Below are 288,358 nucleotides of genomic sequence, written 5' to 3'. Positions count from 1 at the left end.
TCTTCTACAGGCCCCCAAAAACCTGCACAGGAGGGTGGGCCCAGAGCCTCTTCATAATCCAATTTTGGGTACAAGGGTAAAAACTTTGATCCCAAAAAGGCCTGGTGTCGTAGCTGTAATCAGCCTGGACACCAAACTGGAGACAAGGCCTGTCCCAAGAAAAATTCCACTTCTAACTCTACTCCAGCTAACACTGGAATGGCTAGTCTCCAAGTGGGATCAACAGTGTGCCCAGAGCAAATCAGGTGTCACACTGAAGCTACATTAGTCTCTGAGGGTGGGGTGGATTTAGCCACACTGGCTGCCTGGCCCCCTAACATGCAAAAATACATGCAGCAGCTCTTAATTAATGGGACAAGTGTAGAAGGCTTGAGGGATACAGGTGCCAGTGTCACCATGGTGACAGAGAAACTGGTTTCCCCTGGTCAATACCTGGCTGGACAAACTTATCCAGTCACCAACGATGACAATCAGACTAAAGTACATCCCATGGCTATGGTAACTTTAGAGTGGGGAGGGGTCAATGGCCTAAAACAGGTGGTGGTCTCCTCAAATATCCCTGTAGACTGTTTGCTTGGAAATGACCTGGAGTCCTCAGCATGGGCTGAGGTAGAACTGAAAACCCATGCAGCCATGCTGGGTATCCCTGAACTGGTGTGTGTCAAGACAAGGGCACAGTGCAAGGCTCAGGGTGAAAAAGTGGTGTTGGAGCCTGGGAAAAGGGCCCAACCAGTTTCAACACAACAAGAAAAAGAGAACCTCTCTTCTCAGGAAGATGTTCTGCCCTCTGAGGGAACTGAGCCTCTGGAATTAGGACCTTATCAGGTTGAGCTCCTGGGCCCAGGGGGACCCTCAAGGGAGCAGTTGTGTAAGGGGCAAGAAACCTGTCCCTCTCTTGAAGGCCTTAGGCAGCAAGCTGCTGAAGAGTCCAATGGAAAGAAAACAGGAACAAATAGGGTCTATTGGGAAGATGAACTCCTTTACACTGAGGCAAGAGATCCCAAACCTGGTGCCACTAGGAGAGTGGTAGTGCCTCAGGAGGTTAGGGAGTTCATTCTGACCTTAGCCCATGATATTCCTCTTGCTGGGCATTTGGGACAGACTAAGACGTGGGAGAGACTAGTCAACCACTTCTATTGGCCCTACATGTCCCAGAAGGTCAAGGAGTTTTGTGTCTCCTGTGCCACCTGTAAAGCCAGTGGTAAGACAGGTGGGCACCCAAAGGCCCCCCTCATTCCACTTCCAGTGGTGGGGGTCCCCTTTGAAAGAGTGAGTGTGGACATAGTGGGTCCACTTGAACCTCCCACAGCCTCAGGGAACCTGTACATACTAGTAGTAGTGGATCATGCTACTAGATACCCTGAAGCAATTCCCCTTAGGTTGACTACTGCCCCTGCAGTAGCCAAGGCCCTCATTGGTATTTTTACCAGAGTGGGTTTTCCTAAGGAGGTGGTGTCTGACAGAGGTACCAACTTTATGTCACCATACCTGAAACACATGTGGAATGAGTGTGGGGTGACTTACAAATTCACCACACCATACCATCCACAACCCAATGGCCTAGTTGACAAGACATTGAAAGGCATGTTCATGGGGCTCCCTGAAAAACTCAAAAGGAGATGGGATGTCCTCGTGCCATGTCCGCTTTTCGCTAACAGAGAGGTCCCTCAGAAGGGAGTAGGGTTTTCCCCCTTTGAACTTCTGTTTGGCCACCCTATAAGGGGACCACTAGCTCTTGTGAAAGAAGGCTGGGAGAGACCTCTTCATGAGCCTAAGCAAGATATAGTGGACTATGTACTAGGCCTACGTTCAAGGATGGCAGAGTACATGGAAAAGGCAAGCAAAAACCTTGAGGCCAGCCAACAGCTCCAGAAGTTTTGGTATGACCAAAAGGCTGCTATGGTTGAATTTCAGCCAGGGCAGACAGTCTGGGTTTTAGAACCTGTGGCTCCCAGGGCACTTCAGGACAGATGGAGTGGCCCTTATCCAGTGCTAGAAAAGAAGAGTCAGGTCACCTACCTGGTGGACCTAGGCACTAGCAGGACCTACAAGAGGGTGATCCATGTAAACCGCCTCAAGCTCTTCCATGACAGGGCAGATGTGAATCTGTTGAATGTAACAGATGAGGACCAGGAAGCTGAGAGTGAACCTCTCCCTTATCTCCTCTCCACAGACCCTAAAGATGGCTCAGTAGATGGAGTGATCTATTCAGACACCCTCTCTGGCCAACAGCAATCTGACTGTAGGAAGGTCCTACAACAGTTTGCTGAGCTCTTTTCCCTAACCCCTGGTCAGACACACCTGTGTACCCATGATGTGGACACAGGAGACAGCATGCCTGTCAAAAACAAAATATGCAGACAGTCTGACCAAGTTAAGGAAAGCATCAAGGTGGAAGTCCACAAGATGCTGGAATTGGGAGTCATTGAGCACTCTGACAGCCCCTGGGCTAGCCCAGTAGTCTTAGTCCCCAAACCTCACACCAAAGATGGAAAGAGAGAGATGAGGTTTTGTGTGGACTACAGAGGACTTAATTCTGTCACCAATACAGATGCCCATCCTATTCCAAGAGCAGATGAACTGATTGACAAATTAGGTGCTGCCAAATTCTTAAGTACCTTTGACTTAACAGCAGGGTACTGGCAAATCAAAATGGCACCAGGAGCAAAAGAAAAGACAGCATTCTCCACACCTGATGGGCATTATCAGTTTACTGTTATGCCCTTTGGTTTAAAGAATGCCCCTGCCACCTTCCAAAGGTTGGTGAATCAAGTCCTTGCTGGCTTGGAGTCCTTTAGTGCAGCTTATCTTGACGATATTGCTGTCTTTAGCTCCAGCTGGCAGGATCATCTGGTCCACCTGAAGAAGGTTTTGAAGGCTCTGCAATCAGCAGGCCTCTCTATCAAGGCATCCAAATGCCAGATAGGGCAGGGAACTGTGGTTTACTTGGGACACCTTGTAGGTGGAGGCCAAGTTCAGCCACTCCAGCCTAAGATCCAGACTATTCTGGACTGGGCAGCTCCAAAAACCCAGACTCAAGTCAGGGCATTCATTGGCTTGACTGGGTACTACAGGAGGTTTGTGAAGGGATATGGATCCATAGTGACAGCCCTCACAGAACTTACCTCAAGAAAATGCCCAAGAAAGTAAACTGGACTGTAGAATGCCAACAGGCCTTTGACACCCTGAAGCAAGCAATGTGCACAGCACCAGTTCTAACAGCTCCAGATTACTCCAAGCAGTTCATTGTGCAGACTGATGCCTCTGAACATGGGATAGGGGCAGTTTTGTCCCAAACAAATGATGATGGCCTTGACCAGCCTGTTGCGTTCATTAGCAGGAGGTTACTCCCCAGGGAGCAGCGTTGGAGTGCCATTGAGAGGGAGGCCTTTGCTGTGGTTTGGTCCCTGAAGAAGCTGAGACCATACCTCTTTGGTACTCACTTTGTAGTTCATACTGACCACAGACCTCTCAGATGGCTGATGCAAATGAAAGGTGAAAATCCAAAACTGTTGAGAAGGTCCATCTCCCTACAGGGAATGGACTTTATAGTGGAACACAGACCTGGGACTGCCCATGCCAATGCAGATGGCCTTTCCAGGTTCTTCCACTTAGAACATGAAGACTCTCTTGGGAAAGGTTAGTCTCATCCCCTTTAGTTTGGGTGGGGGGGGGGTTGTGTAAGGAAATGCCCCCTTGGCATGGTTACCCCCTGACTTTTTGCCTTTGCTGATGCTAAGTTTTGATTTGAAAGTGTGCTGAGGCCTGCTAACCAGGCCCCAGCACCAGTGTTCTTTCCCTAACCTGTACTTTTGTTTCCACAATTGGCACACCCTGGCATCCAGGTAAGTCCCTTGTAACTGGTACCCCTAGTACCAAGGGCCCTGATGCCAGGGAAGGTCTCTAAGCAGGTCTCTAAGCAGCATGTCTTATGCCACCCTGGGGACCCCTCACTCAGCACAGACACACTGCTTGCCAGCTTGTGTGTGCTAGTGGGGATAAAACGACTAAGTCGACATGGCACTCCCCTCAGGGTGCCATGCCACCTCACACTGCCTACAGGTATAGATAAGTCACCTCTCTAGCAGGCCTTACAGCCCTAAGGCAGGGTGCACTATACCATAGGTGCGGGCATAAGTGCTTGAGCACTATGCCCCTACAGTGTCTAAGCAAAACCTTAGACATTGTAAGGGCAGGGTAGCCATAAGAGTATATGGTCTGGGAGTATGTCATGCACGAACTCCACAGCACCATAATGGCTACACTGAAAACTGTGAAGTTTGGTATCAAATTTCTCAGCACAATAAATGCACACTTTTATTGTAACATACACCCCAGAGGGCACCTTAGAGGTGCCCCCTGAAACCTTAACCGACTACCCGTGTAGGCTGACTGGTTTTAGCAGCCTGCCACACACCAGACATGTTGCTGGCCACATGGGGAGAGTGCCTTTGTCACTCTGTGGCTAGTAACAAAGCCTGTACTTGGTGGAGGTGCTTCACACCTCCCCCTGCAGGAACTGTAACACCTGGCGGTGACACCCCCTTTGTTACAGCACCACAAGGCACTCCAGCTAGTGGAGTTGCCTGCCCCCTCCGGCCACGGCCCCACTTTTGGCGGCAAGGTCGGAGGAGATAATGAGAAAAACAAGGAGGAGTCACTGGCCGGTCAGGACAGCCCCTAAGGTGTCCTGAGCTGAGGTGACTCTAACTTTTAGAAATCCTCCATCTTACAGATGGAGGATTCCCCCAATAGGATTAGGGATGTGCCCCCCTCCCCTCAGGGAGGAGGTACAAAGAGGCTGTAGCCACCCTCAGGGCTAGTAGCTATTGGCTACTAACCCCCCAGACCTAAACACACCCCTAAATTCAGTATTAAGGGGCTCCCCAGAACCTAGGAACTCAGATTCCTGCAACCTAAGAAGAAGAGGACTGCTAAGCTGAAAAACCCTGCAGAGAAGACGGAGACACCAACTGCTTTGGCCCCAGCTCTACCGGCCTGTCTCCCCACTTCTAAAGACACTGCTCCAGCTACGCTTTCCACAGGGACCAGCGACCTCTGAAGCCTCAGAGGAGTGCCCTGCATCTAGAAGGAGCAAGAACTCCCGAGGACAGCGGCTCTGTTCACCAAAGACTGCAACTTTGAAACAAAGAAGCAACTTTGAAACAACTTGCGTTTCCCGCCGGAAGCGTGAGACTTGACACTCTGCACCCGACGCCCCCGGCTCGACTTGTGGAGAACAATCACTTCAGGGAGGACTCCCCGGCGACTGCGAGACCGTGTGTAGCCAGAGTTGACCCCCCTGGGCCCCCACAGCGACGCCTGCAGAGGGAATCCCGAGGCTCCCCCCGACCGCGACTGCCTGCTTCTAAGAACCCAACGCCTGGTAAGGACACTGCACCCGCAGGCCCCAGGACCTGAAGGATCTGACCTCCAGTGCAGGAGCGACCCCCAGGTGGCCCTCTCCCTTGCCCAGGTGGTGGCTACCCCGAGGATCCCCCCCTTGCCTGCCTGCATCGCTGAAGAGACCCCTTGGTCTCCCATTGAAACCTATTGAAAACCTGACGCTTGTTTGCACGCTGTACCCGGCCGCCCCCGTGCCGCTGAGGGTGTACTTTCTGTGTGGACTTGTGTCCCCCCCGGTGCCCTCCAAAACCCCCCTGGTCTTCCCTCCGAAGACGCGGGTACTTACCTGCTAGCAGACTGGAACCGGAGAACCCCCTTCTCCATTGAAGCCTACGTGTTTTGGGCACCACTTTGACCTCTGCACCTGACCGGCCCTGAGCTGCTGGTGTGGTAACTTTGGGGTTGCTCTGAACCCCCAACGGTGGGCTACCTTGGACCCAAACTTGAACCCCGTAGGTGGTTTACTTACCTGCAAAAACTAACAAACTCTTACTCCCCCCAGGAACTGTTGAAAATTGCAGTGTCTAGTTTTAAAATAGCTATATGTGATTTATGTGAAAACTGTATATGCTATTTTGCTAATTCAAAATTCCTAAAGTACCTACCTGCAATACCTTTCATTTGAAGTATTACTTGTAAAACTTGAACCTGTGGTTCTTAAAATAAACTAAGAAAATATATTTTTCTATACAAAAACCTATTGGCCTGGAATTGTCTCTGAGTGTGTTCCTCATTTATTGCTTGTGTATGTACAACAAATGCTTAACACTACTCCTCTGGTAAGCCTACTGCTCGACCACACTACCACAAAATAGAGCATTAGAATTATCTCTTTTTGCCACTATCTTACCTCTAAGGGGAACCCTTAGACTCTGTGCATGCTATTTCTTACTTTGAAATAGTACATACAGAGCCAACTTCCTACAGTAGGTGTGGGTTTTGTGGTGGTAAGGGCATTGTTAGATTGTAGGGTGGGAATTGGCTTCGGGGTGGTAAGGGCATTTTTTATATTTTAGGGTGGGTATGGGATTTAGGATGGTAAGGGTATTTTTCAGTTTTAGGGTGGGTATGGTTTTTGGGGTGGTAAGAGCATTTTTAGGTTTTAGGATGGGTATGGGTTTCGGAATGGTAACAGCATTTTTAGGTTTTAGGGTGGGTATGGGTTTTGGGGTGGTTGTGTATTTTTAAGTTTTAGGGTGGATATGGAATTTAAGGTGGTAAGGGTATTTTTTAGGGTTTATGCTGGCAATAGATTCTAGGGAGATGGGGCATTTTTAGGTTTTAGGGTGGGTATTGGTTTTGGGGTGGTAAGGACATATTTAGGTTTTAAGATGGGTATGGATTTTGGGATGATAAAGGCATTTTTTAGGTTTTTGGGATGGGTATGGGTTTTGGGGTGGTGAGGGCATTTTTTAGGTTTTAGCGTGGAAACAGGTTTTGAGGTGGTATGGATATTTTTTGTGTGGTAAGGACATTTTATGGGTTTAGGGTGGGTATGGGCTTTGGGTGGTAAGGGCATTTTTAGGTTTTAGGCTGGTATGGGATTTAGGGTGGTAAGGGAATTATTAGGGATTAGGGTTGGTATAGATTGTGAATGGCAATGTGTGCATGTATATACATAAATATATATGTGTGTGTGTGTATGTGTATATATATATATATATATACATATATATATATATATATATACACACACACAAATATATACAATATATATGTAATAGATATTTAAACATATCCACAAATATATACATAAAATATATGTTTAAATATATTAACAAACATATATATCTCTCTCTCTCTCTCTATATATATATATATATATATATATATATATATATACATATATATCTATATATGTATATATATATATAGATATATAGATATATATATTCCTCCTTCTGTTTTCCTCTTCTCAGAAAAAAATGCCTCTCTCAATGATGTCCTCAAATCCAATTTATTATGGCAAAACAAACACCCAACACGTTTCAGGAGTGTTAGACCTGACATGCCTTAGGGTGGTCACCCCTAACTTTTTGCCTGCCTCCCTCCACTTTTTGGACCCTGTTTTGCTGGCTTTTAGACTCTGCGCACTTTACCACTGCTAACCAGTGCTAAAGTGCATATGCTCTCTCCCTTTTTAAACATGGTAACTTGGGATCATACTTGATTGGACTATTTAATTTACTTATAAGTCCCTAGTAATGTGCACTACATGTGCCTAGGGCCTGTAGATTAAATGCTACTAGTGGACCTGCAGCACTGGTTGTGCCACCCACTTAAGTAGCCCCCTTAACCTTGTCTCAGGCTTGCCATTGCAAGGCCTGTGTGTGCAGTTTCACTGCCACTTCGACTTGGCATTTAAAAGTGCTTGCCAAGCCTAGAACTCCCCTTTTTCTACATATAAGTCACCCCTAATGTGTGCCCTAGGTAACCCCTAGAGCAGGGTGCTGTGTAGGTAAAAGGCAGGACATGTACCTGTGTAGTTATATGTCCTGGTAGTGTAAAACTCCTAAATTCGTTTTTACACTACTGTGAGGCCTGCTCCCTTCATAGGCTAACATTGGGGCTGCCCCCATACACTGTTGAAGTGGCAGCTGCTGATCTGAAAGGAGCAGGAAGGTCATATTTAGTATGGCCAGAATGGTAATACATAATCCTGCTCACTGGTGAAGTCGGATTTAATATTACTATTCTAGAAATGCCACTTTTAGAAAGTGAGCATTTCTTTGCACTTAAATCTTTCTGTGCCTTACAATCCACGTCTGGCTGGGCTTGGTTGACAGCTCCTTGCGCATTCACTCAGACACACCCCAAACACAGGGTACTCAGCCTCACTTGCATACATCTGCATTTTGAATGGGTCTTCCTGGGCTGGGAGGGTGGAGGGCCTGCTCTCACACAAAGGACTGCCACACCCCCTACTGGGACCCTGGCAGACAGGATTGAACTGAAAGGGGACCTGGTGCACTTCTTAGCCCCTCTTTGAAGTCTCCCCCACTTCAAAGGCACATTTGGGTATAAAACAGGGCCTCTGCCCTACCTCATCGGACACTTGCTGGAGAAGAAACCTGAACCAGAAACTACATCCTGCCAAGAAGAACAGCCTGGCTGCTCAAAGGACTCACCTGTCTGCTTTCTACAAAGGACTGCTGCCTTGCAGTTGTCCTGCTGCCTTGCTGAACTCTTGTCTGGCTGTGAAAGTGCTCTCCAAGGGCTTGGATAGAGCTTGCCTCCTGCTCCCTGAAGTCTCAGGACCAAAAAGACTTCTCTTTTTCACTTGGACGCTCCGTGTGCTGAAATTTTCGACACACAGCTTGTTCCGCGGCGAGAAAAACGCTGCACACCGACGCTGATCGACGCGACGCCTTTGGGACGACCAGAACTTCGACGTACAGCCTCGCAAGGACAACGCCACCTGACTTCCAGAGGAGAAATCGACGCAATGCCTGCCGTGAGATTGAAACTTCGACGCGCAGCCCCATGAACGACGCACAGCCGGAAAACAAGCAGGAAAATCCACGCACAGACACAGACATCTGGTAATCCCCGCGATCCACAGAAAGAGACTGTCCGCGCACCGGAAAATGACGCACGACGTCCCCGCGTGAAAAATAACGACACAAGTCCGTGTGTGCTGGGGAGAAATCGACGCACACACCATTTTTCCACGTATCTCTTCTTCTGTGGCCCTCTGAGGAGATTTTCCACTCCAAACCAGGTACTTTGTGCTTGAAAGAGACTTTGTTTGCTCTTTAAAGACTTAAGACCCTTTATATCACTTTTCAGTGATATCTCTACAAATTCACATTGCAGCTTTATTCGTTTTGACCTACAATTATCCTGATAAATATTATAAAAAAATGTAAACACTGTGTGGTGTATTTTTGTGGTGCTATATGGTGGTATTGTATGAATTATTGCACAAATACTTTACACATTGCCTTCTAAGTTAAGCCTGACTGCTCGTGCCAAGCTACCAGAGGGTGGGCACAGGCTAATTTTGGATTGTGTGTGACTTTCCCTGACTAGAGTGAGGGTTCTTGCTTGGACAGAAGGTAACCTGACTGCCAACCAAAAACCCCATTTCTAACAAGGAGTCAAAGCTCCCTTGATCACAAGCAATTTAGTCCATACTTTCATTTTTCTAAATACCCTCCACCAACCCAATAAACATAAAAAACGGTCTACAGTTTAGATTGAAAATAAGGCGGCCAGTTTTAAACATGTTTTTCTTGCAGTTGAGTATACATTTTTATACTTTGCATATCTTATCTCTTATTATTGTTTTTTTCAAAACAACCTTTATCTTATATAGGCGGTCATTCTGACCATGGCGGTCGGCGGTCGGCGGTCGCCGCCCACCAAGCGGTTCCCGCCGAAAGACCACTCCGCGGTCAAAAGACCGCGGCGGCCCTTCCAGCTTTCCCGCTGGGCTGGCGGGCGACCGCCAGAAGACCGCCGGCCGGCCCAGCGGGACAGCCCCTTCAACAATGAAGCCGGCTCGGAATGGAGCCGGCGGAGTTGAAGGGGTGCAACGGGTGCAGTGGCACCCGTCGCGATTTTCACTGTCTGCACAGCAGACAGTGAGAATCTTTGTGGGGCCCTGTTAGGGGGCCCCTGCACTGCCCATGCCAGTGGCATGGGCAGTGCAGGGTGTAGGAAAGTACCATCTTGCCTGGCATGTTACCCCCATTTTTCACTGTATATATGTTGTTTTAGTTGTATGTGTCACTGGGACCCTGGTAACCCAGGGCCCCAGTGCTCATAAGTGTGCCTGTATGTGTTACCTGTGTAGTGACTAACTGTCTCACTGAGGCTCTGCTAATCAGAACCTCAGTGGTTATGCTCTCTCATTTCTTTCCAAATTGTCACTGACAGGCTAGTGACCATTTTTACCAATTTACATTGGCTTACTGGAACACCCTTATAATTCCCTAGTATATGGTACTGAGGTACCCAGGGTATTGGGGTTCCAGGAGATCCCTATGGGCTGCAGCATTTCTTTTGCCACCCATAGGGAGCTCTGACAATTCTTACACAGGCCTGCCACTGCAGCCTGAGTGAAATAACGTCCACGTTATTTCACAGCCATTTTACACTGCACTTAAGTAACTTATAAGTCACCTATATGTCTAACCTTTACCTGGTAAAGGTTAGGTGCAAAGTTACTTAGTGTGAGGGCACCCTGGCACTAGCCAAGGTGCCCCCACATTGTTCAGAGCCAATTCACTGAACTTTGTGAGTGCGGGGACACCATTACACGCGTGCACTACATATAGGTCACTACCTATATGTAGCTTCACCATGGTAACTCCGAATATGGCCATGTAACATGTCTATGATCATGGAATTGCCCCCTCTATGCCATCCTGGCATTTTTGGTACAATTCCATGATCCCAGTGGTCTGTAGCACAGACCCTGGTACTGCCAGACTGCCCTTCCTGGGGTTTCACTGCAGCTGCTGCTGCTGCCAACCCCTCAGACAGGCAGCTGCCCTCCTGGGGTCCAGCCAGGCCTGGCCCAGGATGGCAGAACAAAGAACTTCCTCTGAGAGAGGGTGTGACACCCTCTCCCTTTGGAAAATGGTGTGAAGGCAGGGGAGGAGTAGCCTCCCCCAGCCTCTGGAAATGCTTTGTTGGGCACAGAGGTGCCCAATTCTGCATAAGCCAGTCTACACCGGTTCAGGGACCCCTTAGCCCCTGCTCTGGCGCGAAACTGGACAAAGGAAAGGGGAGTGACCACTCCCCTGACCTGCACCTCCCCTGGGAGGTGTCCAGAGCTCCTCCAGTGTGCTCCAGACCTCTGCCATCTTGGAAACAGAGGTGCTGCTGGCACACTGGACTGCTCTGAGTGGCCAGTGCCACCAGGTGACGTCAGAGACTCCTTGTGATAGGCTCCTTCAGGTGTTAGTAGCCTTTCCTCTCTCCTAGGTAGCCAAACCCTCTTTTCTGGCTATTTAGGGTCTCTGTCTCTGGGGAAACTTTAGATAACGAATGCATGAGCTCAGCCGAGTTCCTCTGCATCTCCCTCTTCACCTTCTGATAAGGAATCGACCGCTGACCGCGCTGGAAGCCTGCAAACCTGCAACATAGTAGCAAAGACGACTACTGCAACTCTGTAACGCTGATCCTGCCGCCTTCTCGACTGTTTTCCTGCTTGTGCATGCTGTGGGGGTAGTCTGCCTCCTCTCTGTACCAGAAGCTCCGAAGAAATCTCCCGTGGGTCGACGGAATCTTCCCCCTGCAACCGCAGGCACCAAAAAGCTGCATCTCCGGTCCCTTGGGTCTCCTCTCAGCACGACGAGCGAGGTCCCTCGAATCCAGCGACACCGTCCAAGTGACCCCCACAGTCCAGTGACTCTTCAGCCCAAGTTTGGTGGAGGTAAGTCCTTGCCTCACCTCGCTGGGCTGCATTGCTGGGAACCGCGACTTTGCAAGCTTCTCCGGCCCCTGTGCACTTCCGGCGGAAATCCTTCGTGCACAGCCAAGCCTGGGTCCACGGCACTCTAACCTGCATTGCACGACTTTCTAAGTTGGTCTCCGGCGACGTGGGACTCCTTTGTGCAACTTCGGCGAGCACCGTTTCACGCATCCTCGTAGTGCCTGTTTCTGGCACTTCTCCGGGTGCTACCTGCTTCAGTGAGGGCTCTTTGTCTTGCTCGACGTCCCCTCTCTCTGCAGGTCCAATTTGCGACCTCCTGGTCCCTCCTGGGCCCCAGCAGCGTCCAAAAACGCCAAACGCACGATTTGCGTGTAGCAAGGCTTGTTGGCGTCCATCCGGCGGGAAAACACTTCTGCACGACTCTCCAAGGCGTGGGGGATCCATCCTCCAAAGGGGAAGTCTCTAGCCCTTGTCGTTCCTGCAGTATTCACAGTTCTTCAGCCTAGTAAGAGCTTCTTTGCACCAACCGCTGGCATTTCTTGGGCATCTGCCCATCTCCGAGCTGCTTGTGACTTTTGGACTTGGTCCCCTTGTTCCACAGGTACCTTCAGACAGGAATCCATCGTTGTTACATTGCTGATTTGTGTTTTCCTTGCATTCTCCCTCTAACACGACTATTTTGTCCTTAGGGGAACTTCGGTGCACTTTGCACTCACTTTTCAGGGTCTTGGGGAGGGTTATTTTTCTAACTCTCACTATTTTCTAATAGTCCCAGCGACCCTCTACAAGGTCACATAGGTTTGGGGTCCATTCGTGGTTCACATTCCACTTTTGGAGTATATGGTTTGTGTTGCCCCTATCCCTATGTTTCCCCATTGCATCCTATTGTAACTATACATTGTTTGCACTGTTTTCTAAGACTATACTGCATATTTTTGCTATTGTGTATATATATCTTGTGTATATTTCCTATCCTCTTACTGAGGGTACACTCTAAGATACTTTGGCATATTGTCATAAAAATAAAGTACCTTTATTTTTAGTATAACTGTGTATTGTGTTTTCTTATGATATTGTGCATATGACACTAAGTGGTACTGTAGTAGCTTCACACGTCTCCTAGTTCAGCCTAAGCTGCTCTGCTAAGCTACCATTATCTATCAGCCTAAGCTGCTAGACACCCTATACACTAATAAGGGATAACTGGGCCTGGTGCAAGGTGCAAGTACCCCTTGGTACTCACTACAAGCCAGTCCAGCCTCCTACATTGGTTGTGCAGTGGTGGGATAAGTGCTTGAGACTACTTACCACTCTTGTCATTGTACTTTTCATAAGAGAAAAATATACAAAACAAGGTCAGTGTATATACACATAGCCAAAAAGTTTTGCATTTCCTCTTTTCACTCTTTTCTAAGTGCTGAAAAGTACTTCTAAACTTTCAAAAAATTCTTAAAAGTTTAAAAAGTTTTTTTTTCTGTCTTTCCAAAAAGTTCTGAAAACTTTTTTCTCTTTGTCTATCACTTTAACTCTCTCTAAAAAATGTCTGGCACAGGCCAAAAAGTTGAACTGTCCAAACTTGCATATGATCACCTTAGCTGGAAAGGAGCAAGGAGTCTCTGCATAGAGAGAGGTTTGAGTGTAGGGAAGAATCCTTCTTTAGAACTGTTAATTAATATGCTTAGAGTACAAGATAAGGCCATAAGTGCCCAATCTGTAGAAAAAGTAGCTAATGGTTCTCAATCTGATCCAGGGACTCCCCCAGGAAAAGGTTCAGGAAAGAAACTTCTCAGCCTGCCCATTACTAGACAGTCTAGCATAGTTGGTACAGAGGTTGAATCACATCATACTGATGATGTGCTCTCACATTATACTGGTAGCCAAGCTGTTAGGGTGCCCTCTGTAAGGGACAGGTCTCCTTCTGTTCATTCCCATCATACCTCTGTATCTAGAAATGTCCCTCCCACCCACCCTGATGACAGATTGTTAGAAAGGGAGCTCAATAGATTGAGAGTGGAGCAAACCAGACTGAAGCTCAAGAAGCAACAGCTGGATTTGGATAGACAGTCTTTAGAAATAGAGAGGGAAAGACAGAAGATGGGTTTAGATACCCATGGTGGCAGCAGCAGTATTCCCCATAGTCATCCTGCAAAAGAGCATGATTCCAGGAATCTGCATAAGATAGTTCCCCCTTACAAGGAGGGGGATGACATTAACAAGTGGTTTGCTGCACTTGAGAGGGCCTGTGCTGTACAGGATGTCCCTCAAAGGCAGTGGGCTGCTATCCTATGGCTATCATTTACTGGAAAAGGTAGGGATAGGCTCCTTACTGTAAAAGAAAATGATGCTAACAATTTCCAAGTTCTTAAGAATGCACTCCTGGATGGTTATGGCTTAACCACTGAACAGTACAGGATCAAGTTCAGAGATACCAAAAAGGAGTCTTCACAAGACTGGGTTGATTTCATTGACCAGGCAGTGAAGGCCTTGGAGGGGTGGTTACATGGCAGTAAAGTTACTGATTATGACAGCCTGTATAACTTAATCCTGAGAGAGCATATTCTTAATAATTGTGTGTCTGATTTGTTGCACCAGTACTTGGTGGACTCTGATCTGACCTCTCCCCAAGAATTGGGAAAGAAGGCAGACAAATGGGTCAGAACAAGAGTGAACAGAAAAGTTCATACAGGGGGTGACAAAGATGGCAACAAAAAGAAGGATGGTAAGTCTTCTGACAAGGGTGGGGACAAATCTAAAAATGAGTCTTCATCAGGCCCACAAAAACACTCTGGTGGGGGTGGTGGGCCCAAACCTTCCTCTAATCAGAACAAGGAAAGAAAACCATGGTGCTATTTATGTAAGATAAAAGGCCATTGGACAACAGATCCCAGTTGTCCAAAGAAAGGCACCACAGCTCCTACCACTACAACCCCTACTGCTACACCTAGTGTCCCTACTAATAGCAGTGGTGGTGGGAGCAAACCTACTAATAGCCAATCCAAGGGAGTAGCTGGGCTCACTTTTGGTAATTTAGTTGGGGTTGGTCTGATTAGGGAGACCACAGAGGCTACTTTAGTCTCTGAAGGGGCTATTGACTTAGCCACTTTGGTTGCTTGCCCCCATAACTTGGAGAAGTACAAGCAACTAACCCTAATAAATGGTGTTGAGGTCCAGGCCTACAGGGACACAGGTGCCAGTGTCACAATGGTGATTGAGAAACTGGTGCACCCTGAACAACACATACTTGGACACCAGTACCAAGTAACCGATGCTCACAACATAACACAAAGCCACCCCATGGCTGTTGTAAATCTCAACTGGGGGGGGGTATCTGGTCCAAAGAAAGTTGTGGTAGCTTCAGATTTACCTGTAGACTGTCTATTAGGGAACGATTTGGAGACATCAGCTTGGTCAGATGTGGAGTTGGAGGCCCATGCAGCAATGCTGGGCATCCCAGGGCATATTTTTGCTTTGACAAGGGCTCAGGCCAAAAAGCAAAAAGGACAGGGAAGCTTGGATCCTGGAACAATGGACCAAGCGCTCCCTAAAGCTAGGGCTAGTAGAAGCAAACCACTTCCTACTATCCCTCCCTCTACAGTGGATTCTACTTCTGAGGAAGAAGAATTCCCTCCCTGTGCAGAACCTACACCAGAGGAGCTGGAAGCAGACACTGCTGAGCTTTTGGGTGAAGGGGGGCCTGCCAGAGAGGAGCTGAGTGTGGCACAGCAAACCTGTCCCACATTAGAGGGTCTCAGACAGCAAGCTGTCAAACAGGCTAATGGGGATGTCAGTGACTCACACAGAGTTTACTGGGAGGACAACCTCTTGTACACTGAGCATAGGGATCCTAAACCTGGAGCTGCCAGGAGATTAGTGATTCCTCAGGAGTACAGAAAGTTCCTCCTAACACTGGCACATGACATTCCCTTAGCTGGGCACCTGGGTCAAATGAAAACTTGGGACAGATTGGTACCACTGTTTCATTGGCCTAGGATGTCAGAGGACACAAAAGAATTTTGTAAGTCCTGTGAAACCTGTCAAGCCAGTGGCAAGACAGGTGGCACTCCAAAGGCACCCCTTATCCCACTGCCTGTGGTTGGGGTTCCCTTTGAAAGGGTAGGGGTTGACATAGTTGGCCCCCTTGACCCTCCTACTGCTTCAGGCAATAGGTTTATCTTAGTGGTAGTGGACCATGCCACAAGGTATCCTGAAGCAATTCCTTTAAGGACCACTACAGCTCCTGCAGTGGCAAAGGCCCTCCTGGGAATATTTTCCAGGGTGGGCTTCCCAAAGGAAGTAGTATCAGACAGAGGAAGCAATTTCATGTCTGCATACTTAAAGGCCATGTGGAAGGAGTGTGGTGTAACTTACAAGTTCACAACACCCTATCATCCACAAACAAATGGACTGGTGGAGAGATTTAATAAAACTCTCAAAGGCATGATTATGGGACTCCCTGAAAAACTCCGCAGGAGATGGGATATCCTTCTACCATGCCTCCTTTTTGCCTACAGGGAGGTACCCCAGAAAGGAGTGGGCTTCAGCCCCTTTGAACTTCTTTTTGGACACCCTGTTAGGGGTCCACTCACACTTGTAAAGGAGGGTTGGGAACAACCTTTAAAAGCTCCTAAGCAGGATATTGTGGACTATGTACTTGGCCTCAGATCAAGGATGGCTGAGTACATGAAAAAGGCCAGTAAAAACCTTCAGGCCAGCCAAGAGCTCCAGAAGCAATGGCATGATCAGAAGGCTGTTTTGGTTCAGTACCAACCAGGGCAGAAAGTGTGGGTCTTGGAGCCTGTGGCCCCAAGAGCACTCCAAGATAAATGGAGTGGTCCACACACAATTGTTGAAAAGAAGGGTGAAGTCACCTACTTGGTTGACTTAGGCACTGCCAGGAGTCCCCTTAGGGTGCTCCATGTCAACCGCCTGAAACCCTACTATGACAGGGCTGATCTCACCCTGCTCATGGCAACAGATGAGGGACAGGAAGAAGACAGTGATCCTCTACCTGATCTCTTCTCTTCCACAGAACAAGATGCTCTTGTGGAAGGGGTAGTTTTGGCTGATTGTCTTACTGCTGAGCAGAAAGATAATTGCATAAATCTCCTAGGACAATTTTCAGAACTCTTCTCCATTGTGCCAGGCACCACTTCTTGGTGTGAGCACACTATAGATACTGGAGACAGTTTACCTGTCAAAAGTAAGATCTATAGGCAGCCTGACCATGTCAGGGACTGCATAAAGCAAGAAGTTCAGAAGATGTTGGAACTAGGAGTGGTTGAGCACTCTGACAGTCCATGGGCTTCTCCTGTGGTACTGGTACCAAAACCCAATTCTAAAGATGGAAAGAAGGAAATGAGGTTTTGTGTAGACTATAGAGGTCTCAACTTGGTAACCAAAACAGATGCTCACCCTATACCCAGGGCAGATGAGCTAATAGATACACTGGCATCTGCCAAGTATCTAAGCACTTTTGATTTGACTGCAGGGTATTGGCAGATCAAAATGTCAGAAGATGCTAAACCTAAGACTGCATTTTCTACCATTGGAGGACATTACCAGTTTACTGTAATGCCTTTTGGTTTGAAAAATGCACCTGCCACGTTTCAGAGGTTGGTGAACACAGTCCTGCAAGGGCTGGAAGCTTTCAGTGCAGCATATTTGGATGATATAGCTGTCTTTAGCTCCAGCTGGGATGATCACCTGGTCCACCTTTGGAAAGTTTTGGAGGCCCTGCAAAAGGCAGGCCTCACTATCAAGGCTTCAAAGTGCCAGATAGGGCAGGGTAAAGTGGTTTATCTGGGACACCTTGTTGGTGGGGAACAGATTGCACCACTTCAGGGGAAAATCCAAACTATTATTGATTGGATTCCCCCTACCACTCAGACTCAGGTGAGAGCCTTCCTAGGCCTCACTGGGTATTACAGGAGGTTCATTAAGAACTATGGCTCCATTGCAGCCCCTCTTAATGACCTCACATCCAAGAAAATGCCTAAAAAGGTATTATGGACAGCAAACTGTCAGAAAGCTTTTGAGGAGCTGAAGCAGGCCATGTGCTCTGCACCTGTCCTGAAAAGCCCTTGTTACTCTAAAAAATTCTATGTCCAAACTGATGCATCTGAATTAGGAGTAGGGGCAGTCCTATCACAACTTAATTCTGAGGGCCAGGATCAACCTGTTGCTTTTATTAGTAGAAGGTTGACCCCTAGAGAAAAGCGTTGGTCTGCCATTGAGAGGGAGGCCTTTGCTGTGGTCTGGGCTCTGAAGAAGTTGAGGCCATACCTGTTTGGCACTCACTTCATTGTTCAGACAGACCACAAACCTCTACTTTGGCTAAAACAAATGAAAGGTGAAAATCCTAAATTGTTGAGGTGGTCCATATCCCTACAGGGAATGGACTATACAGTGGAACATAGACCTGGGAGTAGCCACTCCAATGCAGATGGACTCTCCAGATATTTCCACTTAGACAATGAAGACTCATCAGGTAATGGCTAGTCTTATTGTCCTTCGTTTGGGGGGGGGTTGTGTAGGAAAGTACCATCTTGCCTGGCATGTTACCCCCATTTTTCACTGTATATATGTTGTTTTAGTTGTATGTGTCACTGGGACCCTGGTAACCCAGGGCCCCAGTGCTCATAAGTGTGCCTGTATGTGTTACCTGTGTAGTGACTAACTGTCTCACTGAGGCTCTGCTAATCAGAACCTCAGTGGTTATGCTCTCTCATTTCTTTCCAAATTGTCACTGACAGGCTAGTGACCATTTTTACCAATTTACATTGGCTTACTGGAACACCCTTATAATTCCCTAGTATATGGTACTGAGGTACCCAGGGTATTGGGGTTCCAGGAGATCCCTATGGGCTGCAGCATTTCTTTTGCCACCCATAGGGAGCTCTGACAATTCTTACACAGGCCTGCCACTGCAGCCTGAGTGAAATAACGTCCACGTTATTTCACAGCCATTTTACACTGCACTTAAGTAACTTATAAGTCACCTATATGTCTAACCTTTACCTGGTAAAGGTTAGGTGCAAAGTTACTTAGTGTGAGGGCACCCTGGCACTAGCCAAGGTGCCCCCACATTGTTCAGAGCCAATTCACTGAACTTTGTGAGTGCGGGGACACCATTACACGCGTGCACTACATATAGGTCACTACCTATATGTAGCTTCACCATGGTAACTCCGAATATGGCCATGTAACATGTCTATGATCATGGAATTGCCCCCTCTATGCCATCCTGGCATTTTTGGTACAATTCCATGATCCCAGTGGTCTGTAGCACAGACCCTGGTACTGCCAGACTGCCCTTCCTGGGGTTTCACTGCAGCTGCTGCTGCTGCCAACCCCTCAGACAGGCAGCTGCCCTCCTGGGGTCCAGCCAGGCCTGGCCCAGGATGGCAGAACAAAGAACTTCCTCTGAGAGAGGGTGTGACACCCTCTCCCTTTGGAAAATGGTGTGAAGGCAGGGGAGGAGTAGCCTCCCCCAGCCTCTGGAAATGCTTTGTTGGGCACAGAGGTGCCCAATTCTGCATAAGCCAGTCTACACCGGTTCAGGGACCCCTTAGCCCCTGCTCTGGCGCGAAACTGGACAAAGGAAAGGGGAGTGACCACTCCCCTGACCTGCACCTCCCCTGGGAGGTGTCCAGAGCTCCTCCAGTGTGCTCCAGACCTCTGCCATCTTGGAAACAGAGGTGCTGCTGGCACACTGGACTGCTCTGAGTGGCCAGTGCCACCAGGTGACGTCAGAGACTCCTTGTGATAGGCTCCTTCAGGTGTTAGTAGCCTTTCCTCTCTCCTAGGTAGCCAAACCCTCTTTTCTGGCTATTTAGGGTCTCTGTCTCTGGGGAAACTTTAGATAACGAATGCATGAGCTCAGCCGAGTTCCTCTGCATCTCCCTCTTCACCTTCTGATAAGGAATCGACCGCTGACCGCGCTGGAAGCCTGCAAACCTGCAACATAGTAGCAAAGACGACTACTGCAACTCTGTAACGCTGATCCTGCCGCCTTCTCGACTGTTTTCCTGCTTGTGCATGCTGTGGGGGTAGTCTGCCTCCTCTCTGTACCAGAAGCTCCGAAGAAATCTCCCGTGGGTCGACGGAATCTTCCCCCTGCAACCGCAGGCACCAAAAAGCTGCATCTCCGGTCCCTTGGGTCTCCTCTCAGCACGACGAGCGAGGTCCCTCGAATCCAGCGACACCGTCCAAGTGACCCCCACAGTCCAGTGACTCTTCAGCCCAAGTTTGGTGGAGGTAAGTCCTTGCCTCACCTCGCTGGGCTGCATTGCTGGGAACCGCGACTTTGCAAGCTTCTCCGGCCCCTGTGCACTTCCGGCGGAAATCCTTCGTGCACAGCCAAGCCTGGGTCCACGGCACTCTAACCTGCATTGCACGACTTTCTAAGTTGGTCTCCGGCGACGTGGGACTCCTTTGTGCAACTTCGGCGAGCACCGTTTCACGCATCCTCGTAGTGCCTGTTTCTGGCACTTCTCCGGGTGCTACCTGCTTCAGTGAGGGCTCTTTGTCTTGCTCGACGTCCCCTCTCTCTGCAGGTCCAATTTGCGACCTCCTGGTCCCTCCTGGGCCCCAGCAGCGTCCAAAAACGCCAAACGCACGATTTGCGTGTAGCAAGGCTTGTTGGCGTCCATCCGGCGGGAAAACACTTCTGCACGACTCTCCAAGGCGTGGGGGATCCATCCTCCAAAGGGGAAGTCTCTAGCCCTTGTCGTTCCTGCAGTATTCACAGTTCTTCAGCCTAGTAAGAGCTTCTTTGCACCAACCGCTGGCATTTCTTGGGCATCTGCCCATCTCCGAGCTGCTTGTGACTTTTGGACTTGGTCCCCTTGTTCCACAGGTACCTTCAGACAGGAATCCATCGTTGTTACATTGCTGATTTGTGTTTTCCTTGCATTCTCCCTCTAACACGACTATTTTGTCCTTAGGGGAACTTCGGTGCACTTTGCACTCACTTTTCAGGGTCTTGGGGAGGGTTATTTTTCTAACTCTCACTATTTTCTAATAGTCCCAGCGACCCTCTACAAGGTCACATAGGTTTGGGGTCCATTCGTGGTTCACATTCCACTTTTGGAGTATATGGTTTGTGTTGCCCCTATCCCTATGTTTCCCCATTGCATCCTATTGTAACTATACATTGTTTGCACTGTTTTCTAAGACTATACTGCATATTTTTGCTATTGTGTATATATATCTTGTGTATATTTCCTATCCTCTTACTGAGGGTACACTCTAAGATACTTTGGCATATTGTCATAAAAATAAAGTACCTTTATTTTTAGTATAACTGTGTATTGTGTTTTCTTATGATATTGTGCATATGACACTAAGTGGTACTGTAGTAGCTTCACACGTCTCCTAGTTCAGCCTAAGCTGCTCTGCTAAGCTACCATTATCTATCAGCCTAAGCTGCTAGACACCCTATACACTAATAAGGGATAACTGGGCCTGGTGCAAGGTGCAAGTACCCCTTGGTACTCACTACAAGCCAGTCCAGCCTCCTACACAGGGGCCCCCAGGGGCCCCACAGCACCCGTTCCTGCCATCCTGGTTCTGGCGGTGGACACCGCCAGAAACAGGCTGGCGGGAAGGGGGTCGGAATCCCCATGGTGGTGCTGCAAGCAGCGCCGCCATGGCGGGTTCCCTGTGCCAGCGGGAAACCGCCGGGAAACCGCCGGCTCCCCTTTTCCGACCGCGGCTTTACCGTCGCGGTCAGAATCGCCCAGGAACCACCGCCAGCCTGTTGGCGGTGCTTCCGCCGCACTCCGCCATGGCGTCATGGACCGCCAAGGTCAGAATGACCCCCATAGTCTGCTATTTACATTATATATAATATGTGGATTATCAAACATTATCATTTTAATTTTATAAAAAACTGTCAACATGTCCTCAACAACTACTGCTGATTACAATGATATGCTGTCACATTGTTAATTTACTAGAATTATTACATCTCACGGCTACTATAAAAATCAAGCACTTAATTCAACACTAATTCTTTTAACATTACCATCTGTTTTTTACCAACTCATAAATACTGGTAAACTAGCCCCAGTGGGAAATTGCAATTCAAACATCACCATGACAGCTGTAATTACTCAATTCCAACAGGAAATCCTGTGATTACTATTTCATTCATACAGTTACAATTTCTGAAGTAATCCCACTCATATAGTACAGAAAACTATGAGAATACAATATCACCAGATATTATTTATGCGATATAGTAGCTCCTCTGCATTTCCAATGACCGCTCATATTTTTCTTCTTTTTTTTTCTAAAAAAAACAAAACAAAAACACCTCTCATTAAAATCAAATTATGAAAGAAAGTTCTCCTTTAAAATTCAATCTACATATCAAATTATACTACATTGTGCATAATCTTTTGGCAATATTAATTTCTTTACTTTTCAATACATCAGATGTACGGCTAATTCTTCATCCTTATTTAATCCATCCGTTTCCATAGTTTAACAGTCAATAATTAACCTTGATTCCATCTTCCTTAGCTCTAATGTTCTATTCCCTCCTCGTGTATTCAACATGATTCTATCCAGTACCACAAATTTTAATTCATTTACATTCTTACCATGATATTCCTTAAAATGTCTGGCCACCGGATATGTCTTATCCTCATTCTTGAACGCTCTCATATGTTCTAATACTCTTTTTGCCATATGTATAGTGATCCCTATATAAAATTTGTTACAGGGGCATTTCAAGGCATATACACAATAGTCTGAGTGGCACGTTACATGTTCCTTAATTTTAAATAGTTTTACATTCCTTATGAATTTTACCTCTTTACAATTTTCACCATATTTACATGCTTTGCATTTGCCACAAATAAAAAAAACCCTGAATAGGATTTTTCTTTTCAATTGCTGGTACCAGCCATTGGCTTAAAGTGTCCTTTATAGACCTACTTCTACTGGAAGTAAATGTAGGATAATCCTTGATCATCTTTGCTAGATTCTCATCTGTTTTCAGTACTGGCCAATATTTATTGAACATCTTTTTTACTTCACCTGTTTTATTATGATATGTTGTAATAAATCTCATGTGTCTTTCCTCATCCTTATGAATCTTAAGATTTGGTACCAGTAGATCCTCTCTTTTAATTTGTTTAACTTTCTGCAGTGCCTTTTTTATACTACTCTCAGAGTATCCTCTTTCTCGGACTCTTTTAATCAAAACACATGCTTCTTTGTCAAAAGTGGTATCCAGACTGCAGTTCCTCCTAGCCCTGAGTAATTCCCCATAAGGAATACTCTGGATCAGATTCTAAGGATGACTATTGGTAGCATGAAGTAGACTGTTCCCAGCCGTGTCTTTTCTAAATAACTCACACTCCAACTTATTGTTGATCACACTTACTTTCACATCCAAAAATATCAGCTCCAAATGATGTATTTCACTGCTGAATTTCAAGTTTAGCGAATTATTATTCAATGTTGTTACAAATTTCATGGCAGATTCCTTGCTCCCGTTCCAGACACAAAACATATCGTCTATATATCCCATTTCTACCTTGCATCTGACTTTACCAACCATGCCTTCACCATTACATTTTTTTGTGGAAAAGGCACGCGTGGTAAAGGCATTTTCGTGTAAAAAAACTTTCATAGTAAGTGCATTTGTTGGAATGATGGATGTGTTGTAATTACCACGTTGTAAAGGCAATTGTGGTAATTTCACTCGTGGTTCAGTCATACAATCCATTGAAAGACAGCAGTAGCCATCCTGTCAGGGGAGGGCGCCCATCTCTTTAGTAAAGGCTCACTCTGCAAGGTGGTGTGGAGTAGAAAGTCTAGTTTCACTCACAATAAACATACAAACCAGAACTCAGGTATTCTTTTAAGAAAAAGAAATAAGATTTGATTTATATTGAGATAGAATGGTTGGTAGTTTTAGAAAGGTTGATGGCATTAATAGTATTTCAAACTGCAAATCTAGTTACTGTGTGTGCTGTGCAGGGCGAGTACTTACATTTTCAAGTGCTGTATTTGCTGTTAATATGAGACAAGTGCAGCATCTACTTTTGAGTGTTCTCGAAGTGCACAGCTCCATACCAGATTTCTGCCCATACTTATGGATTTTGACGCCAACTGCGCTAATGCAGTTTTGCGTCAAAATCCTTAGTTGCTCCTAACGTCATTCCATAGTGCCAGCTGGGCACCATATTTATGGAATGACGCACGTTGGCACTAAGGACAGGCTAGGGTCTAAGAAAAGGATGCTAGCCGGCGGGGAATGGCGGTAGGGGAGAAGGCGCCTAGTGGCTCAGAAATGACTCTAGGCTGGTTTGCGGCAAGAAATATGCAGCTAACCAGCCTAGCATCATTTACTGACTCACTAGCACCCATAAATGACTACTGTCTTAGTAAATACACAAGTCCTGCCCACCACCCCAATGGCCAGCCCAGGGGACCAGTGTCCCCTGGGCATGGCCATAATACCCAGTGCCAGGCAGGGGGCCCCATGTAAGGGGCTCCCAATGGCACAGAAAAAACAATTATACTTACCTGTACTTACCCAGGATGGGGTACCCCATCTTATGGTGTCCCTCTGGTGTGGGTGGGGGTGTTGCTGCAGCTTTGGGTGGGCATCTGTTTGCCCATTCCATGGTGTTCAGCAATGGAAATGGGTCCACAGGTCCCCTAATGCCTGGTCAGACCCAGGTGTTAAATAATGGGTCTAAGCAGGCTTAGTGCCATTATTTGGGTCTGCCTACTCTGTGTGTGTCGTGTTTGCGCGGGAGTATAAATAAGGCATTAGGGGGTTGGCACCATATTGTGGACGGGAACGCCTACCTTGCATCAAATTAGCCCCAAGTAGTTTGCGGCATTCACAATATGATACAAACGCCTATATTTTGACGCTAGATGGGTCTAGCATCAAAATATAATTATGGAGTAAAATTTGCCCTGTTTTAGCATACAAATAAATGACACTTAATGCTTAAAAACTGTCTGCCCCCCTGTATTTTTGCCTTTAAAAAGCCCGATTTCAGAGTGCGCGCCCAGCAGTATTCCAGTGTTTGTTTCTTAAACAATCTCTCCCTTACCTGGAAAGTAGACTCTGCTAGCTTGATAGTGTGGATTCATCCTGTTTGTATCCAAGGAGATTCTGAATAGAGCAGCAGTTGCCTTTCCCCCGACCACAGGACTGGACTTAGCTGATTGGCTCCCTGAGTCCCTGCTGCACCTGAGACCCGCCCCCCACACCTGCTCTGGCCCCTTAAGTTTGTGGAGGGAAGCCCAAGACAGCCACCTCCATTTTGTGAGCCTCTTTGCATCTCCCCTGTGTCCCGATACAGCCCAGTGTTCAAGGATTGCAAAAAGATCTAGGTAAGGAGCCCTGAGATGTTTCTGGGTAGATAGTATTATTTGTTCAAAAGTGTTTATTTCAGATACCTGTGTCTGTTTTACTGTGGACTCTCTGTGTTTCAGGCAGCCTGGCCTCTTTTAAAGTGGTGCTTTTTTTTATTTGTTTTTGCCGTGAATATGTGAATTGCCTTGCTAGTTTGTGGCAACCCCTCCCCCCACTTTTCTCTTCTAAGTAAAAAGGCTACATACATCTTGCAGGGTGTGTTTTTAGGAGACTGTTTTAATCTGTTTCTGTGATTTAAATTGTGCTTTAAAACTGTCTGCCCCCCTGTATTTTTGCCTTTAAAAAGCCCGATTTCAGAGTGCGCGCCCAGCAGTATTCCAGTGTTTGTTTCTTAAACAATCTCTCCCTTACCTGGAAAGTAGACTCTGCTAGCTTGAAAGTGTGGATTCAGCCTGTCTGTATCCAAGGAGATTCTGAATAGAGCAGCAGTTGCCTTTCCCCCTGACCACAGGGACTGGACTTCAGTTAACTTGCTTCTTATACAAGTTCCCATTGGTTGTTGCATATGTTGTTGTGATAGGTTGTAGGGAGATGGTCTTTCATTGGTTTCTGGCTCCAGGGCTGGGGTTATGATTGGTGGATAGGGCTGGGAATCTGATTGGCTGTTGGTTCTAGGGCTGAGATTCTGATTTTCTGTTGGTTCTAGGGCTGTGATTGGTGAATAGGGCTGAGATTCTGATTGGCTGTTGGTTCTAGGGCTGTGATTGGTGGATAGGTCTGAGAATCTGAGTGTCTGTTGGTTCTAGGGCTGTGATTGGTGGATAGGGCTGAGTTTCTGATTGGCTGTTGGTTCTAGGGCTGTGATTGGTGGATAGGGCTGAGAATCTGATTGGCTGTTGGTTCTAGGGCTGGGGCTGTGATTGGTGGTCAGGAATAGGGCTATGATTAGTGATTAGGGCTGGGTCTCCCATTAGTTGTTTGAATCAGGGCTTGAAATTGGATTGGCTAGGGTTAGGACCAGCTTCTTATTGGCCAGTAGGGCTATAAAAGGCTAGGACTCAGGGCGTCTCAGCCAGTGCGTCGTGGCCAAGGGCGGAGAGGACAAGGGCAGTTGCCTGTTTGGGCCTGTTCAGGACAGGTAGGGACTGGGGCCAGAAATGCTGCCCAATACTCAATTGACCAGGAATGGTTTCAGCCGCTACACATCCCTCAACATGCAAACACATATTCTACAAAGACATCCAACTCATGCATCACAAACTGACCACAGACAGATTGCATTGTCCCATCACCCAACACAATACCCTTTATACAACACATATACACATAGCCCCCACAACTACAACAGTCAAACACATGCATTCTCACTGCAAACACTACTCTGTCCACTCCTACTAACACAACCTGCCATCACCCACACAACACAAAACTACAATATACATTTCTCTCAGTCTCAGCCTTCCAGATACACACTCTCTGCTCTTTCTAACCAACAACACTATCCGCTGTTTGCTCCACACAGACCACCTGTCATCATAACAATGCCCAAACCCTGCCTTCAAACACACCATCTACAAACACTCTTCCCCTCTCTTCACCAATTACACACAACCGTACAATCCCCACATTTCACTCCACCACACGTTACCTCTTCCAATCATCGCAACTAACACTAACTCCCCTGGCACACATCCATCACCTCTTACACACCTCGTACATTCATTTCCAAAACACATCAACACCCCATCTAATACTCAAATTCCACTCACCAGCACTAACTCACATACAAATCCCTGACCAAAAGCAACTACACCAATGTCCCCTCTCACTATTCCACAAAAACAATACCGACCACAAGCATCAGCACATCAAAGCAACACAAACTTACATTACACTTATACCGACCACCCTCAGGACTACACAAAGAATACAAATTCCATCCTATCTCCACCCCTACTTTCTTACTCTTCACATTCACCTACCACAAGCACCCCAACCCAGCAACTTCCATTCACTCGCCTCTCCTCCACTGCACAATTTAGAGCCTTACATCATGATCCACATGCTCCTCCACCACCCCTAACCCATACTCCATCCACACTAAACAAACGCAAACAAAATAAAAAACATGCCACTCATAGCAACCTCGTCTCCCCTTGTCTATTACATAATAAAACTACCCTACAAAAAAACAGTACACTCCTCATGGCTCCCTCAGCCACCAAGTCCACCACCCACACACACAGACCCAACAAAATGCCTCCTTAACCTGCTGGAAGGGGAACACTATATTGAAAAGCAAGACTATTGTGAGCCTCAAACAGTTATCACAGCTAGCAACACTCCTGCTTCAAGCTCACATTATACTACTTAGCCTTCTCCTAAACAAAACAACACTACCACTAACACACCTTTTCTAAACTGCCAGCTCATAAATGCTCGATCACTCTCAAAAAACAAGCACCACATCTACGACCTGCTCATAGACACACAACCTGACTTACTATTCATAACTGAATCCTGGTTGGGAGATGACATGGCCCCAGGTTTGCACGAAGCCGTTCCTCCAGGCTATCAAACCATCACACAAAACCGTATAGGCAAGAGAGGAGGTGGACTAGCTATTATATTCAAACAGGCATTAAACCTCAGTAAACAGACAACATCTCCATAAAAGGTTGTGAAGCCCTCCTTACCAGATGCCAACCTACTCCAAATTCCTCCTGTAACTTTCTCCTCCTTTACAGACCACCACCTAACAACTCCATATTCCCAGATACTTTTCTAGACACAGTCTCAAACCTTATTACACTATACTCCAACCTATGCATTCTTGGGAATCTAAACATTTGGTTTGACAAACCCAATATGCCCCATCTAAAAGCTATCACCACTGGCCTAGTCGCATTGAACCTACATCAGATTGTACACAATCCCACGCACATCGCTGGTCACATCCTAGATGTCATTTTTGCTAAGCCTGAACTCGTTACTATTCATAGTATCACGCCAATCACTTGGTCAGACCACCATTTGATAACTTTCCGACATACAACTCCACAAATCAACACACCCCACAACTACTTACATACATACACCTATCGACCATGGAGCAAACTCAATTTGGATGACTTAGAAACACAACTAACAGCCAACACTGATCTAAATACAATTAATTCTGTGCCAAAACTTTATGAGTGGCTACAGGAAGCTTTTGATATCCTAATACCACGCAGAAAAACTAAACACAACAAACGAAAACCAACACCTTGGAGAAACACAGAACTTAAAAAGATAAAGCAACAAATCAGAAAGTTGCAGTGGACCTGGCTCAAAACAAACAACAGTCAAGAGAAACTGCAGCTACACAAACTTAACAGGATATGCAAATCATCAATCAAAAAAGCTAAAAAAAAGGTACTACTCAGACAGAATTCAAAATGCTCAATCTACAACCAAGGAATTTGATAAAATTCTCAATGAATTTCGAAAACCTACATACATGGAAGGAAGTCATTCCACTACTCAAGATTTCGCAAACAAATTGGCAACTCACTACACAACCAAGGCAGACACATTGGACTCCTATTTAATGCAGAAGAAAAACATCAGCACCAACCCCTTTCCTAAAATACCCTCTAAGAATAAACCAACCCAACCTCTACAGTCCTTCAAACAAATATCCCAGGATGAATTTATGGATTTGGTGAAAGCAAGCAGACCTTCTGGTTGCCCTTCTGACCCTTGCCCACCACAAATCTTCAAGAACATTCTTCTATCTACTTCTGCTGCCACACCTGTAAGAAGAATCATCAACAACTCTTTAACTTCAGGAACTTTTCCTGTAGACCTGAAAAAGGCATACATATGACCTTTATTAAAGAAAACAAACCTAGACCCGCAAGACCCCAACACTACAGACCAGTCACAAATGGACCTTTCCTGGGCAAATTGATAGAAAGAGCAGCTTTCGCCCAGATGTCACAATTCATTGAGGACAATTCTATACTTTCAGACTTCCAAACTGAATTCCGCCCAGGAAGAAGCACTGAATCGGCACTCATAGCAATCTGGGATGATCTTAAAAACACAGTCGACCTAAATGGAGTTGCAGCACTACTTCTCTTGGACCTCTCAGCTGCCTTTGATACGGTTGACCATGACACTCTAATTCAAAGACTCCACGAAGCCGGCATACAAGGGATTGCTCTCGACTGGATTACTTCCTATCTTCAAAAAAGATTGAATATCATCCACTCACCCCCTTCTCGTCCGAACCCTGCCTTAGAAAAGCAGGGGTCCCCCAAGGGTCAATCATCTCACCTTTGCTTTTCAACATCTACATGATATCTTTAACAGAACTGATCAATGATTTCCATCTCACATGCTACAACTATGCAGATGACACACAAATACTACTTAAATTAGAATTCCCCAAAAACATTGAAAACTCACAAATCTTCAATTGCCTCAGAGCCGTTGATCAGTGGATGACCTGGAGCCATCTCAAACTAAATACCTCCAAAACAGAAATACTCATATGTGGTGACTGGAAAAGTTATGACCCTCTGTGCGTCTGGCCTGATGATCTCGGACCACCTCCTCAATTATCCAAGGAAGTTAAAAACCTAGGAATCACCATGGATTCCAAGTTAACTATGAATGCCCAAGTGGACAAATTAGCACGAACAAGCTTTATCACCTTGAAGACTTTACAACGCATCTTCCCCCACCTCGGATTTCCACACAAGGTGCAAGCTACTATCTCGCTTGTACTATCCAAACTGGATTATGCCAATGGCCTCTACCATGGATCATCTCTATCTGTTATGAAAAAACTACAACGTATCCAGAATTCCGCAGCCAGGCTGCTATTACATGTAAAGCCCCAAGCCCACATCTCCCTTGCCTTGAGAGCACTACACTGGTTACCCGTTGCCAGAAGATGCACTTTCAAGCTGCTTTGTATCACCCACAAAGCTATACATGAAACAGGACCGCTTTTTATCAGAAACAAAATAACTAAATACATCCAACAAAGAAACCTCCGCTCAAGATTGGCACCTCGCCTTAGAACACCACCATATAAGAAAAAGACTATAGGTGGTACATCCTTCTCCGTTCAAGCAGCCAAACTATGGAATTCATTACCCCCAACTATAAGAGCCACAGATAACTTTTTTGTCTTTAGAAAACTACTCAAGAGTTGGCTCTTTCCTTCATAACCACCATATTCAAACAACTATGAATTGCATATGCCTATGTTGATAAATAATGTTTCAGATTATGTGTATATTTCTAGTTATGTATAGTTTCTATAGAAAATATGTATCGCTACTATGTCATAACAATAAAATACACACACACTCTTTAAACCTGTTTGACTAAGTATACTTTACCCATGGTTCTAATTATGTATTGTATGTGCATATGTGTGTGTATTCATGTGTGTGTGTATGTATATATATATATATATATATGTATGTGTATATGTTGTTTCTGTGCTTGGCATGTTCGTGGGTCATTGCATGGCTCCTGGGTGGGTTGTTATACTAGATATCTATGAATTCCTGCTCTCATCTTATCACACTTATCTACCCATCATCCTATGTCATGTCTCTGTCAAACTATCCTCCATTCTCACTCTGACTCATCCCAAATCCTTTCTACTACTTTCATCTCCTAAATAACTCTGCCTAAGCTCTTCCCTCCGCTTCCACATCTAACTCACCAAACCTCACTCTACTACTGTGACCTCCCACACAACCCTACTAAAGTCTCCCGCATTTATCTCACCCTGCTACTATGCTCTCCCTAACCCTTCCACATACTCTTCCCTCTTCCATCCCCCTTTACTCATCCCAAGCCTTTGGGTTGAGTAAATTAAGGAAATACTCCCAATTAACACTTCTGGATTTCTTTCCTCCTCCACCCCTCCATTACTCCAGTCAATCTAACTAACAAACTCTCATATCCGCAGCTCAAATTAACTCATAATAATACTAAAACTGTACTCATTATTTCCCGATACTAATCCATCAGTAATTCTTGTTGGGTTCCAGAGTACCGTGCTACTCACCGAAAAGTGCTTTGACGCCTCGTCAGGGGTAGTAAGCGCTATATAAATACGATTACAATACAACACAATACACTAAAACTGCACAAACCAAGTATAAATATGCCCCTTAGTTTTCTAGACTGCAAGGGCTGCTCTACGCTGCATAGTGCATGGTGCAGTCAGTGGGCACATGGTATTTGGACCAATCGTTACAGGCTAAGCATGACATTTCAGTGGCCAGAAGGAAAGCAGTGGCAGTAGAAGTACACAGGTGCTCTTGTTTTGGAAGTCACTATCTCAGAGGTTCAAAGCAATAATGTTGTGTGTGAATCTTGCGAGCCTCAATATGACATCAAAGTTGCTTAACCAATTAGCTGCTAAGGTTTTTTCCATCCTTGAGGCTGGGCCCTTTTTTGATGTTCGGGCACTTTGTCACTCAGAAAAGACATCTAGGCCAGAAGTCAGTGGTGTAACAAAGGCCCTTGCTGCCCCTGTGGTGCGGGAGGGCCCCAACCTCTGGGGTCCCCAAAGCACAGTACAGTGTGCACGGGCGGCAGTCCCCTGACTGAGTCCAGAGGAGAGGGCGGGGGGCCCTCGAGGGACTTTGCAGGGGGTCCCCCTCAAGTTTTATTACGCTACTGCCAGATGTGAGTAATTTTCCCCCACATGTTGGGAATTCGAAGGTTCCTAGGATTTGTGGATTTCTTGAAGGCCAAAATAAAGCATATTTACTTTTGGAGAAAATGTGCTGTGCGAGAAAGCATGTGTTTCCTAAAAATTGCATCAACACGTTTGTTAAGGTACGATCACTCTCTTCCCAGGTCTCCCAACTTTTCCCAGCATTCAGGATATGGCAGAGATTCAAATAAACATTTGTTACCAACATTTTCATATTCGATCTTTCTGTGTTGTGTGGTTTGTGCCAGCAGTAGGAACAGATGATATCTGTGACTGTGTGAAGTCAAAATACTTTCATTATAGACCTTGTGTGGTCCAAGCGTTCGTCTGTTCTGATCTTAGGTACACAAGTGGGGTACTGTTTTTTTCAAGAGAAGCGAAGGAACTCTGGGTGATAGGAATTTTGTGAAACCATGAATATTTCACAACTTTCCATCACATAAATGGGAGGAAAATATGTGATTTAACCAAAGTTTGAAGTTTGCATGGCATTCATAAAAGAATATAGTGGTATGCATATAAAACACACCGTCCTGGATTCCCCAGCATCTCTAAGTTTCAGAAATGGGCAGTTTTTGTATGGCTCTCTGGTTGCTGGCTGGGCCTAAATAGTGCTGCCATTTATCATGGCAGGTCATAAGCAACTGGGATTTATCCCTTCCTTGCAGACACACATGTCAAAACTACTCCCAAAAATAATTCAAATGTCCTCTTCTTTGTCATGGGTATACCAGAGGGGGATATAGACAATTGGAGCTTTATGGGTGGAGCTCCAACACTCTCTCTATATATATTTTTTTCATTTAAAATGTATCAAATGTGTCAAATGGAATTACTGCCCTTCCTCAGCAGGGAGTGGCAGATTGGCATTAAGACCCCCAATCTCATAAGAGCAGAAAGACTCTGGGGGCTTCATTGGTTGGAGTCATCTCCAATGCCTGGATGCACCCCATATTTAAAATAATAATAATCATCATCATAATCATACTCATCATCATTCCCCCTGGTACATAGGAGACTCCCTCCCCCCTTGAAGGGTCAGGTTGGGGAGAAAGCCCCTCCAGTCAACTCCGTAAGGGGTTGGGGGAAATTGAAGTAAGCACACAGCCTGATGCCTTAGTGGGGTGCTCCTACCCTTTGTTTAATCAAAAAATCCTTGGTTTCTACCACCCTCCAGGAGGAATATTGGGGTAAACCCCCCTAATCAGCCCTGTGGCCTGGCAAAAATACTCTTGGGCCATCATGGAGCTAGGGCATTGCCCGATGCCTGGACAGGCTGCTCCACCCGTTCCGTTTCTGATCCCGTTCCCCCATTCCCCCCCCAGGGCCAGATTGTGCTAAGCACCTCATTCTGATCAATTGGGAAGTGAGCAGGAGAATGGCTGGGCCATTATGGAAGGGGTAAGCTAGGCTCATCCCTTCTATTTTTTAAATAAAAAAATGACTGGTGCCTCGTGGACTTTCTATACCCTCTGGACCCCCCTACCGACCTTCCCTCAGGAATGGAATTGGGGTAAACTTCCCAAACCTGCCAACAGGTGGGGCCGAAACAGTGCTAGGGCTGTTATGGTTGTGATCATGACATGATGCTTGGGCAGGCCACACCCAGCACACCATTATATGTAAAACAAAAATCCCTTGCATCTAGTTGGCTCTCTTCTCCTCTGAGGGGCCAATTGGAAGAAAGTCAAGGAGGCAATTATGGATTTTAAATGTGTGTTCTACTGAGTGGTGTTGCTATCTTTGGTGCAGCAGATGCAGTGACACTTGGGCCCAGACGACCCCAATTGTTACTGTCTTTTACTAGCTATTTTCCTAGCTTACATTAGGCTCATGGTACCCTTCCAACACAAGTAGCCCTTTCAGCTTTGTTAAAAACGCATATTGTTTAGATTTGGCCATTTACATTTTCTTACTTTGTCTCCCCAAGATGTCTACGACTGAGCATCTTCTGTTCATCCGAGGGCATCCCTTATTGATACCTGAAGGATGAGATAGAAGGGTACAGTTATGCTGACTGGGAGACTGGAGACTGTGTAGCAAATGTGCATTGACAGAAGAGTCTGCACAACATCCTACAATGTTGACAGATTTAGTTGTTGCACCTCTGGTGAAGGTTGTACTGTTGCTGTGTATATGGTACCTTCTATGTGTTTTTCAGAAGAGGTTGTTTTGAGTTTTTGATCTGTGCCACAATCTTCCATCACTCCAGCTCAAAGTGCAAATAAACAGTCCGTACTACATGTCCAACCAAACACAGACCTCTTTGCTGAGTATACAAAGTAGCAGCATTGCCGAATTAAAAATGTAGTGGTCCTTCTGAGAAGTTGTGGTAATCCGTCCATCCAAAATATATCGTTTCTGTTGAGATGTTCTGGCTTTACCACTTTATAGTCGTTTTAAAAGAAATACAATTAAAATCCAATTAAAAGCATTGCGACTCTGCCTAGAGGTTCCTCTGCTGTTTCTTGAAAAAATAGATTATTTTGTTGACAAATTCTAGTATGTTCAGTTAAAAGTGTAGCAACGATGCTCAGAAGTCCGGGCATAGCCTTGTTAAAGACACAACAGCTTTTCAGAAAGTGCCAGTACTGCCCTTTCAAATTATAGCTGCCTTTCTTACAACTGAGAAATGCCCTGCTAATACAGAAGCATATGTGTCCTACTGGAAAGTTGTGGAAATTCCTCAAGCTACAGTAACCCTGCCATTTTACCCTCTGGAACAGGCACAGTGCAGACTGTTAGAAAGTGTGAGAATCTACCTTCTCTTTTCAGGAAGGCTACAATGCTTCTAATTGGGCATTTACAACACTAGCAGGCTGTCATAGTTTAAATGGAACAAAACCCCTTATAAACACAGCTTCTCTCCCTTAAATTGGATAGTACCAACAGGTTTTTAGCAGGTACTAAACTTGCAGTGCAACAAAATTGGCACTTCTGAGCACAGCCTCCATTCTCTAAACAGAGCAAAACCAGCCCATCCCAGCAGGGATGCAATAGCAACGCCTGCACCTTGCAATATATGCTTGTATGACAGTCGTAATTGTGAGTATTCAATGAAAATGATAAATTGTTATTTGAGCGCCAACCATAATTACAAAAAATGAAATGTGCTACTTTAGGAGAAAAAAACGTTTTGTGTTCTTCATGAAAATGATAAGCTTTTTGGGGGAGGTGAGTCAAGTGAGAAGCTGAAGTTTGTAAAATTTCTGCAACCTGTCTGCTGTCCAAACTTGCAAGGTCTCCATAACCTGAGAAACAGCATTTCTGAATGAAGACCAAAAAATTGTCTACCTGTCTAATGCCTAAGATTGCGTATTTTTTCATTGCGAGATTATGGCCCTCATTACAACATTGGTGGTAAATCCTGCTTACCGCCGTGCAGAAGACCGCCAACACACCGCTGCGGCAGTGGAATTCTGCTACAGCTATTACAATTCACATCCCGGAATCTGCCAAAATCCAGACACCCACACAAGTCCGTCACACCAAAGGTCAGTAATAAACTGGCGATAACAAAACCTCCACCGTCACGCCAACAGGAATACACCCACACTATCACGACACATGAATAAACGCGGCGGTCATTCAACCGTGGTATTCCATTGGCGGTACACACCGCCGCGCTCAAAATACACACACACTTACAAAACACAACCACATTGGACAATTCAAAATACACACACCTGATATACATACACACACCGCTCCCACACACTCAATGCAATTTAAAATACACACCCACATCACCCACAAACCCCTACGACAAAAAATGAGAAAGAAGCCCAGAGAGAGACACCACCATCAACAACACTAGCATCCACAGTCACACAACACCATCACTCACACAACATCCACGCACCTCACGCACCTCAGACAACACACACAAACACATCCCCTCACACATCACAACACACACCACCTCACACATCACCCACACCACACCATGGCACCGCATAGACACCCCAGGTTCTCTGAGGAGGAGCTCAGGGTCATGGTGGAGGAAATCATCCGGGTAGAGCCACAGCTATTCGGATCACAGGTGCAGCACACCTCCATAGCTAGGAAGATGGAGCTATGGCACATAATCGTAGACAGGGTCAACGCAGTGGGACAGCATCTAAGAACAAGGGATGACATCAGGAAGAGGTGGAACGACCTACGGGGGAAGGTGCGTTCAGTGGTCTCAAGACACCAGATTGCAGTTCAGAGGACTGGCGGCGGACCCCCACCTCCTCCCCCACAACTAACAACATGAGAGGAGCAGGTCTTGGCTATTCTGCATCCTGAGGGCCTCGCAGGAGTAGCAGGAGGAATGGACTCTGGTAAGTCAAATCTTAACTATTACATCCCCCACCCTACCTGCATGCTATCACATACCCCACCCTCACCCCCATCACTCCAACACCTCACAAATGTCCCACTATCTCAACCCACACATCCCAATACCAAGCCCTGCATGCAACACCAAAGCATAGACACCCATCACCAAAGCATGTCCACTACAGATACCCACACAGACCCCAAATCAATTATCACACAAGGTCCTACTCAAGAATGCAAGCACTGGAGTACAGGGTCACCCACCCATTGCATACAATGGCACACACAATGCAATAATCATGCCTTTACACCCTTGCAGGACCCCTACCCAACGTCTCCAGACAGGAGGTTCCAGACATGTCCACTCCCCCCACAGAAGAGGCCCACAGTGATGACAGCAGCTCTATCCATCTGGATCAAGATGACCAGCCCGGCCCACCTGGGACCTCGGGACAGTCGGTTCCCCTGACACTGGCACAAGCCCCCACAGAGCCTCCCCCCTCAGGAAATACCAGCACAGCGCCCACCCAGTGGGCCCATCCCTCTGTCCTCAGGACATGTCAAGCAGCAGTGTGTCCACCACTACAGGGAACCCAGGCAAACCCACCAACCCAAGAAAATCAGGGACCTGGGGGCAGTGGGCACACGGTTCAGGGGACAGAGGCACAGGAAAACAGGGGAACTGGGAGGACTGCTGTGCAACAGGGGGAGGACAGGCCCAGGGAACCCACTCTCCACGAGGCCCTCTCCAACATCTTGGTAGTGTACCTCATTCCCAGGAGACAATGGCAACAGTACTGGCCAAGTTTCAGGAGACCCAGCGGCTGCAGGAGGAACTGTACAGTATCTGGGGATCAGGGAGGAACTTAAGTCCATCAACAACACTCTGGTCACCATTGTAGGGGTGCTGAAGGACCTTGTGAACACCAGGAGGGACACTGTGGCACAACAAGGGGCCCCTGACACTAGCCTGGATGATGAACAGCCCACAACCTCCACCGGCGCTAGCGGACAGGAGGCACCACCACAGGACCACTACACCAGCACCCCACCCCCTGCAGAAGGAGAACCACCCCTCAAACAGTCCCTGAGATCCAGGACAAAGACAGAGAACAATGCCAAGACACCCGCCAGGAAATGAGACCCCCACTGAATGGCATCCTTCTGTCCCACTTCGTCACCCTGTCCATCCATCAACTGCCCTAGTTCCACTTCCTATGCCCCTTTAGACAATGCACCTGTGAAACAAATAGACTGGACTCTGCCATGGACAATCCTCCACCACTCCTGCCCATTTTACAACCCCTCCACTATTTTGCACTGAAATAAACACCCTTGAATCACAAAACAAGCTGGAGTCAGTCTGTGCTTTCACGAATGTGTATTTGCAATAACTATGGAATATAGCAATGTCGAATGTATTGTCAACATACCGATGTAACACAGCTCGAGTCCATAAGGTAATATAGCAGAGGTCACACAGTGGGACCCAGATATGTGAAATGGAAAGGCAAAGTGACTAGACAAGGTCCATACACTGGGTGAAAGTGACAGACATATGATAGGTCTAACAATTGTATGAGAGGTGTGAGGCAGTGACATCTTCTTACCTGTGTCTCACTGGAAGTATTGCTGGACAACGTTGTTTCTGTTGTCGATATCCTCTTCTTCTGCCTCCTCTTCTTCACTGTCCACAGGCTCCACAGCTGCCACAAGACCTCCTTCTGGACCATCCTCCTGCAGAAAAGGCACCTGTCGTCGCAAAGCCATGTTGTGCAGCATACAGCAGGCCACGATGATCTGGCACACCTTCTTTGGTGAGTAGTAGAGAGTACCACCTGTCATATTGAGGCACCGGAACCTGGCCTTCAGGAGGCCGAAGGTCCTTTCGATCACTCTTCTAGTTCACCCATGTGCCTCATTGTAGCGCTCCACTGCCCTTGTCCTGGGATTTCTCACTGGGGTCAGAAGCCATGACAGGTTGGGGTAACCAGAGTCACCTGCAAATGTCGAGGGACAACTGTTAGACACACACTAACGCTTAGGAATAACCCCAGACCAAGACAACTATTCAAAGGGTATAGGGTCCTTGGCCTCACCTATTAGCCAAACACTGTGCCTCTGGAGTTGCCCCATCACATAAGGGATGCTGCTATTCCTCAGAATGTAAGCGTCATGCACAGAGCCAGGAAACTTGGCATTCACATGGGAGATGTACTGGTCAGCCAAACACACCATCTGCACATTCATTGAATGGTAGCTCTTCTGGTTTCTGTACACCTGTTCACTCCTGCGGGGGAGTACCAAGGCCACATGTGTCCCATCAATGGCACCTATGATGTTGGGGATATGTCCCAGGGCATAGAAGTCACCTTTCACTGTAGGCAAATTCTCCACCTGAGGGAAAACGATGTAGCTGCGCATGTGTTTAAGCAGGGCAGACAACACTCTGGACAACACGTTGGAGAACATTGGCTGGGACATCCCTGATGCAATGGCCACTGTTGTTTGAAAAGACCCACTTGCCAGCAAATGGAGTACTGACAGGATCTGCACTAGAGGGGGGATTCCTGTGGGATGGCGAATTGCTGACATCAGGTCTGGCTCCAACTGGGCACACAGTTCATGGATTGTTGCACGATCAGGTCTGTAGGTGACTATTACGTGCCTCTCTTCCATTGTCGACAGGTCCACCAGTGGTCTGTACACCAGAGGATGCCGCCATCTCACCACCTGCCCCAGCGGACTTGCCCTATGAAGGAGAACAGCGAGCAGAGAGTCAGCCAACACTGAGGTATTACTAAATGTAATTTGCAAACATTTGGAAATCCGCAATGTGCCTGTTACTGTGTGTATGCAAGGCCTACATAGGTGTGACGCAGTTAATATTAATGCCATCTGAAATGGCGGCTGCCTGACCTGTAAGGTGGGATAAGGGAATATGAGGTAACTGCGCTGGCGTTCAACACCGTCGCGGTAGGCGGTCAAAGACCGCAATGCAATCCTGCATTGGTTAACATTTGTCCCTATGGGTCCGAGGAGCCAATGACGATGTACGCCGGCGGTGACGGTACACACGGCCGCGGACGTGACCGCTATTTTCTGTCTGTTTACTCACTTGATACCTGACCTTCGACAGGAGAGGACCTACACTGCAAGTGCTGCTGTGACCTCAGTCTGGAAGCGATTATGGCTCATGTGTCTGGGGAAAGGGCCCCTGCCTTCACTTCGGAGGAGTTGGAGAAGTTAGCGGATGGGGTCCCCCTGATGTTCCGGTTCCTGGTGGTGGTGTATCCGGAGTTGGATGGGCGCTTGAGGGCATCACAGCAGCCACAAGGGGGTGAGTACCGTCACATCCATCTGACTCTGTGCGCATTACGAGGTGTCTGGGTGGGGGAAGTGGGCAGTGGGTTACCCTAGGCCAGGGCGAGCTTTGTAGGCAAGGACCCTTTGTGAGGCAGGCTATGTGGCACCCCAACCCCACCAGTGGTAAGAGCCATCTTCACCTAGTCAGGCTCCTGTGACTTACATGTGTGCAGCAATCGGGCATAGGCCTTGTACCCCATGGGCATGTGATTAATCTAGGAACTCTAAGTGCATGGCGTAGTGCAGAGGGCTGCTGTGTCTGTAGTGTTCCCCAACTGTAGTGGTATTGCATGCACTGAACATGTCTTTCTTCTGTCTTTCCCCCACCCTTTTTGTGGTCTCCCTGTTCTTGTGTGCAATAGCATCATCAGGCAGAGGAGCAGTGGCACTGGATCAGGAGGGAGCTGCATCCCACTTGGCCCTGGAGGGCAAGACAACGGAGTCTGAAGCCACCAGTGGGACGGAGGGCGAGGGGGAGCTCCACGGCGGGGACAGGAGGTGACAGCAGCGACAGCGACTCCTCCTCTGATGGGAGCTCCCTTGCGGTGGCGGGCCCCGCTGTGCCCCCCGCATCAACAGGTACAACCGCCACCCCCCCTGTCAGCACTGCCTTCCCAGCAGCCCCTCAGCGTGTGTCCTGTGGCTGCTCACCCAGGAGGGTGAGCATCTCCTTCGCCCCAGGCACCTCAGGCCCTGCCCCAGTCAGCCCTGCTGCCCTCAGTGAGGAGGCTATTGACCTCCTGAGGTCCCTCACTGTTGGGCAGTCTACCATTGTGAATGCCATCCAGGGTGTCGAGAGGCATTTGCAACAAACAAATGCATACCTGGAGGGCATTCATTCTGGCCAGGCAGCCCAACAGAGAGCATTCCTGCTCTGGCCTCAGCACTGATAGCAGCCATTGTCCCTGTGTCCAGCCTCCCCCCTCCAGCTTCCTCCACCCAGACCCAGTCCCCTGTACCTCAGCCTATCCCAAGCACACCATCAGACCAGCATGCACACACCAGATTGGGCTGGGGAAGATTGAAAAGGATTGAAATGGGACAGGCTGTTTTGTATTGAAGTGGGGCAGATTAGAGTGGGACATATTGTTTTGGATTGGAGTGGGGCAGATTTGAGTGGGGCAGATTGATCTGGATTGGAGTGGGGCAGATTGGAGTGAGCAAGACTGTTTGGGTTGAAGTTGTCCAGATTGGAGTGGGACAGATTGTTTTGGATTTGAATGTGGCGGACTGGAGTGGGGCATATTGTGTTAGATTGGAGTGAGGCAGGTTGAAATAGGGTAGTTCGGAGTGAAGTGGATTAGATTGGAGTGGGTTGATTGGATGGGGGTGAGGTGGATTGGATTGAAGTGGGGCGTATTGTTTTGGATTTGAGTGGGGCAGATTGGAGTGGGGTAGATTGGAGTGGAATATATTATTTTGCTTTGGAGTGGGGCAGACTATGGTGTGGAGGAGTGGAGTGGGATAGATTATTTGTGATTGGGGTGGGACAGACTAAAGTGGGGCAGATTGGAGTGGTGCAGTCACTGTGTTGGATTGGATTGGGGCAAATTGGAATGGGGCAGATTTGAGTGAGGCAGGCTGTTTTGGATTGGAGTGGGCCCCCACTCCAATCCGCCCCACTTCAATCTGCCCCCACTTTAATCCAAAGCAATCTGCCCCACTCCAATCCACCCCACTCCACATTGATTTGGATTGAAGTGGTGAAGACTGGAGTGAGGCAGATTGAAGTGGGGGAAATTGTTTTGGATTGGAGTGGGGCAGATTGTTTTGGATTGGCGTATAGAAGGTGGGAGTGGAGCAGATTGTTTTGGATTAAAGTGGGGCAGATTGCATTGCAGGGGTGCAGATTGTTTTGGATTTGAGTCTGGCTGTTGGAGTGGGGCAGATTAGATTGGGGTGGGTTAGAGTGGAGTGGAGTGGATTGGATTGGAGTGAGTGGCTTGGATTGGAGTGGGGTGGATTGGTGTGGGGTGAGGCAGGATGGATTGGGTTAGATTGTAGTGGGGTGGATTGGAATGGGGTGGACTGGGTGTACTGCATGATTTTGTGATAAAGCATCATTTCAGAAATTACAAATAATAAAGAAACAATGTCGCTTTGCAATATTTAGTACAAGATAATTGTCATTTTTTAGAACAGCGCCCACAAGCAAAAACAAAAGAAAACATGAGTGCTAAGTGAGAAAAGATGACTTCGAAAAAATAAAAGAAAGTTAGCTATAAAAAAATAACCCTTCGCAATTTTGTTTGCCCTGCTGGGCGCGCTTTTGCCAGACACAAGCCTTTTGTTAGCAGGACACTAGAAGCTTCAAAAAATACACAAAATAGTACCTCAATCAGCAGCAGGGGATAGGCACTGATTAAGCTAAATCAATCAGTGCTTAGTCCCTGCTCCACACAGAGGAATGGAAATGATGCCAGGCCTGCATTGACAAATTACTAGGCTGTAAAGTAGAGTGCCACGCAAGCCAACAAATTGTAAGTGACAGGTGGTCTCCAAGCCCTTTAATGAACAATAAAAAGTCTTGCAAGCAAGCCGAATGCGCTAGTGCATTCATCCTCAGGCTCTACCCTAAAATGGAAAGGAAATGAAGTCTAGATTAATGCTATGGTAATTGATAGGCCATGTGAAATTGCATTTTCTGAAGATCCTATATCACCTCTGGTTTGCTAGACGTTTGTTAAGGATATTGTGCTCATAAAAGCAGCACTTTATCACCATTTTGTCAAAATTGTCTAAAGGCAGGTAAACCTGCTACACCATAAAAATAGCGAAATATTTCATAAATCCTTCAGAACCTCTATGTTTTTTCTTACTAAGCTTATGTGAAAAATGTGCAGTAAATTGTGGTATTTGATCCAGCTGTTTTCAAAGCTTTCTTGGGAAGATCTCCTCCCCCGAAGCCTTCCACAGAAAGTAAGACTCGCTTTCTCTGCTGATTAATTCATTCACTGGCAGTGTTATGAAATTCCACTGTCAAAGATCACCAGCCGCCACTGCCCATCACTTCCCAGAAGTGGACGACGCTCACTTTTCATTCTGAGTTTGTTGTCAGACACCCTCCAGCAATAATCCAAGACTGACAACGCTTCAAAACAGCTGGCATCACACTGAGCCAATCGCAGAGAAAGCATCAGAACAGCAGAATCAACCTTCAAGAGCGTGCTCCAGCGGCCAGTACAGAAATAGTGATTAAATATTTAAGAAATGAAATAAGGCCTATGGGTGGAAACGTCACTCAAGCTACGTGCACCGCCTGCGGGTTTACGGGTGCATTCACCACTGTGTCAGGTATGTTGCCGCTCGGTGCGATCGGACGCTTGCAGAAACAGCACAGAATAAATGGGCTTGTATCAGTGCTTAATTTGTGCTTGTTGTTTCCGGTGCTGAGCACCGGCAATTATTTTTTTAGGGCCGGGGCTTATTCTTCTGCCTCACGCATTTGCTTCGAGCAAAAGACACATACTGGAAAGACGGAGGAAGGGAAAAACGAAAAAGCGTCACAAAGGAAGAAAGTAGTGAGCTGCTGGGGCGAGCTGAAGGGGCCGGCAGTGGTTTATATGGATTGAAGAGGCCCGAGATGGCTTCAGGATTACGCTGCCTCAGTATTCTTTGTTCACACATTTAATTGCAGCATCCGCGTGTTTTAAGAGGAGGGCTTTGGGAACCGGTACCTTTTTATTTACAAATTAAGCACTGGTTTATATATAAAAGCTGACAGTATGAGAGAACAGCTGCCATGGCTTCTTAGAGGAGGGTACCGAGGGGTCACTCTCCAGCAATCAGTGCCGCACTGATATAGGCTCCCCTGCATACACTGAAGTGACAGATGGTTGGCCGTAATTAAACTGTATCCACCGTCCAGGGCCAGCCTCGTGTGCTCGCACGTCGACACTGCTGGGCTCCCTGGCAGGGCCGTGGCGTGGTGCCACTCATTAAAGGTTTACGAGTTCCGACGGCCGTTGTAAGCAACTCGGCGTTGCTGATCCGTTGCCCGACCCCTCCCCGCACTGAGACGTGTTGCCGTGGACTTTCCAGGACCAACACGCACCTCCCGCAGCCAGACGGCCTTCTAGTGCACAGTGCTTAACTTGTGCCGGCGGTTGCAGGTGGTAGGCACCGGCACTATGCCTTATTTGTCATCATCACACCGAGCAGCAAAAAAAGGTGAGGGGGGGGGGGGCAGAAAAGCGGGGAAGGAAGAGGAATAGAAAGAGAAGAAAATAGTGAAAAAAGGATGAAAACAGGGATGAAAGGAACCTGAAACAGCGAGGAAAAAATGGAAGCATAGGTTGGTGGAAGAAAGCTTAGGGCGTTGAAAAAAAGCAGCTTAAGGTGGAATCATATCTAGAAAGCTTAGGTGTTAAGCAATCCTGGCATTTGGCACCACACAGTGCGGGCACTATAAAAAAAAAAACGTCGGGTCCCTGCAGTTATCTGTTTATATATTTTTATTCGTGTATGTTTTTTTTTCTTTTTTACACAGTAAGCACTCACTACATAACACTTCGCAATGAGTTAAGTGACCCTAACTCACAAAGGTTTTATTAGGCTCACGTAAGACCTACACCTGGATAAAGCCGTTATGCACGCATGATACCGTGGACAATAATGCTTGTATGTACAAGTGTTGTGCCTGTACAAAGTAGTATGCAACACATGCGTGTAGTAGGTACAAGCAAAATGAAAATGGGTTTGCAAAATAGTCATTCATGCTATAGAAATGATTCAAACACATACACACAATAGTAAATATTATGTACTAACATGCGTTTTAATGGAATTTGGGGTGTCATTAAAGTAGGGAAAATATGATGAACTATTCCAGTATGCAGAAAGAGCGTTTAGGAAGGGCTGGCACGTGTGATATAATTATCTATATTAGGGAAAGATCAGCAGTAGAAAAATGGTGAGTATTTATACATTTACGTCCATAGAGACACACAGGGGCATATTTATACTCCGTTTGCGCCAAATTTGCGTCGTTTTTTTCGACGCAAATTCGACGCAAAACTAACTCCATATTTATACTTTGGCGTTAGACGCGTATAGCACCAAAGTTCATGGAGTTAGCGTCATTTTTTTGCGTGAACACCTTCCTTGCGTTAATGATATGCAAGGTAGGCGTTCCCGTCTTAAAAAATGACTCCGATGCATATGCGTCGTATTTATACTCCCGGGCAAAAATGACGCCCGGGAGTGGGCGGGTCTAAAAAACCCGCATTAGCGCCGGATTTTAGCGCCTGGGTCAGGGCAGGCGTTAAGGGACCTGTGGGCTCAGAATGAGCCCAGAGGTGCCCTCCCCTGCCCCCAGGGACACCCCCTGCCACCCTTGCCCACCACAGGAGGACACCCAAGGATGGAGGGACCCACCCCAGGGACATTAAGGTAAGTCCAGGTAAGCATTTTATTTTTTTTATTTTTTTGTGGCATAGGGGGGCCTGATTTGTGCCCCCCTACATGCCACTATGCCCAATGACCATGCCCAGGGGACAGAAGTCCCCTGGGCATGGCCATTGGGCAAGGGGGCATGACTCCTGTCTTTGCTAAGACAGGAGTCATTTCAATGGGGGATGGGCGTCGTAAAAAAATGGCGCAATTCGGGTTGTGGCGATTTTTTTGCCTCAGCCTGACTTGCACCATTTGTGGACGCCCATACGCCATTTTCTCCCTACGCCGGCGCTGCCTGGTGTACGTCGTTTTTTTCAACGCACACCAGACAGCGCCGGCGGCTAACGCCGGCTAACGTCATTGAATAAATACGGCGCCCGCATGGCGCTTCAGAATGGCGTTAGCCGGCGCTAATTTTTTTGGCGCAAAACTGCGTTAGCGCAGTTTTGCGTCAAAAAGTATAAATATGGCCCACAGTTTGAAGAGGCCATCTGCAAGAAATAAAATGTCGGGACCCGTTTTCCTCTCACCTCGAAGAGGGGGGCATAATCATCGAATGCAGATTGCGCCAGGATTTTGACTTTTATGCGTTTGAAGATAATTGCTATATTGAACCACGGAGACGTCACGTCGCTAAATCACAGATACTGTGTATTGTATTGCGTTGTAATATTTATATAGCGCTTACTAACCCGTCTACATAGGTTGCACACTGCACCGTGTGTAGGTGTATGAGGTCACATGCCCTTTGATCCTCTGCATCACCACAGTAATCAAATCACATGACCTGAAATCTCATTAAAGGGAAATTCTCCTTTTAAAAAAAAAGGCAAAATCGTGAGGCCTCAGTACGTCAATTTACAGTGTTTGGTGACATGCACAATCAATCAGTGCTCAGATTGGCTAATTTAGAAGCTGCAAAGTATCCCCATGGCGCATGCTACCATTTGTGGTTGCAATTGCTATAGAAAGCTCGAGACATCAACATGAAAGCAACTTATCTCACTAGCCACTTGTACCTATTATTGCACGCGCAGCACTGTGACGAGCTGACCTTAGCGCTCGCGCTTCTCTCCAAAGACCTTGAAAAGCCAGGCATGACTACTGTTCAAGGCTTGACTTGCAAATTGGTAATTTTGTTCATGGAAGTCCCAGGGGGAATCAGCACGACCCCCTCCCTGCAAGCCGAACCCCAAATTCTGCAAAGAAATCAGGACAGGCAGCAGGTGGCGTTGGCCGTCACAGATTGAGCAGCAGACAAGCCTGATGCGGTCTGACAACCAATCACACACTTGACAGGAAAGATGCTCCTTCAGAATTAATACAGACTCCATCATCACCAATAATGACAGCTCCTCCCTTCTCGCCCCCTCTTTGACGATCCGCTAGCCCATGGGAGCAAGGAATCATTGATTAATGATCTCTTGCTGCAATATAAACCGCCCTCACAGAGCATGAAGGGGGGGAAACACAAATGGCCTTGCGGCACAAAATGGCACCCTGCGCTGTAAATCGCTGGAGCTGCGAAACACCAGGTGTAAGAAAGCGAAAATCAAGAAATGACTGATCTGCAAAGTGAAATTGCAGTTTCACGGACTTGGCCAACAGACATCCGCCTCAAAGGAACAGCATTTGCAGAACTCAGTGTTAGCTTTGTAAAATTAGCACATATTAAATTAACACATGCTTATGAGTGTCATGGCGTGAGTTGTGTCATGAAGTCTGTTTTTAGGGGCCGGCCACATAGGAGGTCACCTATGACACCTCTTTCTAGGGGCGTCATTCATAAACTCGCCGAACACCTCCGTGAATGCCATTAAAACAAGGACACGGCCGTATAAATATCATATACCTCACCAGGGCACCTACATACATGAGAGACCATGATGTACAACAGTAGGTTACTAGAGTATCACAGCAGCGGGGCCAAACGGAATCCAAACGTCTAGAGAAAAAAAACTACAACAGATGAACACATTGGGGCATATTTATACTCCGTTTGCGCCGAATTTGCGTCATTTTTTTCGACGCTAATTCGACGCAAAACTAACTCCATATTTATACTTTGGCGTTAGACGCGTCTAGCGCCAAAGTTCATGGAGTTAGCGTCATTTTTTGGCGTGAACACCTTCCTTGCGTTAATGATATGCAAGGTAGGCGTTCCCATCTTAAAAAATGACTGCGATGCATATGCGTCGTATTTATACTCCCGGGCAAAAATGACGCCCGGGAGTGGGTGGGTCTAAAAAACCTGCATTTGCGCCGGATTTTAGCGCCTGGGTCAGGGCAGGCGTTAAGGGACCTGTGGGCTCAGAATGAGCCCAGAGGTGCCCTCCCAAGCCCCCAGGGACACCCCCTGCCACCCTTGCCCACCCCAGGAGGACACCCAAGGATGGAGGGATCCATCCCAGGGAAGAAAAGGTAAGTTGTGGTAAGTATTTTTTTTTTTTTTGTGGCATAGGGGGGCCTGATTTGTGCCCCCCTACATGCCACTATGCCCAATGACCATGCCCAGGGGACAGAAGTCCCCTGGGCATGGCCATTGGGCAAGGGGGCATGACTCCTGTCTTTGTCATGTTAATGGCGTCTGGGCGGCAAAAAAAAATGGCGCAAATCGGGTTAAGACGATTTTTTTGCCTCAGCCTGACTTGCCCCATTTTTGCACGCCCAAACGCCATTTTGCCCTATGCCGGCGCTGCCTGGTGTACGTGTTTTTTTTTCACGCACACCAGGCAGCGCCGGTCGGCTAACGCCGGCTAACGCCATTCAATAAATACGGCGCCCGCATGGCGCTTCAGAATGGCGTTAGCCAGCGCTAATTTGTTTGGCGCAAAACTGCGTTAGCGCACTTTTGCGTCAAAAAGTATAAATATGGCCCATTATCTTTAAGAGAAAAATGTTGAGCTATATCGAGGTAAGAGAAAAAATGTTATCTATGTCGAGGTAAGCAACAAAAGGAAATGAAGATCTGGCAGACGAAAAGAGGAAAAGCTGTTTGGCAGAAAACACTATTGGCATTAGAAGGAAAGTAGAAAAGTGAACACAGCTGCATTCTGGGAAAGATCATGGCACTCATAATGATACACGATGACAACAAAGAGCCTTGGAAGAGGTAATATTACACCTCAAGTAGAACCAATGAGGAACTGACATCCAACTTGCAGGCAACCAGTACACCAGGCAAAGGCAACAAACCTTGATCAAATACAGCACAGGGACGAAATAAGTAGTGTCCAAGCCTCTTGCTCAAGTCACCATGTGCACAAAGTTCTGCACATCTCCCAGTCTGTGGATGAGGGAGAACGACACTGGCACATTAGGGCCCATATCTATACTTTTTTTGCGCCACATTTGCGTCATTTTTTTGATGCAAAAACAGCGCAAACGTGCAAAATATTTTGGCCTATATTTATACTTTTTGACGCAAAACTGCGCCAACGCAGTTTTGCGTCAAAAAAATTAGCGCCGGCTAACGCCATTCTGAAGCGCCATGCAGGCGCCGTATTTATTGAATGACGTTAGCCGGCGTTAGCCGCAGGCGCCGTCTGGTGTGCGTTAAAAAAAACGACGTACACCAGGCAGCGCCGGCGTAGGGGGATATGGGGCTTGGGCGTCAAGAAATGGGGCAAGTCAGGTTGAGGCAATTTTTTCACCTCAACCCGATTTGCGCCATTTTTTTTCACTCCCAACCCCCATAGAAATGACTCCTGTCTTAGCAAAGACAGGAGTCATGCCCCCTTGCCCAATGGCCATGCCCAGGGGACTTCTGTCCCCTGGGCATGGTCATTGGGCATAGTGGCATGTAGGGGGGCACAAATCAGGCCCCCCTATGCCACAAAAAAAACACAAAAAAAACACTTACCTGAACTTACCTTAATGTCCCTGGGATGGGTCCCTCCAGCCTTGGGTGTCCTCCTGGGGTGGGCAAGGGTGACAGAGGGTGTCCCTGGGGGCATGGGGGGGCACCTGTGGGCTCCTTCAGAGCCCACAGGTCCCTTAACGCCTGCCTTTTGCAGGCGCTAAAAAACGGCGCAAAAGCGGCCGTACGTAATTTTTTTTGACCCGCCCACTCCCGGGCGTGATTTTTGCCCGGGAGTATAAATCCCACGCACATGCCTCGGAGTCGATTTTTTAGACGGGAACGCCTACCTTGCATATAATTAACGCAAAGTAGGTGTCCACGTTAAAAAATGACGCTAACTCCATGGACTTTGGCGCACGACGCGTCTAACGCCAAAGTATAAATATGGAGTTAGTTTTGCGTCGAATTTGCGTAAAAAAAAACGACGCAATTTCGGCGCAAACGGAGTATAAATATGCCCCTTTGTACGTTTGCGTCAGTTTCGCGTAAAAAAATTACGCAAATGTGGCGCAAAAAACTGTATAAATATGGGCCTTACTAACGTTTCACCCAATGCAGGACTGCTAGCAAAGTTACGGTGCTGCGTTGTGTGAAACGGAGAAAGAAGACATGTCCCACATCTACTAAGATATGGCGCATTTCTACTCCCTCCTTGCGCTGGCACACTTGAGGCTGCCTAGCGCCAATGCAGGCACCCTTGGGCCTTGCTGCAAGCATGCCTGCGTTACGAGCAGGATTGTTTGTGGACAGGAAGGCACACGTTCCTGCAAAAACACAATCTTTAAAAGCATTTTCCTTTTTCTATGTGTGATGGGGAATGCATGATACACACAAAAAACGAAATACCGAATACAAATAAAGATATTACTCCTCTTCACACCTGGGAGGCTGATTTTTAAAGTCAAATGAGCAGAGTCATATTGTGGGTGATTTATGTGTCCGTTATTCTGCAATTTGCTCTTATTTTTGCATTAGCTAAAGACATTTTTTGTAACTGTCAGAAGGCTTTTCTGTTTTTGTATTCTATACCTTTTCTGGGTATCTATAATCATATACTGTTAAAAAACTAATTTCAGAACATTTTATATATGTTGATAATATACAATAAAAACTGAACTCACACAAAAATCATTTCACGTTTGAAAACATATCATTTAAGAATTCTGGAATAGCTTTAATTAAAAGAATATCATTGATATCCATAAACAAATCCATACCTTGCATGTCATCTCATCAGCTGTATCATATAAAAAATGTACCTTATGAAAAATAAAGTTACTGTGCTTTTGCTGTCTTCCTCTTGCAGTGGCCCTAGGTATGTCCTTGCAATGACCTTTGGTTTATATGGCAGGAACAAAAGATACAATACCAAAGCATCGAAATTCACAAATCCAACTTGTTTTTTTTATAAGAAGGTGTGCTTCTGTGAAGAACAAAGTTTGTAGGTGTGCAAATGTAATTTTCATTCAGTCGTGAAACAAAGCAAGAGATTCATAACTTCAGTGGCTCAATACAATCAATAACAGCACGTGAGTGCTTAATGTGTTCAAAGTTCAATACCCTCCACACACCCCTAGAAGTTGGCCAGTGTTTGTTTAGGAGTCACACATGCACTGGTATTAATCAGTGTTATCTATCCCACCGGCAGTAATAGCCAAGTAATAGTAGCCGCATTTCCTTCTCCATGAATGCACAACCAAGTAAATGCAATTCATCAACCATGAGTCAATGGTGGTCACACACTGATTAACTTGACCGAACACAGCCAGATCTGAGCAGCACCAGACTTTCAAAAGTGGGATGTAACCGGTGAGTTTATTTCAGACTCTATGCCACGAATAAAAGTCAGAGCTGGAATATTTTAAGCAATCAAACACCAATAAATTCTATTGAATGATCAATCACTTTCTTCCGGCATGCGCTTGTGACCCATACAACAGATTAATGAACCTCACAAGGTTTCCTGTTGGATCACAAGGCACAGAAACAAACTGCGGTTTTAGCTGGTGGTTAGTTATCAATTTGGAGTGGTGAGTTGGGACCGTTAACGTTGAGAGTGCTCATGAACTCTAGTGTTGTCCACAAACCTGACAGTTAGGCCCAGATTTAGCAAGAACTTGCATTGTCCTTGTCTGACACAGGTCATAGCAAGGCAACGGACAGGATTTAGTAAGCCATGCAAATCCACTTTGCTTGGTTTAGTAAATACAAAGCTGCCTTGTTAATTTGTGTCAGGGAGGGGTTCCATGGATGGAGCATGGGCGTTCCCAAGCATCCACCCAAGGATATTGACACATTACATGATGTACTAAGGTCAGCAAACTTGGGATTGCACCAAAATGGTGCACCTCCCAGACCCAGGTGTAACGAGGAGAAATATCTTTATTTCTCCACGTGATTTCCTTTTTCTATGTATTATTTCTTCTGCATCACATATAGAGAAAGGAACATGCTTTTAAGGATTGTTTTTGTGCAGGAAAGTGTGACTTCCTGCACACAAACAACCCTGCTTGCAACACAAGCACCCATGCAGTAAGGTGCAAGGGTCCCTGTGTTGGAGCTAGGCAGCCTCAAGTGCACCAGCACAAGGAGGGAGCAAAAATGCACCACATCTTAGTAGAAATGTCACATTTCTTTTCTCTCTGTTTCACAGTATAGGGTTTTGACCTGGTTTAGTGGAGTTCCACCACCATAACAAATGATTTATTTAAATTAACCATTAAGTACAGTTCTTCCATGAATGCAGCAAATGTGTCCAGTATGGTTTCTTAACCCCCTGCAGTCCTGGTCATTAAAATAGCATCATCTGGATAAAGCAGAACTGGGAGGGAGCATGTACCTATTAGGGGGCAATCTGCATGAGTTGCCACCAAAACAGTTCCAGCTTTTCTATATATAAAGAAACAAAAAAGGTGCTAGGATACACCTGTTCCAAACCCCGGTACCAGTTTTAAAACGTCGGGTACACGCAAGGTATCGAACTGTCGCAACAGTATTGCTATGGAGATCCCTAAAAAAATCAACAATATCCGGATCGACACCCATCAACAAAAGGATTTGCCATAACGTTTCACGATTCACTCTCTCAAAGACCTTGGTGAGGTCCATAGAGGCCACATTGATAGACTCAGAGTGGGACACTGTGCATTTGTTAATAACCATATACACATTCAGACACTGGTTGATAATGAACCTGCCAGTCCTGAATCCATATTATAAGTCAGATAGTATATTATTGTCATCTGCCCAAGTGCTTAATCTCGCTAAAAGAACCTGCCCCAGGACCTTTACAAATGAATCAATGAGAGATATTGGCCTATAACTATGGGGACTAAAGACTGGGACAATGATGGCGGTGGCCCAAGAGGGTGGGGATCCCTCCCAGGATTTAGCATCTAAGTTAGTACTGGAGCCCATATCTCAATGTCACTTACATACAAACAGGTGGGATCCAGTCGGGACCCAGGGCCTTTTTCTTAATCAGATCTAGTATGCCCTTCTTAAATTCATCTGGTGTAAATAATAGGTTCCATATTCCCTTTACAGGGTGCTGAGCCTAATGATCAGGAGAGGTCATCCTGGTGTAAATATATATATCTTCCAACTGAGCAACCCATCTTTCAGCAGTGATATGATGGCATAACGCAATCGCATCATCTGGTGCAAACCCAGGCTGATTGATAATGCATCAAAGAATAGCGCTTGCCTTCCAACAATTGGCTAGTAATAGACTATCCCAGGCTATATCCAGGGCCATTGGAATTATCAAGCAGGAGAGGACCAAATTATGCGGCAGGGCTGAGTAAATTATGCAGCAAGAAAAAGCAAGTTATGCACCATAATGCAGCACATCCTGAACAGGGGCGAGCAGCTGGTATGACGGCTGCCTCCTCCCCACAGCTTTGGAGGTTGGAGTTTTCGGACTGCCAAAGTCCTAATGTTCCCCTTCGTGTGATCATACCTAGAATTTACATAAATGTTCTTTCTTTCAGAAACCCGGGCGGCTGGGAGAATAGTGAAATGTTTCGATGTAGTTGAAACTCCTACAAATGTATTGTGCGTTTTGAGCACTCTTTGTTCGAACTTACCATCTTGAGGGAGCCTTGACTGCTCTTTATTAGAAAGTTCCTTAAGAGTTGTTCTATCTAATTTGTCATGTTAGAGATTAAGAATAGGGATCAGATTTATTGGACACATCTTATGCTATGTTCTGTAGTTTATGCTTGATTGATATTAATAAAGAAAACAACTTGACAACTAATGATTAATAAAACTTGCAAAATGTAAATAAAACTATCATTATTCACTACTGAGAATAAAAATGTGATTGATGCTGAACTATACTGAAGTTTGAGATGCACTTTCTTAGTTCCCCCTCATTACCAAGGTCCCCAAATTTAGTGTCCTAACAGCTGCAGAGGGTTTTATAAAATTGAAACTCTCTAAAAAAGTTGGTAGCCGAGGTAAGGTTTTAATGACAAGGGAAAGAAATAGCAAAAAATTAACAAGCATTTCCTATGCAACGGGTCTCGCGCTTTCTCAAATTAGAGCTATTAGAGTTGTAAATTCCTAACTGGACTTTTATTGCCACATAAATTGAAAATGAAGTAAAACAGTTGACATAAGCGAGCCATTTCAAAGCGCCACAGCTGCCATGAGCACAAGGAGAGACACAAAAGTAAAAATAAGTTTGCTCACAGTCAAACATTTTGGCAAATGTGCAATTATCCATGTAACAGGGTCGATGGTCAAGGTGGTAACAAAACTGCCCCAAGAAGGGACAAACGTAAAGCATTTACCAATGATAACAAAGGATTTTTGAAAGGCAAACTCATGAATGAATCATAGTGATGGGCGTTCGGTGGGCGTGGTTAAAAGCCCACATATAGATTACAACAGGCCAGAGTGGTTGCACGCTCGACCTAAAAATGAATAGGCTTGTCATCAGGTTGATCATCATGCCCGAAAAGAACATGAATCTGACATCAATAGCACAGGGGAAAAGACACTGTGCATGAGTTTGCAGAACGGCCATCAACTAAACGTATAAGAGAATTTGAGAAGTCAGCAAGTCCTTTATCCATTGTCCTTTTTATACAACTAGGACTGAAATTCCTATTGAATTTCCTTTCTTCCTGGGAGTGTTCTGCTCCTATAGGTTTATTTGGAAAATTTCGATTTGATTTCCATATTTTAAGCAGTTTTCCATCTAGTAGCACCCCGCGTCACACACAGGCACACTTATGTCTCCTGGGCTCGGAACCTGCACACATGCTAATACGCACACACACACTGGAACCTTCACTGATTGATCCCACAAACAGAAGTGCTGACACAAGCATGTACACAGACACCTGCCCATTTACTAGTTACTACATGCATATACACAGGCGAACAAACCACGCACACTGGTCACACTCATTCCATACGTACATGCAGATGCAGACATACCCAAGCTTTGGAATTCCTTGCCACTCAAGGTACGAAATATAGAAGACTATTTAGAATCCGGAAGTAATTAAAAATGTGGCAATTTCACAAATAACGAGCCATAACAATTGGATCCCCTGACACCAAACCTGAACAGCAAGCTAGGTCAGAACAGAACACGCTTCTCAAGAGTGCCCAAAATACCCGGCTGCAATCCGTGCAAGGTGAATGACAAGTGTCATCCAAACATTCTAGAAGTCGCTACCATTGGCCGTTTCTACAGTCCGCTGTATTTCATCTCAGACTGAATTGACTATTACTTGTCAGAAAGTACCATCCTTAGAAAACGCCTGTACTGTCAAAACGTACTATTACTCTACCTACACTACACCACTCAATACCAAAGAGCACCTCTCACGTACCTCTCTCTCCTCCATTACACTGCTAGTGCTGCGACTCAAGGCAGGTTGGAGCAGCACTCAGGGCATGACAGCTACACGCTTCCCACTCAGGCTCACAGCAAGTACAGCCCCCTTCTGATCAAGCACTCTCTCGCGGTCAGGAGTGCTAACTGTCCGGTAATGTGCTTCAGTGCCCTGCACAGGGGTATAAAGCGCTATTCAAATGAAATTACAATGCAATACACTTATCTCATATCTTTCACACACACACAGGAGCACACACTCTTTATCGTTTTACACACACACATCCTCCCTATGTAAATATATGCAGGCACAGAAATGCTCACACCTACCTTACTCTTACTAAATGTAAATGGCCTTTTCGACTTTGCTGTGGGACTGAAGGCAGAAGATGTCAAGATAGAGGGTCTTTTGCCAAATCCTAGTTGGGGGCTGGTAATTCTACTTCATTTAATAATTTACAAACGTTCAGACACCATGTAGTCTCAGAGGGGCCTCAGCTCTACTGCTTGGTGTAAAGGAGGTGCGCTGGCTGACTGGGAGAGTTATTGCAGAGGATGCAGAGCAGCTCATACCATCAAAGTGAAACGCCTTAAATCTGAACAGACATGTATTTACCATTCTGTACGAATCTTCGCTGCACACGGTGAAGTGAGGCTGGGTGTCTGCAGTGCTCTCAAGCTGACTGCCAGAACCTTTCTGCAGCCAAGATTTTTGTGCCCCCTATGAGGAACAGAAAAAACTGCCCAACGAGATCACACTGCGAAATAAAGAGAAAAAGTAGTCCAGAAACCATACGCAAAACATCGAGCCTCGTATGTTTTCAGTAGTTGGTAGGTGCGCTCGGAAAAGGCATGACGTATGCATGCCTTTCACTAATCAAAGCAAGTACATTTTAAAAGGCAAGCCCATGAGCAAACCAAACTGATGGGAGTGACATGGGTGGGGTTACAAGCCCATAGAGAGATTACACCAGGGACAGAGCGCTTTGCGATCAACCCTAAAGAGTGTCCAAATTAGATAAAGCCCAATTGCCCAGAACCTGATTGCAGAGATGGATGGCGTGCAGTTTGTGAAGAGGCTGGAGCAGGTGGTAGAAGAATTGAAGAATCAACGGATGTGGGTATCAATAGGGTGATGCGCCTAAATTGTGATGATTTATGAGATGAATTACATTGAAAATTGTGTAATGATGTTTTGAAGTACATTACTAATGATGATATGCTATATGTGCTTTTTTTGAAGAAGATGAAAAGTTATCAGACTAAGAAATAGTCTAAGATCCCGGGACAGACAAATAAGATATAGCGTTTTGGTATTCTTGCCTGCTTAGAGGAGTGGAGTCATGAGATTGATGTTATTTTATGCTGTTTAGTTATTAATTTTGTCTTTTGCATTGTACAGAGAAGGTGTAAAGGAGGGTGAGCTGCTGCAAAGAGGGAGTTGTTGCGTAATATTGTGCTGCGTTGGTATTGGTTGGTTGGTGTAACACAGCACTGTGATTGGGTGGATTACAGCGAGAGCTGCGCTGAGATTGGTTTATTAAGTTACGGAACTGTATTATGATTTGGTAGAAGGGGTTCCGAGGTTTGACATTTACGGAACAATTTCAAAACAACTGAGATGCTGTAATTTGATTATTGGGACTATTGAAATATAAAGGAAATCATTAATTTCATTTTTTAAAGCTATGAGGAGTTTAATGAGAGGTGATGTAGTGATTCCAATAAGGGAAGGCGAAGAAGCTCCTCCTGAACGTATGCCACCATATCATATAATGATTGATGAAGGGCTATATACATGTGTTTGACTTAGTCAGTGGTGCAAGATCACTGAAAAAGAGGGTGCATAAAATATTTCTAGTTAGGGAACTTTTAATTTGAGAATTCTTGACAAAGAAAAACTTCATGGAATTAAGCCATTTCCTAGACCTACACAATTTGAAGCACTTAGGCCGATATTTATGAAAAATGGCACACAACTGCGCTACCGCAGTTGTGTGTCATTTTTTTTAACACTGGCTAACGCCATCCCCTAAAGCCATCCGTGCGCCATATTTATAAAATGACGCACAATGGCACTAAGGAATATCTAGCGTCTCAAAAAAGACGCTAGCCAGTGAGGGATGGTGTTAGGGGAAATGGCGTTAGTGGGTCAGAAATGACGTTAGGCTGGTAAGCGGCAAAATATCTGCCCCTAGTCAGCCAAACATCATTTTTTGATGCATAAGCAGCCAAAAAATGACTCCTGTCTGAGTATAGACAGGAGTCATTACCCCTAGCCCAATGCCCACCACAGGGGACCAGTGTCCCCTGGGCAAGCCCTACATAATCAGTGCCAGGCAGGGGGCCCCATGTAAGAGGCCCCCAATGCACACCACACACATACACACTTACCTGCAACTTACCTGGATGGTCTCCCTCCTCCTGTAGTGTCCCAGTGGTGTTGGTGGTGGTGTTGCTGGTGCTTGGGTGGGCATCTTTTTGCCCATTCCATGGGGTTTCCCCATAGAAATGGGCCTAGCTGCACTTTAACACCAGGCCTGACCAGGTGTTGAATAATGGTGCTAAACTGGCTTAGCTCCATCATTTAGGCCCGCATCCCAGTTGCGTGTTGTTTTCGCGTCAGGAGGTAAATATGGTGCTAGGGGCTAACGTCAATTTTAGGAAGGGAACGCCTACCTTGCATCTCATTAGTATAAGGTGGGTTGGCATTTCCTAAAAATGGCGCTAACTCCAAAACTTTGACATTAGATGGGTCTAGCCTCAAGATATAAATAAATGGTGCGAAGGTGACGCAAACCTTCCATAAATATGGGTCTAAGTGCTTGGGAAAATATGGCTCGAAATAAAGAGAGAGAGAGAGAGAGAGAGAGAGAGAGAGAGACAGAGAGAGAGGCATAAAAAATAAACAAAAAGGACAATGAGAAATTATGCAGATGCCAGTTGGGATGATCAAGCCAGAGAGGGAGAAAGGGTGTTGTAGAGGGTGTTAGATTATAACCTGTACTTACAAATGAGAAAAATACAAAAGTTGGAGAAAGTAAAGCCAGTAATAGGTCAACCGATTTTTGCTCAGCCTGTTACTACACAGAATATAACTTAGCAAGAAGTTGTGAGTGCTCCACCTCAGATGGGAACTGCTCAAACAGTAGTACATACAGAAGCTACAGCTTCTGTGATTATGACTCCAGCCTGCACAGGTTGTTTGTACCCCTGCTACAGTAGTTCAGGAAGAAACTGGGGGTATACCAGTTAATGGGTTTACCCCAACATCGCACAATTCACAGATTGTGGTGTGGACACCTACTCAAACCATTCAAGCATTAGGAGAAGAATAACAAAATACGAGCAGCAGATTCTTGCAGGAAGTAACAATGTGCTGAAAAGATGTCAAATTCTGATTCCCAGCACATTGTTACCTATTCCTGAAGGAGAAGAATCTGAGAGCTTTGAACATGATTGTCTTGATTTTACAGACTTATGCACCAAACCCAGACCAGACATAAAGGATGAGGCATTAATAAGTCCAGATTATGTCCTATTTGTGGATAGCTCATGTTTGAGAACAAATGAAGGACCTTTGACTTCAGCTGATGCAGTCTCCACAATTCAAGGAATAATAAAAGCTTCATGAATTCATTGAATTTACTCAGCAGAAGTTGCAGAATTGATGGCTCTTACCAGAGCTTGCAGCTTAACAGCCCAAGTAAGAGTGACTATATTTACAGACAGTATGGATTTGGTGTTGTCTATGACTTGTGCAATTGTGGTCACAGTGAGATTTCAAGACCTCATCAGGTTCACCCATTCAAAATGATTAACATATAAAGAATTTACTGGAAGCTCCTGACCTCTAACTGAAATTGCTGCAGTGAAGTGTGCAGCACACAGGAGCGACAATAGTTGTGTGACAGTTGGCAACAGGGATGCTGATCAAGTGCACATTTCTGTGCAATTGTGGCATGTATATTTAATGCAACATTCACAAATGAATTTCAGGAAGAAAATGCATTTTGCATGATGATGAGAGTTGCCAACACCTGGGATGAAGTGAGACAAATCCAAGAGAATGCTCCAGATACAGAAAAAACATGGCTGGATCAGAGCAGAATGTGAGAAAGATGAGTATGATGTTTGGGTTTTAACAGATGGAAGACCAGTGCTGCCAGATAGTTTACTATCTCCAATGACAAGACATTTTCACATACCATCTCATTTAGGAAGGGATGCCATGATACAAACCTTTAAGTAGCATTGGTTCAACACCAGATTCAGAGCCCGAACAGAATTATGTCATTGATGTGTAATATGTCAACAGATAAATGTAGGCAAACTAACACAAGTCACATGGAGTCACATAGGGAGACCAGGTGGTCCTTTAAACAGGATGTAGATGGACTTCATTGAAATGCCTATTTGTAACAACAAGAAGAAATTATAGTCTCACTATTGCAAAGTTACTTTTGGGGGAGTTAGTGCCCAGATACGGTACACCAGTTTCTCTAGAGTGAGATCAAGGTATCCACTTCAATAGTGAGATTAAAAAAAGGTGTGCATCATTACAAGTTAAACAGAAGTTACATTGCATTTATCGACCAGAAGCTTCATGCATAGTGGAGCAGCTTAATGGGACAATTAAATCAAGATTGGCAAAACTTTGGGGCATATTTATACTCTGTTTGCGCCGGAATTGCGTCGTTTTTTTTGACGCAATTCCGACGCAAAACTAACTCCATATTTATACTTTGGCGTTAGGCGCGTCTAGCGCCAAAGTCCATGGAGTTTGCGTAATTTTTTAGCGTGGACACCTACTTTGCGTTAATGATATGCAAGGCAGGCGTTCCTGTCTAAAAAATGGACTCCGAGGCATGTGCACCGTGTTTACACTCCCGGGCAAAATTCACGCCCGGGAGTGGGCGGGTCAAAAAAAATGACATACGGCCGCTTTTGCGCCGTTTTTTTAGCGCCTGGACAAGGCAGGCGTTAAGGGACCTGTGGGCTCGGAAGGAGCCCAGAGGTGCCCTCCCATGCCCCCAGGGACACCCCCTGTCACCCTTGCCCACCCCAGGAGGACACCCAAGGCTGGAGGGACCCATCCCAGGGACATTAAGGTAAGTTCCGGTAAGTATTTTTTTTTATTTTTTTTTGTGGCATAGGGGGGCCTGATTTGTGCCCCTCTACATGCCACTATGCCCAATGACCATGCCCAGGGGACAGAAGTCCCCTGGGCATGGCCATTGGGCAAGGGGGCATGACTCCTGTCTTTGCTAAGACAGGAGTCATTTCTATGGGGGTTGGGAGTCGGAAAAAATTGCGCAAATCGGGTTGAGGCGAAAAATTTGCCTCAGCCTGACTTGCCCCATTTTTTGGCGCCCAAGCTCCATATCACCCTACGCCGGCACTGCCTGGTGTACGTCGTTTTTTTCCACGCACACCAGGCAGCGCCGGCGGCTAACGCCAGCGGCTAACGCCAGCGGCTAACGCCGGCTAACGTCATTGATTAAATACGGCGCCCGCATGGCGCTTCAGAATGGCGTTAGCCGGCGCTAATTTTTGCAGTTTTGCGTCAAAAAGTATAAATATGGCCCATTGTGCGTCCACTTCACTGAAATGGCCTTATGCTTTGCCTCAAGTGTTGATAAGTCTATGAAGTACACCTGATAGAAATACAGGTTTATCTCCACAACAAATCCTGATAGGCACAGAAATGAGACTGCCTGCAGTGTAAGCAAATGCAATTTCATATTACAGATGACATGGTACTAGATTACTGTAAGAAAGTGGCTGATGTGGTACATTTTGTCTTTCAACAGGTTGAATCCACACCAGGAGCAGTGCCACGGCCCTAGTCCTGGGGACTGGGTCTTAGTAAAGAAACATGTGAGAAAGCCCTGTCTAGAGCCAGATTGGAAGGGCCCATTTCAAGTAATTCTGATCACGAACACACCAGCGAAGTGTATTGGAATTATGAACTAGGTACCTGCTTCACACACCCAGAGAACAAGAGAGCTATATGAATAAATGGTGTTCTATGGGCCAGAACCAAGAACTTTGTCAAATTTAAAACATTACAATTTCAAATTTGCTTGATGGGAGCGTACTATTGCCTGAATCCTTTGAAAAGTCAAAAGGAAAAAAATGATAACAAGGAACAATTGGAATGAAATTGTGAAAGACTATAAACAAAGACTGATCAAACTTATAGATAAAAAGGCTAATAAAAATACTGAAAGAAGATAAGAAGAGTTCCCAGGTCTGAGGGAGCAGCAGAAGAGTACAGATAACATTTTTAGAAGGACACAGAGTAGAGTTAAGGATATCTATCTGAAGATATTATTAACAAACCTCAAAAGAAAAGACTAACTTGAAGAAAATTAACCTGAAGATAGAAGATACTGATATTGTTCAACTCTAACAAAGAAAATATAACTTACTGTTACAAACAATTATTGGTAGTAGATCTGATTGTAGAGAAACATGTGTGCTGTTAATAGAAAAGTATTTTAGGAATTGTATTTACTCTTATATTTTTAGTACGGGTAGCAATAGCTTTAGTTATACACTTCGCACCTGGCACAGAAAAATCTACTACAGAGTTTATGAATGCAACATCTAAGCTCAGTTTAAATGAAGATGAATTAAAAGCATAATTTGTAGATTAAATGAATGAAGATTACTCAACGAATGTTAATTCTAGACTAATACAAGAGTACACTAAATCTATTAATGTTAAGGAATATTATGGTTGTGCACACATGCCATCTTCAGCTGGTGAACAGATTTATAGCACCATATTCCACTTCCCTATGCTTTATCATGTAGTATATACCTTAGTTTAGTATACAGGCAAGGACATTTTGAATACTACTACTCACATTTTGACATGGTGTTTTCAAAAGTTTGACTAACGGAGAGCATTCATTTTCACCCACACCCTAGACAGATGAAAACTGCATTGCATTGCTTTAGACCATTTCTTCTTATTAACACTGTAAAGGCATGTGATAGAAATGTAACATGCTTAATGAACTCAGAAGAAAAAGTTTTTGATTTGATGCTAGAAGAGAGAAATGAACAATTTGCAAAAAGTGCATACAAAAAGGAAGATGTTCAAAAGAATGTATGGAGAAAAGATGAGTTTAGAATAAAAATATCTGCCCCAAACCTCAAATTAGATAAAAGGCACAAGGAAGAGTGTATGTATTCAAGAGAAGAAGTAGTGGAAGAAAGGGCACAGTGGGAAATAGTAATTGTGATCATGTTTTTGAATTGTCTGGGGGATCTTGGCAAATATTACAAGACGAAAATCCAACAATACCTGAAGTATATTTAATATATGGAGACAATTCATATTTTATATTACCAGCTGATAGGGAGGGTAGTTGCTATCTAGCTTTGCTTTTTCAGAAAATGTACCATATACAGATCTTAGATGCATTAACAATGACACCTGCACATAGATATGCATGCATTGTGAATGAGGGAACAAAATTAGTGGTAAACATATTTGGAGCAATTATACCTGCTGTAGTAGAGGTGTTAAATGGTGAGAAAATTTGAAAGCTTTTAACAGTAGTAGCTAGATTAGCAACTAGTACCTCTAGAGCTTTCTTAGCAGAAAACACTGAGCTTGTAACAATTAGATCTATGGTTTTGCAGAATCAATATGTCCTAAATATTCTACTCACAGAGAAAGGAGGAGTCTGCAAAATGTGGAAAACTGAAAATTGTGGTACATATATTCTTGGCGAGAGTAGGAAGATAGTAGATTATGCTAAAAATATTTCAGTTCTAAACTTGATCTTAAACCTTTAGAAACTACATGTATAGTTCAAAGCTTTACCAAAGGATTTACTTTAAAAGCTAGTTGGTTTAAGGCAATAGGAGGAATCATTAAAACTATATAAGAGCTTTCTTTCTTTCTAAATTAGCAGTATACAAAGCGATAAAAATTATATTAATAAAGAAGAGAGCAAGTGACTTACACAGGAAAAGGAAGAAAGATTTAGAATTGAATGACACAGTGAATGAAGAATATAAGAGATTAAAAGAAGTAGAGCATTTAAAAAGGAAAAGACAAAACTAGAGGAAGAGGAAAGTGAACTCTGATTTACATTTGTGAATGAATGTTTGTGATTGTTCCAAATCATCAGAGGGGGGAAGTTGCTAGAACGTTTAATAAAAATCAATTTAAATAATAACCCATCTGATTGAATTGTAGGCCTCACTAACCCCTGCATTTTAAATGTGCATTTTCCTTTCTAAACTCTACATGACCCGTATTTGCTTGATATGCTTAACTTGCTCACATTAACAAATTCCAATCTATTTTCGCTTAGCAGAAATATTTCTTTTGTGACTTTTGCAGGACTTCTCATGATGCAAACGTCCTATGCTAACAAAGAAGTTATATTGTCCTATTCAATATAAACCGCTTAACCTGCATCGCAATCTCAAAACTTGCTAAAATGTTAAAACATGCTTCTCTATGAACAGGCCTCTAGTGTGAAGATGTGTAAGAAAGGAGATGACTTAATGTGATCATACCTAGAATTTTCATAAATGTTGTTTTTTTCAGATTCCCAGGTGGCTGGGAGAATAGTGAAATGTTTTGCTGTAATTGAAACTTCTACAAACGTATTGTGTGTTTAGAGCACTCTTTATTAAAACGTACCATCCCAACGGAAACTGTTCCATGTCTCATGATGTTCTCGCTTTCTGATTGGATGTTCTTGCATATTATCCAAAGAATTGTTACATTTTTGTATCATTATGCTATGTTTAAAACTTGATCCAGGAAATGAACAGGAACACACACTCTCTTTATTCAAATGAATCACCATAGATTTAGATTCCTTAGGAGAGGATCAGACACGCTTTACACAGCTCTGTGAAGTCTCAGACCATTCTCTTTCTCTTTTGCGCCAGAGACTGCTACTTTTCTTCTTTATGAGTTCTGAATTGAAGTTTGAGATGCAGGCCCGTATTTATACTTTTTTTGCGCCGCATTTGCGTCGTTTTTTGACGCAAAAACGGCGCAAACTTGCAAAATGCCATTGTATTTTGTAGGTTTGCGCCGTTTTGCGCCAAAAAGCGGCGCAAATGCGGCGCTAAAAAAAGTATAAATACGGGCCGCAGTTTCTTATTTCCCCGCTCATTACCAATGTCGCCAAATTTAGGGGCATATTTATACTCTGTTTGCGCTGGATTTGCGTCATTCTTTTTTTACGCAAATCCAGTGCAAACTTAACTCCACACTTATATTTTGACGCTAGACCTATCTATCGTCAAAATAATGGAGTTAACGTCATTTTTTTAGCGTGAAAACCTACCTTGCATCAATAAGATGCAAGGTAGAGGTTCCCGGGCAAAAAAGGACTCTGAAGCCTTAGCGCCTTATTTATCCTCCAGTGCAAAAATCACACATGGGAGGAGGAGGAGAGCCTTGAATAATGGTGCTAAGCCTGTTTAGCACCATTATTTAACGCCTGGTTCAGGGCAAGCGTTAGGGGACCTCTGGGCTTATTTCCTTGGTTGGAGACTATGGAAGCAGTCCACAGGTGCCCTTCCCTGCCCCCAGGGACACCCCCAGCCACCGCTACCCACACCTGGAGGACACCTAAGGATGGGGGGACCCATCCCAGGTAAGCCTAGGTACGTTTTTCATTTTTTTTTTTAAGTGCCATATGGGGGCCTAACATGAGCCCCCCTACATGGCACTGTGCCCAATGGCCATGCCCAGGGGACTTAAGTCCCCTGGGCATGGCCATTGGGCATGGGGGCATGACTCCTGTCTTTACTAAGACAGGAGTCATGTCCATGGCGGTTGTGCGTCAAAAAATGACGCTAGTCAGGTTAGAGTCAATTTTTTTTACTTTAACCTGACTAGCACCATTCTCTGACGCACAACCTCCTGTTTCCCCTACGCCTCCCTAATGCAGGTTTGTGTCAAAAAGTATAAATCAGGGCCTTAGTGTCCTAAAAGCTGTGAAGGTTTTATAAAATGTAAAATACTCTTCACGCCCCCATTGCCAAGGGAAAAGACAAGCTTAAACATGTTTATGATGATATTGAACAACTTCCTCTCGCTAAAATATCCCATATGTAATTTCCCCCGAAAGCTTACACCTTGGGGACTTGCTTGATTGGACTCACGGTCTCTCACACAAATGGACAGTAAATCCCCTGCCACTATTAAGTTAGGTGGAACATTCTTAGTCCCCTCGAGTTTACTAATAAAAGAACCCAATATTTGGAGATTAACCATATTATGCTAGAGAGTTTTATCATTATATAGATTCGACAATGTTAACTTTGTGGTACCTGTAAAGGAGATGGTTAATACCTGTAAGGGAGAAACCCCCGTAGGTAATTTCTCTGTCTTATCATTACCTGCTAGACAGACACAAATTGCTAGACCCACCCCTTAGCCCTGCCTGAACAACATTCGACTGCAAGGATATGGTAGGCTTTATTCCCTTCCATAAAAAGCAGATTAGTAGTAACCCAGGTCTGTTGTAAACAGATCACACTATGTTTCATAATACACTTGAACCAATTTGTTTCCTTGATCTTAGATGCAAGACCTGCAATATTCCAGCTTAGAAGTTTGAGTTCGTGAGATTTGAATGCAGGCGAATGTTCGACATTGGGAATATGTTGTTTTTGGAAAACAGCATGATGAGGTTCTTGTAGGTTGAGTCATTCACAAGAATCCAGAGTGCTCAGAGGTATCTTCAATAAAGAAGGGGCAAGGCACCTGTCCTAGAAGTGTTACCATGATGATTTACAAACTTCCAGGATGTGGGCCATACCACCTCAGGTGTACAAACATAACCCAAAGGAGGGGCCAATATAGGTTTGCTGACTTTAGACAGTCCCAGAGATTCCAGGACATGCAACGCCACCGTGGGCATATTCAAGTTTATGACCAAACAGTCACCTGCAAATTTTTCAGGTCTTTCCCCAGCCAACTTACCCTTCTCACCATGTTTTTCCATTCGTACATATCATACCCCAGAGTAGAGCGCAACCCGATGCAGAGAGGAACCTTGTTTTTAAGTTGCATATAGCTTTCAAAACATTATCTTTCAGTGGTAGCACTTTTCCTAAAATAACCATGTAAAGAGTAGCTTTGGGGGGCAAGTCAATGATAACTCCTGGCTTTGTACTAGATAAACAATCTGGGTTATACTGGTGAGATTTGGCATTGTTGGTGTATGGGCCATAGGCAATATCCTCCCTAGCCGGCAGCTCGTGAGACTTCCAAGAAAGGGACTTAGGTCTTTTTATGTTCACTTGAAGGTCCTGTGAAGAACAACCTCTCCCTCCATCATGAGGACTAAAATTCAGATCGATCCGTTCAGTAGCAACAGCTAGATGACCAACTTTACGTCGCACCCAGGTAACCCCCTTATCAGGTTTCTCATTGAATGGATCCGCATGGGCTGCTTCCGTGATGTGTGGTGACTTGACAGGCTGCGCCTGGACACAGGTTTTTACATCCTCCCCGAGAGTCGATACTGTTTTTTGGTGTCACCCAGATAATAATCATAGGACTCAAAGAGGCACTTTATGAGCGAGTCAAGCGTAATGTAATATTTGTCCAACAAGGCATAGACCTTGTTACTGATCAAGGTCTCCTATAGATCATCCAGACACTTGGCATTACTGGGCAAACTTTTAGATGAGTTCACTTTGGGGACGGACCACTCTCTTTTTTTCATCCTCCTGGCCATGGGTGAAGGATCTAACACAATCTCTTCAGGTGAAAACACAACCTTGGAACATGTCTGATGAACTACTACTTCAACCTGCACTGTATTAACTTTGCAGCATGGAACCTCATCACCTGTACTTGCTGAGACAATAACTGGAACAGGTGCATTTGCGAGTGATGGACCAGGGCTGTGAGAGTTGTGACAAACAGAGGAAACCAATCCACAGTTAGAAATGTCCTGTCCTGCATTAACTTGTAGGGCCACTGCCTTCTCTATATTGGCAATCTACTCATTTCATGCCCCTACCGCAGAGTAAAAATTCTGGACTTACCCTGGGGTGGGTGGCGGGGAGGCTTGGGCATGTTGTAACATCAATAAAGGTATCACTCTTCTTGTTGTCGATGCGCATTCAAGTTTATTAAGACACTCGTAAAGAATACCTCATCCACATTTTCCATTACAGCAATGGTCATCTCTAACCCTGTACACATTCCACCCTGGAACCACCCCGACATTCCAGACTATCTCATCATCACTTAGTTGCTAAACACCACACCACCTCCCTCACCTTACAACATAATATGCAATTTACATTTACTACCCAGGAAAATACATGACTTTCATCACAAAGAAAATGTAACAAAACTCAACAAAAATTCTACTATTCCTTCTACACTTACTCTACTTAGTTTTATTGTAAACTTAGGCATTCATAAACTCATGTAACTACTTTACATAGTCTTGCAAATAAGCAGGGGTTTTCTCACACGTTGAAACCTACAAACCCCAATGAGTTCACTATTCTGTTTACCCTCACTCATCCACCCCTCATCAGACAATGGTGTGTATTTTGATACTCTATTCAAATTCCAAATCCTATGGTCACTCACCTTTATAGCATTTCTAAAAACCTTGATGTAGGAAGTTGGCTCTGTATGTGCTATTTCAAAGTAAGGAATAGCATGCACAGAGTCCAAGGGTTCCCCTTAGAGGTAAAATAGTGGTAAAAATAGATAATACTAATGCTCTATTTTGTGGTAGTGTGGTCGAGCAGTAGGCTTATCCAAGGAGTAGTGTTAAGCATTTGTTGTACATACACATAGACAATAAATGAGGTACACACACTCAGAGACAAATCCAGCCAATAGGTTTTTGTATAGAAAAATATATTTTCTTAGTTTATTTTAAGAACCACAGGTTCAAATTCTACATGTAATATCTCATTCGAAAGGTATTGCAGGTAAGTACTTTAGGAACTTCAGATCATAAAAATTGCATGTATACTTTTCAAGTTATTGACAAATAGCTGTTTTAAAAGTGGACACAGTGCAATTTTCACAGTTCCTAGGGGAGGTAAGTATTTGTTAGTTTTACCAGGTAAGTAAGACACTTACAGGGTTCAGTTCTTGGTCCAAGGTAGCCCACCGTTGGGGGTTCAGAGCAACCCCAAAGTCACCACACCAGCAGCTCAGGGCCAGTCAGGTGCAGAGTTCAAAGTGGTGCCCAAAACGCATAGGCTAGAATGGAGAGAAGGGGGTGCCCCGGTTCCGGTCTGCTTGCAGGTAAGTACCCGCGTCTTTGGAGGGCAGACCAGGGGGGTTTTGTAGGGCACCGGGGGGGACACAAGCCCACACAGAAATTTCACCCTCAGCAGCGCGGGGGCGGCCGGGTGCAGTGTAGAAACAAGCGTCGGGTTTGCAATGTTAGTCTATGAGAGATCAACGGATCTCTTCAGCGCTGCAGGCAGGCAAGGGGGGGCTTCCTCGGGGAAACCTCCACTTGGGCAAGGGAGAGGGACTCCTGGGGGTCACTTCTCCAGTGAAAGTCCGGTCCTTCAGGTCCTGGGGGCTGCGGGTGCAGGGTCTCTTCCAGGCGTCGGGACTTTGGATTCAAAGAGTCGCGGTCAGGGGAAGCCTCGGGATTCCCTCTGCAGGCGGCGCTGTGGGGACTCAGGGGGGACAGGTTTTGGTACTCACAGTATCAGAGTAGTCCTGGGGTCCCTCCTGAGGTGTTGGATCTCCACCAGCCGAGTCGGGGTCGCCGGGTGCAGTGTTGCAAGTCTCACGCTTCTTGCGGGGAGCTTGCAGGGTTCTTTCAAAGCTGCTGGAAACAAAGTTGCAGCCTTTCTTGGAGCAGGTCCGCTGTCCTCGGGAGTTTCTTGTCTTTTCGAAGCAGGGGCAGTCCTCAGAGGATGTCGAGGTCGCTGGTCCCTTTGGAAGGCGTCGCTGGAGCAGGATCTTTGGAAGGCAGGAGACAGGCCGGTGAGTTTCTGGAGCCAAGGCAGTTGTCGTCTTCTGGTCTTCCTCTGCAGGGGTTTTCAGCTAGGCAGTCCTTCTTCTTGTAGTTGCAGGAATCTAATTTTCTAGGGTTCAGGGTAGCCCTTAAATACTAAATTTAAGGGCGTGTTTAGGTCTGGGGGGTTAGTAGCCAATGGCTACTAGCCCTGAGGGTGGGTACACCCTCTTTGTGCCTCCTCCCAAGGGGAGGGGGTCACAATCCTAACCCTATTGGGGGAATCCTCCATCTGCAAGATGGAGGATTTCTAAAAGTTAGAGTCACTTCAGCTCAGGACACCTTAGGGGCTGTCCTGACTGGCCAGTGACTCCTCCTTGTTTTTCTCATTATTTTCTCCGGCCTTGCCGCCAAAAGTGGGGCCTGGCCGGAGGGGGCGGGCAACTCCACTAGCTGGAGTGTCCTGCTGGGTTGGCACAAAGGAGGTGAGCCTTTGAGGCTCACCGCCAGGTGTGACAATTCCTGCCTGGGGGAGGTGTTAGCATCTCCACCCAGTGCAGGCTTTGTTACTGGCCTCAGAGTGACAAAGGCACTCTCCCCATGGGGCCAGCAACATGTCTCGGTTTGTGGCAGGCTGCTAAAACTAGTCAGCCTACACAGATAGTCGGTTAAGTTTCAGGGGGCACCTCTAAGGTGCCCTCTGGGGTGTATTTTACAATAAAATGTACACTGGCATCAGTGTGCATTTATTGTGCTGAAAAGTTTGATACCAAACTTCCCAGTTTTCAGTGTAGCCATTATGGTGCTGTGGAGTTCGTGTTTGACAGACTCCCAGACCATATACTCTTATGGCTACCCTGCACTTACAATGTCTAAGGTTTTGTTTAGACACTGTAGGGGTACCATGCTCATGCACTGGTACCCTCACCTATGGTATAGTGCACCCTGCCTTAGGGCTGTAAGGCCTGCTAGAGGGGTGTCTTACCTATACTGCATAGGCAGTGAGAGGCTGGCATGGCACCCTGAGGGGAGTGCCATGTCGACTTACTCGTTTTGTCCTCACTAGCACACACAAGCTGGCAAGCAGAGTGTCTGTGCTGAGTGAGAGGTCTCCAGGGTGGCATAAGACATGCTGCAGCCCTTAGAGACCTTCCTTGGCATCAGGGCCCTTGGTACTAGAAGTACCAGTTACAAGGGACTTATCTGGATGCCAGGGTCTGCCAATCGTGGATACAAAAGTACAGGTTAGGGAAAGAACACTGGTGCTGGGGCCTGGTTAGCAGGCCTCAGCACACTTTCAATTGTAAACATAGCATCAGCAAAGGCAAAAAGTCAGGGGGCAACCATGCCAAGGAGGCATTTCCTTACACAACCCCCCCCCCAAACGAAAGAGGATGAGACTAACCTTTCCCAAGAGAGTCTTCATTTTCTAAGTGGAAGAACCTGGAAAGGCCATCTGCATTGGCATGGGCAGTCCCAGGTCTGTGTTCCACTATAAAGTCCATTCCCTGTAGGGAGATGGACCACCTCAACAGTTTAGGATTTTCACCTTTCATTTGCATCAGCCATTTGAGAGGTCTGTGGTCAGTTTGAACTAGGAAGTGAGTCCCAAAGAGGTATGGTCTCAGCTTCTTCAGGGACCAAACCACAGCAAAGGCCTCCCTCTCAATGGCACTCCAACGCTGCTCCCTGGGGAGTAACCTCCTGCTAATGAAAGCAACAGGCTGGTCAAGGCCATCATCATTTGTTTGGGACAAAACTGCCCCTATCCCATGTTCAGAGGCATCAGTCTGCACAATGAACTGCTTAGAATAATCTGGAGCTTTGAGAACTGGTGCTGAGCACATTGCTTGTTTCAGGGTGTCAAAGGCCTGTTGGCATTCCACAGTCCATTTCACTTTCTTGGGCATTTTCTTGGAGGTGAGTTCAGTGAGGGCTGTCACAATGGATCCATATCCCTCCACAAACCTCCTGTAATACCCAGTCAAGCCAAGGAATGCCCTGACTTGAGTCTGGGTTTTTGGAGCTACCCAGTCCAGAATAGTCTGGATCTTGGGTTGGAGTGGCTGAACTTGGCCTCCACCTACAAGGTGGCCCAAGTAAACCACAGTTCCCTGCCCTATCTGGCATTTGGATGCCTTGATAGAGAGGCCTGCAGATTGCAGAGCCTTCAAAACCTTCTTCAGGTGGACCAGGTGATCCTGCCAGGTGGAGCTAAAGACAGCAATATCATCAAGATAAGCTGTGCTAAAGGACTCCAAGCCAGCAAGGACTTGATTCACCAACCTTTGGAAGGTGGCAGGGGCATTCTTTAAACCAAAGGGCATAACAGTAAACTGATAATGCCCATCAGGTGTGGAGAATGCTGTTTTCTCTTTTGCTCCAGGTGCCATTTTTATTTGCCAGTACCCTGCTGTCAAGTCAAAGGTACTTAAGAATTTGGCAGCACCTAATTTATCTATGAGCTCATCAGCTATTGGAATTGGATGAGCATCTGTCTTGGTGACAGAATTGAGCCCTCTGTAGTCCACACAAAACCTCATCTCTTTCTTTCCATCTTTGGTGTGAGGTTTGGGGACTAAGACCACTGGGCTAGCCCAGGGGCTGTCAGAGCGCTCAATTACTCCCAATTCCAGCATCTTGTGGACTTCCACCTTGATGCTTTCCTTAACATGGTCAGATTGTCTAAAGATTTTGTTCTTGACAGGCATGCTGTCTCCTGTGTCCACATCATGGGTACACAGGTGTGTCTGACCAGGGGTTAAGGAGAAGAGTTCAGGAAACTTTTGTAGGACTCTCCTACAATCAGCTTGCTGTTGGCCAGAGAGGGTGTCTGAGTAGATCACTCCATCTACTGTGCCATCTTTTGGGTCTGATGACAGAAGATCAGGGAGAGGTTCACTCTCTGCCTCCTGATCCTCATCTGTTACCATCAACAGATTGACATCAGCCCTGTCATGGAAGAGCTTAAGGCGGTTCACATGGATCACCCTCTTGGGGCTCCTGCTTGTGCCCAGGTCCACCAGGTAGGTGACCTGACTCTTCCTTTCTAGTACTGGGTAAGGGCCACTCCATTTGTCCTGGAGTGCCCTGGGAGCCACAGGCTCCAGAACCCAGACTTTCTGCCCTGGTTGGAACTCAACCAGTGCAGCCTTTTGGTCATACCAAAACTTCTGGAGCTGTTGGCTGGCCTCAAGGTTTTTGGTTGCCTTTTCCATGTACTCTGCCATTCTAGAGCGAAGGCCAAGTACATAGTCCACTATGTCTTGTTTAGGCTCATGGAGAGGTCTCTCCCAGCCTTCTTTAACAAGAGCAAGTGGTCCTCTTACAGGATGACCAAACAGAAGTTCAAAGGGTGAGAATCCTACTCCCTTCTGTGGCACCTCTCTGTAAGCGAAAAGCAGACATGGCAAGAGGACATCCCATCTCCTTTTGAGTTTTTCTGGGAGCCCCATGATCATGCCCTTTAATGTCTTGTTGAATCTCTCAACTAAGCCATTAGTTTGTGGATGGTATGGTGTAGTGAATTTATAAGTCACCCCACACTCATTCCACATGTGCTTTAGGTATGCTGACATGAAGTTGGTACCTCTGTCAGATACCACCTCCTTAGGGAAACCCACTCTGGTAAAGATACCAATGAGGGCCTTGGCTACTGCAGGGGCAGTAGTCGACCTAAGGGGAATAGCTTCAGGATACCTGGTAGCATGATCCACTACTACCAGGATATACATATTTCCTGAGGCTGTGGGAGGTTCTAGTGGACCAACTATGTCCACACCCACTCTTTCAAAGGGAACCCCCACCACTGGAAGTGGAATGAGGGGGGCCTTTGGATGCCCACCTGTCTTACCACTGGCTTGACAGGTGGGGCAGGAGAGGCAAAACTCCTTAACCATGTTGGACATATTGGGCCAGTAGAAGTGGTTGACTAACCTCTCCCACGTCTTGGTTTGTCCCAAATGTCCAGCAAGGGGAATGTCATGGGCCAATGTTAGGATGAACTTCCTGAACAGCTGAGGCACTACCACTCTCCTAGTGGCACCAGGTTTGGGGTCTCTGGCCTCAGTGTACAGGAGTCCATCTTCCCAATAGACCCTATGTGTTCCATTTTTCTTGCCTTTGGACTCTTCAGCAGCTTGCTGCCTAATGCCTTCAAGAGAGGGACAGGTTTCTTGTCCCTTACACAGCTCCTCCCTTGAGGGTCCCCCTGGGCCCAAGAGCTCAACCTGGTAAGGTTCAAGCTCCAAAGGCTCAGTTCCCTCAGAGGGCAGAACTTCTTCCTGAGAAGAGAGGTTCCCTTTCTTTTGCTGTGTTGCAGTTGGTTTCCCAACTGACTTTCCTGTTCTCTTGGTAGGCTGGGCCATTCTTCCAGACTCCAGCTCTACTTGTTCACCCTGTGCCTTGCATTGTGCTCTTGTTTTCACACACACCAGTTCAGGGATACCCAGCATTGCTGCATGGGTTTTTAGTTCTACCTCAGCCCATGCTGAGGACTCCAGGTCATTTCCAAGCAGACAGTCCACTGGGATATTTGAGGAGACCACCACCTGTTTCAGGCCATTGACCCCTCCCCATTCTAAAGTAACCATTGCCATGGGATGTACTTTTCTCTGATTGTCAGCGTTGGTGACTGTGTAAGTTTTTCCAGTCAGGTATTGGCCAGGGGAAACCAGTTTCTCTGTCACCATGGTGACACTGGCACCTGTATCCCTCAGGCCCTCTATTCTAGTCCCATTAATTAAGAGTTGCTGTCTGTATTTTTGCATGTTAGGCGGCCAGACAGCTAGTGTGGCTAAATCCACCCCACCCTCAGAAACTAGAGTAGCTTCAGTGTGGACCCTGATTTGCTCTGGGCACACTGTTGATCCCACTTGGAGACTAGCCATACCAGTGTTACCTGGATGGGAGTTTGGAGTGGACCCTTTCTTGGGACAGGCCTTGTCTCCAGTTTGGTGTCCATGCTGTTTACAGCTATGACACCAGGCCTTTTTGGGATCAAAGTTTTTACCCTTGTACCCATTGTTTTGTGAAGAGGCTCTGGGCCCACCCTCCTGTGCAGGTTTTTGGGGGCCTGTAGAAGACTCTTTACTATTTTTAGTTTTGGTTGTCTCATCACCCTTCCCCTGGGGATTCTTTGTGACCCCTTTCTTTTGGTCACCCCCTGTTGAAGTCTTGGACACCCTTGTCTTGACCCAATGGTCCGCCTTCTTTCCCAATTCTTGGGGAGAAATTGGTCCTAGGTCTACCAGATGCTGATGCAGTTTATCATTGAAACAATTACTCAATAGGTGTTCCTTCACAAATAAATTGTACAGCCCATCATAATTACTTACACCACTGCCTTGAATCCAACCATCTAGTGTTTTCACTGAGTAGTCTACAAAGTCAACCCAGGTCTGGCTCGAGGATTTTTGAGCCCCCCTGAATCTAATCCTATACTCCTCAGTGGAGAATCCAAAGCCCTCAATCAGGGTACCCTTCATGAGGTCATAAGATTCTGCATCTTGTCCAGAGAGTGTGAGGAGTCTATCCCTACACTTTCCTGTGAACATTTCCCAAAGGAGAGCACCCCAGTGAGATCTGTTCACTTTTCTGGTTACACAAGCCCTCTCAAAAGCTGTGAACCATTTGGTGATGTCATCACCATCTTCATATTTAGTTACAATCCCTTTGGGGATTTTCAACATGTCAGGAGAATCTCTGACCCTATTTATGTTGCTGCCACCATTGATGGGTCCTATGCCCATCTCTTGTCTTTCCCTCTCTATGGCTAGGATCTGTCTTTCCAAAGCCAATCTTTTGGCCATCCTGGCTAACTGGATGTCCTCTTCACTGGGGCTATCCTCAGTGATTTCAGAGGTGTTGGTCTCTCCTGTGAGGGAACCAGCATCTCTGACTATTATTTTTGGAGTCAGGGTTTGAGGGACCCTGTTCTCCCTAGATAGGACTGGTAGGGGGGAATTTTCCTCCAAGTCACTATCCTCTTCCTCTGAGTTGCCACCCTCAGAGGGGTTGGCCTTTTCAAACTCTGCCAAAAGCTCCTGGAGCTGTATTTTGGTAGGTTTGGGGCCCATTGTTATTTTCTTTATTTTACAGAGTGACCTTAGCTCCCTCATCTTAAGATGGAGGTAAGGTGTGGTGTCGAGTTCCACCACAGTCACATCTGTGCTAGACATTTTGCTTCTAAAAGTTGGAATACTTTTTAAGAATCTACAACTAGTTCTAGGTTCTAATTCAAACTTTTACAAACTTTTAAACTCTAAAAGAAATGCTAAACAGGATCTAACACAAGGCCCTAGCAGGTCTTTTAAGAATTTAGAAAACTTTTCAAATTGCAAAAATCAATTTCTAATGACAATTTTGGAATTTGTCGTGTGATCAGGTATTGGCTGAGTAGTCCAGCAAATGCAAAGTCTTGTATACCACCGCTGATCCACCAATGTAGGAAGTTGGCTCTGTATGTGCTATTTCAAAGTAAGGAATAGCATGCACAGAGTCCAAGGGTTCCCCTTAGAGGTAAAATAGTGGTAAAAATAGATAATACTAATGCTCTATTTTGTGGTAGTGTGGTCGAGCAGTAGGCTTATCCAAGGAGTAGTGTTAAGCATTTGTTGTACATACACATAGACAATAAATGAGGTAGACACACTCAGAGACAAATCCAGCCAATAGGTTTTTGTATAGAAAAATATATTTTCTTAGTTTATTTTAAGAACCACAGGTTCAAATTCTACATGTAATATCTCATTCGAAAGGTATTGCAGGTAAGTACTTTAGGAACTTCAGATCATAAAAATTGCATGTATACTTTTCAAGTTATTGACAAATAGCTGTTTTAAAAGTGGACACAGTGCAATTTTCACAGTTCCTAGGGGAGGTAAGTATTTGTTAGTTTTACCAGGTAAGTAAGACACTTACAGGGTTCAGTTCTTGGTCCAAGGTAGCCCACCGTTGGGGGTTCAGAGCAACCCCAAAGTCACCACACCAGCAGCTCAGGGCCGGTCAGGTGCAGAGTTCAAAGTGGTGCCCAAAACGCATAGGCTAGAATGGAGAGAAGGGGGTGCCCCGGTTCCGGTCTGCTTGCAGGTAAGTACCCGCGTCTTTGGAGGGCAGACCAGGGGGGTTTTGTAGGACACCGGGGGGGACACAAGCCCACACAGAAATTTCACCCTCAGCAGCGCGGGGGCGGCCGGGTGCAGTGTAGAAACAAGCGTCGGGTTTGCAATGTTAGTCTATGAGAGATCAACGGATCTCTTCAGCGCTGCAGGCAGGCAAGGGGGGGCTTCCTCGGGGAAACCTCCACTTGGGCAAGGGAGAGGGACTCCTGGGGGTCACTTCTCCAGTGAAAGTCCGGTCCTTCAGGTCCTGGGGGCTGCGGGTGCAGGGTCTCTTCCAGGCGTCGGGACTTTGGATTCAAAGAGTCGCGGTCAGGGGAAGCCTCGGGATTCCCTCTGCAGGCGGCGCTGTGGGGACTCAGGGGGGACAGGTTTTGGTACTCACAGTATCAGAGTAGTCCTGGGGTCCCTCCTGAGGTGTTGGATCTCCACCAGCCGAGTCGGGGTCGCCGGGTGCAGTGTTGCAAGTCTCACGCTTCTTGCGGGGAGCTTGCAGGGTTCTTTCAAAGCTGCTGGAAACAAAGTTGCAGCCTTTCTTGGAGCAGGTCCGCTGTCCTCGGGAGTTTCTTGTCTTTTCGAAGCAGGGGCAGTCCTCAGAGGATGTCGAGGTCGCTGGTCCCTTTGGAAGGCGTCGCTGGAGCAGGATCTTTGGAAGGCAGGAGACAGGCCGGTGAGTTTCTGGAGCCAAGGCAGTTGTCGTCTTCTGGTCTTCCTCTGCAGGGGTTTTCAGCTAGGCAGTCCTTCTTCTTGTAGTTGCAGGAATCTAATTTTCTAGGGTTCAGGGTAGCCCTTAAATACTAAATTTAAGGGCGTGTTTAGGTCTGGGGGGTTAGTAGCCAATGGCTACTAGCCCTGAGGGTGGGTACACCCTCTTTGTGCCTCCTCCCAAGGGGAGGGGGTCACAATCCTAACCCTATTGGGGGAATCCTCCATCTGCAAGATGGAGGATTTCTAAAAGTTAGAGTCACTTCAGCTCAGGACACCTTAGGGGCTGTCCTGACTGGCCAGTGACTCCTCCTTGTTTTTCTCATTATTTTCTCCGGCCTTGCCGCCAAAAGTGGGGCCTGGCCGGAGGGGGCGGGCAACTCCACTAGCTGGAGTGTCCTGCTGGGTTGGCACAAAGGAGGTGAGCCTTTGAGGCTCACCGCCAGGTGTGACAATTCCTGCCTGGGGGAGGTGTTAGCATCTCCACCCAGTGCAGGCTTTGTTACTGGCCTCAGAGTGACAAAGGCACTCTCCCCATGGGGCCAGCAACATGTCTCGGTTTGTGGCAGGCTGCTAAAACTAGTCAGCCTACACAGATAGTCGGTTAAGTTTCAGGGGGCACCTCTAAGGTGCCCTCTGGGGTGTATTTTACAATAAAATGTACACTGGCATCAGTGTGCATTTATTGTGCTGAAAAGTTTGATACCAAACTTCCCAGTTTTCAGTGTAGCCATTATGGTGCTGTGGAGTTCGTGTTTGACAGACTCCCAGACCATATACTCTTATGGCTACCCTGCACTTACAATGTCTAAGGTTTTGTTTAGACACTGTAGGGGTACCATGCTCATGCACTGGTACCCTCACCTATGGTATAGTGCACCCTGCCTTAGGGCTGTAAGGCCTGCTAGAGGGGTGTCTTACCTATACTGCATAGGCAGTGAGAGGCTGGCATGGCACCCTGAGGGGAGTGCCATGTCGACTTACTCGTTTTGTCCTCACTAGCACACACAAGCTGGCAAGCAGAGTGTCTGTGCTGAGTGAGAGGTCTCCAGGGTGGCATAAGACATGCTGCAGCCCTTAGAGACCTTCCTTGGCATCAGGGCCCTTGGTACTAGAAGTACCAGTTACAAGGGACTTATCTGGATGCCAGGGTCTGCCAATCGTGGATACAAAAGTACAGGTTAGGGAAAGAACACTGGTGCTGGGGCCTGGTTAGCAGGCCTCAGCACACTTTCAATTGTAAACATAGCATCAGCAAAGGCAAAAAGTCAGGGGGCAACCATGCCAAGGAGGCATTTCCTTACACTTGATTACTTTGAAAGGTTGACTGTATTTAGAGAGTCCCCGCCTTCCTAGGAGATTTTATTTTCACCCTGTGTCCTACATGCACCACTGTATCCTTAACAGATTTCCTCATGTCATACAACTTCTTTCTTTGCACGATCTTCTCCCTTTCTTTCTCTCTCCAATCTTTTGTCTCTCCAACTTGATTGTCCACCATCATTTGCTTTTCCAACACCCACAAAGGCATTATTTCTGTGTTTGGCCTCCTTCCTTTGAATAGCTGAAAGGGACATACTCCAGTTGATGAATGTGATGTGAATTGATATTCGAGTACTTTTTTCTTTATGGCTGTTTCCCAATTACTTCCTGATGTTAGAGCTTGTTGCAAAGTGTCCTTCAAAACTTTAATACACCTTTCCACAACACCATTATTCTCAGGATGATAGAGTGCTGCTTTCTTATGTTTCACACCTCTTTCTTGCAGAAACTCCTCTACTACTTTTGATGTGAATTGCACTCCATTCTCTAAAAGCAAAGACGCATGAAAACCTCCCTTCCCCAAAAAATCTTCCTAGAATTCAATAATCACCTTTGAGTCCACAGATCCAACCATCTTGACCTCAGGCCAGCGTGAAAACATATCCACATGCACTAAAACATATCGATCATAGGAATTAACTCTCACAGGTCCCGTAATATCTATAGCAATGTCAGACCAGGGATTCATTGTTTGTTCTCTCAATACCATTGGCTGTGTTCTGCATTTCAATCTTTTATCACAGGATAAGCATTCCACACAGTTTCTCGCCATTCTTTCAATAGTCATGTCCACTGTAGGCCACCAGTATCCTTCCCTCACCCTTTCTTTAATTTTGACTATCCCCATGTGACTTGCATGAGCGTGATCTAATAATTTCCCACACACATTAGTTGGCCGGACTAATTTACTACCTCTCATGAGCAGACCATCAACAACTGATAATTCATCTTTGATCTGCCAAAAACCCTTCAGATCACCATCACATTTGTTTTTCTCACACCATCCGGTAGTAATCATAGTTATCACTTTTTGCAAGATATTATCATTGATTAAATTATCTCCAAACTTTCTCGGAAATGATTCCTTCCGATATAAAACACACATTAACTTCTTCTTCCAAGTCTTCGCCACCAAACCTATCTCCTTCATCTGATTCTTCATTTTCTACATCACCCATTCTTGATAAACAATCTGCCAAAATGTTATCAACACCTGGTAAATATGAAACCTCAAAGTTAAACTCCTGAAGTACCACCACCCAATTATATATTCTGTGAGAGACCAAATATGTTCCCTTCTTGCTGAAAATCTCTCTAAGAGGTTTGTGATCTGTTTTAATGATAAACTTCTTTCCCCACAGGAAATCCATAGCTTCCGTACAGCCCAGAATACAACAAGTACCTATTTCTCTACTACCAAGTAATCAAATTCTGCTCCCCTCAACGCGTGATAAATGAATAGAACAGTCCATTCTATACAATATTTCTTCTGCATAAGAACTGCTCCTAACCCTTTCAAGCTTGCATCTGTCAATATCCAAGACTCATCTATGGGATCAAAACTTCCAAGATTAGTGGCTGTTTTTAAACACTGTTTTACCAGAATAAACTCTTAATTACATTTTGCAGTCCACTCAAATTCTTTCCCTTTCTGAAATCATTTTCTCATACATGACGTTTTATCAGATAAATTGGAATATATTTATTGTAAAATTCTGTCATACCTAAAAAATTCATCAGTTCTTCCTTGTTCTGTAGGGTTTTAAGATTACAAATTGTATTGTCTAGAGCAGATTTTGGTCTGATTCCCAAAGCACTCACAACATGACCTAAATATTCAATTTCATGGACGTCAGTTTCACTTTTCAGCCTCCAAAAGTCAAGCAAGCATCACGCAGCCTTGACAAAACTTTCCATGACCGATCATCATGCTCCTTATCATGTGATCTAACTATCAAGACATCATCCTAATAAATCTTAACTCCAGTAATTCCCCGAAGAACATGCTCCATCACTCTCTGAAATACTGATGCTGCCCGCATTAAGCCAAAGGGCAGTCTCAAAAATGTGAATGTACCAAATGGTGTTACAAATGCAGTTAGTTCCTGGGACTATGGATGCAAATTTATTTGATGGTATGCTTAAGCAAGATCTATGGAAGAGAAATGCTTTGCCCCATGCATATATTTGGGAGTGGGTAATGATCTACAGTGACCACCATTTTAAGTTCCCTCAAGTCTACACATAGACTGACCTCACCATTGCCCTTACAAGCCATTACAATGGGAGATAACCAATCTGTAGCCTTCACCTCTTGTATAACCCCCCCATTAATCAGTCTGTCCAATTCAGTCCTCCAGGTTTTTCGTACTAGTAATGGTACATTCCTGACCTTAGTTACTTTATGTAGAACGCCTGATTTCAATTTTATAGAATGATAGTAATTTCTCAGGCAACCCGGCTTGTTACAGAAAACCTGTGGAAATTCCTTCAGCCACTTCACCGAGTTGTTAACAGGCTTGATACCGAGTTGTTAACAGGCTTGTTTCTAACTCACACTGGGGGGTTCTCATTGGGATCCAAAAATACATTCAAATCACATTGATGAATCCAGCTGATAAGAGAATCTCCTTTCATTGAAATATATATTTTCCTGGTATAATTCTATCTTTAAACTCAATCGAGCCCCAGAAATACCCTAATAAGTCTAAATGTTCAGCCCCGAACCCTCTTGGTTTGATATCTGGTTTGAACAGCCTCACTTTGCCAAGTAGAGTCTGTTAATAAAAAACCTTTGTAATAAGTGTTATTTTGGCACCAGAGTCAAACAACATTTTGACTTAACTTGTTTTTCATTCACTTTAACCACATCTAAAGGGCCGTCACTAGAAAACCCTTTCAGTTTAAAATCTTACTTTCCTCTACATCATCTGTATAATTTTCATCAATTTCTACTTCTCACACTTTCTTAGAATCTTTTGCTGAACTGCAGCACTTAGTAACATGTCCTTTCTGTCCACAGGCTGTACACATAGCCTTCAACCCGGGACATTCCGTATTATTAGCAAAGTGCCCATTGTTGCCACACCTGAAACACTTTCCTTGCACAGGCTTTAAACTGGGTTTAATTATCACAAGTGCCTAATTAGACATTTTACTACTTTGTACTACTTTTACCATGTTTCCCTCTCTGCTCTCACTACTATGGCATTACACGTTTCATCTTTCAGCAATACATCAGCACAAGCCTTTGAATGTGCAATATTTTTGGCCGTAACAAGAATATCCTGTAGTGAGGGATTGTCTTTTTGCCATATACTTTCCAGGCTTTCCAGACTTTGTCTGATGCACACCCCAGCATCAAGAGATGTACCAAAATTGTATGCAGACGTGAGTTGTTGCAGTTGAGTGATGTACTGTTCTGCCATCTTTCCAGGACGCTGCACTCTCCACCCAAAATGATATCTTTCAAGCACTGTACTCAGCTTAGGAAGATAATGCAGATCCAACTTCTTGAGACATATCTCACATTCATTCAAATTTGCAGCATCCTGATCCGGAAGTTCAGGAAGATTTGCATACACTTTGGCCCATATTTATACTTTTTTAGCATCGCATTTGCGCCGCTTTTTGACGCAAAAGCAGCGCAAACTTTCAAAATACAATTGTATTTTGTAAGTTTGCGCCACTTTTGCGTAAAAAAATGATGCAAATGCGGCGCTAAAAAAGTATAAATATGGGCCTTCCTGTCCTCTGAACCAAGACAGTGCATTAAAAGAGAGGTTTTTCTCTCTGCACTAAGCAAAGTACCACAAACTCTAGCATAATGATTAAACATGTTCTTCCACTTTAACCATGGAATTGGTGGGTCCCCCGGAGATGTCAAGAAAAAAGGAGGTGCTGGAATGTTCTGCATATTTTTTCCATTGCACTGTTTGTACTAATTACATATAATAGTAACTACTGTGCATTAAATCTAAGTGTATTTCAAATTTTCATACTGTTCAAAATGTTCAACGTGTCCATAAATGCTTAGAAATACAATAAAGCAATAAATAAAGGTGTGTTGACATACAGGTGAGTGTAAAGGTGTGTTTATCACCGTTAAGTTGACACACTGGTGAGTGTGTCATCATCACCGTTAAGTTGACACACAGGTGAGTGTAAAGGTGTGTGTATCACCGTTGATTTGAGACACAGGTGAATGTGTCACAAAATACACATAAAGTTAAACGAGTTTTGAAACATAGGTGAGTGTATCACCATTGTTTTGACACAATGCCACTGGAGAGCTTTTGAAGACGTGGCGTTAAATGTTGCACTTGTTCTGATGATTGGCAGCACCATGCTTGTAAATCACTCCTCTCTTAAAGCTGAGAGTGTTGAAAAATGCCAAATTAAATATTGCTCTGTTGTGCTGATCACCGGCACCTTGCGTGTAGTGTCTCCATGGTTATGGCAACACGAAGATCATGCAATGATGTAACAGTATGTCACTGGGGCTTTGGGGGGAGTCGGGCTTGCCCGGTCTCCCCCCGGGCTGATCGGGCTTGTGGAACAGACCACAGAGGGATCGGAATGTGATTGGACGAATGCCAGGAAGGGGTGGGTTTTGTTTGGGTGGGTATATAATGGGATGGTTGGGTGTGGGCGGCCTCTTTGGCCGTTGTCACACCCAGGAGGCGGTACTCGTAAAATTTTGGGTGTTTTAGGCCAGAGAATATTAATTAGCAGAGCGCTGGTTTTGTTGTTAGTGTTGGTTGCTATGGAGTCGAGTAAAGTAATTCAGGCGTTGAAGGTGCTGCAAGAGGCTGGGAGGGAGGACCTAATTAGGGAGGGAGTGTTGGAGCAGGCGTGGGTGGAGCTGAAGAGACCGAAGAGGTCTTCAGCCAAAAGGGTTTCTGCAGCTGTTTTGGCTTGCACGTCTCCCATTGCAAGCCCAAAAAGATTTAGGAAATTTAAATCCAAAAGCGTTTCGGGAAGCAAAGTTTTGGTTTCCCCCAAACGCGTTGATTCAGTGGTTCAAGGTGAGGTAGACTTACCTGTTGTTTCAGTGGTGTGGGGAAGTGGCGCTCGCTTCCCTCGCAGGTCTGGGGCATCACTGAGGCAGCGGGTAGCAGCGGCCGGCAGGGGGCTGTCGTGGACACGGCCTTTTAAACAAGGGGAAGGCAGGCGGGGTGTGGAGCTCGAGCGCGCGCGTCTGGTTTTGTAAAGGCGCCTCAGGCTGCGGTGAGCGGTAATAGCCGGAGGGGGGCGCTTGATGTGTGCGCTCGCAGCAAAACGCACGCGTGCGCACCAGAGAGGCGCGCAGCAAGCCCCACTCGCTTTAGAAAGCGGTGGGGAGTGCTGCGAGCCTCTGTTAGACGAAAGTCCATTGGGAGGTGCAGCCAATATGGCTGTGCCCTCGGGAGGAATGATTTCAGGCATTGTGGGTTGCATTAGGCCCCCGTTTGAACAAGAGCAAGGGGATATTGAATGGCAAGGTGATCAGGCCATCATAGTATTAGATCCTGAGGAGGAAGGGGAGCTGGTTGAGGGTTCTGGTGGGGTGGGTGAGGGTAGTAGTAAGAGTATAGTGGCAGGGTCAGAGGTGAGAGGTGGTGGCTTTTCGCAGTGGATACCAAGGGTGGTTAGCCCTATGGTGCATAGAGTGCAGGAGTAGGACGTTGCCAACCAGTCAGTTTTTAGAGCTGGCGAGCAAGTGGAGATTATGGATGAGCAGGGCTCTGTGTTGCGGGGCACCATTTGTGGTGTGTCCCGTGAGGATGGTAGTGCGAGCTCAGCGCAGGTGAGATTAGATTTTTGGCATCAAGATCCGAGGGCGTACCGACCTGGGTGTGAGGCCGCTCATGTTTCAGGCGGACATGGGTCGACATCGGCACATCAGCGGTTCGGGCGGCCGGCTGGTGGTCAAGTACCGGTGGAGGTCGGAGCACCCCCAGGACATCGCATGGAAGAGAGGGCGCAATCCGGAGCGGTTCGCCTGACTACGAGGGAGTCAGCAATTCGAGATGGGGGATCATCGGATCCTATTCTCAGTGTCCATAAGACGGTTCCAGATAGCCGGAGCGCTATTTCCGGTTTAGTTGCTAAGGAGGAGTTGGATTATGAAGAAGACATTACGGTGTCTGGTGAACAGGCGGTGGCAGTCCAGCAGGCTACAACGAGTGGGCGGGTGGTCCAGGGCGATTGTCTGTCAAATCGTCGATGTGTTGCTGCTAACTTACGTAGCGGTGAGGTATCTAGAGAGTATGATGTGGGGTTGGTAAGTGGTGGTGATAACAGGAAGGTTGTGCGGCAGAAAAAGAATGTGGATGTGGCCATTCAGGCAGGTGATGGGGTGAAGGAGAGTAAGTCGTAAAGTTCTATGGGTACGGCTCAAGAGGTTGCAGGTAAGTCAGTAGATCAGGTGAGCCAAGGGGGTTCTAAGGGTAAGATATTGCCATACATGGGAGTGTCGATGCCTTTGGGGGCGCATCTCACTCAAAGTTTAAAGGAGAAAATATGGAAGGGTGAGTTTGTGGATGTGTTTAAGCTACTCCATAGAGAAGTGCAGGCAAAGGAGGGATCTAATGAAGAAGAGTGGGAGTTAGCTCGCAGACCGAAGGTACCTATGACGATTGAGAATTGGACTACTGCATTTTTGATTTTTGCAAGTGTTTTGTGCGAGCGTTTTTCCGGATAGTTGTGTGGCACTTTTTAAGTATATGGATGTGGTGAGAAGGTCTCAGATGGATTACGGAGGGTTCGGCTGGTTTCGTTATGATGGGGAATTTCGAGCCCGGAAAGCTACTTATCCGGAGAAAGTTTGGGGGGAGATTGATAATGAATTGTGGATGCAGTGGTTGAGAACTGCTAGAAACGCCCCAACAACGCACACGGCGAGTGGTTTACCAGTACAATATAAGCCCTTTCAGGGGTGGGATTCGGACAAAGGGGTCAGTTCCCGCATAACGGGGCCTGTTGGTCATTTAACAGCGGGATGTGTACTAGGCAACAATGCAAGTTTAGGCATGATTGCTCCAACTGCGGGGGCAGACATCCTGCATATCAATGTTTCGGGGGATTTAATTGTGCTGGGCAAGGGGTGCAGGGCAGAGGTGCGGATAGGGGGAGGGCTCACGGGCAGCAATTGGCAGGTAAAGGTCACGACTCCTATTAAACTTGAAGTGATAACTTACTGGCTGCAATTTTACCCGCGGTTGGATGAGGCAAGGACTTTGATTCGGGGTTTTCAAGAAGGCTCTAAGCTTTGTTACCAAGGTCCAAGATTGAGCAGATGGGCTAATAACTTGAAGTCAGCAAGGCAGTTCCCGGATGTGGTTAGGTCTAAGCTTCAGAAGGAAGTGGATTTGGGTAGGATTGTGAGCCCTTTTTACAGTGGCTGTTACCTAATTTGACGATTTAACCTCTTGGAGTGGTACCAAAGAAGCAACAGGGGGAGTTTCGACTTATTCATCATCTGTCTTGGCCGGCTGGTGCGTCAGTAAATGATTTCATTGCCCCTGAGGATTCGGTGGTGCATTATGCATCAGTGGATTATGCGATTTCTTTAGTGAGAAAATGTGGTCAAGGCGCTGAAATGGCCAAGTCAGATATTCAGTCGGCTTTCCGGCTTTTGCCCGTGCACCCTGAGGATTTTTCCTTGTTAGGTATGCAATTTGAGGATGCCATTTATGTGGACAGGATGTTACCTATGGGTTGCTCTGTTTCTTGTTCTCTTTTTGAGATGTTTAGCACGTTTTTACAATGGTTTATACAGCATGTGTGGAGCGAAGTTTGTTACTCATTACCTCAATGATTTTTTATTTCTTGGCAGGCCCCAATCTGGCGAGTGTGGTAGGGTGTTGGAGATTTTTGAGAGGTCGATGGCTGAGTTTGGGGTTCCATTGGCTCGGGAGAAAACTGAAGGGCCAGCTACTTGCTTGAGTTTTTTGGGAATTGAGTTTGACTCATGTAAGATGGAAGTTCGGTTGCCACGACACAAGGTACAGCAATTGGTATCCTTGTTAGAAGAAGCGGTCAGGAAGACAAAGTTGGAGTTGAGGCAGGCTCAGAGCATCTTGGGTCATTTGAATTTTGCTTGTAAGGTAATTTGTGTAGGCAGAGCTTTTTGTAGGCGCTTAGGTTTTGCAATGAGAGGTGCAGTGTTACTGCACCAGCATATTCGGCTTTGGGCATGTGTCAAGGAGGATTTGAGGATGTGGATGGGTTTTTTGCAGCAGTTTAATGGGGTCAGCATGTTGGTGGACGATTCTGACTGGCTTTGACAGATTCTAATTTTTTCGGATGCATCTGGAGCACATGGTTTTGGACTATTCTGGGATGGCCACTGGGCTGCGGAAAGTTGGCCTTTGTCTTGGAGGAAGGTAAAGCATAGCATTGCATTTTTTGAGTATTTTCCGTTGGTTGTCGCCTTGGCAGTTTGGGGTTCAAGTATTGCAAATAGGAATGTGATATTTAATGTTGATAATCAGTCAGTGGTCAATTTAGTAAATTCACAAAGGGCAAAGGATGAGAAGGTGCTCAAGCTTCTGAGGGTCTTTTTGTTAAAATGTTTACAATGGAATGTGATGTTCAAGGCAAAATATGTTCCTGGTGTTAATAATGAAGTTGCTGACGCGTTGTCTCGTTTCCAGTGGCAGAGATTCCGTGGGTTGCACCGGGAGCGGATGTACAGAAGACAGCGGTTCCCATGGAGTTATGGGAATTAGGTGAGTGAGAATGTTGCAGCTGGTTCAGCAGTCCGTAGCTCCGCCCACTCAGAAGAGTTATAAGCAGGCCTAGTTGGACTTTTTAAGGTCAGGTGCTGTAAAACGGGAGGGGGATGTGGAGGCTTGTGAGAAGCGGAGGGAAGATGCAGTTCAGTTTATTATGCAGCAAATAGAAATGGGCTTGTCTGCGGTTACTATATCAGGTAAGTTGTCAGGGATTTCTTTCTATGGTAAGTATTTCTGGGGATATGACCCGGTCAAGGGTGAGCTTTGTAGACGGTTGATTGCGGGTTGGGCTAGGGAGGGGGGGCGAGAAAGGATCGCCGGCGGCCTATTACATCGAATCTATTACAGGCTTTGTTGGGAGTCTTGGGTGAAGTTTGTTTTTCTAATTGGGAGTTCAAATTGTTGGCGCTCTGCAAGTCTTGGCTTTTTCATGGAACATTTAGGGTTCCAGAGCTTTTAGGTGTTAAGGGACAGGATGGCATTTTGCGATCGGATGTGCAGGTAAGGAGAGGGGTTGTGGTGGTCTGGTTGAGAGCACCAAAGACGGATCAATTGGGGCGGGCCAGGAGGTAGTTCTGAGGGGTAGTGGGTCGTCCACCTGCCCAGTGGGGTTGTGGGGGTCCTTCGTGGGAGTTTTGCCAGAGGCATCAAGGTTTGTATTCATTCATGAGGATGGTTCTATGTTAACAGCCCATCAATTGCTTATTGTTTTGAGACGGTCTTTGGGTCTTTTGGGTTTGGACTACAGTTGTTATGGGACACATTCGTTTCGAATTGGAGCAGCCACAGAGGCCAAACTATTAGGTAATTCTGATGGTTCAATCTTGGGGTTAGGGAGGTGGAAATCTCAATGTTTTAAGCGTTATGTGCGTCAATTTCAATGATGGGTCTTTTCTAGTATGTTGGGTGGGTATAGGTTTTTTTTTTTTTTTGTTTTATGCACAGGTTGATCGTGATTTTACTCTTCTTGTTTCATTCTCTCTGTTTTTCCTGATTTCGTCCTTTCCTGTCAATTTAAGTAGTTATGTAATTGGTAAGTAAGTATTTTATGCCTTTTTTGCTGTTTTCTTGTAGGTTGTGTCGGGGGTCCTGATGGAGGATATACCATTTGGATAGTCGGGCACTCCTTTGTGCGGTGGGCAGAGAAACAAGCGGCATCCAGGCACTTTGGGAAGCAGTTGGGTTTAGATGGAGCGAGAATTAGAATTAGTCGGGTCGGTAAGAGTGGTATGAGGTGTGGTGAGCTTTTATCAGTTTTGTCTAGGAGGATGGAGAGGGTAATTTGTCCGGATCTTCTTGTTATTCATCTAGGGGAGAATGATTTGGTCTCTTTATCAGGTATAGGTCTTTTAAAAGCGATGAAGTTGGATTTGTTGAGGATTAAGGAGCGTTGGGCTGGCACGCACATTGTGTGGACAGGGTTGGTTCCTCGTAAGGTTTGGAGAGGAGCGTATTCTATCTCAGGTATAGAGAAGCAGAGGAGGAAGGTAAACAGGGAAATGACATTTTTTTGTCAGGAAAAAGGGTTTTCTTTTTTGCTCCATGAGAATTTAGTGATTTCAGAGGCTGGTTTGTTTCGACAAGATGGAGTGCATTTGACCTTTATGGGTAATGAGCTGTATTTATTGGAACTTAGAATTCTGATTGCTGATTTGTTGGGGGAAAGGTTGTGGGATCGTTAGAATTTTTGAGGGGGATGGGGGCAGGAAATCACCTGGTGGGTTTTCCTGCGTGGCGGGGAATTTGTAAAGCCTTTGGGGGGGAAGGGGATGATGCGGAAATATTTGAGGCCAGGGAGGTTGTAGCAAGGGTCACAAGGGAAGAAAGGCAAGGGGAAATACAGAAGGTGGGCAGCAAGACAGAGGGGGAAGGGATTGATCAAGGGTATTGGGGAGGGGCAATTTTAGAGGGTGGGGGATGGGTTAGGAGGAAGTTTTGTTTAGTGAGGTGTTATAGTTTTGTGAGGCTGAAAGCCAAGGTTATTTTTTATACCGGACTTGTTCTATTAAAGCAGCCTTTTACCCCTTAAGACGATTTTGTGTGGTTTGTTCCTCTTTCTGGCCCAATTGTGTTGCGCGTCCCATACTTGAGACGAATCTTCAGTAGCAGGGTTCTAAGAGAGGAACGCACGAGAGCGGTAAGCGCAAGTGTCAGACAGTTAAATTTTGATATGTTTATTCATTCCGCTGATAACGTTAAAATCGCCCCTTTGTCGACAACACCCTGAAATAGTCAATACACATTCACCCTGTGGAGCTCTACTCACACGGTGATGTTCAGGTTCATTTTCATCTGCGTAATTGTAGTTTTTCAGTCCAGGCACTTCACTGGTGGAACAGATGTCAGCTGTTGCATATTTAATTCCTTGGTGTTGAGGTCTCTGTAGTTCTGCAAGTTCATAGCTTGTCGCCAAGTGTAACATCAATAAAGGTATTACTCTTCTTGTTGTCGATGCATATTCAAGTTTATTAAGACTCTTGTACAGAAGGCCTCATCAACCTTTTCCATTACAGCAACTGTCATCTCTAACCCTGTACACATTCCACCCTGGAACCAACCTGGTATTCCAGAATATCATATCATCACTTAGTTACTAAACACCACACCAGTCTGCGTTATTTTGACAATTGTGTCCAAGTGTGGGCAACTGTCTTCCATTTTCTCATTAGATCTAAGCAAGTCTCCAATAGTAGATGTTGTGAGGGGCCTCTTATGGGCTCTTCAGGGCTTGGACAGGTGCAGACGGACCAGCTTTTGGCCTGGTTTATGCTCAGGCATGTGCCCTGGTGTGTCCTGTGCCACGGGGAGCAATACTTAAATAAATAGCTCTTTGTAGGGAGCAACAGTCAAATAAGTAGCGGTCTCCGGTGCTAACAAGCACCTCACACCTCAGAAGACTCTGGTGAGTCTGGTCTTTGTCATTAGGCCCCACTCTCGCTCTCTCCAGGAGTAGCCCATCCCATGCAGCAGGAAGCAACAATCAAATAAATAGCACTCATCAGAGCTGACTAGCACCTCCCACCTCAGAAGACTCTGGTGACTCTTGGCCTTGTAGTCCTAGACCTAGTCTTAGGCCTCACTCTCGCTCTCTGCAGGAACAGAGCTCAATTATGGCATCTTAGAATAAACCCCATTTGGCCTATGCGCTGGGCTACGTACCCCAGAGATCTGCTGTCCTCATCAATTATTTCTCGAGGTAGGCAACTTAAGGCAGTCGAACACACGCATACACATGGTCATCACAAAGGAGAATCCACTATAGCCCAATGCGGAAGAATTTCCTTCGGGAGACTCCACTCCCTGCTTAAAGTTTAAAATCTTGAACTATAAGCCACCTACCCTTTAAATGTACAGTATGTTACACCAGATCATTTAGCCAAATTAGGACTATATTGGGTCCCCTAAAAATCAAAACCGAAGTAAACTGATGACACCAGTGCCCATCCCTGTCTGGCACCCATCCATGCCCATCACCAAGAATTCTTCACGATCCCATTTATTCTTTTCTTTTGAAACACAAATTAACTTTCTCCCCATCTTCTGGTAAGTGATTGTCAAACATGTCTCCCCAGCTTGCTACAAGCTCACTATACCTGTCCTAAGTGTAACTATTCTCACTTTTCTGACCTCTTAGCCCACTATCTCTGGATACCAATGTACCTATGCCTTCTAAAACCCCTGAGACTCCTGTGCCTGTCCTTATAATGAATTGTAATGCTTTCAACACCCACTCTCTCCGTCAACACAAATTTGATATTTTTGTTGTGATTGAAGACTTCATGCTTGATGCTCAGTTCTTCTCTGAAACTTGGTTGAGAGACTCTGGAGGGCCCCACACTGCCATTCCACCCTATAACAATATTTTGAGATGCAGATGTCTCAGTAGCTCTGGGGTGGGATTGCAGCTATCCACCTTGCCATGTTCACTTTGGAAATCCTCTGAGTTGGCCCTTTTGAACTCCACAGGTTCCTTCATGACAAAAGTGGTACCAATTATAGGCCTTTTTTCTGATTTGTTTCCTGATTCATTCTGCTCAATCTAACTCTTCTGTTACTGTGCCTTTCTTTACTCCTCTTTCTTTTTGCTATCTATTAAATCAGTCTCCCCTCTGGATCCCAGCCCTCCACTAATATTCTCCTTGTACCTGACGTTGTTTCCCCTACTATCCTTCAACTATGTAACACTTTTCTTGCCACCAATCTAGTTCCACATGAGTCGAAACAAGCTCAAGTAGTTCCTCTTTTTAAAAGACCCACTGCCACTCTTGCCATTCCCAGTAACTACTAGCTTACATTGCTTCTCCAATTTTTTACTTAAAACCTGAAACAGGAAGTTTATTGCCACATATCTATATTAATTGAAAGTCACACCTTGCTTGACATGGCCCAATCTGGTTTCAAATCCTTTCACGGTACAGAAATCACCCTCTTATCTGTCACTGAGAACCTACACAGCATCCTTGTTCGGGGAGGCACTGCCACCTTTAAGCTTTCAGCACCTTCTTTGTGGAGTCCTAGTCATTCCTTTTCAGCGTCTTCTTAAGAATTTAGGGGGCAAGACACACTTTCTATTGTATATCATTTTTTCTGCTAATTCAAGCCTCATGATGCCACATACTATAAAATGATACTTTAAAGGTTGAGATAGAGAAATAGACTGAAGTGTGGTGGAAAGAGAGAGAAACTTCACTTTATCAGAGTCTGCTTGGAAAGAGGAGGCCCTTGGCAACTGCCCACTTGACCATGCCTTAATAGGTCTCTGTTCCTTTCCATCTCAAGTTGACCAAATGTATTGGTAGTATTCGAATGAAAACATAGCCTAAATATGGGACACAGAACGAGCTGCTGTAAAATGAATACAACGAAAGGCCTCACAAGAACAGGTCTGTACTATCTGCGTAGTGGGGGCTCCAAATAGTGTCCCACCCCAGAGTTCAGTAACATCCTCTGATGGGTCACGTGATTTAGAAGCTTTGCCAGTTACTAGGCTGTTGAGATGCTGTCACTGTCATGAAATATAGGTGGAGGCAGTGTGAGAGATTTAGTTGAATCATGGCTCAGGGAGGATCCCCAAGCTGTTGATTTGGGAGATGGATGGAATAGGCCCTCCTGGGGTCATCTGAAGGAGGCTAGATGTGGTGGCTGTAATCTAGGCACTTCGGAAAACACAGGCGGGCGTGACTGAAGTGCAGAAATAATTCAGTGATGACACCCCTGGATAGACTCAAGTTCTTTGGTGATCATCTTTGAACGATTCAAAGGTTGTATCCGATTGGTACAGAAGTGTCCTCTAAAGCCTGTTATCCTGACCAGTTGCAGTGCTGTCCTGGAATACCGCCATCTTTACAGAGGAAGTCTTTACCTGGATAAAGACAGAAGACGGCAAAGCAGCAATGGAGCTCAGCCAATAGGTTAGGGATTGTAAATCTGACAGATATTCCATAAAGACAACTAGTAGAATGAGCAATAGGTTTGAGAGAGTGGGAGACAGGCAAGCTAGAGCCTGAAGAAAGGATAAGGGAATGCAAGAGAGAAGGTAGAAGAGGGAAGATGAGCTAACGGGTAAATATTGAAGGAAGGTCGAAGGAATGGCAGCTAAGAGACTGTTCAGGACTGTGATGAAGCTCAGGAATGTGGGTGCAAGATTTTAATTGAACATTTACAAAAATGAGCCAAATAGTAGAAAGAGTATTAGACAAGAGATTTTCCATGCAATCATGAGGTAATCACTGTAGTAATAAGTATTTACGCCAAAGGAGTTAAGTAAAGGGGATAATATCAAAACTAATGGATAGCAAGAACCCACACAAATTGAATAAACAAATATGCTAACCTTATAAATAGCCCAAAGTCTAGGGAACAGCCAATCTTGGGAAGCTTTTGTGACTGTTAGGAAAGAGAAGGTGATCCTTAACATAGCAAATCAATTCCCTAAAGTTCCTGCGTCACACCATCCACAGAACAAGGACAACAAGTGGGTAAATGGACTGTGAAATCAACCTGAATAAGACAATTACAATTTAGATGCCACATAGAAGAGGAAGAGTAGGAGTAGGTCTGACAATAGAGATAGTATGAACTCAAGATGTTTGAAATTAGAGAACTAATGGTCAGATGTAAAAACACATACATTTCTGAATAGTTATTTGAGAATTTTGACAAGTCCAACCAACCATTAGTCCTGTGTCACAAGCCATTCTAACAGGCGGCACAGGGTCCATGTACATCTGCAGGCATAAGTCACTCAAACCACATAAAACTTTAGAAGACCTCAACTACAGACTGCTACAAGGGAACACCTAACCATGCCTACTGCCAATATGTGGGACAGGGCTACACTTAGGAGGCCATGTGTGCCTCATAAAACAGAGATGGGGATTCCAGCTGTAGTGTAATTCCTGTATTTTGAGAAATCCATCATGGTACTGCAGTGGAAGTAACAGTTTGCCATGGAGGTACTTGAAAGTAAGATTGATACACTGTGCACTGACATCTAAAATGACTTCAGTAACATTTCCACCAACATCGGCTCTCTCATAGGTGCTGTAATAGCATGTTTTGTCTCTCTCATCAAAAAGAACATTGCACAAAAATGTCAGCAGCAGCATTTTAAGCAAATATACAAAATCATGTAGACACTGGCCACTGTCACCATTGCCCTCTCACGCTACACAATTGCTTGGGCAAAGTTACAGCTGAACTGATATTAATGCAGACAGTACAACAGCCTTCTATAAAATCTGTTACCCCTGCACAGGAGAGTGAGGAGCCATCTGCTATAAGCAGTGCATAAGTGCCTGAGATGTATAGGAGTGGCGCACAATATAGTTATTATCTAGAAAAGGCAGTTATGTTTGTTCACACATCATACATACCCCAAGAGTAGATTAGATGGAATCATGCTCCACCATTCCTAGTTTCAATTGCCAAAAAAACCTTTGCAACAATCAAAACAAGAAGGACATAGGAGCTTATCTCCTTAATACACCATGCTCATTCCTTCAGGCAGAAAACAATTTAATCAATGTCCTCATGTTTTTGTGATGATTTTTTGGGAGGCACGTATACTATAAATCAAAGAACCCATCTCCTAAGGGATCCACCGAAAAGGATCAGAGAATACTCCCCATGGAGATAGAAAATAGAGACTTGCACATATCCTACGTATATATACAGAACCAGATCAGTAGGAAACAGCATTCTCTTAATCACTCCTAAAGCATGGATTGACCTTCCACTCCACATCACAGCCTTCTACTCTCTTCTTGTATTGTGCAAGAAGCTGAAGACCTAGCTTTTCAGTTAAGCAACCTACCAAAAGTAGTGCAAGGCACACACATCTGCTCAGTGACAGGATACCCTTTCAGGTGATAGAGCGCTTTACAAATACACATAACATAACAACATAACATAACAGTACTCTCACAGTAGGAATCATTGGTTATATGGCATCTATGGCTGATGTTAAGCTCTTGAAAATGATAACACATATCAACCTGCAAATAAAAAGCATATTTTTGTTAAATATGCAAACATTGCCAATGTCTATTTATTAGTTATTCTGATATGTTGTTTGGCTTTACCTTAGAAGTGTTTTTCTATCATTTCTGCTCCTTGTAGCCTCCCTAGTGCACCCTTTGCTGCATCTCATGATTGTTGGTGTGGGCAGGTGTAACTCATCTTTATCAAAGCTGTTGTCATCTGGTACACTGAAAGGGACTTTTTGGTGGCCATGGATTGTAAGATTGCACAAAAGGCAACAATTTTGCATGTGGTCAGGACACTACTTCTGTGCACCTCTGCTTCTGTTCATTGGGTAGAACCTGCACTTAGGGAGCTCAACTCTATGTTCCACTACTGAACGTGTGCACCCGTGTGCAATATTGTAGCACTTTTCACTGGGAGTCACTAACTTCAGGTATGGGGTGAAGAACCATGGGTGTACAACATATGCACTGTCACCTAAAAAAAGAAATGCAAGAATTTTTACTGAAATGATTTATTACATGGCTGGTGTACATCAATGTCAATCTTCTGTGACTTATGTAGTAAATAACTATCACCAAGGGACACATGTATCAAGCTTTTTTGCATTTGCAAACGTTGCAAATTGCAAAATTCGGCCGAATGTGAATTCAAAAATGCCTTTCACAATGTATGAAAGGCATTTGCTGTGCAATTCTAAGGAATCGCTAAAATAGCAATTCGTTAAAATTGCGACCCCATTTAGAGATTCGCAAATTGCGATTCTCTAAATTGGAAATCGCAAATAGAGAATACCTATTTGCGATTTCCAAAGCACATGTATCAAGCATTTCCTAAATTAATGTTTGGTGGTAACCATGTGCGAATTTTAAAAATGCATTTTTAAAATTGACATGTAGCGCACACATGCCCCTAAGGCATGTGTGTGCTTTATATGTCCGTAAAAATATTATTGGGGTGCATCAGAGGGGGCCTTAGGCCCCCAGCAACCTGGGATTTGCATTTCCTAATTTGCGAATTCCTAAATGGAATTCGCAATTTGGGAAATTCAAAAACATTCGCAACAGGCCCATAGGTGTGAATGGGGTCAGATTCTCTATTTGCGATTCGGTAATAGCATTTGCAAATTTTAAGAAATTGCTATTACTGAATCGCAAAAATCATATGTACCATTTTGCATTTCTTAAATAGCGATTTCTTAAAATTCTCTATTTAAGAAACGCAAATCATTTTTTTGATACATCTGGCCCAAATCTCCTATGGTCAGATGATTGTAGAGTCCACATTGCTGTAACATTCAAGTACAGAATGGAGGAGTAGTAGAATAGTAGGTACTCCCAGGGTATCTTGCTTCAGGGCCAGTCAGTGCTTTTGACACTACACACCAATCTGTATGTTTTGGGAGTGATGATTCCTGTGATTCAAGGACAGATATTGGGTTGTACAGGTAGGGCAAATCGAGACATGTGTCCCACCCACACAGTTTATCTCTTTGGGAAATGTGCAGTGCTAATAAAAATCGAGCTTGGTTTCCTGAGTTTTCTATGGTGTATTTGGAAAGGAAATAAGGGTGCCAATCCTGCCAACACTGTATCTAGAAATATACCAAATACGCTAGAAATGGCACTCGGCAACACACCTCCTTCTATTCTTACAATGCACTGAAACTGCTTGATGCAAAGAGGTGCAATATACGTAGGAGCTAAACGCATGTGAGTATGGCTTCACTTGCTAGGTTGTTTCTAGGTAACACATTGTCAAGCTCAGCAACAAGGGCATATATCACTTGGCTGCTGGGCCTGTACTTGCCATATGTCTCCTCCTCTCATCAAGAATTTGTATCTTAATACTAAGCCAAGATTTACAAATATTTTTGCTGTGTTTGCACCACAAAAGTGACACAAACCAGCACAAAATGCTTTTTTGTTCTTTACTTTCGAGCACAAAACGTATTTTGCACTGGTAATTTGCATCAATGTACACAAAGCAGAACAAAGCAGTGCTTTCCTTTACTTAGCGTCAAAGCAGGATTACATGGGTGTTATATGGGCACTCTTGTGCAATATCCACACTTTTGATGCAAAACCCTCCCTACTAACAATAGTAGGCAAGGTTTTGTGCCAAAAAAATCACACCACTTTGAAGGAGGGTTACAAAGGAGAAATGCTTTTATTTCTCTGTGAGGAGGCGGGTGTATCAGAGACCAATGAGAGCCCCTACTTCCCAATCACTCTGTCAATGTCCTACGCAGAATCTATGTTAATCCTCCCTAAAGGAAAAAAAGGAACAATGAAAAAACTATTATAAAAAACATAATAATCAGACTCCCGTTTTTCCAACATGAAGATAAGGAGAAAGTAAGCAAGGAGAAGGAAAGGAGGAGGGGCAACGCACAAGTGGGACCGCAAGAAGCAGAACTAACAGATTGTAGCAACAGAGGAACAACCAAATCTGGGAGGAAAGAAAGATGCCACGGATGATGAAACCACAGACGCGCATGCAGATGCTGTATTCTCCTGACTACAACTTCTACCAGGAGAAGAACAGCAAAGAAGCTGTTGGGAGGCTACTACATTTGCCACAGGGTCTCCCACAAGTCAGAGGGACTGGAAAGGCACACGGCCCTAGCCACACTCATCAAGGAGCATTGCTTGCCAAGGTTAGTGAACATATATGAGGCTGGTGAGGTCATTCAGGGGCTTGGGGTTGAAGAAAGGGGAATTTTAGGGGTGAGACTGACTGTTCACCGGTACTCTCAATTCAATGTTTGAATTGAAGGGTTAGCTGTAGATGGGTTCTCACTTTTTCTCTCTGCGTTTATTCAGGAGCTAAAAAACTGCCTTTGTATTAACAAATTTATAACAGAAGGAATTACAGAATTTTTATTTGGGCTAACGAGAGAGGCTTGAGGAGACAGAAGAAAAAATAGGTGGAATTCCAATAGGTGGAAACCCAAGAGCTAGCCGAGGAAGAGAAAACCGAGACCGAAGAAACTAATGACAAAGGAGGTGGGGAGAAAACAAAAATACTGGAAAGAGATGTCAGGAAAGATAAGATAAACAAAAGAAGATCAAAGCCTGCAGAGAAACAGGAAGGGTCAAATAATGAAAGTAGGAAGACTATGTATTTACCAGTGGTCTCTGTGTTCTGATATGAGGCATTCGATTCCTGAAGCAGGCGGACCTGCTGAAGAGGAAAAGAACAGAGTTACTTTGAGAAGACAAGAGAACTCTACCTGGGAAGAAAAAGTGGGTAAAACCTAATCCTGACAGAAAACAAACTATCAATAAAGAATTTCAGAGCTGAGTCTGTGCGATCCCTCCACATCTTCTAACATTCTCCTAATGCTTCCCACTTTTCATGTGTGCTGTACTGTACAGCTCACATCCAATATAGGAAGCATTAAAGTTAGTCTATGCATAGTATTTTGTAGTGGAAGTTTACCCTTCCTGCACAAAGATGTGTGGGTGGCTCTCAGCAGCTTGAGTGTGCACTGGTGCAAGAGAGAGGGGAGGAGAGTGCCATATCTCTGTGGAAATTATGCTGTAAAAAATCCAATCAGTAAAACTGGAGTTATTATATTTCAAAGTTTTAGGTAGGTATAGTGCCTAAAAGCACAAAGCGCCACTCACAGTCATCTGTTCATGCTAGACCAGGGTGAAGTCACAAGTTCAGGCTAACCGTGATGGATTGTGGGCCAGATATCGGGAGCAGGTTAATCTGAAAAAGTTACCTTCTCAAAGTCCAGGGCAAGGAGTTCCGTTCACAGTGGAAGAGGCCGCAAGGATCAGAGATAGTGTCATGGATAGCCATCTCTGTAGTGCGAAGATCTGGTCAGTATCATAGATAGTTGTTGCCGGAGATTCACTTTCATGGTCACTTTGGGCTGCTGTTGCTAAGCGTGATGTGCAGATCTAGTCCTGCTGGTGGTCACTGTAGCGGAAAAAGTTGGTTCACCGGAGGGTCATGTTGGTGGCCATTGAGAACAGTAGAGTCTCAGCACAAACTGGCCTGTTCGCAGTCACAAAGAGCTCAAACCTTCAGCATTTCTTTATTTCTTGAAGAGGTATGCACTCTGATGCCAGTCAAGGGTCCAGGAGCTGGGAAGGCACTTTTTCAGGATAAGGAAATCACTGTAATAGGTGCCAGTAGGGCTCAGGCAGGTCCAGTTGCAGCAAGTCAGCTCGGAAGTTGCAGGGAGGCTTCTACTCTAGAGCTTATTGTGTCTCTATAGCTCAAGCAGGAGGTCCACCAACTGACTCCTAGAGCGTGGGTTGAAGGGAGCAGGTCCAGTCTTCCTTCTCAGAGAGCATGGAAGGCCTCAAACAGCACAACATTACTCTGGGGAACAATGCATGCCTCAAGCATTAGGACAGTCTTCTTGGAAACAAAGCAGTAATTCTTCTGTAATGTCCACAGGTCCAGGAATGTACTTAAGAGTCTTCCTGAGGGCCCACTTTTTATTCCCGCTGCCAGTTTTTGAAGTGGGGAAATTCCCTATATTACCCCCACATCTGATTCTGAAATGTTCTTTTCTTCCCCTGTCAAGCCTCCACATTGTCTAATGTGACAATAGAATGGTGTCAATGTCCTTTGTATGTGCTGGAGGCAAGCCATTTAAAGTGGGGCAGGTCAAATCTCTGCCCTTGGCCATCCTGGCAAGATGCCATCCTGGCAAGATCACCCATCCTGCCTATACCTAAGCACCTTTTGTGTGGCAGGAATACACAAACCCAAACAACAGAGTCATTCACAGTTATGTGACCAAGGACACTGCCAGAATGCACAAATGGTTAGGGCAAGAAAAAGCCAACTTTCTAAAAACTTTATTTTCAGAACTGTGACTTAAAATTTGACTTTATCATGAAGCAGGATAGTACAGTTTATTTGTGTCCAGATAGTATATTCCTATTTGCCCCTAACCAAAGTTATCACTCATTCAATGTAATAAGTTAACCCAGTGTTGGTCAATGGGAGAGATAGGCCTTACAACAGTGAAAAACAACTTTAGAAGTTTTTCGTTGCCAGGACATGTAAAACTGAAAAACACATCTCCTACTTTTTAAATACAATGTGCCCTGCCTATGAATCTTTAGAGCCTATCTTAAGGTGAGTTATATGTATTAAAAAGGAAGCTTTAGGCTTGGCAAAAGGTTTATTTTAGAAGGTCGGAATGGCAGTTTAAACAGCAAAGAAGCTCCAGGAGTGCTGCAGCTGACTAGTAGCATTTAGTTTACAGGCCCTGGGTACATGTCATACCATTTAATAGGAACTTACAAGTAGATTAACTGTACCAATCAGATGTAAGCTAATTGTACCACGTTTTGGCGAGAGAACACAAGCACTGTAGGACTGGTTAGCAGGGAAAAAATGCACAAAGTTATAATGCCAACAAAAACGAGTTAAGCAACAGAAGGCAAAAAATCTGGGGAGACCCTACAAAAAGTGCCAGGTCCGACAAGGAAGCATCACTAAGGTGATGAAAGAACAAGATAAAAGTGCAAACAGGAGATAAACACCAAAGGTTAAGGTTTAACTCCCATCATCAGTGAATTGAAGGCCAAGACATCCTGACCAGTCAATGTAGCCAACACAAGTAGAGAACCAGAATTGCAAGGCACTTGACCTGACAGACGGCTAAAGGGAAACCTGGAATTCGGGCCAGGTTAAACCAGCTGTTAAGCCATTTATATTTGCAGGGCAAAACTGAGAACTGCAAAGAGACGTTCAAATATGTAGGCCTGAGAGACAATCCTTAAGTCATCAGCAACAATTACTTGACGAGGGATAGGATGAGAACAATGAAAATGGATTTCATGTTTCACTCATGCAAAACATCAGCTTGGAAGGCCACTTTCGAGGACTGTTACACTGAGACACAAGATGCAGATTCCCATTTCCTACTATCGCCCATGGTCCCTTCAATATTTACACTTAAATCGTATACATACATGTGAGGAGAACTGTGCCACCTTGGCGGAAATCTGCACATAGAAAAAAGAGAGGCAGAGTCGAAGGTCACCACCCATAGCTTAGTAAACAACATTTTGTAGTATCTATTACTACTGTAATACCACTTCATGTCCTATGAAAAAGTTTGTGAAATGGACCAAAAATCTAACATTCCATAATCTAAAATGTATAAGAAAGATAACCCCCGTTATATTTTTGAAACCTGAGTAGTTCCATATTCCTCATAGCTTCCTTACACTGTGGTAATGGAGGTCTCACTCTTTCGGCATCCTGATTGTGTCAAGCTTAGTCAGTCAACCACCTTCTGTGTGGTCATTGTCTATGTAGCTGCTTCCCCTGAATGAGTTTTTAAAAAAACAAACCTGTAACTATATTCAAATCTTATGTACTTCAGTGTCAAGGCACAGGGCTTAATCAGTTTTATACTGGTATTTAATCCTAAATTATCTTCAAAGGTGGAAACTTTAATATAGCCTTATAGCCTGCTGCTGAGCCTATATATACATTGTAAAGCCATTTAGCTTGAGTTATAGGCTCAAGGTGCAGACGAGGGTGTATGACAAGGGAGTGGTCCTATTACAACTGGCAGAGCCCGAGTATGCTTTAAGACTTTTTCAACATTCCATCCACTGAGGGCAGAATGTTCTCAAGGGAAAAGGGATTAACACAAAGTCAAACACCGAAATGTTTGAGTAGAATGCCAACACCAGCCATTATTGGCCTACTACTTATAGCTTTGATATTACATAACATGCATTCTCCTTTATACTCACTAACTATAACAGTCAACACACAAATAAAAGGTTTTCTTGCCCCTCCGACTTTTAAGCAATAACTTAACATTTCAAGTAGTTGGAGTCTTTCTCAGCTATAAAACAGGTTAAATATTGCTGATCATTTACTCCCCCTGGATTTAAAGTATCCATTAATTCCATCCAAACACTTGCTCTGTAGAACCTTTCTCTTTAAGTCACCACCTCTCGGATCTGGATTTACTTCTTCCCATATCTGAATTTTATTTTAATATTTAATGACCTTTTTCCATGAAATGTTTCCCCAATGCAGATTTTAGATTTTTCAACCCTAAATTCAACATATGAGGATTCCATCTTCGCTCAACAACTCTGTGTCTTCCCAACATAGTATACCTCACAAGGACATTTAATGCCATATACACATAACGGCGCATTTATAAAAAAAAACACACAGCTCAGCAAAATCCGTCTTGTGCGCTGTGTGATAGGAAAAGGGCAGGAAAGTGTCATATTTTGTGTTTTACAGCGCATTCCTGTCTTTTCCATGCACTGGCGCACAATGTGCTGTCTAGCGCCAAGGCAGCACAGTGCAAGGGTGCCTGCATTGCAGCCGGGATTGTTTTGTGCAGGAAGGAACACCTTCCTACACCAAAACATACCTCTGAGGCTTTTTCCTCTAACTTAGAAAGAGATAAAAATGAGAAGAAATAAACATATTTCTACTTGTTACGCCTTCGATGGGAAGGCGTGGCATTTTGACATATCCCCAGGCCTACCACTAATGATAAATTTGGAAGTGAGCCAAAATCTATGGGTAATGCGTGGGTACACCTACACTCCCCCCATGGAATGCCCTCCTGAGGCAGAGTAACGCAATGCAGCAATTGTGCTCTCTTGCGTTACTCTGGATTCATCAAGCCACGCAGGGCCACTCAAAGTGCCTTTGTGTGACTTGATGAAGCTGACTTGATAAATCTGACTTAGGTTTTGTATGCCCTAGCAACCCCTTTCATGGCGCAAGGGCAATGCAAAACCTTCATAAACATGAGCCATTATTTACTATCACATGTGGCAAAATATCTCCTATTCATAAATTTACAATGAACTCAACACCTTTCAAAAAAGTTGTGTCAGCGTCGAAATCAAAGCAAATTCAGCACCAGTATTGATAGGATCATTTGCAGACTTTTCGTGAGGATATGTCATAGAGAAATAGGGGAAAGGTTGAAGAAATTGTATTCTTCTGTCCAGTTCAATGATGTCCCAAGCCGCTCCTGGGTGCTATTTGAGGTCTTCCAAAAGATTTCTGAGCCAGTATTCCCTAAGAGTAAACCCTGCACCTTGTGAACTTTTCCTGCCTTTCTTTGAGACTAAACTTTCAAGCAATAGAGTAACCATCACTTACCACCTTAACCCATCTCAAACCACCCTGCATGCACAATTTCCATTTCATTTATTATCACATCCTTCCAACCACTGAGCATTTCTCGTGCACTTTAATTAACTAGTGAGCCTTATGGACGAGAGTAGTACCCTGAAAAACTTTGTAATGTGGAGGAACACATCACCACTCAGGTTTCAGCTGACACTGATCTATTCAACAACTCGAATCCACAGGGCTCTGTTCCCCTGATTCAGAAGAGCATTCTAAAGCCACCCACCTTCTGCAGTAACAAAATCCAGATTCCAAGGACCCATGAAGCTACGGTCCCATGTCACATCTGTCTTTCTCTAACAACATTTCAGAAAAAAGGCAATTAACATGCTGCAGCCTTGATTGGAGCCAACCTTTGCTAGCATTATAAAGATTACCACATCTCCCTGGATGAGGTCTCTGTGATACTGACCTTGCTCCTTTACCTCTCTGCAGCGTATGACACAATTGACTATAACATAAAAGTTAACTGATCACAAAATTGAGTAGCGGTGACTGGCATCATGCTTGATAAGATCCAATCAGCCATGAGTTAGAAATGGTCTCATTCCATTCCAGTTGATAAATGTTTGAGTTTGTGGTCCCCCATATTTCTCCATGTTATTGCTCTTTTGTCTTTAGGTACCTTCAAGTCTAAGTTATCACATGTGGTTTGACACAAATCAGTTTCCAAGTGGGTGGGACAATAGCCCAAACAGTGCAACATTTCACCATGCTCAAAGCACGTTTATTTTCGAACAATTGAGTTATTTCAGATAACCTTTGTCAAACTCTTGGTGATAGCTTTGAGATCTCCATCACATTGTTCATTCACTCGGCCACAACCCTTATCTGCAGCACTATTCCTGGTTCTAAGAACCTCTTATTTTGAGATGCTGAGCTGAATACTCTGATCAAGAGCATTAATCTCCACCTTCATAAGCCATGGAAAGTCACGCCCACTCCTAAAGTTCCAGTACCTACTGAGGCTCATCACATTTCTAGTCACTGTAACACCTTAATTGTTGCAACAGGTTGTTAATTGGTTGAGCCAAACAACGACTGCCAGTTGGCCACATGCGGAATACAGAGGTACTTTGAAAGACAATGCTTCTTGCATGAGGAGTACTGAAAGAACTGCCTCAGTTACTTGAACAAGTTAGCACCATCAGAAACCTCACAGAATCTAACAAATTCTTAGTCACTCAAGCCAAATTCAAACACAGCAGCAGCGCGACAAATTTCCTCAGTCTGTAATTGAAGGCTTCACCAAAGAATCTGTAGTTTTGAAGAAAAGCATTGAAATAATCGATTTTCAGGTCAGCTTTTGGACCTGTTACTGCAGATTTCCTCTTTGCTCTGAACAAGGGATGTTGTCCCAGCTTGACTATGTCTATTTGTAACACTTTTAAAAACTGGACGATGTTGAAAATAGCATTCTGTGTTGGAGCAATGCTTTGAAGTGACTGCAAAGCCATGTTGGTGCTCGCCAGAACACTGTAATGTGTAATTACATAAGTAGACACATTTTAAAAGGCAACTTAAGGTGGTGATTATTAAGTAAATTTAAAAGATCTGCTTCCAATATTTGCATATCTCAGGTAGAGGTTTGAGAAGGCTTGAAGCAGCTCTCTGAAAACAATCGCCTTGGTTTTACCAAATACTCAGTAGCCGTCTTCCTAAACAATCATTGGAAGAGTAGGTCACTTCCCTCTGTAGCTTACTGTCATGAGTCACTTCAGATTAGCTTTTGTTGAGATCTTCCACAGTTTGTATACTTGAGAATGGTTCTCGCTATTTGCACTCCAACCAAAGACAGATTTCAAACAAACAACACAACTTGAGTCTCCATAATATAAAAAAGGTTTTAGAATTCATAAAATTCATCATTGTCACCCAAGCTCCCTGCTTTGACAACAGTCTGTCTTAGAGTTATGCCAGAAATCATTAGTAAAGAAGGATAAATCTCACCTGCATCGTTAAACCTTAGGGCCTAATAGGCCTACACACAAGTACCATGACATTGACATGGCCTCTAGAGTGAGTTGATTCGCACAGAATTTTTCTGATTTGTCAAACCTGCCAAAAATTCAACACCGCCAAAATGGAAAGGGTACTCTTGGGTTAGGACACTTCACTATGGAGCTTCACTTTGTGACTTGAAGATCTCGGACCAACACCCTGCCCGCCCATCCAAGCCAAGAGCCTAGAACTAGTTTTGGACAATCAACTCTTGATAACCAGCTAGGTCGACAGTCACCTCTTTCTGTACCTACACTCTCAAGATTCACTAAAAAATCTTCAAGGGGTTCCAAATCAACACAGTCAAACCTGTCACGCAGGCCCGCATTACCAGCAAACTAGACTGTGGCAGTACTCTCCAAGTCAGCATCACTGTGCAAATGACCAGTACAATTCAGACCATATAAAACGCAGCCGCCAGACTAGGATTCCCACACAACACACATATCAACTCGCACCTCAGAGACATCCACTGGCTCTCCACCCACAAACATGTACTCTTCAAGCTCCTCACACACACACATAAAAAGCCCTGTACAAACTAGGCACCTCCTACCTCAACAGCCACACACATTTCCACACCGCAGCCAGAAACCTCCCTCGGCTAGCCTCCTGCTCGCACACAACCCCTGCATCAGGAGAGCTGGTGAAAGCCCTTTCCCATACCTTGCTCTTAAATCCTGGGACAACCTCCCCATTCACATAAGAACCACTGCCCTAGTCCTTCAGTTGTGCAAGAAACTTAAGAAATGGCTCTTTACCTAGACCCGCAGGCTCAGGCAAGCTTAATCCTCTTGTTTTGCTTTAGCAACTGGATAGCCTCCTGGATGAGATGTGCACTCTACAAATAATCATAACATAACAAAAGAAATTATGTTATAATACTTTTGTCAAATAAAAAGGGGTGCAAAATAGCGATGCAATTTGCTGCTTTTGAGCGCCTTTTGTGAAATAGGACTAAAAGAAATGGGAGGATAAAAAGAAGAGTATAAAAACCACTGGTCAATATGTTTCATGCCAGCATGCAAGAAGTCACTATGGGCCATATGTACGAACACATTTTCCCGTTGACACTGAATGGGAAAATCCCTTTGCTACATCTGGCCCTATATTTCACCATACATACACTGCATGATAAAAGTATTGCATCTGCTACACCACATCATCACGGTAAGTAGATGTTGAATTGAGAATAATAAATATATACTCACCTTGACTATGCAACTGTAGTCAATGTAGTATAGACATCTCCAAGGGTAGCTCGTGAGCTCCTGGAAGCTCTGCAGCTGCCTGTGAGTAGCTCTCCGATGTGCATTCCAGCCTACTACTATAGAAACGTTTGCTTGGCTGAATTATTATATGTATTCCAAAATTAAAAAGCATATATTCGAGACAAACGTGTATGTTCAGAACTCATAGGCTGATATTTGAAGGAAAATGGTTGAATTTCAAAAGTGTATTCAAAGCTATTATTCAAGCTGGAGAGACGTATTCTTATGTTCACCTTAGAGCCAGAGAGATTGGTGGCAACCCTGCATACTGCACTGACGTTATGGAGTTGTCACTACTTCATCGCTAACAGTAGAAACTCGGGATGAGTCCCATTGAACCTAAGTAGCTCTTATTATAGCAGAGGTTAGAAACCCCTGATGTATTGGATGCAACTATTTTGTGAGACGGTGTTATTGACTTCGATATAGTGACATACCATGATATGTCAAAGATGTTGGTCATTTGTAGAACATCTTAGGTGTACTTATTGTCATCAGAAGACATATGGAAACAGCATATAAATACAGAAAATCACCACTCATGGAGCTTCTGGCGATTATACATTTCTCTGGAATTGACTCCTTTCACATTAACATTAATGCTGACAGGAAATCCTATACTGCCTTTTACATATGTTAAATCCTAGTTTTAATGATTTGATGGTTTTCTGTTTGCAGATAATATATTTACACAGGTACAGTTATTTGTAGGAAAGAACAGATGGTGGAAAAACGCACAGCTGCGGCTCCTTACCTGAATAAATACTTTAATTCATCCATGTAGAACTTCATTTCTTTCAATGCTTGTACATAATTTGTGGCGCCGAGCGTAGCAGAGTTCTTCATGAGCCTATAGAAAATCTCAAATATACCAAATAAGTCATCATGGTGCTGAATTTAATCATCATGCCCTCTGGCATCCTGAAATGATGAACCATCAGCTTTGGCGATATCATACATAATCAAGCTCGTTTTCACCGTCCCTGCATACCAATCTGGTGTTAAGCGCACATTGTTAAATCAATGGCTGGTCAGGCCTTTGGTCACGCCTAGTCAGGCACTTCTGGCTTGACAGCCTACGTTGGATTCATGATCAGTGTCAAAACGTTGGGTGGCCATTTTGTTATGCATGACTCATATCATCGGTGCATCTGTGTTTAGTCGTGCTGCAACTATTTGGAAATTCCTTATGCTACAGATTTAATTGACCATATTGTTGCAAGGCTTTAATTATTAGCAACGCATTGTACGCCAACTATTTTACAGTGAGTGCAGCGAATAATCAGATGATGGATGTTTTCGTGATCTTTTAGATCATAAGGATCATAAAATATTTAATAAAGTCTAAGTAACCAAGGATGGAATAATGTTTTAGTTGGCAAAATCAAGGCAGACTGGGTGTAATTCCTAAAGGGACCGATCACACGTTACCTGAGATTCAGGAGATGTTGTTGCAGATTGGTAATACCAAAATTCTTAGCACCATAGATCTCAAAGCTACCTATTGAGTGGCATTGACTGAAGAATCTCAGATACAAATCCCTTTTGTGGTATTCAAATATTTACGAATTCCTTTAGGGCTCACTTTAGCTGCCAGTGTCTTTCAAAAACTCATGGATGTTTTTTTTAAGGGTGTTAAAGATGTGCAATTGTTTCTGGAAGATATTTTAATTTTTGCAGAAGATGTTTTACAACATGATGCATTTTTACATCCATATTAAAAGTTTTGTCTGAACTATTTACCTTTGTTCGCAAGGATAGAAATACATTTTATGTGACTGTATTTGACTACTTGGGTCATTACATCACTTGTTAGCCAATTGCTCCTAAAGATGATTTGATTTAGGCAACCGCTGTACACCCAAACCATTTGATAAGGATTCTTTATGTTCATTCTTAGGGCCCCTTTTGTATGCAGGTTTGTAATGATTACAGAACGACTGCAGTAGCTTTTGCAAAAGAATAAAAAGTTTGTATGGGGTGTTGAGTAAAACATTTGCTTGAGGTGGTCAGCAATTAAAAGCTTTTTCTGAGGTGAAAGATATGATTATGAATGTCAATACTTTGAAACCCTATGTGTAGATTCAAACATTTGAAGATGTAGTGAATGCAAGTGCAGTTGGTATTGGTGTTACTCTGTCCCAAAGAGCAGGGGGAGGGAACAGGTGCTCTTCTTTCTCATACATTAAGAGGTTCTGATTGCAAATACCATTGAACGAGAAGTACTTACCTTTGTGTGTGTGGGCGGTGCATAAACATACTTGTGGGGCCGTAAATTACTTTCATGCACTGAATATAACCCACTAGTCTATCTTTTTTGATGGAGGGGTTGGTGAGGCCTCTTCACGCCTAAGAGACTATTTTCAAGGCTGCAGGAGTTTGATTTTGGAATTCAGTATATATCAGGCAATTCTACTATTTGTCATATGAAAAATGATGAAAACGAAATAGATATAATTTAAAAAAATGACTGTGTTGTGGCATCTGAGAATGTAATGCTGCTAGTGCTCCCAGTGATGGCGATTATTAGCAGTTTATTACATTTATTAACTTTGCTCACCTTGGGACACTTTCTCCTTTGAAAATGAGGTTAGGTGACTCAGAGGGAGGAAGCAGTATTCCACTGGAAATGCACTCAATCCAGTTTCTAAAATGTTTTTTTTATAGCACTCCATTTCCTTTAAGGAACTCAGAATGTTTTAAAAAGAACAAAGGTTTCCGCTTTGGAATGCAATCACAGTAACAATGTTCTGATGTGCCTTGCAGGCCACCGTCCATGTGACTGTAGTCAACCACAGAGGATTGCAAATTGCAACCTGCCTAATGAATAGTTATCAGGCAGGTCATTTTACCACCCCCTATGATATGTTATTTTGTGAACTGACCCATTTGCTTATAGGTGGGTTCACAAAATAAAATCCCAGTTGAAAAAAGTCAGTGATTCTTTGATCAATCCACACCAGATTTGGCAAATGGAAATATCAGAGTGGCCAATATGTTTGGGAAGCTTTGTGCAGATTTCCAGAGGGTGTCCAAAATCATAGTCCTTCAAAACTTTGGGGGTTATTACAACTTTGGAGGAGGTGTTAATCTGTCCCAAAAGTGACGGTAAAGTGACAGATATACCACCAGCCGTATTACGGGTACCATAGGATATGATGGACTCGTAATACGGCTGGTGGTATATCCGTCACTTTAAAGTCACTTTTGGGATGGATTAACACCTCCTCCAAAGTTATAATAACCTCCTTTATCTTTGAGAGAGCATCTAATATTTAACATCAATTTGGGACTCACTATCGCTGTCAACATAATACATTGTTTTTTTTTAATATTCTCGGTGAGATTGCAGAAGGGAGGTCCACAGTGAGAGGTCCTCTTTGGGTTAGAGGTAACCACTACAAACAAGCCCGTCCGATACCACCTTGGCTTGAAGTGAATATTCAGTAGGCTCAAAGTACGAGTCTCTGATTGAAAAGAAAAATGCTTTCATTTTGTTTTCTGCTTTCCTATAGTGCTGTACCTACAGTATGTTCTGAAAGGATGGGGTTGTTCTTTCAGATTTTACTCCTAGAAATACTTGTGTGTGCAACACATTATGAGAGTAAACGTTATAACACTGTGAAAATCATTAGAGGCCATTCTGATCAGCGTTTAAAGCAGCTGTAATAAGGGTTATAATTAAAAGGCAATAGCCTGGGGCCCCCCAAAAAGATTTTGAACATATATGTGATTTGTTAATGCGTCCCTTATGTGAACTTTACAAAAAGTCAGTAAAAGTAATACAGCAGCCAATAATTTTGGAAGAATCTGCCAAACACATGAAGTTAATAAGTAAAAAACATTTACCATGCTCAGTGAGGGAGAATCCGCAAGTGAAAATTAAGTGAATTTTAATTACTTGTACTACAGGGGTGTTACTTATGAGATCCTGGTTTTTGGGACTATTTCCAAAGCGTTCATTGTGCAATAGCTGTTTTGCAAGGCGCTGATTGTACCGACTAGTTTGAGACCTAGTAGATGATCCACATGTATGAGGTGTTCGTGGAATGCTTGTTGTCGAAGGTACGAATTACGAATGTGAAGTTATCTTTGCTTCCGGCACGCCTTTACCCTCACAGAGTCATGGTGTTCTATGCCAAGTAGTCAGGAGTGTTGGGGCGAGTGGCTTTACAGATAATGCAGTTTGTAATTGAGAGGCTCTGGGTCAGGCACAGGGAGTTGCAATGTTTTCCTCTCGAAACAAAATGTTAATAAAATCTCAATCAGTTGAAACAAGCGGCTGATGGTACTTCACAAATGGCATTGATGCCTGAGACGAAAGAGGAGAATGAGGACGTCGAAACAGAAAGAAACGCAAAGCCCTGGGTGAGAGAATGGCTGAGCACGAAGAAGCTACAGTGAACACCAATTTTGCACAAAAAAGAACTAGGTTGAGGATGCCCACCTATGCAAGATAAGGAAGTGAGATTAAATATACATCACTATCCATGCCTAGTATGGCTCTGTAAAGATCAGGTTAGATACTTTGAGAAGCAGTTTCCGGCCCTGCTGGCACAGGGAAGGATAACCATAGTTTCATATTAGAAGAGGGACAAGACCTAGAAGTGTTAGGGCCTGAATTCGATGTTGGCAGTAACTGTCCCACTGTTGACTTTTCAACTGGAAATCCGTCAGCTGCCATGGCTGCCCGCCCATTGTATTTAGATGTTGGTGGCCCCATAGACGAAAGCCCGCATTCGAACCGCCGTCTCCACCAAGAAATACCTCCCGGGTGGACGGCAGGAGAGGGAACAAGGGATGCCGACGGGACCCCAGCCAACTATCCCGCCGTGTAGATTTGGATGTGCCTTACCGCAAGAAAAAAGTGGCAGTCCAACCCCCATGTCTGAGTTGGCGGATTGGGTGGAGAAGGGTTGAAAACACCTTTTTCCCCTTCTATCCCATCTTCGACAGGACATGACTGGACAACAACTGCAGTCACTTCTGCCACTGACACACGTAGAAAACACAATCCCACCCCCCTTGCCAGACTCCAAGGTAAGGAAGCCGCATTGCCTGGGTAGGTTGGGTGGACACTGCACTGGATGGCGGGACCACTGCAGACATATACATGTCACAGTAATTTTTTTGAGTTACTGTGTCATGCATATGTCGGGAACACTAGTGTGTCAGACACGGATGGGGACACCCTTTTATACAACACATATTGCACACATACACAGCTGTCATTATGGTGCCAGTTTTCATTGGCAAATGAATGCTTGAACCACAATGACAGTACATTCACACCTTTCAACTGTGTTCACGTATACAAATTGCCAGGGGACCTGTACCTGTCATGTTGTGCTGCAAGTTTTGTGTGTGAGTCAGTACGTGTATGTGTGATGTAATTGCCTGTTGGGCGTGGTGGAATGGCAATAGATATGGGTGTGTATGTGTTATGTTGTGTTGTGTGTAGTGCAGTGGCAAAGGTACAGTGTGTGTGTGTAACTTACCTCTGTTCCACAGGCACTGCCATTGTCTGCTGTCCATTGGGTCCCGCAATGCCCCCTACCGTCAGCAAACCGCAGCCAGTCCACCGCTTGCAGAACTGTAACGGCAGACGGAACACTGTTGACTTGACAGTCTTCCCGTGTTTGCTGCCGATGAGGTTTGGTGGAGTGACCACCAAGATTTAAATCAAGCCCCAAGAGCTCACACACACAACTCGTTCTGGAAGAAATCCAGATACTTAGAAATCCAAGAGATGATTGCTTTTCTAACTAGTTCTAAATCTAATGGACTGTCACCTCTCTCATTATCTGGATAATTTTAGATAGGAGGGAGATGAGACAAAATGGGACAACATATTTTGGTTCAACAAATTTTTCCAACAGCAGGATTGCTAGAGCTTGTTTCCACATTCGTAGTATTGCGCTCTCTTGAGGGATGTAGTGATTATGAGAGTGATGTTGGTAGCTAGTAATTGGGTTATTCTGTTAAACTAACTTTGGGCAGTTATCAGTGAAGCACTAGAGAAACCTTTGACATTGATGACTTTTTGACTATCATTTTAAAAGAGTGTTTTGAGAAGTCGATGGTAATAAAATAAAGTGGTTGAGAAAAGGGGAGAAGCGCATTTTGTTCGTGATAAGTTTGGCTGTGATAAAAAAAACTGCCTGCAGTTTGTTACTAAGGGCCATAGTTGTAGCAAAGTCATGGAGTGAGCCACCTTGCTGTGGTGCGTTGCAGGGAAAGGGCAAGAATGTGCCGTACGTAAAAGAATGCAGCACATTCCTGTCTTTGTCCATGCGCTGACACCCTTTTGCTGCCTAGCACCCACAAAGGCACCTTTGCACCATGGTGCAAGGATGCCTGCGTTGTAAGGAGGGGTGTTTTGTGCAGAAAGGGGTACCTTCCTGCAAATAACAATCCCCTGAGGCATTATGGATACTATAACTCGAGCCCTCACCATGCACTGCTAATTACCCCCGATATTACATCACTCATGACAACTTTGACATCATTGATAATATCACTGTAACACTGGCAGTAAAATTATTGATGAGAAAACTGCATGGCGAGGGTGAAAGTTATAGTTACTTTAGGGCATGAGTTATAGTTACTTGAAATAACTCCTACCTTAACAGCTGAATTTCTATGGTGTTGTGTGTGTAAATCTGAGCCTAATTATAACATCCCTGTAACCTTTGGTTGTTAGTATATTTTTAAGGTTTTTTTATTCTATTTCCTAACTATAACATCCCTGAAACCTTTGTTTTTTTCAGTGACTATATATATATCTATATATATATATTTAGAGAGAGAGCGAGAGATAGAGGGAGAAAAGTGGCACATGCATAAGACAGAGCGTACATAAGGGATAAATGTATAATATGGTTTAATATTGCCATTGAGGTGTTATGGTGACATCATAAACAGGATGCGAAATGTGGAGTAGTTTGTAAATGCCACCAGAACTCCAAGCTGGCATTATAGGACCATATCACATGCCACCCATTAATTACTTTTTTCTAATTCATGTTTATTTTAGGGTAATATTTTGAAAAAGCGTTCTCCTTCACACTGCAAATAACAATGGGCACTGATTCCAATTAGGCTATTTAGGTTTACCTTTCATGAATATATTGTTGATAAAACAAGGGATAGTGGTGAGGGCTCGAGGATTATGTGATTCTGTGCCTGCCTTGTTTACCACATAATCATCCATTCCACTGTATTTGCCATGTAATTTGTTACATATTTAAAGATACCATACAGCATATTTTGGTCATCCAAGCCACTAAATCCTAGTAGCCAAAACATTGGTAAAGCTCTGCAAAGATTTTTGAGGTCTGTTATTATTATGATTAAATTCGGATTTCGCAGGGAACCGGTAAATATTTGTAATGAGTTGTGAAATATGTGCTTTTATACCACTGAATCTTGCGCAATTAAGGCACACAAAAGTATCATAAATAAATGTAGTGATTTAAAAAAGTATAATTGTTTCTTACATTTCTAAATGTAACAATAATCTAATTTAAAAAATCAAACTAAGCATTAGATTTTTTATTTAATCTTTTACAACATATTTAAATTCATTTAATACCTAGGCCCATATTTATACATGTTGACTCAAACCTGCGCCCACGCAGGTTTGCATTAAAAATATTAACGCTGGCTACTGCCATTCCAACGCACCAGCCGGGCGTCATATTTAAGGAATTAAGGTATCCGGCGCTGCGGCCTAGTCAGCATCAAAAGAAATAACGCTGACCGGGCAGCGGAGGCGTAGGGAAGACTGGGGGTTGTGCGTCAAAAAATGGTGCAAGTCAGGTTTGAGTAAAAAATATTGGCTCTAACCTGACTTGCAACATTTTTTGACGCACAACCCCCATTGAAATGACTCCTGTCTTAGCAAAGACAGGAGTCATGCACCCCTGCCCAAAGGCCATGCCCAGGGGACTTCTGTCCTCTGGGCATGGCCATTGGGCACAGTGGCATGTAGGGGCCCAAGTTAGGCCCCCCTATGCCACTAAAAAAAAAATATATAAATACTTACCTGCACTTACCATGGAAGGGTCCCCCCATCCATGGGCGTCCTCCAGGGATGGGCTAAGGTGGCAGGGGGTGTCCCTTGGTGCAGGGAAAGGCACCTGTGGACTGCTTCCATGGTCGGAGACCATGGAAATGAGCCCACATGTCCCTTCACGCCTGCCCTGACCCAGGCGTTAAAAAATGACGCAAAACCAGCTAGGTGCCATTTTTTAAGGCCCGCCTCCTCCTGTGCGTCAAAATGACGCGGGAGGATAAATAAGACGCACAGGCCTTAGAGTCACTTTTTATACGGGAACGCCTACCTTGCATATCATTAGCACAAGGTAGGTGTCCACGCTAAAAAATTACTCAAACTCCATGGATTTTGGGGCTAGACGAGTCTAGCGCCAAAGTATAAATATGGAGTTGAGTTTGCGCCGGATTTGCGTAAAAAAAATGACGTAAAGCCGGCGCAAACAGAGTATAAATATGCCCCCTAGTTTTTAACCATGCTTACTACAAATTACATAAAAATAAACATTTTAGGGTGAATTTTTTAAGCTATTGTTTAAAAACATGTCATTTAAATCATTGTATTTAATACATGTAATTTTATGAGTCAATGTGCTGAAACTTTGTATTGTATTAGTTCCATGTTAATATTAAATATTTTAAAATATTTCACATACATTATATATTAAAATAGTGTTAAATGTTCTAAATAAATAATAAACTTTATTACATTTCTCATATGGAGATCTCCAGCTCGGTGGCAAGATCGCCACCAACAGAAAAAAAAGTTTTAAATATTAATTTTACACTAGTAAATTTTGTTGTTGGAGGGCCCATCCCCTCACACGAGGAAATGGAGACATATAGGGGCAGATTAAGGAGCCCCCTGCACCTCCTTGCACCACATTAGCATAATTTTCTTTTTACGCTAATGTGGCCCAACAAGGCCAAAATCGTTGCGACAAATTTACAAAGTGGCGCAATGCATGCATTGCACCACTTTGTAACCCTTAGCGCTACATTATGCCTGCGTGAGGCATAATGTATGCAAAGGGGGCATTCCCCCTTGAGGGGGGGTGAAAAAATAGTGAAGAGTTACTCAGGGGTAAATACACAAATACATATCTTCCTTTGGTAATAGGCTCCTATAGGTGGCACCATCAGCCAGTCCAGATTGAAAGTGTCAATAGCATTTTGCATGCATGAGCTTGTAGGCCCTTAGTTAAAGGTAATTGGTTGCTTAGGTAGCTCTTTGGTTCCTGTCTTCTGCTGCTCTGATAGCAGGTGTTACTAAAACACAAAACCAGTGTACGCGTTCTACTAACTTCAGAAGGTAGAAAGGCAGAGGAGATCCACAGGACTCAACTCTGTGACACTCAGTCTGCTTGCAGATTTATACAATGAATACATTCGTCCACTGAGTTTTCCTACCGGACATACACATAATGGAAAAAGTGAAATTACAAGCTCTTACTTGCTGCTACCTAGTATGATAGGTTGTAGAAGTGTGATAGGCTTTCTTGGGAGCTATGTAAAAAACCTATTTGTAGAAGAACTAATATGGAGCCTTTCTAGTACATTTTTAACTGAGTTCCACAAAACCTAACTACCCAAGTAGGAGTGCAACTATTGCAAAACAAGGCCTACTACCTTCTAATAGATACTTTGTGGGATTCATGTTAACAGGAGATACATTTCATAAGCTACTTTTTCCTTGTGAGAGATTGGCTGAACCTTTTCCACATAATGCCTGTTGACAAAAGGCCTTGAAGAGTCTTTGCTTGGCAGCTTGTAATGACTCCAGTGGAATGAATTGAGGTATCATGCAACACCTTTGGATGCATTTTAGAGTGGTCCTGAATTCTTAATATTTAACCCTCAGTAAATTAGCAATCAAATGAAATGATAATCCTGCATAGAGTGAGTTGAGGTAGTCTACATCAGACAGGATTGTGGACCTGATTTGGGCCGTTTCATATGTATCGAAAAAGGGGTTGACATTGTTAAAGAGCTGCAAGTGAAAACTGCATATTTGGTTTACCTCATTCCCCTGTTCATAAAAGAGTTTGCATCCGCGTGCCCTTATTGATCAGAGTATCCTGCAGTTGGTAGGGTCCAGGTCATAGCGCTCCCTGCACTCTAAACGTGTATTATTATGACCACGTTTTTTCAGATGTTGCGCCTCTAAGTCTAGAATCGTACTGATTCACATAATTTTTATTCCTGCTGCTTTTGGGTACATTTATGAGTTTGTGGTGTTTCTGGAGTTTTCCTCTATCGAACTGTGTGATATTGGTCCATTTATTGAGTCCTCATTTAAACCGCCAATGCCCATTTAACTGTTGCCAATTGAGAGTTATATTACTCAATGGGGAGTGCGGTCCCTAAAAGGTCCTTGCTCCTAAATAGTCATTTCATGCCTCAATTAAAAACCAAGCCTTGAACTACACCAGATGTCTCACACATAGATGTATGGATTCAGCACAATTTTAATTAATTCTTGGTACCGAGAACCATATATTGCTCTTGGTCAGAATATCTGAAAAGCTATTTTTTCTCCAGCAGCCCAAAATTGTGCCTCTTTCTGCAAGTTTGCCATTGCTAAGAACTGTCCTCAGAGGGAATAATTAGACAAAGCTAACCTCCCAATCTTTCTACCACACCAATTCCTTGGGTGGACTCTTAATCCATCTGAGCTGTAGCACAAGATAAGTGACTTTTTACCATATCTATCCTGTTTGAGTATTCAGTCCCAAACTTTGGGGCCTGCTAAAATCCTCCTTGTGAGACCCAATAGGTACTCACGCCCCTTCCTCTTTGTCCTATACTGAGGCAGTTATTGCTTTACACCAAGGAAGTGAAGGATTTGTGCCTCTGTTCTATCCCACCCGAGATTTTGGACACTGGAAAAAAAAGTTTGAAGAGAAGAAGCAAAATAAACATAAGAAGGCTGAAACCACATTTAAGTTTAAATTGACCAGAAGAGGTGCAAGTGTATCCAAAACAGCACAGAAAATTAATCTTAACTTTCTGAGGATCAGAATAAGAATGATGTAGAAGACAATGATTGGTATCCACCACAGGGGCAGAATATTGAGATGAGGTAGGGGCCTGTTGCAAGCTTCTACAATACCAGCAATAATCAAACATGGACAAATGGGAGTTTTTTGTGCTTGCAGGGACACCAAAAGATAACAAAGCATGGCTTATTTTGTCCAGCTTTGTAATGCACTATTTAAAAGGCAGTTTGTATATATAAAAATGGGAAATGCTGCTGTGTGTTACTAATACAGTGCCCATGGATGCCCGGGAAATAAGTATAACGTGCTTCTTTGGAAACCTCTGTGAAGGAGATGCTGTTACAAGGAATATCTTGGACTATCTGATGGCTGTTACATCAAAATGTCATACAAGCTTTCAGAAGTTCAGGAATGTTAGGGTACTGTGTTATCTGAGATTGCTGTACAGATATTTGGGCAGCCTTTATGAATACAGGCCAGATTTTCATTCTTTGACAAAACAATAACAATTTGCTGGGTTTCCTCGTGTGGCTTTCAGTAACTCACATAGAGTTTTGATGGACTACCTTTATGTCGAAGGATACAAAACGATTGCTCGTCCAAAAACATCCAGGAAACAGAAGGCGGTTTCACACAATGGGCCAGATTTACAAGGCCCTGACACCTCTTTGCGCCACACTAGCGTAATTTTTTTTTACACTAATGTGGCTCAAGGGGTCAATTTTCGCTGCGCCATATTTACAAACTGGTGCAATGCATGCATTGCACCACATTGCGACCCCTTGCGCCACATTATGCCAGCATCAGGCATAATGTGCAAGGGGGCTGTTCTGGCGTTAGGAGGCTCTCAGAAAATGGTGCAGTGAAATCTACAAGATTTCACTGTGCTATTTTTGGCATCATCTTTAACGCCTGCCCAAAACAGAGGTTAAAATGACTCACCTATTTTGATCAATGGGCCTCCTTCGTGGCAGATTTAAGAAAAGTGGTGCTGGAAACCGTGCAGCAACACTTTTCCTTCGCCCCTTAGTGGCCCCCTAACGCCACCATGTGTGCACCGTATTTTACAATCGGCACACCATGATGGTAGGGCACTAGCGTGAAAATCTTTGATGCTAGTTTGCCACTTTGCAGAATCAGCATCAAAAATGTTGATGCTAATCCTGCAAAGCACCTAGGAGGCCCATTGAAAACAATAGGAGCCTCATTTTAACGCCTGATCTGAGCAGGCGTTAAAAATTGCATATAAAAATGACGCAAATAAACCTTCTAGATTTCTTTGCGCCATTCTTTCGGCCCCCATAAAGGGGGAACGCCCCCTTGCATACAATATACCTGGGGCAGGCATATTGTGGCGCAAGGGGTTACAAAGTGGCACAATGCATGCATTGCGCCACTTTGTAAATCTGGCGGGGTGATTTTGGCCTCGTTGGGCCACATTAGTGTAAAAAAAAAATGATGCTAATGTGGTGCAAGAAGGCGTTAGGGGCTCCTAACTATGCCCCCAAGCGTCACAAATTTGACATTATTGGCCTAACGTGCACCGATGGTGTTGTAAGGTGGGGCGAGGCGACGCAAGAAAACTGGCGCATCAGCACTGCTGCACCAGTTTCTTGTAAGTATGCCCCTCTGTTTGTTAATTACTGGTCTGTGCTCTGCCTACGTCACGCAGTTACAGCCGTTGTGATCCCCCTGTCATCCCAGCATGTGTTTTATCCATCGCTACTACGGTCAGCACGAGTCATGTTTACTTAAAAGAATACGTGTTAGTGCACGCGGCGTTCTTTCGGTCCTGGTCCTATCTGTTTGTAGCTTTCGACCAAAGGGTTTACCTGGGCATCAGCTCTCTTGCATCAGATATGACTTGGTCCCTTAATAACGTTTAAGCCAAGTACTGAGACTTATCAGTCTTGCATAGCTGAATCAGGCTACCATGCGGCCAGCTTGACTTTATCCCTCAAACCCCCTGCGCCATTTTAATGAGGACGCTGTACCGTACTCAAACGCCACGTCGAGATGGCCGCTCGCCCAGTGACGCGGTTACTCTGCAGATCAAAACAGGACCTTATTGAACAATAATGCTTTAATCTACCCTACTTATTTTATGTATAAAGAATTAAACCCTATACCTCCCTTACATTGTTCCGTATTGTTTCTTATTCAGTTTAAGAGGATTTAGGTGACCTTTTGGCCGAGCGTCTCCCCGAAATTGCAAATGTAAATATTAAATCTAATCCTGACATAAGGATTAGGCGAGCGAAAATATGCTGTCCGTGTAAAATCTATACATTGACGCAAAGTGCCAACAATGAGGCAACAAAGAAATTAGAATGGAAATGTTACTGTCCGCATTTTTTTTGGTTTCAAGCCCACTCTCGACTAGTGAAACTCATACTTTTGAAATGTAACCACTGCTTTTTTTCGTATTTTTTTTTTCAGCAAACCATGTGGTTCTCTTTCTTTCATGTGTCTTCCAACTTAACTTGATTTGGTTAACGACAAATATTTTAAAAGAAAAAAATAGCTGCAAACTGAGTGCCTGCTGAGACCGCCAACGTCCTTCCTGCTGTTTTTTTTTAACATCTTGAGAAGCACTATCAAATTTACAGACTCGTACCCCATTCTGAATAAACTGGGCTGCCAAGTCCTGAGGGATTTCATTTATTCTGCCCACCTTTACGCTAAAGATTTTCTTTTTTTCAAGGAGTTATTACAGCGATGATTCTGAAGAAAGTTGGACTTGAGCCCAAGCCCTTTGACAACCAAGCTCTGTGTTTTTTTATTTATAAACTGCCTTTGGCTGGCTCTGCCTTAAATCCTCTTTGCAGATATGGAGATGGCTTTACACAGGAGAGCCAAGCACGTGGAAATATCGCGGGTTTGAGTGTTTACAACACGGAGATTGGGCAGTGCTTCTCCGGGCCCAAGTAATTTACTTTACTACACTTTTGTAAAGCGCGCGTTCAGCTCTTGGGGCATCTTGGCACTGAAAACTCAACTGTACTCATTCACCTGTTAAGGACGATAGGCTGCGTGGTTTGGAACCTGCAAACATGAGGCCATGTAGAGATTCATGGAGAAGATACATTAAGCAACTGGACTACCCGAGGTAGCGTCCAGCAGATGGCCCTTTGTGTAGTGTTGGGTCTGTGGTGTCATTGTTTGGATTAGAAGCAGGAGAGGCGCTCCCTTTCAGACGAGGCGCGTAGCTATCACTGGTGCAGCAGGCTCAGTACCACCGGGGCAAGGGAATGCAGAGGTCCACTGCACGCCAATTACGGCTACTTTTAACTAGGGGGCCCTGGAGGTCCGTTTTGCTTCTTTGATTAGGACCTATGACAAACATGGATTCCACTGTTTCTGGGCCTTCTGTGCACACACTGGGCAAATGTTTACATTTGTGTGGTAGATAAAAGCTATAGAACCTGGCACGCAGAACTTTGTGTGGGGATTATATAAATGAATACACTCCCTCAATGGCATGATCTCACAGGCATGTAGATGTACTCATTTGTGAGATGCATTAACGTTTGCGAAATTGTGACATTTGCAAGTTTCCAAGCATTCTCCTCGAACTCCATTTTCACATTTGCAAATATATAAATATGTGATCATATACGTAAGATGTATTCCTTCCCTTTGTCAGGCCTTGATGGTGCCAGAAAGGAGTTTCTGAATACCCACAAATGTGTGAGCTTGTTATTGTGCGCAGACTCACAGGATATTCCAGCCCTGGAAATCCCACTCCCTACACATGTGAGTAGTTGCTCTCACACATACATCTTGGTAATGAGTAAATCCATTCACGAGTACCAAACTAAGGGACATATTTAAGAGCCCCTAGCGCCATTCCAATGCTACATTCGCATATTTTTTTTTTACGGTAATGTGGATTTAGAAAGCCCAAAACGCAGCACCATAGTTACAAAGTGGTGCAATGCATGCATTGCGCCACTTTGTAACCCTTTGCGCTACATTATGCTTGTGCTATGCGTAATGTATGCAAAGGGGATGTTTTCCCATTAAGGGGGACCAAAAAATGGTGCAAAGAAATCAAAGAGATTTCCTTGCGCCATTTTTTTCAGTACTTTAACGCCTGCTCAGAGCAGGGTTAAAAGGAGGATTCCATTGCTTACAATGGGCCGCTGGGTGCTTTGCAGGATTAGCGCAGAATTTTCTCTGTTAATCCTGAAACGCGCCAGACTAGCGTAAAAAATTCAGACGCTAGCCCCTTAACTACTGCCATGGTGCGATGTATTTTAAATACGACGCACGCATGGTGGCTTTAAGGGGCGCTAAGGGGTGCAAGAAAAGTGGCGCTGCAATGTATGCCCCTAACTTTTCTGTGAATTCCAAAAGTTGTTTTACTCATGAATGAAAGGTCATCTGTATGTGGTAGTCAAACTTGAGCGTTCAATAGATGTGTGAATTGGGCAATGCTTGTGATGTACACGTGGATTACAAGAAAGAAAATGGAGAATACTTGTCCTCATTTAAAAAAGCGAAATAGATGCCCCTTGCATGCATTATACCAGCCTCCCCAGATGACTGATAGATGCCCAGTCAAAATCACGCTGGTAGGATGGTAAATTGAACAAATGTTTTTTCCCCTCATGTTTACCCAGATATCAGATATATTCAGTCTTGCCAAAAATTGCCTTTCAAACTTTGAATCCAGAGGCACAAAGTAATGTTGGAAGCGCTTAAAGCTTTTAACTGACTCCACGGAGATCCACAGATTAATAAAAAAACATTCTGACATACACCTTATACTTTCAGAGGAGGACTCGAGAGACATGTGGAGTGAGAGTGTCAGGGAAGTAATGCCTTTTAAAGTTAAGGAGCTCCCACAAACTTCTGAATGCGAAGGTGATCAGAAGCTTGCAAAGCACACTCCCTCCATGGTTATGGTCAACGATTTACTCCTGTCAAGGGTAGAAGTAAATCCCTAGCTAGGACAGAAATAAGCAGAGCACACCCTAAAAATTGGAGGAGGTTTAGGTAAAGGATTTTCTCCATGGTGATAAAATATTTTCCTTGTGCAGAAACGAAGTGTGAATGCATTTTTACTGAGCATTTACACATGTATACATGCACAATATGTACATTTTAGCATGTGTAAAAGTTTATGAACGAGAGTATTCATGGAAAGCTGTGACTGTTGCAGCTTACCAGTAGTTCCGAAATGTTTGGAAAATTACACCCCCCATGAAACTATAGGAACAAATTTGTGATTTTTTTGTTTTTTTACATAATTGTTTCCCGTGTTCTGATATCATCGGGATGTTGGCAAGTTAAATGAGTCCAAAGAACCAACCCCAAAAAATTCCAGAGATACATACTTGAGTATGTTCTTTAAACTTTCCATGGCCATGGTGAGTTGCGAGTCAACTTTATAATTAATAGACATGATTCAAGAGTAAAGCAATGAACATTTATATTTAATTTACATTTTTTGACATTTTGCACATAAATAACAATGTAAACCAGTATGTAAACATAAGATAGTTTGTTGTTCTAGCAAAGTAAAAGCCTGTTAACTTTGGTCAGGGGATTCTTTTTCTCCTTAAAACAAAAAACAGACAAAAAACTAAAACCACTGGTGATGTTTTGCTGCTACATTCACATGAAAAAGAATCCTAAAGAAAAAAACATCAAAGAGAAGTAACAAGTCATAAAGCTGATGCTTATAAATCTTTGTAAAAAAAAACCAAAGAAAAAACAAATGTATTAGACACAGAAAAGCTTTACAGGCGAAACGAAGAGAAGAAGTGTGTGTGTGTGTGTCCAGTGCCAAGAGTAGTGGAACTTTGGTTTATTCTACACTTAAGTACTAACGTGTAAAACACTGCTACATTAAAAAGCCAGCCACACCATCAATTTTATGAAAATAAAATTAATGTGCATTGAACAGTTGTCCTTTAAGAGCTGTATTTTTGGAAACGTTCCTGTATATCCCAGTTTATTTTGGTAAAAAGGCATTGGAGTGTGCAACATTTTCTCGAGACACCCGAACGTCCTGAGAATTTGCAAGTTGGTGTGCTGCGCCAGCCTGCCGTCCGCCAGTCAACAGCGCACTGACGCACGCATCTGCGGATGTCTTCTTTTGTGCACACTGCATGCCTGCACGACTTCTTTGGGCTTTGCGACATAAAATGTAAGTGTGCTTTTATGTCTCTCCTGCGCACATTTGGTTTTCATCTCTGCAATAGCAAAGTCTTGCTTGAAACAGATTTTCGTTTTCCTGCACTACTTGGACACACGCAATGAGGTAAATTGTTGTCGAACAACTTTTGCAATGCCCCTTTTCTTGTTTTCAATTAAATTAACCACAAACATGAACAAACACAAATACTGAAAAATAATGAGTCTCACAGGAAAAAAAAATACGCTTAACAAAATTATAAACAAATAGGGGAAGGATGCGCCAGCGACGCAAAATCTGCTACCTGTGCCCGCTAGTGGACTAGGTGAGCACACTACCCGTTTCTCAGCGGAAACCCAACACTGTGGCAAAGATCCAGGTAGGAAATACAAACCCTAAAACTTTTTCTTTGGATCACAAAAGGGAGGGAAGATGGGACCCGTTGAGATTAAGTGGTTTATCAAAGGCGCAAGTTCACACATTCGATCCATTGATGGGTCAGAGAGGCCTCCAGTAGGCAGCCTGAAAACTTTTCCTAATAGGAGACTTTTTCTCCTCCCGTCAACCCAACTCAGTACCAACTACCTGGTACATCGATAAACACATGAGTATTAATTTTCCTGTTTCTACCAATTCATCAGTAGATCATCCACCCTTGCCTACCCTCTAAAAAGTACAGATTGTTTGTAACTAGATGATCCTATGATACTAAAATGTCCACCTTTGGCAATACAAAACTTCGCTCATTGGTATGTAGACTGTTTCCTTGGTAACGTATTTTCTTTCTGGATCTTAGGTTCTTGTATGTTTAACTTAAACAGATGTGCACATATTTCTACAAAGAATGGCCGCAAGAAAAATATATATATATATATACACATACATCTATATGCAAATTACAATGAACTTTCCCATCATTGTAAACATTATTTTCTGATTATTGCTTTTATAGTGGTGAATTGCATAATAAATTATGAAGTACTATCATTGAAAAAAATAATTACGGCTATATGATTGTCTTGTAATAATATTAATAAGTGGGTAGGCAATAAATAGTCCATGCCTCTTGTGTTTTGCCCTGAGAACGCAATCAGCTCCTTCTTTGATTTGGAGAGAGTTGGGCGGGTAGGGGATTCCTACTACAAGCCGGAACTGCTTTGCAGCATTGTAACTATGTACAAGCATAAATGCTACAGGCACCCATCCTTCCCGAGTCTTATAAATAGATCATGATGCTTTGAACGTCTTTGGGTCTTACAAGTCCATTGCTTCGACAGTTTCCTGCTTGACCTTTAATGGTAACAGAGGTAGTGAGTGACCATGAGACATCTTAATGACCGATGTCTCTGAAGGTTCAAAATAATTGCAGCCTGAGAGAAGCCCACTCCCCATGTTCCTCTGTAGAGACACTTTTAAGCTGGCCCCTTCCATCTCTCTCCTGAGAACAGTCAATATCTCCTTCTCCACAACAGCAGACATGTCAATATTGTCGTCCACTTCGTCCAGCCTGTCTGCGCTGTCACTGATGTCAAACTTCTCGATCTCCTCGTTGATGCGGTTCAGGTCCTCCAAGGACAGGTTGGACGTGGGGGCGACGGGGCAGTTGCCTTTCAGGTGGACCTTCAGGCTGCAGAGGTGGATGTAGCTCTTGTGGCAGTGGACGCACTTGTGGGGACGCTCCCGGGTGTGGAGGCGCTTGTGCAGCTTGAGGTGTACGAACTGGGTAAATTTTGCGGGGCAAAGCTTACACTTGTAAGGCTTCTCTCCGGAGTGCAGGCGGAGATGGGTCTTCAGGTTGCTAGTGCTGCTAAAACGTTTGTGGCAAACCTATGGAAGACAGTAAAGAAACAGATTAGGGAAAGGAAGCAAAACACAGGACTGTTCATTTTACCCTGATGGAGTCTACCAGATTGATGAACGAAGACGTCCCAAGGAGGTCAGCTACGTGGCCTCCGTTTTATAGTGTTGTCAGGTAAACATACTCATGGGCGCAGTAAATGAATCGTGAAAATGTTGTAGGCTCATCATCGTGAAACTACCATTTACAAAAAACAGGGTGATATGCCAGGAATGGTCTTGTTTGAAAACTCATTTCAAGGAAGTATTGAAAATGCAGAAAACGTGGTTAAAATTGATATTCAATAAATTCAGCAAAGACAATTGCATGCAATGCAGTAATGTAAAAGCATTTTCAGAAAAAAGCAACATTTACAAAAAAAAATCTGTAGCAACAAAAATAGGTGCAAAACGTGAAACTGGTATTTTTCAGGTAGCTGGATACATTTCATATTTACGACTGCAGCACCGTTTGAAATAGGATAAAAATAGAAAAAGGTCTTACAATTTCCCAACACTGAACTGATTGGCTGTAAAATGAGCACATGTATGACATGGGCAGGCCAGGGACCTAAGAGGCTGAGGAGACATTTATCTATCATTAAGTAGGTTAGGACCAACCTAATAAAGTGCAGTACAAGTTGTACTTCCCAGTATTTACGGATTCTACAACGATATATATTTTTTAAAGGACAGCTGCAAATTAAAAAAGTAAAAAGCATGATCCACATTTACTTAAGATTTATGTGGATGCTTGCTCATTGCAACAAGACATAAAAGATAGTGCCATTTTATCAACCACTGTAAAGGCTGGGTGTTCGGGGTTAATTTGGGTTGCCTTGTACCAGTACACACACAGACTTTAGTAAATGTGGATGCAAGTTTATATATATATGTATGTGTGTGTGTGTGTGTGTGTGTGCAGTGAAAATTAAGAGAATCGATAATTGGCTCAACAAATTGTGTCCAGGAATGTACTTATATAACTAGTAGAAGACCAGGAGGGGTGGAAAAGGGGGCTGGGAGTGTGGCCATAAGTCACAAACGTGTCAGCTGGTTAAAAAAATAGTAGGCTGGTCACTCAGATGAGCGAGGCCGTGAATGTCTTGTGCCTCATTCTTCTAAGGCAAGATGGTGCAATATTTTGCAACCAGTAGATTACGAGATACACAAAAACATGGGTGTGCCAGGAAGGGTCACAGGAGAAAAATGTGATTATTGTATTGATTAAGTGCCTACATACTGAATCAAGACAGTGCTGGGTGTAGCCTCCTTGGCTTCTTCATGTAGGTACCAAAAATCAAGACATACCTTGTGAAGGTGCCCTGAGAAACTGGGTTAGAAGTGGCTCGTACAATAGGGGATGGATGAATTTTTGAAGAAAACGTGGTATTTATGACGGTCACTATAAGGTAAATTAAATGCCCAGGATCCTTTAGTGCTAATTTCTGTGGTGTACAGTAAGGGGCTGCCCATTGCTAAACTATTGCAGCTGCACGGCTGATGTACTGATCTTGTTCATAGAAAACTACTGGTTGTTCTGCATGAAGGCCCACACTTGTCCTGGTGGCCACCCAGGAGAAGGGGGAAACCTATATCTTAGTGGACTTTATGAATCAAAACAGAACTAACAGGCACAAAGGGGGAATCCAGGGGATTTTCAGAGTGGTGAATATTAGAGATACCTATCAGCATGAAAGGTATCTACACCACTCCTACACAAATCATTGGCCTCATGGGTCCATTTCGTTAGACTGGTTAATGCATGGGCAGTCTTCCCGGATGTGAATGGTGGGCACGAAAGGCCCCAGAAGGAGTGAGTGCACTGTAGAGGCCGGAGGATCCCCGGGTGGCGAGAAGCAGATTAGACATGGATGCTGGGGCAAAGATGAATGCTCAGGATGTGAGTGAAACAATCCAGATGCCAGGGAGGTAAACACAAGCGATGCAATTCTTTCACGGGGTAATAGGACATAGGGGAGTATGATCTTTAGTAATCTAAATCCATTTACGTACGTGGGACCCCTACTAGCAAGAACACTGCAGCCTAAATTTGGTAATGGAATGAGAAAAATAATAGGAGCAGATCAAGTCGAGCAATCACCGCAGCAAACCACAAAGGACACGTAAGACTTAACACAGTCTATTTGTCACAAAAGGTAGGTAGAAATGTGTTGCTGAGAAGATGGGCCTGATGTACTTCTTTGCCATCAAGATTTATATTTCTAACACTGAAAAACAACTTAAATATGTGACAAAATACCTAAAATTAAAACAGGATTTCAACAGAGCCCCACGTGAAAAGATAGGCGCACACACACACACACACACACACACATAGTACACTAGGCTACACACCTGGCACTCATGGGGCTTTTCGCCTGTATGTACAAGGTAGTGCTTCTGGAGGTGTGCCAGCTGTGTGAACCCCTTGTTGCAGGTCTGACACTTGAATGGTCTCTCTCCGCTGTGTACTCGCAGGTGCACCTGGAAAAAAAACACAACGCGTCTTACACCTTCAACAAAGATGGACACTTATTTAAATACTGAGTGCTTACTGACTGCTTTAGCATTAGTCTTACAAAACGTGCAACTCTTGGATGAATCTCCAAAACATTTTATAACACTCAGAGCAGTGCAAACAGCCAGGTGAATTGCCAACTATTTTGCTACAAGTGTTAAACTGCAAAGGGGAGGGGTGGGGGTCAGCGGGTGATTTTGTCTTTAAAAGCCCAACTCTGCTGTTATGGTGTTCTTGGGCTGATGCAGGAGTGAAGGAAATGAAGGAAAGCTCTAGCTGTGGTGGCGTGGCCTTGCCCACCCACGCACCCCCGATTCTGTGTGCAGTAGTAGTGAAAGCATTAGAAGATTAACTCATTTCATCATGGCTGCCAGAAAAGCACTGTTGCTCAGCCTGCAGGTTAATCTAAGGCAGGGGTCTTCAAACTGGGGGGCGGGCCTCCCTCGGGGGCCTCAAGTGATCCCAAGGGGGGCGCCAGACTATGGCCAAAATAAGCATTACACAGATAATGGTGTTTTGTTTTAAGCAGAAACATGTTATTGCATTTTTTATGAAGGCAACAGTACTTAACTGCAATGTTTAAATATGTCTAGACATATTTCAACTTTATAAAATAATTGTGAAAAATTCTGATGGGGGCCCAATGATTTTTATTTTTCAAATGGGGAGGCGCAGCATGAAAAAGGTTGGAGACCACTGATCTAAGGTGAAGTGTAGCTTACCTTCAAGTTCGACAGCTGCCCAAAGGTCTTCGAGCAAATGTTGCACTCATATTTTATCTTCCCGTTCTGCTTCTTGAGGGGATACGGAAGAGTTTTGTAGCCAGTCATGTTCCTTTTGTTTTTAATCAGATTCATGGCTTCTTCGCTGCTGGCAGCCAGTGCTGCTGAGGTAGCTTTGGGATGCATTAAGTGTTCTGAAGTGGCTGCAGTGCCAGCAGTCGGGGACCCACTGGTGGGGCTGCTGGGTTTGTCTTTCATGCTAGCAGCAGCCCCAGTGATAGAGAAGGCACTGTTGGGTGCTGGAATGAGAAAGTCCCGGGGTTGCTCAGGCTGCAGCAGGCGGCGGCCTCCTTCGTGGGGCAGTGAGGGTGGTAGGGCCGCCTGACTGAGCATGTGATGTGAAAGACTGCCGCCACTGAGCAAGTTGTTGTAGAGAGGGTACATTTTAGGGAAAAGGCTGAAATTGTTGATGCTGTTGATATTGTTCAGTGCGCTCAAGCTGGTGCAGCCCATGTTAAATGGAGGTAGCAAGAACTTTTGGTAATGGTGGTTGTAGGAAGAAAGGAAGGCGGAAGAGAGGTGGCTGTTGTGGGGGGCATACCCAGGATAAGATCCCAAGCCTTCTGTGCTGCATGGTCCACTCAGGTAAGGGTAGGATTCCCTTTGTTCCTGTAAAGTAGTCATAATAGGGGAAACGGTGGCTCCGGGGCTGCTGTGCGGGCTCGAACTTTTGTAACTTTGGTCCGGGCTGCTCCTGGCAGAAGGGCTGGGTGTTGCAGATGATGGTATCGGCGAATGCATGAGATAGCCCGGCCTCTCCATCCCATAGGCGACAGATGCCTTTAAATAGTCTTCTGGGATGTGGGGCCGGATGGGATAGACAACCCGAGGGAAGAAGGACCTCTCTGGGCTACAGTGTTTACGCAAGCCACTCAAGTCTTTCTCTGGAGTGATTGGTGAAATGTTGTTCAGGAACAAGTCTTTGCCTTTGGATTGGTTAACTGAGGTTTTGAGAATCTCCTTCATGCTGTGCTCTTTCTTGGGGGCACTTTTTTGGTGAAGCAGGTCCTTCTCAGGGTTCTGTTGCTTTGGATTAATGCTGGTCTGTTCTGAAAAGAAACAAATGGCAAGCAATGATTATACTGTATACACTGTGCAAACTCAGACACAAGTCACTCGGTGTGATGACTCCTATGTAGCAAACAGCAGTGACTCTTGCAGACTTCAGCATGCACGTGGTGACAATTGGAGCATCTATCACTCAAGTACATGATGACAATACATAATCTGCTTATACTAGGAATTGCAAAATACAGTGGGATATGACGGACAAACTGAACGGCAGCCTCATGATAAACTGATCACTGCATGAACTAATCAGCGACACTTGCGGCTAACTGAGTAGTGCGGCACCAGGTCCGCAAATAGCTTCTGCGCCTGTTCGAAGGTAGTAAGCGCTACAGAAAGACCCATACAATAACACACTTGAAGCTGGCGCATGTTTACTGAAATGGCAAGCTGAAACCATTTCACACGATTTATATGGCTTCAAATAATGTGAGAATATCAGAAGGCTGTCAATGTCGCGTTGCTTCGGTAAAGGGAGAAACCTATACAAAGAAACCAACCAAAAATAAAAAATTTAGTTGATCAATGCCATTTGTATTAGTCATTCCAAGACTCACTGGGAAACAATGTGGCCCACAATTACTAAAGATTTGCTCAGGCACTGGCGTGATGCAAAAGACAGAATCAATATAAACATTTTAAAGGCCCAGATACCTAGGTCACATGAGCGCCCACCTAAATTATAGTAAACGTCAGCCCAAATGTTTTACAGCCTGGCAAAGTGCCAGCCATGTAGTCCAATTGGTTCCATGAGCAATACTAGGGGGAATTCTGATTTTAGCTGATACCCTGGCAATCCTCAGCCACGCCTATAACTATATGTTTGAAACACGGCATAGCCCCCCCTGAATTACAGCAGTGCACTCCCCCCCTCAGCAGCACGGAGCAGGAAATCAAAAGAGCGGTTGTGTGGCGCCGCTGTGTGCAAGGAGAGTGAATTAAACACCCGCACCAGCCCCTGGCTTCATGGGTGACTTGCGTGGGGGAGTCACCCCTACCTGGGCCGGATCCCCAGCAGCTCCCTGGACAGCAGCCGTGAATAAACACTGAGGGGCGCACTGTCGGGGAGGTGCTGATGAGAGACACTGATTGAGAGGACTAGAAGGGGAGGGGCAGGGAAACGGGGAGTCTGACGCGGCTAGATAAAATAAATATCACTTATCAGGGAGATCCGGTTTTCAGTGGGGGCTTCCAGCAGGAAGCTGGAAGACATTCGTGAACTCTTCAGCAGGACACGGAGGCGTTCTGAGGTTTAAGGGTCGAAAGAAAGGGGAACAAAGAAAACTGATGCGCAAGGGCAGCTGGCACCAGGCGAGGTTAGCCGGTCAATAATCCAGGATCAGGCTGCTTCACCTTTCCACCGCAGTAGTAGGGGCCCGAAAACATGTCCTGGTTGTGGCCAAACTCTCTACTGTTAAGTGGGACAACATCCCTGCGTGAGCCTTCGGGAACTGGCGTTGGCTGAACGTCTTTGGCGCATGCAAGATCAGAAGATGCACATGTTCTCACATGATGAAACCAAGCCTAGGTGTATTTTTTGTAACCAGGATCCTATGATTGGTTTTCAGGGTGTGTCCTCGCGCACGGTGACCGGTTCACCATAGCATAAACAGAGTCGCTTTATGTGGAAAAGAAAATCGGTATACCGGCAAGCTAGGGAAAATAAATGTGCTTGGCACTGGGACCTATCCTAGATTGCATTTTCTGATCCAACCTGCAAGTTTAATAAATAGTGCAAAAGAAGTAACTGCCAGGAAGAGAGAAAAAAAGAGTGAGTTATACTGAGGGAAAAAAAGAGGAATTCCCAGAGGTCCAAGAAAAAAAGTGTGTTTTGCATTTGGAGCGCTCTTCTTCATGTGAGAAGGGATTTGTTTCAGTTTGGCGCCACCTTTCGAGGCACTTTTAGACTTCCGCTTTACCTCATCTTGTGGAAGTGATCGCCCTGGCTTTTATGTGACCTTCTCCACGTTTCTCAACACAAAGCGCACACGGGCCTTTTCTCCCACCCTTCATTCCCCCGGAAGGCTGGAGCTCTTTGGGGTAGGGTTTAAAAAGCTCAGGGCCGTTCTGTCACTTTAGCTCCCCAAGGTTAACTGCAGGAGGCCTGGGGAGACTTCAAGAGAGAGGGAAAGAGAGGGAGAAAGTGATCAGAGAGGCCGAAGAGAGGAGAGAGGGAGTGGATGGATGGAAACAGAGACATTGTGTGAGGAGATGGACAGGACGGGGCTGGTTTGAGGATTTTTGCCAGGGGTTACGTTTGGTTATTCAGCCCAGCCCTGGTCAACACTGTTGCACTTGGCCAGTTCTAGACAAGCAATGCCTGATACTGCCGAGTAAATGCAACCAAGATACCTCGGTTGGACGGCTTACTGTTCCAACCTCAAATCCTTTATGCAGGATTTGCTAAATCCGTGCGGGTTCATGGTTCACCGTCAACCCTTGCTACAGACACCACGTGCGTGCTGAGCCAGGTCTGTAGAAACCTGGTAAAAAAAAGGTGTGGCCAGGTGTGAGTCCTCAGAGCGGTTCACCAACCACAGACAGCTCTAGTGTGAATGTGGTAGGAACTGGAATCCTCCTGCACTGCAGCTGGAGTTTCTCTAGTCACGCGACCCTATAAGAAGTGAGACCTGCTAGAAACCTGGAGTCCAAACCAGGCAGGGCACCTGGTCTACCATCTGTGTGATTCTGAGTACCTGTCATGGAGTGCACAATACATGTGTCTGTAATATATCACATGTATTTCTGTGCCACTGGGTTGTCCACTTCTGACCTAAGCATTCTGCTAAAGTGATGGACTGCCTTGTACGGCGTTTATGGTGGGAATGCTCCCGGAGGCAGAGCTATCAATAGTGCAGCAGGTGCAGTGGCACCGGAGCCATCTGCATAGCAGCCCCTGCATGCAGGAAGGAGTAGGACTTTCATTGAATGGATTAGCGCCTACTGCATCCTTGCAGTGCCACTGAACGTTCCTTCCACAAATAAACACACGTTTTCCATCCTGTGTGCTGCAGTTCTGAGGTTTACAGTAGGGACCATTTCGCAAGTGCTTTTCACTTTGGGTGTTAACCTCACTTTATCCTGCCCAGCAAAGACAACTGTATTGTATTATAACTGCATTTATTGTGCCTCTGCTTATAGTTGCACCAATGATGCACCCTGGGCTGAGGGCAGATAGCTCCACGTCTGGCAGATTTGCCTATGCTACATAAAGTAGATGTTTCTGCTCATCATGAATGCGGCTGTGGGCGGGTACGCTCATTTCACGACTGGGTGAGGATCGAAAAGCGAGATTTCTGCTGATTCACTTTTTCAGTCTTCAGCTGCGGGATAAGGCTGGGCTCTCTCGAGGCCTGAAGTGGGCAAAACTGGGCCATTGTAACTCAAAGCGAAAGAAGCGAGACCTTTCTTTCTGTCCCAAATGACAACCGTTTTTGCCTACTTTGTTTTCGGAACATGTCAAGGCCTGTTAGAAAGACAGCTCACCACCTCGACACAACTAGCCCGGGGGTAGCAGCTCTAATCCTTTTCAGAACGGGGTACACTTATTAGTATGAGGGACAATTCGCAAGATTGTGGAAGCGTGAAGGCCGATGATACACTGGGAATGTCTGGGGCCTCCTCTAGCAAGCTTGTTTTTTAAGGATATCCCGAATAGAACATTAATATATATGACCTCTAAATTATTTCAGAATACCTAGATTCCATAAACAGAGAATTGGAGGTAGCACATCAGATGGTATGGGCCTTAAACGTTGCAACTCTCTCCCATGCTATCTAAGAAAAACTACTGAATATCTACTGTTTAGAAAAAGACTCAAAAACGTTCTCCTTTGTTAGGGATAGTTACTTCTTTTTGGGATCTTCACATTCATAGCTTGAGGACTGATTGTCTAAAACTGAGATTTTTTTTTTTTGCTCAGTATCATTAGGTCTTAACCGTCTTCCATCTTTGTGTACTATTGTACAGTTAGCACCTAGATATCCAGCTTTCAGATTGAAAGCAGGCGCCCCACTGATCCAGCCGCCATAGTGGCCAAAAATGAAAAGGAGTCAGTGATACACTTATGATACAAAAAACTACTACCCTGCCCAGAACCCTGAATGACGAGCTAACATTCTACGAAGCCTACAAAGATGTCTTTGCAGTACATGAGGACAAGGTAAGATAGGACATGATCCATTTGTGACATTTGAGTGTCTAACTTTGGGGGTGGTGAATAGAACCATAAGAGTTTCAGCTTAGAAACCAAGAAGTCTGCTCTCATGTGCAATATATTAAATGGATTTAACAGACACGTATGGCTGCGACCAGCATCATGCGTCTTTGTTACCGCAGAAGTGAAAGTAAGCTGCAAAACCGTAGACCAGGAAGTTAACAGTTAATGTGAGACGAAGCGACAGTCAACGTGAGTGAAGCAGATGGGAAATCAGCCTTTACCATAAGAAAGGAAGTGGAAGGACATTCTTAAGAAAAATAACCCACCGATGCAGTATATTTAACCAAAAACAGACAAGATGTGCCCTTTGTGGTCAGTGTGAAGTCTTCTCATTCTATGACATTGACAATCAAAAACCTCCAAATTCCGTTTAAAGTATCTAACTGCACCAGTTAAGAATGAATACAAATTTCTGACAATGTTGGTTTTAGCAACAACTCAACAATTGAAAGTTCACATTTTTTGTAAAAAAGCCTAAAGCCCTTGTTCCCTTGGATCTGGCCTAATTTTGAGAAAGGCGGTAAAACAAAGTGTTGACTGAGAGAACAAAATACATTAGCGGTACAGACAAATGACAAAAAAACAACAGGGTAGTTTGCAAATCATTCCGCAGTGAAATTTTGACCTCTGAGTAAAGTGCACCAGGATGCAAACAGTATTGCAACAAAAATCGGACAGAAGCTAAAAAGATACACTCATAAATGGCATGATGCAATTACCGCAATTGGTGCAAAAAGTCTTGGCAGCCACATTTACCACTGCATTAACTACATACTACAGTGAAAACAATAACTGCTCCATGATACAGCCTAACAAGCTACACGCTCAAAACAGGATGCAGAGGAAGTGCCAAAAGGCGGAACCTTCCTTTACTGACCGCTTAATGCCCAAGTAGTTTTCACCCATCATAGGACCTCTATCAGACCACAAACAATTTGTGGGGCTGCCAGTCTGCAACATGGAAGTAAGCGCTGGGTGTCTGCCAGTGGTGACGCTACATGCCAGTCTTTACAAATAAAGCCCCTTCCTTCACAGCACACAGGTTGTCCAGCTTCTTTTGGCACTGATCCTTGATCAGAGAACACTTCCCTTTTGATACTCTCTTGTAACCCCAAAAAAGGTGTTATTTGTGCTGCTTTTTTTAGTTCTGATATTATTTGCCCAAGTGCAACACCCACCGTCTTCTACCCTCTTTACCTATGTAATGCTATTTCTTTAGTTGTATGAACATTATAACACTTTTGCCTTTTGTGCCAACCTCTAAGCTGGCCCCTGGTGTTCATTTAGTTAGGATTCGTGTCCAATACTGCCCAAGTATGCCAGAAGAGCACTTCACTGGGCCGACACCCAATGACCCTTGACACTGACAGCAAATTGTACAGCTCCTCACTTCATTTTTCAAATCAGGTTACTGGCGCCTGTGACGCAAAGAGGGGAGGCCCTCTGGGTAATTATAAGGCATGCAACTCAAACCTCACGCAAGCGCTGGAAGCATTCTTTGCTACTTACTGGTGTTCACTGTCATGAGGTCTCCCGAGGGAGGGTAATTGAGCCTGTCCGCAAAGTCCCTGCAGTACCACACCAGCAGCTCCTGGTTGGCCGGGATGGGCTTGATGGTGTAGAAGTAGATGTCCATTCCGTTCTGGCATGCGGCCAGGTTCTGCTCCTGCACGGAGTGCGCGGGATTGACATAGCGCATCCAGTTGCTCTTGTCTTCGTTGAAGCCGTCGACGAAATGGTGGAAGTTGCCACTGGCATAGATCTATGGACCAAGAGTGGAGAAGGCATTCAGAACACCAGCGAGGCTAAGCATTGGGTGGTTCAACAATGGGCACATGGTTGGGCAGGACCCACCTGATGAGAGATGCTCTCTAATGGTTCAGACAACACTGTGTGTAGGAGCTGCATGTGCACTGTTGCCAATAATTGTCTCACAACAACATTCTCAACTTTTGGTGCGACCCATAACAAACCTAAATAAAATGACCACCATCCCCCGTTTCTTCTATCTAGGGAATGTGTTTCTTCCACTGTGAATAAGAGGTAGGCGTAATGATCTAGCGCCTTGCACTGTGACTGTGTGCTCACACCGATACCCTGACTCACCTATGAATTAGGCTCCGGTTAGTGTGGCAACGTCAGAGTGAATCTCTCATTTTACTGCTTCTCTAAGGCCTCCACACTTTCCTACCGTCCTACCGCCCCCGCAAAGCGCCCAGAGGCTGCCACTCCGCAGACGGCCCACCCACCTTTCTCTCGTAGGGAGGCGTGGAGCGTCATACTCTTCTGGTAACGCTGGGGAGGGCAAAGGTGAACTTCGCCTGCCACAACAGAGCCAAGACGTGGACAGCGGCCAATGTTCCCGACAGGCCGCCATCCAGTGTGTGAAAGAGAATTCACTTTTCCTCTCAGTCCCGTGTCCATTTTGACACAGCACCGAAAGGAAATGTGTCTAGGCAACACATGGGAGAGAAGCGAACACACAATGGAGAGAGCGAACTCGGTGTGTAATTAGCCCCCTGGAAAGGTTTCAGGCAAAGCGCCTTTTAACCCTTTGGTAATTGTAGCGCTGGAGAGGGGAACTGACGTTTGTCACGTCACTCTCCAGGTAGTTTCCTATGCTCTTCTGCCATTCACCACACCTCGGATTTGATGTTCACAATCTTAAAGCTTCAGTCGTAGGCTTCACCTTGTTTTGCTTGTTTACCTGCTCCATTCTCTTTGATTCATGTTTCCCGAACAGATATTTACAGATTGTAAAAAGTGGTGGCTTCACCCCCAGGTACCCAAAAGATCTTTTCGTGAGCTGAAGAAAAGGAGAGGCATACAACTGCAGGATTTGGTTTACTGATGCCCCCTATCAACCCATGCCCCACCACCTGGCACACTACAGGGGGGCACTGTGGGGCCTGGCTTCCCGGAGCAGCTTTCTGCAGGGGCTATTGTTACCAAGCATTAACAAAGACCAACTCCACCCAGAGGTTTGTTTCGGTCTCTCTTCATGCTTCAGGGTGTTTGATGAACCTTTGTCTCCTACTGGACACACAGCATTGAACACCGCATTAGAACACACATTTAAGGCCAAATATTTCGAATTTAATTACATGTTATGTGGATCCCTCTGGTTATCCATACTGCTTTATGCATTCCAATAGGGTGCTCAAGCCTGTGCGTGTTTTAGACCCAAATTGTTCCAAATTGTGACATTTCCTTTCTCTAGAAAGTGTGGTAAAAGCCACAATACAAGGCTCTCTGGTCCCCGCAATGCTCCCCTCCTGCGATGGGTTTCATTTTTATCACGTAGTTCGCTAGATTTAGATTATCACATCATATTACACTTCCAGTGGCAGAGCGGAAAGGGGACCAAAGTGAAAAGAAATAGGACCCTGTTCCTTTAAGGTCGGCAGTGAACGATAGAATCACTTTTTCTTTCAAGAGCAACTTCCTGTAAATTGAGAGGGGGAAACGCGTGTGGCTTCTTCAAAGGAGCTTGCGAGAAATGTTGTGGTGCGGCTTTTATGAGAAAATGGAACACAAGCCGCTGGGCTTCTGCTGGCAGAGAGGAGCTTTCAGGTTTCTGAGTTCGCTCCGGCGAGCAGACATCCAGGAACGCAGTGCTCCTCCGGGTTGCGTGGCTGCCTCCTGCCTCCAGAGGGCCAGGCTTCCAGTGCCCCCCGGAGGGGCACCACGCTACACATACCTCTTTTACGCACACAAAAAAGACGTGCTGCGGCGCTGCTTGCGCGCACAGAGAAACCACATTTCCACACAGTATCAGGAAACCTGAAAATCTGCTGACTCACGGGGACTTACAAGAAACAAAGTCACCCAGTGCTCGGCCGTCCCTGACAGGCAATCCCGCTAAACTTTCCCGTTGCCACACACACAGGCTTCCTTCCTCGAGAGTGAAACCGGGATGGGTGCATCGGAGACTATGGGAGGGGATTTTCCAATATTTGTTGTCCAGCTGTGGCTCGGGCGCCGCCCCTGTTGTGACACTCCCCCCTCAGCAGGTGGTTCAATTACCCGCAGGTGAGTCAGCACCCTCAGCCAGGGACTGGGGAGCATTGCCCGAGCCATTCTCCGGCAGGGCCCTGGCCTGGTCCTATGTGGCAGGCTCGGAGTACCACATGTGGTGGTAAACATTGGCCGATTCGCCTGCACCGCCCTTCCGCCTGTTTGCAGTGACTGGAAACAGGACCGTAGGGGCGAGCGCCAGGAGGCTTGTAGTGGCAAAGGCCTCCGTGGGGGCCACGGTAACGGTGGTGCCTACTGCATCAAAGGCCGTTTTGTTTCTGGTCCCGGTTACAAAGTGAAATGGCCCTGCATTTCATCTGGAAATGTAAAGTCATGCCTCTATTTCTGTAGCCTATTAACGGTGACGTTTTTACAACTCCAAACAGTTCCACATGCACAACATCACCACAGGACACTTTAAAGTGTATGCGTCTTGCTCTGGGTATAGAAGAAAACGATGTCCTTTGATAAATTCTACGCAACTCATTATCTCTTTTTACTTCCTGCACACATTCTCATCCCATGGAATGCAAACTCAGAGCACTGGGCATAAATAACACATTTTAAATCAAGAAGCAAGTTTTGTTAACAAAATTGTCATCTGAGTTGACTGATTTCTGGTGTGTGCAACAGGACTCCAGGTATGTGATAGCTGCATGAACTATACATACATGAGCATAAGAAAATATTGTTTTTTTACAACATACACTGGAATAATACTGGAGGACATGATACCTCTTACAGCGAGAGAGAAGATGAATAGTGACTCCACTCTCAAGGCTGAGCTGAGGACCATCACATAGTGGGACTCGTACAAGATCTTTACCAAATGTGACCACAATTCCGGCAAACCACACCCATTAAAGAAAGGTGCACACCACAAAGTTTGGCCGGGAGGTGGGCTAAGAGGGTGGAAACAGTATCAAATCATAAACATCAATTTTATCCCTGCTGTCGTGTTAGTCCACAGTGAATTGTGGTGGTCCCATGACATCAGTCAGAGATTGAAGTTTAAGGCTAGAAAATATTTTCTGGGCATCAGACGTTTAAAAGACTTTTGTGTCCATCTACTGACTCAGTGGGTACTTATTTTGGCTTTGAAACGCGGTTTATTCCCTTTGTTGCATTTATGCCAAAACAAATATGAAATTGGAGGCACTTGGCCTGAGACAAGAGAGTCCGAATGGGCAGAGATGACTAATGTTCCAGGTCTGCAGTCTTTACTGAGTATTTTCTGGCCAGTATCAAATTGGACGGGTCGCTGGAAAGGGGCTGACAGGTCAGAACTTTCCAAGCCAAATCTGTTTTAATTTGTCACACTTGTTTGTGAAATGATCCACTAAGCACCAACCCTCGTGCCAACTTCTGGCACAAAATGAGAACAAGTCGTCTAATATGAAGATATGACACGCATGAACAAATGCATCATCTTTTAGCCCACCCTTCCACCCTCCCTTTGACTTTTTTGCATCTTGAATGTATTCTTACAACAATGGCACCACAATTGGATCTGAAAAGGCAAAATCGCTCGGTTTCTGAGCACCTGGGCATCAATGTACCAGAGTCTCATCAAACTCACCCGCCAGAAGTATTTTCTGTTTGCATCCTTGGGAACGGTGTCGGGCGTGTAGATCTCACCAACCAGGGGCCCAAACCTCGTGCCTTTTGGAATGTACTCCTTGCTAACAACTCCTGCCACCTGAACGCAAAACATAAAAAGGTGAAGAATTTAGAACAATGAGAAGCATGTTTTCTAGGTGGCGCCATATGAGAACCACAGATGAAGACTGATAATGCTTATCATCAGCATATTTTGTTTTATTTTACTGATGATTTAAAACAAAATACTTTACAATCACCAATTATTAACTCATTATCGGTGGTCAATTAAATGTTAGCAACAGACTTCATTTAGTAGTGTTGAGTCACCAGGCACTGGTCAGGATCACAGACAGAGGGCACTTATTTGTTGAAATACATTGAAGACCAGGCAGCAAGGCAAACCTCAGGTGCCAGACCTCTCGACATCCACCCGCAATATTTAAGGCAGGATCTGAATATTACTACACTTACATTTTGTTTTTAAAAAGGGTTGCAGTCTGACTTATGAGTGAGGGCATCAATTGCTCCTATGAGTGTCTCTGCAGGCACCGTTGCCCATTTGTATCCTCCATGAAGTAGGCCCTGAAGAGAAAGACAGAGTCCTCCCAGTAAATAGCTACTGATCAGAGAGACAACTGTTTGGCAGCTGGGTGATAATTGCAACAACCAGTACATTTTTGATGTTGTGAGGTGCGATGTTCAGTTGTTATTGATTCGTTTAAATTCAGTGTGGGAAAAATGATATTGTCAAACTCTGCAACTAGAGTGAGTGTTGATGGAGATGTGCCCCTGTGTCTCTCACTGGAAGCAGAGTGTGTGTTGCTGGAGATGTGCCCCTGTGTCTCTCACTGGAAGCAGAGTGAGTGTTGCTGGAGATGTGCCCCTGTGTCTCTCACTGGAAGCAGAGTGTGTGTTGCTGGAGATGTGCCCCTGTGTCTCTCACTGGAAGCAGAGTGAGTGTTGCTGGAGATGTGCCCCTGTGTCTCTCACTGGAAGCAGAGTGAGTGTTGCTGGAGATGTGCCCCTGTGTCTCTCACTGGAAGCAGAGTGTGTGTTGCTGGAGATGTGCCCCTGTGTCTCTCACTGGAAGCAGAGTGAGTGTTGATGGAGATGTGCCCCTGTGTCTCTCACTGGAAGCAGAGTGAGTGTTGCTGGAGATGTGCCCCTGTGTCTCTCACTGGAAGCAGAGTGTGTGTTGCTGGAGATGTGCCCCTGTGTCTCTCACTGGAAGCAGAGTGAGTGTTGATGGAGATGTGCCCCTGTGTCTCTCACTGGAAGCAGAGTGTGTGTTGATGGAGATGTGCCCCTGTGTCTCTCACTGGAAGCAGAGTGAGTGTTGATGGAGATGTGTTCCTGTGTCTCTCACTGGAAGCAGAGTGAGTGTTGCTGGAGATGTGCTCCTGTGTCTCTCACTGGAAGCAGAGTGAGTGTTGCTGGAGATGTGCCCCTGTGTCTCTCACTGGAAGCAGAGTGAGTGTTGATGGAGATGTGCCCCTGTGTCTCTCACTGGAAGCAGAGTGAGTGTTGATGGAGATGTGTTCCTGTGTCTCTCACTGGAAGCAGAGTGTGTGTTGATGGAGATGTGTCACTGGAAGCAGAGTGAGTGTTGATGTAGATGTGCCCCTGTGTCTCTCACTGGAAGCAGAGTGAGTGTTGATGGAGATGTGCCCCTGTGTCTCTCACTGGAAGCAGAGTGAGTGTTGCTGGAGATGTGCCCCTGTGTCTCTCACTGGAAGCAGAGTGTGTGTTGCTGGAGATGTGCCCCTGTGTCTCTCACTGGAAGCAGAGTGAGTGTTGCTGGAGATGTGCCCCTGTGTCTCTCACTGGAAGCAGAGTGTGTGTTGCTGGAGATGTGCTCCTGTGTCTCTCACTGGAAGCAGAGTGAGTGTTGATGGAGATGTGCCCCTGTGTCTCTCACTGGAAGCAGAGTGAGTGTTGCTGGAGATGTGTTCCTGTGTCTCTCACTGGAAGCAGAGTGAGTGTTGATGGAGATGTGCCCCTGTGTCTCTCACTGGAAGCAGAGTGAGTGTTGCTGGAGATGTGCCCCTGGAAGCAGAGTGAGTGTTGATGGAGATGTGCCCCTGTGTCTCTCACTGGAAGCAGAGTGAGTGTTGATGGAGATGTGCCCCTGTGTCTCTCACTGGAAGCAGAGTGAGTGTTGATGGAGATGTGTTCCTGTGTCTCTCACTGGAAGGCGGCAAGGAAAGTGCACAGTCACTGCTGGGTGTACCGACCCACAGATCACCTCAAATGGTTCTCACAAAGCTGAATGTCCGACTCTACTGACTGAATCATTATTTACATATGCAAAAGCAATTGATTTCCTCCTTGACGGTAATTTATTTTTACCAGAAACCACGAATCCGGAATCCATTTTTCACTGTTCTGAAGAAAGAGCTTACCACATTGCTGTGTCGGGCACAGCGGTTTTATTTTCTTCAAAGCACGCCTATGAATTACATTCAAGAATAAGAAGAGGAGTGAAACATACTAGTAAATGTCAACACTTTGAGCTGCTTTGCGTCACTTTCTGTGACTTCACACAGGGGAAAGGTGTTGAGAAATGTGCCCCTCTCTATTCCTCCGAGATGAGCAGAGGAAAGGCTGAGAAACCCAGCAAAGGAACTAAGGGAAAGTTCTACAACCACGAAACATCTGCAAAGCAACAGAACAATAAGTGTGTGGTCAGGTGACCTAAAGCCCAAAAACACGATGTCTACTAAGCAGCAAAGATCACAACTTCTGTGATGTTTTATGTACTGTGTGTGTGTTCGCTCTGGGCAACTTCTGTCTGGCTTTTAATACCAGTGAAGTACTTGTATTGTGTTGATTATTCATGCTTGTGTGAGAGAAGCATGTGGGAAGACTGCAAAGATAACGTGGGGTGAGATAAAACACTTGCCCCCGCTCCTCAGTGGCATAACGAAACTGGAAGAGATCTCCTGCACAGAACATGGATGGGGCCCCCTCCGGACTCACACAGGCCAGGTGCTGTGCTGCGGGGGCCCCTGGAGCTCGCGACTCCCTCCCCCGCCCCCGCCCCCGCACCGCGACAGACTGCGGGGGGCTTTGTTACGCCCCTGCAGCTCCCATTCACCCCATTTGTGAGATCCAGCTGTGCTCTAAAAAAAAAAAAAGAGGCACTTGACCTTCTCACTGCAACCTTAGCACTGGTGCAGCCCTCATAGGACCTGTGGTGGAGGGCGGTTCTCGTCTCTTCGTAGCAGTGTCTAGAAATGACTTGTCACCCCATCCGGGTTTGTACTGGCTCAGTATTTTTGGGCCATCTCCAACACAAGTTTCTAGAACGCGCCCTCGCCGAGGCGAGTCAGACTGAAACACGTACTTATACTTGCCTCTGACACAGCAAATCGCTTTCAACACAAAACGTGGCTTTGGGTTTTAAAAAAAAAACAGGCTTCGCTCTTTGTCACCTCATGCACTGCACTGGCGAGACCTCCCAACAGGGTCAGCGCTACATTAAGGGGACTCAAGCCGGATGCATTTTGGCCATCAGGAGGGCGAGCGGGGGGGGGGGAGTGGACGGCGCTAGGCTGAAGCTGGGAACCTTAAAGGAGCGCCAAAACAGCAAAATTCTATTTTGCCTGTTGCACCGAAAATCCTTACACTGTTCCCCGAAATAGATGAGGCAAGTGTACAACACAAAAAACTCAGACTTCAGTAAACAACTCCAGAACCGCCTGCTTCACTCAAAACACTGTAGCAGCTAAGAGAGCCCAATAACCCGAGTGCCTTGAAGCAGCTCTAGAGTGGCATGTACATGTAGCGGTACACAAGGTGGGTAAAAGTGCAGTCCTCTCCAGAGGGCCACAGGTTCAGTGTACGGCTCTCCCCCAAAATATTTCCTGATTGCATTCCCTGGCAGGTTAAGCGGGGGGAGCTTACAGTAACTCCGCTCCAGCAGGGGGTTATCACAAGGTGTCAGGAGTGTACACAAGGGAGAAACCACCACACAGATAAGGAGAAGGGGGGGGGGGGCTGTCAGTTAAGGGCCACTGTAAACCCGAGCAGCAATTTAAAGTGTGTGCCCACAATGGCGCAGGGCCTTTCTCCGGGAGATTAAATGATTTCTTATCAGCCAAATCCCTAAAAGAATGTTTGGGGTGTTAAAAGATGTTATCAGCAGAAGAGGAGGAAGCCTCCTCGAGGGGGAAACGGGATAAGTGAATTGTCCCAAACTACAGCTTAACGCCGGTGCGGTGAAGGTTCTGCTTCGGTCTGCCAGACCTGCTACTCCGTGGTGTCGGGTTCTTTCCTGCCATCTCCAGCCTCAGTGACCCGGCCTTCCAACGCCCCTCCCCCGTGTACAAGTTTTGCCTAACTCCCTGGCACTGACCTGCGGCCCAGATTGATGTAATCCTTACTGGACTGTGCCAATGTCTTTTCTAAACTAGGTGCCCTTCTCAGTGTGCCTTGTCAGAGCCAGTGCCATTCTCTGTGAGCCATGTCCTCACCAACTACGACTCCCACGTAAAGTCAGTCTCTGCAGGAATACAGAGGAAAAATTGACGTTTTTTACAGCATCGAGTTGTAGGCCGGCTTTGTGTGTGTGACTGACGCAGTCTGCTACCTGGGCCACTGTAGGAACCAGCATCTACGCTGTGTAAAACTAGGAAATCACTACAATACTACACAGTCATTCAGACCTACAGGCCTTGGCAACTTCTTCTTATCAAATTACTAAAGCCATCAAGCATACGACATTTCAAAATGAGCAAGATATTCCGAGGACCACGGAAGGCTACGGCATGGCCTACGCCCTCTGAGTAGCTCTTCAACACAACAGGAGTGCGGGACTGTCACAGTGAGGGCGGCCTCATTCTCTGTGCGAGTGAGGGATATTCATGCTCAATCCAAAGTATGTTGCGCTTCACAATTTTATTGTACAGCGCCTCCAAGTTTGGGATAGTTTCTAAAAAGGGATGTAATTTCCATCAACTCCATTTTCTCCCAGCCGGCAAGCACCCACGTGCTGAAGGAACCCTTGCAAGCAGGCAGCAGGATATTGTGGCGCCTGCGCTTGAGCACTCCAGCCGGTAGGTGGCAGTGCAGCTTCAGGCTCCGTGGAGCCCACTCCCCCGCCTCAATGGAACCAGAGCCCGCAATGAATCAGTAGAGCAGAGGGACAAGGCCACCGCTGCAGATCGGCTACAGATATAGCTGGAAAGAAGCACTTACATGCCACACGCCCCGCCCACAGTAGCCATCCTACCGAGTGCTTTATAGACAGTTTCGACCTCACTCTCGTCTCTACACATTCATCACTGTCTGGGGCAGGAGAGTGTCCTCATAAGCAGCAGCTCGTGGACAAAAAATGATGCATGGCCAAAAGAGGGCTAGAGAGAGCTATCAAAAGAGATCAAACCAACAGAAAAAGAGATAAAACCAACACAGAACGAGAAACAAAGCAAACCAACAGAGATCGAGAAACACAGAAAAGCAACACAGAGCGATAAGGGTTCAAAAAAGTGCAACACCGCACAACAGAAAGACTCGTTTTATTCTATCAATATTTAATGTAGTGCTTCAAAGACCCCGCGGCAGGGTGGTAAGATGCTGTACAGGAGGAGCAAGTATGCAAGAAAACACTAGCGTCCGGAATTGTGTATAGCTAGACACAGAAGAATGCGCAGGGAGGGAGGAGGGGGCAAGTTATTTGCCAGGGTGGTGTCAACAGGAGAGAATCAGTTGAAAGAGAGAGTGAGAGGAGAGGAAGGAGTCTGTCTAATGCAGACTATAACTTGCTTAGGTGGTGTCTTATACAGAAAAGTCTGATGTGATATGGGAGTTTAGGCCAAGTTTTCGGTACAGTAACCGAGAAGGACTCCCACAGCGAGAGGCAGGGTGCAAGAGAGGGAGAGGAAACAAGGGCACAGGGAGACAAAGATGAGGAACAATGGACAAGCAGAAGTAAGGCTAGCAGAATGAAAAAGCTAGAACTCTAGATACAGATGTGAAGTGTATCTTTGCACAGGCATAAAGACATAGGGGCATATGTCTGATGCCCCTAGCGCCACTTTGGCGTCATTTTTTGACGAAAATGTGGAGTTAGGGTGGTATTTACCACGCGCCATATTTACAAAGTAGCACAAAACAAGCATTGTGCCTCTTTGTAAACTCTCATGCCACATTTTTCCTGCGCCAGGCATAATGTATGCAAGGGGGTCGTTCCCATGTAGGGAGGCCCAGAAAAATGACACAGTAAAATTTACTAGATTTTTTTATTACTGTTTTTTTTTAGCATAATTCAGGCGTTAAGATGACAGACACCCCCATTGAAAACAATGGGCAACCCTGTGTTTTGCTGCATTAGCCCCATAATTTATGGCGCTAATACAGCAAAGCACCACATTAGCATCATACATTATGATGCTAATGTGGACACGACCGCCATGATGCGCCGCACTGTAAATATGGCGCACACATGGTGCATTAGGGGGAACGCAATGGGGCGCTAGAAAAGTGAATGATGCACCAGTAAATGAATGGTGCGCCACTTTCCCATAAATATGCTCCATACTGTATACGAGAAAGAATAGGAAATATCAGTCCTGTAGACAGCACATTAGTTAGTTAAACAGGAACGCATAGGAGATGGAGACTTCGTAAGAGACCAGGATGGTACAAGCCTTAGCAGGTCCCCCATCCCCTCCCCGCAGATGCCACCAGATGAGACAGGCCGGAGTCTGTCTTACCATGCATGTAGGATCTGAGGAGGGAGGCTAAACAGAAATCTATACCTTCGATGCAATCATCTGTACATCTACGATATGAGACCCATCTAACTTTATTGCAAGCAGTGAGCACTGTTCTATGTTGGCTGCCTGCAGACTGTTTTCACTGGAAACGTTAACCTACTCTTTTTTAAGCTGCTGTCTTCGAGTCTTTTTAGAAACACAGAAATGTGGATGGCGGTGTAGTTCTCAGACACACAGAGGTGCATACTATAGTTTGGGTAACATCCCCTGAAAGCAGTTCCTACAGGGGAGCAAGAATGAGGTGCTCCAAAGTCAGTAAGTACTGGCGCCTAAATAAAGCCACATTTTGTGAAGCACGTAAAAAGAAATAGCTAGAACTGACTTTTAGGAAATGAACATAAAAATCAAAAAATTGCAAGTAAGGGCGTCAGAGGAAATTCCCCGACAAAAAATATATGGCAAGAAATATGAAAGTTTACAAGACACATCATTACTGCTGAATAGTGCTCAGAACCAAAAAAAGTTCCGAAACATGACGTGTTCTAGCATGATATTGCCAAACGCAGATAGGTCTAGTTTCTGTGAAACACGAATGCATGTTCAGCCAACCCCTTTAGCTATTAAAAGCAGAGGCCTCTCATTTCAGAAGATGCTGACACACGGTTGGAACTCATAGTGAAAATGAACTTGTCCTCTGGAAACTTCCTACCAGTGACGTTCCTGAGAAAACATGGGTCTGATGTGCAATGGAACCTTTGGTTGTTGCTGTAAGGCAACTGCGGGGGAGTTGTCGGAAATAGCTCCAGCAGTGGGTTGGTGATGGGAGATCTCTAGCTCCTCTTAGCTATTGTTCGGATCCTGGCACTGATCTTATTCAACAGGCCTTCTGTGTTGTCAATCTCAGCTCTATGATATTAGATTTTGCTGAAGCCAGATCAAATGTATATTAGGTAGCTACCACCAGAAGTTCTTGCGAAAGAACTACACCCGGAGAGTATGTGAAGTTAGCAACTCATCCTAGAGTCACAGCTGTCAATCGCCCAGTGGCAACAGGGGCCAGAAACCGGAGGGACCCAAAGAGCCTTGATTGCTGCTGCACTGTACAACCCAGCCAATGATGAGGGAGCCCATTTTACTTTCTTTCACTTGGGTGCATGCACCTTTGTTAGGCCATAGCTCGTTCTTATGAGCAGCAGGCGACCTACCACTTTTGAAGGGCCATAGGTAGTCGGCTGCAAGTACGCATGGTGAATGCGTCAAACCTACTCTCCACAGAGGAGGAGAAGATAGGTTGAGTGTCTTTACTGAGGAATTACGGGACCCAAGTCTTAATACCAGCATCCCCACCTAAGCAAATTGTGGGATCTTGGACAAATCAGTGTATGTCCCCATGGCTAGACATGCCTTTTCTTCCAACAGGAATTTCCCTGGTTGGCTGGAGCCTCTAAAGTTTGGATAACTGTAAGGTACAAATATATTGATCTGGACCAACATTTACTCACAAGAAAGAACATCGGATGTGAAGAAAATTACATTTGTTGACAGCATCAGCTGTGCATGTTCTCTCTAAAAATACAGACAATATTAAGATGGCCTGTAAGACCACGCTGATGACGTGAGAGCCCTTAGGATTCGAAAAGCTGGCACTGCAGCAACAGGATAGCTTTCCATACGCTGCCTCCCCCTGGTAGGACCGGCACATAACATGTTTCTGGGGTCTTCATAGTTGGCAGAAAGGGAAGCAGCAGAGGTAATCACTCGCCTTTCAAAATTAAAAAGAACTCTTCTCTAGTATTTGTTTGCTTCCCCCCAAAAGACATTCTTGCAGTGCACCGCAGCAGAGTGCAACTAGTGCCACTGGGGAGGGCAAGGGTGGCATGGCGGCAGGGGGGCACCGAAGCAGATTTATTTCTCAGACTGCATTTGGTGAAGAAAGCCCAAACACTTCTATAAATGTAAAAAAAAAAAAAAAGGAATAAAAGAATCAAACTGTATTCTGACCAAAGCCAGCAAGAGGAAAACCAATGGGTGCTTTCACATCTCTGAAAGGACAATAAATATTCAAAGGCTACATAGAGAAGTAACAGGAGGGATCTTTCAATCAGCATTGCAGGGAAATCATGTCATATAATATAGGTCTGGTGACAACCAGACTGGGATTCGCACAGGGCCAAGCAGAGGTTGGGACACAACACAGTACACAAGGCAACAGCAGTAACACTGAAGAAAAGTACAAAGAAAGCAATAAATATCGAATTTGCTCAGGTGCAGATGGGTTCTAGTGAGAGGCTGTCATTCTTGCAAGCGCATCTTCACAAACCATGCAGTCACTACCAGCTCTAATGGCTGTGCTTTTTCTGCTGGGGAAATCACTACATGTGGAAATACCAAGAGTTATGTTATTACGGCTTGTCTCATGTGGCGAACAGTCACTGAATCCATTACAGGTCTGTAACTCAACTCAACCAGCATTCATTTGATCAACCTCAGGAGCATAAAAGGCAGAGTCATCCCTGACGGGAATGTACTAGTATTACCCAACTCAAAGGCGCGGCTTTTAATCAACCTCAGAATTATTAAGAGCGGAGACAACCCTGCCAGGATGCAGGCCTGTGACTCGCCAGTGGCACAAAGGCCTCAACTGGAGGTGTAAAAGCCCAAGTATGCTCCACTGCAGTGACATTTCCAGTAAAGACAATTGAAGAGGTTTCTTCAGCCCTCCGGAGAGAAAAACAAAATGCAAACACACAGCGATGACTAGAATGCACCCAGCTTCACAGGCATGGATGGGGGGTTTCTGCTCCGCTCGCCCACAACCAGGGATGCGCTTACGGTAAAGAGGCCCTGTGGCAGGTTGGGGCAAGCTTTAGGATTAAGACAGCTCAGTGAGAGAAGTACTGACTCCGGAGACCTGTTTGCAATTTGCAGATCTCAGGCTTCATTCCCAGCAAGGTTGACTCAGCCTTTCAACCTTCCCTGGTCAAAAGTGTACGTATGATTAGTTCGATCCTACCACCTGATCCTTACAATGCTATGGCAGAGAAGGCGGTACAAAAACTGTTTTTTATTGATCACTAGCTCCCAGTCATAAGGATCCACCTATTCCCTAGTAGATTGATTTACTGACACTGGTCTGTGTATCAGGCCCACACTGACCACAGCGCTAAGTTCTTTCACTCAGATCGCTCTCTCCCGCTCACTGCTCAGTTAGGTAGCCTTCGCTCCAGGATGTTCTGTTCTTGTACAGCACAGAGGGCAGAAAAGTCCAAAGAGGTGGCACATGGATGCAGTCTGTCACGTGTGGTCTTCTGTTCCATGACCAGCAGGTAAACATTAGGAGTACTGTAGCACAAAAAGTGGGATTTGAGGTCAAAGCCTAAAAATTCACAGGATGCAGGTGTGCATATCTTTTACTGGCCTCGCTAGGAAGCCTACACTAATATGGCGCAATAGGCATGCCTCTAAGGGAACAATAACTTGTTTGTTGGGTTGCAGCTCACACTTTGTTAGACTTGTTCACTGGCTTCCCAGCTCACGTAGACAGGAGTCAAGCTCAGATAGAAGACAGTCCCATAATCACTGCATTAGGACAGCCTTGCCCGTATTGGGTGAGAGGCCAAGGACTGAATGGGCATGCAATCTTAACTACTTGCTCACTAATCTGAAAGAACCAGTGCACCCTGCCCAATAAACAAACGCTGTCAAAGCACAATTGCCTACCACTAGCTGCCAAGACGGTCAGGGAACGTGCACTATGCCTGGTAACAGGCCATGGCATCCCCAGTTTAAGAAAAACCCTGCTCCTCAGAATGTCAACCAAGCCAACATACAAAAAAAAAGGAAACAAAAACAAGCTGCTGCTTATTATAGAGAGGAAAGGGAAATGGAAAAGGGAACTGTTTGTGTAGCTTTAATAGGACGGATGAGGACTTTTACTTGGAAGCAGGCTGCAGTGACCCACTGAGGACTGGGCAAGGTCAAACATTTAACTGTGCTCAATAACGCCTCTGTAATGGTCTAAGAATCATGAAATGTGATCGCAATGCTTGGAGTCTCTGCCTATTTAGCAGCACAAAGTCAACTTTTGTTTAATGACAATTAGGAAGCAATGAGAGGTATTGCCAAGTTTTATCTCTCGCAGCAGAAAGCCTCACAGACTACTGTCTGGCACTTTATTTATGTAAGATCTTCAAAGAGGCCAGGGAGACTTGGAACCTACCAGTGTCACACACCTTGGCCACAGTTCAGGATTGCAAGGATTGGTTAATTTGCCCCCCATCAAATTGCAAGGATAAGTTTCTATACACAGTAATTCAACACACATCAACACAATTTCTGGGAATCTCGTGACTGTCCCCATACTTAGGTGGACCAGGTTGCAGCAACAAGTACAGGGCCAGAATAAATGTCTTTGGCCCAAGAACATTCAACGCCCACAACTTTTCTCAAGCATGGCCATTGAAAGCAGACTTCCAGAGGGCCCACACCAAACGTCTTGCCAGTGCTGGGTTTTGCCCAATGACCACTAAGCCTGAACAATTCAAATACTTATATTATTGTAAAATGAAGGTATTGCAATAAACTTCTCTATTGGCTCCGAATGCAACAGTTAGATGGGACCAGAGTTTAATTTGTAAAAGAAAAAAAAACACCATAACAATAAAATAAGTGCAGGATCAAAGTTCTTCTTAGGGACCGGCTGCTGGTGCTCCTGAATGCCAATGCTACAAAGGCTTGATTCCGCCTCGTGCCGCTTTTCTTCCACCCCCCCCACAATACATATTACATCTCTCTCTTGCTGTCTCTTTGTCACCCTTGCTTTTAGGCTTCCTCCTTGCTGTTTCCCCCTCTGACTCTTCTTTCCTTTATCTCTCTTGCTCTATGCCAAAGTCTGATGATGAAAAATAAGTCCTAGCACCCCCCAAAAAAAGTGCAATCATCACCTGCAACCACTGTCACAAGTTAAGCTCTGGTCCCTAGACCACACAACCGCCCCTCCACTAGAGGTGATGACAAGTTCTGATTTTTGAGGCCTAGAATTGCCAATTTTATTTATTTGCATTACAAATCTATTCTGTTCAGGGTATGTAAATGAATAGTTGGAACCAGGCACTCCTTCTGACCCAAAACATCCATGCGTTGGGCAGTCCAGCTCTGGGCCCCTCGTGGTTTCAGTGATCACTACCTAGGCCCCTGAACTCCCACCGAGTGACGGGCACTCACCTCCTTGAAGCCGTCTGTGTACTTGATGGTCAGATTCCTGGGCAGGGAGGCCTCGGCCTGGGTGGCAGTGGTCGCATCGGCCAGGGAGTCCCTGGCGTGGTCGTTCACGATGTAGGTGCACTTCTCCTCAAACTCCGCCTCCGTCCACAGCGTCATGTCGGCGTCCTCCATGTCCATCTTCATGGCGCTCTCCACCGGCGTGCTCCTGAAGCTCACGATGCCCGCGCTACACTGAGTGGCAGCCTGGAAAAGAAGAAAACAGGCCTTAATCCCCATTGTCCTGCGCCCTCTGCGGTTTCCTTCGAGACGGGGTGACTAATGCCGCAGTCTGTGGCCTTCTTAATGCTGGAGAGCTGCTGTTGAGTAATAGCCAACAAAAAAAAAACACAGAAAGAAAACCCCTTCCGGAAAATTGTGCACAAAAACTAACCTTAAAGAGCGAACCCCACCGCTCACAGATTCTGCCTTTTTCACACACACAACAAAACTAAGCAAATACAGTGATGGCAAAGAACGAAAGGCTCTAAGTTTGACTGGATATGTCTAGCGCCAAGAAGCCGTTTTATGACATTTGTGTATTCTACAAATTATCCACACATTAGAATGCAACACAAACGTGGTCTGTGTACCTCCCCTACTTGCCACTCACTACCTGAGCCCCCCACAACCCTATTTTCCAGCACCCACCCACCTTCAGGCTAGGGAGGCGCTCTGACAGACCAGGGGTCATGGCCGCTGAACACCACCTCTGCGCCCCTGAAACAGCAGCAGCAGCCTCGGGAAAAGTGTCACAAACAAGGGGAGGAAGGGGAAGGAGCTGCTGTCTGCGTCCGAGTGAGGCTATATCTGGAAGGCGCGCGCCACGGCAGCGGAAGAACGCAGTCTGTCTATTCCAGGCGGGGGGATGCTGAACTTTCTTTCCCACCAGCGCACAAACAACTTTCAGCAAAAACAAGCGCCCCCGCCGCCCCTCCTCTGCTGACGTCCTCCCTTTCATCCTGGGAAAGCCTGCATCCTGCCTCCCAGCGCTCGACGCACCGGCTCGGTCTTAAGAAAAGGGCATTACAGTGGCGACGAGGCACGCCGGGAGTAACCCCCATCACGGCCAGTGGCTTGCTTCGCAGTGCGCGTGGCAGAAGTACATAACTTGTATCCAAGCGCTACACAGCGGCGTCTTGCCACAAACTAGCGCCATACTAAACAGTATACTAAAAAGTGTACCCAATGCTTCTGTCAATCAACCTAATGCGTTCCAAATGGACAGTACCATCTTTATTTTTCTTGCTGGTCCATGCATGGGATCACAGCCTTCATCACAATATCCTTTCCGGTGCCAGCAAGACACTGGACGGTTTGTCGGCATAAAACCAACTAAAAGTCGAAGCCTCCAGTGACCCTGCTGCCAACTTTAGGATTACCAGGCGGGTTCCGTGTAATACGAGCTTCGATGTCTTGTCAGAGGTATGAGGCGCGATATCACTGATAAAATACATTACTTAAATATATTATAAACGCCTTAAACAGGTAGTCACCCACAGAGGAAACTATGCTAAAAGGAGACATGGCCTCTCAGGTAGAGAATTCTTCCGCTGAAATATTGCGCCTAAAGTTCAGTATGCAGGTGACTGAATTTGTCAAACTTTAGGCATGGCAGAATGTTATGTTAGGACAGCAGATGAATTATTTACATGCCATAATCAACCAAGTGAAATTGAGAATGGAGCTGGGAGCGACACACCACTCCAAAACCTTGGTTAGTATGAGGAGATGGGTAGCACCAATGAAGATTTTGAGAAAGCACTTTGATAAACCGCGAAACTCTATAGCACTCTATAGATGCCCCCCCACCCAGGCGACACTGTTCTGTTGTTTATGAAGGTCTTCTGTAATACTGCATTTTTTTGCCTTCATAATCTCCCTCCGTGTTCATTCCCCCCTCTATCCTGCAGCTCAGCTGAACTCACGCTAGCGCACTGAAGCAGCCGATTGTCGCAGGCGACTCTTAATAAATGAGCTGCAATAACACCTCACACCCTAGGCGCCGACACTGTGTGTTCACAACAAAAGAAAAACATGCGAAGTACGCCAAAGCGGTTCAGAAATGCCACAAACGGCACACGGTGGCATCAAATGTGTCAAATATTGAATTTTGGATGTGAGACAGAACAAAAGTTTTCACAACATTGTGTACATTAGAGCTATTGCTTCTTGGCGAGCATTCTTTTTGTCCGTATACATTATTTTGCTAACTAAGCATAATTTCTGAAATTTGACAGTGGCCATGTTCCTGTTTTAACCGCAGAACGCGGACATCTGGTTGACCATATACTACAAGGAGCCACGCGGTGCCATGGAGAATGGAAGGCCCAGTTACAGAGGCGTGATGTGTACCCAGGAGGATAAGTTGTCTGGTGGGCAAACTGCCCAGTTTTGTTAAAGGAGGGCCACATCTCGTCCCTTGAGTGCGAGTGTGTCTGGCCGGCCCCTGGAATCATCTTTACTGTGTCCAAATGCTCCATCTTCCCCGTTGATTCAAAGTGTGTGATCCTAGGAATCCGAGAGGCCCTTTCCTTTCGCCAAGAGACAGCAGATCAGAAAGGGTTTGGACACTTCTGTTAAACACCATAGCTAGGAAGGGGTGGCACTGGCCAGGGGTTCGGGGCATCACGAGTTTACGAGCTCACGGGGTCCCTCTTGGTGCAGCTTGAAGTTTCCGTGGCCGGTGCGCGAGAAATGGCCTGGCTGATAACAGAAATATGAATCCACGATAGAAACGTAATGTTTCAATGTTGGACGCACCAGGGCGGTGAACAGTGTCCAGGAAGTGCTGCTTCTAAGCGCGTTCCAAGAGGTGCCCGGCTATGTTGCTCACCCACACTTCTGCACGATGAGATGGACTAATGTCCCCAGACCTCCTCTGGGGGACGTAAACAGCTCTTTTCTCCCCATGTGGCAGACATTCTCCACTCCCGAGGTAAAGTGTCACAATACGTCCTCGGGACGCCTGCCGGAGCCCGCGGGAGGCACCCCAGGGCCGGGGCTCAGCCGAGATAACCAAGGTGTTCAAACCACATCCCACCCACAGACGCTGCTGAAATAAGCTTGTTACATCTAACACAAAAGATACTATTTCCAGAAGTTCGCTAATGCAATTGGCATATAATATAAACGTGGACCTTAAATTAACATATTGTTTTAACAGACAAGTGAATACCCTGCGAGATTTTACGATAACGCATATCAAGATCGATGATGCCATACCCAGCCCATGTCACCCATGATGCAATGAATAGCAGCCATCTACGGGCGCATCCTACGTGCTTTTTTGGGATAACACAGGCTCTCTGGCTGCTTAGTTCAAGAGCTGTGGCAACAAAACTCGAGTATTATATTCCCTGATTCAATACTTGACAGCACCGTGTGAATTTGGACACATCGAATTTCTCTCCCCCTCCATGCAGGACTGGGGTCTGACTTGCACGGCTCTGCCTGCAGTAGCCGCTAGAGGGCGGCAGATGCGCACAGCCGCAGCCGGGGTCGGGAACCTCAGGCTGCCGGGCAGACACTTCCACCAGAGCAGATTCCCGAGACACGCGCCACAGGTCTTTTGTGGTTTGTGGATCAAAGTGAAAAAAACGAAGCAGTAACCCGCCTGTGAGTATTTTGTACACGGTCATGTATGTGGGAAACGGGTGCGAGTGAAACGGCACCGATATTAAACAGAGAGCACTAAACCAAAGAAACACACAATATAGGTGCTTTTATTTATAAAAAAAAAAAAAAAAAAAAAAAAGCTCATGCGGTTTAAATGGTACAAAGAAGATGTGCATGGTCTAGAAGCGTTTGGTATCAGAAAGTCAAACTTAGAAAGGAACGCACAATTTCATGGGGTACAGTAAGGAAAATAAGCATCTTAGCAAAAATTGACACAACGCTGCCAAAATGTGCAAGACTCACAGACACCATTAGAACTCTGTCCTGGAGGCTGGCACCCTAGAACCGAAGTACAACCAGGAGCTTTGGCGTACGCTGCCCAGGGAAGAACGAAGCGCCTCATTTCCAGGGTGAAACTCCCCCATGAAGCGCCTCTAAGTGGGCTTGATCCTAGCGCATCGCGTCTTTGACTTGGAATAGAGCGCCCACTCGCAGCACCGGGCCGCCTCCGGGCGCTGCGGGAGGAAGGCGCTCCTCCGAGATCACAGGACACATAGAAAGCTGCTTTCGAGTAACCCTTGACAGGGAGCGCTGGGCGCTCTTACCAAGCTGGAGTCGAGCAGCCTGTCCAAGCAGAGATCCGGCATTTGAGGCATTGATCCTGGCGCGGGGCGCCGTGGGCATGCTCCGGGCTCCCGGTCCGGCTGCTGGGGGGCTCCAGTGGGTGCAGGTGCGGGCTCCGCTCTGCTGCTCCGCGCGCCCTCAGTGTCCGCGCGCAGCTTCCTCTCTGGGTTCTCTGTTCTGCCTCGCGCTCATCTCAGGCCTCGGAGTCAACAACGGGGGCGGGGCCTCACCTGAAGGCTCCGCCCCCACGGCACGCCCACTCCGCGCCTCCCGCAGCTGGGGTTTAAAAATAGCTGGCGAGGGGGCGGGCTCTCAGGGACCCGGAGGACCGGCGCACCTGACGTGCCCGAGTGCGCGCGGGCACTATCACTGCCGGCCTGACGCAGCGCCTCGAGGCGGTGAGCGAGCACCACGCCACACGGCACTATGTGTACATTAAATATGAAGCACTTCACAGCTATTCTTCCGGCAGCATGCAGTGGCTAGGGAGTGGTACACAGTTAATAGACCTGCGGTGCCGCCTGCTGCAGCGCCTCGAGGCGGTGAGCACGTACCACACTGCTTGCCATCATGTATACATTAAATATGAAATATGGATCTCTTCCTGTAACATGCCGCTACTAGGGAGGGATACAACAGCTTACAGTTCTGGTATGCGTGAAATGTATGTATTGTATTCAAAGATACAGAGCAATTCGTTTTGTAGTGCTTCCATTCTTGTAGGTAGTGGGAGAGGAGAAACTGCTTATTCATACAGCTACTATATATATATATACACATATATATATATATATAATTTGCTTATAGCGGGCGTTCCATTTATTGCAGCATAGTGAAACGTGAGAATACTAAACACGCTATATACGCAAATATGTGTACATTCTATTCTGTATAACGATTTTTACCAAATAGACTTGGGCTGAAGTACAAAATCATATAGTGCTATGAAAAAAAATATGTCTGCAGAACACCGCTCCCTGCAGAGCTTTCGGATTGGGGAGAATTTACTAAATTCAACACTATTTATACAATATCTTCAAATATGGTGTATCCTTCCTCGTACTACACCACATTGAAACGTAAGATGGCGTGGTAAACGTTCAAGTGCAATATAGAAAAAAATTGTGAAATCTGTATTATGTCCTACTGCGGCGCCTTGCGTCTCGGGAGAGTGCCTAATTACAGAGCACTCCATTTAAAATATTTTTGTATATTCTATATAAATGCCTTACACTACAAATAATGCAGACGGGATAATAAACGACGCAGTACTTTGTAATTACTTACAAACACACACAGTAGTTTGTGTAATTTGTATAACATTCCTTACTGCATCGCCTTGGAATGCTGTAAAGGCTACTAAATCACAAAACACTAGATAGCAAATGTTTCTTTACCAACACAGTGCCCTGTCCAGCTCGGACTTTAAAGCCTTGGCTTACGCCCCATGTCTCTCAGTACTACCCACACCGCCGTTTCAATGCCCCTCCGAGCGGTAAATTGTGACACCGGCCAGTACCCGCAAAGACCTAAACGTTTTAAATATCCGTGTAGCGAGCGGAGGGAGGGACTCGCATAGCGCAAAGCGCCCTGAACTCGAAACCTTTGAGGTCCTTTTAAACCCAACGGACAACACTGCCCCATAGAGTTTATGTGGCACGCCCCATGTCCCTTGGAGGTTTATGTGGCAGGCCCCAACATGCTTACGCCCCCTGCCAGTTTTGATATCGTTCAATGGAACAGGGGCACAGAGATAGGGTGACTTGCCGAGGATCACAGCGTTTGGTTAGAAGGAGTTCCGGTATTAGAAACTGACCATCCTGGAGCAAACTCTATCACGTGAAACGGGGGCTGCTTTGTGTTGCAGGCTCCCTTTTTTATCCCACTAAATTGGACTTGGACGAGAAGCAGTATTTCTCTAATGGACACGAATCGGTTGATATCAGAGTGTAGTCTGTAAATGATTGAACAAATGAATAAACGGACGAAGGCGATGGATATATTCATAATTGGAAACAATGAAGTGTGAATGTGCGGCTAGGTAGGAGGGATGGACACATGAAGGAAGCGGTTACTTGGGTACCCGAGAGGGTCGGGGCAGCAGGTTTTCACAGTCCCCGCTGAGGGGAAGGGTAGCGCCCGGGTATTACACAAGCCCCGGAAGCTCGCGGCCTCGTGCCGTCCCACCCAGAGCCGGTCCCGTCAGCAGAACCGCAACCAGGCTCTGCGGAAACACGCACTTGTCTCGGCCAAGACAGCAGTGGCGCTTTACCTGTGCACCAGCACCTCGCGGACACAGGCAGGCATGCGGACACCGCATGCACACACATCTAGTCGCATACATATACATAGACACACTTTCACATACATATGCACAGACACATGCACACATACACACACACACAGTCGCATACATATACACAGACACACACACACAGTTGCATACATATACACAGACACATGCACACACACAGTCGCATACATATACACAGACACATGCACACACAGTCGCATGCATATTCACAGACACATGCAGCCACACACAGTCACATACATATACACAGACACATGCACACACACAGTCGCATACATATACACAGTGAATATGTATGCCCAGTCGCATACATATTCACGGACACACACAGACATGCACTGTCACACAGTCGCATACATATTCACGGACACACACAGACATGCACACACACACTCGCATACATATACACAGACACATGCACACACACACAGTCGCCTACATATACACAGACACATGCACACACAGTCGCATACATATACACAGCTATGCACACACACACACAGTCGCATACATATACACGGACACACACAGACATGCACAGACACACAGTCGCATACATAGACACAGACACATGCACACACATACACACACGCGTGGGGTGGAGTGGGCTGCAGGACTGAGGTGGGAGGTCCTCTGCGGTGAAGGCGAGGGGGCCGCTGCCGGCATGGAGGTGCATTTTCTCTCTCCACCCCTCTCTCTGTCCCCTCCCCCTTTTTCCTGGTTCTCTTTTATCCCTTCTCCCCTCGCTTTATTTGCCCCCTTCCCTCTCTCTTCAGACGGTCCCTCAGTGGCCTATGAAAGGCGACGGTCAAATTAACACCACGTGCGCCGGGGGACGTTTGGGAAACGCGACCGTGTGTTGTGGGAAGAGGCCTAATTGGAGCTTTTCCTGTCTCGCGCCCACCCCAAACTTCTGGAAACGGATGGTGTGCGCGGACCGGTGATTTCAACCTGCGCTGCTCTGCCCCACAATACGGGGGATAACGGTATTCCCTCGTTTTTACCGTCATTCCACACACAGGATTTGTCGGGCTTCTCCCATGGACGTATTAATTTAGTTGAATCTATATACTTTTTACGTAGTGTAAACCCCTGCGGGCGATCACGGCGCTGTAAAGAACATCTTTCAGATCTAGAGACCTTTAGAAAAGAAATAGCATCAGACATAGCAACTGCGTACAAAACAGGGATAGCGCATACCATACTGCTTAAATAGATCAATTGTAGATCAATTGCAAATGATAATTGAGAAAGGTAATTTACAAAGCAGGGGAGATAAACAGTATTCGACCTAGGTGCCAATATAATTAAAAGTAAACATTATAACACATTTCAAGTAAAAATCGAAATAAAAGAGCCCGAAGGTCATTGAGTACGACATCCCTTACTAGGATAAGACACATGCACATCTTAGGCAGTTATTGTGAGTGTGCGTCTAACACGATTCGTTTAAGATGCGTCTAACACGATTCGTTTAAGATGCATATACAGTTAAGGTGAAATTACATATATTAAATACGCAAATAAAGGGACGGGAGATCACGGAGCACGACATTTGACGGGCAATTCGTCCATTTTTAAGTCGTTCTGCAAATCCATGTGTTTCTCAAAGAGAGTGATTTTTTATAGAGCCTTTCTAATGTGAACGAGGAAGCCATTCCAGTTCCTTGGTCCGTCACCCGGGAAAACTGGACCAAGAGGATGCATGTAACTGAGTAGGGATGAGCCCTGCCTCATTCTTACTCCCCCCGTCCCACACACACACCCAAAAGCATGCGCAGGTACTTCTACAGCTGTCTACCTGGATGACTGCCTGCTGCAAGGGTGCTTTGGTGCTTCAATCAAGGCGCTAGCCTCTCACTAGGAAAGGAATTACACTCTTTATTTCAATAATTGATTTGTCATGTTTGTATAGCGCACGCGTGCCGTTTCCAAGTGCTGTGAGTAACAGGTGTTACCTAATTTAGTCGTTCCCAGTTTACCGACCTCGGAAGGATGAGAGGTTGAGATGGGGATGTCTGGATTCACACACGTGATCTGCAGGTGACAGCATTAAGTCAAAGTCCGGGGTGGGGGGGGGGGGGGGGACGGCCAGTAGGGGGTCAGCCAGCACCGCAGGCTCAAAGGACGCTTTTATTGCAGAGCACCCCTTAAGTCTACCCTCAGAAAGGTATCTGACGTTTCCAGAGCTCAGACCACGTGCGCATCCTCCCTTGTATGGTTTCTGCATAGGTAGCTCAGTGGGTTTAGGTGCCCGCAGCAGCTACCCGTTGCCAGTCGCAGACTTCAATCCAGCCAGGTGAGCGCACTGGAAGGCTTTTGGGCTGAGTATGAGCAGAGACCCGGACCCCAGTGACCTCTAGTCGCGGCAGGTGAATATTTATACCCGGGCTGAAGTCCTGCTAAGAAGCGAGCATTCATTCCCCTGTATTTCAAAGATCTTCCTCACAGCCGCCCCTTAGCTAGAGGGCACCAATGCGCACACAGCGCCTGTTCTGCACATGCCATCTCAGTATCTCCAGAAAGAGGTCGCCCTCAGACACTGTCGCCCCACTTTCTTGTGTTCCATCCCGGGCCAGGATAGCAATTCATGGTCTGGCATCAGCGCCAATTTCAGCAGGCCTGAGCCAGTTCGGTGCCAGACACCCTGGAGCCAGGGGTGGGTGGGTTTCAGGAAATACATCTGTCAGTGTGTCTGGTGAAGCACAATGTATTTCTATGTTTATGTAGCTCTGTGTGTATATATATATATATATGTATATATAAAGGTTAGAGTTATATATGTCTTCTAATACTAAAAAAAAAGCTTTAAAAACAAACACTGAAATTCACCACCTATAAGAAAATGGCTAATGTATAACTTAAAAAGGCATAGATTTCCTATGTCATCAGTGATGTAATATGTAAAGCTATAAGCAGTGCATCATAGCTGTGCAAGTCATACTTAGGACATTTAAATATAACTGGTGAATTTCTGTGTTTAGGAGACCTCCTTTTTCTTGGCCTGCTTAATGGATCACTTCAAACCTTTCCAGAAAAAAACCATGGTGAATGAACATTTTTAACAATAAAACACACTGAAACTCACCAATCATAGTTAAAGTAACTAAAACTCCCCCTCCATCTTGTGCGGTGCTGTCATCAGTAACGTCATTTCAGACGCTGATGTTGTCTTGACTATACTATAATGTGAGAGAATGTATCATGAGTGATGTAGTATTTGAGGTCTTAAACAGTGCCAAATTTCATGTAATTCCGTTCAGCCATTTCGCTGTTGCGCTGTTCAAAAGTCTCTATGGAAATTGCATGATGAAATTAAGTTTTGGCACCCCCTTCTTTTCCCTGACCCCCGCCCCGTTTGACGGGTAACCCTAAAAATGTCAAAGAAGAATATGAGGTGGGCGCACTTTTAGTGTAGATTAACCAAACAGCAGCAAAGTTAAAAGCAAACCAACAAGTACATTTCTTATGGTAGCTAGATTGATCGATCGATCGATCTATCTATCTATCTATCTATCTATCTATCTATCTATCTATCTATCTATCTATCTATCTATCTATCTATCACAGTGAACATGATATTTAGAGCTGTACTACTAAACACACATTCACACATTGATTGCCACAGTGCAAACATCAAATACAACTTTACTTTGACAGTATAAAGTAAAGCTGAAACTAGACAAGTGCTCTTTACAACCTCAGGATTGCATGTAACAATAATTTTACAGAGGGAATCGCCGTTTCTAACAGTCCTGGTATTTCAGTGCGGTTTTACCACCATGCACAGTATTAACCCCTTGCATCTTGGTTTCTACCATACTGCAGTTTTTTAACCCCTTGCATCGTGATTTGCATGAGATCGTTAAATAGCTTTTGTGACTCATTGGCGGCTTCTCTAGTACTAGTGCGTGTGTGTGTGTGTAGATAGGCACACACACACACACACACACACACACACACAAGCACCACAGACTGTGCAGGAATTGCCAGCAGGTGTTGACGTACATCGGTAAACTTGGCTAAGGAGCTGCAGGTGGGCGCTTTATTTTAAAGTTTCTGCATTTGGAGAGGACGGTGGTTTATTCTGTGGCTCTGGGTACTACGTTTGCGGGGGAGGGAGATTAGAGCGGGGTGTACAGGAGGAGGGAGGAGGAAGGAAAGCGCTGCGTAAACACCGCATGAAACAGCGCCGTAGCACATCTGAAAGGCGGCACTGCAGCTCTGCCCTGTCCCGGGGCATGGCAATCCTACCACAACCACATCACTGCCGCCCCCGACTTCCCCTTCCTGCGGGCTGCCACCGGGGAGGGGATCCGGCTCAGAACCGGAGCCCCAGGCAGAGGGCACCGTCCACATGGAAGGCCTCTCGCGCTACAACTCACTGCTTTCCAGGCCCGAGAAAGTACGGCTGTAACGGAGGCGGTAGAATAGCTTTTACTGGCGACTGCGGGAACCGCTACTGGGGTGTACTTTGGGAGATCTTGCGGGGGCGTTGGGGAAGGTAGCATTAGCAGGGTCGGACTGGGAGAGAAAATGGGCTAGGCACCAAAGTAACGTGGCCCCATTAGTGAATTACCTAAAATAAAGCGCCACAAGCTTGTACACTGGGGCAGTTTTGAACTTATGAACACACGCTGTGTAAGTGTTTTGCAAGGTATGGAAGACTGTATAGATTTGAGCTGGCTGCATGCAATATATGTATATATATATATATATTTTTTTTTTAAGTCGGGGAAATGAACGTTAAAAACCGACCCAGTAGACATAAACGCTTTGACTTTCAGGCCTCTCTGTCTGGCACGTGATGCCTCCGGCCACTGGCATCACGGATACTGCACGTTTCTACCCTCCGCCCACTCAAGTGCGCTGGCGCCGCCTCAGCTATATGAAGCTAAAGTGCGCGGGATCCGTGGAAGGGCGTGCGTGGGTGAACACCGAAAGAGGCCCAGCCCGGGTCTGAAGAACTTCATTTAAGAAAGCAGCCGAGCAGCGCAGGGTGTCAAAGCCCCAGACCCTGGTGCCCACAAGTCATGATGGTGTTTTTTATATTCGGGCCCTTTTCGTGTTCGGTGCATGGGCTGACTCCAGAATGCGAAGAAATGCCCCGGCGTAGCTGTCTTCTCACATTTTCGACTTGTGACAGCTGGGTTATTTGTAAACATGCTTTGTACACACGTGTACGTTGACCTGGATGGGTCAATGATGCTGTTACCTGGCTGCCCCTCTCAAGTACTGCTTTCGGGCCCCATGGCTGTCATTGGTGGCGCACGCGCAGTGGAAGACACTGTACCCCAAACAGAGCCTCGTTTCACTACCTGTGTGTGTGGGGGGGGAGGGGTTGGGAGGGCGTCTGATGCTTTACCGTTCTTACATTAGGGCCCGTGTCACCCTTGCTGCTCCATCGACTGTCCTAATGCTCCCCCCCAGGCGTCCCCTGCCCCTCGCCACTGCTTTCCTCTTGCCTCGTCTGCAGCGGCGCCCTGACCCTCCTTAGCGCTACCCTGCTTTTCAACCTTGAACTGCCCCCTCCTGCTGCCAGGGAGTGGTGTGGCACCGAGGCTTGCCCAGGACAGGCTGACACCATATCTCATTTGGGAGGGCAGTGTTTACTCTCAGGGCCTCGGAGGAGCGCGGGACAGTCAGGGCTCCCGGGGCAGCGGGTGTCTCCTGGGGAGCGAGGAGAGAGTGATAGGTGTGCCCTCACCGACGTCAGAAGAGGGGCTGCTTTCCGCAGCATACCTCATAGAGAGGGCTCCGAAGACAACCCCCCACCACATACACAGAACATGGCGAGTTGGGGCAGACATTGTTCTCTGGACACTAATCTGACAATGGAGAGTCCATTAGCGGGCATTAGGGGCTGGCAGCGGCCACGGGCAGGGCGGTGCCCGGACAATAGACAATTAGGACTGCTAAAGCTGCCCCACTCGGGGCCGCGGCTATAATTCCCCATAATTGTGCCCCCAGCCCCCAACAGGCCTGCCGCCTGCCGCACAGGCCTCTAATCGCATCACTACCTGACCTACATCCTGCGCGGGCTTTTGAGGACCCGTTTTATTCCCATCTGGTCTCCCTGCGCCCCCCGCTCCCCACAACACCCCTTCTCTCGGGGGAGGGGCGGCCACGCGTCCAGATCAATATGGGGTCCCAAGCGGCACATGCACGAACAATAAGCTAATCATGCTGGGTGAATACATTGGGAGGGGGCACAGGCCTGGCACCGGCCCCGTCATTGGGGACGCACTGACTGAGCAGAGGCCCACGTTCCACGTGCCCAGCGCTGCCTTCTGCGCTCACACTTTTACTTCAGCGATACTGCCGGTGGCTCCATCCACTACTGTAAAATTCAACTACACCTGACTTTTCAGCAGACGGCACTATGCATTCTGGGGCATGTAGTTCCCCATTTCCCGATTGCTATATGCCTCGGCACATACAGCGCTGGTGGCCGCTGCTCATGTCATGAGGCCACTTGGCAGAGACGACGTTATAAGAGACTCACTTGACGCCGCTTAATGTGCTCTGTGTATTTCCAGGAACTGCCAAACTGGGCTCCTCTGACACAACGGCCAGCCGTGGAACGAAATAATGCATGTGCAGCTCCACGCGCCACTATAGGGGACGGGGAGAGATATAACTGCTTATCGAATTGCAACTTATTAGTGACATTTTCTGTACACTTATTTATGATGCCTCGTTTTCAATAAACTTGATCTCTAAAGCTTGAAAAAAGTCCCTGGTAGTGTGCCATCTCTTGGCTATTTCACTGGGCAGCACCCTTGAGGCCTTTTCTGATTCTCAGAATATCATCGATCACCAATACTTCGACCGCTTAACAAGCAGTATTACTGCAGCCTACGGTATTCGTAAGTGGGTCCCCCAGGGATCTGAGCCCCGGTGCCACTGCACCTGCTGCAGTAGTGGAAGCTACGCCCCTGCTCACACCGGCCACAGTTCCTTGAAATGAAACTGGTGGACAGGTGCAGACGGCAAAGTGTCCCAGGAACTTTACGTGAACTCTGTGATTTTAACATAAAGTACACAAAACAGTTCGGTGAGGTTTGTGAATGTGTGTTTGTGGGTTGGGGGTGGAGAGGGGCGCTACCCATCTATGCCCAAGTTTAGCAATGACAAAAAAAAAAAAAAATATATATATATATATATATATATATATATATATATATATATATATATATATATATATATATATATATAATCACAAACAACTGACACTCGCGGATGCTTTTTCACTTTACACACTAAACTTCGCACGATGTACCAGCCCGTTTTCACTGTCCCCACGCCCGCGACATGCCCCTGCGGGGAGCGGGATGACCCTGCTCGGCTGGAACCAGCTGATGCACCATTTGTCAACCACCGAGAGGGAGGGCTGTGAGGGGCCACCGGTCCAGCGCACCATCAGCCAGCAACGGCCAGGGCGAGTTACCAAAGCCCCTAGGGCAGCTGCAGCTGACCCCAGACTCCACTCACGCCCCGCAGATGAGTGTGTGGCGTAAGGGCCAGAGCTACCGACTTTGGAGCTGGAAAACCAGGTTATTGTTTCGGCGTAGACGCAGTATACAGTGATTCTGCGCAAATCACTTAATCTCCCCGTGCCTATCTAAAAAAAGAATGTGTCCTTGTGTAATGTAACTGGTGCTCTGAAAATACTCCAAAACCTTCGGGTCGAGCTCACGCTATATAAAACAGCAAAAATAATTTAACAAAGAGCTTCCAATTCCTACTCCCCCAAGTACTGTATAGCGCTTCACCAGCGCACCCTGCCACTGAACCAGGAGACCACCAGGGAGGGCAAACCAGTAACCACCGCCCCAACCACCAGCACAGCAAGCATTTAATCCACCCGAAGTATACACAGGCTGAATAATGACTAATCTGTTTTCCGTTATCACGAATAGTGTCATGACGCGGCCATGCGGTGGCATAAAGAAATGTTAAATAAAATGAATATGTTCGATCCATTTCCAGGAATGTCTGTAGCATTCACTTTTACAACCACGCGGACAAAAAACTGCAGGGCTCGCGACGGAACAAGGCGACGTCCACTTCCTAACTGGAAAAAACGGCCGCCTCAGACCCAGGAAGCCTGGTCTGGCCACACTGTACACAGGAGGGGCCCTTACGCGTTTTATATTTTCTTTATAATGGGTGTTTTGCTGTAATGTACCTAAATGCAGTTTGAGACTTTTAATATCTCGAAGCTAGAGGGGGAATACGCAGCACCCACCAAGTACGTATGTTTTTATTGGATGCTGAACTCTCGAAGAATCTGCGCTCAGACCCTCACTGCTCGCGCGGATTTATCGAACGCTGCACGCGCAGCCGCGCGCCCTCCGTGATCGGGCGATTGGCAGCGCGCGCCCCCACCCCCCCGTGCTCTGGCACATGGCCGCGCGCGCCCCTACTATGCCTCTCTCTACAGGTGCGTGCCCACGGCAGCGGCGTGGAAACGACAGTGAGACTGGAAAGGGCCCTTTTCCGAAGATCCACTCGATATATCTAAGATATTAAGACGCTGTCTTTAAATGCAGCACACTATTAACAAACACTGTAGAGTTCGCTTTATAGTGAATGACACAGTAATTAATAAATGACAGCAGCACTGAAATAATGCATTAAAATCACCAGGCAAATTAGAACGTATAGATTGTTCTGAACAGTCAATCGCGTATTGCATCAATTCACCCATTCATCTATCCGAGTCATCCACACCTTCATCCAATGCTAAGACTGACCCTTAATTTCAACCTACTTAAATTCTTTCACACCGGTCACTAATCCATTCACCACCAGCCACTCGCCACATTCATGCATGTACCCAATCCGGCCCAATCAGATCATCTATCCACCTCACTTAGTTCCATCATTCATTCACACATTCAAAACCATTCACAAACCCATTCGTTCATCCCGCTCTCCATCCAATCCATTCATCCATCAATCATTTGAAAACCCAACGTAATCCAACCGCCAACCATCACCCAACCACCAATTCATCACCCATTCACTGTCTGCAAAAGATCAAATCATCGATCCCATCCTAAACCAATCAATCAATAAATCCATCCATCCAGCCAAACCTATCCAGCCAAACTCATCAATCCACCACGTCCGTCCATCCATCCAAAGATACACATCCACCCATCCATCCATCCGCCCGCCCGGCCCTACCTCAGGTCCATCTCCTCCAGCTGGCTTCCTGCCTTCAGGGTGTTCATCCAAGGGCCCTCAATCCACAGTTGAGCCTCGTCCCTCTGAGACACGCGCACTAGTGAGCGCTGCCAGGATTGGAAAGTTTGCACTTAAAGGAAGCTTTCCCCTCCCTCCATCCCAGCTCCACCCTGCTCGGTAATTAGGCTTAACAGGAGCAATTAACAAAACAAACTGCTATGAGCCCCACGGCCTCATAATTCGGATTGTTCGATTGTTTGTCCAGGCGAGAGACAGTCCTCGCAAAACAAGCTCAATGCAATTTGTTAAAAAAATAGAAGAAAAGAAAAGAAAACGGGAAGAACAATAGTCAGCGCGCGGCTCACTCGCTTCTCGCCTTGTTTTTAATAAACAAACCAACCCAGAGAGCCATTAAAGGCGCAGGCCGGTCCAGTGGGGTTTAAAATGGAAGGTGGTACGGGAGAAAGGGGCACGGCCATGGGTAATTTAGAAATGTAAGATTTCATAAGGATGGGAAGTCTTCACACGGAGGGTACACTGCGAATAGATATGAGAGAGAGCATGCATTGAGCACAGTGGCCCTTTTTCTCTAACAGAGCTGTGGTAAGGGGTGCAATGGGATGGCATCCATTAATGCCCGAGTTACTCATTTGCAACCGCGCTAAACCTGCTGTGTTGGCTTCGCACGGCCGTAGGCCAACTCCCAGTATCCCAGGCCCCGTTGGGTAGGCCACTGCCTAGTGGTGCGCCCTGGCGGTGGACAAGCCAGGCGGTGCTGCTGCGCGGCTCCTTCTGCTTCCCTTGGTTGCTGAAGGAAGGCTGGAGGCCTGGCTGACTCAGAACTCTTGGCTGCGGGTGGTTCAAACCTGGCACCAAGCAGGACAAATTATGACCATTATGAATGATCTACACTACCACGTCGTACATGCAGAGGAGTGGACCGCCAGTGCACACACGCTTCGGCGCCTCGTCAGAGGTGGGAGGCTCTACCTACACAATCTACTATATAACGGGGGCAACATTTGTACTGTGTTGTACATTTTCTAAATTGCTTCATATCCATGACACGGTCAGGCAAGAGGCTACTTTCTTGGTTGTGCAAGGTAGGAGGGGTGTGAGTTTATAGGGAGGTCTATGCGGAGTGCCTTGGTGAGTTGTGCGAGAAGTTCAAAGGGTGCTCTAATCACGTCATGGCGAACTTGTGGTTCTGCTTAAGCACGGAGTAAAGCAGGGCAATGTAATCGAAACAGCCACATTTGCATACACTTACCATCTTTTGGCAGTCGGATAACAGAAGGCCCGGTAGATTTAAGCGGGTCTGCGGCCGTGGCGTTTCCCGCATAATTATGGCCTTGCTCCATTTGCCCCATAATCCATCATCTAATGAATAATTTGCACATTTTAACAAAAAAAGTTTCGAGTTCAAACTGACCGCAGTACCTAAAAACTCAGTGACACGTGCTGTGGTGCAGTGGAAGGTCCTTCCCTGAGGTGACTGGTCTCTCAGTTCCTTATCTCTGTATATGGCTGGAAAGCTATTACTAACGAGGTAAAACCTTTACTCACAGAGTGTTAACTTGGGTAAAAATGTAAAAATAATGAATACTACCCCAAAACGAGCTACATTACATCACAACGTTTGTCTATTCTTCCTGCATAATTTAGTCTACCCTGCCATTCAAACTGGCCCTCCCCTTTCGCATAATGTCAGTGGCCTTAGCAAAGAACTACCCCATTGCTTATGTTTGGTAGGTAGAGGGTGAGTTTGTAGTTCGACCTAAGCAGTGAGCATTGGATGTTGTGCATAAGGTTTGAAGAGATGCAACAATCTTATAGTTGTGTTTATGGCCCAACTGTGACAGAATAGTTTAGGGTGGATGGGGTAGGTCAAGTACAAAAGTACAATGCTTTTGTAAGGGTGCCTGAACACGAAAAAGTCATCTTTTTTGTGGGCACCCACATCTTTACAGCCTTCCAGAATTTAGTGTTCATTGACAAGCCCCAACATTGCCTATACCGAATTCCAGAGGTTGGCCATCTGTACAGAGAAGGAAGTACTATCACAGGCAGGCATGGATCCAGTTTGGAACATAGCATCCTCTTTTGGGTGTATAAACGTTTTATTTGGAAGGAGGTAGGTACAATGCTAAGGATTGTCCTGATGGCAAAGCAGTGTACATTGACTGAGCTGTGTCTGGTCGTAGACAACCGATGGAGAGCTTGCAGGTCACTTGCAGGGCTGAAGAGATGTGGTTGCATATGCAGAGATGCAGGAGTTGTCTCGCCCCCCCATTGCGGATCTCTGGAGACTTCACAGTAGATAGAGAGGGGCCCCAGCACAGTATGTTGCCATAATTAAGGCCTGATATGGTAAAAATGATGGTTACCTGAATCCTGTTCTGAAAATGAAGCCTAGGCAAGGGGAGACAAGACTTAACAGTGGCATGATGCAGAATGTACTTTTAGTCCCTTGCTTTACGTTTGGCACAAACACCACATTGGAGTGCATGTACACTCCGAGATTCCTAACTTCTGATGAAGAGGTTGTGAGGGTCCAAGTTCCTGGCTAGTATCCCCCTGTGAGAATCTCAGGTTTTAAGGAGTTGAGCTTTGAAGCAAGTGTGACTGCAGTGCAATCTGGCTTGCACAGGTGGCATAGGTGGTGCCCTAGTGTTCCAAGGGGGTGGCACCTCCATATTCTACTGTGCTTCCTCTCGCTCCAAGACAAAACAGCAGGATCCGTAATGGCTGCCACATACATGGTGTTCTACTGTGGTGGAGACCTGCTCTGGGCTGGGATGGGTGGCTTTCGGTGCTGTGGGAGAGTGTTTTGCCCAGAATTGGCATAGCAATCCCAAGAGCGGAACAGCCCTGCAGGTCACAGTTGCAATGTGTTTCCAGCGTGTTAGTAAATATCCCCCTTATTTTGTTTACACTTTGGCTCACACTACTGTGTGTTCATGGCATATTTTAAAAAAACAAACATTTTGTGACCTTATAAAACATCTGCTGTGGGGGGACCCTTATGCAAATGACACAGCCCATACAGCGCCATACTATGTGTGGATGCCATAACAAGGCTCCTCTTGCCTGTATCAGATTCTATGTGACAGTCACCACTGCACTAGAGGTAGTGGTAATACAGTCGATAGTAGCGAGAGGCTCAAGGAGGGTCCCAAAGTGCTGCCACAATTAGGTCTGTGGCAAAAAGGGCAAACGCCCTATTAATCTACCACAAAGGACAAAAAGAGGGTGCCAGTTTATAACAAATGGCTTTAGGAACAGTTGTGTTGCTAGGAGAAAGGGAGTGCTCGAATGGCAAACTTGTGTGCTGTCTGAAGCTCAGATAATGCTTCTACAGAAGATGGGCATTATCCTGTGACCTGCCATTAACCATGCTGTTTGAAAGATTTCTTAACGGTCTTCTTTTACTACTCGTGAGGTGGGCACCCCATGTCACCCAAAGGGGTAACACTACAATTCAGTTTTTAAAATGCCTGGCAGGCACCACTGCTCTTGAGGTTTCTTCCCAACCATGCCTAACAAATCTTTGCTAATAAACATTCTAATCACTCACTCAATGCTAAGGATGGGTACTAAGTTGTGGAGTAAAGCGGTCCAACAAGAACCTAAGTTATGAACTACACCTCTACTGCTGGCAGTGGAGTGTCAGAAGACATGCACACCCGCTGCAAAGCACCTCATGGAGAAAACTCAAACACAGATCAGCTCCACGTGGGTTTGAATGTTATGCTGCAAGATCCATTCTACTACAGAATTCAACCACAGACAAAACTGAACATCTATTCCACACAAGCCTCCTCATCTGCGCCACCAACGCAAGTCATCAAACTCAGCTCAAACTTAAATTGTCTACATTATAGGAAAAATGAATAGCTCCTTGCACTGATGGTTAGATGATAGTTATATGGTATAATAGGTATAAAATAAAACCTACTGTCCAACAGAAAGTTAAACTGATCACTAAGAAAAAGTAGTAAGTCAGTAACTAGCAAGTGAAGTACAACATTGGATAATTGAATAGTAAATTCCTTTAAAGAGGAGTTTTCTTGAAGTAAAAAAAAAAAAATCTATATTGAATTAAGAAAAAAGAGGTAAACAAAACGGTATATTATACTTATTACACACAGCATATAAACATACATTGCAGTCTAATATACATTCCAGTTGGTGCTAACCGGCAGGATGTGAATACACATTGTATATTTGATACATGAGCTGTGTTCATACAATGTTGTGTCAGAGGCAGAGGGGGCCATATCCTGTGACCTTGCATGTATTCTTGTAGTACCCATGTTAAACATCATATATAACAAATTTAACTGCACACTGTGGTGTGTGAGCGTCAGAGCATGTGAGTGAATAACAAATTGTAAGTTGTGGCGTGGCCCGCAGGCAGGGGCAGGAGAGCAGTTTCCTGCCACATAGAGTTTTCTTGAAGTTAACATTAGTTAGAAAACATTAATCTCAAGAAAGAGTGGTCCTTTAGAGAGGTGTGCGTGAAGAAATGGAGCAGCACATAGTGTGTGGCTCCAATTGTAGACGCAGTCAAACCAAATGCCAAGAAAGGGTCTTATATGATGAGCAGAGTGAGAATGGAGGAGGCGAGAAATGATGCCAATCTTATCAGAGAGAATAAGAGAGCAAGTATTGCTAAAAGGTTCTCCATCCTGAAGGGCACCATTACTGACTCGAGTGGTCAGGTGTCAGATCTCCGCTGGTCTGATGCCTCTGCAACTAAAGAATCCACTCCTGAAACTTTTAGGCCGCTCAACTACAGAATAGAAGAAGTACAGGGCCGCACATGCAGCCACAATCTCAGACATGTGGGAATGCATTCAAAAGTAAATATTCACTGATGGTCTGGGTTTTTTATGTCAAGAGAGCACACCGGGTTCCACCTTGAAGATCTTTGCTAAGGGTCATATCCAGGTCTACTACGGCATAGCTGCTGCATTTCAGAGACAGGGGTTCCCCAGCCGACCCCAAAGTCTCCCAGCCATGCATTGCCTTTTGAAATGCAAAACACGGTTTGGCCGTAGTGCCTGGCCTATGACCAGGATCTGTGCTCAAGCCCCTCCGGGCAACTATTCTCCAGCTGTGGATGGCCTTCTGCTGTGTGCAGCAGGGGGTTGGGAATACGCAAGTCAGAGCAAGCTTCACATTTTAACGTTTGGACAGTCCCACTATACTCTCACAGGACCACACTGAGCCCTGTGGGAGTTCTGGGGGTCCTCAAGGGAGGCATCACTGGGTCCCACAGGAGTTCTACAGGACCCACAGCATGAATTTTGCACACCCACTATCAAAACAGTCCTTTTCCTTTGACTGGGAGGGGCCTACCATTGCAGTTGGTAAAAGAGACTTAGAACTATGGAGACTGTAATCTAAATACATTGTTGAGTTTGGCATCCTTATACCAAATGGTCTAAACTAAGATGAAGAAATGTCTGTGCATCTGCGTTAAAGTACTTGCCTGTACAGAGCTTTAGCTCTCTCTGTCGGTCCATAGGTGTTGAGCTTCTTGATTTTAACTTGTTTTTATTGTTTTTAAACAGATGCACCTGGATTGATATCAGATGCTGCAGAGCTTGCAACTGCTCATTGTTAGCTAGGTATTTTAGATTTTTTGTTTGATGTTAATTTGCTATCTGTACTTTTGTTTTGGATCAAATGTGACTATTCATAGCTATGACTGGTTCTCTCCTTCTGGGTTCAGTTCACCACATTAATTTTAATTGAATGTATTACTTGCATGTTATAATTACAATACTGTTTTTGGAAATTGGCTTAGCCCATTTGGGTTTCATTCATTGTTGTCCAATTATGGCCTTCATGTTATAACTGTACAAGCCCCGTGTACTACTTGAAAGTTCTAAATGGGCAAACACACTGAGTGCGATATACTGTGTTTTTTTGCACTTCACGAAAAGCCTTATACCATGTTCTATTTTAGTTAAATGAGTTCAACCTGGAATTGATTACTGATTTATACCAAGCTAAAAATCTTAGCTTGAGACTGACCATAGTTTCTAATGTGTCCAATATGTTCTCTGCTTTATTATTTTGAGCACTGTGTTACTTTGTTTACCTAAACGTTGGGTGGTTGGTGATTATCGACCACTTGGGCATACTGTGCATGGATGATGATTTGATTGGTCTTACGCTTATTACATCTAGTCTACATCTGGAGTATTATATTTTGGAAATATGAATCAGTATTTCTGTCAAATACACAATCTGTTGCATTCGCTTTTCATATCAAACTATTATCACCAATGTATTTCTGACATTCTAAGATGGCGACCCCCCTTTTATTTGTAATGGGCTCCCAATGTCATGTTTTGTCTTTTGTCTTTGATTTTGAATTCACTAACAGTATATGTATTTCAAAATGTGTCAAGCACCTTAACCCATAAGAAAGGCTTTTTACCAAAATGTATTGGTACTTCAGCTGAGATGTTTGTAACAAGCCCCAAAGACACCAGGAAACACTCAGCAGCCTGGAAACATCTGGAGGACCGTCAGGCGAAGCAGGCAGCAGCTTGGGACCCAGAAAAGCCCAGGATCATCAAGTACAGGAATCTAGCATCAGAGAAGGTAAGACAACCAGGGGATAGGGAAACATGAACTGGGGGAGGATAAAAAACCACAACAGTGAAGGAACACAATAAGGTGACAAAATAAGCAAGAGCCATACAACAAGCAGAAAGTTACCAGGCATCATCTTGCTAGTTTTGTGTCCTTTTATAGTGATAAGAAGGTACTTTGCTGCCTCTACTGGCCCTGACATGGAAATGTCTGTTCTATTCTGTCCAAGAGCAGGTAGTCAACAGTTTCCACCCCCCCCGGGTTTTTTGTGATCTTCTAGCTCGAATCCAGTCAGACTTGCACTTGTGTCTCCTTCCCAGAGTGTTTGTCAATTACATCCTGACAACTGGGAGGATTTTTGCCTTTTAGGTGTTCAATTTAAAGGCTTCTTTCTCTTTGACAAATATCTGTCCATGGGCTGGGTAGTTTGATACTTTTACATTGCACCCACCCTTAAGCACTTTCTTGGAATGGGATACTCAGAAATAGGCAAAGATAGACCTGGTGATACATTATTTGGATGAATTCTTATTTCTTGGTCCAAAGGGCTTGAGTGAGCATGTGTCCTCTCTGTCAATGTTTACTGTGCTTATGGGAGAGTTGGGTGTACTGTTAGTTATGGACTAAACCACTGGCCCATCCATGACCTTGGTGTTCTTGGGTGTTTAAATTAACATGTCGAGGTCTGCTACTTGCCATTTGATAAAGTCATCAAGCAGAATCTGCTTGTGGGCACGCAAGGTTACTTTGAATGTTTGCCTCTGTATCATTCCGGTGGGCTAGCCCTTTCAGAAACAAGTGCCCAGGCAATGTCAGCCCTGAAAGCAAAGCAAAATAGAAATAAACTTTCTGGTGACGTGAGTCAGGGTCTAACCTTTTGGTCTTCTCTTTTGGATAGTGTTAATGGCAGTATGATTTGAACAGCACCTGAGTTGAGTTAGGATCCGGAGGCCTCCAAAACGGCCCACACTCCCCCCGCCAGGAATACACGAGACGACAAGCTTTACTCGTTGGAAGAAGTATCTTTTATTTCAAAAAGACATAATTCAAAATGACTCATAACTTCAATAAGCCAAACATCAAATAGCAAGCATGGCAAGGTTAGTCAACAGGGAAAACAGTTTTTATTTACATGTTACTGAGAAATTCTTGTGACCATAACCAATCTGACAGGATCCCTTCCTGTCCTGAACCACCATTTGGACCACACAGGTGACCCATGTGTCACCTGTATCCCTAGGAGGGACGGTTACCCTGACTACACGGTACCTTGTCCTCCAGTTTCGGGTTCCGCCCCCCCTCCAAACACCAATCAGCCCTGGGGTGTAATGGGGGGGAGCCAAGAGCTGGAGCCCTATGTTCTCCCCCAGCGATCTGAGGTCTCTTACCCCCTGATCTGGTGTGTACATCCGCTGGTTGGCTCAGAACTTCAGGATCCTATCCCAGATGTCCTCCTGGGGGCCCCACCTTGGGGAACCCCTCCTATTGTTTCTAGTCACATTTTTTATCTCAATTTCCCAACTTCTTTCCAAACTACTAAACATAAAGGAGAGGGTGGGTGGGACAATCGCGGGCCGCACGCCAGGTCCCGCCGCCGCACACAGGAAAAGAAGGTCTAGCCTTCTTGGGGGGGCCTTTAAATAGCCCCCCACCAGTATGCGCCGGCCGGAACCGGCGCACGGCGAACGCCGGCCCCACGTCATGCCCCCTGCAGGATTGACTTCCGCCCTAACGCCTCGCGAGGCGCCAGGGCGGAAATCCGGCCGAACTCCGGCACCCCCGGCAGAAGGAAAGGGGGGGAGTGCCCCAGGGCCTTGGAGGCCCCGTCTCCTAACGGGACGTGCCCCCCCACTGCGGGGCGGGCGCTTTTCCCTAGGATCCGGAGGCCTCCAAAACGGCCCACACTCCCCCCGCCAGGAATACACGAGACGACAAGCTTTACTCGTTGGAAGAAGTATCTTTTATTTCAAAAAGACATAATTCAAAATGACTCATAACTTCAATAAGCCAAACATCAAATAGCAAGCATGGCAAGGTTAGTCAACAGGGAAAACAGTTTTTATTTACATGTTACTGAGAAATTCTTGTGACCATAACCAATCTGACAGGATCCCTTCCTGTCCTGAACCACCATTTGGACCACACAGGTGACCCATGTGTCACCTGTATCCCTAAGAGGGACGGTTACCCTGACTACACGGTACCTTGTCCTCCAGTTTCGGGTTCCGCCCCCCCTCCAAACACCAATCAGCCCTGGGGTGTAATGGGGAGAGCCAAGAGCTGGAGCCCCATGTTCTCCCCCAGCGATCTGAGGTCTCTTACCCCCTGATCTGGTGTGTACATCCGCTGGTTGGCTCAGAACTTCAGGATCCTATCCCAGATGTCCTCCTGGGGGCCCCACCTTGGGGAACCCCTCCTATTGTTTCTAGTCACATTTTTTATCTCAATTTCCGCCACAAGGGCGACCAGGGCCCAAAAGGTCCTTCGCCCACCCCACCCAAAAAAAGAGGCTGACCAAGTCTCACCTGTATACGGCAAAGAGGTCTGGGAACAGAAGTCCCCCGCCCCCCTTCACCTTCAGGACCAGTCGCTGTAGGTGAGCGACTCTCAGCCCGACGATCACCACTGTGTATGCTGCGCAGCCCCTGCCGGCATGGGCTTACGGAGCGGAGGCAACCTGTAAGCCGCCTGCCAGACAAAGGAGTGACTGAGCACTCATAAACCATCCTGCTACTGAAACAGAAGAAAACAAGCATGAGTGTGTTTAACAGAAGCGAGGCATAAGCGAAGCAGAATAGCAATTTCCAATGCATCACCGGCTGCATACAACGCCAGCAGCAAACAGGGGGAGGCCCCTAGCCGCTTGCTCCTGCTTCCCCTGAGAACATACCGGCGTTTGCCGCCGCGGCATCCGCCCCTTGAAGAAATGACCGCCAAATAACCAGTTGGGAGCCGCAGTTATTCCTGAGTCCGCCGCCCTGTCTGAAGAGAGCTAATACCGAACCCGTTCAACTTCACCCGTGTGAAGGAAAACCTTTGCTGAGGAAGTGCACCCCTCTCCCACAGGAAATGGGGGTTACTGCCTTACAGATTTCAACTGCCCACCAACAGGATGCCTATAAGTCAAGTGAGCAGCTGCTTGCCGTGGTCCCAGCAGAATGTTGCTGAAGCATCATAGGGTTCTGGCCGGAACAGGCCTCCTGGGGAGTGGGACCACAGGGGTTCCAGCGACAGGGCGAGAGAGGGACGACCCGCTAAGATGAGGGAGAGAGAGACAACCTGCAATTGACCCAGCGAGGGTTTGCTATGCCCCCCGCTAGGCTTGCATTGGGCAGGGAAAGGAGCCCCAAGGCTCGAGAAGGGAGGGGCTCGTGTAAGCTGTGCAATTACACATGAGATGTGAGTGCAGTCATGCTGGCGCACATCGGTGCCTCTCTGCCAACACCACTATGATGAAACAGTGCCCATTCACGGAACGAAGAGATATGTTTTTGCCAAACATACCGATGAACCCAAGGACAAGGAACTAACTAGGTATCATACGGGTACCTCTTTGAATTGCCCGAGTCATTTACGGACTCACAGTAGCTTGGTTACTGTAAAATTGGTATTCATTGATCTGACCTCAAAAGGATGAAGGGATGGGCTCCCAAATGATTATGTATCTCACCCGCCAAAGGTGAAAGATAGGGTGGCCCGGGGCAGGAGCCCCCATCCCCCTCAATTCGAGCCACTAAGGCAATGAAATATGTTCGTGTATCAGCCTTTCACCCCGCGATGCAACCAAAGGACAACAGAAGCTCCATCTACCAGCTCCCATTGCTAGTTACCTAAGATGCAGACATTGTGGCACCATCAGGGTGTTAAGGAGCCTTCCGACCCTATTTCTTGCCAGACCTTCCTTAAGTGCTGGAAGTGCACTACAGGTAATAATGCAAACCCTAGCTGGTCAAGCTATCCCAACCCCAGGAGCCCCTTTAGAAATTCCGTATATGACTGGGGTTCTGTTTCTACCGCCCAGGCTTTAAAGGTTGGAGAACACCGACAGACGCAGAGTAGCATCATGTTCTATTGCAAATCCTGCGGTGAGCCATGTTAACTCGGCACCCTAAATTACCTATATGTAATGCCCCCTCCAATTATTGCTGAGGAAAATTGCTCCTGTGCCAAGAGAGTATTTGGCGCCGCCATTGCCTTTTTGTGAGGCCTAACCGCTGACCTCGTCCCTGCCCCTAGTTTAAAGCAGGAAACGGGGATATACATTATTGCTATGTATTAATGCTTGCACGCGACCAAGCCCAGCCCCCTACATGCTCTCCGAATTAGAGTTTGCTAACCAGCCCCCTACATGCTCTCCGAATTAGAGTTTGCTAACAAGGAAGACCTACCCCTTGATTGAATTCAATGCACGTTGGATTCAGTGTACCCCTGTGCTCACTTACTGCACCCCAGCTGGAGCCTGCATGGTTCCTTACCAGTGCTAACATGACCTGCATGACTTTAGCAACTGAACATTTTATTTGTTCCCTCCCCATACACTCCCCATTGAATTTTCACCTGCAAATATCCATATTAGAACCAGAATGACCAGCAATTAGCACGACCAGTATCTCCAACCTGCTGCTCCCGGAAGTACTGGTCGCCAACAGACTTTTGGGACAACTGATGAGACTGTATTAAAAACCCAGGACAAACCACTGCTTTCCATGAGGAAATGCTCAGGCGAAAAAAGGCCCCATCACCCCTTAGCACCCTTGTGAACAAAGCACCTCCAGCCTGGGGACTTTCGTCCCTCCCTAAGAAACAGCGAGGCGTCTCTTCTGTCTTGCCGAGAAGGTGAACCCTTGATAACAAAAGGCGCTAAATCTACACTCGGGAACAGGGATGCTGTTAAAGTACATATGTAGACCCATCACCAAGGATTCATACAGTATGTGTGTTGATTAAGAAATGATTCTAAACTGAGATCGAACTACCTCACAGGAGAGTACTGAGTTCAGAAGAAACTGTAGACCAAATGTACTTACGCGAATAGCAAGGTACCTCTTTCAAGTGACTTCAAAACTCCTTTCACCCGGTAAAGGTGGGCCCCAATGATTTTTATTTTTCAACTGGGGGAACGGGGCGCGACACTGAAAAGTTTGAAAACCACTACTCTATAGTGATGCCTGCGCCCCTCTACTTGTAATCCGAGTTTAGGAAGAAACCTCAATGCCTCAAGTGCTGCATTAGTACCCAGCAGAGGCTTTACATCATAAAACAAGGGTACTGGAGATCGAGGTGCCATTCTAGAAATACCTCCAGATGTGTCACTGTGTGACATCAGCAGTAACTTTGTTGCACGAGCTCTACTGTTCTTGCCTAAGCTGAAATGGGACTTTGAGGCAAGGGGGGAAAAAAGCTTCTTTGGCGTATGTGGATTTCTGGGTAATTATGAAGAAATCCTGCTGCTCAAACAAACTATACTGCAGTGCTTCAAATGGGCCGGTACTGAGTACCGGCACTTTTTTATTTTGCGAGGGAGAATACCGGCATATCTCAAGAAAAACGTAATACTTTTAATTGGAGAGTACCGGCACTTCTCAGAAACAAGCAGGTACTCTGGTACAGAGTACCCGCACTTCTATTTTTCCATCTAAAGCACTGACTATACCGAGACTAACTCGGTAATTCAGTAAGACACCACGGTTTGCACCTCACTTCTTGTTGTCATGACCCCACGATTCCAGTAGGGGGCGGAGTGGTATATGATAGCTAGCAGATGCATCTATACAATTAGTCGAACCAAGACTACAGCACCCAGTATGCATTTTATCATATCAACATCTAAGGCGTGAAACGTTGTGCACAGATGACCTTGTTGGAGGTGGTGATGCTATACCCCACGTTCCCCTCACATATAAATAAAGACCCAGCCTACGGGTTCACACCCCGTAGAAGTACTCGGGTGCAAACTACCTGGTCCTTCAAAAAGAAACTGAAGATGCAGCCCTGCCGACCCGAGCCCTGCCCGCAAAATAGGGCCTACTTTAGTTTACAGAGTTATACAGTTCAAGTCTCCACACGCACAGGAAGCTCATCGCTGAAAAGGGCAATAATGTAATAGGGGAGCATTTTTCGCCTAGTTTTTCAATTACCCAAAACAGTGTTAAGTCACATCAGGTAGATAACATTTGTCTACCTGTTTTCTGGTTCTCTATCCGTCTCCCACAGCCAAGACATTACTACATCGCACCTCGTCTCTCGGGTACAATTTATGTGCGCTGTCTTGAAAAAACAGCAACAAAACACGACACTGCTGCCAATTCGTGGGATATGAAAACTAAGATACAACAGAAGTTACAGTGAATCATTAGAAAATTGACGCTCCTTAAATCTTACCGCCTTGTCCACAAGAGCAAATACTGCGTAAGAAAACTGGCATCTTTCACCATCACTAGTCAAGGAGAGCAATAGTGGAAAATCAGTGTTTCCAGGTTAAGGAAGCACGCCACACTGGGCCCTCGCACGGGCGATCCTTGCAAACTGTCCATGCCACGGTCGCAACCTCGACGAGAGGGAGCGCCGACCGCGCTATAGAAATCGCGTTTCAGGAAGAGACATGCAAATGCGTGACTATTCCACAGCAATGACGACGGACAGGCACGACGAGGCCCCATTGTGGCTACTAACTGCAGCCCGTGATTACCCGAGAAGTAAACAGGCAATAATTGGGGGGAGCTTAGGCAGCTAATTTAGGGGCTTAGCAGAGGTGTCTGCTCCGGCCAATCAGTGACCTCCGGCAAAAGGGCGTGCCCGTGGGCTCTTTTAACGCAGCACGAAGAAAATGATAAGAATAATTTATTGATTTCGACTCCGGTAGTGAGCGCTATAAAATACCTAAATATAAATACACTATATAGCGCTTTAAACGGTACTCTTTTCGTTTCTAGGCGCTGTAAAATATTGAATTTGACTATTCTGGAGAACATGCAAGCCACAAGGTCATCGTTAAAATGATGACCTGCGAACACAAGCCAGTCCTGTAAAAAAGAGGCAAAGAAGAAAAACCACGGCACATCCCAAGCGGTTATAATGTTCCAGTTTATTCCTCGTGATGTCTTTAGATGAAACAATAATCTGTGGCCCAAGGTAACATCTTGGAGCCAGAGTCAAGAGATGACAACAGAAATCCTTTTCAAATGAACATCAGCCCAAATAGACAACAGCCGACACGTGTTTCGTCTGGGTAGACTTTATCAAGGCTATGATGCAGATAAATAGCTCAATATTCCAAAGTACCAGAGACAAATTGATGTCTTATGTTTTGAGAAGGAGGTCGAGTAAGAAGAGGCTAGAGGACCATGGTAAGCCTCAGATGTCTCCAAGCGTTTCTTTCGGCGTGGTATGGACGGCGCTGCAAATAGTAATGAAAAAAAGAGGCTTAGATTTTTCATCGCCCAGCAAACCTGTCTATCTAAAGAAGGGTTTCTCTGGAATTGGGGGAAACGTGGCAGCACGTGCGCTATATTCCCCCGACCTCCCCTCTCAGCGGATAGACGCATCTGGTGTTTGAAGGGCTAAGAGAAACCAGAAGACGTCTGACAAATGACCTCGGCCTGGAAATGGGAGGTTTATTATTTGCAGAGCGGTGTTGAGGGCTGAGGAGGTGGGCGAGCTCTCGCCGGGGAAACAGAAGGGACCTTGGCGAGGTGGAGGCACCAGAGAGCGGCAGGTGATTGTCGGGGGGGAAGGGCCCGTCCGCCGACTGGACCCAACCACACATCACCAAAGAGAGCGTAGCCTGGGCGCCAATGGAGCGTCACCGCAGGGGGAGAGAACTGCTGTTGGTTCCTTATCACGGGAGGGTCCCTCTACATAGAACGCATGTATAGACCCCGTCTGCTAATCTGCGCGCACCGACATCACTTGCACCAGTCATGGGCTTTTTCATACAGTTATTGTGTACATTAAATAAGCTCTGCAAATAACGCAGACGCCCAACCAAGAAGAAACCATAATGGCCAATCTTCTTTAACAAGGAAAGTGAAATACCTGCTGCACCATGCTGCTCCCTCTCTCCTCCATAAACTTAGCAGATGCACAATCGCGGGCCGCACGCCAGGTCCCGCCGCCGCACACAGGAAAAGAAGGTCTAGCCTTCTTGGGGGGGCCTTTAAATAGCCCCCCACCAGTATGCGCCGGCCGGAACCGGCGCACGGCGAACGCCGGCCCCACGTCATGCCCCCTGCAGGATTGACTTCCGCCCTAACGCCTCGCGAGGCGCCAGGGCGGAAATCCGGCCGAACTCCGGCACCCCCGGCAGAAGGAAAGGGGGGGAGTGCCCCAGGGCCTTGGAGGCCCCGTCTCCTAACGGGACGTGCCCCCCCACTGCGGGGCGGGCGCTTTTCCCAAGGCAGTGATACTCAAAGTATGGGCAAGGGGTCCCATGTGGCTCTCTTGACCTCCTAATGCCCTGTCCTAGTGAACAGCATCACTGGCCTGCTGTTTATTCGACAGAGCACTAACAGTTAAAAAATGTTAAATGAACGGGTATGCATTTATTTACAGGCTAACGAAAGTAAAAGAAAAGAAGCCAAGAAGGTGTCCTTCACCACTTAACTTTAGGGACACCTTCATTTTTAAAAACATCTTGCAAAAATGTGTAAAAAAGTGATAAAGTCTCTTCAAAATTCAAAAACCTTTATTTTATTGACACGCAGAAGCATTTCACCTTATTGCAACCGAATACATCAGTGCACTGAGAAGTTTTTTTTTAAAGCAATAGTTTTAAAAATGAACGAAGAAATATTCGTGCCTCCTCCCACCCTGACAACAAGGCTAATAGTGAACTAACAGACAAGTCAGTTGTCACGTGGACACCTCTGGGTGGCCTGGGTTGTTAAGTCAAACACAAGCAAACATTGTGTTCATCTTGAGCTACTGTATTTCAAGGTGCTCTTACATGTGATAATGAATTAAAAGGAGGCAAAGTGACATAAAACAGCTGCCCAGGATCACACAATTTGGTCACATGGGGAAGTCAGGGTTGATCCCAGGTTTCTAGTTTCACAGTTTGAAATTCTAATACATTCCAATTCAAGTTACTTCCTTTGTGCACTAGGCCCCTTCCAAGGTAGTGAAAGCAAGGAGAGAAGGCTTAACCAAGGCGCAGTAGAGGGACAGCAACTCAGATACATCATAACACAGTATTGCCCAATCTAGGACCCTCCTAAAGACTAGGGGCTTAATTTAGGAGGCATCATGGAATGAACATTTCAAAATAGCTCGATGAGTCACTGTCCACACCATGTACATGCTTTGCATTTCTATGACTACCTTACACCCCACCTCCCCAATGCCCCACTACCACCCTGCTGGCAACAATGCAGCCCTCTGGCACACCAGAGACCACACCTTTTGCTCCCTGGGAAAATGTTGTGAGCACCCGTGGTGGAAGGAGACAGTTCTGTTCACAGATGTGCCTGGGAGTATGAGTTTTGGTGCCTTTCTTGGTACAAAGTGATATGGCCAAACATGGCTTTCTGAATGGTTCGATTCTGAGTTTGTGTGGGACGGGAACTTTTTTTGAATTGTTCTCCATCATGGTAGCATTACATGTCTGAACTGATCACTTCCCCAAAGTGTCTGTGACGCTGTGATCCAAAAATATGTCCTTAGTGGAGTCAATTGACCCACAGCTTGCTTGCTTAATGTAGGTTGGTTTTAGGGCCGCTGAAAGAGGTCATCATCATCATCACCATCATCACCATCATATGCCGGAAAAATAGCATCATGTTTAGAGCAAAATGTGTCCCAGGTGTAATGAATGTTGCAGCTGATGGTTTGTCTCATTTTAGGATTCTGCAATTCAGAGGTTGTCACCGAAGGACAAGAGTAGAAGAAACACCATTCCCCACAGATCTCTTGAATCAGGGTGCTCAGTACTACAGGAACTCGTCTCAGCCAGTTTAGAACCCAAGACCAAGAGAACTTGTGAGGGAGCATGTGAGCACTGCTTAGCTTCATGGGGGGTTGGAGTGGGGGCAGCAAGCGTGGGGTTGTTCACTGAAGGTTGGGTTGACCACAGTTTTGGGTAGAACAGATCACACATGCTACCCTGTGGCAGTGTTGTCAGATTTCCTGTATGCCAGACCACTTCTCTATTTGCCACTGCACTATTTGCTCTCTCTTCCAAGTTCCAATTGGGCAGGGTATTATCCATGGGCCTTAGAGTTGCAGGCATTTATAATTCTAACTTGAAATCACATTCACTCAAAACCGGTGATGCTATTTCAGCTGCTTATTGGGATGTCAGAGGATTGGAAGATCAAATTCAGATTTTTATAATAGTTATGTGTGCCCAAATGTGTTGTAAGGGGAACCTTGAGGCTGATGTAGAAGTGGATGTTTCGTGTTTTGCGATAACCATTGTCTTCCTTCCCCTTTGTGTGGGTTAGGTTCAATTACTCCAGTCAGTGTTTGAGTCTTCTGGTATTCTTTTGTACAGAGTCTGCATAAAATTCCAGAGATTTTCAGGGGTGCGCAATGAGTGGATGATTCAAGATGCAGTGGATTGACATCAGTGGCCTCTATATAGTCAGATAAGGCCTGTTGTGAAATTAACCCTGGACAGGGGGCTTACGTTGCCTGCACTAATGATCTTGTACATTGGGGGAAATGATGTAGCAGAACATGGCAGGAGCGACTTCATTGAACTCTTGATGGTGGACACTACATGGTTAATTTAATATGTTCCCAAGGCACTGATTGTTGGACCCACATTATTCCCAAAGGAGTTTGATGATATGGGCCTTCTGTAAAATGTCTGAATAATTATGCGAAATGTTTAGCAATAGGGATAGGAGTAACTCGGGTAATTTGCTGTAGCGTAATTATGTAAAATTAAACAAGATTATGCAGAATTATGTGTGGAGCATAATCCACCATTTAGAGTTATTTTCTTAGCACAAAATGCACCTTTGTGCCCAAAATGGACTTAAGGATGCATTTTGCAGTAAGAAAGTAGAGCAAAAAGCAACAGAATACGAATAGCGGTAGCCAGCAGCTGTTCACACTAAGGCGGTCATTCTGACCCTGGCGGTCAAAGACCGCCAGGGCGGAGGACCGCGGGAGCACCGCCGACAGGCCGGCGGTGCTCCAATGGGGATTCCGACCGCGGCGGTAAAGCCGCGGTCGGACCGGCAACACTGGCGGGCTCCCGCCAGTGTACCGCCGCCCCATTGAATCCTCCAAGGCGGCGCAGCTTGCTGCGCCGCCGAGGGGATTCCGACCCCCCCTACCGCCATCCAGATCCCGGCGGTCCGACCGCCGGGATCCGGATGGCGGTAGGGGGGGTCGCGGGGCCCCTGGGGGCCCCTGCAGTGCCCATGCCACTGGCATGGGCATTGCAGGGGCCCCCGTAAGAGGGCCCCTAAATGTATTTCACTGTCTGCTTCGCAGACAGTGAAATACGGGACGGGTGCAACTGCACCCGTCGCACAGCTTCCACTCCGCCGGCTCGATTCCGAGCCGGCTTCATCGTGGAAGCCTCTTTCCCGCTGGGCTGGCGGGCGGCCTGAAGGCGACCGCCCGCCAGCCCAGCGGGAAAGTCAGAATTACCGCCGCGGTCTTTCGACCGCGGAACGGTAACCTGACGGCGGGACTTTGGCGGGCGGCCTCCGCCGCCCGCCAAGGTCAGAATGAGGGCCTAAGTTTGTTGTTCCTGTACTCCCGCAATAGGATTTTTGTGCCAATTTACTCATAATTTCGCAAAAAGGCGTAATTGTGTAATTTTCTGTAATTTTGTGTGAGAAGAGTAATGTGAAATTACCAAAACTACTCAGATTACTGTAGCATAATACAAATTTCACCTAGGCCTACTTAACAGTCTAAACTCCAAAAGACTGAGGGCCTGATATGGATCTCGGTGGAGGGGTTACTCTCCCGTCTACCGAAATCTAAATGCCATCGTTTTCTATACTATCTAAATTTCGGCGGAAGGGATATCCATCACGGTTGCGGTGAAGTAACCCCTACGCTGAGATCAATATCAGGCCGTGAACGTCTGAAGTCCATCCCACATGGCTGCCTGAGAGAAGATCAGTTTTTCCTTAGCAAACGTCTCCATTTATCTCAGCTGGGCAACAAGTTGTTTATAGATTCCTTGGTCTCCTTTGTGTCACACCAATCTGAAATGGGTTCAGGTAGACACCATTTGCATCTCACATCAAATTCCGTAGCTAATTTTAATTTTTAATCCCACTGTGTGGACTTTTGGAGGGTTCTTGGTATCAGTGGGCATATGTGTTGCGGTACTCACATGGATAATGAAGCCCATTTGCTAACTCAGCTACCAACAGATTGGGGGAGATGGGCCTGCACAGGGAACCAAGTTACAGTCTGGTTGCCATGGCAACACAGAAGGGTCTCAGGTTGGTCCTGACAGGGTTGCCGCTTGCATGATTTTCAGGACTGCATAAGCCAGTCTTGCCTCGCGATAGGATCGCTGTGTGTTTAATCATTTTTATCATTGGTCCTGATTTCCCAATGTGCGTAAGTGGAAGGCCAGTGCAGAGGCCAACCATACTAAAATGTTTTGCATAACAATTCAGTATTGCTAATTTCTAAGCATTACACTTTATATAATTCGAGCACATTGCATTGATGCTTTTGTAACTAGGGCCTGTGAAATTTACTTTTTGTTGTGTAAAACTAGATTTTTTTCCTCACAGTATATGTGGTCATGAGTCAAGTTATTATTTTGGTCCTTACTTTGAAGTTTTCCTTTTGCCGTGTCACCCTGCTATTGAAAAGGTGCCTGAAACAAAGAAAAACGTGTCAAAATATATGAGAAAAAGCGCTTGGAAAAAAAATTGTGCCCAAACGTTGGATCATGTTGGTCGGATTTTTTTTCAGAATGGAACGGATTGCAACAATATGATATGCCGTAGTGCGTATTTTGTATGTTTTATTTTTATTGTGTGATTTTTTATTATAAAGAGTCTGAAATAACTAGAATGCCTTGGGGACTGCAGGAAAGAAAATGGAGGAAAGTGAAAAGGTCTGCCTTGTACGGGAAAGGTAAACATCTACACCTTTTCAGAAGTACAGCTAACTAACCATTATCTGTGCCCTACTTGCAGGTAAGGTTGTCGACTTTTACAGAGCAAGTCACACCGCTGGCCTGACTTCATATAAAAAATTGCTACACCTAAAATATATGTATGCAGCCCCTTATTTCCGTATGACCAATATTTGTCATTACAACACCGGTCAAACTAAAAGCACAACTAAGCAAAAGATTCAGAAGAATAAGAGCAAAAGCATCAATAGTTCCAAGTTATCCAGCAGTGCTACTGCCCATTACTGAGACAAACCACAGCTTACCATACTTACAGCACACCATTGAGCAACTACACCAGGTCACTACAACAATTCTTATGCTTATAAGCCATGAGCCAAGTGAGAACCAAACCTCACTTGCCTTAGAGACAACATTTTGCTTACTACGTTAGCATTGTCACGAATCTTAAGGGATACTGAGCGAATGATAATATCAGGGAACAACTTAAAAGACACACAGAAATCGATAACAAACACATCCCAGCGATAGAATTAAAAGCCGTTCAGTTGGGTTGTAGTTTTCTTTTTTCAGGTAGGGGGTCTGCTTTTGGTGATGGAACACGGTATGCAGCTTTATGTATTGAGTGCAATTTCAGTTCTACTTTGACAGCCAGAGGAAATTGGTGCAATCCCATACCTTTGGTCATGCCTCAGTTTAAACAACTGTGATTAGATCCTTGTTAGAATCCGTTGTTGCACTCACAAAGAGCCATACAGAAGCCACGAGTGGTGCTATTTCAAAGGAAACTAGCATCCTCCGCACAAAATGGCAGCGCTCATTTCTTCTTCACATATCATTTCCAAAACCTTCCCAACCCATCAACACTGTCCAATATAGCACGGGACTTGGCAGATGAGTATTCTACTATTCTGCAACCCTTGCACAGCTGACTCGCTAGAGTACTGGGAGGTCGAAATAATGGAAGAAGTGAGCTTTATGTGCTAGGTAATACGACTTGACTTATATCACAACATAACGCAAAAACAACCCACCTCAACTCACCTGTCCACGTCAATCACAGGTCCTATTGCAGACCGGCAAAGAGGAGTCACGGAAATAACTGCATTTGAACTCTTTGTTAAAATAAGAAATTTAGCAGGAGTTTGAAAAAAAACGTCCCACTGTGTTAAGCTATTAGGGACCAGATGTAAGTACACTGGGTTCGCTAAAAGTGTTCACAATTTGTGCATCGACGTTTAGTGAATCCAATGGTATTTTGAAAACTGACCTATGTACTAATAGGTCAGTTTGCAAAATACTGAATCGCAGTGGGCCACATATCCACCTAAATCATGAATATTAATCGCCACATATTAAGACCCAATACGATTCACTGCCATCACAGGGATGGTGGGCTTCTGGGATTAGCACACCACCATGTCTGTGATTGTTTTGAAATAAAGTTTTTTTTATGCAGCCAGGTTGCCTTAAAGGAACACAAGACATGTTTTAAAAAGTATAAATGTTTTACAAACGTTTTCAAAGTATACGCTGCATTTAAAAAAAAAAAATGTTTTTTAAAATATTCACAAAGGGGATGAGAATCTGTGAATGGGTTACCACCCCTTTTAAGGTGCAACCACGATTACATACCTTAAGGATTCAGAAGTTGGAAGAACACCCTAAACAAACCCGGTTCAATCTGTGATTTTGTATGAACTCAGAAACCTATTTTGTGATTTGGTAACTTGTTACAGAATAGCAATTTGGGTTCTGTACATATCCAAAAGCTATACTGTGGTCACAAAGGCTCTGATTTTGTGAATAGGAGCCTTTGCAACCTCAAAATAAATTTGTACGAGGCCCTCTATTCTGAAATGAAAGTAAATATTTTTCAAAAAGGAAAAGGGATCTGTGCCAAGCTCAGCATAAAATATTTTTAGCAAATTATTCATAAAAAGCTATCCTTGGAAAGATATAGGAATGCACCTTTTCTGCGGTGTTTGTGGTTTTATGATGCGTCTTTTGTTTTGGAAGTAATGTTTGTGCCTTAGGCTAGCAGTACTACCTCAGAGCCATATTACATAACATTGAGAATGGGCTTATTCCACGAGTTCCTTATGTGGCATGCTATATCCCCGACTAAAGTACAAACAGCAATATCACATTATTTCCCTTAGAGTGCTGCAACGCATTATGAGGGTACTACACAGTGTTCAAAAAGGGTAGTGTCCACGTTCTAGGAGAAAGTTCACAGAGTCACAAACGCAAGTCTAAGTTGTCGCCTGGTTTGTAATCAGATCAGGTTTTCATGTTATGGGTAGGTAAGACATTGATCTTCATCCCTGGGTGCTCTCTAGATCACAGGTTGTCCAAAACCCTTTGAGGTAATGGGTGATAACCAAGAACAAATGAGCTTCTTTGTTTGTTATGACGTGGAGTTTGGCCGGGCATAGCAGAGCAGGCTGTGACATACAGGCTGGATCAGGTGTTGCAAAGGCCTTTTAAACAACTTCATTGTTAGCTTATCTAAGGCAGATGTGTTTCAGCTTTCACAAAGGCACAAGTCCATGTGGTGGAGGGCTCCTCGCATGTGTTGGTGCGCTCACAGTTCTATTACTCTGACATAATAAATACTTGGCAGTGCAGGGCATTATAGAGCAGACTGGAAGTCAGGTCCTCAGGTCTGCACAGTGGAGACCTATGTGGATTTACTAAACTTAACAGCGTTCTGCTATCAGAGTGAAGCACGGGCGGAGGGTTAGCTGGAACCTTGGCCGCACACAATACGCCCTTTCCCGGCCATTTTGATCGTAGGTAAAAGCAAGCCCCTTCTCCTCTTGTCTTGTAGGCAAGAGTTTCATTTACATTCTTTTAAATCAGATTATTATTTAATAATTTATTATATATATTAATATTAATTTATTGTATATATTATTGATACAGTTATATACATTTTTGCAGCCCTTTGTAGTTGACTAAATTAGATCGCTTTTAAAATGTAATCTTTTTCTTTCTTTTCCTGTGTGGCCCTTCTCTTTTCTGGATCAAAGAGTCCTTTGAAAGGAGAGTGGGAGCTGTGAAAGACACATTTTTATTTCGTTTCCAAACAGGGTGGGCGTTTTATGAGCTTGTATATCAAGCTTAAACACTACTTTTGGTGCATACAGCTTTAAAAGGAAGACATTTACATAATAATCACAGTGAAATCACTGAAACTGAGTAGGAAACCTCTGCTTTGGCATATTGTGTAAGAACCACCTCAGACACAGCATTATAACAACGCAGACAATAATTTTAAACAAGACCCGACCAAACAAGTTCTGTTAAGAACCCAAGCTTTACAAATGCAAAACGGGAACATCAGTGGTTCAGTTATTAATTTTAAGAGGTTTTCTCCGGGATAACATTACACATCTCTAAGACACGCACTCATTGACTGTCGGAATGGTGATACTTTCTAACCACTGCAGAGAATTACAAAGTCTCTCCCAATTCGGGGTAGTAGGGAGCATGGCAGGGAGCCGAGCCCGAACTGGAGTCAAGGCGTGTGCTATGGCCCTGGAGCTGCCCGCAAAGGAACATGATTGGCCACCCCTCTAAAAGGCACAGCAACGCAGCGAGTGGGTCAGCATCACAGATCTCCTCGCTTCCCTCCATGGCGGCACAGATTCCCCACCTTACCGCCATTGCTGTCTGCACGACGGCACTGCACTAGCCCAAAAGATGCTCCAGGGCACTGCACAGGCTTGAGCTCTGGTTTTCCCTCGACCAACCCAAGAGTGTTTTAGCAATATCCAACTCTCATTGGCGGGTCCAGAGCGCGCGTGAGGCTGCAGCCAGCTGTAGAGGTAAGGTGGGAGGTGCAATGAGGCCCGTTGTGGTGTTTTTTTCTGGGCTAATTGTTTGGCTTTGTTTTGTGTTGTGAGGCAGGGACGCAGGATCCACTTGGATTACTTAGCCTGTATTGAGGTAGAGACTGCAGCATGTTATGATGTGTTCCCTCCCCCACTGGATACATAGTATTGGAGAGCATTGAGACCTCTGTTTGGGAGCTTTGTTACTGGGTGTGACTGCTCGTGGTGCTTGGGGGGGATGGGTTTCAACCTTGAGTTTTTGTGTCGCTTCCATGGTAAATTAGATTTGGTTTTGGTGTTTAATTGCTACTCTTTTGCAGTATCATTTATTGTTTGTGTAGCTCTGTGGCACCATGGCTGCAATTGCACAGGGGCGCTTTGTGATTAGATTGGGTGGCACGCTTAGGGATGTACCAAGATGCCGAGGGTGCTACGAAGAGCGCCGTGTCCACATACTGAAATGGATATGGAGGCATAGATGCACAGGATAGAAGCGATGGATGAGATTCTGGCTCTATTGCACCAGCAGGCCCCACATGGGGCGCTGCCTACAGTGCCGGAAGTGCTGGGGGAGAGGCTTAGGAGACCAGGGGTTGCCCCCTCCCCGCACGGGTGGCATTACCCTGGTGAAGAATCAGGGTAAGGGCCAGGTGCCAAGGAAGAACAGTGGTCCAAGCATGTGTGTCATCCCTGAGGTTCTGCCAGTGAGCAACTTAGGTGGGTGGGAAGGTCAGGGTAGGCCTCCTGCAGTGGTGCTGCAGGCAGCATATAACAGCATTGTTCAGAACGGCAATAGTTACATGGCGATTAGGGACATGCCTGCGGGTGGCACGGAACAGCTCAATTTGGTTTCAAACTTAGCCAGTGTTTTGCCTTGGCTTTCAAAGGTAGGGATGTTATCCGCACTCTCAATGGGTGGTGCGTTGGTCATTGTGGTGGAAGGTGACAATGTGCAAGCCCAGACTGGCGTGGTAGCAGCGCCTTGGCGGGGAAGCAGGGGCTGCCAGTGAGTTGGTATGGGCCAGCCAGGGGTTGCATGTGTCAACAGTGGCTGGTAACTCACACGCAGGCAGCGTGATTTAAGCAGTACTGGTGGCAGTGAGGGCCCCACCCAGTCCCCCAAGGAGTCCCCTCCAGCTGGTACGTTGGTGCCATTGCCGAGCATTGGCTTGGAGTGTGTGCATTCTAAACACGATCAGTTGGGCAGACATATGCCAATGGAAGTGGAGGAAAAGATTTGGAAGGGCAGTTATGTGGATATGTGCAAGTTAATCACAGACAGGCCTGAGCGGACACAGAGCAAATGGTGCAAGGAGTGCGCTTTTCCTAGGGATTGTGGCCATTGGCCTTACAAAAAGAGGACTGAGAAGACACTATTGAAATGGGTCAAGGGCTTCACAATTTTTCAGGCAATCAGAGCTGAGCATTACCGACTGTGTGGGCACAATTGTCGCACTTAGGGCCATCCTTAGGACTGGCGGTGCCCTGTTCAACAATGTTTGTTGGTGCCCCCCAATGACCACCTCCGGCACGGATTCCCTCACTACCACCCTTTAACAGTGCCCCTCAAGTCTCCATAACCACTCTCTCTCAGATGTATTTAGTTAGTTTTGTAGCACCACTCATTTCAGAGTAGAGTGTCAAAGCACTTTACAATGCACACACATTACACAGAGGCAATCAATCATAAGTGTGTAAATTAGTGTATAAGAAATGTGACATAAGATAGAGCACTAAAAGATGCAGGAGTCACATGTCATCCATACTGGTAGGCTGTATAGTTTAGGAGTGCTTAGTCTGGAGAAGCACAAACTCAGAATTTAAAATGTAACACCATGGTTGGAGGTTCTCTTTATTAATAAGAATTGATTTATACCCAAATGAACCCTTTTTGCAACAGTAGGATAATGAAAAACTGGGGGGAAAAATAATGGAGTCTAATCTATACCTTGAGGAACGCATGCAGTTTTTTTTTATGACAGTTAATAGCTTACTGTTCTATATTAGGATTTTACTTTTAAGCTGTAAGTAACAAAAGGGCCTTGCTGACAAAAGCAGTAACCCACTGACCCATTTGCATTAGATTCACTGTGTAATCTACATGCTACATGTTCCTTGCAGGAGGCATATTAACCCCCTGTGCTACCTTAAAACGTTCACTAGAGAAAACTCTGAACTCTCTCCAGGCAGAACATTTATCACCAGAGTTATCTTGACATTTGTATTATTGCGTGAAATTTGCTGGAGGCAAGGAACACTGCTGCAGCGGCTGTTAAAATTATAATATATTCGCAAACATGGTGCCCCCTCCCAAAGTCAGCACCTGGTGCGGTGTCACCAGTCGCACCGCCCTACAGCGGGCCCTGGGAGTTCTAACAGAATAGGATACTGTGAGCTCATGATGAGTTTGGGGGCATTGCCTGGAGGGATTATCGCAAGGAAATTAGGAGAATTAAGGCCACTAGGCCCACACTGGCTTGGGACCACATCAATGTGAACACCTGCCTGTGCTTGGAGACCGCACCTAGCCAGACCTTTCGTGTGGGCTCTGGGGTGAGTGTTAGTACAAGGGGTGGGGCAAAGAAGGGATCATACTTGGGATTTCAATAAAAGATCCTGCTCCAGAGCCCCAGGGAAGTGCAAATTCAAACACTGTTGTTCCTACTGCGGCCTATCTTCACACCCTAAGTCAAAGTGTTTTAAAAAGGCAAAGGATAGAGGTTGCAAGAAGAAGGAATGAACACCCCCCATTGGTCATGGCCCCCTCCCCGGTTAACTGGCAGGAAATGGTGTCATGGTTAAATGTCTACAACAATTCAGCCCTTGTATGAGGGTTTTAAAGGTAGTTTCAGGATCCTGGCTGAGGAATGTGTGGTGGTTCCGTACTGCAAAAACCAACAATCACTAAGGGCCAATCATAACATTGCCAGGACTAAGATTTTGAGGAAGAGCCTAAGTGGGGTGGTGGGTCCTTTTGAGCCTACTTGAGAATTTTGTCTATTCCCTTGTTGGAGTGGTCCCAAAGAAGGATCCAGGATAGTACAGCTCGATCCACAATGTATCTGCACCTAAGGGTCAATCTATTTCTGAGGCTATTGACGGGGCACCATGCTCAGTCAAGTATGCCTCACTAGACAAAGCGATTGTAATGCTTCAAGGGTTGGGTCCTTGGAGACTGTGGGAAAAAGCAGATATGAAATCCGCCTTTAGGCTGCTACCAGTGCACCCTGATGACTTCCATTTACTGGGTTTCCAATCTGAGGGTGCCTTCTATTTGGACAAATGCATTCCCATGTACTGCTTGGTCTCCTGGGCTTACTTTGAGAGGTTTAGCACTTTCCTTGACTGGGTATTCAGGCAGAGATCTGGGCACCCCCGGGTACTGCATTATTTGGAAGATATTCTTTTTTTGGGTTCTCCAGGTATGGCAGAGTGAGGGAGGGCCTTACAGTCTTTCCAGGAGCTGATGGGGCTGTTTGGAGTACCCCTGGGACGTGGTAAGACCTATGGGCAAGCTACAACAATTGTATTCCTCAGGGTTGAGTTGAACTCTAGGCGGGCGTGTCTAAGCTTCCCCATGAAAAAGTCAAGCCCTTTTCAAGGGCATTGGAGGAATACCTGGCTCCTAAGAAGGTGACTTTGCATCAGTTACAGGTGGGGCAATTGAATTCGCTCTCCGCATCATTCCCATAGGCCTCCCTTTTTTCCTGGTCAATCTTTCAAGTCATGTCTGATCTGAAGTTGAAGCACCATCATACTAGGTTGTCACGTGAAGTCTGGCAGGATATAAGAATCTGAGAGGCAATTGTGAAGGATTTCAATGGTACAGTAGTGTGGCCAAGCCCGGCCAGGACCAATGTTAATTTAGGTTTGTTTACAGATTCCATAGGCAGCGAGGGCTTGAGAGCAAATTATGGAGTAAGTGGGCAGATGGAGTAGTAGCTGGGTAGTGGATGGTCCGAACTAAGGAAACCACCTTTCTCTAGGTCTTTATGGACACCCTTTCCAGTCGTGGACTTTTGTATGACAGCACAACCTAATGTATTCTGGATGTTGAAATCTTGCTTTGCATCAGTTGAACTAATAAGACAACCACACCTGAAATCAATGATTTGTAGTTGAAGGGTGGACTGAGGTGGGCATCCTAGTTTGATCTGAGTTTCTGGAGATACAAATTGACTATATTCAGGTCAAAGGGGCATTCATCCTAATACCTAGCCAAGGTTAACTGCTTGAAAATATCAAAATCTAGCCGACCTGACAGGGGACTGCACAGGCCTGAGCAGTGAGTAACCTTTTTCCGTAAAAGCAGGCTTGTTACTTTGAAGAAGTAAATGTCTTTTTAAGAGCTATTTTTCGGTTAGATTTCTGTACCGGAGAGACACCTACATATGTATTGATTAGATTGACAGTTCTAACAGCGGGTAGTGCTGCTTATCTATCTATATTTAAGGACCAGGTAGTCACCATGACTCACGAGGATTTGTGGTTCATTGATTCTAAGCCCCAACACGGCTTGCAATTACAAAAAAAAACCTTTTAAGATATTTTTAAAGGACTTTTCAGTGACCTCCCCTTAATCAGGGTATATAATTATAAACTTCCATTTTTTCTATGTGCTTCTAAGAATTAATTTTGAGTATTCCATATATAAAGTGTGTGACTACAGAAACAGCCCACCTCAACCAGACCATGAAGTAATGTGCAACCCAAAACAGGGTCACCAACATGTTTGAAACTGATCACGCAGTTCCACTTCAATAAGCATGTTGTGCTTGTGTGTTTTGCAGTGCTACCCCATACATCACGTGTGCAGTACTCAAACTACTACTTTTCGAGCATGAATAATGGTAGGCATGTCTAATTATATGTTTGTACCCCTGGTCGCTAAACTGATCAAAGAAGAGGTAGGAAGCACCTTTCTTACCTTTACATAACAATGACTGACACATTAATACAATTTTACTAGGGATTATTTGACAGCCCTGAGGAATGTCCTAACTAACCTATTGGCATTGTGAGATGGCAGGTGCATGTGTGCACCCTCCACCCAGGATGTTGGGCCATAGTACACCTAGACACCCAATAGGTCTGTTTACTTTTTAATTGTACCTGAGGGTCCACCAAATAAAGGAAATCCTTGTGGCATACCTTAAGGTATTTTTAATGTAATAGGTGGATCCCAGTACTGTCCAGATATATGATATATCTTAAGAACTCCACCAGTATCTGGGGTTGAGTCCATCCTAGTAATACTATCCTCCTAGAGTGGGATGAGGTGGCCAATGATGAAGAATGCCACGTGGAGAAAGGCAGGTCTGGGAGGTGTCGGACCAGGAATGCCTGCGGCTATAAGATTGGGAAGGCTGCATAGATGCCCCTTGGCTTGGGGTAGGCAGCAACACGGGGTTCTGTGGATCCCTCTTGAAAGGAGGGCAGTGGAACGAACAAGAGGAGCGAATGAGGAACTCCACATAGATGATGTTTTCCTCAAAACATCTTAAATGTTCATCCTAGTGCTCACTTTGTTTAAAAAATAATTGAAGAGGCCCACGTGTATTCCTGTGGGTCTTTCACTGAAACCTGTACTGCCTAGCCTTGAATCAACCTCAGGTCTCTGTCTTGCACCAGCCTACACTTCCTCTCTTTAGGTCTCCCATGCACATTTTTCCCAAACCTGCTTTCTCTCTTTGTCACTGTTCCTCATATTTACGCCCTTTTCTGCCTTTCCCACTCTTCCACTGGGTCAAAGTCTGACGATGAAGCAACTCCCAGTCCCTTAAAATGTGTGCCGGTGCCCACCACCTACATTTACTGGGACAGATTAATCCCCGGACAATCGAGGCAGCTACCAATTGCTTTTAGAGGGAAACATGGAACTTTGATAAACGTGCTCAAGCGACTAAAGAAATATTATTATCAGCAATAGGTCCCACCGGTAATATTTCAAAAGCCCCTCGGAGTCCTTCCCATACACACTAGATGTTCCAGTCAATTAGCCTTAATGAACCTAACACCTCCATTAATCACTTCAATTAACAACAAGCACCCCAAGACTTTAGCTGCAGCATCCCATATGCCGCGTCCCAATTGCCCAAATATTTAAGCCTTTTTAATTGATTTATCTAAAGACCCTTCAGCAGACTGGAGGTGGCAGTCAGCCAGGCAGGAAATCCCAGAGGTAGATGACAGGAAAAAAGAAGGTGGGGGCGCTCTTTGAAACCAGCTACCCCCACAATCGCTTCTCTTCTTTCCACAGGGTTCAAAAAGTTAATCCAATCACGGCGCACCCGAAGCTCCTCTTTTATCTTCGTCGTGCGTAATCTTAATATGAGCGCTGCGCACTCTACCGCGTGCGTCGCGCTCGCTGCTCGGTGTGAGGAGAAGCGCGCAGCGTGGCCGCCGCTCGAGAGCCGGGAGAGGGCCGCGCACCAGAGCGCGCTTTTTATCCAGCAGAAATATTTAGCTTGGCTGCTCGCCAGCCAGAGCTGGAAGAATAGACGACTTGGGGGAATTACCTTCCACGTGCCGGGCACGCGTCACACGAGGCTCCGAGAAGCTCCTCTCTCTTTTCATCTCCCCTCCGTCGTCTTTCTCTTTCTTTTAGAGCGCAGCTGAGGTACCCCACGGACAAAATGCGCAACAAGCACCGGTACTGGGCCACACACATGGCGGGGGCTGGGAAGAGGAGCCAGACAGCCTCATGGGAAAATTACTCTTCCAAAAAACTGCCACTAAATAATGTGTTTCGAAAAAGGTCTTCCTGTTATTTTGCCTAAACAGCCCATGTAGATTGAACTGAATTTAGTGTAATCCATTGAAATATTTCAATGTTTTAAAGTTCTGCCCTACCCAGACGCAATATTTCTGGTGTAGCACGTACAATTAGGCTGATCTATCTATTATAGACCCTGAGCCAGAAGTTATAAAAACCCATCTAAATTATGTTCCATATCTGCCAACAGACCTGATTAAGGCGAGAGACTCCCGAGTTTTAACTCTCAAGCCTAAAATAGCTTTAATTTAGCTTTCTCCCTCTTAAAACTGCTCCACTTTAATGCAAGTCAGTTGGGGAAAATCAAGCCACTGGATTATTTTCTGAAAATCTCCCTCTATCCTGTTTCCACGTTAGCATGTATGCAGTTCCTTCAGATAGATCCTTTGAAATGCATGTATCACAGAGCCTGTGATGTACCAAAGGCTTAAGCCCACTTAACACTGTCACTAAATAAAACCTGACTTTCAGTAGGGTCCTTATCGAGCCCCATATTCATGTCCTTAACTTTGCAAGCCAACATATGGATCAGTTTCTGAACAATGAGTGTAAAAACCCTTAGGTAATTCAAGTCAGTGATTCAGTCCCTCTTTATGTTTCACTCATTGTACTTCATCTTGTATGGGACTCCGATGCCCTAAAAGTATTTGCTTTTCCTAAGTGTACTGTGTCCATAGTTTAGGTCTGCATTAGACATATGACCCTTGTACAATGAGTTCTGTGAACTGAGTTGTGCGTAGATGTCCCTGATGAGGAACGACAAAGAGCTCTGTAGCTGACACTGGAGGCACTGCGAGTCTCTCTCGGGGCCTTTCAGTGGCTCATAATCTAGAAGTTCAAACATTGTGCTCATCCAGTCCTTGACCTCTTTGCAGAGTGCACATAGCAATGGTCACATCTGTGACAATTGTCATTATGATTCTTTGGAAAAGTGTTGAATGAGGTGCACACATCGATTTAAATATTCACAGTGACAAAGGCAAAGAAAATGCTCTGTTTGCAGGTGAGTGGATAAGGTATGAGAGAGGTGTGTGTGTGTATGTGTATATATATATATATATGAGAGGATTTTGAGGTGATGCAATCAAATATGTGCATGAAGACCATAATGAAAAGGAAGGAGACAATGTGTGAGACATGCAGGTGGAAGGATTTCAGAAAGGGAGGTGTGAGGAGAAAAAGAAGGTTTGAGTTGACAATGTAGAGTGAGCAGAGAAAAGTAATGTGAGAGGGAGTTTTGGAGACACAGACTCTAAAAAAAACACCCCCTTCCACAGACATTTGCAATGTTTAATTCACAATCTCTTATTTTCACAAATGAAATTTTTATATGGCAGGTGTTAACAATAATGTCGTTGTTGCTTCTCATTTATCTGCTATTGAATAAAAATCAGTGCTGATAAATATTGACAAAGTCACTAGGTCCGGCTTGCTTTAGGTGTATTTGCTCAATGCTGGCTGATATGTTTCAGTGCAGTAACAGAAGCCTCACAGAGAAGGACCCACATGTTGTGCCAAACACAGGGTTCTAGCTGACATGATTTAGGCTACTCTCTTAATTACTTAGGCCACACCTCTTGTAAAGATTCATAGTTAAGCATCTTTGGCACTGTGTATTTTAGAGAAATCCATCTTTTTATCTTACTTTAAGGACTTGCTTTAACACTTAATAATACAGGGGCTGATTTGAAGTTTTCGAGTACATGGCACTTATGTGTTAAAAAATGGTCAGCGTGGTGAAATTCTTGATTAAGTGCATATTTACACCATTACATATAATTTACAACAGAAAACAATCCACTGGTTTCAGTTTCAGTAACTGACTGTTGAAGCAGAGTCCAGCTTAACCAGCAAATCCCACCATAGGATCCTTTAGCACACAGAACCTGAGTATGGAGTATCTCTTCTGACAAGAAGAAATATTTGTATATGGGTGGTTGAAATAATTCCACCCACAAAGGTGAGTTTTCCGAATGTTGTATTCACAGAGTAGTAAAAATTGCCCTAAATATGCCTGAAGCTAGTGTAATTCACCTTTGCAAATCCCTACGAATGTGCTAAATAACACAAACGGAATATCAGGCTGAATGGATTTCTGTCACCCGAGTGACAGCAGAAAACCACAAGCCACTTCTCGACTAAGTCATCAACGTTACCCACTCCTGGAAGTCCAGCTCAAGGACTTCAGGAGCAATGAGAGGAAACAAAGCAAATTGCCACCGTTAACAAAACGCAATTGGCTGGTGCTGCTGGCTCTGCACAGAAGAATTTCAGTTGCAACGATAAGCCCTTGTTTTGGCAGCTTTATGTTTTCTCAAAACGCACTTGGTGAAGCCATTGCCCTTTGTTTTTAAACAATAAGGGTGCCGCCAGAATTTGCAACCTTGCACAGGCCTACTTTTGCACCATGAATTCCCCATGTTGTCTATTACCAGTTCAAACTCAAAAAGCCCCTTCTTTTTGATGTCTTTAAACCAAGTTCAAAGTTAAATTCAAGAATTTACTCTTGCTAATGCAAAAATCCTTCCTATGAAACAGAATCTGTGGTAATCCCACACACAAGACATCCACGAGGCATCATGTAAGCAGCCTGCGAAGAGAAAGATTATAACAATGCAATTTTGAATCAGAGTTGATCTAAAGATGTTAAGCTTCTGAAACACATGGAGAAAATCCTTAATGACTGACCAACAAAATAGCATATTAACTTAAACGTGAAAACAATGTTCAGCTCCTATTAACTGTTATCACGAAAATATCCCAGTCTCTGAAATCTCATAATGTATGTCTACAATAAATGTTTGTTTTAATTTCAAGCAATTGAGGAACCGGAGTGGGAAAGTGGTAGTTTGACATTAGGGCTCAGTCCAGGAAGAGTGCCTCGTGAGGGTGACATACTAATAAACAAATAAAGCAAGAATTCATTTGTCAACAATGAAGAGTCCGCAGTGCTTTCTGGATAACATGTTGTGAAGGCAAATAGATGCCAAATCCCCACCACTCCAGCTACAAAAAACTTTCTTCCTGTCCAGTTGCTCACAAGGTTCAATATCAGGATCATCTGAGTCCACACATGTGCATAGGCATACACCCACATGGGATGGAGAGTCCCCTGCGTGACTCTGGCGAGCCATGCTGCCTTGCCTTGTACCTTCTTTTCTGTTGACTCTTCCATTTTTCCCTCCACACCCTCAACAATAGACAGTCTTTTCAGAGTGTAGATTTTCTATTATTAACTCCAATGTGGCGACGTTATTGTAAATAGCATACAATGTTTATGTCAGAGGACACTCTGACAACGATATTCTAATAACATACCCTGAGAAGGCACCCAAAGCGTACTCTTCTTTTATAAAGTAAATCCTGCCCTCTTGCTGAGGCAATACAAGACTAACGGCAGTGTAACCCTGGTGAAGTGACGGCCTTTGCACACGCAACCATCAGGAGGAGACACCTTATGGTCATGCTCATGTAAAAGCTCTGTTCAATTTCCTCTAATGGTGGACCTTTACTTCCATGTGTGGAAAAATGCATGGAAGGTGCATACACACACTGTGTGGCGAGTACAGGGGTCACCGAGTAAATGGAGCAGTCCATTAGACTCTATGTGTGCATGTGGAAGGCATTGAAAACTGTGGCTGACTTTATTAAAAGGCTGCCTGGGTGTCTACTGACCTAGGAGCTGGCACATTACCATACCTTTTTCCTCCCCACCCACGGTACATGTGGGGAGAGAAATGGCCTGTCTGCTCAGAGAAGTAGCCACTGTGTCCCTGGCAGAGCTGAACACAACCTCTGCATGCCTAGATTGCACAGTAGTCATGTCCTTCTGGAACTGCAAGAGTCCCCAGGTTTCAAGGGTTGCAAACGATCCCAATTGTCAAGACCGACCAATTGATCTACATCAGTACCTTTTTCCATGTTGTTTCATCACCCAAGGAGGAGCTGCAGACCAATATCATTTGAAAGAACATGATCCTGTGATAGAATTCTACTAGTCAATGCCTTTCCTGTTAGACTAGGACTAAGCCTGGACCAAAGGCTCTGAAGAGTGGTGCAGTGATTGTCCTCTGTGAGGAGAGTTTGCTGCCTGTGGAGTAGATGCTGGTTTGTATCTTTCAGGGAGAGTGGCTGTCTGCTTCCCAGTGACATCCAGGCCGAGCAGGCCCTACGGGTCCTGTGGAAGTTATGCTGTGCAAAACTCCAGGGCATGAGGCCCCCCATCTCTCTAGTCAGCTGCTTAGGGATCTACAAGCACTGTCTTCTGCCCTGCAGCCTCCCAGGAGAAGAGCTGTCACCTGCTGCTACCAGGAGGGTGAGCCTCATCCCTGAACCCATGTGTGCAGCAGGGAAGTTTGGATGCGCCTTCTTGTTGTCACCAGAGTTCCCGAGAGTAAGCTCTACTTCATCTTCTGGCCTGGGGATTTTGAGAGGTAATGACTTAATCTCTCTAACTGGAGTGTTTTCTGAAGTTGGACACATTTGAACCCCCTCCTCCAGCTCATACCTCAAAAAGCACAATGCTTCCAACTTTGTCCTGCTATTAATGCTGGCCAGTGCTATTATCCCGAGAACTGTAGACATCCTTGGCACTGGAATCTCTAGATTGTAAATGGTGGTTGAACCTTTGTGCCACATTTTGTGCCACCTGATAGTGGGCATTCTGGTGCACTGGTACTGGAACCTGCTGCTGTCCCAACAAACTAGTCTGGTTGGTTAACAGTCGACTGTGCCTAGACACTGGGTGCCAGTCACAGAAAGCTGTCCCTGCATCCCAGAAAGAGCCTATTTACTTGCCAGGCTTGGGCAGATACATTGTTGCTTTAGGAGGGGGGCCATGGGCATTTCATTGGCCCAGTGAGTTTTGTGGCTAGTGCATTGAACCCCATTAACATTCCAGCACCCACTCTGAAACCAAAATCATAGAAGCATAAACTGAAAGTAACATTTTTCCTTTAAAAAGTAGGAAGAGAGACCCTATCAGATTGAAGTGTATCTTTTATAAGACTGCAATCTCAGCTTCAGTTTTTGGTTATATGATCCTTGGGAAAGGATAGATGATGCCTGTGAAGTTCTGAAGTCACGAGCATGATCTCAAATGTGTCCTCATCAAACAATATATGGTAACCAGCCCAATGCTAACCTCTGAATATAATAGTTGGGACGTAAACGCTGTGATAGCGTTTTGAGTCATACCTCCTTCGGGCCATATCTCCTACTAGGATGGAGGACGAGTGTCCTGGTAACAGTTTATAACCATCGCTTTAATTATGGTATATTTTTCTGGTGTGCATTACATTACTTTTCTTTTACAAACTAAATCACTGACACCAGCCTACCTCTCAAAAGCTGCCTCCCCAAATAACTAACAACTGTCTCTAAAAAGCACACAACATCCAAAGGGCAACTGCTCTAACGCTATTGTGCATCTCTCTACTGTACCAGGGTGTGCCGCCTATTTCTGACTGTTACAGCACCATCTATGCAGCAGATCCTAAAGGTAACTATGGCCCATATTTATACTTTTTTAGCGCTGCAATTGCGTAATTTTTTTTAAGCAAAAAAGTGGCGCAAACTTGCAAAATACAATTGTATTTTGTAAGTTTGCACCGTTTTTGCGTCAACAAGTGGCGAAAATGCGGCGCTACAAAAGTATAAATATGGGCCTATATATTTAAAATGTAAATAAAATATTCCTTTCTGGTCTTTTTCCGAGTTGCTCATGCTAGTGGATTGTCCACTTCATCAAGAAAAGGCTCATAAAAGAAGCAGACAGCTGCCCAATATTTTTAATAATGTGTGCCAGATTAGGGGGACATCTCCGCCCCGACAGCTTCCATCCCGGGAGAAGAGATTTAGACTCCTTATGTGCACAAGTCAATTTCAAGTTAGTCTGCAAAGTAATATTTATTCAGTTTCATTCACAAACCCAATACAGGTCTAGATTAATGGATCACAACATAGCACTGATCTTTAGAGGCTGCATCCATCAATAACCAATCCGCCTTTTAGTACAAGCAAAGCAACCAACAGACTCTTAGTAGTATTGAGAAACAGATTTCCATATTCTGAGCCTCCGCCCCAACCACCAATCTTATACGCGTGTTCGGAGGCATATGGCTCAGGGATCAGGACAGTGCAAGCCCTGTCAAATCGTTACAATGAACGGCAAACGGCACCATGATGCTGGCTTGGGGTGTACATCTGCCGTGTCATTGTACCAGCTCGGGCCAGTTGCCACAGCAGTGTTGTGCAACAATAGTCTTCCAAATACGAATAAAATGGACCTGGAGTTTGTATTTCCATGCACCTGACACAAAAGGAATAGAAATAGGTTTCGGTGAAAAATATAATTTTGTGTTCATGACATGGGCACCTGCATCGTATACTAAATAAGTGCCAATTCTTTGGGTATTTTAGTAATTTTGGCACACTTTGTTTACAAAATGGCCGTGACTTAAAAATATATTTACCTTTTTGCAGCACCGGGATTTTTCACTGACCAGCTTATTTTTTTGTTGCTGGATAAAGCAGGCACAACATCTTTCTCTCCATCTATTTATGGTACATTCCCGACCCTTCCCAAGCCGATCATTCCATACCGATAAACATATATTAAGGAACATTGGCAGATTTACTTGTCGGTGGAAACCAATGAAACCGCACTGAAATGTACACATACACATATTTACGTGTGAATATGGATATGCAACGATAGATCATTTGGAAAAGAACAAGTCGATGCTTTAATTAGAAGACATTTAGAAAATAGTTTAGTTGCAAGATGTTACCAACAAAATTTCACTATATCGGAAATGCCGACTTATATCGAGTACAGGAAATATTCTTGCTGGTTGAAGGTGCCCTGCCCCCTCCCACTGAGACTTCCTGCCCAAAGTTTGGCTCTTAAGACAAGGACCAGCACTGATGAATGCCGGGTGCCAAATACGAAGCGTGTGTAAACTTAATCCCAACTCATTCCTCTTAAATCCACCACTAGACACTCCCTGCCCCCTTATCTCACTCTTGCAGGCTGATGCAATTACTCTTTCTCACACAGTTTCTGTCCTTCTCTTTCTCCTTTTCTCCTTGTGTGTTTTCTGTCTCTTACTCCAGATCAAAGTCAAGTAACTGCCGGCCCCCAAAAATGAGTGCTGGTGGGTCCCACTTTCAGCCACCAGCTCAAATAATACACTGTATGTATACCAGCAGAGCCTCCTCCGCTAAGGTGGGGGGGGGGGGGGGGGGGCTCGCCCCCACTTCTGTGCAGTGAAGAAAAAGGAAAAATACACTTATATTATCATTTTTATTTTTGCTCTGGAGCCAGGTTTGAGCAGGGCTGGGCTAGAGGAGGAGTGGTGAGTGTGCATGATCGTTTGAGACAGCACGCTTTAAATATGACCTGCATTAAGTCCTTTTTCAGTGACTATCTGGAAAACAAGACTCGTGAACTGCTCTCTAAAACCATTATGACTAAATATTCATATTCGAACCAGCAATACAACCATGCACATTAACATAAGCCTGCATTATGAACGCCACGGTGTAAACTACCCAGAAACAATGGAAATGAGTCCAAAAGATGTACGTCAGTAGCATGACATAAATGTACTTAATTCAAATGTTTTTGAATTGTGAGTTAAACGCCACTACTGAGATATGTGGTGACCTATGGGTCACAAACTTGAATCCTGGCAAGGCCAACACTGCCTTCCATCATTTCAAGATTAGTTCATTTTGTACCATTACATTTTGTGATAGAAACATTTTATATACAGCATTTAGAATCAGCAGAAGAGCGATATGGAGAGATATATAACCCCAGCCCAAAAATAAAAAACATCCCTCTCCCTCTCTCTCATATGTATATATGTATATGTACAGTATATATATATATATATATATATATATATATATATATATATATATATACATACATAACCCCAAGAAGCAATAACAAACCATATTACTTTACCCATTATCTATTTTTATATCTCATGTCTATTTCAGGGAGGGTAGCCTGAAAAAAAAAGCTGGTTTCACAAAAGTACAGCTTAAATTGACACTGATTGGAATTAGAAGGTTTAGGTTTTGCTTATCTTTCATGACTAAGTTGATAAAACAATGGACAATAGTGAGGGGACCAATTAATCTATGCAATTCTGTGGCTGCATCCTTTACCGCATAGTTCTGGCATGTGATGCATTACGTAAAAATGATTTCACAAAAATTGCTGTTTCCAGCTTAAATGAATGAAAACACTGCCAGAGAATGTGACGCATAATTTGCAGTTTTTACCAGATAAGTTAGATAAACCTACCGCTTAAATTGCTCCTCCATGTCTATAATACTAGCAGCCCTGATAATGGTAAAGCTTCAAGATGGTTTGAGGTGCTGGCAACATGATGACAAAATAAATATTTCACAGGGAACTATGACATTTTGAAATATTTTGCATATTTTACGATTCCCTGTGAATTATGGGTTTTTGCACCACTGCATTTTGTGCAAGAAAATCACCCAAACATGTAATTTCATGTAATACATAAAGACAGATACATTCATATGTGTGTGTGTGTGTATATATTATATACACATACATATATATATATTTATATATATATATATACACAAAATACTTACATACATGCACACATGTACCATATATCACTTTGTAGAGAGTCAGGCGTCCTGATTCTTTGAAATATATTTACTGCTCACTTTGCGATTATTAGCTGTCAGTGGTGAAGGACTGGCTCTGGCCTGGGTTTTCAAGTAAGTTCTTTGTCACAAACACGCTTTCTTCATTAAATTCTTATTTGGCTGGTAATCTCCTGTGATCGCTAAAGTTCTCTGAAACCCCTCTATGCTCCCCCCTTTTTGATACTATCAGCGCAGTTTTTGACCAGGGAGCGTGATGAATTAAATGTATGACAGTTATGACAGGTGAGGAGTGTGCAGAGGAGGCTTAAACAGCAGGGATAAGACAAAGCCCCCTTTTAAGAACAAAACCCCCATCTAAAGGCAAGCTCGTTAATGACCAGCCGCAGAATCGCTCTTTATTCGCCCCGCTGGATGAGGAGCAAGCCGATACCATAGACAAAGCCTTCTGAGCAACAGGCCATTTGTCTCACCCAAGCCACCCCGCCAACTAATTGAAAGGGCGGCTTGCTCCTCACCGAGGACTCTGGTAGGAGGACCACGCGTTTCCTACCGTTGTTGGCCATTAAATCACTGGGCACAAGTTTACAGCTGGACCATTCGGAATTACACCAACGAGATCCCAAATATAAATCTATTTCTGGGGACCCTGATAAATCCTCCCACCTGCTGCATCTATCGCCCCCCTCCCTCCATGAGGGTAGAGGAAAGTCCAGCAGTACAAATCCAAGGAATGTTGGAAGTCAATCCATTAGGATTAATAGGATGGGCCTCTCATTTTGGAAGTCGTCCGGCTCATATCGAAGAATTGAACTCACAATCTTCTTTTATCCCACCCTCTTATGTCAAGCCGCATTGACCCATTTAATTTTTTTATTTAAATAAACTGGCGACCCAAGATGAAATTATAATTATGCTCAATAATAGATACAGGAGATTAGAGAGCCACAGCTTTATGAATGTAAACTTCGTTCTCATCATTAAAGAGCACAAAGAAATGTACACACTCAAGAATACAAAAAATTGCCTTAATTTGCTTCCACTGATTGAAGCATTCATTTTTAGCATACAGAATTTTCGATTTGAGGAAAGTGCCATATGTTCGACTAGAGATGGCTGTTGGCAGACTGCCCAGCTTTTATTTTAAAGTATCAGTTATACTTTCAGGACTCTTTTTTAAACATTTTTAAAATGTGCATTATCTTTATGATTTTGCGCCATCTGCTCCAGGAACCCTATGTTCCTTTGTCTCAGGAGTTCAAATTTCATCGGTAAGTCGATGCTTTCAGAAGAAAGTTTCTCAAATGCAACTATTGCTCTCACTAGGTCATATTAATAAAAAATAATCTGTTTTTTTAATGCCCATGGTACGAATTCGTGGTGCCTGCCGCAGCAATTACAAGCCAAGGCAAAGCTGCAATGCTCATCCCATTGTGAAGACCCTTTACTATGCCAACTTGGCATATGCCTGCGCAAGTGATGCTATTGCTAATGAAGGGATAATCATGGATAAGATACCCATCTTTGGAGTGCCAAGCACTAAAAAAAAAAAAAAGGGAGAAAAAACGGTGACAAGGCGCAGGCGAAAAAAACAGAGAGACAGGGATTACCGCTACTTTATGGAAATACAAGTATCAGCAATAGCAACTGCCAGCTAATCATAACAGCACAGCGAATTAAGCTGCACAGTCAAAATTCAAATGATCAGAAAATAGCTCAAACTACAAAAAAGATGAAAGCTAACTATGTACTTCGATGGCACTCCACTTTTAGGCGCATGCAGATTCTGATTGCAAGCAGTTTGAAAATATGCATTTTACGGACTGCTACCTACTAGTACAGAATCAAGACAGCAAGTTTTCACCGCTGAAAGTAGGCCTTTCTGAAGTTTTTTTTTGCCATAAGAGGTTATTTTCGCCATGACATGGGAAGGCCTAAAATCGAAGGCAAAAGTGCTCTGGAGTATGGTTAGAGTGCAGTATTCACATCTGCGTTCAAGAGGAAAACAAAGCATTAGCATGAAAAAAAAAACCTCTAAACATCTGCGGGGCCTACAACTTTTGGAAGTAGTATCTCAATTCCTGGCCTTAATCATTGTGCTTGGTAAGGAAGTGATGCCTGAGGCCTGGCGCGTGCATGACTGGCCCGGTACATGTTAATTCTCGACTTCACAGTACATGGTTGTGGGGAAAGGTCACCATGCTGTGCTCATTCGGGGTCTGACTCACCTTGCCTCTTACCTTGAAGCATATCATACCGGCTGCATCTGTGAGCTCCGCTTCCTGGCACTACCAGTGTTTTATGAGAAGACTGGAAGTACATGCAGCGTCATCATACTTTAAAAGGCTGCATCTGGTCTGTACCGGTCGTAAAGTTGCCCTGCAAAAAGTAAAAGCACTCCGTTGGGTGCATTGCTGAAGCACTAGTGCCCGCAGGACCAGGTCACCGGCATGTGCAGGTCAACCTGGCATCCGTTTCTCACATGGACTTACGGATGTCTTCCTAGCCTAAGTGGAATAGACTTTACTCTTCCTCTTGAAGGCGCTTTGCGGCATCATCAGGAGTATGAGGCGCTATGCAAACTCTACAATGCAATAAAATGAGGATTATAAATGTACCTCTGGAACAATTTAACAAGGAGCTGTAGAACAAATATTCACATCACTTTATTCTTGCTGCGTGAGGCTTTGAAATATATTGTACATTTTTCTTCCATTATCGCCTTTGCCATTCTTCTAAAGCCTATGGAAGTGATTCCCGCGATTAGTATTTCAAGTGTGTAGTTAGTTGAAAACAAAGACATTGATAAACTTCATCTCTCCCTCTGCTGTCTTTTAAGACTGGGGTTTTACCCCAGAATCAAAGTGGCAGCATGAGGAGTGGCATGTGGCTTGACATCTTTTAAGCTTGAAATAGCTCCAAGCCAAAGTGTTTGGTGCACCCCCCTGACCGCAGACATTGAAATGCCCGGCGGGCTTCAATGAGTCATGGGACTCTGTGGTGCCCGCCCTGCACCACTGTGCACTAGCAGAGCCATGAGATGAAGCACTGTAAGTATAACACATTGTCTTTGAACATAAGCAGACCTGGACTTCCTCAGCTACAAGGACTCAGTGGCTACTTGGAACAGAAGAAAGGCATTACTAGCTTAGAAGGTAAATAACGTATAAAAAATCATAAATTGATTAATATCGCTGCAATTCTGTGGGCTCTACTAGTCGACAAACAAATGGAGGTGCTGTTGCTATTAGAGAACTGAAAGATGAGAGGTTGGAAATAAAGGAGTTGTGAGGGAGTCCCTATATTATAAAGTGGTGCCCTCAAACACCCAAATGGGTGTCATGGTTCATCATAGGCCAGGCTCCTTGTCCGGCCGGTGCTGCAATGCCCGAAGGGCCCTTGAAAAGGCGCCTTATCTGAGATCTTTTTAGTTTTTCTCGAAATGATGGTCTAGGGTCTGAGGAGGGTTTTGTGTAGTCTGGTGAACTCACATTAAAGTTACCTGGGTACCTTGAGCCTGTGGGGTAGTGCCTTCTTTCTGTTTCAACCCTGCCAAGGGGACCATGACACTAAATATTTTTTAGGTACCCCTTAGATTGTTTTAACACACTTTAATTTCTCTCACATCCACACCACCCTACACAGAACAGACCCTTAAACACTGGACCATCATGACGGCCAAAACTAAAAAGATGTTAAAAAAAGTGCCCTTTTTCGGGGCCATCATGCATTGCAGCACTGCCCTACAATGAAGCATAACACCCATTTGGGTGTGTGAGGGTACCATTTCCTAAGCATTGAGACTCCCTCACAACTCTGGAAAAGCGTCCCCCCAGCATGGGGGGAGCGTGGCCCCTTAGGGGTCGGGGACGCCGGGGCCGAACCCTCGCACTAGTTGTGAGCGGGCTGGCCGAGGCTTCCGCTCGCACGCCTCGCGAGGCGTGGGAGCGGAAGTACCTCCTGTGAGGTGAACGTCGGGCTGACGTGCGGGCCGAACCGGTCTGGGCTGCCGCAAGCCAGTGAGGGGCTTAAAAGCGCCCCCACAGAAGGCTCGGCCTTCTTCTCGTAGGCGCGGCGGCCCGGACATTCGGGCTTCATCTTGACCCACCCACCCTCTCCTTATATTAGGCGGAAGAAGAGAGACTAAAGTAACCTGAAGCAACAGAGGGGACACCAAGGGTGGGGCCCCAGTATAACAACAGAGATAGGATCCTGAATTCCTGGACCAACCTGCGGATGGACACACCAGATTGGGGTAGGGAGCCCAAATCACTGGAGTGTTCACGGGGCTCATGCCATGGGCCGTCCCGGTACACCCCTTGGCTGATTGGTGTTTGGAGAGGGGGCGGAACCCTGAGCATGGGTGCAAGGAACAGAGGAAGCAGGGGTACCGCCCCCCCTAGGGATACAGGTGACGACCAGTCCCTGTGTGGTCCAAAGGAGGTTCAGGACAGGAAGGGATCCTGTCAAAAATGTATGGTTACAAAAATGTAAAATTGTACATATATCTGTGTATATTGAGGATTTGCAGTGAAAGGTTTAATAGAGTAATTTGCATAAGATGATTTGCATGATTTTAATTTTGATTAATGATATTTTGATATTAAACAAAAGTATATAAATAAATACTTCTTCCAACGAAATAGTTGTCTTGTCGGTGGTGTATGACCTGTGTTGGGGAAAAGGCCTGCTGGCGCCTTCCGAGTCCTATGTTGTTTCCAACCTCTTATCTTTCAATTCTCTTACAAGAACAGCACCTTCATTTGTTTGTCGACTGTGATTTGTAGCATAGGTGCTGGACCGTTATTAGCTTCTTGTTCCTCCTGTTGAATTAATAGTCTCTACCACAGTGCCATTTGCAATTTCATCTAGAAAAAAATGCACAAGTGCACTACGGAAACTTATAATGCACCACTACCCAGTTAGGAGAGAAAATTGTAGATAAACAAAATACTTGCACCCTTATTCTAAGACATGCCCCTACCCTCTGTGCTTGTGGACGACGAGGCCAGTGTCTGAGAGTGAGAGCTGAAAGACAGATCTGCCCTCAACACTAAGGCCTAGCCCACAAGGTAAGGAACAGACATGAACATATTGGCACTTAATAGATATTGAATGCTGACTAGTCCATTAAGAAACAAAAACAGTTCCTTAACTCTGCCCAAACATAAAGCCACAATTCAAATTTCAAGATCCAATATCCTAACCCACATGAAAATATATTAGGAAAAATAAAAACAGAGCTGGGTGCACAGGAAAACTGAACATGGATTTGTCAAATTATGAAGTGAAAAGGGACTGGCAAAAATAGTGAGTCTTGTGTTTGGAACCAATTGGCTTTGCTAGCATCTTCAGGCAGTGCCACACATCATGGCCAAAAAAAACGCAACAAAAAAAATAGGGTACGATGATGCAGCCATGTAATTTTGTCGGGACAGACATGCCTGATGACGTGCATGTGCATGCATCATTAAACATGTGCACGCCTCTAAAATGACACTAGCACAATTTTTTTTAACCAATCCAAGATGGATCAATCAATTAAAAAAAAAAAACACAAATTGAACCAGCGTGAAAGTGCTTTTTAAGGCAGCAATTTGCTGCCTCGTACTGCTCCCCCACCTACCCCCAAAATTTAAATAATCTGCTGGGATTGGAGCCAACTGAGCAGTGGTGTGGAGAAGCAATGTGGAGTGGGCAGGGGAAAGCAAAAAACAGCAAGAGGCAGAGCAACTGGGGGAGCGAGTATGAAGCACAAGAGTGAGAAAGCAACACAGAGTGTCGGATGATTTTGTGGAAGAGAGAAGCACCCATGATAAAGCTTGCAAACACAAGGGAGATAGCAATATGGAGCGCAGGATGGATATTTAGTCCGTGCAGGGGAAGTGAAAAACACATGCACTCTCATGAAGGGCTTAAGCAAAAAAGAATAGGTAGCTTCCTAAAAGTGACCAGTGGAAAAATACAAATCAGCCAGGCAAAGGTATGGTGAAGAGTCTGTGCTCCAGAGGAGGACAAGCACAAGTTGGAATATGATGGACAAGGAAAGCTTTCAAATAAGAAAGCAAATGAGAGTGACAATACAGCCAAATATGGGTAAGCAATATGCGGGATGTACGCTCTCTGTAAATTCTTGGTAAGCTCACAATAGGTCTTTTTCCAAGATGAGCAAACATAAAAAGTGACTAAGCTATCCCAAGTTGTGAACTTTAAAGTCTTGTCACTGTCATTCACTGGATGCTTTCGTCTGTGAGTCACCTGGCTTTCTGCTATCTCCTATGTGCTGATTAAATATCATTTTAGCAGTTTGTTCCTCATCTGTACAACAGGTGGAGCACCCGCATTCAGTTCCGTGTGGCACCCACATTCAGGCCAGCCCTTCCACTTGCACCTCAACAACGAGATTCCAAAATTAGAGTGATGCTCGTTTAAATTTCTGTTCCGGTTCCACACAAAGTGACCATTATGGGAGAAAGACTAATGCATGAAAATTCTGTCCTGGCACAATCAGACAAGGTGGCAGTAGAGTGGAGGCAGACGTGGAGAATATTATATAAGGCTGCTTATTATTGAGGTATTATTGTGTTTATTACTGAGGTACCATGTCATCCCAACACAGGCAATGCCAATCACTGTCACAGCTTTATAAAGACAATATTTGGTCACTGACTTCACTGAAAAAAATCTGAAACCTACATGGCTGGTGTTCTGCTGGGTACCTTGTCCATCACATGTTCACTGGAACGGATATTCATAACACCTACTACATTTAGGTCTCCCTTTGTTGTGGCAAAATTTCTTCACCAAAGTGGTTATCCTGGGCTTGAATGGTGACTTGGGGGAAGATGTGGCAGAGAGTCTATATGTGCCCATCAAGGATGGTTGAATTTCCACCATCTGTCAACTCTAAAATATACAATGTAAGTGCCAACTGATCTTTCAACATGCCAGGGGTCAGGCTTTCATGCTACCCATAGAATATTAACATACAAACACACACATACACATGAGTGGTGTAACGAAACCTGAGTGGGCCTCCCTGCAAAGTATATGAAGGGGCCCCATCCGAACTCACTCAGGACCTCTCAGGCCAGGGTTGTGTGCTGAAAGGGGCCCCTTGGAGCTCGGGGGCCCCCCCGCACTGCAGGGGCTGTGGGGGCCCTCGTTACACACTGATACACATGATCATACATATAAACTAGATGTGGGTGAGCCAACAAATTAACAGGGAGAGCCAAGCCAAAGGTCTGGCTTGCAGCTTCGAGCCCATGCATGAGCCGAGCCCTGAAAATGTTTTCTATGTAAATCATGGACCAAACCACGTAAAATATGTTAAAGTCTTTCAAAAATTCAAAAAAGTTTATTTCCAAGGCACGTGGAAGCACATACAAACTTGAGGCGGGCGTGGCAACAAATTAACAGGGAGAGAGAGCTATGTCAGAGCCGAGCCAATGGTTTGGCTCAGATCTTAAGAGCCTGTGCAGGAGTAAAAATGTTTGCTCTGTAAGTCATAGACCAAACATAACGTAAAATATGATAAAGTCTTTTTGAAATTGGAAAAAGTGTATTTCTTTAGCATATGGAAGCTTTGAGATGAATATGTCCCATTATAGCACTGCATTGAGAAGTAAAGTGATAATTTTTAAACATGAACCTTTAGTGAACTAAATGCAAGACAATGGTCATGTAAACCCAGTACTGGCCCCGAGTTTACAGAGACTTTGTTTTTAACTCTTTACGCACCATTTGTCTGTTTTTACACAGCGGCACCTAGACCAAAAAGTACTGGTCTTCATTTGGCCAGTGTGTAAAAGTGTGCCAATCTTCCGGCGAAGGATTCGCTGCGTGGTCACACAAACCGCTGGCGTGGCTGTTGTGCACTACTCTAGCTGTGGAAAACACGCACTTAGCGAGGCGTATTGGCATGATCAAAGTTGTCAGCTGCACGTCCTAATTCGAGCCATTTGTCTCCTGTGATCTCCAGGCGCGCGGGTTACACTTCCACCCGCATCTTCCCAATATCCTGTCAGGGCTGCCCGGACCCCCTGTGCCAGGGCTATCGAGTGCGCGGGCCTGGACCGTGTCTGTCCGCAGCTCGGCACCCGGAGAGGACATTCTGCAGAGGACGTGGAGAGGACATTCAGGAAAACAGCTTTCAGGGCCTTATCAGAATGAGACAACCCTTAACTTTCACCACCTGGGCCTGGCCTCGGAGAGGAAACAGTCACACTTAATTATTGTCTGTCCCCAGGCCCGGACAGCTACTGTTTAATCATACTCCCAGCTGACATGCAGCGGGAGGGAAAGGCTATTTTAGTCAGCCCTCCGAGTCCCTTCCACCCACCTCCCTTCTGTGAGTAATGTACTTCCTGTTTCTGCTCCTACCGCAAGAAGCGGCCTTCCCAGGTGCTTAGTATTAGGTCAAATTGGAAAGGTGGCCACCGTGGCCTCCGCCACGCTTTGAACTCTACTAACTGCGAGCTATATTTGTAAATTCAGGATATCCTATTCCTCTGATCCCGGTTCGTCCCGTTTGTCTCGATTGCGGATCTCACTAGCTTACGTTTTTCAGTTGCCTCCGCACACACATCTCACACAAGGCCCAGCCGCTATGCATTAATGGCATCGCACAACTTCCACAAAAAGAGATCAACACAAAAATTGCCTTTAAGATCTTATAACGTGCTACCAAGCCAAAAGAACAAGTGTATTTAATAACCTTTTCCACAAGGGCAAAACTGAACTATATGGGGAGTGCCACGTAATCACCACGAAGGCGGTGCATTTTCATCTTTAACGTAAACAATGAGGCGACATGATTCTGCCATTCATTTTTTTCACTCTGATCGTGGACAAGGAAAAAAGGTAGTATGAAGGAGCCTGTGCTTGGAGAGCATATTACAAATTCAAAAAATACGAGTTTACTTTTCCTTTTAGAAATACGGAAAGTAATATGTTTATATCGCATTTTACGAACCAAGAAAATGTAATCAAAATATTGTGACTGAAAACAGAGTTTTACATTTTCAAACCGCTTATGCTGCCTGTATCCCTTTTTAGGCCGTCTGCAGAACTCTTAAGTAAGGATTTATGTGTACACCTCATATCCTCTTTATTGTTTATTATTTAATGTGATTTTCCATTCGAAATTTCATATCTCCCTCCTCTCTCCAGTTCCTCACCCTCCCATTTAACTCTTCCGTTTTTTACTCTGGGTCCCTTGTTGCGAATAAAGTTTCTAGAAACATCGTTATCAATTATAACAAATTTGTAAACTGACAAGTTCAAGAAAATTGAGAGGAAACCTTACCTTGTAGGTAGGTTTCTTCCGTCCCATGACTTTCTCCCCCCGCTTTGGTAATATGGTTTCTTATGGAGTAAACTCCTCTGCTCCCTTCCGCTATAAACTCAAACTCCCAACAACCCTCACCCTCTCAATAGGGTGAACACCCCGCATCAAGGCAAATTCTGGACTGTAAGAAATTCAGGACGAAGGGTCAAAATTCAGGACAAAAATTCAGGACGAAGGGTCAAAATTCAGGACAAAAATTCAACAATAAACATCAGTTTTACAGACACATCCAAGAGAGGCCACCCCCTATTATTTTATCAGTGAATTTATTTACTCTTTTTTTTTTTTACGTAGCACTGTGGTCTTTTCGTGATTGCCTCCTGGTATGCCATATTCGAGTGTCACATTATATCCTCGTTCAGTAGTAAATTAATGACCTTCAGCACTGTGTCAAGGGTGTCACCCCTACCTTAATCCACCCAATCTTTCTTAGAGAGAAAGCAACAGCAACATTTTGATTATGTTTCTAAACATTTTAAAACCTATGGCAAACAATTTGGGAAACATTATGGTAAGTAACCTTATGCGAGTTTAAACAAGTTGAACAAAACCATCTCGCTTACCCCAACCTTGAATGGACTTTCAACCTAAAAAAAATGAATGAGGCCCAGCAGATGGTGTGGGCGACCGTGTCACACCTAATGTCAGGATGTGAGGTTCCCACAATTTGTCTGTAGTCCCAAAGCACTAGAGTGTACGTCCGGGACTCTACATTTATCTCAGAACTGGGAGCCCGGACTACCAATCAAAGATAATAAAAGAGGAGGACGTAATCAAGATCAGATGGGAGATCCACAGCAACTGATTCAAAGGGTTGTTGCTAAGAACTGGATAAATAAGGAAGAGAAGAACAAGGTGGGACAATTCCTAAAATCAGACAAGATGGGTCCACCAAGAGTATTGTGCACCTCGGAAGTTGTCTCTGCAGACAGGAGAAAAACAGAAGAGGCGCTGTCAAGTAGTTGAACAAGCAGAACCTACCCACCCTGGCGAACTGTTCTGGTGCAATGGTCCGCTGTTTGTGTTTGTGAAGGGTTAGCAGTGGCCAGATCACTTGCAAGATTCTGAAAGGCAATTGCCCACTCTGTCCGTGTCTTACAATTATTTTGCAACTGAGCAAAAGCCAAACCAGTGATCCGGCTTGTCCCTAAGTGCCAAAGTACTCATAGAATCTTCAAAATATTTGGGATATAATTTGCACAAATAAAATATAAGAACATGAGAAATATATAAATTGTAATTGGTGTTTCTTTAACATACAGTACTGTTTTCCACTTTATATACAATTAGACCTCAGATTGAACTGGGAACCAGTTACCTTTTGATACATAGGGATTAATATCTACCATTTGTCCTCTAATTTGCAGGCTGGAAATCTCGGCAGGTCGACACAGTCCGCCTGAGCCCTGTTTGCTTTTGCTACCCTGATTATTGTATTATTTTGCAACCCTCCCCCTGCTCATTCTTCATTCCTTCTCCAGACACGCCACACATCTGATTTGGTTGCTGGGTCGCCATCAGGTAGCTCCTTTGACTCTAAAGTTACCTGTGACTGTGGGTGGATTAGGCCTTCCAGACTTTAAAATGCTATTATTTAGCTGCACAGGTCCAACGGGTGGCTCACTGGCTTTCTGCCCGCCTCATGCATGAGATGGGGCTTGTCCGTAAAGGCTGTAAGGATGGCTTATTGCACTCCTCATTGTTTCCTACTGACCATTCTATGGAACACCATCCGGGGTTATCCTGCACAGCTTTGTCGTGCCTAGCTACAACCTGTAAACTCACTGACACAAAGAAACCCCGTGCTCTTGCACTACCTTTGCTAGGCCTTCCCATTCGCACAGTATGGCTGCGTTCAGAGCAACTCCATCAATGGCATGCTGCAGGAATCTTAAAATTGGGGGATTTGTTTCTGGACCGCGAGCTACTACATTTCCAAACCCGTGTGGCAGACTACCATCTTCACCCGGGTCAACGCCATACTTACTAACACCTTAAGCAATCATTAAATGCCCTATTTCATGTCTGCCACCTAGCACTAACCCTACATGATGTGCACTTGAAGCTCTCTACCATAGGGACTGGTGGCAAACTAATAAGATGGGTGTACAGACCTTTCCTGCAACATGGAGACCACTCCAGGGCTTCTCGTCATACTACCTGGGAGATTATTGTGGCCCGACCTCTGCAAGATACGGACTGGGCTAAAATACTGAACTTTCACCTCAAAGTATCCAGTGGCTGCCACTTTAAGTACATTCATAGAGCTTCCCTGGGAATGCATTTTGCCCTTTGCTTGCCATTGACTTTGTGGTTTGTAACTCACATTTCGTTGCTTTCAATTTGCTGGCTTTATTTGTTTAGGATGTCCAGCTTGAGTTTGTCCCTTCCCTTGCCCAAACCTTATTTACAGTATCCTTCTGAGTGCTCCCTTTCTGTAAACAGGCCTGTAAATCTTGTTCTTATCTAATCACATTTGCTGTACATTCAAAGAACAAGGGAAAATGTCAGGCCCTGTCTTCGGTGGGAGCTTGGTGTTTACTTTTCTTTCTCTGACTTCAAATTGAGAGAATTATTGTGACAATCTTTCTGGCTGATAGGGCTAGGAAAGAGTTTTTTCTAGCAAACAACAACATTTAAATGAACTGAGCGAGGATTTCAGAATAAATCAGAATTAGAAACACAAATGAAGCACATTTTTGTTAATTCTGAACTTGGTTGGCAACAAATACCTTAATATAATTTAAAACAATTCTTTACACTAGGTGATACAATTTCCACACATCATCTGTACACTGTAGAGTTTTATTAGAAAAACTGTATGTCCGTGCAAATCATTTCAATCAAAAATTTGTTGTCTGTAATGGCACACCATGCATACTTCACTCCACTCTACACCGGTTCACGCCACTGCACCCTACTGTGCACCACTGCACTTTACACCACTCCATGCCACTGCACTCTGGGACACTGCACTCTACTCCACTCTGAACCACTCCACTCTATGCCACTTCACGCTACACCTCTCTACTCTGTACCACTCTACTCTATGCCCTTTATGTACTTTACGCCTCTCTATACCATTGCGCTCTGCACACTACACCACTCCAGTTTAGGCCACACCAATCTACTCCGCACAACTCCACTCTGTGCCACCCTGCAACAGTGACTGTACACCACTGCACTCTATACCAATACACTCTATGCTAATATACACTCTATGCTAATGCACTTTGCTATGTAACACTCAACTCAATGCCCCTGCACTCTACACCAGTACCCTGTGTGTCACTCTAACCTACTCTGCACCACTACACTCTATGCCACAGCACTCTACATCACTTTACTCTATTCATTACACTCTATGCCACTGCACTGCACCATGCACCTCTCAAATCTCAGCCACTACACTCTACACCATTTTGTCCCACTGCACTCCACTTCAATGCACTCTACGCCAGTGCAGTCTACACAACTGCACTATATGCCACTGCACTCTACACTGCACCACTGTACTCTACGCCACTGCTCCCTATGCCACTCTACTCCATTATACACCAATGCAGCAACACTCTACTTTGCAACACTGCACTCTCCACCTCTGTACTCTACACAATGCTACTCTGTACTACTGCATTCACCAATACACTCTATGCCACTGCACTTTATGCCACTCTACTCTGCGTAACTCCACTCTACACCACTGCACTCTACATCACTATATTTTACTCTGCCCTGCACCACTCTACACTAACCTACTCGGCACCACTCAACGCCACTACACTCTGTGCCACTCGAGTCTACTCTGAACTTTACGCCACTGCACTATGCACCACTCTACTCCACCTCACTCTCTGCCACTCTATTGTAAGCCACTCAACTCCACTGCACTCTATGCCACTCTACTCTGCCCCCACGCCGCTCTGTGCCACTGCACTCTCCACCAATGCACTCTAAACAACTGCACTCCATGCCACTGCACTCTACTCTGCACCATGGACTCTACACCACTGCTCTCTATGCCACTCTACTCCACTTCACAGCACTCCACTGACACTTTACTCTGCAACACTGCACTCTCTGCCACTGCACTCTACACCACTGTACTCTGCACTACTGCATTCTATGCCAATACACTCTTCTCCACTGCACTCTACATCTCTCTGCTCTGCATCGCTCCACTCTATGCCACTGCAATCTACAGCACTATACTCTACTCTGCACCACTCTACGCTACTCTGCACCACTCTAAACCACTGCATTCTACGTCACTCAAGTCTACTCTGCACTCTATGCCACTGCACTATACACCATTCTACGCTTCTGCATTTGCTACCACTCTATTGTACTCCACTCTACTCCACTGTACTCTATGCCACTATACTCTACCCCACGCCACTCTATGCCACTGCACTCTATACCACTGTGCTCTATGCCAATGCAGGCTAAACAACTGCACTGTTCGCCACTGCACTCTACTATGCGTAGATGCAACCTATTGGCTTTGTCAATGTTTGTTAGTACTATGAGGTGCTGAGTTCCCTAAAAGCACTGTGAATGTGTAAATCATGCATTACACACAGCATAATATAGGCTGCCCCAAAATTTGCAAATACATTTAGGATCCATTTTAAAAAGACCTTCTGAAATACACATTTCAATAATATACAGATTATACCTAGTGCAAATTTTTTTATAATAGTCCATTAAAACCACACATTCCACAGCTCACCTTGGACCAACCTTACAGTACATCTCTAAAAGAAAATATCTTTGCCTTCAGAAAGCTTCAAACGATTCCTTTGATTAAAGACAATACAGGTTTCCAAACCTCTTTGCATTTGCAGATTTACCAGCTGGCACATTCGCATTTCTTTTGGGAAGAAGACACCCTGGAAAGAAGGCCCATTTCTTATCTGTTTGCCCCTCCCTTGGGATCAGACCACAGGATACTCCCTGCCTTTCCATCCAGCTGGGAAAACTGAACTGTCTTAATTGCATTTGTTCTTTGACTGAAAGGCTAAGATCATGGACAAATGCTGTCCGTTAAGCCTTTCATCACGGACAACGGACGGAAGGGCTAAATTACAGGCAGTCCGTGAAAATTACGGACAGGTGGTCACCCGACTTCCCAATGCTCGGGGCTCCCCACTATCGGGGGAGCCCCACATATGGTGACTAAGCAGGGCCAGGAGCACCTCGTTGTGGGGGGCTGGAGTGTGATGTGCCTCCAATCCCCATGTAAGGATCCTGGGCAGTGGAGGCGGCGGGGCCCCGGAAGCAATGTTACTGCTTCCGGGTTACATGTATCGACCCCACCTGTACAATGGGTTGCAGTCGGTAAGCGGGTCTTTTTATCCCACTCACTGACCACTCTAGGATCTCCGCTGCACTAGAAGAGTTCTGTAGTGCCAGAACCAGGATTACCCTTCTTTTCTCTCTTTTCTTTGTTTTAGGCACAGCATTGCTCGCAGCAAATCAATTGGGCCTTGAAGACTTGGAGCACGCACCGCTCACATTCTGCATCTCAAGACAGCAATAACGGCAGCAGCCCAGTGCGCCTTACCGGAACCTGCACAGGTTAGAGCCCTGTTCGCCTGACCCGAGCATTGCATGGTGGTGGCTCCGGTAAGGACTCTAGTGCTGCAAGTGAGGGGTCTTTTGGACCAGATTCCAGATGAGTTTTTGCTGGTTTGTTAGTGGGAAAAAGATAGTTACTACATTCCTTGCTCAGATTTTCGGAGCAACAATTCTTTTTTTTTTTATTGGTTGATTTAGCTCCAGGCTTGGGGCTATTACCTGCCAGCAGGGCGTTTTCTTATCCGGTTGTTTTGTCTGTCATGGTTTGCACCTGCTGTGGTTGCATTGGTGTAGATCTCTCGGGCACCTTCATGTCGGTCTAGTGCACTTTCACAGGGTTTGTGGCATTTGATTTTACCTTGTAGGCAGATTTTAGTTTTTTTCCTTCATCATGGCAGTGAGTAGGCATAGAGGTTCTAAGTGTTCGCACACTGAGGCACTGCTGGAAGCAATGCTTAGGATGGATGCTATGGATCAGGCCATAGCATCATTGAGGTCACAGCCCCCAGTCCCAGATGCAGTCCTCAATGAGCAGGCAGACAGGCCGAGGAGAGTGGGACTGCCTTTCAGGGAGGCATTCCCTTTGGTTATGAGAGGGTGCGTGGGCAGAAGAAGAGTAGGGGGACCTCATTGGGCTTTGTGAACTCTAGTCAGGTCACTCCAAATCAGGTTACTAGCTTTGAAGCAGTGTTGCTGGTGGGTCTGACCCTGGACCAGGACCTTCATGGGCAGACAACAGTTCAGTCCGTGCTCATGGTTGCACCAACTACATCCCCAGGAGTCATGCTGGCTTCGGGTGCTATTGACCAGGAGGCTGTTCAGGGTACTACAGTGAATGTATCTGGGGCAGCAGTGACTCTTAGTGTGGTGCAGAATGTTGGTTCTAGTACAGTTTCGGGGACAACTCCAGGAGTGGGGGTTGGGGGTTACCACAGCAGGACCTGGTAGCTCATTTGGCATTATGATTACCTTGGCTTTCAGAAGTAGATATGCTGTCAGCTACTGGGGGGTCCCTAGCAGGTACTGGGGAGGTGGATGTTATGGAAAGAGCTAAGCGCCTGGTTTCTCACTTATGTACTTCAAAATGCGGTCAGGGAATGTAGGGCAGCGCAGAAGGGGTCGAGCTCATTGGGGGGGAAGGGGAACAGAAAAGACTGACTCCCCCCATCTTGTCATGTCCAATAGAAAGGCAGCCAGCCCACATTGCAGTTGTGCCTGCACAGCCTTCGAGTCAAGCGCCAGCGGCGACAAGTACTACAATGAGCGTAACCAGCCCTGGGGAAGCAGCAGCTGCACTGACATCTCCTATTGCCCAGGGAATAGCAAAATCAGGTACTGGACCCTCTTTGCCCCGTATAGGTCTAGGTGATATTTGCTCAGAGCATGAGCACCTAGGTTGCATGTGCCAATGAAAGTGAAAGAAAAGATATGGAAGGGAGATTACGTTGACATTTTTTACTTACTTGTCGACAAATCAGACAAAGAGGAGGTTAAGCAATGTAAGAAATGTGTACACTCTGGTAAATGCAGCCATTGGCCTCAGAGGAAGAAGGTTGAGGAGTCTTTGTCCAATTGGGTGAGGGCCTTTTCAACATATCAGGCCATTTTGGCCGAGTGTTTTAATGATATGGGGGCTCAGCTGGCTTGTCATCAGAATAGAATTGTGGACGAGTTTGGTGGTACGGCATGGAAGGATTATGATAAAGTGTTTAGGAGGATCAAGGCCAATAGGCCCACCCTAGGGGGTGATCAGATTGATGTAATCAAGTGAGTACGAAACATTAACCGACCGCAGGGTGTCAGCCCTTTCAGACGGGGACAGAGTCTGCCTCAGGTGTGGTTGGAGGAGGTCCGGCAAGAAGAGGGGCCTGTCGGGATTTTAATTGCCGCACATGCTCCCGACCTCCTTGGACCTGCAGATTTAAGCATTGCCATTCATTCTGTGGTCAGGCCTCCCACCCTTAATCCAAGTGCTTCAAAAAATCAAGAGAGAAAAGTAACAAAAAACAGGATTGATGATTCGGTTTTGGCAAGGCTCCCTCCCAGATTAACTTGTTGGATATGGTCCATTGGCCAAATATTTACACCAGTCATGCAGTAGCACAGGTACTGTATGAAGGCATTAAGGACGTTTTTAGGATTCCAGCCGCATGCTATGTAGGCTCTCCCTACTGTAGGATCCAGCAGTCTCTTAGATCCAACCCTGAAGTGGCAAAGGCAAAGCTCCTCAAGCAGCTGAACTTGGGTCCCAAAGCAGGTCCCTTTCATCTGGTCCCCATGGAGTGTTTTGTCTGTTCCCACCCAGGGATAGTCCCTAAGAAAGATCCAGGGGAGTTCACATTGATCCATAACCTTTCAGTGCCAAAGGGCCATTCTGTGAATGAAGTTATTGATGGGGTGTTATGCTCAGTCAAGTATGTATCCCTTGATCAGGCAATTCAGATGCTGCTGTAGCTGGGGCCTGGGGCTATGATGGCTAAATGAGATATTGAATCTTCTGGCTGCTACCTGTCCACCCAGACAACTTCCATCTCCTGGGTTTCCAGTTTGAGGGGGCTTATTGTTTTGACAAGTGTATGCTGATGGGATGCTCAGTGTCTTGTTCCTATTTCGAAAAGTTTAGCACGTTTCTTGAGTGGGTTTTTAGGCACAAGTCACGACCTCAGTGGGTGCTTCACTACCTTGATGATGTTCTGCTTCTTGGTCCTACTGGCTCTGAGCAGTGTGCAGAAGCTTTGGGAATCTTTCAGAAACTGATGGGCGAGTTTGAGGTCCCACTGGCGCAGGGCAAGACAGTAGGCCCCTCCACCATGATTGAGTTCCTGGGTATCAAATTAGATTCTGTGGTGTGGGTATCTTGGCTTTCAATGGACAAGGTTGACACTTTCTTGAAGGCCTTACGAGCAGGTCTGCAGGCTAGAAAGGTCATGCGCCATCAGTTGCAAGGCCTTGTTGGGAAACTTAATTTCGCTCTGCGGATCATTCCTATGGGGTGCCCCTTCTCATGGTCTATTGCTCAGGCAATGTCGGGCTTGAAAGTAAAACACCACCACACCAGACTCTCCAGTGAGGTCAAGCAGGATATGACAATTTAGAAGTCATTCATGCATTACTTTAATGGGATGGTTGTGTGGCTGTGTCAGCCTAGGTCCAATGAAGAGCAAGGTCTCTTCCCAGATGCAGTGGGCAGGGAGGGGTTTGGTGCCATATTTGGCTAGGATTGGTGGGAGCCCAAGGAGTGGGTGCAATCTGGCTTGGTAAGAAATATTGGTTTTCTGGAACTATTCCCGATCCTCATGGCTTTGTCAGTGTGGCCCGAGCATTTTCCCAATCAGTCTGTGATTTTCTGGTCATATATTATAGTGGTGGTAGAGTGTGTCAATCAACAAGCTGCTAAGTGCAAAATGATCCTGAGGCTGCTGAAAGAAATTGTGCTCCTATGTCTGCAGTTGAATGTCCTGTTTAGAGCTAAGCATGTGCCTGGTGTTTTGAACAATGCCAAAGATGCCCTGTCCCATTTTAAAATGCAGGGGTTCAGGTTCTACCACCCAGAAGCGGGTGAATTCCCAATGCCCTTCCCGGAGCATCTGTAGCAGATTGATGCCCAAGATAACCAGACCTCATGGCAGCTACTTTAGCGCCCAGGACCAGGAGGGCCTGTGAGGGGGCTTTCAACGCCTATTCAAAATATTCCTAGGGCATGTGGGGTTGTCTCACATGTCTGATGCATCGTCAATTATGGCATTCTTGGGGGCCCCTCAGTAGGAGGGAATGTTGGTTACATGTGCCAGGTGCCACACTGCCACCTTATCTTTATTTCCACAACTGTGGGGGGGGGGACACCTGATGAGACAAAATCTTTCCTTGTAAGTAGGGCTTTGAAGGGCTGGCAGCAGCTCAAGGCCAGCTCAAGGCCAGACAGGATTTTAGGCACCCCATTGAAACTGTTAAGCTAGCGGCTAACTTGGGGCTCTCAAGGGTATATGTAATTCCTCTGGGGGACTGCCTTATTTAGGGCAGCTTTTACATTGGCCTTTTATGGGGCCCTTCAGCTTAGTGAGTTGGTGGCTAGAAACAAGAGGGATGTTGCAGGTGGATTGCACCTGGTGGACATTCATTGGTTGAACGGGGCGTGGGCACTGATGATCAACATCCTTCGTTCTAAGGAGGGTCAAGAGGGAAGGAGTGACCACATACTGTTGCGGCTCCAGGTAGTGAGTGCTGTCCGGTTTATAATTTGGAGGTCTTTTTATTTCAGCTGGAGGGGATCGGAGCCGGTGTTGGTGTTTGCAGACCCTGCTGACCAGATACCAATTCTCAAAAATACTCAAGTGCGCTCTGTCTGCAGCGGGGTTTGACTCCTGGGAATTCAGTACTCATTCCTTTAGAATTGGGGCTGCCACAGCGGCTTTCGGCAATGGGGTTCTCAAGTTCAGTGGTTAGGAGGATTAGCAGGCGGTCCTTGGATTGTTACAAATGTTATGAGAGACTGCATATGCTTTGAGTGGGCTGCCTCTTACCGTTTTGTCCGATTCCGCTTTGTCGGTTAGGTGGTCGGTGCAGTCTTTTGGAACTCTTGAGGGTTCCGGTGTATGCAGGAGCTGCAGGGATCACGGATGTTTGGGTCATCGGCCACTCTAATGTGTGGCAAGTAGGTTAACTGTATTTAAGAAGTGCCTCTGCGTCACGCACATTGCAGGCAAGATAATACATTGGGTGTAAAGTAAGCACAGCATGTACATCTAGTGGCTGAATTGAATTGCACAATATGGAACCAGGAAACCTGGGATCAAGCCTGGCTTCACCACTTGATCAAATTGTGTAATCCTAAGCAATTATTTTATGTCATTTTCCCTATTTTTTGTCGCTATCACACATAAGACGACTTTAAAATACATGACTTCAGGATGTGTGCTGTACAAAAACTTACCCTGTGTTTGATTTACTAAACTATAATGTTGTTCAAGTCTAATGGCAACCCTGTCTACCCAAAGGGCGCACATAACAAGTGACTTGCCTCTTAGTTCACTATATGCATCAGTGGGGGCGTCAAGCTGCCCCCCACTTTAGCAGCTAAAGTGGGGATTGCCACTTCACTCAATGATCTGGTAAAATGTCCTTCTAAAATGATAATTAGCTTAATTTTTGTTGGATTCTGCAGACAAAAGCTCCTATTAGCTCATTATTACCCCAGTCTGGACTGAGGCGAGAGGCTCAAGAGCTGCTAAGTGAGCCAAGTTCATTTATTGAGACTGAGAAAGAAATGATGGAAAATAGAGGCAGCTCTAAATAGAGTAAGAGGGGACAGAAAGGCAAGAGATAAAAATAAGGAGATTAAAGAAAGGAAGATTGGAAGCCGGAAAAGGATACAGGGAAATAGGTAGAGAAAAATGGTGAAAGTAAGAAAATGTAAAAAGAAGGAATGAAGCATGGGAAGCAGGAAAGAAGCAAGGATAGGTGAGAGGAAGGCAGGAAAGGTAAAAAGAACAAAGGTAGGAAGGGGCTAAGGAGGGATGAATGCATGTATGGAAGAATGACTGGGAGGAACAATGAAACAATATATGAAACAATGGATGGGTGGATAGAAACAACAACTATTGGATGGATGAATGGGTAAAAAGATGGCTGGATAGATGGTCATCAAATGGATGGAATGGTGAAAGGTTGAAAGGAAGTCTGAAGGGACTGAAAGGTGAAAGACCATGCAAGAATGGAGGGTGGATGATAGCATGGGAGGATGAATGTACAGATGGGTGGGTGTAAGGGTGAATGGAACAATTCAAGAATGAGTCGAACTTATCTCTCTGTGCCATTGGAAGTCTACTTCTAAGTGGGGGGCATTTTAATGTTATGGCTATTCCCTTGATTGGCATTGTTGTCAGGGTGAGGAGGGAAGCATACATGTTTCTAAATTCAAGTTTGAAATCTATCACTTTTAAACCAAACATCTCAATGCACTGAGATATTTAGATTTACTAAGGTGCAAGTGTTCTGCGTGTTAATAAAATATATTTTTTAAATATTGAAGAGACTTTATCATAGTTTTACTGCAAGCTGTCTTTATAAACGAAGGTGTTCCCAAAGTCGAGTGGTGCAGAACACCGAGTTACTTCCTTTCTTTAACTGCAATTAACATTTAAATAAACTATGCGAGTTTATATATTTTAATTTTAGTACTGAGTCTATTATCCCCCCCCCCTTTCCGGCCGTACTCATTGGTATAACCAATAAACTTTCTATACCGATACATCTGAAAGGCATTTGACCAGTGAACTCTACAATTTAAAGTTCATTTGTTGACTTGGTTGAAGCAACACGTTATTTAAATTGAGTGAAAACTAGAGCTGGCCGGCAGGCAGCCCATGCACTTCAGCTGTGGCACTGAAGGTTACTCTTTTTTTCAGAGGGCTGTGAATAAATGATCCGGAAAAATGCTGTCACTCACAGTGCAAAGACAGCTAATGGATGAAGTGGACTGACCTACTGCCCCGTGCTGCATCTTGTGGTGGGTGGGTGGAAGGAACAGGAATCTGAAGAGCTCTTGAACAAACCAATGGATGAACAGGCCTAATCAAAGCCTCTGTAAGTACGTTTATAAGTATTTTTATTACATTTGTTTGGTAAACGTGAGGCTGTAAGATGACCTAAAGCTGCCTCTAGGCCAGACCTAACAGAAGGGTGTGCGGCAGACATGAGGAATTATACCATGTACAAACTAGGACAGCATTGGCGGCCAAGGAGGTGCATGTGAGATGCAGCTCGAAGCACCTTGATGCCACACTCCTTTTGATTACAAACCTAGCCTGCTTCTTGGGAAGGGGAAACACGGAATCTCCTTTATGAGCATTTTATTGGCGCGAGCATGATTCTCAACGCTCCTTTTTATTTCGACAAGTGACCGAGGTGTTGAGCTAGCATACAATGACCCCGCGTTGACCTGCGCGTAAGAGATGCCCGCGCTGCTCATCGGGTCAAAACCAGGAAGTGCACTTCGGAAACACTGCCCTTTCAAAACAGTGCAGGAAAAAGGCCACAGCCTGGCGGGGCATGCCAGTCACCCATCCTGGGCCGCTCCTCCGGACATCTTCCCCCTTTCTTTCAGGACCCATCCATCTTCATTTGCTCTCCCTCTCCGGCCGGTATTTTCCCTGCCTTGCCAAGCTCAGACAGAGGAGGTTGTTATTCTTTCCCCACCCCTGCTAAAAGTGCCCAGGGAGTGGCCATGCATCAATGCCACAGAAGCACACATTTAGACAGCATTTCATTTTAAACGACGTTTTTGTTTGGCTAAGGGTTAAGGAAATTGGGGTGAATAGGGGGATACTTGGGAAGACCTTTTCTTGCCATTTGTACAACAGAATCATGAAACTGGATTTCCAGAAGTGAACCAAACACTTCTAACAAAGCAAAGCATCTCTTTAGAACAAGACATTATCCTGCATCTAATACAAAACTAACATATATTATTAGCGCGGGACACAATTAAACGCCAAGACTTTAAAAAAAAAATAAAGCAAGCTGAAAATGTCTATTTTTTGGTAGTTTTATATCCCCTCCGCAATGTTAAACACCAACACTAAGAAGGAAAATTACAAAGTACATTTTTTCCAGCCCTATCCTGGTGGACAATACTCCTTAAATTACGTATTTTTCACCGTGCTGCAGGCATCTCAAATAAACTTGGAAACAACTTCTATGGACAGGAGGGGTGGACAAGGCCAAAGAAGGGTAATCGACAGATGGGGAGGACTTTCTAGTGCAATACTTCATAGAATAGTTACCTACACACTAAATATTGTGAGATTAATTCTTAAAAAGTTAGAGAAATACTCTTGTGGGCTTATGTCCTATCTGTGGTGTAAATGTATCCTTTTTGTAGAATTTGCAAAGAATTCCAGGAGCACTCTTTAAAAGTAGCCATCGTCGCAAATTCCTGGAAGAGTTCTGGATCTCTAATTTTCTCACATGTTGAAGTATTTTTGCATTTAATAAGGCGACATGTGTACATTTAATCATGTCTAGCAGTCGTAAGGTAATGTGGATTTATTTAACGGGGCTTCTTGGCACTGAATAACAAATGCTTATCTAAATAGGTTGCACAGGCGCCTAAAAACTTTATTTTTAATCTCCACGGGGAATTTATTATACTCCATGGACAAAACCCCTCCCCTACTTCCTCAGCAATTTTCGTGGTGTACCCTTCCCATTCCCTTTCTGGATAGAAATTCACTTGTGTCCTTCCTGGGAATCTGCCAATTGTCACAGGCTTGCGGTTCCCATAAATGCAAGAGAATTCACATTTTGTTGCTTGTATAAAGTGGACTCTGTCCCACGAATGAACTCTGAAGCAAGCTCGTATGTTTTGCTAGTGGCATTCATGTGCAGAAAGGCGTCTTGGGTTACATCCATGTGCTTGCAATACGACACCATGATACAAAACAGGATCAGCAACACATTAGCATCTCTTTGAAACTCAAGTATAGCAGTCAATGCAATCTCCTGATTAATCTGAAAAAAGCACTCGATATATTATATCCATTTTATAAAATACGTCTAGTTCTCAAGATGACTTGGCTTACAGTTTTCCATTTTTCCTTCCTGATGGAACTGAATTGCGGGGCAGATTTCAAAGATGGTGAGGCCATGAATTTATCCAAAGGAATGTTCTAAATATGTAGCTCCCCCTTGCAAGGAGATTGGAATCCAGAAAGCCGTGAATAATGTACATAAGAATTTGATTTTCTGAGGGAAACGATTCCCTATGAAAACTGCAAAATATTTAAAACCGATTTTTAGGTTTGACTGTACATTTAAAACATCCACTACTAAGGGTGTCAAAACCATTTTTTTATGTCTTGCCCATAGACAGCCTTTAGTTGTCGTTTTCAAAGACCTAGTGGCAGGTTTAAGAGCCCCTGGTACTTCCTTGCACTACATTAAAGTCATTTTTTTAATGCTAATGTGGCCCAGCGAGGTCAAAATCGATGTGCCAAATTTACAAAGTGGCGCAATGCATGCACTGTGCCACTTTGTAACCCTTTGTGCTGCATTATGCCTGCGCCAGGCATAGTGTATGCAAAAGGTGCGTTCCCCTGTTAGGGGGGGCAAAAAATGGCGCAAAAAAATCTAAGAGATTTCCTTGCATCATTTTTTTTGCCACTTTTAACACCTGCTCAGAGCTGGTGTTAAAAGGAGGCACACCAGTGTTTACAACGGGCCTCAATGGGCTTTGCAGGATTAACGTCAACATTTTTTATGCTAATCCTGCAAAGCTCCGAACTAGCGTCAACATTTTTGACGCTATTTCCCTAACTACTGCAGTGGAGCGCCGTATATTAGATACAGCGCATACATGGTGGCATTAGGGGGGTGCCAGGGGCGGAAGAATTGTGGCGCTGCACTGGTTGCAGCACCACTTTTCTTAAATCTGGCCCCTAGCGTGGACAATACTAATAGTTATAATGGGCTTTACAACAGCCCATTGCCTACCACTGCTTGGCTTTCTGGTTAGTCTCATTTGCTTGCACCATATTTGATTGATTTCTTTACTTTTCTTGTGTTTGTCCTTTCCCTGGAGCACAGTTTCTTTGACATCCTTTTGATTGCATCACGTTTATTCTTCCATAGCTTCTCACTAGGGAACTACTTTTTCCTTTTTTTCCAGTACTCCATAGGAGTGCCGGTGTTTTCCTGCTTTCTCCCTGTGTGCTGCTTACCCATCACATCCTTGCACTCTATGCTGCTCCCATCCAAGCCTGTATGTTGCGCCCCCTGCTATTCTCCTTTCTGCGTGGCTGTTTCTCTCTTGTTTAATAATTTAAACACCTCCACTCAGCTTCTGAATGCTCCCCATTTATTCGTCGGCATTTATTTCCCCACTCCTCCCCCCCCACCCAGCCTCCTGATTGCTTTGCTGTTGCTCTGCCCTCCCAACTATGTTCATTTTTTAACATTATTTTTATTTTGGAGGAACTGTCTATCACAAGTGAGTGCTGGGCTGCACCTTTCAGAAAAAAAGTTGGTTGGGAGCACTTTTTATATATTTTTATGTCTTTTTTTTTTAACTTACTGCCCCAACACTGGCACCAACCATCTTGAAATAGTAAATGAAAACAAAAAAATGGGTCTGTGTCATGGTGTATGCACTACTGGAGGCACTGCAGCATCAAGACACATACATGACGACACATGCAAGTGTATGCATCAGGGTTCTTTTTTGGTAGATGCTGCTCAGCATCAGCAATATTAATTTCTTTTTATTCCTGTCGATGATGAACATCATTGACAAAAAGCATTGGCAATGCCAATAGATCTGCATTAACAAAATTAAAAGGCAATGGCAAAACTCTAAAAAGTAATTGACTTTGTCAATGCTGCTTTTCCGCAACTATTGTCCCAAAAACTGAGATCCAATTCTCCCTTGAAGTGCTTTCTGGGCAAAAAAGTAAAAAAGTGATCACTGTATAAGATGCTGTTCCCCGTGTACCCTTTTTTAAAAGTCTTCCTTAATTCTAATGGACAGGTTGTGGCTATTCTTTTAGTCAGACCCATTTTTTGCATCTTTTTGTCTGCATCTGAAGTTTAGCATCTCCAAGTCATGGTGTGTAATTATTCAAAGCAATAGAGCATGATCAAGGAGCAGGCGGTGTTGTTGGCAGGCTCTCCTACTTGACCCAGGTGCACAGCCGATGTTTGACCAAACAAATGAAGCTCCAGTGCCTAACACGGTGTCACTTCTGATGTTTGACTTGGTCACAAGTGCCTGTTGGTCACGAGAGCCCTTGAACTCCTCTTTCCCAAAGACAACAGTTCCTGTCGCCCTGTCAGTGGGTTTTGATTGTCATTTTAATTGTGTATGTGTTATCATTGCTGTTGACAGAAACAACAATATCATATAGTTGAATGTAGTGAATGTAAGTTGGTTAGTGTGATAGGTTATTTGCGCTCGATCCTTACTGTCTGCAAGGTTGTTGCAGGTCTGGGCTAGGATACAACATTTTATGATTGTCACTGTCATCACCAAAAGGATGCACGTGCACCAGTAATGGGTGTGCACTCTCCCACTTTTTAATGTATGGGTTGCCTTGGTTGATGAATGCGTTTATTCTGCTCTTTGTTGCATTAGTTGATAACGTTGTTCTTCTGATTTACAAATATGTTGCTTGATGATTTGTGATTTTACTTTCACCATGTTGTACTTGGTTGTGTGTTGTAGGGGTAAGGGTCACAGCTCAGCACGTTCCTGGCATATGGAAGCACATTTCTCAGCATGGCATTTGTTTGCCACTTGGGTGCATGTGAGTCCCTCTCCCTCACGAATGGAATTCTCTCCTGGGTACCAGCTAGTACAGTTTACAGGTCATGGCTGACATGCATGCCCACTGTTTCTGCCATCAATCATTAAGGGTGTTAAATCCCCATGAGAGTCCCCTCTGTCCTTTTGCTCAAGTGCAAGAGGGAACCCCTGCGTTCAGTTGTTTTGTCTTGTACACCAACACCTGTTCAATTTTTTGGGCTGTACTTTTAGACAAGAGTTATGTTTTTGGTGAGATCTGGAGAACTATATATTGTTACAGTTCTGCAGTTTCAAGAATTTTGCATTTGCGTGGGTCGTTTACTGTTATTTTTACTTTAAATCTGGTTTCATTGTAATTTATTAAAGTTAAGATACTCCACTATGACGCTGGGTTTTAGTCTTGCAGGGTATGTCTCTTAGTGGCCCTGACTCTCTGCCATTGATATATATATATATATATATATATATATATATATATATATATATATATATATATATATATGGTGTGAGAGATCAAATAACAAATCCTAGATAGGCCACACATTTTTACAGTGGCCTTAGATTGTTCCCTAAGAAAGTGTGCAAGGGCCTATAATTTTCTGGTGAACTCTCAAACAATTTAATTTGCTAATTATCTTGGATGATAGATATGGTAAAATGATTAGAATAAGTTATGTTGCAAAACTTATAAGACAAATAGCTCAGTTCTTCTCTTCTTTAAAAATTGTGTACCTATGTTGTGCAGGGCCCTTTGATCACATGGGACGGGTGTTGACCCACCCAATCATGGCCTATCAATATCTCATCTCTGAAGGCTTGTTCTTGAACGGCTTGTCAGTTCCACTGCCAACCCTCATTAGTCCACAACGATCTCCTCCTCTCACAGGTCATTGACGATGATATGTAAATCCGATTAGCCATCTATAAGTGTTATGTTGACATGTCAGGACACCTGATAAAACTATTGGTCAAACAGTGCGGTGTTTGCATGTTCAGGTGCAGCTGTCTTTCTGTTTCTGAAGGCATATATGTCCTGTGTGTATGTGAAGCACGAGCTTAGGGTGTTGCCAGTGCATCTGTTTTACTTTTAGCTGTCAGTGAGTACAATTTAAGAGAACTACACACTTTCACAATTCAAATGAACTATGACAAGCTGAACAAGCTATTCAGAGCCACTGACACATTTCTCTAGGTTACATGTGTGCCCTAAATTTGTTTTCCATGTTGACCCTGTCCACATCCACCGGTATGAGTCTGTTTCCCTAGAAACCTGTAGTTCCAGATTGTAAACTGCAACAGTCACCTAGACTGAACCCAGTTTCCCCTTATTTCATGTTTCAGTTTTCCAGGTTCTGGTGGAGTTGCATTGTCAGCATCTGTTAGCATGGCCTCAGGTGTCCTGGACTTTGCTTGCATTTTTTGTATTCCTTTGTGGACGTGCGTCTGCCACGTCGTGTGTTTGAGGTTCTGCTGCTGTGACTCGGGCGTAGCCGTGGTTTGTTTTTAGCTGTTTCATTTACTTTGCTGGATGATTGTTGGAATTTTTGGTGGAGCTCTCTAGGGTACCTCGTCACTGCGTGGATTAACGTTGCGCAAATTAGTTTGTACTTTGCTTCTGTAGGTCCCTTAGGTTCAAAACAAATGCCATTCACTAATGTGGACAAGTACCCACAACGCCAGTCAGCAACAGCGTCATCACAGCCTGATTTTTCAGAGATGACAAAAGAGAGTGGCTGTAAAATGTCGCTACTTGTAGGACTACAAAATCCTTGCCCAAACCAGTCTGCTTTATGAACGATTCATGATCAGTTCAACTTTCTACCTTCTTTCCCCTCAAAGAGTTAGCTCATCAACAGTGTAAAAGCTTCCTTGGCGGGTCCCTTGTTAGGTTGTTAGACCAGGTGGATCAGCCAGGGGGGTCTTGTACAGCTCTCTTCTGTCACTGTTGTTTGCACTGTGGGAAGTCACCGATGTGTGAGTATCACGCAGTAGTAGAAAGGATTTGGGGCCATATGCAGTGCTTTAAATGAGCAGGTACTGTCTGGTACTGAGTACCTGCACTTCTTTCATTTGAAAGGCAGAGTACCTGCACTTCTTAGCACTGCTACAATACATTTAATAAAAGAGTACCAGCACTTCTCTCGAGCATACAGGTACTCTAAAGACTGAGTACCTGCACCTCTAGATTTCCATTTACCACTGCCCATATGCACTAAAGCATTCTCTCATAGACACAGAATGGGTAAACCCCTTTCATACATCTGGGCCTTTGATTCTGTATTGGACAGTGTGGCTTGGTTATGAAGATGCTGGAAGTGGAAGCAGGCTGGTTATGTGAGGCTGGCGTTAGTTTTGCCATTGGGTGTGGAGTGGTGTTCCTGTCTCATTGTTGGTGTATGTGTCTCATGTAGCCTAACATTACTGACAGCCCAAGCATCACAGAGAAGTGACTGCTAATGAAATGTTTAACCCTGAAAAGTTTCTCCACCTTCCAGTTCTGTTGCTTAGTCCTTGATAAAGATCATTAGTTCAGCTCTCCCGAATTCTACCATTGCCACCTTACAACACAATAAAGTTTTAACCCTAATTAACCAGAATTAACTTGTTGACCATGTTTGTTCCCTTAATTCAGTAAGCTCAATACTGCTCCAGCCCCCTTGTTCTGCACCACTGCTGCCACACATCCCATCGCTCTTTGTTTTCTGATAAAATAAGTTGGGCGTGTTTTCCCAATCCCTTTCCTTGGTATGGTTTCAGGATTCAAAAGGTGCTTATTCAAAGCTCTTATGAAACAGAGAAAAATCAAGTTTTCAAGAGGTTGGGCACAGATCTGCAACCTCCCTCAGGCTCCCACAACCCGTGGTAGTCAGTTCATTGGCAGATAATGGACTGCACTTCCCGTGCCTCCCCTCCTGCCCTCAGATCTCTGTTGAGTGGAAGGTGCGAGAATGGAGGATGAGTTTAGACACCACCAGCTGCTGTTCCTTCTGTCTCGCCACGCAGTGTCTCTGACAGAGCTGCTACCAGCATGGCACCTGTGTGCCGCTCTCTCACTGAGAGCTGAAAGCACAGCCTTCAAGACGGAAAGGGGAGGGAACGCATAACAACAGATGGACAAGGGTAAGGGACAGTGGCAAGACAGAAGAAACCAACTTTTTACATTTGTCGGGATGAAGAGTGTCACCAATGAAAGGGGAGAAAGCAGCAAGATGCCAATCATTTTATCCTTCCAATATTTTCAGAGGAGAGCGCGATCTATGGACAGAGGGATTAAAGAGGAAAGCTGAGGAGGGCGGGTAGGCCAGGGATTTGTTGTAGTTTTTTTCAGTGAGAAGGGGAGAGCCTGAGAATGGCAAAGGTGATGACGAGCAGTTTGTGTGTGCTTGTCACATGTCTCCCCTACTCCTTTATCCTTTCACAGGTGATCCATAGGACTAAGCTTATGGGCTGGGTTCTCATGGTGGGGTGAGAGGAGACACAACATGCTGACAAAAATATGGAGTATGGACCAAAGTGTTCCAAGTGAATTTATAGTCAACTCAGGGAAATACAACATGTCCCATCTATGTGAACGGCATCCTTGGGCTTAATAAGTGTGAGTATCTGATTCAAAACCTGGAAGCTCATTTATCTTAGGTCACAGCATTGAATAAACAAAAGTTGTTTTTCCACTGCCGTGACATCAAGGGGAAGAGCTTCGTACGTTGGACTTCCCTCTCCTCAGTTAATCTTTTTGAGATTTGAGCAAAGTGGTTGAAAGTTGGTTAACAGTCTGACATCTCATCCATCTTCTGCTCTAACTACAGCTGGCGGAGGCAGAACACCAGATACTGTATATTGTATTATTTGGGTAGAGAATGACAATGATTGGGGGTGGTGGGGTGCGTGACAAGAAACCGGGAATGTCATTTTCTATTAATGGGAATATTGTCACTAATGCTGAAGGATGTGTTGGAGGTTTGTAAGATGCCAATAATGGTTTTAAATTTTGGAGACAGATGGTTGTACATATGCAAAGTAGGGTATGAGGGCCTGAGGGAGGCAAAGTCATGTTGTGCAAGGCTCCCTCACGACTTCTACACCCCGGGGCTTCTAATCAGACAAAAAAAGCAGATTTTCAAGGAAGAGAATACTAAAGTAAAAATGTAAATGGGACTAAAGAGATGTTTTTCACTCCCGGGTTCTGAGGGAAAACATAGACAACACCAGTTTTGCTTTTATCTGTTTGCTGTCACTCAACACCCTCAGTGGAAGACATCCTTGTTATTCACAGTAACTATTCCATGAGATTACATTATTACATTCTCATCAACCTGCGTAAGTAAGGTGGTACTGAGAAGCACACTCCCCAACAAACCCATTCTTACACTTCAATGTTACCATGTGACAAACACAGCTGAACTATTCCGGCACTTTACTGGTCCACCACTGTATCCTATCGGCAGTTCCTTGCTCTCCCCCCATTTACACTGTTGTGACGCCCCATGACAAAACCATAAAACAAATAAGCACATGCTTGTTAAAGGAGGAATTGAAAAAAAAAGAATAGCACGAAAACACAGGTTGTTCTGCAACATTTCAAAATTAGCAAATAGTAGTCATGCAACGTGTTGCTCTATGCAAATATTTAATGCAATCAGTCACCTAATTTGCAATGAAAATGTATTAATCAGATTCTTCCTCTTGAGATTAAATATCATCAGTTGCCTATTACCGGTTCCACGGAAAAAGTGTCCTTCTTTGCACAGCAATTTTTATAGTTTAAAGATAATTATTTCTTGTGAAGTTCCTATAAGTGATAGACCTTAAACAAGTCCTTTAAGGGGGTATGTACGTTTACTGTTGTTTGAAGTCCTTCCTTTTTGTACTCTACTCTCAGTCTCACTAGCAGACACTGCTTCACTTCCCAGCGTTTCTGACCCACAACCCTATGCGCGTCTTAGATCTGTCGTGTTCCACGTCCACAGTGTGTTCAAGTAAAACCATAAAAAAATGCCCACATTATACTTTTAATGTATTTAGTTCAATTCAAAGCAGATGCATGTCTTTGGGGCTTAGTCGTGTTTTTTCTTGCTTTGTGAAAGTCCCCTCTAATTAAAACAGGAAACACACATTTCCTTGTCTAGTTCTAAGAATAAGGAGCACACGCAGCTGTCAGTAATTTTGTGCTGGAACCCTTTCAGCTGGCCCGGCCTCTGGAGCACCTTGCAGCGACAAGAGCATGGGACGTGCGCGGGTACGGGGCAGGGCCATGGTCCAGCAGTGCATTGCGCCGCTGCTCAGGATAGGCGTGAAATCAATCAGATGTTATGGAATGAAGAACATGGGAATTCCACCTGGGAATGAACTTCTCATCCTTGGTAACTAGCTGCAACTGGTCCCACTCTTGGTGGCCTTCCGATCTCGGTTCACCACCCACCCTTGCCAATGTGGTAAGAAATCTGGAGGTCAAGTTTTGGCTGCAGCTTTCCTTCAGTGCATGCATTTCTTAGGTATTGGTATGCTGCTTTTCTCTTCTTAAAGTAGTCAGGAAATTCTCGAATTACTCTGTGAATCAACCCATGAACCAGTGGTGCATGCTCTCATCACTGCCAGACTAGATAATGCCAATGGTCAGTATGTGGGCATTCAAAGTATTTAACCAATGGGATGGAAGTGGTTCAGAATGTGACTGCCAGACTTATCCTCAGTCTCCTGTGCCATAGATCCATTTCATAGCCCCTTAAGAACTTAATTTATTGGCTTCCTATACTAGACAGAATCAAATGTAAAGCTCTCACCTTGACTCATCGTGCTTTTCATAAAACTGTTTCATTGTACCTTCAAAAATGTAACCGACCTTAGAGCCTGGCCGTCACTTCAGACCCTCCAAGGCACTTCTTGTTCAGCTGCCTAGGTTCTCTGGTGTTCCTAGAGGTGACAGCTCCTTTGCCTTTCTGGCTGCCAAACTGTGGAATATGTTGCCCCTAGAACTACTATTTCGGACTATCTTCCACAAAAATGTTACATTTGTTTTTTCCTCATATTAGTTCCTCCCTTCGGTCATTTGATTCCTTTGTCTCACAATTTATTGAGTAGCTGCAGGGCTTCTTTGGTGGGATACTGCCTTGACTTTGAACTATTGACTAAAGAGTTTGGGTTCTTTTGGAAGGCTATGATGCTACAAAACGGGTGCAGCTCGTCACCAAAGAAATACACACCTCTGCAAGCCTGGAATCACTGTCCTGCATCAATGAACACGTTTGCAGCTCAGAAAAGATACAAAAATACAAAGATGCTATGTGTAAGGTATCTGGCTACTGCTGCAGTGATCAGAGACTGCCCTAGTATGAGCCCAACAAATCAATTCTCACACCTGCCACTCCCATGATTGAAATCCCCTGTGATTTGCTTTTCAGCAACAGCCAAGTAGATCTTGTTAAACATCTTCCATGGGGGCCGACCCTTCACAGTCTGAACGCGGCCTGTCACTTAGGCCGGGCAGACATTTTAATTCATCTTACACACCAACTACATCCAGAACGCCTCGAGCCAAAGAGAAGGACTTCACGTTGCATGCAAGGCACCCATGTGTTCCTACGGGAAACGGGTCTTTACATTGCTCAACGCTTCGGATGGGAAGGCATAGCTTAGTTATGGTCCCAAATTAGTTATTTATGAATTAGTTATTGTTCTCTTTACTTTACCTAGCAGCTTTTCCAGGAAGTAGTGCAATGCATATGAAGCTTTTATTTTCTTCAGTTTTTATTGTACAGAAAATAGTTCGAATAGATACAGTTAAATAACGTTTTTGCTAAACAAAGAATAACCTATATGAAATTGAGTATTTATTCTTTTATACATATAGGGGGTCATTCCGACGCGAATGACGGAAGCACCGCCAACAGGCTGGCGGTGCTTCCTTGCCCATTCTGACCGCGGCGGTAAAGCCACGGTCAGAAAACCGGGGCCGGCGGTTTCCCGCCGATTTAGACCCGGTTGGGCGAATCCGCCATGGCAGCGCTGCAAGCAGCGCTGCCATGGGGATTCTGACCCCCTTCCCGCCAGCCTGTTTCTGGCGGTTTTCACCGCCAGGAAGAGGCTGGTGGGAACGGGTGTCCTGGGGCCCATGGGGGCCCCTGCACTGCCCAAGCCACTGGCATGGGCAGTGCAGGGGTCCCCTAACAGGGCCCAGGGCGGCTTTTCACTGTCTGCTTAGCAGACAGTGAAAAGCGCGACGGGTACAACTGCACCCGTCGCACCGCCGCAACACCGCCGGCTCCATTCGGAGCCGGCTCCTGTGTTGCGGTCCCCATTCCCGCTGGGCCGGTGGGCGCTACCTTGGGTAGCGCCCGCCGGCCCAGCGGGAATGTTGGAATACCGCCAGCGGTCTTTTCACCGCATGGCAGCAGATTGGAGGTTCCCACATGGCGGGCGGAATGAGGGCCATAATCTTTTGTATATTCAGAAGTATTTCGTAATATCTGTTAAAACATAACATGTTTTTAAAGCAAGAACAACACCCAAAAGTATTTTTCATGTTGGTCTTAAATATGCGTTTATACATCTAGAGTACTGCTCTAGTCTGAAGCCAAATTAATGAACTTGTTTTTGTTGCTTGATTTATGCAATGGGGTAAGAATGTCTCAGGGTAGGTGCATGTTTTGAGCGTCTTCGACAGGAGAGTGGGATAGACCCTTGAATTGATAGAAATTTCATTAGATTTGTTAAGTACGAAAGTCATATTATTTTTTAGTTCTGTTACAAACAAAGGTAGCTTTGAAATGCTGTATAAGAGATCTGTTTCAGCAGTGGAGAACATTTCTATCTAGAATTAGATTATTGGTCAAGTTTGAGCAGAGCTTCAATAAAGACAAAAGAGTAATTTAAGCTCATTTTTCCGACTGCAGTGGGCCCACGTGCTTGGCCCGGATTCAGGTGACTGTGTATGTTTGTAAATGTCATACTTTTCACTGCACTTTACTTAAAAGTTTGCATTTTCGCTGATTGCAGACAGCTTAGGCTGGTTTTAGGATTTTGTGGCACTCAGCAACAGGAGATCTGAGAAACAGGAAACAGGTGGAGTTTAAACAAATGGCTAGTTTTTTTCGGAGTACTTGTCATTAAAATAATGTTTCTCAACATGTCAATTATGTTAAGTGAAAATAAAAGAGCTATTCTGTGATCATTTATTCTGGATTCTCGCTGGTCCAAGAACAACAACACTGGCAAAGACAATAGTTTTGAGCTCACATTCGAATGCTGACAAAATAAAAAAACATACCCGCTGGCAGGGTTCAATGCTTTTAAAGGCAGAGTGCCAGCATTTCACAGCAGGGGTACAATACTTTTAATGGGAGAGTATCTGCACTTCAATGGAGCAAACAAGTACTCTAGGACAGTGAGAACCTGCATTTATGTTTTAACTTCACGGTTTGCAGTCTTGTCTGCTCCACTCCACTCTCTTCTCCCCTATATCAGCCCACTCACTCTCCTCCCTTCTCCCTTGCTTCTTTTATTCCAATATTTTGCCCTTTCTCCGTTCCATTTTCCTGATCTTCCACTCGTGTGCGCTAGCATTCTCTTCCTCTGGCCAGTCGTCGATCCATCTCCCTGCTCTCATTACCAGCCGAATCATTCCCTCTGTCACACATTCTTCAGTCCCTCTCAGATTCACACGGTGTTCCCTCTACAATATGTTTTTTGCACTGTTACTGCACGCAGGCATGTTTTTATTAATAAAGAATGAGTGTTACTATTAATCAATTTAATTGCACTCAATTTGCCAACTACAGAAAGAGGAAAGACCGAGTCGCCATTGCTAGGATTATGATTTGTAGGTTATTACATTTCAGAGCATTCCACTCACTGAACCATCCTGATGACTAAATATCTACTTACAAATAAATTAATACACATTGACTAGAGGATACAGCTTTTTTTACAGGTACAAAGAATGATAGGCTTGTTTCTAGATGTTTGGAGTTTTAACTGTTTTAACTGTTTTTAGCCCGACGACAGCCTGCAACAATGCCAAAGTGTTGCAGACAGGGTATTGCTTGTGTCCAAAACATAGTGAGCATTGCGATCCAGGGCTGAGTGCCTCCTGGACACTCTGGTGTTCTACATACATTACAATGAGTTGCCACAAAACGTCACACACTGTCCAAGTCCAAAAGCCCTTAAAATAATATTATGATATTATAGCACATTTCCTCTGGTGCGCAGTTAATTTTGAAAGGCAGAGGGAAGCCTGGAGTATACTGTTGTGTAGTAAAAATGGAAACGTTCATTGTGAATAAAAGATGGAGAACTTGCTGCATGCGCGCAGTGTTGAATCATCCACTAGGCATCTTCTCTTCAGAGACGTATTTCAACCAGTGGGATTCGGGGGATGTGAAGCTAGAATTTCCCCACAATTACTACGGTGGGCCCAAGTGGGGACTTATGTGGCTATGGATGGTATCACCTTCGGTCGTAATGAGGTGATTGTGTATCTGGTACAGTGGTCTGTATATAACCCGCAAGTCACATATTCTCCTGCCAGCAAGGTGGCATGGTGGGTTAATCCAGGTGCTTCACAAATATGTGTAATTTTGTGTATGTTTCTGTATTCTTCTCAATTTTGATTTTAGTTGATATTATGTGTTTCATGTAATGGGGTCTCCAAAGTGCTCCAGAACTTGTTGCAGAGAGTGTTTTTATGCAAACATGAGTACCTCAAAATTGGGATGTGTTACATACTAACCTATTGTGAGAGTGAGGTCCTGTTGAAATGTATTTACAAACGAAAGCAGACTGTGATAAGGCGGTGCGTAATAACAGCATGATATTGCAACATTTGCTTTCATAATAGTTAACGAACAGTTGTTTTTTGAAGTACACTTTTTTTTTAAACAGAAGAGTGCTGAACAAGGAACCACTGATATTGCATCCTCCACCCCTACCAATTCCCACAACATAAAATATATACAGGGAGTGCAGAATTATTAGGCAAGTTGTATTTTTGAGGATTAATTTTATTATTGAACAACAACCATGTTCTCAATGAACCCAAAAAACTCATTAATATCAAAGCTGAATATTTTTGGAAGTAGTTTTTAGTTTGTTTTTAGTTTTAGCTATGTTAGGGGGATATCTGTGTGTGCAGGTGACTATTACTGTGCATAATTATTAGGCAACTTAACAAAAAACAAATATATACCCATTTCAATTATTTATTATTACCAGTGAAACCAATATAACATCTCAACATTCACAAATATACATTTCTGACATTCAAAAACAAAACAAAAACAAATCAGTGACCAATATAGCCACCTTTCTTTGCAAGGACACTCAAAAGCCTGCCATCCATGGATTCTGTCAGTGTTTTGATCTGTTCACCATCAACATTGCGTGCAGCAGCAACCACAGCCTCCCAGACACTGTTCAGAGAGGTGTACTGTTTTCCCTCCTTGTAAATCTCACATTTGATGATGGACCACAGGTTCTCAATGGGGTTCAGATCAGGTGAACAAGGAGGCCATGTCATTAGATTTCCTTCTTTTATACCCTTTCTTGCCAGCCACGCTGTGGAGTACTTGGACGCGTGTGATGGAGCATTGTCCTGCATGAAAATCATGTTTTTCTTGAAGGATGCAGACTTCTTCCTGTACCACTGCTTGAAGAAGGTGTCTTCCAGGAACTGGCAGTAGGACTGGGAGTTGAGCTTGACTCCATCCTCAACCCGAAAAGGCCCCACAAGCTCATCTTTGATGATACCAGCCCAAACCAGTACTCCACCTCCACCTTGCTGGCGTCTGAGTGGGACTGGAGCTCTCTGCCCTTTACCAATCCAGCCACGGGCCCATCCATCTGGCCCATCAAGACTCACTCTCATTTCATCAGTCCATAAAACCTTAGAAAAATCAGTCTTGAGATATTTCTTGGCCCAGTCTTGACGTTTCAGCTTGTGTGTCTTGTTCAGTGGTGGTCGTCTTTCAGCCTTTCTTACCTTGGCCATGTCTCTGAGTATTGCACACCTTGTGCTTTTGGGCACTCCAGTGATGTTGCAGCTCTGAAATATGGCCAAACTGGTGGCAAGTGGCATCGTGGCAGCTGCACGCTTGACTTTTCTCAGTTCATGGGCAGTTATTTTGCGCCTTGGTTTTTCCACACGCTTCTTGCGACCCTGTTGACTATTTTGAATGAAACGCTTGATTGTTCGATGATCACGCTTCAGAAGCTTTGCAATTTTAAGAGTGCTGTATCCCTCTGCAAGATATCTCACTATTTTTGACTTTTCTGAGCCTGTCAAGTCCTTCTTTTGACCCATTTTGCCAAAGGAAAGGAAGTTGCCTAATAATTATGCACACCTGATATAGGGTGTTGATGTCATTAGACCACACCCCTTCTCATTACAGAGATGCACATCACCTAATATGCTTAATTGGTAGTAGGCTTTCGAGCCTATACAGCTTGGAGTAAGACAACATGCATAAAGAGGATGATGTGGTCAAAATACTCATTTGCCTAATAATTCTGCACTCCCTGTATGAACATTTTGGGGCCTGCCCAGAAAGAACATAGTGAATCTGCTCTCATAAAAGTAATCCTACATATGGATTCAGATTTACTTGTTTTTGCAATTCACACACATTTGCAGGTGTATGCCTTCAAACCTGGGCTCGTATTCCAAGTGTGCAGAATTGTAAATACCAAAGAATTGAGCATAGAGGAAATAGAGCTTAAAGTGCAAATACACTCTTTTTTAAACAACATTTTCCCATATCGAGAAAGCCCTTACCTTACTTCCCAAAAATAATCTGGGGGTGATATGTTCCCCCGTTCCATCATGGAAAGGAAATCACTCCAGCCTTTGAGTGGAGTCAATTTCTGATCATTTCTAGGGTGAAAAATGGTCGGATGAGAGTGTGAAAATGACCGCAAATAAAAAAGTTTGTGGGTGTTCCCATACCTACAAGGCTAACCATGCCTCTGAACGCACACTTCTCACCCTTAGTGTGGGATTTATCCACACTTGCAGAAAGAGTAAAAGCACTTGTCCCTGCAAGGAAACATTGGGAATTCCCAGTAGGAGTAAATGGAGATATTTTTTTGCCAAAAACATATGTTTATGGAAAAAAATACATTATGAACTTGGCCCTTGGTGTCTGAGAGCCTAGATCTAAGTGGCTCAGCACAAAGTAAGCAAGTGTCAACAATTTTGCTTGGTCAAGTTTAAATGTATAGTTTTACATGTAAAAGACTTCTGGTTTTCAGCTGGGTACAGAGCTGGTATCAGTGGCTGCTCAAGACACCACTTGTTTTCCCTTCCCAGTTGATTGCAGGAGGGTTGGAGGATTTTTAAAAAATGAACATGTCCCTTGCCCAGGAGGCAGACCTCTTTGCAGTAAGGGCAGCATTTTCAGCTGACCCCGACTCAGACACTGCCTCAACCTGACATAGAGACACCGAGTCAGATTAAAGAACTCAGAATTTATTTATTAGGCGGGGGTGACACCCCACACATCCCTTGTTAAGATACGCCCCGTTTCATTCTCTACGCCCGTTTCCCTTCTCCAGGGTGCTCTAACTATGGTCCTACTTGAGGCAAAAGAGGTTCTGGAGAAGTTTGTGGTTTTACAAGGACTCATTTGGGAGTTTTTGAGAAGTTCCTGAGCTGTGTATACACGGTGGCTTGATTCACCTTACCTCAAGGAAGGATATTCCCTGCTTTTTGACAGCATTGCTTGGAGCTGACTTGATATGGCATGAGCAAATTAGGGTAACCAGCTCACTCAGGATCATTTAGGACACTCTTTCTAGTCCAGGACTTCTGTGTGAAAACTCAATGCTTTATGGATGTTGTAGTCTTGTTTTGCTTCCATTGAACTAATTAGACAAGCACATCTGAAAACAATGAATTGTAAGTAAAATAAAATCAGGACGGGAGGAGAGAGCATCCATAATGAGGTAGAGTGAGATGGGCACCCTCCAGTATGCAGCCTCTACTTCTAAAGATTTCTTTTCATACATGGTAGGTTCATGACCAGAAGAGAGGGGATTTGGCAGAGAAAGAGACTGATAAAAGGTAGTCAGCAATAGATAAGTTATTAGTGTTTGTAAACCAAATAAGACAAAATATTCCACATTTTTATTTCTGTCAATGATCTGGGCTTTCCCTAGACTACCGACCCACTGAGGAGAGGCAAAATCTGGGAGTGGTAAGTCAGGAGTGAACAGATGATCAAATGCTTCTCAATGGTATTTATTATGAAGTATTTCCCTGGTTAAGGAAGGAAGAATTGTTGGTTAATGGAGAGGGCTGAGTTATTTCCATAAATAAGAGTAAAGTGTGGGGACTGGAGTCATGTGAGCTGCAGGTTATTTGCAAGATTGGGAGTTACTCACATGATATTAGTCAAAAGAGGAAGAGGCAATGATTTGCAAACCCTCACTAGGCCTGTGACGCTGAATCAAATGGACACCTCTACCGTTTACTTAATAACCTAGAATCAAGAGAAGAAATGCCCATCGGAAACATAGAATAACACAGTCTAAATAAGAAGCATGTAAAATGCAATGGACTATTCTGATCATGATAATACAATAATGTTTTACTATAACCCTCTCTTAAAGGCGATCCAATCTGTGCAACATTTTTTGTGAATCTCTTTCTACCTTGTGTGGCAGGACTCCTCTTGCCTAATCCAAAATTGGGGCAACAGCTGTGATATGGTGGGATGGTACATGAGGAGAAGGAGTGGTTCATGAGATGGTTGGATGGTTCATGAGATGATGGGAATTATGCAAATCGAGTGTGCAGAACAGATGCCGGCACTTACTACCCACTTGAGTCACAACTCATTGTGCAATGCAGACACACACTAGTGGGTTTCAAGTCTGCCTTATCACATGGCTGAAAATGTTACAAGCCATACATTTATAGGGGACAGCACAATGGACTTGTCAAAACTTTAACAGAAACACTGAACTATTACAAAGACTCGTCTCCACAACTGCTTCTTATTGTGGGAAGAAGACGTATTTGAGTTAGCTGTGTAACACAAAATAATGGGGCAATGTGTGAAATATGGCGATTGGGCCCTGAAATTCATGCCACCCACAGTATAACTGCTGAGTCATAAGCTGCCTTCCACAACCAAAAGCAAAAGAGGAGCCTTAACTGCAATGTGGTGCTGACCTGCTGTCAGCATCTGGAACCTTCAGCTTTAATGCCACTGTGGTGCTGACCTGCTGTCACCATCTGGAACCTCCAGCTTTAATGCCACTGTGGTGCTGACCTGCTGTCACCATCTGGAACCTCCAGCTTTAATGCCACTGTGGTGCTGACCTGCAGTCAGCATCTGGAACCTTCAGCTTTAATTCCATTGTGATGCTGATCTGCAGTCAGCATCTGGAACCTCCAGCTTTAATGCCACTGTGGTGCTGACCTGCAGTCAGCATCTGGAACCTTCAGCTTTAATGCCACTGTGGTGCTGATCTGCAGTCAGCATCTGGAACCTTCAGCTTTAATGCCACTGTGGTGCTGACCTGCTGTCCCCATCTGGAACCTCCAGCTTTAATGCCATTGTGGTTCTGACCTGCAGTCATTGTCTGGAGCCATTGGTTTAACTGAAGTGGTATTCTGGCCTGTTGTCAATGCTAGGTGACTTAAGAAGGGACGGCTGGGTAGAACGCCATCAGGTGGTGGCTTTCCTGTTTCCGGATTTGTGAGAGGAGGTATGCATCTATATGCCCTTTAAATGTTGGGGGAAGGAAGGTGTTCTGCTGTCTGTGGAGGGGAGGTGTTCAGGCCATCACCAGGTTATATCACTTCACAAATGGTGTGCAAACTTAAGACTATGTGAAAAATACACAAGTATATTCAGTTTCTGGCACATTAAATGGGTAGTACATTTGAGTTGATCTGCATATATGCAATATGCAACAGAGTTGTATTTACTGTCATTGCTGGGTCACCACTCTAAAGATGAGGAAACTCTGCTTCTTGGAGCGGCTACACTATGCTAGAATATAAAACACTTTCACTTTACCAACCTGCAGCAGGAAGGCTGCTGTTCCTACCCGGGGCAAGCAAACCTTAAAAGTGGGTGGAGCCAGTGTGCGGAAACACAAATCAAATTAAAACACTTTTAGCACACCTAAATTGGTCTTTGTTGTAAACGTTCATCAGGTGCTGCAAATGGAAGATTCTACTGATATTCACATATGCAAGTTAGAACCTATGACTGTGAAAAACGAACCAGATTGGCAGATTTTCTACAGTCCTATGTTTAGTGTGAGGGGTTGGACCACGGATGTTCCAAAGGGAAGGGGAAATTCTAGTCACCCGTGAGGCACTGCAAACTCCCAAAGCTGTCTGAAAGACATTCAGAGAATTTCCAACTCTTTCATAGCCAATCGGTACATTTAGTGCAAACATATGTGCCAAATACACAAGTAAAACATATTCACATTTCTGAGGGTGTAGACGAAAGCATATTGCCATCTGGAAAAATGGTATCCAAATGGAGAAAATAAGATTTATTGTGCACCTGCAGTTTTCTGCCAGTAGAACCTCCTGAGTTTACATACATTTTGGTTCATAAGCCGATGGATTTCTGCAAATCCCTAAAAGTGGTTACTGCACGAACATTTCAGGTGTAAGCCCACAACTTAAGTTACTTCTTCCTTTGTGAAGTTGCCCCATAATGTTTAACATCCATAAAATGCCCTACATTTTAGACCTTCCCTTTCTGTTTGTGCAGCATTGCAAATACTTTGGAAAACAAAGGCAGCCCTGTCAAGGGTCATTCCCATGATTCTCTAAGCATGACAGGAAAGTTAGTTAATAAACACTAGGTTGCCCCTGCAATTGCACCAATAAATTGTTCAATTGGGCGAATGTCCACAGGCAGAGCTCCAAGCACCCCTGTCAGTTGTTTAGTTAGCAAACGGTTGCATCACTCAACAAACAGAATTCTGCAAGTCTTGGGACTCTGTGTCCACTCAGCGCAGGCAGCACTGATCTCACCTTAGAGCCCTTCAAGGCTGAGCTCAGGGCTGTTTAACAGCGGCTCGACAGGTTTGCGAAATAGAGAACTTTCATCCAAGATTATGATCCCAGTCAATGGATTTATCACCCTTCCATCATCAGTTTTCTTCAGGGACATGCAGAAACAGAAGACGGACTTGTGTTGCAAATCAAGCCATTGCACAGACTGAGCATCGTGCTCTCTCCATGCTGCAATAACGTCAAATTGGGATTTCAAGTGTTATTCAGAAAGATGGGCATCTATGCTCTGTTGTTATACAATAAGTGAAATACTGTTCAAAAAGTGGCCAGATAACAAGGAGGCCAGGGAGTCTTCGGAGAGTTTACAGCTTTGTATTCACATTTAGCGATATACCTCATATATTTATTCAGCTTAGACATAGCCATAAGGACAACAGACTGCAGCACATAAAAAACAGGAAACAAATAGCAATGATTTAGGTGTCAGGAGTCAGAACAGAGAGCAACCTAAACATAAGTGCCAGTGCCAGAGTTTCAATGTAGCCATTTAAGCAGGAGCCTCTTGAAGAAACAGGTCTTCAACGGTGCTAGTACAAAGGCCCAGATGAAAGCAAGTAAAGGTCCTCCATCGGCCCTTGGTTGAGCAACGTAACACAGCCATACGCAGGGTGACGTTCCACCAGAATGGCCGATTCAGGATATTGTATGACAGAGTATTATAGGAATACAACAGTCTGGGAAAAGATATCAGGGTCACTATATGCTCTGTTACAGTTAATGTAAGGATAAATTATAAGGTATATTATTTTGTCTATTAACGTCATTTGTATTCATATTGTGTCGCTTGCATGGTAAGTACGTAGGGTTAGTTGCAGGGTAAGGATTAGTTATAGGGTCAGTTTTAGATTCAGGGCTAGGCCCAGTGGCAGGACTAGGGTAAGACTTCTTGGGATAAGACTTCTTGCTTGAAATAGGTTCTTGGCTAGGGTTAGGTCGGGAGCTAGGATAAGGGCTAGACTTTGTGTGCTCTTATATTCATACAATGTGCTATGTGTTTTACAATTGTCGTCTACACTTATAATGTATGTGTATACCAACATGGGACATAATATAAATGATCTATGTTTTGGAAATTATATAAATGTATGATGGCATTCTTCTAGTCAATAGCCTATTATAGAAAAAGCTGTAGTGCAGATGAATAGGCCTCCTTGCCACTATTGCACTACTGAGAACTTCAGATCTGCTGCAATCAGTGTGCTCTATGTGGGTCAATGAGAATTTTCAGGATAACCCCTAAGTATGTGAGTTTAATTCATTTTCTTTGCTTGGAAATTGGTTATATGTTTGGCTGCTGAAAATCTGGTATGGAACCGGTGCCCCCAGGCCTGATGTTTAACATTCATCTAATCTTTTAAAAAACCTGCAGCTCAAAGGGCAAGCAGCACTAGATGCAAATCAGTGTATGTATTACCTAAAAAAATGACTCAACACCATCCTCCATCAAAAATTGTAAACTTGTTAATAGTTTCTAGAAAGAGGCTAGTACACGTATTGATCAAATTATGCACATACAATGGACACCAGAATCAGCATCTATTGTTTGGGTATCTACCCAAAGTTGACGACCCAGTGCTTTCACAAGGATGACATGTCTCTCCTACATATCCTCATAACAATTGGCATTATATCTACTCTATCAGAATGAAAAGCCTTTGGAAATTCATATATTCATCCTTTGCGGCTGTGGACATAATTCATCAAAGTGCTGACTACTCTCTCGACATATTTCTGCAACTTCATACAAGGAAAACAACTAAATATGGAGTAAACTTGCCAAGTACATATCGTCTCAAAACCTCCATGGTGAACTTACGTATCCTGCATTTCACATGGAAACAATATATATATACATATATATATATATATATATACATATTATACGATAGCATCATCTGTGTTGGCCCTTACTCCCTTCAGCTTTTCCTATGTTCTCTATCTCTACTCTCTCTCTTACTCCTCCCTTCTTATTTAATAGTTTATTTTTACTGTCTTGTCTTCTCTGATCGTTTTCTATTACTATCATCTGGTATGGGATCAAATGTAAGTGTGTACTTCACTATAACAATACAATACATTATTGTTATCCAAAAAACCTCAATGCAAACTGTATGATTTATTTTGTACTTTGAAAACCCACGTGCTTGAAATTAAAAACAAATATGGCTTGGCAGGATTCCACATGAAAATATCCATATGTATCTTTAAATAATCATAGCATATAATGCATGATATCCAATTTACATATATACAATAATGCAATTGTAGAGATCCACTATTAGGCAACCTAATCCACCACTTCGAGAAACGTACAACTGACTTAAGCTGTTTCCCATGGAATCAGCCTGGCCAATTTACAATTAGGTGCTCGGCAGTAGAAGATGTTTTTTGTAGAGCCATCACCAGCACTAAATCTAGCTGGATAACAACTTAAAAATTTTACTCACCAAACTTGTTAAAGGAAAAATACCAAGAAGCGACTAACATTTCAAAACGTACACCCCCACCTAGCAGGCCGCTCTGGCCAGACATCAGTTGACTCCATGACAAGTTGAGAATTTCCTTGGAATCTCTTTCACTGTTGAAAATTGAATATCCAGTAACAAAGGGGGGGCTATATTGTACATGTGAAATACGTTCATAATAGGACAACGAATTTGGGATTAATTACTGCAAATAAGAGTTTCACAAAGCTGGAAATTCCCCCAATTATCCCAGACTTGATTTTTGTACTTGTGGCATGCTCAGTTGGCATCATCAAAGAAATATAATTTGAAACACAGACTACCACACATCCTTGCTGCTACATTTGGGAAGGGAGCCTAAGCCTGCGTCAATGTGCAAAGACACATGCCAGCCCACTGTGAAGGTGATGCTGTCATTGTGTATTCCTAACCTTTTGTAATTAAATGCATGTTTGAGATCATAACAAACATACACGAAGCTCAGTTAGTTCCATGTTACACGTCTAACAGCAATTTAATTTTGCTTGTCATTTCTAAAATAACACAACAATTATATCATGTTTTGAAGGATATAGAGTATTGCAGGCACTTTTACATTTTGGCCCCAGTTCTTATATTTTCTGTGAGAAATTGTTCAGGTGGAAACCTGTAATATTCTCTTGGATGCACGATTTCCCCACTTTGAGGTGGGTGCTTAAGGTGGAGTCCTGAGCTTAATGTCTTGCCAGTCTTCTGTAGAACACAATCCAGGCTATGTGCTCAATATGCTTGGCCAGACTGTGTCTGAAGTTGTGTAGTGTTGTCTTATCCAGCACTCTATACCTTATGCATGTTGTCACTCACTCACATGCTCACTCATTCATTACTAATTGTGTCTGGTATAGAGATGTAGAAGATTGGATTTCTACCACCTGTTCCCAAAAAACAGAACATTATTGTGAACAATGACTCTTTTTAAGCCAATGAAATAGGTTGTTAAACAAGGCAGAAACAACCTGGTTTTAGCACTGGCAAGATCCATGATTTCTTCTCTTCCCCCAGCCAGCCAAATCAACTGGATCACAGTCATACCCACAACAGGCTCTGGTAACACAAAACCCATCTTGCCACAGCAGCTCAAAAGCATCCAATAATTTCTTTCAACATGCATTCAAGAGAACACTAAATCTACCAATATGTCTTCATTTGACCCTGCCACTCCAAATTGAGGACACTCTGGGGCTTATTTAGAGATGGGTGGATGCATGACATATTTCAAGTAGTATCTGATTTCCCGTCCGGCATATTAAGAGCACAGTGATGTCAATGGCACTTTAAATACAGAGGGTGGGACATATGTTACTTTTTGGCAAATGTTCTGCTCTGTCAAACTCTAAATAAGGCGCTTCAATCAATCAATCGGGGATTTGTAAAGCGCACTACTCACCCGTGAGGGTCTCAAGGCACTGAGGAGGGGAGGGGAGAAGACTGGGGAGGGGGGCAGGTGCTGCAACTGCTCGAACAGCCAGGGCAAGGTCAGCAGAGAAGAGATGCCGGGTTGGGGTGTAGAAGGAGAGTCGTTTGTTGAGGTATTCTGGTCTGGTGTTGTGCAGTGCTTTGTGAGCGTGGGTGATGGCGCTTAGCCTTAAAATGATCCCAAGTCCACCCTGCCCAAGCTCTTCGGTAATGCAATACCCTTTTCAGACTAAAAGGCTCCTGAATAACCCACCAACACTTTGATGCAAAGAGGGTAGGGTTAGGAAAGAGTGAGAGGGCAGAGGAAGGGAATATCCATCTCATATCCAGAAGTGCTTTTCTGTCTGGGTTTCAATCGTACGAAAAAAACACAAGAAATTCAGAAAAGCAACAAAAACAGAACTCTTAAAGTTAACAACTGAACAAGTATCAGTGATATACAGCTTACATTTGTTTCTCTGTCTGCTCTGGGTATCTCTCTGGTCATTCCCACTTCCTCTTAAAAGGTCCCTTGATCGCCAACTCAGAAGCACCCCTTTGAAGGGACCCATGGCCACAAGCGGCTTTAGAAGTTTGACCATGCCATGACACAACATAAAACTTAGGTACATCATAAGGATGTAAGAAGGACTGGTCACATATTGTGGACACTTGGTTCTAAGACAGATTAAGTGGTTTCATCAGGCTTACAACAAGGTGTGGATGGCACCATCAAGCTGTAGAACATCTGGTAAAAATCCCATCAAACTAGTTTTTTAATAGAAAAGGACATATTACAGTGGTCTTTCAGGAGCAGGATCTCCACAGACAGCTCCAGGAATACCAGGACAGTTGTATCCTCAGTGTCCTGTCAACCAAGGTCCTCCTAAAGTTAAGCACAGTGTCTGGAAATATATTAACATGGATGTAGCCATTTGTGCAAGTTTACAACTTTGTAGACAGAGATGACAATATATTTACACTTGACACTACCCATGTAAAGGAGAATCAGATAAGCGATATATTTAAAGTAGGAGGGTGAGAACCTTGCCAAGATGGGGAGAGTTTGAGCTAGTTTGAATAAGTTTGGCGACCTGCCTTGGAGTTAGAAAACATTCATGATGGTGCACTAACCTCACTTAATAGAGGTGAGGCATACCGTGTCTTTGGAATACAAGCATTCGCCCGGCCTGTTGAAACAAATGTTATGGATCATACTATGAAAGCCTAAGATGATCATACTATGAAAGAGTAAGTCTAAGACCAGGAGTAGAAATGTAGTAGTTTGGCGCCTGTAGTAGGAAAGAGACAGTGAGAAGCTGAATTTAGTCCAAGGGAGCCAAGATTGTTGGTGTTATAACTATTACCGGGTCCTTGAATTGCTGACTGCTACTCACGAAGAGGGCTGGAACTTTGGGCATTTGGGGGTGGAGGGTCTCTTCCTGCAAGGTGTGGAAGAAGGTTATTGTTTAGTTCAGTTTTGACCTTTGGACTGTTTGGTGGCGCTAGAGGTCAAGATTTTTCTGGCATAGGACGGTAAAACATTTATTTTCTTATTTGTTTAGACGTTTTGAAGTGTACAGGATTTCTGGGGCATTTCGTTGATATTTGTGCATATTGGCACAGGATTATTTAACACCATAACTAGATCATTGATGGAGGAAAATTGTTTTTTTGAAAATGTATAGGATGGTAGCTCTGTCAAGTATATTATGTGTATAGGTTTCAGACAAAGAACAATTCTGATCCCTAAAACGGGGTGCATCTAATAGGATTTAACATCCATTATACTTTTACCAATAAGTCGAAAAAGCAGGTGTCACATTTTCCACCACCTTGTTATATGTTGCATTTTTTATGGCATCACGTTCATGCCCTATATTGTATTTTACCATGCACGTTTGCTCGTTCTGTTTTTTTTCCTTTTGTTTAGGCATGGCATTACTGAAGACCTTTTGTTTTTACTAAAATTATATTTATAACATACTTACTTACAGGGGCCTTTTAGCCATTCCTCTTCATTCATCGGCGTGTTATTGCTTCATTCACAATTTGTATCTGCCATTGCAGCCTATGGCATGAAGCAATGGGTCGGCCCAATTCACTGTTGACTAACTTCACTGAATGACAACATTCTCCTCATTTACTAGCAGTTCATCCACAAACAGGGACTACTATGGCAGAGAGTGCTGTTTGAGACCAAAAAACATTTTGGGGCAAAATTCATAAAAAAAACAAAAACAACTTTGACAAAGCCAAAAGGTCTTACAGCCAACACCAGACTTATTAGGTGTGCCGGAGCTTGTTTTACAATAGATTGAAATACTGATACACAGGCTTGGTTTACAAGTCTGAAGTATAACATTTCACGTGACTTTTGCAATTCAGCCATCAGATTACAGTAGCAGCAGCAGGATCCTGTATAAACATACACGATAAGAAAGCACAAGGTGTTTACAAAGCTTGGATAGCACATTTACTCGTGCAAAATACGGGTCCAGCTTGTGCTGTCTGTTTTTGAATCCTAAAAACTAATTAAAAAACAGAAATCTCTCTGTGCAATCGTTGCAGCATAAAAGGGCACAATTACTCCATACGGTGCTTGAAATGTAAACATAGAAGTGCCGGTACTTTCTAATTAAAAGTAGTACATGTTCCCTGAGAAGTGCAGGTACTCTCCTTCTCAAAATAAAAAAAGTGCCGGTACTCAGTACCGGACAGTACCGCCCCATTTAAAGCACTGCCCCCATAATGAGTTAATCTGACTGTGGCTAGTGGTAGACTGCTTTGAAAATGAGGCCTGTTGAAATAAATCCCTTGGCCGGCATGAGATCAACTTCAGCAACGCCCGGCGTGGTCAGCACAGGCAACAGCGAGTACTCGGAAACGTACCGTGTCAGAGAAAGACCCCACTTTCAGGGATCCAGGATGGAGTTATTCCAGTACCGCATTCATGCAGGGTGATTCATTTCATGCCCACGCCTGTTAAACTGTATAGCCGCTTTCCCTCGGTACCTGGGTGTGAACAGCCACAATGGGATGGATTGTGTTGGTCTGGAATCGGCATAGGACAGTGCAAAACTGGCGCGGACCAGCCCTCCCAGCTCAACTCTTGCATTCAGACTAAACAACCTGGCGTAGGTGCGTATACACGCAAAGCCGGGCGCCTGGCATGCTTCTCACTAAAATGCCTGAAAAGTATTTAAAAGAAAACACAAAATGTTGCTCCTAAAAATATCGAAATGTATTTCCAGCTCTTCAGTGACCGAAGGAGTGTGATTTAGACTGAGTGTATGGACAGAGTGAGTGAACGGGTTTTCCCACCATAGGGTCCTGCACGAAGTACATGTGCGACTAAACGTTTGCTACTCGGTCCCCAGCTTCACACTCCGTTCCTATTTAGCGATCAGGAGCTGGGAATTCTGAGATGGGATTTCACTTTTTGAGCAGCAAGCCAGACGTAAAAGGTATTATAAATCGGGCCCGTTGAGCCACAGAACCAGAACTTGGTGCAAATTGTTTTCCTCCCGTCATGCAGGCGATCTCAAGATGAAACAAAATCTTGCCCGAAGTTAAGGCTATCATCAGTAAGACGTTCATAACATTTTCAATTGCAATATGGCAGCGCGCTGTCATTTAACTTAATTCCAATATTTATGGCGCTGTGATACAGAAGGCGCTAAGGCCCGTATTTATACTTTTTTTAGCGCCGCATTTGCGCCGCTTTTTGACGCAAAACGGCGCAAACCTACAAAATACAATGGCATTTGGCAAGTTTGCGCCGTTTTTGCGTAAAAAAACGACGCAAATGCGGCGCAAAAAAAGTATAAATACGGTAAGTGCGCTTTACAAATAATTGAAGAAAATACTGAAATCAATTGTGGAGAAATAAAAAAAAATGAAAAAAAACAGGTAGGAAGGGAGCAGGGAGAAAAAAAGGGGGAATGGGTTAAGATAAAAAAAGGAAAAGTTGGGTTTTCAAGATCTTATTGAAGGCCAGAAGATCTGCACCAGGGTTTGGTCAGGGACAGGTTTGCTGGTGGAGAAACACATACATCCGGAGACAGTAAACATCAATGCCAGTTAATGAGAAGTACTCATGTCTAGAGGCTTGTAAGTTATGTCATTGTCCACTATTCCGATCAGGGCCTGATGACCTATTAACCTACAATTGGGGTTGGCCAGGGTTATAAGAGGAGTGGGTCCTGCCAGGTCTCAGATCTGTTTGTTGTTGTGTGATATGTTTGGATGCAATAACAGAAAACTCATAGGGCACATAAATACTGGTCAGCTGGCACGCTTTTGAAGCGCAGGATTTTAATATGAAGGTATACCCTAAATTACAAAAGCCATGACTCTTAGAAAGGATTTCTAGTTATTTTCTTTGAACACACCCTTTTTAGAGACCCCCAACATTTTTGATTCCACTTAAATCACAGAATTGGCCATGAAGCCAGCTCTAACGACACACAAATCATAGTACGCAGGCACTTCACTGCAGTTAGATGATCCTTTTTAAGTCGAGCCTAAGAAGTACATAGCGCTGTCTACAAGATACGCTGTATTCATTCAATGGGCTTTAACCATGCCCACTATTGCCGTTTGTTCTTTGTTGTGCTCATCCTCAAAATGCTTCCTTTTTATTGGTGCATTTTTCCAAATGTCCCTCCTTTGTGTGCCAAGTTCCCTCCCAGGCAATTTCACTAAGTGAACATTTTTGTCGGCCCTCACACTACGTTCATGCTTCATCTTGTTATAGCATGTGATGGCCCCTTCTCCCTCCTCCTATCTGGTTTCGGTTTTGCTGTAAATCCAATCCCAGCTGCAATCCTTTCTCCACACAGCTTGTTCTGCTTTACGTTGTGCGTGCTTTGTTTTGTACTGTAGGCATGATGCGTAATAGATGACCGGTTCACTATTTTTTGATTCTCCACCTTTCTAAGCCAAGTGTTATTGCTAATTGATGCGCTGAAAGTCTTTTTGTCTGCAACCCTACACTGAGGCCTTTGTGAATTGAGGTGGTGATATAATGCAATTTAGCAGTATGCAGCGTCCACTTAATTAAACTCATTATAATTGGCAGTGTGCCTGCCTCTGTTCATAGCACGACCAAAGACTGAGGGACCATGACGTGATGTTCCTCTACCCTTCCTGTGCAGCGTTGATGCACTTTGTGAGTCTGTGAGGGCACACATGTGCTGCAACTGCCCGTGCTACTCCTGTTGTGTTCTGCAATGGCTTAATCTGTTTCCCAGTTACTTAGTTAAAATGTTTTAAGAGATATGCAGAGCTCTCCAGATCTCAAACTGATTCACTCTTAACAAAACCCGAAATGAATGCAATATTAATAGAACCGCCTTTTTCGAGCATCAATCTTACACATTAAGTAGTATTTATGTTTCTGCATCGTATCTTTCATAAAGCACACTTGATGATGTTGCATGCAATATTGAAGTGAGTATTCTAACAAGTAAGCTAACCCAGTTCCCTTCCTGACATTTTAAAAAGATTATGTTTTAAGTTGTAATACACGACCTGACCTTTTACTTATGAAGCTTGGATTTGCAAAGCATTTCTTTCTTGAGAGATGTTAAATGTTGTGTTACATTATTTCAGTAATTTGTATATACTCTAAAATGAATAGCATATAGCGGGTGAATACCAAATGATTCTGTGCATAAGGACACAAAGGGCCTCATTACGACCTTGGTGGAGGAGATTACTCTGTCCCAAATGTGACGGATATCCTGCCCACCATATTACAAGTTCCATTATATCCTACGGAAGTTGTAAATCAGCGGACGGGATATCTGTCACTTTTGGGACGGAGTAATCCACTCCGTCAAGGTCGTAATCTGGCCCAAAGTCTTTGCATTGAGTAGTTGTTGCATTTCTACAATACTTCATCCCACTGTCAAGGCACTGACACACATTTGTGGACAGATATCGCGCCACTCACTAGATTTGCAGAGATGGAAGAGCGTGGGTCTCTAGCGTATCTCGCTTCAGATGTCCTTTGATGTCATGCGTGATGACCAGAGTTGAGCTCTTATTTTGTTTCTATTGCTGTGCCTTGGTGGGTCATGAAGAGAAAGCAGCTAGGTATAGAATGCTTAGATTTATTAGGCTGTAATGCATATCAATGCAGTTAACAGTTTGTATTTGCAGGGTGCCCAATTTTGAAAATGTGCTGTGTGTTATAGTGTTGCTGCAAACGTGCAGCCTCACTTATGAATGAACTGGGGCAAAGGAGCACGAGAAGCAGTTTTTCAGTGTACCGTGCTTTATAATCTCTTCACAATAGCATTAGCAGGTCCAGATTAACATGTTTTCCTTTATCCTGGAAATACTAGGTTGGTGGGGCAAAATAATAATATAAAAAATATAATAAATAATGGCAATATTTTCATTTTTTGCTGCAGATAGAGGAAAAAGGTAAAAGGAAGTGATTTAGTTATATGCAGGCCCGCTGGAATTATGTGGCAGAGAGGACCAAATTATGCTGCAGGGTTGACCAATTTAGGTGGCAAGAAAAGTCCAGTTATTCATTTCCAACGCTAATAGTTCTAACTCGAGCAAATGCGAGACGCTTTGCATTGCAAATGCCTGTTTGTGGTTCTAATTGCATGGATTGTTTTACACACCAAGCTGCAGAAATATGCATTGTCATTAATGTATATATCTTGTTTAAAAACACACGTTTGGCTCATAATTGCGTTTCTAAGTGCGTGGTTAGAGCTTGCAGAAAGACTGAGAAGTTGTTATTTTTCTGGAACACCAGAGCCTTCTTATCATCTCAGACTAGTTTCATCACCTTCACCTCTGAGGCGTTTTCTTCCAGCCGGGCGGGTGGGGTTACTTTTCTTAATTTTTTTTGCAAGCCGTGGCCAACCTTTGCACTTCAGAAGCAGACACTGTTTTGCAAGACTCCCTGCACTGAAGTGGGCGCAGACTTTAAATGAACTTTCTACCCCGGCAAAGCCGTGTAAATATCCACGGGTACCGGGCCCTGATAAAACCGGTCATAAAACGGACATTAGCTAAGAGAGCCGGGGCCTCGAATCCATTCTGAGCGATAAGAAATCTTGGGTAATCTTTCAACTTATGTCCGGGGAAATGAGTGCACAAAACAGCTGAATTTCAGTTCACAAAGTCTAGGCGCCTCGAGAGAAAACACCACTCCCTTTTGGATATCAAAACCCACCCCATCAGAACAAGAACGGTATCTCCCCGTTACAAAGCGCGCCTTTGTCAGGTAGGTTAATGGGGTCAGATTCCCGATTGGCTCAGAATAATCTGAGAGAGAGCCAGGAAGAATAAAGGATTTATCAATAGAGCTGTAGTAAAAGTGTTTACATGTGCACGTGTCTGGTACCTTACAACAACTGATGTTATCATGTAAAGCAGCAAAAATGTGGCAGTAGTGGCTATTTAAGACTAAAATGATTATTAATTGTGAACTATAATTATAGTAAAACTTTTTTTCAAAGTAACTTCTACAATGTATGTTTTTATACCCAAATTATGCATTTTAGGAATAAGGGCCTGATTTAGATTTTGGCGGACGGATTACTCCTTACAAACGTGATGGACATCCCCTCCACCTGATTACGATTTCCATTGGAAATAATGGTATCGTACAACTGTGGACGGGATATCTGTTACATTTGTGACAAAGTAACCCCCTCCGCCAAACTCTAAATCAGGCCCTAAGTGGCAAAAAAAATCATGCAAATCATGAGGATGCCAGGAACAAGGGGCATCCTACTATGATATGCCTGTCAGTGCACAGGGCCTGTTCTATAGACTGGTGCATTTGTTTGATTTGGATCACGTTCTATTTTTATTATATTGGATTATTTCCATCATTCTGTTAGTGTCAGTGGCTTAATTGTAGGGTTTAAAAAGAATAGGCTATTCATCCAAAATTTGGCTTTTCAATATATGGTATCTGTATGATTCAGGCAACCAATGAATGCCAACTTTGTGCTTTAATTAGTTTCACACAATTTCAGCTGGCCAAATTGTATTCCCAGTTACTAACAGACTAAAGGTGAAATTAATCTTCCAATGCAAGTCAATACCTAAGAATACTGAATCTGTCTTTAAACAATTTAAATTACTCTATCACAAAAGCACAAGGTACTCCTAGATCTCTAGTTCTCTTCCGAAAGGATTAATTCAAGAGTGAGTTAGAATAAAATGGTGGGAAGCTTTAACACGATCCAACCAGCACAAAACTCCATTTATACTTTCTCTACACAATACCCCACAGAACCACAGCATGAGCATTCCTTGCCTTTTATCATGGCCTCATGCTCAGTCTGCTTTTGATGCATAATTTAGTCATGCTGTCCTGATACATAATGAGGCAAATGCAAGACGCAAGGCAATGGATTCAGAAGAACGCGGACGTGATGGATCTCTGCTCCAGATCTATCTTAATGAGCCAAAGAGGAAACTTCCCAACTGAAGGAAACATCAGGGTTCAGGATACTCGAATATTCAACACAGTTATCTCCTCAAATCGTTGGCAAAGGCTAACAAACGGCATCCTCAACACTACTGCTTGTGGTCAGAAATCCTCACCCCAATCTTCCCAAGCAATACGCTCACGGCTTGTACAACGTTATCACAGACCACTGCACCTCATTTACTGCTATCCATCTTATGGTGTTGAAATATGTGGCAACAAATAGACCTTTTCAGTTTCATAATATGAAACACTAATAAAAACTGTATTTCAGAACTACCCTGCAGGCAATCATCTCTTGGGACTTTCTTCAAGAAGGAAGTATTGGCTAGCGGACTCAGCTTTGGGTATCACTGGTATTTATGATGGAAGCACAAGTATTTAGCTCCAAAGTGTTTGACTCTGTTCATGCCAATGTGCCTGCAGGAACCTTAAAGTAGGTCTTGCCACTATACCAAAGAAAGATAATTCCATGGACATTTCAAAATGCGATCCTTTATTTTAGACAGTCTTCCTTGACAGGCAAGGTCAGACCTTAGATCTAGACACAACGCTAGAGCTCAAAACCACAGTTAAAGATAATAAATAATTCAGAAATAGTAACAGTTGAATGAATTTATTTTGCAGCCCCTACCAATTTGGATACTTTATTTGATAAGAGTTCAGTTGACCAACAATTGGCCTCCGCTATGCTCAGGATTAACAGTCTCCAGGAGGGAATTTCCACACTGGTCCCACATGTGCAGGATCTTTGTTTGGTGTGAATATGAACTCAATGAATACCAAAGACCTGTGGCATCAGATGCAGGCCTTGAATAGGGTCAGTTCTTGATTGTTCCTGACAAGTTTTAAAGTTGTGGCACAGAGAGAGCCACAAAAGCTGCAAAAAAAGATTTGATTTTGCAACGATAAAATCAATATGCCAAGGAGTAAATTATGTGGTATATAAAGCAAGCACTGGCAAAGCCTGTAGGTCTCACCTACGTGAGAGCTATTGGATCTGACAATGTCTTTCAGCTGTGTTATACAGCAGTGTGGCTGTGCAGGATGGCTAAAAGTTAGAAAAAAGTGCTAGGATGGAGCCAGAGCTGGCCGCATCACAGCTATTTTTTCTGACGGCAGGTGGGATGGCAACACAATGGGAGTGAGTGTGTGAGGGATAAAGCAACACATACAATGGGAGGGTGGGATGAAAAAGCAACAAGGTCAAGGGAAGGGAACAGGCAACACGGACAACAGGAAGGTGGGAGGGAACAAACAACAAGGACAATGGGAGGGTGGGAGGGAACAAGCAACAAGGACAATGGGAGGGAACAAGCAGTAAGGACCACAGGAAGGTGCAAGGCTACAAGCAACACATACAATGGGAGGGTGGAAGGTTACACGCAACACTGTGGGAAGGAACAGGCAACATGGACAATAGGAGGGTGGGAGGGAAGCGTCAACACAGACAACAGGAGGGAGGGAGGGAACAAGCAACATAAACAACGGGAGGAAACAAGCAATATGGCAATGGGAGGGTGGGAGGTAACGAGCAACATAGACAACGGGAGTGTGGGAGGGAACAAGTAACAGACAACAGGAGGGTTGAGAGGGAACAAGCAACACACACAGCGGGAGGGAACAAGCAATACAGACAACAGGAGGGAAGGGAGAACAAGCAGCACAGACCACAGGGGGTTAGCAGGGAACAAGCAGCACGGACAACAGGAGGGTAGCAGGGAACAAGCAACACGGACAGCAGGTGGGTGGGTCAGAACAAGCAACACGGACGGTGGGAGGGTGGAAGGGATCAAGCAACACGGATGGCAGGAGGGTGGGAGGGAACAAGAAACACCAACAATGGGAGAGAACAAGCAACACGGACAACAACAAGCAACACAGACAACAAGTAACACAGACAACAACAAGTAACATGGACAACAGGGGGTGGGAGGGAACAAGCAACACAAACAATGGGAGGGTAGGAGGGAACAAGCAACATAGACAACAGGAGGGTGAAAGGGAACAAGCAACATGGACAACCCGGAATCTGGGAGGGAACAAGCAACATGGACAACGGGAAGGTAGGAGGGACAAGCAACATGGCCAGGAGAGAAGTAGCAACATTGACAACAACGAGATGTGTTCAAAATAAAGCAATCAGTACTTGGTCATGCTCCAAACAAAAGAAGTGAAAGTGAAACCGGCACACACTGGCTGGAGGTAGTAAATAAAAGTGACAATCAAGCCAACAAATGGTAAGCAATGGGTGAGCTCCAAGCCCCTTTAAGTGGAAAAAAAAATTCTCACAAGTGACAGCACATGTAAGATTTCATTACTGAGTGGGCCCTTTAAAAAGGAAATGTAGGATTAATATATAATGATGCCATAATCTCAAAAGCATTTACGAGTAAGGGAAGTAATACTACAGGAGTACTCTTTTCCATACTCTTACATGTATTTGTAAATGGCCAAAAATAGCCAACTCTCCATTAGTAAAAGTGCAGAGGGTACAGCTTTTTTATCTCTGGTAACTGTATGTGAATATTCTCTTAATATTTTCCTTTTTGATGTTTTAGGTCAATTCACAAAGCATGGTGGACAGCATAAAAAGTATTAAGAGAGTACTACTTTAAGTACTCCAAAATGCCTTAGTGGATAGACTCCTTCATGTACAGCAAGATTGTTGACCCCATTAAGTCTCCTTTGACTTGCGAAAATCCAGATAGAGCAACTGGATGACATGGAGCACAAGCTTCTGGCTCCCTTCAAACTCTTGTGGAATATTTCATTTGTGGAGTATCGTGATGCACATTTGGCCACCTCTTGAGACATCATGTCCTTTTCTCTGCCTAAATGTTTAATTTCTGTCACTTATGCATATGATAATTGTTATTTCACTGTAGCGTACTGCAGGCCTGACTCACCCCCTCTAAGATCTACAGGAAGAGTAAAGAGCAGTTGGAAATTCTGCACCTATATGTGGGTAGCTCATTTCTGCTGCTTGAGGTGGCCCTGTATTAGGGGTTGATTGAAATCTTACTTATTCGTTTCCCTCTTGCTCCCCTAATGAAAGCAAAAAGCCGAACTCTTGCACCTTTTTGAGCATCATAATTAATTGCACAAAAAAGTTATTGGTGTGCATATATCTCAGGGTCAAATTCATAAACAATGCATGCTGACAATTATGCCTACAGGTAGAACGCAGGACCACATAAAATAAGCTAGGGAGGTAGAATTTTCCAGAGTTGCATGGTTAAAGGTTAGGGGTGGGGCGACAGCTCTGTCCGGGGGGCGGCAGTATGGTGAACACTGAGCAGCAAAGCAAAATGCACACAACTGTAGAGTTGGGGGTATTCAGATAGAATCCCAGTGTTTCTTTCCCAACCCATCTTCTGTGCTCGATTTGAGCCCGAGGTTGCGGGTGGGGCCAACTGACACTCATTTTTGGGGACTGCCACTTATTATTCCTCAACAGACTTTTTATTATTTCTCAACAGACCTTGATCCAAAGCAAGAGAGAGAAAAACACAAAAGGGGTAAAGGAGGAAGAGAAAGACAGAAACAGTGACAAAGGAAGAAAGCAACAATGAGAAATAGTGTACAAGAGTGTAATAAAAAGGCATAGAATGTCTGGTGGTGGATAAAAGAGGCATGAGATTGAATCAAGACTATGCAGTTTGGTAAAACCAGCTGCTGGCTTTTGATCAAAACTTTGGGCACCAGCAGTTACTCTTTTACAAATTAAGCACTGCTCATTTCTACACGGTTACAAATAATTTTGGTAAGTCTGTGAGTGGGGTCGAAATGCATCTCAAGCACATCCTATTTTTTTGGCAGAAAAATGCTGATAACAATTATTTTATAGTTGTGTGCATGTCCTTAGTGCTAACATCTGTGGGTTAGCCATCATAAGGACAACACAGGGTAGTGGTAAGCATTGACATCTACAACTTGCATAGATATCCATGCTGGTGATTTTTGTGAACCCCAGCTCTGTATAGCTCATAAGATGAAAACTGGGATCTGTAAACTGCCAACTTACTTAACATTATAAAAAATCAGCCAGAAAAAACTGCTACTATCATTGTGCTTTCAATGCAGCGCACCTTTGAGGACAAGCAGCATAATCATCTATTGTAGCATTATTACTGTCACCACCCCAAAAGAGGTCTAAAAATCCAAAAGAATATGAGATATAACAGTGACACAGAGCTACTTTTAAATAGCAGCCAAGTATTTCTTTGTACAATATGGTTGTACAATAACAAAGCAGAAGAAGGAGGTTTTGGAGGGGTTGAGGCTGTCCTCCTTATAGCCTATATAACATTACAAAAAGGCCCACACCAAAAAAAGAGATTCCACAGGGCGGACAAGGGAAAGGAAAAATATTTTGTTTGTGTAGAAAAACCCTCACCCACCAGGGTTACCCTTTGGTGACATGCTTCATCATTGGGTTTCCTCCCATTCCTCTGCGGAACGGGGCGGGGCATGATATGACCAACGGAATACGAGGGAGCACTGATGAAGTTTCATCAATGTGAATTTTGAGAGGGATAGGAGCGGTGGGGTCTTAGGTGAGTTCAAAATACCTGCCTCTGGGTACTTTTACTAATTTAATATGTCACAGGGGAGGTATGGTCAAAAAGGGGTGTCGGAAGTGGGTTATACTATGTACCTTACCGCCCAGTCGGTCTACGTGTTTCAGAGTCTATCCCTAAGCTCTTCTTCAGGACCAAGATGAACTCCCTTACAATATGGTTGTGTCACACCTGAGTTATTGACTGTTCAACCAGACAGCATTCCTTTCAACTGGATTGTTAATTAGCCCAGAACAGCCTAAGAAAGCTGCAAAGAAGGATATATTCTCTGATGTGTTGAACCAGGGTGAGAAACTGGCAAATGAGAGGGGTATGGAGATCCTTATCAGTATACATATGTCATTTTTGATCGCCAAGCCTTCCTTCACCCACGGATTGTGTCTTACTGAACTTTCACCTTAATTTGCTACATTTTTTATATGAATAAAATGTTCTACTGTGTAAAAAAGGTTTTGCTGGAAGACAAAAACGATGAAATTTAGATTACTGTAGGCCCCGTTGCAAAAAATCGAACACAAAGCGTAGATATCACTAAAGATGAAGCCATAAATTGTTGAGTAATTCTAAGGATGATAAAACAATAAAGTGATCAAACAGTCGCAGGTGTGGTAGTCCCTTTGGTAAGAGAGTTTGTGATGTTAACTGACCGCACTTTTGGAATGCTGAGCCCAGCACCCCGGCAATTTTCCCCAGATAAATGTTAGAAGTTCGGACCTTCTGAAATCTTCCCTTGAAAAAATGTGGGGTAAATTATTGTACATGTGTAAATTTGGCGTTGAGCGCATCAATCCTATATGTAATTCCCCCTTTTTTTCAGAGGGTATTGACCTCACTCAGGGTTAATGGTCTGTGGCTTTAAAAGGAGCAGAAATAAGCACACCAGTCCGGCCCCCCAGTTTTCCTGTCTTTCAGTGTCTCTTAATGTGTAAATCCCAACGCTACGCATGGCTTTCAGTCACCTGACTCACCTGTCACTTCACCTGTGCTGAAATCCTCTAAGCTCGCCACTAGGACTGCTCCCTAGACGGTGCCCGCACCATGGTCTTCTCGCCTACCCGACGGCCGAGGGAATCTCGTTCAAGCTCCTGGCGCGACGCTCCGCACTCCGCAGCGCTAGGCAGCAGATACCCAAGCAGGCGTCGGTTAAAGAACCACAGTAACAGGTGAGCCAGTCAGGTCAGCGCCACAGTGTGGCCTGGGGGATCCCAAGGCCTCCCTCGCCCTCCTCCCACTGCTTGCAGCCACCCGCTGGGGGGCCATGGCTCGCCCCCTGCCGCACTCTGCCCCGGCCGCAAGAGACCTCTACAAGGGACGGAGGACCCACCCCGCGCACCGGGAGTGTTTGCTTAAGGAGCACCGATACAACAGGGGCCCGGTTAACCATTAACCACTGCCATGGAGATCAAATTATGCTCGCCAAGCATGCTCGTTAACATGGTTTTAACATAGGTTTGCAAATACTCATTTCGTTCTCCTCGTGCGCCTATTTTTTTCACCGCATTCTATTTTTTTTCTTTTACCCAGGATTACTTTTATTCCCTTCAATCCCAGTACTAGGAAATTTGTTTGCAATATATAGGATTCTATTACAAGACCGAAGTCTCAATTATTACTACAGCTCTTGTTGAGTGTTTGTGTGTACACTACTGCTTTCATACGTCACCAGCCGAAGACCAATCAGCTCGCAGTTCACTCATGAAAGCCCTCCTGCCTGCCGCCGCACGCCACTGCTCCTAAGCAAATCCTTGGCTCTCTCCATCATTGGAAGTGGGCTGCTATTGAGTTGTGTGGCTGTGCATGTCGTTGGTGCCCTCGCAATGTATGACCACGATGGAGCACTGCCCGCGCCATGTGCTTCACTGTTGTGTCTTAGAGGGGACGTGCTGTCAAGGAAGGCAGTGTCCGCAAAACGGCGTCTGTATTGGTGCACACACAGAATAATCCCAGTTCCACTTGGTGGAGTTTCCATGCTGGGTGTCAGAGTTACAGCCTCTTAAATGTACCCTACATTTTCCCTGACGATTGGTGCCCTCTAGTCATCCAGTGGTGTGCAAGTGTGGCAATGCACACTTTGTTTTTAGGTCTGGGGTCACCCAAGACCCTTTGATTTTAATAAAATTCTGTATGTAGTACACTTACAGGGGCTTTCAGTCAGCTCTCTTCATCCATTGGTCTGATAATGTGTCCCTGACATTTTTCTTCTGCCCACCACAGCATGGGACTCAGGGTCCGTCGACTTCAAATATTGGCTTACCTCTCTCGGCCCCTGTACAGTTTTGCAAAACACATTCACAAAACATTAGAAAAAGCCAAAGGCCGGCAGCCAAAGCCAGGCCTACTGGCTTTGCCAATACTCATTTCAAGATATTGTCAGTTGCATGTCTTGGAGTTTCAGTCCACCGCAGTGATTTAAGGTGCTTGCTTGTCCACCCTGGGTCTGCATGCAATCCTCCCTACTGCCGGTTATAAGATTTAGAGAAGGGGACTGCGGCTCTAGGTTTCTAATACAGATAAATGATGATGACAAGCGAGGGTTGTTTAAGACATCAGGAGTTTTACTGCATAACTGTTTCATCCCTAGGCCGTGCCAGCAGCACCAGGGCAGACTTCAAGTTTATTTATCCTTATTCAGCAGAATGTACAGATATTTCATCTCCCAAGTTTAACAGTGGTTGTAAGTTGTTTCAGAAGTATAAGAGCAGGTCTGAGCTGTATTATTCTGTGCAGCAAGGGGCAGCTGAGGGGGCAAGGGTATGCAAAGTGTGTTTCATGAGGGATGTTTGAGAGATGCGTTTTCAGAGGTTACCCCGACATCTGAGGGTCTATTTGAGTAATGTTTTTTTTTACTTTACGTGCACAACATAAAAAGGGTCCCAATGTCCATGAAGGCAGAGCATCTTCGAGAGCAGTCTTCCAACCTCCTAACATGAATCATAAAGGGGATTGTTCTGAGGACAACTAGAGAGCTCTGTATGAATGGAGATAAAAATACTGTCTGAGGAGCAATGTATCAATAAATGAGTGACGAAGGATCCATTTATGAATTACTGATTGAGAAGCAATTACAAATGTTACTGACTTAGAAGCAATGGCATACATTGCTCAGCAAGGAGTATTGTATGAATTACTGAGGCTATGCTGTTAATAACAAACATTTTAATTATTGATGATTTGTAAAATTATAATTTAATAACATTAATTTAAGTTACTGACGAATAGCAATGAGGTAAATTACTGACTGAGGGGAACACCTTTAAGTGAACTTTCCAATGTTTCAAAAAATCGTCAAATCTTTGATCGGGGTGGTTTGTTCTACGTTGGCAAATGCTGACATGATCAAATACTAGTTTCATTTGTTTCTGTGCAAACTGCTTTCTGGTAAAAGGCCAAAAAGCACATGGCTTTAAGTCTTTAAATACCCCTGCACCCCGTTTTTTGTGTTTGATGGCAAGTAAATGAACTCCCTCCTTGTGGTGTCTACCTACCTTAGTTTTTTTTAAATACTGTAAAAAAATAGCAAAACAAATTGTGATGCTTTTTATTCATTCTTACATGTATTACTAGTGCTCCATGAAGATCACAATGCCCGTATAGGCTATAAACAAAAAGTGAACTCTGCAGACATGTACACGGCCGGAGGAGAGGCCGTAGCGGGCATCAGGCGTTTCCCTGGGAGGGTGGAAGGTTGGGGTCCAGTTTTCCAGCGGTGGGGGCTGGTTTTGTTACTATAGGGCCGGGTTTGCAGCAATGCTGCAATATCAGCCCACAGTCACAAAAGCAGCAGTACTTGCACTTGCACCCCCAAGCCCCAACCCGCGGGCTGGTCCGGCACAATTGCCAGGGATGGGCTGCTTTGGATTCCCAATCTGGCCCCGTACATGTAAGAAAATACCAATCTTCTTTTGGGAGTGGTTCTGCTCGAAAAGCATAAGATAATTCAAATGAAATGAGCCTACACCTCACTTTGCATTATTACTCACTCAAGTGATCATTGCTCCTGAAAACCTAACACTCATTCATATCCAGACCAAAAAGTTAAATTGTGACATACAAAAAAGGTAAATTCAGTCATAAACATAATTTTCTGAATGAACAGAAACAAGAACGTTTGACATAATTCACAAGCTTCTCACGTTTCTCATTCCAGCCTGGAGAGGGTTGTAGTTTTACTTCAGCCAAGGACTGGTGTAAATCCCTATCCAGGATGAGGACATGGATCACCATCAATTTGGTGGGGATGTGAAGGAAAAGGTTTCTCAACAGGATAAAATATTTTCCCCACAGAGAAAACAAGCATTTGCAAAGCCAGTAGGTCGCACCTATGCAAGATCGATTGGCTTTGCCAATGGTTTGAGCCAGGTTGCACAGTAGTGCTGGCTGCCTGATAGTGCTTTTCAACCTTCAACCATGCTGTTGTAAAATGTAACTTAAAAATTGACAAAGCCACATATTAGAGCTATTTAGCTTTGCCAATGTTTTTGTCATGTTCTGCAGCAGTATGGTTGTTGTGCAGCAAAGTTAAAATAAACATAAAAATGCTATGACGAGGCCAGCATTTTTTAAATTTTTTACTTTCAGTTTATTTTTGCGTCCGAGTCTCAAGTTTAAGGCAGCAGGGAGCTCAGCATACTTTTGTCTATCATAGCAAACCAGCTGTAAAGACACGTAGGCTCAACCCCCCGTCCCCCACAGTAGTAGATTAAAAAGTCTGGGCCCTATGTCAGCAGCCAAACTCACCAAAGTAAATTATTTATTTTCATGGCACCACCTAACTGGGCATACCATGGAAAACAAGCAAGAATGGCAGTTGAGGGGGTTATGGGGCAAGCTACACAATACGATCTATGACGAGACAGCACTGGCAGCGTCATAGTGCTTTTTTATTGGTGGAAGGGGGATGGGGAAAGCAACAATGGGGGGTGGGTAGGACGGGAAAGCAACAATGGCGGGCAGGGAGAATACGGGACAAGCAACCACAAAAGGGCAAGCAACAATAAAAGCGCTATGATGCGACCAGTGCTCGCCTCTTGATATCAATTTTTTCAGGATGTGCCAGCAACAATAACTGGGTAGGCAACAATTGAAAGGGTGGGCGGGTAGAAGCAGCAAAACGGAGGGACAGGAGGATGGAAGCAGCAACATAAAGTGACGGGAGGGTGAAGGAGGACCAATGGAGAAACAACAGGGGACCGGGGAGGGCAGTGGTCTGCAAACACTTGCTCTCTTATGGAGTGTGGAGCAGCGTGAAATTTGTTGTCACCCCTGATGTGTCTTATCATGATCTATATGTACCCCTCACATAGCCGAACCTGTGATTTTTAACATTTAACTGGTGTAATGTGGTGCACTCAACATCAATGATAACGTGCATTCACTGTAGTGTTAGGAAAACATATATCATGTGCCTTAAGTCTTATTAAATAAAATGCAACCACTGAATGTATTTTTATAGCCATCCCTGTGTTATTTGGATGCATTTGTATTAGAAACAATAAAAAATTATGTAAGGTGTGCCCTAATGTTTCATAGTTTAATGTTGAAATGTACTTCTCCATCACATCTAAGCTCATGTGTTAGTAAAAGTCTGCATTTATATTAACTATAACATGAAATTCTGTTTGAATTCATGAAATTCATATTTACATAACTGTAGAAATGTAATGTGCATAAGAATAACATGAAATTAAATTTGCATTAGTTTAAAATTAGCTTGACTAGGCCTACATTTCTTTAACTTGAGAAACTGTTTTCTATTTTTGCTAACATTTTGCTAACATTTTTTAATAGATGTGCTACTGTTTTACTAATAGAGAGTGTGAGAAAAACCTTGAAGGCAGAACACTGTGAGGAGCTTGAGAGTGAAATGACTGTCCCTTATTCATACATGTTGCTAAAGATGGCCAGAGGAACAAGAACAGCAGTGTTCTCAGGACTGTTCTGGGAGCTGAAGGTGATGTTGCAAGTTACTCTGTGGGACAGGAGAATACAATGGAGCAAGTGATGGTGCGATGGAGGGTGTTACCTGATGGACTTTTGCAGCATTATTTCGGGCTTACACTAATTTATTGGAGAGCAGATTCCCTTGGATTTTGAGAGATACAGACCTCTGACATTCCCCTTTGTCCCCCATGATTTGGTGAGTGAGGCTTAGGCTTACACTTAACTCTCTAAGAAGGCTCTTGACCGAGTTGCTGAAACGCTGACACATTCCTCTTCATTTTTCCTAATCGTTTTTGTTTCTTCATCACCTTTTGCCCTTATGTTTTTTTAGTTAGATTTTTCCTTTTTGTAATAGTCTAGCCTTCTAGGAGATTTCCCTTGTTTGTCCATAGTTTAACTTACCTAGATGATTTTTGCTTCCACTAATGTCTAAGAGAAATGACGAGCATTTGTTTTCTGAGCACCAAATTCTGTTGTATTACAAAGATAGAATTTCCTATTTGTCTTATGCTAAATTGCCTACATTTCTTCAGAAGATTTGGTTATCCAATTGCTATTCTGTATCTTTACATTATGTTTTTGAGATTTGTTTGCATTAACCTGAGTGTTAATTAATAATAAAACCCTTTAATGTTATTTCGGTTTTAGGTCCTTATCGTGTGGCAAAATTGTTTACACTATAAATTAAATGTTTATTGATTGTTACCTGATTCCGTAGTTAATCCCTTTGCATGGATCCAAAGATCAACGACCACAGAGTTAGAGCATACAAAATGCTCCATTAAAGTGCTGCAACTAAAACAAAAAAAAGTATCTCTGAAAGTGCACACCTAGTGGCAAGAACAAATCCAAAGGGAAAGTGAAACCAGCCCAAGCTGACCAATCAAAAGCAAGGAAAGGAAACGAGAGTGATGATGAAGTCAACCAATGGTAAGCAATGGGCAGGATCTAAGCTTCCTTTAATCTACAACACAATGCCTAGCAAGCACCAGCGCATGCACTGCCTCAGGTGAGACCTAAAAAAATTATTGTCCATTAACACACAAATTCCAACCCTCTGTGCAGAGTTCCAAGATGAACTTATCTATTGGGCAGTAGTGTACCTCATATTATACAAAGGTGGGGTGGTACACACAATGTACGGCACCACAAGGATTCAACGATCCTCTGCATACACAATGGTCACGTCCACACAGCTCTGAGGCTTGCATGGCTCATTTGCACGGGGTGCCGCTTTTTAAGAGTCATGATCCCTCTCTTTGGTGGCTGTCTGATACATTTTACTGCTAGATCTCCAGCCGAGGCAGGGCAGACACCATCTATATTTAAAAAAAACATTTTTCTGATCCTAATTAGGGCAGGTTTATGAGAGTTTATGTGGTGCACCGGGTGATCTTGCGGAGAAGAGGCGTGCTGTGGAGTAGGATGGCCTTCCATTGGAACCTGTAAAGTCTCAAGTATGTACTCTGGTGACGCCCCCTGTTCGGGGTAGAGCAGTAGGGTGTAGAGCCAGTGCTGTAGCAAGGTGAGAGGCAGCGACCTCTGGAGGATGCAGCAAATTGTTGTGTCACCAATCGCATAAAAATCTTTGCTCTGTCCATGAGGAGATAGATAAAATACCTTGCTCAGCTCTGCTGAGCAGTATGTTTCTGCTACCTCGGGTTGCCGGCAGAAATTACACTGCCCAGCAGTAAAATGAGCGGAGTAGCATTCTGGGGGTCATTACAACCCTGGTGGACGGTGTTAAAGCGGCGGTAAGACCACCAACAGGCTGGCGGTCTTTTTTTGAGGATTATGACTCATCCGCCGCTTCTCCGTTCCGCCCGCCGGGCTGGAGACCTGGGTCTCCAGCCCGGCGGGCGTGACAATACCGCCGCCGGTATTTTGACCCAGCTTACCGCTGGGGATTTCCAGCGGTAGGAACCGCCATGAAATCCATGGCGGTAAGCACTATCAGTGCCAGGGAATTGTTTCCCTGGCACTGATAGGGGTCTCCCCCACCCCGACTCCCTCCCCTACACCCCCCACCACTCCTGCCACCCCCCAAAGGTGGCAGGACCCCCCTCCCCACCCCAACCCCCAACATTACCTTACACATACACACCTGACACGCACACAGGCACCACCAACAAACATACACGAACACACACCGACATACATGCCAACATCCACACACACAGTCAGACACACACACCCACATTCAGACATACACGCGCACATCCATACAGACATACCTACAGACATACATGCACTCATTCCCAAAACACGCAACACTCCTGCAAGCATACATGCACTCACACACTCCCTCTACATACACCCAAGCACACCCCCATGCACCCACACAACACACAATAGCCCCCCACCCCCCTCCCCTAACGGACGATCGACTTACCTGTACTGTCGATCCTCCGGGAGGGGACGGGAGCCATGGGGGCAGCTCTGCCAACACCACACCGCCAACAGAACACCGCCGCGCTGAATCACAGGACGTGATTCGCTGGGCAGTGTTCTGTTGGCGTGGCGGTGGAGGTGGAGCAACCTCCACTCCCACGCCGCCCGTCACTATGGCTGTTGGCGGCTCTCCGTCGGAAAAACGATGTAGAGCTGCCAACAGACATAATACGCCGAGCTGAAAACCCCCACCACTGGCGGTCTTCAGCACGGCGGTCCCTCGGCGGTCGGACCCCCTATGTTTCCTAATGTTACTACAACTGTTTTGTCCACCCAAGCAGTAATATTTATCACCAGCCCTTGCAGATGGGAATATATTATGTAAAGGGGACCAAAAAGTTTCCTCTAAATTGGGACCTGTTCCATGGAGGAGCCTCTAACTGTATTCATTTGAAGCCGTGGCTGGTGTCCCTACAAGGAAGAGGTATTTTAGGTCTAGCTTGACAGCCCAGCTGTCTGCTGACCTATTCTTAGCAATTCTTCAAAATATACATCAAATGGGCTCAGCTCCAACCAGCAGAATATTTTCTCTCACTTCCTACGACTGGCTGTCTGGAGTATTATTCTACCACCTATTGAATTCTTAGGCTCGTTTACATTTCAGAAGTGTGCAGAATCATCACCTATTACATTATATTTCCTACAGGAATCTTATACAGAAATCAATCGATTTTTGTTTTGATTTTTTCATTGCAACAGAATATTATATTTTTTTAGTTAAGAGTCAAAATCTAAGTCAGTTGTGTAAGCTTTGCAAATGCTCGTTGGTTATGTTAGGGACATGCAATGAAACGTGCACACCGTTATGAAACATTCTTTAATACACATATTGCTTATTTCTAAATATAAATGGTAGTAAATATATGGAAGTTACTATGATGCTTGCTGTGTAAAACACTAGTCACAGACAATGGTTAGCGATGGCAGAGACAGCCCAGGCTACAACACAGGACAGAAGTTATAATGGGAGGCCTGTGGTCTTAAAGAAGGCTGACACATGGTCTGCCAACAGCCTGGATGGCTGACTGAAGTACCCTCAGCTCACAAGAAGAGGACAAGCATGTTGATTACCTCTCCTTTGAAGAATGGGGGCAGATATTTCATGCCAAACCTCCCCATGCCACACATGAGTAGCTCATCTAGTCTTGCTATTGTCGTTACCCCCTGGAACTTGTTCTCCTGCACATGCACTGGAGGAAATCAAGAACCAGAAATCAATTACAGAAATAGTCGTGGAGGAGCAACTCCTCCCTGGCGTGAGACTAGAATATATTCGTGGGGATGTACAGCTGTGTAAAACAGAGCGCGCTGTTGCCCTGAAGAGAATAAGCAGAAAGCGAGTGACAACGAAGTGTTGTCCTGAACAAAGCAATGAGTAAAGACACTTTTTCTCAGTCCCAGATGCTTATTCCAAGCAAGGCAGTGGCTTATTGCCTTCCCAGTCAGGAAGAGATTGGTACAACTCAGACCGCTCGCAGCTCTAAGAACCAGCCCAGTGTTGATCGGTGGTATATTTTTTAATAGGTATTCATGAATCGAATTGGAAAAAATATACATTTCACATTCTGAGCCGTAGTACCAAATGCAAGTACCGCTACATGTACAGTAGGATTCTTTTAACGATATAGAAAGCTCAAGAACACACCAAACGTAAAGGGAGGGTCAGGGCTTAGGGAGGAACCATGTAGCGCCAATATCTATGTTTAAAGAAATACATTTTAACTGGTGATCAAATACTGCTTAATACTACTTTTGCTCATAACATATAAAAAAAGATGCCCAAATTATTCTCGAATCACTCTAGTAGCTCACATGTGCAGGGTATAGATATGGACATCTAATTTCTTTGAAACAGAGAAAAATTACAGTTAATTTTCTATGAAGCCAGTAGCGAACTACTCTCACAACATCTGCCAGCCCAGTGCGTGATGGGAACTTTAGTCCCCCTTCCTTTCCTCTTGCCGCCCCTTGCATTTACCTCTCCTCGTTCCAGGTCCTTAATCCACCAGCCATCACAGTGTTTACACAAACAGGACCGCACCAATTGTACTGTGTTTATCAATCATAATGCAGTTAACTAAAACCTTTACATGATTAAAAAAACGCGAATAGCAAATATGAAAATAAGTAAAAGGCATGTGCACGGTCAAAGGACACTTTTAAAACATGTGTAAAAAGCTATATGCTATCAAGGTCATGCAATGCCATCATTAAAAGTGTGCCCACCAGTGCCAATGATTCATTTCAGCACTGTCCGTAGTAACGCAAAAACATGTATGATAAAAGAGACAGTGCCTATAAAGTGCAATTAGAAAATATGGAACCATATAATCAGCGAATGAAGAGTTAAAGGACACTTTTCAGAACATTTATAAAAATACTGCCTGCTATCGGGGTCCTCCAATGTCATCATTCGGAGCTAAGCGCCTGCGCTAATGGGCCAGTTCAAGATTGCCCGTAATAGTGTAGAAACGTGCACGGTGAGTGGCGTGCTTAGAAAGGAGCAGCTAAACATACGGAGGCCCCCAAAACGGCCCATGCTCCCCCCCAAAAGGAACACACGGAGCGACAAGATTGTTATCGTTGGAAGAGGTTATCTTTATTCACAAAGACATATTAATAAAGCATATCATAAATTCAACAGGTCAAGTGTAGCAAAATCAATCATTTTAGCAAACATTTTATTTACATGTCAACGAGAATTTATTGTGACCATAAATCAACCTGACAGGATCCCTTCCTGTGCTGAACCACCATTGGACCACACAGGTGACCTGTGCCTCACCTGTATCCGTAGGAGGGGCGGTTACCCTGTCTACACCGTACCTTGTCCTCCTGCTTAGGGTTCCGCCCCCCCCAACCACCAATCAGCCCTGGGGTGTAATGGGAGGAGCTAAGAGCTGAAGCCCTATGTTCCCCCCAGCGATCTGAGGTCTCTTACCCCCTGATCTGGTGTATCCATCCGCTGGTTGGCTCAGAACTTCAGGATCCCATCCCAGATGTCCTCCCGGGGGCCCCACCTTCGGGACCCCCTCCTATTGTTTCCAGTCACATTTATATCTCAATTTCCGCCACAAGGGTGACCAGGGCCCAAAAGGTCCAACGCCCTCCCCACCAAAAAGAGGCTGCGGGCAAAACCCCACATGTCGTGAATAAACTGATCCGTTCCTTGATCAGACAGATGCACCTGGTCCTTATGAAACATGTGGGCACCCTTCAACAGTTTGTGGGTAATGTTCCATAGGCGCCCTGGCCAAAGTTTTGCCATCTCGGCATTAAGCCGGCGTACTGACACATTGATGGTCCTGGATCTAATCCCCGGTCCCCATTTACGACGAGGCACCATGTGGGACCAGGCAAATGCCGCCCCTGGGAAATGCTTTGCTACCCCGGTGATCTCCAGGAATATCGTCTCCCTCAGGGCCTTCCGGCCTAAACGGACCAAATCGCTGCCCCCCCAAGCGAATGACGATTAGATCCGGAGACTGCAGTCCCACACATCCTCTCGCCATATCAATCAGATGCTGTAATTGCGTGATGCTCGCTCCACCAACGCCGCACCAGCGAAATGCTATGTTCTGCATGTCTGCCGGCTTCGACCCACGGAGCAGTTGCAACCGGTACGCCGCCCGACGAATAAATGAATGCCCCAAAACCCAGACCACGCGTTGAGACATTGAACTGAAAGAGAAAGATAGGAGCGTGAGACATCACCAACAAACATCTGAATTACCATTACACCAGTTCTGGCCTGATATATCGCTTGTAACACTCCGAAGACCAGCGACCTATGCCTTTCACCGCGTTCGCTGAAAGGGCCGCTGCCGCCGCTACCGTGGCTGCCCCTATTCTAAATGAATGTGACGAGTATCCTTCTGGGTCCACCCCACTTGCTTTCAGGGCTAACTTAAAAACTTCTGCGAATTGGTAGCGTGAAAGGCATTCCCCCCGGGGTGGACGAACAAGGCCGAGGAGCCTGCCGTCGCACGGACCGCTAGATTCCTGTATGTAAGTGTCACAGGGCAGACGGGGGAGCCCGGTGCCGCATATAGCATAATGTGCGTCCCTTTCCTGAGCTGGTCCGTCTTTGATTTGCGCAGTGTTATGGATAATGACCCGGCGCCTGCCAGCACGTCGCTCTGCTGCAAACCCCCAAGATGATCCCCCTTGGAAGAACCCACCAAATCGCTAGCGCGAAAAGCCCCGTAGGAAGCCCAAGAGAATGCCGTGGAAAAGAGCGCCGCCTCCGCCGGGGAAGAGCAGATTATTAGGGTTTGATATGTCCCCACGCCAGGCATGCATTGGAGGGGAGGAGTCACGCGGCCCCAAGATGGGAGTGTCATGTGCACACTGTGCATTGGCACCTGAGATGTGAGTGCAGCACTACTGGCGCACTCCGATGCCCTTCACCCAACCCAGCAATGATAAAGCATGCCCACTGAATGGAACTAAGAGATATGTACTTGAAATACATACCTATCACCATAAGGGCAAGCAAATGCAAAGGTATCACGTTAGAATGAATATGCGAGGTTCATCAATTCCTGTTCCCACAAAATTTCTGCACCAACTAGGTGCCTGGTGTGAAGCTTTTCATGGTTGGGTAGTAAAATTTGTTTGAATAAAGGTGAACATCCCCAGCACTGGGGCAGTGTAAAGCGCTTCAGTTCTGCATCATGGTTAGCAATCAATATTTTAAATACCATTACAATACAATATATGACCCACCAGGACCAATACTATGCCACGCAGAGATCATGCTGTTTCTTTGTGGAGCATACACCCTGCACAATAATTACCTCCTACCGCTTGCCACTCTCCCAGGAGGACCACCGTTAGTTGGTGGGACCGAAAAAACTGATTCATGCCATGAGGATTCCGCCTTATCAACATCTGCACTTTTACTTCCATTAAGGCTGTACCCTGAAAATGACGGAGGTTTTGTTGAACTATACCAGAGCGTATAACCTCAAGAACAGAGGCTCCTGCCACAGAGTCCTAGGGCCCATTGAGGCTGTTGAGATGCCTAATCAAGGCTCTGCCCCCTATTTCAGCAGTCCTAACGGTTCTAGAGTTGACGGCTCTTTGAGATGCAACCTTCCAGACCCAAAAAACTGAAAAGAGACGTACCACTGCGTAACAAGGTGCTCAAAATTTCAGAAAGTTGGACCCATGCTTTGGTATTAACTGACATACAGTTTTCACTGCGATCTGACCAGTGGTTGAACAGTATGAGGATACCTGGTACTAGCTAGCACGACTAAAAAAGGTCACTGTATCCATTCAAATGCCTTAATCGATAATGCCAGGAGATGTGAATATAACAACACTTAACACCAGCAGGACAGGCATGGGCAGTGAGAGCAGACTTTTTTGCAGCCCAGGCCACATCTGGGTGAAGTCAGAACGCAAGCGATTTGGAAAGAGTTGCATGTTGCACAACCAAGGATTAGGGAGAAAACATATGCGGAAAAGACTGCTTTAAGAGCATGCAAGACAAAGTAAATTTGTAATAAAACGCGGACTGTATCGCATCCATGGATTACTACAATGATTCCTGGAGTGTGTGTGTGGCTTAGATCTTGGAAGGAAGTGAAACAGACTGTTGCACAAAGGTGCGCTCAGGGCGAGTGAATGCCCTACAACAGGAGAGGGTGCACGCATGTTGATCTACAAGAAAAGAGATGTCATAAAATATAAAGTAAACACAAACAAGCATACTAGAGGCGAGGGCATGCACCACCCAAAGGGAAACAATACGAGCAACAAAGCACATGTATGAAAAACAGTGAGTGCAAGTATAGCCAAAACCGCTCAAGACCAACCCTAAGTGTGCCCCCAAGACAGATGTCACCAACTTTAAGAAAGGTCAAAATCCAAAAAACCTCAATGCCATGAGCCAGATAGGACCCATACACCATGTGTGATTCGATACACTGCACCCCCTAGTGGCAGCCTGTGATCCACACTGAGTACACACAACAAACAGGTCTAGGACTAATCAGCCCCACATGTGAATCAATAAAGGGCACTGCCCCGAGCATGCAAGAGGACCACATAAAGTACAGACAAGAGACAGTGTATGAATGAATGCGCGGCACACCCCATGCTTGCAAGTGCACACCGTGGAATACACACAACGGGCATCACCTGAATCCATGCACGGCACACCCCTGTGCCAGCAGGTGTACCAATCTAAGTACACACGAACCAGTCAATAACTAAGACCCATAAGCAGGACGCGAACCTCTTTTCAAGGCACACCCGATTCTCAGCCAGGGTACTACGCTATGTACCCAAGACAAACCGGTTCACGACCAAAGAAAGCAAAGTCCTGAGCTGTGCTAGCTCCAAAATGAAGGATGCTCTGTTTCTTGTATGGGAGTATAAAATATAATGTATTTGAAAACTTCATCAAAACCCTGGACGTATATTTTGGGGAGTTGGGTTGCCCCCCTGACCTAGCCGAGCAGGTCCCGGCCGTCGCACGCAAGTAAAGAAGGACTATTCTTCTTTGGGGGACTCTTAAATAGCCCCCCACCGGTACGCGGCAGCCGGAACCAGCCCCAGCAACCAACGTCGGCCCCACGACGCGCCTCCCCTGCCCACCTCCGCCCTAAACACCTCGCGAGGTGTCAGGGCGGAAACGCGACCGATTCCATGTATCCCCGGCGAGAGGTGCCGACCGGACAGGAAAAGGGGGGGGGGAGTGCCCCAGGGCCTTGGAGGCCCGACCCCTAACGGGCCGCGCCCCCCCACTTCGGGGCAGGCGCTTTTCCCAAGTAAGATCAGAGCGGTTGCTGTTTTGCCCCCAGTGGGCAGTAGCCGTTCGTACAAAATAAAAAGCAGCAGTGCTTAGAAACCGCAGGAGAGGATACCCGATGACACTTCTGTGGCTCTTGAAACGGTCAGAAGATAGCTCAAGTAATGTGAGTGTTTATTAATATCCCTGGAGCGAGGCATCATCTTGTAATACTGCTCGGGTTGGGTGGCAAACACGTTATATGCTGGTGGTTCAATTTTAGTTCCTTTTCCATCAACTTCAGCATTTGATAAGGCGTCTAAGGCTCTGTTTAAGTTGAGCTCGAGGCAGCTGTTGGCGGCAATGTACTCTTCAAGGGTGAGTAAGTACCAGCATTGGAAACCTGCTCCGCAATGATGACAAACTGTCCAAGGCAAAGTTTTACCTGGGAACTCGAGCCATGCAACAGAAAAGTGGGGTGTGACCACGTGTTCTTATTCCCTGAGTGATGGAGATGTTATAGAAGAGCTTTTTACATGCGAACTACAAAGTGGGGCATGTGACAATCTGTACAAGAGGCCCCAAGCGCAGTCTGCACAGCGAGAAATGTGGTTTTGGGGCTCATGGTGGCAATGCTTCACTTGTTGGTGTTAGGCCTAGCCTCAGCGCTAAAAACCTAGATTTGTGGAAACCTTTAATTATTTCAAACAGATTTTTCTGTGGGGTCAGCGAGTTGTATGTGTTTATGCATAGCACTCCTTATCTTGTACCCATGACAATAATCTTGTTTGTTTTTTCATTGCCAGTTTAAAAGTGGTATGAGGTAGAGATGCTTCCCAGAGGTGATGTGAATCCAGCGGTTCTAAAGCCTCATTTTTGGCATGAGCCCAGGAGCTCGTTTTACTGCTCTCTTGAGTCTCTTACCAGGCAGTGATTTGACTGTGTCGGAAACACCCGCTCCTAGAAATGACAAGTACTTAAGAAGGGCTCTGTCTTTGTACTGGCCATTGTAATCCGAACTCTAAGCAAATCTGTGCAGGTGAGGTGTTCTGCAAGGGGTGGAATATGAGGTGAAAGACCTTACTCTGAGAGTTGTGCAAAAATGAGTTTAGCTTGTCCAGGAAGGCTACTGACTCGTAGGCTAACACGGGAATCAGTTTTGCTCTGGTTGCTGCCAGACTTTGTTTCCAGGTTGGCTTAGGTATTTTATTGTGGCAATAGGTGAAGTCAAGTGAACCTTTAGTAGGGGTGTCTCCAACCAGTTGATCGTGAGCTACAAGTAGCTCCAAGACATTTTAGAGTAGCTCACAGCCTTGAGTTAATTTTTAAATAAGCACAAGGTCCTATTTTTCTTTTAACAGGAGGGCTATTTTTATTTACTTTATTATCATCAGGCTGCAGATAGGAGGGACTGATAATAAGCAGTGCTCAGTCAGATTTATGACCCAGGCTCCAGCTTGGGCACAGCAGTGAAGAACTGAATCACTGAGGTATTTAACTCTTAAATAAGTCCTTGTCAACTCAGTGTTGGAGCTGTGAACAAAATTATGGTTCGAAATGCTTTTAAATGGAAGAAAACTAAAATGAAAAACCTAAATGTTTAAAGTAAATGAGAAACATACATGCATTTTTTAATTTAGAGAAATTTAAAGTACAGAAAAGTGTTGCATATCATGAACAATTTTGCAGAACGTTTTTCTGCACTTTAAATTTCTCCCATTTAAAAAAAAAAAGAAAAAATATTCTATGTTTGTTATACATGTAACGGTGCCACTTATGGCAAAAGGCATGTCTTGTGCTACAACACAGGCTCTGTCACCCGTACAAATATATCACATTTGTGCGCACACATTCGGCATACATTCCCAAAGACCACACTCTCAATGACACACATAGTGGCCCTATCATAGTGCCACTATTTTGTTCAAACCATAGTATATGGCTCTATGAACATTAAGCTTAACGTCAATGAAGCTTGGCTTGGGTATGTCTGGTAACAATGTGTGAGTTTTTTAGCCTTCAGTAGCTCACAATGATTTTTACTGATCAGAAGTAGCTCTCACTATAGGAAAGGTTGGAGACCCCTGCTTTAGTGTGTTTAGGTGGAATCTGGGGGAGTGGCGATCTTGAAGCCATACCCCTAAATATTTGTAGCTGGAACTCCTTTCTACCAAATTACCTCCAAAGTGCCATGTTCCTTCTTCTTGTGGCCATTTCCAAAAATAAACAGTACCACAAATCACCAAATGCCAGCCTACTATCCAAGTGGTACTTTCGCACAACATAAACTTGCCTTATAACTACGAGCTTACCCATGTGTCTTACATTTTTCCTTCAATTCACCCTTCCAACAATCTAAAGCAAAATGACATGCAAATTCCAGATGCTTCACAGATGCGGAGTAGAGCACATACTACGAAGCCAGCAGCTGTGTGTCAACGCATATTCCAGACAATGCCACTCTAGTGGCAGGCTAGTACTATAAGAAGCATTTACAATGCAATAGGTCTTGCATTTGCAAGAGTTGGAACTATTGCCATTGTAAATGCATAATTGGACTTTTTGGTCCAATACTGCCCATTAGGCTATGTAAATCTTGAAAGCGCCATTGCACGTCACTGCAGCCCAGCATATGTTGTTAGCTGCACACTTCCTGCATCATGCCCGAGAGTCCTCTGAAAAGCAGCCAACGAGAGCCTTCCACTTTTCTGCTTTCGCTCTGCAGAGAATGGATCTCTCATAACAAATGTATAGAGCCAGTGTGTGCACTCATCGTTCACGATCCCAGGTAAAAGGTGGAGGATCTCCGAAAAGCAAACAACCTGCCTTTGAGAGGAGAGCGGACAACGTTTAACAAAGTAGTCCAGAGACCATATGTAAAACACGGATGCTGCATATATTAACAGTAGTTGGCCCGTGCTCTTGAGGAGGGCTAAACCCCGGAAAAGGTATGATGTATGTATGCCTTTGACAAATGAAATCAGAGGAATTTTTAAAGGCATGCCCATGAACGAATGAAAGTAATGGGCATGGTTAAAGCTCATAGAATCGATGACCACAGGTCTGAAGCGCTTGCGCGCTCGACCTAAAAACCCCCAAATCTTAATGTAACAGTCATTGTTAAAACAAACCAGGAAACAAATAACAAGTAGACAAAATGTACCTATACTGGATAACTTTGGTCGATTTCCCTTGGAAAGAATCTAAATATTGAAATGACAGACCAGATTTTGCCTTTTTTCAATCTAAGAGAACAACAGAAGCATTTTGGGTTGAATACATTTGTGAATTAGGTCTGGTGCTGCACTGCCCACTCCCCTCAGTTTAATTTTGTTACCTTTATATGTCTGAAAAATTAGATTTTTTCCCTGACGGTTCAAGAAGAGATTCTAAACTCCTGAGCTCCTGCATATTTTTAGAGGAATTCTGCCTCTTTGAAGAATATAAATACTAATTTGCTTGACATTTATGATTGAATTCCGTAATAGAAAGTAGTATCAGAACAGCGCTGGGTGATCGGACTACTTGGTTCATTTCTTTATTTTGAGAAAAGTGTTATAATAGTTATGATCCTTGTGGACAAATGAGCTATTTTTAACATTTAGGCATGCAGGTATGTGACCAATAGTGCTTTACTCTGACACCTTGTGACTGATGGAACCAAGAAAATTCTGAAAGAGGAAATAAAATCTCTAATCTAAGTTTTAGATGTTCGAGGAAAGTAAAGTATATGTCACAGTAAGCTTCACCTTCACTTGAGTGAAGCATTAGTGTTTATTCTTGGAGAAAAAGAACACATTTCTTGCAGTGAATTATTTTTAATTACTGTAAACCGGAAATTGATGGATATCTGTTAGTTTTGTACAAGCCTGGTAAGTTCGATTACGGAACAACGCCTCCGGAACAACGATTACGTTGTTAACTCAAGAGGAACCACACTTGCGTTAACAACGACTCCCTTTTTCTCTGTCTCAACGCACATGCGTGGTTAAGGCAGAGAAAAAGGGAGAGTGCATTGGGAGAGGACGCGGTCAGGTAAGTGGGGCTGGGACAGGGTTGGGGGTAGTTTTTAGGTGTCGGGGGCTGGAGTAGTTTGTTCTTTTAGGAGAAGGGGTGGGGGATCGGGATAGTTCTGGTTTTTAGGAGCAGGGGGATCGAGGCAGGTCTCTTTTTAGGGGTGGGGGTGGGGGGGATCGCGGTAGTTCTGTTTTTAGGGACGGGGTGGCGGTTCAGGCAGTTTTGTTTTGGAGATGAAGGGCAGGGTAGTTTTGTTTTTGGGTTGGGGGATTGGGATAGTTTGTTTTTTGGTGGTGGCGGTGGGGGATCAGAGTGGTTTGGATTTTGGGGGTGGGGGATCAGGGTAGTTTGGTTTGTGGGGGTGGGGGATCAGGGTGGTTAGGTTTTTGGAGGTGGAGGGGTCAGCGTACTTTTGTTTTTAGGGATGAGGGGTTGCAGTAGTTTTTGGGGGCAGGGTAGTTTTGTTTTTGGGGTGGTGGGATCAGGGTAGTTAGGTTTTTGGGGGTGGAGGGATCGGGCAGTTTTGTTTTAGGGGGCATATGTGGGTAGTTTTGTTTTTGGGGGCGGGGGATCGGGTAGTTTGGTTTTTCGGGGTGGGGGAATCAGGGTAGTTAGATTTTTAGGGGCAGGGGTAGGGGGTCGGGGTAGTTTGGTTTTTGGGGGTTGGGGATTGTTGTAGTTTGGCTTTTGGGAGTGGGGGATTGGGGTAGCTAGGTTTATAGGGGCTCGGGTACTTTTGTTTTCAGGGGCGGGGTAGTTTGGTTTTCGGGGATGGGGACTCGGGGTAGTTTGGTTTTTGGGGGTGGAGACTCGGGGTAGTTTGGTTTTTAGGGGTGGGGTGGCTGGTCGGTTGTTTTTAGGGTGGGTGGGGGAGGTCGGGGAAGGGTTTAGGGCTCAGGGTGGGTGGGAGGTGTCTGGGGTAGTTTTGTTTAAGGGGTGGGGTACTTCTGGGCCTTAGGGCAGGTGGGGGGTCGCATACTAGAACCACTTAAGCCGTTCCCACACATGTCTTTACTGGCATGCTTTTAGAACGAAAAATCGTTGTAAAGGCATGCGTGGTAAAGGCATTTGTGGTAACAACGCAGTCGTTGTTCCTACCGCGTTGTTCAGGCATGTGTGGTTGCAGCATTTGCTTTTTTATCATACATTCAATTAATGCGCTACATGTCAGGAAACCTCAACTGTGGCTAACTTTAAAACTGCACTTCCACTTGCAACTTTACCAATTTTCCTCACTCCCATTCTCCACAATTTCACATTTTGCTTTTTTATGAAAAGCGGCAGGGCCTGATTCATAAAGCCTTTTCTATGCATACTTTTGTCTTTCCTAGAAATTCATAACTAAGCCACACTTGCGCCTGGAGTCAGACACAACTACTCATGGAAAATGCCTTTTGGACTTAACCCCCAATAGGGAACTGTATACTCACGTTTCCCTAGGCCAGAGGTCTTCAATCTGGGGGTCGCGACCCCCAGGGGGGCCGTGGAGTCCTGGAAAGGGGGTCCCGCATTCCCCCAACTGATTGTTAAAATGCCTCAGGTGAACTGAATTGAGTCTCCTGTGCTGTGAAAGCCACAGACAGCTAAGGAGGCCTTCACACCAGGGCACCTGCTCCCTGAATAAAATGCAAATGTGCTCTACAAGCTGATCTGCAAATGTAAAGGGTAATCTGCAACTGTAAAGGATGCTGGCGAGCTGATCAAATCTACAGTGCATTTCCCAATAAGTAATAGCTTTCTTTTATTTATTTTTCATTAAACCTGGCTGTTATTCTATATTTAGCTACCTGACAGTGAAAGACTTAAAAACAACTTAGAATATTTTGGGGTTTATTTATGAGAGGCTTAAGCTGCTGGAGCATCACTTTTTTGACGTTCCAGCAGCACAAGCCTCTCAATCATACGTATGAGGTGACGCAAAGCCACCCTACATGGCTTTGAATAGCCTCATAGATATGGAGTAAGGCAAGGCAGTGCAAGCCGCTGCATTGCCTTACTTTGCGTCAAGGAGAGGTTCAGTGGGCTTTGTGGTGGATGTTCCCACGCAACACCCATGGATTTTGACGCTGACCCAGATTTACAAAATCATATGAATTGGAGCAGTGCCAAAACCTTAGGCCTCCCCAGAGCAAGCATAATGAGGAGAAATGTTTTAATTTCACCTTGTTTTTCCTCTTTCCAAGTGTGCTGCTATCTGCCGCACATACAGAAAGAGGTACAATGCCTCTCTGGATTGTTTTTGTGCAGCAAGGTGTCCCTTCCTGCACGAAAACAACCCTGGCTACGTTGGTGGTAGGCAGCAATTTGTGCACCAGCGCAGGAGGAAAGGACAGAATGCATTTTATTTCATAAATACCGTCCATTCCTGTCCTTGTGTATTGGTGTAGTACAGTGTAGCAAGAAGACCTGTGGCACTGTCCTACACCAAATCCTCATAAATGAGGAACTTTGTTTTTAGCTACACCTTTGGGCATGCACCCACCCTCACTGACCTTTGGTTTGCTAAACACTGTTTAATATTAATATTATTTCCTCACCATGAAAATGATTTGCTGTGGGAAATGGGGACATTTATTATTGACGATGATGAGGAGTAACAAGTTCTCGACATTTTTATCAAGAGGGGGTCCTTAGACCTAAAAATCTTTGGGAGGGGGTCCCAGCATCAAAAAGTTTGAAGACCTCTGCCCTAGGCTCTTCCATGTGGTCAGTTTACGGTGCGATGTAATCACGACTGTTGCTTTCCCTTCTCAAACAGAGAAACTTGCTTTGACAGCTCTCTGCCCATCACTCTAGCCCGCACGCACGCGCAACCTTCCCTGTCAGCACTGTCATCAGGAGCGTCACCTGACGTAGCCCTTTAATCCCTTGCTGTCAGTGTGGCAACAGTGATCAGGGACAGGGGATGATTAGGGCCGGGAAAGGCAAAGAGGTGACAAATGGCTCATCTGTCTAAGAGGCGGGGCGAAATCATCCCACAGGTCCCTTCCAGCGTAATCAAGGGCCCCGTGCATGCCCCCACCTGAGCCGGTAGACCCTGTGTAATCAGGCAATACTTTCTCCCCAGCCAATAGCAGCAGCGGAGTGTGCGGCCTGGGGGCCAGAGCCTGTGTCCAGCAGTAATGGAAGGCAGGGAGTTTCTATCTCCATCCGTCTTCGCTGAAGGGCAGGTCCATCTCGACGGGCTCGCCCGTCCCAGGAGTGGACACGAGGCTAATCAGTTTGATCTGACAGATTTTAATTAAATTAATTAAGCCTTCTCTAAACGGGCCTGATTAGCATCCCGGGAGGGTTTACTTGGGAAAATAAATCCGAACAAGATCAGTCCTAATGCTCCGCTGTCCAGTCGCTGTTTTCTGTCACAAGCGACAGCAGGACCTTAGATAAAAGGTTGTGCGACGGTGTCCCGGGAGCCAGTGATGCTGCAATGTGAGCAGGCGCATCATTTCGGATTTCTATCACGTTGACAAATATGCATTCCGAAAATCACATGCCAACCAACCTTTCCTAGAATATGCTCCCAACGCATTGTTGTTTCACACTCTCATCACAACACTGTGACTACGCCAGCGTGATAAAGTAACACAATACTGCCTCCCCCTCTGCCTGGTATCAGGACTTACATAAATATGGTGTCCCACCTTACAAGACGGGTACACCATTTTTTTGCAGCATAGCAAGTGTGACCTGGCTCCAGGGGTCTAGGTCGGATTTCAGGAAAGGGTGAGGTGATGCTCTGCTATAACCCCAGCCAGTGACCCTAATGGATGAACTTCCCCTTGTCCCCTTCTCCCCTGGTATTCACATGCTTCAGTCGGGAGAAGTCCCTGGTTATTCTGGTTCTCTCTTTCTGGGAGTGAATGGGGTTGGCCTTGTCTCCTGTGCGGTTCAGACTTCTAGATGAGCCTCCACCCTCGGGATAGATGCTTGGAACTGCGTGTAGTTCCAGGCTTAGCTTCAGATGCCAAAGGTGCTACCTTTGAACTGTGAGCCACAGCAGAAACTCCAGTTCTCCAAGAAGGGAGTGTGTGGTACACTCAAAGATAAGTGATTGAAACATTCCAGAGCCATGGAGACTGGGGGATGAGGCTGGAAGGAATATGCTCCTTTGGACACTGCCTCTTTCAGCATTTTTCCTTGGACTGTCCAATGAGACCCTCTAAAGGACCAAACTGATATCTGCACTGGGTTCTTTTGGCCCTTTATGGCACCCTCTTTTGAATCTCTGAAGGAAATTCCCTTGAAAGTGAAAGCTTTCTTCCTCGTGGCTATCACAGTGAATGTGAGGATGAAGTGGATGGGATCCTTAGTTGCCAGGGTGTCGTTCCTCGGGATTTCGGCAGATTGTTTGGTCATAAACCACAGCATGAGCCTTATTACAAAGGAAAGCTTTTTGTCCAAAGGACACAGGAATTGTTATCTTCAAGTTTTCTCCAGCCACATCCTATTTCGAGGATATTGAGTTTCACAATTTAGACTTGTTTGATAGTACATCATGCACCCAACTTATTTGGCCTGTCCAGCGAGCAATCAAAGTAGATGCCATTAAATGTAGCCCAGCCAAAGTTTTTCTGAATTCACCTTTGGGCAGATGCTTGAGGTTTGCTATCTCAATGGTGTTTGACACAGCAGCTAGGGTTTTTC

At 45.0% G+C, this 288,358-nt stretch overlaps 1 protein-coding gene across 4 annotated transcripts; it reads right to left on the bottom strand.

Annotated features, from left to right (window-relative positions):
* Positions 1-121,889: 121,889 nt before the first annotated feature.
* On the bottom strand, positions 121,890-265,685 carry PRDM1 (PR/SET domain 1). 4 transcript variants are annotated; one of them, XM_069235423.1, is made up of 7 exons: positions 265,533-265,685; positions 150,603-150,845; positions 138,638-138,757; positions 134,551-134,803; positions 127,694-128,802; positions 126,809-126,937; positions 121,890-124,441 (listed from the first exon to the last, which is right to left on the bottom strand). In XM_069235423.1, exons 2-7 carry the CDS (start codon positions 150,783-150,785, stop codon positions 123,869-123,871), a joined length of 2,367 nt encoding a protein of 788 aa, XP_069091524.1. In that variant the 5' UTR covers positions 150,786-150,845; positions 265,533-265,685; the 3' UTR covers positions 121,890-123,868. The 4 variants fall into 4 exon arrangements, with proteins under 4 accessions (XP_069091524.1, XP_069091523.1, XP_069091522.1 ...); XM_069235422.1 differs by lacking the exon at positions 265,533-265,685 and adding an exon at positions 166,390-166,506; XM_069235421.1 differs by lacking the exon at positions 265,533-265,685 and adding an exon at positions 154,862-155,085.
* Positions 265,686-288,358: the final 22,673 nt, after the last annotated feature.

Source organism: Pleurodeles waltl, chromosome 5, assembly GCF_031143425.1.
Source record: "Pleurodeles waltl isolate 20211129_DDA chromosome 5, aPleWal1.hap1.20221129, whole genome shotgun sequence".
In the NCBI taxonomy this organism is placed as follows: Eukaryota; Metazoa; Chordata; class Amphibia; order Caudata; family Salamandridae; genus Pleurodeles; species Pleurodeles waltl.
The sequence above is the reverse complement of the archived record's forward strand: the minus strand, read 5'-3'. Positions and strand labels throughout refer to the sequence as shown.

Coding starts and splice junctions, on each gene's coding strand:
- PRDM1 (XM_069235421.1), bottom strand. CDS start 154,912: ATGCCTCAAATGCCGGATCTCTGCTTGGACAGGCTGCTCGACTCCAGC. Junction 128,803..134,550: donor CCTCATGACAGTGAACACCA/GTAAGTAGCAAA, acceptor GTTTCTTTTCAG/AACAGACCAGCATTAATCCA. Junction 124,442..126,808: donor AAAAGCCCCATGAGTGCCAG/GTGTGTAGCCTA, acceptor TGTCTTCCATAG/GTTTGCCACAAACGTTTTAG.